This window comes from Acipenser ruthenus, chromosome 31 (assembly GCF_902713425.1).
Source record: "Acipenser ruthenus chromosome 31, fAciRut3.2 maternal haplotype, whole genome shotgun sequence".
NCBI classification, from domain to species: Eukaryota; Metazoa; Chordata; class Actinopteri; order Acipenseriformes; family Acipenseridae; genus Acipenser; species Acipenser ruthenus.
In genome coordinates this window covers 14,972,591-15,252,994 of record NC_081219.1, presented here as the reverse complement: position 1 = coordinate 15,252,994, position 280,404 = coordinate 14,972,591, and the positions used below count along the sequence as shown (strand labels likewise).

Genomic DNA, 280,404 nt, shown 5'->3' with positions numbered 1-280,404 from the left:
ACAACCCTGGATCACCTGTGCCTGGCCCCGACCCCCCCGGTGCTGTCGCTGTCCCACACTTTGCAGCACCCCTTACTCAGGGCCAGGTGTGCTTTTGGAGCTCTGGGGGGCTCCTTGTGGGGGGCTCCCGTGCCTCGGGGCTTTTTGGTTCGGTCCTGCAGTCCGGGAGCTCCTTCGTTGGGGGGGCGAGAGGGGGCTGCTGCTGCTGGCTGGCTCGCGCTGGAGAGTAGAGGCACCTGAAACGGATGAAGCAAATTGTTTATTTCAGTGATCTCAATGTACACTCTGGAGGAAGTCACATCTGCACCTCCGATCATTCAGTTCAGCTCTATTATTAACCCTTAACTACCAGGGGGGGTACCCACTTGGCGGTGTTCTCGTACTCGTCCCTGGCGGTCCTCTTGGTGACCGGCCGGCTCTCACAGCGCCCCTCGCTGGTGATGACACTGACGGTGCAGGTGTACTCGGTGTTGGCTGCCAGCCTGCGTGCGGTGTAGCTCCTCTCCGTGCCCAGGTACACCACTCTCCCGTTGATGCACAGCTCAAAGTTAAACAGCCGGCCCAGCGGCACCTCGGGGATATCCCAGCTCACGGAAATCTCGTGGCGCCCCAGGACGGTGACCGCCAGCTTGCTGGGCGCGTGGTCCCCTGGGTCTGCTGTCCTGACCTCGACCCGTGCCATGGCACCCCTCCCCGTGGACCCCAGGGCACACACCCCAAACTCGTACAGGGAGGAGGGGGAGAGTCCGCCCGCGATGCAGCTGAGCTCCGTGGTGGTGTCCAGTGGGGTCTCTCCCCTGAAGAGCTGGTAACCCTTCAGGGGACCCTGCGGATCGGCCGGGGGAGCCCAGCTCAGCTTCACCTGCGTCTGGGTGCAGCCAATCACACGCAGATCCTGAGGACTGCCGGGCAGAGATGCCTCCTTCTGCACAGCCCATCGGACGGCTTCACTGTAGGGGCTGGTGTCGCCCCCCAGCGTGGAGAGGCGGAGCCTGAAGAGGAACGCCTGACCAGGTGGGATCTCCGTCAGGGTGAAGCAAGACTGGAGCCCCGAGTACAACAGGCAGGATCCGTCGAAGAGACTGAAACACCAATGAAATGTGCAAATGCACTGGTATATTGTTAACTATGCAACTATGTAAATCCAACGAACAGCTGTTTAATTTGAGGGGGACAGAGTCAGAGATCTAGAGACAGTGATAATAAGATACTAATAAGATCATCATATCCGTGGTCCTGCCCGCTGTTCCGTTCCTCACCTGTAGGTGACCTCCAGGCCGCTCCCGGGGGTGCATGTCTCCCAGGAGACCAGGACAGAACCCGAATCCAGGCGCTCCGTCCGCGGGGGAAGGGGTTTGGGGAGGCGCTGCAGCTTGGTCAGAGTGAGGCTCACTTCCTCCAGCAGCTCCTTCCCTGCTGTCTTGGAGCACACCAGAGACTGGGAGGACAAACACAGCCAGCTATCGTTGTGTTTGTTTGTACAGAGACTGGGAGGACAAACACAGCCAGCTATCGTTGTGTTTGTTTGTACAGAGACTGGGAGGACAAACACAGCCAGCTATCGTTGTGTTTGTTTGTACAGAGACTGGGAGGACAAACACAGCCAGCTATCGTTGTGTTTGTTTGTACAGAGACTGGGAGGACAAACACAGCCAGCTATCGTTGTGTTTGTTTGTACCATACTTATCTTTACTATGCTCTGACCCGCGGAACACTGCACTACGTTATTTAAAGCAATGTGCGGACTTCAGGGCTCAGGATAGGGGAAGGCCCATGGAAAGGGAATGCTGTGTGAATGAATGATGAACTCTCACCTTTAAGAGCTCCTCTAGTTTCCTGTGCTCTCTCAGATTCAGGACTCCGCTGGGCTGGGAAGCCAGAACCTTCACTGTCCTGTGGGTGATGGGTGTGGGGAGGCACAGGGTAAGAGATGAAGCAGAACTTCAGACTTCTAGACAAAATGTTACACACCCCAGTACAAACAGCTTCATTAAACAGGAGTGAAGTCATTAAACAGGGTGAAGTCATTAAACAGGAGTGAAGTCATTAAACAGGAGTGAAGTCATTTCAAGAAGCAGACATGTAACAGCAGTAAGAGACTCTCATGTGCAGCGGCTGGACCGGTTTGATGTCATTCTCTCTAAAGCATTGCGTACATTGCAGCAAACCAGGCGCTGTCTTGGTCCTCCGCCTGCAGGAGGCGGTAGAGCGAGTTCAGCAGCTGGGGGAAGGCAGGGCTCTGCAGGACGTGGGCGTGGCCTTCCGCTTCCGTTGCCAGGCAACTCAGAGCGAAGCAGGCGTTCTTACTGCCTCCAGTGTCAGGCTGAGCCAGCATGGCTCCCAGAGAGACAACCTGAACGAAACAAAGCAAAAGGGTCGGCAGAGCGTTCCACTTTACAACCCCACGGGGGTAAGGGGGGTTTGACTCACCATGCCCGGGGCCTCTGCCATGCTGAGTATCCGCTGGAGCCCAGAGTCCGTGTCGCACAGCCGGCCCAGAGCGAAGGCAGCGTTCATCCCACACCCTGCAGCCCGGAGAGAGAGAGGAGAGAGGAGAGAGAGAGAGAGAGAGAGAGAGAGAGAGAGAGAGAGAGAGAGAGAGAGAGAGAGAGAGAGAGAGGGGGGGGTGAGACAGAGAGAGAGAGAGAGGGAGGGAGAGAGAGAGGATGTGAGACAGAGAGAGAGAGAATGAGAGAGAGAGAGAGAGGGTGTGACAGAGAGAGAGAGACGAGAGAGAGAATTATTTTACATTGCAATAATTCATGCAATAAACTACATTTGCATGAATTTGATATTTCCCTAAAATTCACTTCCACCAGCTGCTAGCTGTTTGAATGGGAGCCCTGGAAGAGCTGCCTCAGTGCGCCTCCTACCTGCCTCGTCCCCACTGAGCGAGCCGATGAGCTTGGAGATTATCCTGGAGGAGCTGGGGTGCTCCAGGAGCCTGCGGCACCCCGACTCGCACATCGAGAGGCGAGCCAGCACCAGGGCGGCGTTGCTGACCGTCCACTCGCTCCTCGCGTCCAGCAGGGCGGTCACGCTGTCTACCATCTCCACGAAGCCACGCTCCCCCAGGATCCACCGCCGCCCCTCGCTGCTCTCCGCCTGCAGGGGACAGGGCTGGAATTCATCCCAGAGCCACGCGCAACTCAATACAGCGTCAGAGTAACACTGCAGCATTGCAACCACTGCTGTGCCCTAACAGCAGACCCAGGGCTTCAGCCACTGCAATGACATCACAACTCAATGAGCAGGTCCTGAGTTTGATTACCAGGGTGCCGATGGTGCCAGCTGCGTTCATCACCGCCTCGGCATCGTCCCAGCTCAGCAGTGCGGTCAGCGTTCCCAGCAGGTCCCCGGCCCCTCCCAGTGACACCAGCTGCTGGGTCCCAGTCTCGCTCTCCGCAATGGAGCCCAGGATGTAGGCCACGTTGCTGCACAGCCTGCAAACCACAAACAAAGAAGGAATCGTTGAAGGAGGGGCTTTCATAACCCTCTCATCACTGCAAAGATTCCAGTGCGGTTCGTAGAATGCTGACCCCTGGAAGGTTCTGTGACTCAATGATGCTTCGTTGCTAAGTCAGTGAGTATAAAGAATAGGGGTTTGGAGGAGAACACAGAAGAAGCATAACCTGCAGCACAGAACAGAAGCACTTCAGGGCCAGCGTATTACAGGCTCGGTTTCTTCACTCAAGTCTAATATTTCAAGATCAAGTCCACTGTACTGCAGAATGCATATCGCCCTGGACCCCAGGCTGACTAAACTTGGGCTTGAATGCCTGCTGTACAGTGTCTGTCTAATTCTTCTTGATCCATGTGTTCCTATATATTAATGATATTCAGTAAAATGCGCTGGATGTGAATATTAAACATGGCATCTTGTTGAAGTGTCATGGGCTGCCTGCACGGTTTCAGGCTGGATCAGTTCCAGGTTTGTCTGTTTTGCTGTCAGGCAGGCGCTGGCCAGCTCATACTTATTGACTGTTCAAAGTTCAGCCGCAGGACCCTTGTTGCCACAGAAACCAGTAAACTACCCCCCTGGCCAGGCTCTGCTGAACTGCTTTCTGCTGCTGGTTTTGTTTGTCATGATAACTCAGTGGTTAGGCTGGGGAGGGGGAGGGGGTGACATGCAAGGGGCGAGGGAGGCTGGTGTATTTACTGTACTTGGAAATGTCCAGGTAATATCATTATTTTAATTTACACTCCAGCTACCTGAGCGTGTGGATATGAACTATCCGTGACCGAGCCTCCTGCACTGCACTGCACTGAGATTCTAACCCTAACCCTAACCCTAACCTGCACTGCACTGTCCAAGGAGCAGCACATTGAGATTCTAACCCTAACCCTAACCCTAACCCTAACCCTAACCCTAACCCTAACCCTAACCCTAACCTGCACTGCACTGTCCAAGAGCAGTACATTGAGATTCTAACCCTAACCCTAACCCTAACCCTAACCCTAACCCTAACCCTAACCCTAACCTGCACTGCACTGTCCAAGAGCAGTACATTGAGATTCTAACCCTAACCCTAACCCTAACCCTAACCCTAACCCTAACCCTAACCCTAACCTGCACTGCACTGTCCAAGGAGCAGTACATTGAGATTCTAACCCTAACCCTAACCCTAACCCTAACCCTAACCTGCACTGCACTGTCCAAGGAGCAGTACATTGAGATTCTAACCCTAACCCTAACCCTAACCCTAACCTGCACTGCACTGTCCAAGGAGCAGTACATTGAGATTCTAACCCTAACCCTAACCCTAACCTGCACTGCACTGTCCAAGGAGCAGTACATTGAGATTCTAACCCTAACCCTAACCTGCACTGCACTGTCCAAGGAGCAGTACATTGAGATTCTAACCCTAACCCTAACCCTAACCCTAACCCTAACCCTAACCCTAACCTGCACTGCACTGTCCAAGGAGCAGTACATTGAGATTCTAACCCTAACCCTAACCCTAACCCTAACCCTAACCCTAACCCTAACCCTAACCTGCACTGCACTGTCCAAGGAGCAGTACATTGAGATTCTAACCCTAACCCTAACACTGCACTGTCCAAGGAGCAGTACATTGAGATTCTAACCCTAACCCAGTGTAAGAAACTCCACAGCATGGAACCCGAACCCTAACACACCCTAACCCTAACCCACCCCAACCCTAACCCACCCCAACCCTAACCCACCCCAACCCTAACACACCCTAACCCTAACACACCCCAACCCTAACCTACCCTAACCCTAACACACCCTAACCCTAACCCACCCCAACCCTAACCCACCCCAACCCTAACACACCCTAACCCTAACCCACCCTAACCCTAACCCACCCCAACCCTAACCCACCCCAACCCTAACCCACCCCAACCCTAACACACCCCAACCCTAACCTACCCTAACCCTAACCTACCCTAACCCTAACCCACCCTAACCCTAACACACCCTAACCCTAACCCACCCCAACCCTAACCCACCCCAACCCTAACACACCCTAACCCTAACCCACCCCAACCCTAACCCACCCTAACCCTAACACACCCTAACCCTAACCCACCCCAACCCTAACCCACCCTAACCCTAACACACCCTAACCCTAACCCACCCTAACCCTAACACACGCTAACCCTAACCCACCCCAACCCTAACCTACCCTAACCCTAACACACCCTAACCCTAACCCACCCCAACCCTAACCCACCCCAACCCTAACCCAGTGTAAGAAACTCCACAGCTTGGAACCCGAACCCTAACCTACCCTAACCCTAACACACCCTAACCCTAACACACCCCAACCCTAACACACCCCAACCCTAACGCTAACACACCCTAACCTTAACCCTAACCCACCCTAACCCTAACCCACCCCAACCCTAACCCTGACCCACCCCAGCCCTAACGCTAACCCTAACACACCCTAACGCTAACCCTAACCCACCCTAACCCTAACCTAGTGTAAAAAACTCCACAGCTTGGAACCCGAACCCTAACCTACCCTAACCCTAACACACCCTAACCCTAACCCACCCCAACCCTAACGCTAACCCTAACACACCCTAACCCTAACCCACCCCAACCCTAACGCTAACCCTAACACACCCTAACCCTAACCCACCCCAACCCTAACGCTAACCCTAACACACCCTAACGCTAACCCTAACCCACCCTAACCCTAACGCTAACACACCCTAACCCTAACCCTAACCCACCCTAACCCTAACCCACCCCAACCCTAACCCTGACCCACCCCAGCCCTAACGCTAACCCTCCCCTCCTGGAGATTAAGCGCTCCTCCAATATTGACTGTGAAATCTAAACAGCTGCTTTCGTGAGAGGAGCTGGAGAGGAGAGACTAGGGAGCTGACAGCCGACAGCACCCCCTCCCCCATCACACACACACACAGAGCTGTGCATCTCAACGAGCTCTATCAAAGTGCACGACCCAGCCAGCTCACCGTGTTTCTGTGGACGTCAGTAAGCAGCACAGAGCCCGCATGTAGTCCTGGCTGCTGGGGTCTCGCAGCATACTTTCTATCAGTCCCTCCTTGTCCTGGTGCAGCTCCCACACCAGCGCCTCCACCACGCCCATAACCTGCCCGGGATCCTGGGAGAGGAGCCCCCTCAGCACGCCACACCACTCCAACACCATGACCGGCACCTCCGAATCACAGCGCGGCAGCAGGGGGAGAGAGCGCTCACATCGGTCAAGAGTGTTTAAGGTTCGATGTTTGCAGCGACTTTGATAAGTGGCATTGCATATGCAAACAAACACTGTCCAGACCAGCAGCAGGTTTTAGACAGCTCTCCTCGTCTTTACTGTAGCCCTTTTCCTGTAGCATCCACACACAGGATCGGCGAGGATAGTGGAGAAAATACCCTTTAGTGGAGGTGGCAGTAAACACGCGTATAGAGCGGTGCGTTTGTGTTTGTTTGTAGTCTTTGTTTTTTTGGCATGATTAAAAAGTCCTTACATGCAAAATACACACGCGTCTCCTCTGTCAGAGTTCAGGCAAATACATCAATAAAAAGCCAACGCGTGCAAACTTTTAAAATATGCGCTCAAAAAGAGCCGTCCTTTTTCTTCTTATATAAACTTTTAAAAGTACTGGAGAAAATAAAATCGAATTTCAGTGATCTGCACAAACAAATCGTCTTCCACAAATCTTTTTTTTTTTTTTTTTTTTTTTTTACAGCATATTGTGGGAGTTTCTTCGCTGTTTGCGAACTTGTTTTTCGAATTTATTCTCCTTCTTTTCGGACTGCATTGAAACAAAGCTGTTTGGAATGGTTACACGGTCCTGACAGCGCCTCCATATCGGTCCCGTGCGTCTCTCTGCCCGTTCCTGCTCACAGCGTCTCTCTATCTCAAGAGCTTTGTTTGGTTTTAATGCGTATTTCAAACGCGCTGACAGGTTTGTACTGAGCTGTTTGGTGCCGCTGCTAAATAACAGGAAGGAGGAGTTTGAATAAACTAGACAGCGCCGTTAGTTACTCCGTTTCTGTGTGCTCAGGGCAGGTAACACACACACACAGCTTCCATTATTTCAATAAATCAGGTACGAACGACACGATTGCATAATTCACCGTTTCCAAACGAATAACGACCGTTCTCTAATGCGACGGGCATGCGAGGCAGGTAAGCGGGGTTAGCTAGTCAAAACAGTAACAGTTCAGAGCCCCGTCAGCACAATATGTATTTGGTTTGTATTTAATGTATTGTAACATTCGTTTAATTAACCAGGGTTTTAAAAGCATGTTTTTAATCATTTTTTCTTAATGCCCATCCGAGGTCCGCTATTCACCGGCCCCACGCTCACAGTGTCATTAACCCTTTCATACATTAACTATGGAAAAATGGCTGTCGTTTTGGACACTTCATAAAACCAGTGCGAGGAAAGGCACTGCCCAGTAAAGAAAGCATTGCGCTCCCTGATGTGGAGGACGTGTGGGCTTCAAGTATGAGCAGAGCCAGCCACGGGCTCCCTCATTGAAACAGTCTGTCAAGCATGTGTCGAGGGAGATGCGAGCCTGTGTGAGCTCATACAAACTGGACTGTCATCAAGGCCCGCTGTCTCATCGGGAGTAGTCGATTCTGCGAAGGCTGGAAAGCCACCATCGAATTCAGGATGATGGGTTATTTCTTTTTAGACGTTAGTTCTCGATGACGCAGCGCCCTGCCGACACGTTTCCACGGAGATGCAACAGGAAAGGTCATTCATTCGTCCATCCCTCTGTCTGTTTTACTAATGTATTTCAATGAACAGCGCTGTGCGTTGTCTCGTTTCCAGTCCTAGCGCTTCTTGTTAAGAAGGATTCAGAGACCATTTGACTGGGAATAAATAAACGCCGCACGCACGCACTTGTAAATCAAAGGGGAAATGCATCAACGTGATTAATAAAAGCGCTGGGGAAAAACACCCCCCCCCCCCAAAAAAAAAAAACCGTGCCTGCACCATGGTTACGAAGTGAGAGAGAGAGACGCACAGAGACAGGAGCGCTTCAACACACCATGTGAACAAGCTGATTTCAACGCGCCCTTGCACAGCAGATAATACAGAGCTAATCGTTTATAATGTATGTGTTGTTGCTGCTGATGCATGGATCTATTTGGTATAATAACTGATACTGCACGCATTGCAATAACAACATCAGTGCCATGTTTACACGAGAGGCCAGAGAAGACCAGACAACGAACCGCAGAGACATTTCTGGAAACTACAACTCCCACAATGCTGTAAACAGACATCTCCTCTCCGTCACGTGATCGCCCCGCCTTTAACTCGAACAACAAACACGCCCCTCTTTGAATCTAACGAGAGAGAGAGAGTCCCACTTCGATCTGGGGCGTTCATTACAATCTACAGAAATGGAGTCTGGTGCTGGAGATGCCTGCACATCATTGTCCAGAAATGAAATCTACGGCATCGTCGTTAACAGCGTCGATCGAGACCAGTACCTGTGCTGTACAAGCGGCAGAGGAGGCGCGTTCAATGTATGGTGAGCCGGACAAGTAACCCTGAAGTAGAGCAGCCCGGGGTATCTTTAAATAAGACTGCATTCGTGAAACACGCCGTCACTGTAGGAGGGTGTGCACACACACGCTCAACGTGCGCTGCTGCTGCTCGTATTGTAACGGGTGCATATTTCCATTACACATCATAAGCAAGTTGTATTAATTGCTGTGAAAGTCTGTGTTTTGCAACTGCGTCTCGTAAAGCCATGCCATTGAAATGCGTAGATTGACACGGTGCTATTTTAATTTACACACGAATTGAACGAGTTTTCCCTCTGTTGTGGCTTTTTATTAATTCCGGCGTTAAAGGAGTCGAACCCACCCAGCTGAGGAGACGAGCGGTTTCTGTGTAACAAGAAGGGAAGCGTGGGGGCGGGTGTCTGCTCTTTGTAATTAAAGAGACCCGCGCCATCTCCTGGAGCGGAAGACCGCTGACTGTCGCCTCACACCTCCAACAGAAGCATTGAACATGAATGCAGCTGAAAAATAGACGAGACTCATTTCCACTGGAATTACGAGTAATTAACTTGCAAGCATCACAGACCACTTTACCTAAGAAGCGTTTTGAGCTGGTTTAATTTCCGAGTAGCTGCTGGGTCCGGGGTTTCGTTTCTCCCTCAAAGGGGTTTTAGTACCGTGCTGATCAGTGCTGCACTGAGACACTGAGCCAGCACGAAAGAGCCACTGTGTTTTCTCCTCTTCTCTCCAGCATTACAAACGCTTCAGACGTGTGGAGCACAGAGTTTACCAGCGAAAAGCTGTCTGAACATGTAAGTGCACTACACTGTTAATAATAATAATAATAATAATAATAATAAAAAACCGCTCACCGTTCATTAGTGACACCTAGTGGATTTCTTGAGCACTGCCAGTGCTTGAGTTTGCTTGCAGTGCTGTGACGTGTTAAACGATGTCCATTCAGCTCAATGCAGGCTGTTACAAACGTATTTCTGCTGTTAAGTTTTGAGGATGCCAATACAAAGCATGAAGAGCTGTGCAGCCTCTTGTCCCAGGTGAAGCTGTGTGCTTGTGCCTCTGTGCACAGGGAGTGGGGAGGACTAATGGCCAGGCCTGGGCTAGTGTTGGGAATCAGACTCCTGTTGCACAGCAGTGTCACCCATTCCAGGTTTTACTACGAGCCTGATTAGCCTCTGTGTATAAGTAACAAGCTCGGGTATGTCTTAGTAAACTCATCGCAAAACCAGGAATGGATCAAACTGCTATGCAGTGGGAGTGTCCTTTCCATCTCTGTGTTGTGTGTTTATTTCAGAGACGTCAGCATGGGGTCACCAGCACAGAGGAATACAAAACCAAACTCCGGTAAGGCAGAGCTGTGATTCAGCTTCGGATGGTCGTCTTGTTATTTTGTGCAGATTTATTTAATGAAATAATAATAATAATAATAATAATAATAATAATAATAAATAATAATAAAACCAAACATACATCTAAACTGAAATACAGAAGCACACCAGGTACAGTTTTGGGTAAAAGAATACATTTACTTAAATTCCACTCACCACTCCGGTTTTGAAATGATCCCCCTCTGTGCAGCAGATTCTGGACATCCCTCCTAGATTCTACAATTACAGTAGTTTGCCACCGCGTGGCACTGTGTGCTATGTCTCACGCTCTCTCTCCCCCTCCTTGCTCTGCATTTCTCTCTCTGCCCCTCTCAGGAAAGCCCTGCAGGGTGTGAGCGCCTCCCTGTTGGTGGAGGGCAGTATAGCCACACTGCGGCTGGGGAGGGATGACGACCCCAGAGGCCTGACCTTCCACCTCATAAAGCTGCCTGATGCCAAGGCGAGGCTGGAGCTCCAGGCGGTGCTGTTCGGGATGGCGGGCCGGGTCGGTGTGCTGGAGCAGCGCCTGGAGAGAGGTATACCTGAGCACCACAGCGCAATGCAATGCAATGCAGTTCAATACAGGACAGTGCAATCCCATACCCTGTATAACATAGCACAATACAATACAGGACAATAATACAGCATGTGTTTGTGATAGTGCTGATACAGCTAAGATATAAGAGGTATGGATTGGATATCAGTGACTGTTCTCCAATGCTCTATTGCACTGTATAGTCACTAGATCTTACCCCACCTCTAGAGGGAGCCGCCACCGCCAGCCCTGTGAAGAGCCAGCAGCGATCAACAGCAGCAGGTAAGAGTAGACTCTTTCTTCACATCCTGCGCTGTGGCGTGGTTTGCTGCGGTTTCCTTCCGTTAATCTCTTCATCGCTTTTCTCCTGATTCCCTCTCAGATTTTGAGCCCAGGATGCACGCGACCGGAGGAGGCAGGACATCCGCCGCAGTCAAGAAGCGGCTCCCAGGGGCCTCTCTCATTAACCCGGGGAGTAAAAGGTAACAGCTCCCAGGAGACTCCCTCTTTAACCCGGGGAGTAAAAGGGAACAGCTCCCAGGAGACTCTCTCATTAACCCGGGGAGTAAAAGGGAACAGCTCCCAGGGGCCTCTCTCATTAACCCGGGGAGTAAAAGGTAACGGCTCCCAGGGGCCTCTCTCATTAACCCGGGGAGTAAAAGGTAACAGCTCCCAGGAGACTCCCTCTTTAACCCGGGGAGTAAAAGGTAACAGCTCCCGGAGACTCCCTCTTTAACCCGGGGAGTAAAAGGGAACAGCTCCCAGGAGACTCCCTCTTTAACTCTCTCTCAAGCCTGGTTAGACCGGTTTAGCAGTTTCACATGAGAGACAGTGACTGCTCGTTATCACACTCAAGTCTATTAACTTTTTGCTGGGAGAAAGCGTGTCAAGGAGAAATATTGAATGTTGATTTGATTAATGCTTTATTGGTGATCAATCACCATTAAAATGGAACGTTGATATGTTTTTGGCATGAGTGTATGTTCAGAGGAAACCTTTTTTGACCTAGCTGAAAGTGAATTCAGTCGGGCCCTTTACTCTTGGGCTGCGGTGACATGCATAGACAGTGTGTGGTTTTTTTTTTATGAGCGTTTGGAATATCTCCAGAATAAACTGAGCGGCTTTGTGTTCGTTTCGTTTGTTTGTTTTGCAGAAAAGTGAAAGCGACTGGGGTTGCTTTTGAAGACAGTGAGGAGATGAAACAGTGAACCTGGAAAGCGCTCTGCAGCGTTCATCACGCTGCGGAGAACAGGTTCAGCACCCGACAGCAGAGAGTTCTCCTGCGCTTCACTGTGTGGAGCTGCTGTCTCTTGAAGTTTCATTCTGACGTCACTAAAGCCTTCCTTCGATCCGATGGAGTTCATGACTGCGTGATAGACATGCAGGACTCCTGCTTTGTAGGATAAAGATGAACTTGGATCGGAAGAACCATATCAATTACTTTTTATACAAATTTTAGCTTGTGCTTTTTAAACCCAATGGATTTTAAACCCGATTTCATTTTTTTTAAATAAATATTTTGTAATTCAATTGAATCTTCTCCTTGATAGAATAATACATTCTGTTAAAACCTTTGGTAGCCAATCACAAAGGGACTTATTGAGTCAAGCAGTTTAGTAATGTAGAATTAACTCTGTGCTTTATCACACCAGTAATAATAATAATAATAAAATACACAGAGGCAGAGTCTTAATACACATTTACATTTTACTACGTTCAAAATACTTAATTGCAATGCAATTACAAATGCAAAACTTCCTTTACATTAGACATAATGTAGGTAGAATAATATTACTATACATTAGTTAATGGTGCAATCTAAAGAATGATTAAATATGTTTTATTTTTAGAGAGTTCTGCAGTTCAAAAAACATATAAAAATGATATCTTGGATGCGACAGAATTCGGGTCATTCCCAGGGTATGCCTCCAGGGGTCACTGTATGCAGGTAGTTGTGAAGAGAGGATTGACTGAAATCTCTTGTATTTCTATGTAGGATTGAAGGTTGAATCCTCTTGCTTTGGCAAATAAATGTGAATGGAATTAGGTAACCATCTTAAAAGCGCTGCTTGAAGAAAATAAATAAATAATAATAATAAAAAAACATCCCACAGCTGTTCCTCTCCCTGTCGTCCACTGGGTGTCACCAGAACCACAGAACAGTATCTAAATTACCAGTCATCTGTTTAAATCTATATTTCAATACCGCTGTTCATTAAAATACAGCGGGGGAAATGTTAGTGATTTAATGGCGTGGTATTAAGATCATTCAAATGGAGTTCAGTTTCTGTGCAGATTTGACTGTGGTTAAAGATTTATGTTTAAACCACACCCCCCCTCCCCCCCATCCTGCTTCACTTTCTCAGGTACTGTGCCACGGAGTGATAGGCCAGCAGGATCTCCACGTCCGCGGGGCAGGTGTTGATGAATTCTTCCTGCGTGCTGGCGTTGTCAAGGTAACGCTTTAACCCGCTCAGCGATGGAGGGATTTCGAAGTCACGGTACTTCCGGCACACCACCTGATCAACCGAGAGAGAGCCTGCGTCAGTCAGATCACTATGAGAGAGCTGGTGGTGATGGTGTGATCTCAACTACTGCTCTCTGAGGACTGGGTCAAGAACATCACTAGGGGTGTGATGTTACTGTACACGTGCTGCTCCTGATGGGCTGCTTTGTGAGATGTGTAAATCGATGACATGATCATTTACTGAGAATTTATTAAAAGGGCATTCTTAAATGAGATGGGGGGGTAGCAGAAATGAGTTTCCCTGGCCTGTGTCTCTGTGCATGGGAAAGGCAGCTGGCCCTGGCACTGACCTTGACGATGTGCAGTTTGGGCAGAAGGTTGCAGTCGGCTAGTGTGAGCTTGTTTCCGTCCAGGTACCTCCTCTCGGACACGGTGATGTTGGGCTTCTGATCCAGCTCATGGGGCAGCGGGGAGCGCAGGTACCGGTCCAGCTTCATCAGGCTCTTCAGAAAGTTCCTCTCCAGCACTGCAAACACAGGACAGTCACACACAGCACAGTCCCATTGCACAGTACCACTGCTGCACACACAGACACACACCCACTCACCCAATGACCACAGTAAATATTTTATTTTTGACCATCACTTGGTACAGACCTTTGCCCTTTACTGCATAAAATCATCTGAACCCTAGGATCATTTTAGAGAACATGTAGGAGAAATGGTAACAATCTGTCTAGACTGTGATGCCCAATGCTCTCTGTGGCCCAGTGCTCTGTCTGTGTGGTGCTCAGTGCTCTGTCTGTGGTGCTCTGTGTGGTGCTCAGTGCTGTGTGGTGCTCAGTGCTGTGTGTGCTGCTCAGTGCTGTGTCTGTGGTGCTCAGTGCTGTGTGTGTGGTGCTCAGTGCTGTGTGTGTGTGGTGCTCAGTGCTGCGTGTGTGTGGTGCTCAGTGCTGTGTCTGTGGTGCTCAGTGCTGTGTGTGCTGCTCAGTGCTGTGTGTGTGCTGCTCAGTGCTGTGTGGTGCTCAGTGCTGTGTGTCTGTGGTGCTCAGTGCTGTGTGTCTGTGGTGCTCAGTGCTGTGTGTGCTGCTCAGTGCTGTGTCTGTGGTGCTCAGTGCTGTGTGTGTGGTGCTCAGTGCTGTGTGTCTGTGGTGGTGTTCAGTGCTGTGTGTCTGTGGTGCTCAGTGCTGTGTGTGGTGTTCAGTGCTGTGTGTGTGGTGCTCAGTGCTCTGTGTCTGTGGTGCTGCTCAGTGCTGTGTGTGGTGCTCAGTGCTGTGTGTGCTGCTCAGTGCTGTGTGTCTGTGGTGCTCAGTGCTGTGTGTCTGTGGTGCTCAGTGCTGTGTGTCTGTGGTGCTGCTCAGTGCTGTGTGTGGTGCTCAGTGCTGTGTGTCTGTGGTGCTCAGTGCTGTGTGTGTGTGTGGTGCTCAGTGCTGTGTGTCTGTGGTGCTCAGTGCTGTGTGTCTGGACTCACAGTCGTTCATGGAGGGGTTGGGGTTCTTCACGTAGGCAGAGAATCTGTGGAAGATGTCGTTGCCGGCTGTGTTGGACTCCTTGTAGCGGGTGCACATTTTTGGATACCTGAAATAAAAATAAAAATAAATATATGGGTACAATCTAATGAGAAAGCCGTGTACTGTATTAGTGTACTGTACTGTAGTATAGTGTATTGTATGTATGAGTGTATTGTATGTATGAGTGTATTGTATTATACTGTATTAGTGTATTGTATGTATTAGTGTATTGTATTATACTGTAGTATTGTGTATTGTATGTATGAGTGTATTGTTTTATACTGTATGAGTGTATTGTATTATAGTGTATTGTATGTATTTGTGGATTGTATTATACTGTATTAGTGTATTGTATGTATTAGTGTATTGTATTATACTATAGTATTGTGTATTGTATGTATGAGTGTATTATTATTATTTGTTTATTTAGCAGATGCCTTTATCCAAGGCGACTTACAGAGACTAGGGTGTGTGAACTACGCATCAGCTGCAGAGTCACTTACAATTACGTCTCATCCGAAAGACGGAGCACAAGGAGGTTAAGTGACTTGCTCAGGGTCACACAATGAGTCAGTGGCTGAGGTGGGATTTGAACCGGGAACCTCCTGGTAACAAGCCCTTTTCTTTAACCACTGGACCACACAGCCTCCTATGTATTGTATTATAGTGCATTGTATGTATTTGTGTATTGTATTATACTGTAGTATAGTATATTGTATGTATGAGTGTATTGTATGTATTAGTGTATTATATCAATGTGGCTGCTGTGTGTCTGGATTGAGAGGGGCAGAGACTCACTGTGGCGGTGCCAGTGAATCCTCCAGGAACTCCTCGATCTTGTTGGTGTCGGTCCGCACCTCCCCGTTGTACAGCAGGAAGGGGGGCTGCGAGCCGGGGGCCAGGTCCTTCAGCACCTCGGGGGCCCTGCGGACACGGGAACGGGGAGTCAGAGCGGGGCTCAGACACCACAACACCAGCCTGCAGCCTGGCACAGCCCCAGACAGCAACACAATGCAAGATCAGGGCTGTCAGCTCCACGTTCTGGTGTCTGTAAACACTCCACTATTTCTGTTATATAATCATGATAATAATACTAACATAACTGAGACAGGCCCGTCTGTATGTTCTGTTGGGTGTTAACGAGCACTTGGTTTGAAGCCTCCCAGCACAGTGACACTGGCCAGTGAAACAGCGCCTGTGTGTGCGTGTGTGTGGGTGCTGGACAGCTCTGTGCTCTGCGTGTGACAGGCAGTGCCTCACCTCTTCATGTCGACGGTGGTCAGGGTGAAGTTCGCTCCTTTCAGCCACAGGATCATGAAGAGCCGCTGGCAGAAGGGGCAGTTCCCGATGCTCTCCCCGTCGTCGCTGGCCTGCGCGGGAGGGAAGCAGGGAAAGAGAGAGCCGCCATCAGAAATATTTGTAACTTATTGGTGACCCTCTCTAAAGCCAGGCCGTCCCTGCTGTAATTTAATACACTTGGTTGCTGTATGCTAAACGAATCCCGTCCTGTAGTTTAAGGGTGGCGTTTTATAAGAAACCACAGCCTACACGACTATTTTCAATGTAAACCTCCTTTGTTTTTTAATGTTAAGTTGATAATTATGCCAGTGCAGTTTAACTGCTAACGCTCTAGTCAAATACTAGACGCTTACTGTATTGCCTTCATATAGCGGGTCGCCTTTGCAATCGCCTGATTGGTTCGTTAATCTTTCCTCTCATTGGCAGTTTAGTGCTTGTTCTGTCCAATTACAGCGTTCCAGTCATGATACTGTATTTGCATTCTGAGGTGATATTAGAGCGCTGTGCGGCGGAGAAGGCGGGGAAGTTCACGCGTCAGTGTTTGGTTCGTTGCTCTTTCTTCTCATTGGCAGTTTAGTGCTTGTTCTGTCCAATTACAGCGTTCCAGTCATGATACTGCATTTGCATTCCGAGTTTATATTAGGACGGTGTGCTGAGGAGAAAGCGGGAAAGTTCACGCGCCGGTATAGGGAGTGTTTCTTCAGGTGTTTCCCTCAGAGCGGGAAATCAGCGCTCGACCGGGGCAGGCAAGTTTGGACTCCGGGAGGGAAAGGTTAGCATAGTTATCGTCTACAAAGACAATTACCACAGCTTGTTTTAAATGTAATAGAAATAAGTACAGTTTAGCTTCGGTGTGGCGCGTGTAAACCAAGAGCCGAGACCTTCTTCCGAAGCCTGGACCTGAATTTACCGATCAGCGGCGCTCTGCTGCTCTCTGCTGCACACGGAGCTCAGGTACTAGTAAACATTTCTGAATGTGTGCTTTTCTGGATTATAACCGTTAGAGGAGCTCCTGTTTTTGCTCATGTACTGCTGAAGAGTTTCTAAGTACTGTAGATGTATTAGTAATTGTTGGGTTATAGCGTTTCTTATATATATATATATATATATATATATATGTGTGTGTGTTTTCTGTTAAGTGTTTGGTATGGTTTCATGTTTGCTGTGTCCGGTGACAGCGTTGCGGTTCTGATGCTGTTTTTGCATTGCGACGCTGTGTCGAGGGGAGGCGGGAAAGTTCACGCGTCAGTATAGCGAGCGCTGTGGTGCGGTTCTGTCACAGCGGGGTTTGGCATTACTCAGTAGTACTTCTGAATTATCCTGGGATATACTTTGTTACTAAACTCACAGAGCATGTGAGCGGAGCGGAGCGGGACCATTTTCCTAGGAGCGTGGCGTGGAGTGGAGTGGCGTGGCGTGGCGTGGCGTGGCGTGGCGTGGCGTGGAGTGGCGTGGCGTGGAGTGGAGCGTGAGCGTGAAGAGACTCTGGCACCGCTCCCGCGCCAAAAGCAAAGGAAAAATATTTGAGACTGCACGTATGAGAGTAGCTTTTGCGATGCTCCGACAAAATCATGCAATCTATGAAACCTCCCTGTATAATTAAAGTTAACAAAATAATCAGTAATATCCCATTTGCACAGGAAGAGTTTTATTACAACCGCGAAAGCCGTTGTGTGCTTGCATATGAACCATGTTAATTGCAAATTTCACAAAGCTTATATATGTGTGTGTGTGTGTGTGTATATATATATATATATATATATATATATATATATATATATATATATAATTTCACAAGGGGTCAGTGTATGTTAGGATCGCGGTTGTCTTGAGAGTGATCCCCTCGAGGTGCAGAAGATTCACTTTACCCAAAGCGGTTTCATCACTTCAGGTAAAAATGAGATTGAATTATTCTCCAGGGAAATAAATATAATAATAATAATAATAATAATAATAATAAACCTTTAAAAACCCTGTTATTGCTGTAGTAAATATTTTGCAACTTTTTTTCTAATTGTAAACATGTCAGTTATAGTTATCAAATGTATTTGACAGAAATTAATGTTTTAACAATCAGTTTTACTAAAAACATAACAGTACCCACCGGAACTGGATCCCTGCTATTTGTGTCTGGTTTGTCTGTACCCTCCCCCTCCCCAAAGTGCAGCAGCTCATCCAGGGAAACTTGGTTGAACGCTTGCCTGCTGGTATTTATCATTTTCTCTATTTCCTTTTTCTGTTATCTGTGTTTTCTTCAGTTTAATAAAATGTGTTTTTATGTTGGAGACAGCACTGTATTGTGATCTGAGCGGTGAGCCACACAAACTAGTCAATAAATGAATTTATTCAGTTGTTATTTTTTAAGGGTTTTCACTTCAGAACCCAGCTTTCCTAAACTTTGCTTCCTGCTGTCTGTGTTTTACGTCAAGAGAAACAAAATGAAGTGCAACCTCTGTTCAGGACCAAAGAACATTTCGAAGAGAGATAAAACTGTAACATTTTTAAACTACTTGGGCTACGTGCAGCTAAGATGTTTTTTTCTTTTGTAGTTCATAATGATTGTGCTTGTTTTTTTTTTCTTTTAGTATAAATTAATTTGCTCTTACTTGAATACAGAGTCTAGTGTGTAAAACAGAATGAAGTTTCTGCTCTTTGAATGCTGTCCGCCACTGTCTTTATTTTTTGCTGTGTCAATGACATGCAGTGTGTATGTGTGTGACTCGTAAGTAAAGGAATGTGGCAGCTCTGCATTTCTCTCCTGATTAACCCTTTGCCCTTTAAGAAACTCTGCCAACTAAAATATCCATCACACCCCCTTCAAAGGCTGCACACCAGTCAAGAAAGTATGCGGAGGATTTTTCCTGAGCATTTCCTGGTCGGATCAGCGAACCAGAACGAAGCATGGCTCTCCCTGCGTTCTGTACGAGGGAAGCAGAGCGATCTCCACTTCCTGTTTACAATTTTCAAGTGCCAAACAGCCAAGGAAAATAGAGAAATAAAATCATCATTTGAGGAAAATACTCGATAATTTACCTGCTCCTTTTCGCAACATAGACATTTCTTGCTAGTTTTGTGCTGTTACCTGTACAGCGGTTTCATTCCTCTCCGAAAATGTGCCTCACCCTTTGAACTTGCTTCAACACAAGTATCTAGTGTGCTCATTCACTAGTGTGCGTCTGATTAGCCTGTCAGCTGGACCTGGTGAGGTGATACAAGAAGACATCGAGTGGAGGACGCTTATCTGCTTCTCCACACAGTCTGTTTAGTGTAAGGCTACCTCTAGTCATGAATTGACAATGTAATCTCATCCAAATATTTGATGCTGTGCATGACTAACCTAATAGACAGCCAGGTAGGAGTACCAGCCCAAGTGTACACACTGTAACAGGTGAGCTGCCCTGCAGCCTCCCTTGCCAGAGGCACTACTTGTACTAACAAAAACACAACTCGCCAAGAACCAAACAGCCATCAGTCAATAAACACACGCTTTTCTGAATTGAAGAATGACGTTTTAAAGCAAGGTGGTGTGTGCTACTTAAAACCGTACTAGAGTAGATCAACATACAGCTTAAAACACAAGAGGCTGTAATACCCAGACATTCTGTACCAGACTGTGGAAACAGCACTAAAATCCCTTACAGTCCCAATATTACAAATACAAGCCTATTTTAAAACTATGTTTAAACTACATAAGTCACTGTTGGATTCATGGACGCTGGGTTTCAGATTTAATTTTCGAGAAGCTACATAAAAGACACAACAGCATCTACAACAGCTACAACCAAGAAGGATTTTACATTCAGCAGCCAGATGCCGCAGTAATTCTGTTTGGTAGCCAGTACTGGCACGTTTCCAAGCCGCGGCACAACGGTGTTGGCACTTTTGTCTTTATGCGTTGATTTTGCGTCGAGTGCTGGCATTTGTTTTTCCTAAAATCCATTTCAAGGAGGCCCTCATTCCCGTAGGCATGCAAGAAGGCACCAGAGCTGCTTACCTTGACAAACAGTTCAATTTTACTGGCTTCAGCCATCCTCGGCAGCAGCAGTGATTGTTCCCTCTGTGTTCAGTGTGTCCCACGGAGCAGTAGGTAGGTGCAGAGATCTTCAGCTTGTGTGGGAGGAATGGATTTGAACATGTTTAAAACCTGACTTGCCACCACACCCTCCCTGCCACATGACTGCATTCCAGTGGCACCCTACCGGCAGACCTGTCTAACCAGTCCCATGCACGCTCGGCTTTACTTTTCAGTTTATCTGCACTTGTCAGAAGAAGCATCTCTGGATTCCAGCAGCTTCCTGCAGTTTCGAGATCAGGTTGGTGTGGAGGATGATGAGCACGCTACTCAGATCCAGCCGAGGGGAATAAAGCTGTGTTTCCATTGTCACATGTGCTCCCTCAACCTGCTTTGAGAATGCCTGACTGTGGAAGAACAGTGTTAACGATGGGAATGATTTCTAATCAAAACGTGCCCCCAAGAAAATTGAGTTAATTAAATGTTGTATATTGTTGGCCCTTAAAATCGTTTTGCAAAACACTATGGGCTGCTCCAGTGCTCGGAGAAACACAGCAATTGTACGTATTAATAATGCCAGCATCTCTACAAGATTATGTAGTTTCCTGTTTATGCGGTTCAACAATGAAGGGTGTGGATGTGTTTCTCCTCAACCAAGAAACTGATGAGTGTTTGTTTTTAAAACCTTTTTCTCACGCTATTGAGCTACTCATTTTACAAAACTACTTATTATTCAGCAGATCTACAGTGCAAGAGAATAACCTGAGTTTATAAATCCACCCGTTCTACTGTAGGAGGAAACTTCCAGCAATAAGGGCTGTTGATGAAATCATTTGACAAGACGCCTGCTGAAGAACGGAGCACCCTGCTGATCAATACATCCTTTAGTGAGCGCTAACCAGCATCGCCTCTGGCATCTTGCTTAAGAGACAACCACCTGTTGAAGACAAACTTCACTGAAATTTGAAAATAGTTTGTGATGGGACGATTCTAAATCAGAGTTAGCAGGTTTTCGATTTAACTGCTTGGCACAAACACTGCTGCTTGGCTCCAATACCCCGACACATTGAACTTGTGCAGGCAGTTTAAGAAACTTCAAAAAGGACATCTCTCTCTCTTAATGAATGACTTTGCGTCTCCATAGACCATGCTGAGTGTCTGACTGGTGTTACGACGAGCAGCAACAGGTTTATATCGGGAGACCAAATTAGAAAAAGGGGGTGGAGTGTAGAGCTGAATCTTATCAGGGAGCTGGAGAGCCAACGCCTGGAATGAGCAATCCATTGACGGAGCACGCGTCTGTGACAGTGTCTTATAATGAAGGGTGGAAGCTGATATCATTGCTGAGCACAGTCAATTAGTTGGTTAGGAAGGTGGAGGTGAATCAGAGGCAGGGAGTGATGTCATCATAGAGTTGTCTTGGTGCTTGGTGCTCCACAAACAATACTGGTGGGTCTGCATGGAATCCTGGGTAATTTAATAATAATTGTTAAATAGGACCCACCCAGCTTCAGTAACTTTGTGCTCATTAAACCTGCTGCATTTCTGCGTGGACTTGCTTCTGCCTCAGACTACAGATTGTCCTTTCAGTATTTCAAACCTGTTAAAAAGCTTTCCAGCCAGAAAGATAATGCCACATCTTGTTTCGAACCACCTGCCCCTTCATGACCCCCCCTTCTGAGGCCTGATTGGTTTGACATCACCTTCCGGCCTGCAACAGATTATTTACATAAACAGAATCCCCAACAAATCAACTTCTTTATGAGGAAATAATAAAGAAATAAATAATTAAATAAATAAAATAAAAATAGGTTTGTGTCTGAAAAGTAAAAAAGAAGCAACAAGACACATTCTTAGTTTTGTTGTGTTATTTGAATGGGACTTAAAGAAGAAGTTAATATCCTTAAAACACGACCCCGTCTGGGTATTTGTATTGTCATGAGCAGAAACAATTCCAATTTACAGGAGGAGACAGGCCAGCAATCAACTGGGTGAGTGCTGGGGTTAAAATCTGAAGGGTTGACTGGTCCATTAATTAGCACAAGGAGGACAAAAGGTGAAAACCGAAAGGTCAGACGGGGGGCACGTGATAAAATCGGCTGCGGGATGGAACGTTACAACATTGACAACGGGTCGATCATTTACAACAAAATAGTTTTTACAAATTTATACATTTTACAATGAAAATAGAAATCCATTACTTGCAAAATAATGTTCTTTTTCTACTTCTGATTTTTATGTTTTCTTTCATAGATGTACATTTACAATAAGTTAAAAATGGAATAAGTACCATAGACATTCCAGACATGCTCCTTTTAACAGCCTCCCTCCTTTGGGTAGCCAGTAAATAGGAGCGGAGTGCAAGCCACGCATGGATAAAAACAGCACAGACACTGGTTATATTTACTAGAAAATAACTATTCAGGCTCAACAGCTTCATTATTAGACATAACGTTAGGGTTATATAAAAAAAACAAATATCTCCTCTATTATGTTATCTCGCTGTCTCAGCAAATTGGCAGTAAGTAAATACGTTGGGCACCATTCAGAATTGGAACATTCCCCATCAGAGTATAAACAGATCTGATCGTTCGATAGCCATCAGCACCAGTCACAAGCAACATTACTTCAGTTGAGATATTTCAGATTTTGTTTAAGCTCACATTTAGTTTCAGTTTTACTATTAAATGTGTTTCAGTTTCTATTTCAGCTTTAGTTTTAAAGATGATTTCTTACTCCTATTTCTTGCAAGCAGCTGAAAACACATTTGGATTATTTAAATGTTGGTTTTAAAGACCCCCTTTTTTGTTTCTTTTTCTGAATTCTGTTCCATTTGTTTCTCTTATCGTCAACGGAATCACTTATTCCCCGATTTTATTCGTTCCAGTCTCCGTTAACGAATAGAACTTGGGTTACAAGTTACATGCTCATGGCTGAGCAGAGTGACATGGTGTCTGCTAGTGATGGTATCCCAGCAACAGCACTGACGGACAATCACTGATCTTGAATGCAGCCCCATTCCCAGCAGGCAAAGCTAAAAGAAAACTAAACCTCAAAACGGCAGTCGGGTACAAAGGTGCGGCCTGTTAATCCCATTAAAAAAGGATTTACTTTGATCTCCGAACAAAGCCCAGAGAAAAACAAAAACGAACAGCGGGGCCACCTACATTTCACACCCAACGCAGGTTATTCTGTTGAAATGACTGTAAACTGTTAGAATTTCAGCACTGTACTGCACACCTCACAAATCACATCCTTGCCATTCCCAATAAAATGCACAGAACAAGAAAAACCCTCCCTCCGCGCCACAGTCAATCCAGGTTTCACGGCGAGCTGAAGAGACAAAATTACTCTCTAGAGGGAGAGGTACCGTGTTTCCACTTACAAAAAAAAAAAAAACATGGACCGGCTCAAACTGTTGAAAACTGGGAGTCATCTGTCCACCCTGATGAGGGTACAACCTGACTCACTCCAGTGGGAGCTGGCAAAAAGAAGATCCCAGCTATATAGTGACGGGTGCAACCTGATGACGATCCATACTGTTGTCATGTTCAACAGTAACATATTTTCATTACAAGGGGGTTATTATTATTATTATTATTATTATTATTATTATTATTATTATTATTATTATTTATTTTTTAGCAGACGCCCTTATCCAGGGCGACTTACAATTGTAAGCAAATACATTTCAAGTGTTACATTTCAAGGGTTTGGGGGAAGAAAAAAAGAACTGCACTCATATTTGACAGGTCTTTGAGGAATGGATTCCAGTTACACTGAAATGGAGACATAAGGATTTAGTCAGTTCAGTCTGCTCAATTAACTTGGATTAACTTATTTTTAACGGCCTCTGCAGCCTTCTCATTGAGAACATTTGGGGGAGTTGAAAGACTGGTGCTTAGTGCCTGGTGTTAATCCAGCCTGTAAATGATATAATGACAGGGTTGATTACCTCGCTAAGTTACAGCCTGCGCACACGGCTGTTAGGATATATAAAACTAAGCAAAACAACAGGTTCATTTGCAAGCTCGATTTTAGCTCAGGGAGGAAGAGAAGCATGGTTTTTAGGATTAATTCAACAGGAAACGGGAAAGACGGATATGAACTGGGCTTCTGCATTAAACCCGGAACGTGAAGACAACTGCATACAAAGGCAGGGCACGACACCACCACTGCACAGCTCCCAGACCCCAAACAAGACTGGATCAGCCCAGCAGACTGAGCTGAGCTGTAGAGAAAGGCGTATAGAGCACATATTTACAACACATTACTCCCTCTTCACTTAAGAAAATCAATCCACAGCAGCAGCAACAGGGATCTTTTTCCTTCAGCAACCGACAACAAATGAGTCTGAAATACAGGTCCTGCAGTAACAATGAAATGCGAACAAAAGAAACCCCAAACATTCACAGTCTAAAGCAGCATTCAAGTGGGTCATGTTGCTTGGTTCAGTTGAAGGGAGTGGTTTAAAAGAAAGTTTCAAATGTTTTTTTTTTTAAAAAAAAATGTTTTAAAAGACTTTAAAGTGCCAGCAGCTTCTCTAAATCCAGCACAACATCCTCCCTCTGGGACCAGCGAGCTGCAAGACTGTGTCCTCCTCTTTGTTTCATTCCAGAAGATGGCTATCCCGGTCCCTTATGTTGCTCTCAGCACAGAGTGTCCGTGTTGAATGACAGCTGAGCCTGAAAAGGAAGGACAGGATGAGAGGAATAGATAGAGAAAGCAGCAGTCGTCTCCTTCACCCTCCCTCCTGTTCCTCTGATAGGTTTCCTTTAGGTTATCTGGATTACAGTCTCTAATAAGTTTACTGCCTAATCAACCCAGCCCAAACTTAGACGGTCCTTTCTCTTACATTAGGTAATGGAGCTTAAAGACATAACCTCCCACAGCGGCAGGTAACAGCGGACACGAGTGGCACTGTTGAAGCAGTTTCAACAGGGGAAGCTTCTGTCCCTACATCTGACACCACCGTTTAGAAATGTAAACAGACGGGTCTCCATTCTCATGTTTGCTCCCCTCCCTCTGCCCCCTCGCTCACCCTCTCCTCCTCGAAGCTGATGAGCCCCTCATCGTCACTCTCCAGCTCCTCTGGCTCCGGCTCCACCACCAGTGCCCGCAGCTCTGTGTTGGTGGCTCGCGGTCGCAGCAGATTCAGGACTCGCTTCAGGGGAGACTGGCCGTTCCCTCCAAGGGGGGTGCTCTCCTGCTGCTCCAGGTTATCACTCTGCTTCTTTGCGAAGTTCACAAACACCTGCAGCAGAGGGGCAGCACGGAGTCAGATAGGGGATGCCATTATTAGAGTACACCGTGTGTGTGATTGTGTGCCAGCGAGTGCGTGATATTGCATCTGTATACGGCATAAGTGACTCACGTTGTCCAGGGTGGTCTGGCTCACAGAGTAATCCTCAATGCCCAGCACCTCCACCACCTGCTCCATCTTACTGAAGACCTGTGCCAGGGAGATGTGGTCGGACTTGAGCTGGTACTGCACCTTGGTGTGGTGGCGCTCCTGAGGGCAGAGGGGGAGAGCATAGGCAGTCACGGGTGCAGCTTCACCTTCTCAATATCATATTGTGTTCCATAATTCTCTTGCTGTTTCTGCTTTGATCATTATGTGTGCCATGCCAACTGACTACTCAAGCAAAAACAAAATGCATCTGAGAAGAGGTTGAATTTATTAAGTATCCGACACCTTTAACATCTTATCCTTGGCAACTACCACCCCATTGGTATTATTGTTATTATAATGAAGCTATCTGCACAGGACAGAAATATCAGCCCCAGCATCATGTTTTTAGGGATGTACGATGCTAGGGTTTCTCTCAATAGCGCGTCACTCTGGGAAAGGCCTACCTTGAGAATGGCCTCCGGGAAGTTCCTGTTGAAGAATCGCACCACCTCCTTGACGTTGAGGCTGGACTTGGTGCGCACCGTGATCATGTAGCCATCCCCAAACCTGCAGCGGGAGCACATGGAAAAGCGTTCGGATATGAAACAAACATGCCCCTCTCTTCCTATCAAAGGAGAAACTGATAACTGTACCCGTCTTTGGCGTAGCATTCCTGAGAGCTTCACAGCCCAGACACGGGACGGAGAGATTTGAAAATCACAGCACAGAACACACCTGCGGTAGTCTGTACCAGGTTGGGGCACGTCACTTCTTATGAACAGCTAAGGGCAAACACTGCTGTCAGCAGTTACTCAAAGACATGAAATACAGGAAGCAGAAACAGCTGCCTATTATACTGATCTACTAGAACATGTTGATTGTCCGTTCATTGCTTTTGATAAATATATAATTTATACACTGCAGAAGGCACTAGTCGAATCATTTGGTCTATTTGACTTTTGGTTTATTTTAATTTTACCTCTGCTGACTGAGTACTTTTGAAGTTACGGATGTTTACAAAAGAAGTACAGATGTATTTAACAATATATATGTCATTTCAAGAGATATCACTTTTGAGAAGAGTGACCTGACAGTTACCCTAACCCATTCATTCCATTAACAAAGGCATGCTACAGAAGAGACACTTCTGGACCACAAGGACAATTCATCCAATTCTAAGGCCCCCTTATTGTGGAATACAACAATGTGCATGACAAAGCACAGGCACGCATAGTCAATCCCATGGTAAAGCACGGCTAATGAATCATTATTGTATGGTCTAAACAAAGGAAGACTGAAATAATATTGTGTCCTTTTACCAAGAAGCAGGGATCATTTTAATATAAAAGGTAAAAGGTATACAGCTGTACCTGTTTTTCAGGTGCTGAATGCTTCCCAGGCATTTGAAGTGTCCGTTGACCATGATAGCCAGCCTGGTGCAGAGAGCCTCACACTCCTCCATGCTGCAGGGACAGAGGAAGCTGATTTTAATTCACTGCCAGTTTTTACCTTAAGATAACATCCTCAAAACCCTGCTGTAACCCCGCCCACCTGTGTGATGTCAGCACTACAGAGCGTCCCGTTTTGATGATGTCAAGGATCAGGTTCCACAGGAAGCGCCGGGCTTTGGGGTCCATGCCTGTGGTCGGTTCGTCCTGAAAAAATAACTTGATTTTAGGAATCTTCAATAGTGAACACATGGGGAAGTCTAGTAATGAGAGCTTACTTTAAAAGCTTTTTGCTTCAAGAGAAAAGATGATTTATGTTACAAACCATTTAAACACCTAAACAAAGAATCCTGTTATTAACCAGCCTTTTTTTTCTATATTCCCTACAATGACAAGCAACCCTTGTGCAGAACAATACATGCACAGAGATGCATTCCTTTCTCAATCTGGATCTGAACATTCCCAATCTCATTCCCAGCCTGAACCAGCTTTCTCATTCCCAGCTCCCGGGAGTCTCTTACCAGGTAGATGAGGGAGGGGTATCCGATGAGGGCGATGGCGGTCGACAGCTTCCTCTTGTTGCCCCCGCTGTACGTCCCGACCGGTTTGTCTGCGTACTTTGTCAGTTCTAGCTTGTCCAGAGCCCATTTCACCACCTGTAGAGAGGAGGAAGTGGAGGGGAGGGCAGGAGATGGCAGTTAGTACACAGCCCTTCACTTCCAATGAGCTCTGGGCTTGACTTTCAAAGACTCCCTGCAACACCTGATGGCTAAATAAGGGTTTTGTTAACAAGTCTCTGAACGCTTCTGAAAAGCCTCCTCACCCTCTCCTCATCCTTCCAGGGCACGCCGCGCAGACGGGTGTAGAGCTCGAGGTGCTCCCGGGCAGTCAGGTCCTCAAACAGGGCGTCGAACTGCGGGCAGTACCCCAGACTCTGCTGCACTTTCAACAAGTCGCGCAGGATACTGGGGGAAGAGAGAAAGAGAAGGGGAAAGTCAGTCAGGGAGACTTTGTTTTTTGGCAACAAATACATTGTATACAAGGTCGAGGGCCTGATTGATTATTTTAGTCTTGATTCATTTAACAAACTAATTCCAAAAAGTACAATAAAATGACATTAAAATAGAGATTTATCAAATATACATCAACACTGCAGTACTTGTGAGTATGTTGACTGCGATGTGGGCATGACATGTAAAAATTGCCCACAACACAACTTTGAGGACCACTGGCCTAGTCCGAATTTTTTCCCTCTGGATTCAATTCCATGGAGCACTCCCTCACCACCCTCACTCTGTAAATGCTGCCCCCCAGCATACCTCCTCCCACTGATGAAGGCTTCTCCCCCTGTGGTGCTCTCATCGCCGGTCAGCATCTTGAAGGTGGTGGTCTTGCCAGCCCCGTTGACCCCCAGCAGACCGAAGCACTCCCCTGGCCGCACCCCCACACACAGCCGGTCCACCGCCAGGATGCGCCCCATCTTCCGGGACTTGTATACCTGCGAGGACACAGAGAACAAGAAAAACTAACAACACAGCATAAAAACAGAAACCAAAAAAGCAGTAACAACTGAGAATGCAACGATAATGGCAGTGGATATATCTCTTGAGTTTAGTGCACACGTTGAAAGAGGAATGGTATTAGATGTGGCACCTTGGTGAGGTTCTCGATCTTCAGCATGTCGTTGTCAGCGTCGCCCCGCAGCACTCTCCGCCTCTCACACGCCACGTCCACGTCGTCATCATCGATCGGCTTACTAGACACCGGAAGCCGCCTGCAAGAGGGAGAGAGAGAACGGGGGGGGTCACAGGATAGCAGGAGAGGGAGAGAGAGCAGGTGGGGTCATATATATGCACACACACAGGGAGAAGAGTATGTAACTTAAAAATAATGTATTCTTCATATGTTGCAGGTAGTAGCTACTGCAGTACTGCAGGTCAGGTTAGGCTGAGAAAACAAAAACAGATTTACGCAGAGACAGCCATCTCTGTATATTGACTAATAGATAATGCCACGCGATGGTCTTGGCAGGTGGAAGGTGACGTACTGTGGCTTCCTCAGGAAGTTGTACTGGCACATGATGGTGATGAAGAATCCGACAAAGCCCTCGATCGTCATGGCGACCAGACCCCGCGTCACGATGTCCCACTCGAAGGGTGACTTCATCTTGTCAAACTGGCCTGTGGGAGAGGAGGGGTGGAACAATTACAGGAAAATAATCTGAAACACAACCATCATTTCAGTTGCTGTCCCTCATCTTCATGGCATGCCAGCTCATTGCTTCTTGTCCTGGGCTAATTGGAGGCGGGTACTGTATTGTAACTGAACCACAGTGAAGCCACAGTGGTCTTCCAGCAGCTTCTCTTTATCAAAGATGATGTGTCACTAAATGGTTTCCCCTGCTATACCTGTACAGCCAGAGCACGTTCACTTGCAGCAGTACCTCATTGATCTGTTAGGTGCAGACCACATGCATCAGCCCCGGACCAATGTACTACTCTGAATGAGGCAAGATACTGTAAGAAGATGCAATAAAGATCTCCCTAAAAGATACGGTACCTGTAATACCAAGTGAACACACGCAACTTCAAAACGCTCAATCAGAATTCGATGGTAAAACTGTAAAAAACCAAGCAGCTAAGTGAGTGAGATGCTTGTTAGCACGCACCGATCTTGGCGTAGTACTCGTTGATGTACTCGTTGTAAGCCATTTCCATCAGCCCGTGACCCAGGTTGTAGTTGGGGAAGATCAGGAAACACGACTTGAGATAGCTGTTCACTAGCTTCAGATCCTGCAGAGAGAGTGACAGGGAGAGAGACAGACAGATCAGCATTATTGCAGTACTCTTGGCATTTAGTCAGACAGGAAGACAGATGGACAACGACCTTGTCATGGTCGAAGAGCAACACGGAGATAGACAGATGGACAAATCGTTACCTTGTTGTGCTCAAACACACAGAGAGAGAGAGAGACAGCACTACCTTGTCGTGCTCGAAGAGCTGCAGCAGGAAGGTTGCGACGGTGGCGGTGATGCCGATGAAGAGGTTGATAACGATGAGGAAGACGTAGGCTGTGCTGGGCACCTCGAACCAGAACGAGGCGGGGTACATGATGGGCGTGATTGACCACCTGGGGGGGGGGGGGGGGGGGGGGTGCGTATACTGTTATGAGAAATCTACCCAATAAGGTTTTGAAACGCATTGCATAGTTTACTGGTCTGCAGTTTTGAGTGGGGTTCTCTTGTAGTTCTAGAGCACTCTGCAGTTTCGAGTTCTCTTTCATGCACTACAGCTGTACTCTTTGTTACAAACAGGACAGAGGAGCACCATGACAGCAGATGAGGTGTGAGCTAGACTGGCCCTGCACTCACCCGTAGAGCAGGAAGAGCGAGAGGACCGCTGGGAAGTTGGTGGGGGAAGTGTAGGCGGGCAGGTCGAACACAAAGAGGATCAGCACACAGCAGGTGGCTGGGACCAGGTAGTTCAGCTGGGAGAGCAGAGAAGAGAGTCAGCAGCACATTCACACACTGGGACAAGTTGGATCATAATGCTAATGCACACCGCATGTATAATTGTACCATGTTAAATGTGAAGTTTCTTTCTGGGCAAGGCAACTTCTCGAAACACTGTAGAGTTGACACAAACCGTCTACAAATTTTATACAATTTTTGACAAAAATAATGTCTACAAATTTTATACAATATAATAATATAACTGATTTATTCCTCTACTTTGTGCACACTCAATTATCAATTTCCTTTTTAAAGATTTGATTTAAAACTACAGTGGAAACGTTGTTAAGAGGAACGGGAGCAGTGTAGTAAATTCATACTGTTGGTGGACTGCTATCCTGCAGCTGAACTCCCATTCCACTACAGCTGATTCGTTCCAGGTTTTACAGTGAGCTCAGTCTGACACAACCATGACTCAATCCTCCTTAATGACACACCCTGTGCAGGTCTCAGGTGTGTCTGTAACACCCAGTGTATTTATTGGAATGCCTCCCCAGACGCAGGGTTTAGCGTGGCTGCGCTCACCATGTCCCACACGTAGTTGGCCAGCCAGTAGATGACGGGGTCACACCCGCTCACAAACTGCAGGTGCTTGGCTTTGGTGGACTTCTCTGCCACCAGGAAGACCACGAAGCTGGCCGGGACGAAGGACATGGCCACGATGATGAAGATAGCGATGACCACGTCTGTGCCCTGCAGCCTGGCCCACAAAAAAAAAAAAAAAAAACAGTTTATGTGACATGGCAAAGCACCACAGCGTCTGACTTGCAATCAGGTGGGCCATTATATTTCACTGCACCTTGTGTGAAGACAGCAGTGAGTTATTTTGAATTTTTGGGGCTTTTCTTAAAAGACTGAATTATAAGAGCACAACTTTGTGAACTGAAAACACAAAGGATGCCAGATGTGTGCGTATTCAGGAGCAGGAGACTTGAAGTCTTTTCCAATTCTTCAATAAAGACAGACATTCCAAACGTGTCGACTAGGAGTCTTGCAAAAGTCATTTTGTCATTGAATTATATTTCTAAATTAGACCCAAGATGAGGGCCTAGCAACGTTACTGATATCCTGGGCCCCCCCTCACACTGCCCAGCCGTGTCTGACAGGGTTCTTACAGGTAGTCGAGGGACAGGCTGGCGCTGGTCCGGTTCATCGGGTGGTTGGTCACGGTGATGCCTGCCGAAACAAAAACAAGGGGGTCAGTTTCATTAATATAGTGACTTGCGAGTAGAAGCATCACAAAGCTTCCGATTAGTTAATTTGTTTATTGAACACTTCTCAAATTGGGACGACCTCGTGAGAAGCAGCAGCATGTTATTTTTCATAAGGATCCCAGGAGACAGCAAGCACACCCACACAGGCCCTGCTGTTCGCATCAAGCATGTCAACAACGTGATCTTACAACACACTGCAAATGCGACCCCCCCTCCCTTCCCACCGAGAGACAGCCTACCACACCACACACACACACACACTTCCAATCTCATGGGGGAATGACGTAAAAACAATGAGAGAAACGCCAAGCAAACAACAAGCTAGCATCAGAGCTCCAGGGAGAACAATGTAAAGTTGTGGGGTTGTGAATCGACCACCTTGTGGTCTACTGTAGCATTTTAGGACAACCCATTCACAATGCCCATGAGGTTAGAGTTACCAAACCTGCTACACATGCTTTCTTGATTTCTTGAATGGAAGGCTCAGGGTTGAGCATTGTTAGCGCTGGGCTGTGGGCTTTAACCATTTAGTACTGGGCTGCGTGTTGAACAGGGTTACTGCTGGGCTCTGTGTTGAACAGGGTTACTGCTGGGCTCTGTGTTGAACAGGGTTACTGCTGGGCTCTGTGTTGAACAGGGTTACTGCCGGGCTCTGTGTTGAACAGGGCTACTGCTGGGCTCTGTGTTGAACAGGGCGAGTGTTGATTACCGTAGGCAGCCGGGTTCCCCTTGCTCTTGGGCAGGTTGGCTCGCAGGATGGCGTTGTTCAGAGCGTTCAGGTAGGTGGGCATGCTGTGATACCCTTTGTTGTTATAGAACACCTGAAACGAGAAGGCACAGTCATTCCCAGACAAACACACAAATACACACACTTCTCCATCTACAAGATGAGAGGCTGATGAGCTAATACATACACATTTTTATCATGCCACAGAGTAGACTACAATAGTATTTAAGGACAGTAACCCCCCCCCCCCCTTGATCTCTCTTTCACCTGCGCAGCTCTCCGGACTGCGATCTTCCGCACCATTGGAGTCTGGACCCCAAACGATGCTGGGATGGATTTCTGGATGTTGCCGAAGGTCAGTGCACCGTACCTGCCAAGTAAAAAAAAAAAAAACTTTCACTAACTTCTGTGCTAAAGTATGTGTTTTTATTTTTTATTTTTTTTAAATGGTAAAGAATGTTTTAACAGAACCGGCTTTGCATAAATTGACGCAGTCTAAATGTACAATAAGTGCCATTGAAAGGGAAGACAAATTGAAATGTGCTCTGTCACTAAAGGTGGTGTATTAAGTCACCTATGCAGGCGCAGACGGTCGGAGGTGTAGAGCAGGTACTCTGAGAAGTTGCGCCCCGCGATGTCCACCAGGATGTCCCCGGTCACCACCTTCATCTGGGGGGGGTGTCCCCCGACCCCGCTGGGGCAGGAGAAGCCAGTGCCCTGCATTGAGCAGGTGCATCGTACAGGCTCGTGGATAGTGTGGGGCAGGGGCGGGGTGGAGGTCACCGCTTCTGAAACAAAACCACAAATACACACAGCAGCTGCTTCAGAGCGTGCCTCAGCGTAACCACACACAGCACCTCACAACACTCAATTATAAAAATCTGCAGTAATACTGCAAGAACAAGTGTGCTATTGTAGGTGAAGACATATTACTTTATTTTAATGTGCAATTGTCCGGAGTGGTCCTGGGTTTTGTTGCTCAATACGTAGTTATCATTTGTCTTTAAATCTGCCTTTATTTGGCTTTTAAGCTTCTCTGGAAAATCCCAACGCAGATTGCTGAACAGTGAGGCTAAAAACTAAAGTCAAGCAAACAGATGTTTTGGCTAGTGCCTTAATCAGTACAACAGTTGGTAGTTACGGATGATTTATACAGACAGACAGGTGGAGAGACGGGGTGCGCTACCCTTGACTGTGGTGGGGGTGGTGGTGAGGTTCCATGCCCGCAGCCCCTCCTCGAAGCTGGACTCTGGGTATTCGGAGGGCGCAGGGGAGGGTGGAAGGGGGACGAAGTTGGACAGGGGCACGCCCTGGGTGAAGGAGTCCAGGCACATGGAGTCGAAGTACTGGGCTGCCAGCATCTTGGACTCGTTGGAGTTGAGGTTGAGGGTCTGTGCCAGCTGGTCCAGCGTGCTGTTGAAGGGGGTCTTGAGGACGCAGGTGCTTCCCACCCCCGAGGGCAGGCGCAGTGTGTTGGCAATCTGCTGGGGGCTGGCATCGTGGGAAAGCCTACTCCTGGAGAACAACGAAGAAGAATGAGAAACATGAAGGAGGAAAGTAAACTCACCCAGAACTATTAAAACAGTCAAACAAAACTTCATAAATTCAATGACAAACTTGGAAAAAAAAGCCTGTTTCTTTTGGTATTTACAAATAAAGGAAAATAAGCTTACAAATTAATTTAAGACACTTTACGCTACTTTCTTGGATCACTGAAAGGAAATAAATACTTCACCAGGTTTAACAGGGTAATGAAATGAGGAACTGCTTTAGGACCTTGATGGAGGTTTGATTGGAACAATGGAATGGAACTGCCCATATCATGCATTTCCTATGGAGCAGGCAATTTGGCTGCAATTTTTTATTGTTTAATTGAGGGCCATCCCTAGCCCTGTACATGCTAGGAGTTAATTACAAAATGCTGCCGGATGCATCAAGTATTTAAAAGATACCGAGATAACTGATCCAGTAGCCCTCTCACCTGTACTCGACACGGTCCTCATTGGCGTAGGGGATGAAGTTGCCTTTGGGCTGGGTGTAGTTGTGGTACTGTGAGGGAGACAGGATCAGAGGGGGCAGGTCACCTGGACAACAAGAGCAAAAACAGCAATCAAAATTCCACTCAAACATCTGCCACAGGATAAAACCGGAAAAACAGATTGATACTGTTTTTATGCTAACTGATATAAAAATTGCTAGCTTTCAAGACCTGAAAAGTCAGGAGCGAGAAATACCATGTTTTATTTTGAGGGGATTATAAGACGATAATGCAGCACTGATGAGTACACTGGTTTTGCAGTGTGAGGGGGACTGTCCTATCGCAGGTGCCTCTTACCTATCTCTGGCACGGAGAGCGCCACAGTCATGGCGACGCACACGAAAAAGGCCGGCAGCAGGATCTGGGAGAACAGTCCCTTGGTGTTGCGCTTGGCGCAGTGGAAGCGCTTGACGATGAGCCCGTGGAACTGACGCAGCTTCAACCAGGAACCCTCCAGCTTGAAACTGCCCTGGCCCTCCAGCACTGGCACCTCTGGGTCTGATTCGGGCTCCGCTAGAGGGGTGGACGAATGATTAGTCAAAACGAGTTAACTGTAATGAGACTAGAGAGACACCCAAGAGACTGGATCGCCAGCTCACCTCGCAAGCTGACGTTGTCTGGGTCATCGTTGGCGTCGAAGAGCGGACAGTAATCCCCGTAGAACTCGGAGTAGAGCCCGCCCTCATCCCCGCGCACAGACCCGGCTGAGGAGGAGACGGAGCGCAGCGAGCCCTGGGAGTGACTGAGCTGCGAACACTTCACCAGGTTACTGAGCTCCACCTCCGGCTTCTCAGCACCCTCCGCTGGCGGATCTGCACACTGCATGGCAGCTTTCCCTTCGCGAGGAGACTCCTTCAGGTCTGAGACACAGGGAGAGAGGGCAGGGCGTCAGGGAGGAGAAGAAACACCACACTGGGTATACCTTACATTGTGATACAATCAAAGCACAGTAGAGCATAAGCAAGCACTGTAAAGGTGGTAAAACTATGGGAAATGCATAGCATAACTATAGTGGAAAACATGGGTGGGGGTGGGGACTGCAAAATTGCTGTGTCCAGTTCCAGATCCATACATTGCAAGTGAACCCAACATTAAACCTTTGTATAAAACAAGGCAATGCTTTACGCTGTGTGTCTCCAACTACACTGTAATATCACAGTAATTACACATATGAACATTCTTGATTACAGTGTGAGAAATTTTCCCTCAGCTCTCTTCCCCTCCTCTCACCAGCGTCGCTGTTCTCCAGGGACTGGTCCTCCTCGGACACTTTGAGGAAGACCTCCTCCAGCGTGGTGTCCCTCAGCCCGAAGCTGGTGAGGGCCAGGCTGTTCAGGTTCTGCTCCAGGGCCTGGGGGAGGAGAACAGGACAACATCCGTCAGTATCTGACCCATGTTTTTTTTTTTACAAAGTCGGCCCGTTTGCACTCCAGAATGGTCATGCAGAGTCATGTAGCACATATCTGCACTATGGGAATGTTTTCTCTGGTGCATATCCTGTCACTTACCACAGCCCTTTATAACCTGCTGAAGTTGGACCACTAATGGGATTCAAATCGGATTCAATCTACTGCCTGTTCAAGGAATTGATTCACAAAGTGGATTACTTATCCTGCATGTAAATCACTTTGGAGCTAGAATTAGGATCTTCGAACCCCATTGAGATTGTCATGTAAACCCTTCACCTCTTTTTCAGGTTAAAAACTATCAAATTACAAAAGGACGGGCCTGTCTACATGTACATATAGTAACATGCCTCTATCCCTGCCTGTCTGTCTGTGAAGTGAGTTACCTGGAAAAGCCTCTCAAAGCAGCCCTTCTTGGCAGCCTCTGAGGGCAGCACGTAGGACAGCTCACTGTTGGAGTCGGAGACGAGCAGACATGAAGCCACGTACTTCTTAATGAACTGGGTGACCCGGACCTCCGAGCATGGGCTGAGAGAGGAGGAGGAAGAGGGAGGCTGGGTGCCGAGAGGCTGGCCTAGAGCTGCGCATAGAGAGTGGAGCGGGAGAGAGAATGATAAATCAACAGAGCGCTGAATCACAAGTCTTAATGAAACAGCACAGACGCAGGAGGATTTGCAAGGTGCGACTATTGCTTCTGTTTGGTTCGGGGCAGAAAACTACAAACCAAAGGGATGGAGGTTAAAAGGTTAAATGACACTTTTATTTGCATTAGTACTGCTGTGTGCCTTTTAGGAGCAGCGGGCTCTGCTTCACAGAAACCTCAATGCAACGCGATGATCCTTCATCAGCCCGCAGCTTAGAGAGTGACAATTCTGTTCTGCTGCTCCAGATCAGGAGCTCACAGCCTGTAGCAACCCAAGACCAAGGACACTTCCTGAAGAGCTACAGAGCACAGGCGCGAAAAACGCACTGCAGAGCCGCGGGAACGATGACAAGCATCCAGCTCTCAGCCCTGCTGTGAACAGACGAGATGCACAGTATCGAAACAGCATACTGCCAGACCGTACCCACCACTGCAGCATTCACATGGAATGAAACTGGCTTTCTCTACCATACTGAATGGTAGTGGAGTAGCTGATTCTCTAAAGCAGGGATCAATTGGCAATGGATTAAATATTATGCACTTAAAGTCGTATCCAACTGTAACAGCGACAGCAGGAGGGACTCTCTCTGTACGGACCTGCCCAAAGGAAAGGTGACTGGGAGGCTGACCTGGGTTGCTGGAGTCGCTCTGCTTCTTGACTACGGTCAGCTTGTAGCCGTCTCCGTAGGTGCTCTTGAGGAAGAGAGGGGAGCCGCAGCACTTGAGCTTCCCATGAGAGATGATGGCGATGCGGTCACCCAGCAAGTCCGCCTCATCCATGTGGTGAGTGGAGAGCAGGATGGTGCGCCCTGAGAGAGGGAGAGGGAGAAAGACAGAGAGGGGACAGGGAAAAAAAGAGATGAATTTCAAACCAGAACCAAAACCAAATTGTTCTGTATTATTTCAGATTTCTTCTCAAAGGCCCTGTATTTCAGTCTAAGGCGTTGCTTCCTCACCCATCCTGCTGGAGGCACGCACCCACCCTCTCTCATTATGTCCCCTGTCCTCTCTTTAATCCGCTCTTGCTGGGACACCCTCCCCTCTCTCACCCTCTCTCCCCTGTCCTCACCCTGCTTGTATTTGAGGATAAGGTCCCAGATAGCTCGCCGTGCGTAGGGGTCGACCCCGGCTGTGGGCTCATCCAGGATGACGGCGCGGGAGCCACCCACGAAGGCGATGGCCACAGAGAGCTTCCTCTTCATCCCCCCTGACAGCGTCTGCACCAGGGAGTGCCGCTTGTTAGAGAGTTCCAGGTCCTCAATCATCCTGCAGGGAAGAGAGAGGGAGCAACAGTGAGACCTGCAGACACGGCAGGACACAGAGCACAGAGCATGCACGCTGCAGCCTGCAATCCCTGGCACTCTGCTCTTAGACCAAGAGCAGTTTCACATAAGGGCTATAAAAACATCCCTGTAGTATGTGGTTTCAGAATGTGGCATCCCCTTTGAGCTAGAGGTCAGTATGCACCAAGGGTGAGTGTTGACTTGTAGAGATTTACATGAATACCCTTTATAGGCGTATTATTCACTGTAATTGGTTGCACAATGGGGACAGAGGCCAAAACATCTGTGAGAGCAACAACTTTAGAAGGATGAATGGAGCACTGTGAGAGGTGTGTACTTGTTCATTTCCTTGCGGATCTCCTCCTCCGCCATGCCCTTGAGCTGCGAGTAGAACCAGAGGTGTTCCTCCACGCTCAGCCTGTCAAAGAGCACATTGTGCTGTGGACACATGCCCAGGTTCTTGCGGATCTTGTCCATCTCCGTACGGATGTCGTGCCCGTAGATAGTGGCCGAGCCAGAAGTAGGGGGGAACAGTCCGGTCAGGATGGACCTGGAGCACCGAGAGACGAATCGTCAAATAAGAGAACGAGAAGGAAGGACAGAACCACAACTGAGACAACTGGGGACATTGAGGATGAGCAATAGAGGTAGAAATACATTTTTGCATACACATTATATATATATATATATATATATATATATATATATATATATATATATATATATATATATATATATATATATATTAGTTTTATAGTTATAGTGTAGGTTTACTTTTCTAAACTCCAGGAGGGGTCTGGCAGGCAGATCAACACAATAAACAAACAAAGTTGGGGCTAAAGTAAATAGTCCTGCCTTTAAAGGTTTCTTTTAGAACACATTTCTCTATTTGAAATGTAAGTTTGAACATTACAGGTCTATTACATGATCTATGGTCTATGTCCTCATCCGGTTTGTCTGCAAGGACTACAAACAACCCCCCGCCCCCCAGCGCACACACACACACACACACACAGCCCCAGGTACCCCTGCAGACAGACTCACATGGTGGTGGTCTTGCCCGCCCCGTTGTGACCCAGGAAGGACACCACCTGGTTCTCGTGCAGGTTCAGGCTCAGCTTGTTGAGCGCCAGCTTCTTGCCCATCTTGTACACTTTGGTCAGCTTGTCGATGCACACGACCAGGGGCAGGTGACTGGGTTCCTCCTCAACCCCTCGGGTCTCCTCTGCAGCAGAGAGACACAGAGTGAGGGCCGTCCCCAGCACAGCATTTCACTGATTGAACATCCATAAGGTTATTTATTTATATTATTACAGCCCGTGACATGCAATCATAAGATAACAATAAACCTTAGAGACGTTTTGACGGACAAGTCGTTATCAATGTCTTTGACAACAAAGGGATTGCTTTGTGTTTTCTTTGCCTTGTTATTTTACCATTTAAATACAAAAGTAGGTAAGGAGACCAAGCAACTGCAGAGGGAGGGAAAGGGAAAATTACCAGAGAAAACCAGTCAGGGGAACTTGACAATCCGGGTAAAAAAAAAGTGGGTGCAGAGGCAGGAGGGGAAACGTATGTCAATCAACACTAATATGTTAGTTATGTCATTGCTGTGGATGCTGTGATCACCTGTGCGCCGGTGCTCCATGGCACAGGCCTGGTCCTCCTCCATCACACTTAACCTAGTGCTACGAGACCATGGCCACACCCACTCCCAGGTCTCCACACGCCCGCTGCCCAACCAGTAGGACTTCTGCAGGGGGAAGTACCAGGGCCGTGGCAGGCCGTACATGCCTGCAGGAGGAGAGGGATACAGCTTTCAGTACACACAGCTGTGAGCGCAGACAGGCACTGACCGCAAAGAAAAACGATAAATAGAAAAAGTCAAGCAGACAAGTGTTCCCACTGTAACACTCATACGCCCTCACCCTCAGTGACCAACCTGAGTGCTATAGAAGAAGTATCACAAAAGAAACACATCTTTATCTTCATGCTCTGTTATGACCCTGCGTGACTGAGCGCTGACCCACCTGGGTGGACGGCCTCGATGTACCAGGTGAGCACTCCATACACAGTGGCGTCGATGATCAGCATCATCATGGACAGCAGCAGATTGAAGTCGTCACCCTCCACTGGAGACTGGTGGATGGTGTGCCACTGGATGCCAACCCCAGCCACCTCGTACAGTGCAAAGTACTTGGAGCCCAGGCCGAAGGCGGTCGTGGACATGAGGGACTGCAGAGAGGGAGGGGGAGAGGGTTAACAAGGCATCTGGGACTGCAGGAGGAAGAGGATAGAGGGAGTGGGTTAATGAGACACCGAGACTGCAGGACAGAGATGTGTGAGAATCACACCATGACCAAGATTGAAACGTCAACCTTGTACTGCATTTCTAGAAGGCGGTGAGACAGACAGACAGACAGAGACAGAGAGATGGACCGCTGCGTACCGCGATACACTTCTCGAAGGCGGTGATCTTGTCGTGGGCCACCTCCTCCCGGATCGCCACGTACATGTACGGCACGTAGCTCAGGAAGTAGATGATCCCGCCGCACGCAGACGCCAGCTTGGCCTTCGAGTAGAGAACAGAGACCAGGAAACTGTGCAGGGAGGGAGGGAGAAAATGAACAGAGAGGACCAATCAGTGGTTTGGGGGCTTGACAGTCTGATTTGCAGACTGCAATTCTATTGCTGTTGCTTGGTTCAGGATATACAACTGTATAAAAATAGTTGTTTGGAAGTCAAACAACAATTGATTTTAATCTATAATTTCAAGGATCTGTCACAGTGAGTTTACCTGATGTGTATTACAGATTCAGACTTCCTTCAACAGAATATATCCACAAAGAAAGGCAATATTACAGCCCGGTATCAGGACAGTCATGCAGAACTCGGATTTTACCAGAACATGATGGTTGCCACGGCGTAGATGCTGAGGAAGAGCCAGATGATGAAGGGGTCGCTGTGCATCAGCACCTTGCCGTATTTGAGGATGGCAGTGAGCGCGGTGACGGAGATGGAGAGCTGGACGAAGCCAGTGATGAACCAGGCCACCCAGTGCACAGCGTTGTTCAACCCCATCATCTTCATCACCTGCGGGAGTGAGAGGACACAGGCACGTCATGCAGCTGCAAAGAACACCACCCCGTGGGGGGGGGGGGGGGGAGGGTTGCTCAGAGCCAGTGCAATGAGAACTTCATCACTGGAGCCACTGCAAATAAAGGCTTCTAAATCAGCAGTTGTGTAAAAAAAAACACTATGGAAGTAACACAAATGGAAAAAGATTGAAGGTTTAATAGAAAAAAAAAACAGGAGGGGGTGGTGGTGAGAGAGCTGTGAGAGCCTGAGAGATTATTAAGATTCCAGACACACAAGGCTAACGAGCTGAGTGTTAATGATGGGCTGCGAATGATTCACTGCCGGTGTTATTGTTACCATTATTATTTCAAACTCAGACAATGTCCATGCCGGCTGAGGGCCCTCCGTCCCTAACGACTCTCCCCACATCAATCCAATTACCATTCAATATGCTTTTCTTTTCTTTCAATTTGATGCCCTGCTCGTCAGCTGCACAGACCAAGCTCAACTGACAGGCTGGTTTCGGGAATCATGCCCCCCAAGCTGACAGCAGGGGGTGCTGTTCAGTACCAAAAAGCAGGAGTGAGATTGTGGAATTCAGAGCTCATAAAAGACATACAGCAATGACTTCAAAGACTTTGAATGCATCATCTTTATGAAACTATACAAGAAACTTGACACAGAACAGGTGGGTGTTGTGTGTGTTACCCTTGGATTGCAACCCCTTTGTGATTAGTACAGTGTTACTGTGGCACACAGCAAACAGCTGTGCTACTGTCCACAAAATCAATAGTCTAAAAACCATTTACCCTCAGAGTTTCTATAAATGTGATTTTTCCACTGTAACTGTCAATATTTGTATACTACACTAACTATACTACACGGTATAGTTAGCGTAGTATATAGCATAGTATATAGATTCTAACACAAAAGACACTGACACATAAATGTACTATATTTCCTATGAATGAGTATTTAAAGTTATACTATATTATACTACGACTCTTCTTTTTCACTATACTTTTCATACTATTGAATGCTGTTCTCTGCTGTGCTATTCCATTCTTCCCCACATTCAGCTCTGACCTCTTTGAGGCGATGCTCCTTCTCAGCCACAATGTGCTGGATCATCATGGCCACGGAGTAGACCCAGGAGATCATCATGCACAGGGGCATCATGTGCTCGATCACAAAGAGGAAACTGCCAGGGAGAGAACGCAACACAACGGTTCATCACAGTGGCTCGTGAGCCAGACAAAAAAGGACTGAACGGTATCAGGCAGGCAGGGATGGGGGGGGCTCTTACTCATCTCGGGTGTAGCAAGGGTAGGGGAACATCTGCACGTAGTTCCCCGGCTCCACCACGTCATGTCCCACGAAGGTGTTGATGATAGCTCGCTCCATCATGTCTGCCGACAAAGACACAGGAGACAGCAGCTCACAAACCCACAATACCAACAACACAAGCATGTTATCAGGCAGCATGTTCAATGAGTAAGTAAACCCGACATCATCATGACATGCGGACAGTTTACAAGAGTCCACATGTAAACATCCTGGTGATGGAAAGCGGATCCCACACTATTTTCCAGCTTACCTGCAGTGATACTTTGCACATCATCTAGTTTCAATGCGTTTAATTAGTGTTCACATCCTTTTGGGACACGCTACTTAATCATATTTTAATGTGCAGAGACAGCAGACTGCACTGTACACTGATCTAATGAAAAAGGAAAGGCAAACTGCTCAGAGAGAGCGGAGACAGGAAGCGTCCGACCCCTACCTTGTATCCAGACGAAGCCGTACAGGAAGTAGAACCGTCCGCCTGTGTTGGGGCCCGGTCTCCAGTAGGCACGGCGGATCTCGTTGGTTTTCTCCGTGAAGCTTGAGTTCTGACGAATCTTGTACATGACGTGGGGAGGCAGGGAGCCGTCCGGATTAGTGTGGAAGATCACACCTGGGGTAGGAGGAAGGAATGACAAACTGACACTGTGTGGTGCATACAGACGTTATTGCCCACCGTGTATGGAGTATCGGTTGTCTACCTAATTAATTCTGTGGGAGCTGTTTATTATTGTAGATAATTTAGATTGCACAGTGAATGGTTTAAGGGCTAAAAGCTTCTGCCTGCAAGGATCTGCATAATTAGTATTTTAATTATTTGGATGTTATCGGAGATCCAAGTAAACCAAGGGCTTTTAAGATAATTTTGCATGAGCATGCACATGAACTTGCCTGCGTTAAGTGATTGTGATAAAACTGCAGAAGCAGAAACCTGTTCACTGATTGACCGCATCCTCTCCTCCCGAGCGGCATTGGAAAGGAGATCAATCTCCCTCCCTGTCTTTATCCTGCTTCATAAATAAACAAACTCTGACCCACAGAACATCTCAATGCAATAATGAAATCCTCCCGCCTACTCACTGGCAAAGACAGACACGTTGTCGTGGTAGGCCTGGTTCAGGGTGTAATTAACGATGCTGTCCTCATTGGGGAAGCCCTTGAAGACATCCACGCTCACCTGAGACACAGACAGAGACAGGATGAAGTTTACAGAGGCTTTGGTTTGTGTGTTTGAATGTCCAACTGTGTCCATCTCTCACCTTGGACATGAACTGGATCCAGCCGCAGGCCGCGTTGTCAATGGTGTCCAGCTGCTGCAGGAGGGTGCTGGAGTTGGGCATGGTGAAGTTGCTGTCAATCAGACTCCTGATGATGTCATTGTCCGAGGCATTCAGTAGCTCCGGGTGCTTGCGGAGGTCAGAGGTGAACTGGGGTGAAAATACAGCGAGAGCGGTTTTCAACTAAGGAGGTCTAACACCGGGTATTCATCTAAAAGGCATGTAGGGACACGATGAGGGGCTGTATCAGTGTAGAATACGGATAGTGGCTGACCATCTGAATTGAGAAGGAAATTAGCAGTCTGCGTCTTGGCTTACCATGCCCTTTCTTTTATGCTGTCACTGCTCTGCTGTAATACTTTCTCTGATATTATAGAACACAAAGGCTCCTATCCACTCCTGCACCCTCACTCTCAGGCTCTCTGCTCTTGCCTTTTCATCTCCGCTACAATATGCCTGCAATAGAATCTGCCCCACTCAAAGACACTCTCTGTTCTCTTAACACAAGGCTGCTGTTTGTCACAAAAGCTTCTCGGAGACTCTTCATTATAACACTCATGTCATTAGGAACCTTAAAAGCCTTAGTCTCCCGAGGATGAAGAGGGAAGAGGTGGGGGTCTAATGAGAAAACCGAGAATCACAATGACAGTGCGGCTGGATTCAAGTTCTGTAATTTTTTGGAACCTAGGAATAATCTGGCTAAGTTCTCTCTCTCCCTTCCACAATATGTTCCTGCAGCTCAAAATTGCTTTTACTGACATGAAATCAGGATAAAGGATCAATTACTCAATTACAAAAGAACCTTTAGAACACATCCTCTCCTCTGCTGCCGCTTCACACATCCTAGTCTTCCCATCCTTCACGTTCCACCCATTGGCCCCCTCCCGCTTTTTCCCCCACCTGTTGTAGCCACAGTATCCTGTTCTGCAGTTTCCTTTCCTCCAGGAACGTCCTGATCTCGGCCGAGATGTTGAGCCACACCCTGGCATAGTGAGTCACGTTGCCCACGAATGCAAATGTCTCGTTAGCCTGTGAAGGAACGAGAAGTGACAGTAAATCACAGATGAACAGCGGCTAATTCACCGAACTGGCTCCGTGACTATCAGGAATTCTGTTTGTAAGGTAGACCCACGGCGCGTCACAATTCAAGTTGTTTTTTTGACCACAGCGATATACCTTCTTTGCAGTTCCCTTCAACTGTGCTGACCAGGTTACCTCACTTTGAAACTATTTAATACAAGTTTTCTGTATATTTTGGCTTGGCTTTTTTGACATGACACCACACCCAACAGCTACTTCAATAAACTGCCCGCTTTGTTAAATTACATTTTTATGCAGAAGCAGAAGATCCCTCAGTCTAACCCAGCCCACACCCTTGTCTCCGGTCAATACTGCATGTGCTCAGTACTGCAGTCCAATCTCCCTGTCCTGGGACATCAGAGGGCTGATCTATCACTCTGATATGTTTAACGTACATCGACTACCTGCCAATACCTGCGCTGGCTGCCTGATGAATTCACACACAGCTCAATAACTAATTTAGCCACTGTGCACAAAAAGCTGTGCTGGGGGACGCAAGTACGCTTTGAAGAGGATGATCAATGGCTTTCAGACCTGAGAAGGCAACTGCATTAATTCCCAGTACTTTGTATCACCTGGATTAGTATGTGCCTTCATCTTTCTTTTCCCTGGCCAACCTTAAAATCATTAAATTGTGATTTTATTATTGTTGGGTAGAACATATAGTTGGCTTGTGACCCATTATCTTTTAGAACTAGAGTAGAGGTTGTTTCTCCTAATAAAGGAAGTCCGCTGTTATTGTTGTCCCTAATGAATAACATTTATCCTGCCCTGCAACAAAGGCGTTATAGAATAGTAGTTAGGTAGTTAAGGGGGGGGGGGGGGAACAGAAATCAGCAGTCCATTTAATCCTTGCAGCACACCACTTAAACAACTCTTTTGAAACAGATTTCCCTTGTTTGTAATGACTTTTTGACCTCAAAAGACAACACTGTTTCCGCTGCTCCCTAGTTTCAAAGGATAACATTATTATTATTATTATTATTATTATTATTATTATTATTATTATTATTACTACTATGAAGACTTGCCTTCTGGATGACCTTGTCAGCCTCGGAGCCCACCGGGGAGTACAGGATCTTTGGGTTGGTGGTCATGAGATGGACGAGGAGACCCAGGTTCCGCTGCTCCTTGCTGGTGAAGCCCAGAGAGCTCATGTTGCCCTGCTTGAGTGCTTCAGGTTCGATGATCCTGCACAGCGAGTACACGTTTCACATCATGCAGCGTCACACAACATACATTACACAACACACAGGAACACTGTCCCCCCGAACAAGTTGTGTTGAAATTGCACCTTCAAGTTGTACGGTATATATCCCAGTTTTAGGGATGTGAATGTATTTAAAAAGACTAAAAAGCACATATGAAACAGGAGTAATTACGCCATTTAAAAAATAAAAAAGAATGAACAAAGTCACACCTTATCATTACAGCACAGTGGACACACAACAGATGCATCTTCACAACCCCCACCTGTTGTTGCCACAGAGAATGGGCTGCAGGCCGGCCCACAGCTGAACGAAAGCTGAGAACTGGGAGGGGGGGGTTTCTTCTTCCTTGGCACTGCCTGGCCCCCCGTCGTTGTTGCCCCCCTCGCTCGAGTTGCTCCAGCCTGTCGTCGCGGTGACCGTGGTGTTGGCGCTCCAGGCTGTGGTGTTGGCAGGGGGCGGGGCTTGCTTGCCGGCACACGCCCCCTTGGGCAGCAGCTTGGCGAGAGCGGAGAGGACGTCCACATCACGCAGGATCCTCTCCACCTCTGACAGGTCCTGCAGCAGGGCCCCCAGGTGGCGCTGGACCGCTGTGCTGTTCACCTCCTGCAGCTTCAGCTGAAACAAACACACACAAACAGCGTTATATACATACTCGCTTCACATTCACAATTTTTATCTCTAGAGGTGTTATAATGTTCTACGGACACAGGGTGACATTTATACGCAAGATGGTGGATGACTGCTCACACGTGATTTATAATTCTCTATACAATCTGCAGAAGCTGTTTTCTAAATAGCTTCGGGGTAATTCCCAAGTAGGAAAAAAAAATCTATTAGAGGCAGTGCAGTGCTCCTGTCTTGTGAAGTGGGGATTCAACAGTCGCAGCTCATGTGAGCACAGAGACGCAGTGCTGCTTCTGCAGTATTCTGTTCTCCACGGCACCGCGTGGCCTCGTCCTAATGAAATCTCAGCACACTGCACTGCACCAGCACCAGCATGCTGTCCCAAAGCAAGGACAGGCAGGCCTGCCTAACCCACCCGCCCCTCAGCACACAAGCACTTCCACTGCTACAGAAAGCGAACAGAAGATTACCTACACAATCCCGAGAACATTTGTTTTAATGTTATTGTGCTGGTTTCCCAGACCCTGTTTATCTCAAGGTTAGTGCTAATCTAGGTTTGTGAAACAAGTGAATTATTGTTATTACTAGTACTGAGAGTATTAGAAGTGAAACACGGCCTGGCTGGCTGTCTGTTCAGACCTCACCAGGAAGCCTGAGCGAGCTCTGAGATGAGCCGAGGTGTTACACAGATCAGAGCTGTACAGTGTGGGTTTCCAGCTGCCCAGCGAGCCCACATTTAACATTTTACTATGCATTAATTACATCACTTCAGCCTGGCGGTTATGGATTAGGGAGTTACTATGGTGATCTGGTATTTAAAGCTGTGCAGTAGCGAGCTGTTCCTTACTGCCTGCTTCATCCAGTCTGCAGGGTGCTTATCCTGCTGAGGGAATAACGCACCGCTTCAGCAGCAGAACCATGGAGAATCATTCACAACGAGACAGAGACTGTAACCCTTTCACATCCAGACCAGTGAAACAAGCCACCCTGCCATCTCTCAACCCTCTGCTTTACTTTGGACAGCGAAGAGCCCTGCTGACTGTGCTGCAGAATCGATCTGCATTCCTCGCTTGTCCTTCCCTCTCCCCTAATTTTCACTTTCCCCAGCCCTGGCGCTTAGTTTATTAGCTTTTTGCCCACGAGGGCCAGTACAGATAGTGCTAGCACTTAAAAAAAAGAGAGCTCTAAACACCCCAATTCCTATGCTGTCCTCCCTCCCCAGTCCCCAGCCACGGAGTTAACCTGTGAGGCAGGCACCTTGCTGATGACTCTCTGAGTGTCGATCTGCTCTCTCAGCTCCCTGGCCAGCTCGGAAAACCTCTGCACCCGTGGCCCCGCCCCTCCACTGCAAACTGCGCTGCGATAGGCCTGGAGGCGTGCCTGTTGGCTCTCTGGGACCAGCAGGATTCGTCGCAGCTCGCTCTCCCCGCCCCCTCTTCCATCGTTGCCGCACGTCAGCAATTCCAGGACGCCAGCGGTCAGCAGGATGTTCTAAGAACACGAAAAAGGAAAAATTATGAGAATTCGACACTAATAAGAAGAATACATCTATTAATATTATTACTATAATACAGCGCAAGGCTGTGCAGAAACTCCTTTAATATGTTTTTAGTTATTAGGTAAATGGAATAAAAAGTTAATTACAAATCAAAGCATTCCCTGATTGGTACTCGGTTGTATAGGTAAGAGTAAGGAATGTTTTAATAGGTTTCATTGAGTTTTTGTGCAGCCCTGGTGTAGTAAATATCGGTGTGTGTTTGCAGTACTGCTGTCACCCAGGATTCTGAGGCAGGTTAAGAAATTCAGTTTGCTTTCAGTGCATTAGGAAAGCTGGCCGTGGTCCAGTGGCTCTCCACAGACTGCATCCTTACTAACTGCCTGCGTGTTCATGGAGTATTCAAAATGATTAGTTCTGTTAGAATTCTTGGAACTGCGACATCATTGTGGTGACTCCGCAATGCGTCTACAGGTGTAAAGCAGAAAGCAGCCATTTTGTCAGAGTGTTCACACACTTACTGATTCACAGCGAGTCTAGAACTCTTTCCTAGTGCAACACCACACAATGAATGATGTGCCCCTCACCTCCATCTCTTTCAAGCCCTGTGTATCGTAGCCTTGCCCGAACGCTGCAGCCCCTGACAGACCTAGAGCCTGGGTGAGGAGGCGAAGCAGAGCCTGCCTGTGAGCAATTTTCTCTGGGTCGCTCAGAGCCTTGTGGATCAGCCCCTCCTCCAGGTTCCTCCAGCCTCCAAGCAGGTGCTCCTGAAACGAGAACAGCACACCTTGAGAGGGCAGGGAAACAGCCAACACAGCCGTGAACTCATTCCTGCGAGCACAGAGCACCTTGAGAGGGCAGGAAAACAGCGAAGTGACAGCTGGAGAAAGAGAACCATCTTATACCAGAAGAGACAGAGGGGATGAAATTCAGATAAATACCTGGTTTTGCATACTAATGCTTTCTAGCGAGAAGCAGCTTGCAAGAATATCTAGAGTGTGAGCCCTTGAATTAAGTGTGTGACTTCAGGGGGCGTTTATTCCTCCTTTGGAATGACACTTTGCAGTAAATGGTGTTGTTATGAATTTCCCAGATGGGAGAGGACCTTTTGCTGCTTCATTAAAGCCCTGCCGTTTCCTGAATCTTGCCTGCCTCCCCCTGGCACTCCCTCCACAGCCAGGAGACTCACCTGGCGAGTCAAAGCAGAGCTTTGTGTTTTGTGGGGAGCGCTCAAGGTTAAGCAGCAGTGAAGGCACTGCTTGTTCTGCAATGAAGACCTGCTGAAAACAGCTATGAGAGGGAGACGGCCTTCTTCACAACACGCAAGAAAACTGACCGTACACTCCCAGCTTGTCTTTCTTTTTCTATTTTAACTATTGAAAAGTTGCGCGTGAGTGATTAATTAAATGATTGACCGACTGATTATTGGACTTCTCACCTCCAGCTGCAGCATCTTCTCTCCCGGTCCGTACCCTTCCCATGCCTCGCTGTCCAACACACTGTCCACACCACGTGAACTTGGGTACGAGCCGAAGAACAGACGATACACCTGGCAGGGGAAACAACACAGGTGCAAGTATGTTTAACCACAATACACAGACATGCACTTTCCAAGTTAATTCAGCGGCGGGAATGGAATCTGTTGGCAGTATTGAAATTCTCAGAGTCAGCTCCACAGTAGCAGCAGGGATTAGAGATGCCAGGCTGAGGCTCAGACTTAAGACATGCCCCTGTGCTTCTTAAATCTCCAAGATGGTTTCCAGCACAGCATGCAGAGACAGGCATCTTTAAAAACTTGCCAGCAAAAGCAAAGGTTTTAGGCTTCTTATCCCTTCATTTAGAAAGTGCTTAAACTCTGGTATGCTCTCTCTCTCTCAGTTGCACAATAATATTTGGCACTCAGGGCACATCTAATCTCTTGGAGAACTGAGACCCCGTCCCTGTCCTCTTCCCCACTCTCCTCTGGAGTAAACACTTTGAAATATTCATTTAGAGAAGAGCGCAGTGTTATTTTTAACTGCTGGAATCACTTCCTGCCTCTGCTGTTCTCCCCATACACTTCTTAACTGCAAAGTATTTTAATGGATGCAATTGAAAACATTATATTGTGATGTGCTGGCAGAAGTCGTTACCTCTTCTGATCTGGGCTCCCCAAGGATTAATCAGAATGAACAGAAGAACATAAGATTTCTGGTGTTAATAAATTCTGCTTTAACCCATGCGATTACAATCGTGAAGAGGCCTTTCCGTCCACCAGTGCTCGTCCGGTTCCTAGGAGCAGATTGCCAGGTTGGTGTGTGTCCTCATCAACAGCTTGGCTAGGAAACCCTTGGTAACCCATTCCATACCCTTACCATTCTCTGGTGTGAAGAAGTGTCTCCTACCCTCTGTCCTATGTATTTCCTTACTGTGTTTCCTCTGGCCCTGGTTTCTGTGCTGTGCTGGAGGTATTGGCTATAGGTTTAACTTGGTCAACTCCTTTGTAAGCGACTTACAGAGACTAGGGTGTGTGAACTATGCATCAGCTGTAGAGTCACTTACAACAACGTCTCACCCAAAAGACAGAGCACAAGGAGGTTAAGTGACTTGCTCAAGGTCACACAGTGAATGAGCCAGGATTTGAACCGTGGACCTCCTGGTTGCAAGCCATTTTTCTTTAACCTCTGGACCACACAGCCTCCTATGGTATACAGTGTTACCCCACCTCTTTGAGATCAACGCTGGAGGAGAGCAGGAGTGTGGCCGTGTCATTAGGGAGAGAGAGGTTCCGGGAGAGGAACTGCTGAAACCCATCCCGGTCCTTCAGAACCGAACCCAGAGTGAAGCCTGCTGAGAGAGAGAGAGGGGAGATGGAAGAAGATAGGAGTAAGGGGAGAATTACAAATACTGCCACAATTAATACACATTTTATGAATGTCAGTTTTACTTTTTTAATGGGTGCGAGATGATCCCTGGATTGTATTTCCTTAGGACTAACTTTGCATACTTTGAAATACTTAAAAAAAAAAAAAAAAAAAAAAAATTATTGAACGCAAACTGCGTCCATCTCACAGGCACTTTCCATCAGCTCGCAATTCCAGTTTTCAAGCATTAAGTGATGTACCGATCACCCCGCAGTTTTATTTCTTTATGTCCTCTAGGACCAAGACCAAGTTTGCTTTCTTGACAGTCCTGTGGTTGTATTCAAACCCGTCCCCAGAGAAGAAAGGACACCCAGGCCTCCATCCTGACCCCCCTCCACCCCCACCCTGCAGCCAAGGACACTCACTGCAACGATGAATCACAGAGACACTTGTGAGCCAAGCCTATCTGCGTTGCTAAAAATTGGGGAGGGGGCTTCAACAGGTTAATTGCAAAGTAAACTACACCTGACCCAACAAAACAAAGACCACAGTTAGAATATAGGGTCAGCTGCACACAGCTGCAATAAAAAATAAAAAACTTAGGCACCACTTAAGAACATAAGAAAAACGGACGGACAAGAGGAGGCCATTTGGCCCATCGATGCTCGTCTTGTTCAAAGTAGCCGATTGATCTCAAAACTTTGTCAGGTCTTAAAGGATCCCAATGACCCAGCATCGACAACTTGGATTTAAAAAGGACAACTTGATACAGCTAGCACCTTTTTTCAACGTGGCTCATTTTTGTACTTCTAGTGAAGTACAGTTGCCAGCTACCGAGACAAACATGAGAACCATACAGCATTCAAGAGCTGTGTAGTGTCGACTCGTCCGGGAATCAGAAATAAATGATGTTGCGAAGCGTGTGAAGTGAAACACTCAGCTTGTCAAGTATTCCTGACACAGGCAGCTCTCAGTCTCACACCACCATCCAGACGAGACAAGCAGCTCTAATATAGCATGAAGAAATCGGCACAACAACTTCAGAGACGGACCGAGCCACCAGCCTGGCTTCTCAGCTAGGGAATGAGGGCTACAAGAGCTGGCTAGCTGGCGCCAGTAGAGGAATAATAGCCAAACAACTCATAGAACAACTAAAAGAAACTTAGTTCAATAAAAAACGAAGGGAGGTGCATAAACCTGTATGGGCCAAGCTTTTTGACCCGTTGTCAGCAACAACAATAACACCTTCACGCACATGAATCCACCTTTTAACGGTTTTGTGTAGGTCCAAAAACATTTGGCAGCTTTATAATTGTTGTGTGTGTGTGTGTGTTTTAAAATCAGCAGTTGAAACTCTCAACACACCTGCACCTTTCAATATTTCTGCTGCGTTCACGATTCTCCCTCTCAGCCAGACCCTACAGAGGCACAGCTACTATAAGCCAAGAAAGCATTTGCTCAGGAGTCTGTTGTTAACTTTTCAATATTTGATCTCAGTGTTTTGTCTAAGTGTGGAAATCAATACAACAGAACTCAGCCTGTATTTTTTTTTTTTTTTTTAAGACAATCTGCGTCATGCCTCAGTGAATCTACTTTAATAACTTTAAAAGCAAAGGGTCTACTCCTTTAGCCCTTTAACTCTGGATGATTTATTGACCCGATCATTAGCATCACAGAAAAATTAAAACACTGCAAAGAGGTCGAACTAGAGCAGGAATCCCAGTTTGAAGGCAGTAGCATTACGATATGCAGCTGCATAGACACTAAAATAGATCCCTGTTCGCATTCCCTCTCTGTGTTGTGCAGTTTGCTAACTTTGCAGTTTCTAGCTCTGTCAAAGAAAGAATTGCAAACTACTCGGGTAGAGTTTGGAGATAACTGGAGTCAAAATGAATATCACTTAAAACCCTGACATCCAACTGCTTGGGGTTTTTTTGTGGTTGGGGAGAATGATCAAACTCAAAATTGCACAAAATTTTGGCAGGATTTTTCAACAGGAAAACTCTCTCAAAGGGGTTTCTTTATGAGCGAATCATGAAGCAACATGAGCAGCTACAGATACCAGATACCAGATACCAGAACTCGTATAATGAAGCCAAACAAATTGTTTCATCAGTTCAACAGTTCTGCTATTCAGAAAGTACAGATCTGTGATTCCAAAAGGTGCTCGTCATATAAATCAGGATATCAGATGAGGGCCAGCTGTTTCGGTTTCCGGGCCAGTCTGCCAAATCCGATTATATTATTATATTTGTCAGATTTATCAGAGCAGAATGACCGTGATGGCGGTGACAGGACAGGATATGATACAAAGAATTCCCGGGAGGAGCGCCAGAGCTAATGCGATGCTCCTTTTGGAATCCCCACCCTGCACACCACACGACCGTGCCTTGATGGTAGTCTTAACATCAACAGAAAGGCACAAAACATCTTGGCTCCTCTACCGAATATACAGCAAAAACAAGAACAGCTGCTTATGTAATAAATGGTGTCAAAGTGGCTCTCCAGGAAGCTGGGATACAATTAAGTATTACCTGCAGGAGTGTGCAGAGAGATGTCTCCAAGTACACTCGATGCATACTCTAGTTTGAGCTATTATAGGACAAGTGCCTCTTTCCTGGTTTGAAGGAGCTGGATTTACATTTTTTAAAAGTCAGTTAAGTGCAGCTCTGAGTCTGACCTCAACCAAATGAGTCCTTCAGCTTGGCGACAGACTGGTGACACTATGCTGTCAGTCGACTCTTTATGACGTTTGTTTATCTGAACTGTACTGAATCATCGCAGGAGAACAGGAATCCCAAGTGAATGGCAGTCCTATAATAATAATAATAATAACGATAATGATGCCATTACTAACTCAGGCTGTCTTACCATGGCTGTTGTTTAAGTGGTTCTCCAGGGAGCTGGGCTCAGTACTTAGACTCTCCAGGTGGTGGCGCAGTGATTCCAGCTCCTCCTCTAACCCGGGTCGGTCCGGGTCAAACAGGTTATTCTGCTCAACCACCTCGTTAATCCGATCCAACAGCTGTGTCACCCTGTACAGAGGCAGACAAGCAGAGACTCAAACACACTGAAATGGTATGAGGTATGTAATAGTATATAACATTCTTCTAACAAAAATTATTTCAAATGTGTATTGTCATTTCAGTGTTATTTCTAACCATAATCTACACAATTAACAACATGTTTATACATGGTATAAAATTACTTAGTACTGTGTCATTAAAATGGTTACTGTAGTCAACCGTTACCACTTGTTAATAAGCTTTGGAAACATGTTGAGATGTTTTATCAATGGATCCCTTAACTAAAGCATGAGTGGTGTGTTGGTCGTGTTTGTGAAGGTGTTTGAAGCTGCTCGCTCGTCACACAGACTCACGTGGAGTTACTGTACTGCAGGAAGCCAAACTCATCCCGCTGCCCATCAGGACACAGCGACTGCATGATGGGAATGATCCCCGCCGAGGTCAGAGGAGCAGCCGTGTAGAAGGCTGGACGGTGCGAGAGGGGGCACGGAGAGATAGAGAGAGATAGACAGAGGCAGGGACGAGAGGGAGAGACACAGGCAGACACAAAGATTAAAGAGAGGTTTTTCAAGAGAAGGTAAGCCCTCATTCAGAGGTGTGTGGGAGGGGAAGGAGGGTTGGCTTGGAGGTCAAAATGTTACAAGAAGGTTTTACAATTTAGTCAAAACTCTGTAGCCAAATGAATATACAATGCTTATATAGGATTTCCACTATTCCATGTACTACTTCATTAACCAGTTAATAAATTCATGGGATAATAAAACTATTTGAATTTAATTAAATGTTTTGTAAACTTTGACCACCGGTTCCTTCCCCTCTCAATGATCAGGTCAGAGCAGATGGGTTTGTGTGTTTCCAAAGAGTTGCTGAGAAGTTTGTTGGCAGTCCAGAATATTATCATTATTATTATTATTATTAGTACAATCAGGCGCTCCCCCGTGGTTGGTGAGAGAGAAAGGCTTTAGGATTGAGAACTGGAAGACTTAACAGAGATCGATTAGCAGTGAGCACTCCAACCCAGGACTGCTGCCAGAGTTCGGTCCTACGATCTTGAATCCAGGCCAGGCTTTTGAGATGTCTTTACTAGATACCCGGCTAATGAAGCCACAGTTTAGCAGTTAACCTGTCCACCATTTTCTTCATATGCTACCATGAGTGTACTCTATCTTTATCACTCCAGGATCTTATCTGTACTGTATCAGTGCAGAGCAAAGACACGCTGGCAAAATAGTAGTCATCTTGACTGTTGACTTGCTGACAGCTACTTGCTCACAGTGCATGAGATTGCACCATTCGCCATAATGTAGGCTGCGTTAGACTGAGCGTGATGTGCATTTAAACACTGAGCATTTTCTCCTGCTCCCTGTTCAATACAGACAGGACTGGGTCTCGCTGGCGGAAGAAAATCGAACTCTGCAAACAGTCCAAACATCCACACAGTCACACACAACTTCCACCCTCCATTAGTACAAACGCCAGCTCTTAATTGAGAGAGACAGAGAGAGCAAGGTTAGGCAAAATTGAATACCAGGAAGACAAAAGGAGAAATTGGGGAGGTAATCTTTGACAGAGTACCAACGCAAAAGAAGTTAGCGGTTTCTACTTTTCTACAGTGTTCAGACCTACCGCCTTCAACATTATCTTAAGTATCTGAGGTGCATTGAATCTGCTGTCTTAAGTCCAAGTTGAGATGATTGTAATGAATGTTGAGTCAAGTACTCCTGAATCAGGCTCGTCTGGAGCATTGACTTACACATGACATGAATCGAGCACCATGGGCCGCACTTGGATATGAGATACCAGTACATCTCTGTTTGTAAGGCAGGCATAAGGAGAGAGGGATTATGGATGGGGTCTTGTGCCATAGTGAACTAAAAATCATTGGACCCATTACAGCAGCAATTAGCACACTGTCCTGAAATCCAAGTTTTTGCAGTTAGTTCACTCAGGCACCATCCTCTCTCCCTTGTTTTCCTCCTCAACACCCCAATACTTCCAGGTAAGTCGAGCTAGGCTAGTTCAGACAGGACAGGAGGTTAACTATTCCAGACAGACAAAGCATCTGTGAAAACAGGGCTGGCCAGAGCACCCGCTTTCTACTCAGCAGTGCTTTGTGCCACAAGAAAAAAAGGAAATGAAGTCTTAGTAACGTAAAAGAAATAGAAAATAAAATAATGCCCCAGTAACTTACAGACTGGACAGCATGCAGGGCAGACAGGGTGGAAGAGAATGGAAACAACAGTGGGTCCAATTTTTTTTTAAAATTTAAAATTAAAGAAAAATACAAGAAAAAAACACACAGAAAACAAAAGATGACACACACACACACACAGGAGATAAAAAAATATAAAAAAACACCAGTTAATGAACACATTCTGCTGTACCTTCCAGCAACGTGTACTGTATTATTATTATTATTATTATTATTTATTTCTTAGCTGACGCCCTTATCCAGGGCGACTTACTGTTGTTACAAGATATCATGTTATTTTTACATACAATTACCCATTTATACAGTTGGGTTTTTACTGGAGCAATCTAGGTAAAGTACCTTGCTCAAGGGAACAGCAGCAGTGTCCCCACTGGGATTTGAACCCACGACCCTCCGGTCAAGAGTCCAGAGCCCTAACCACTACTCCACACTGCTGCCCCGTAGCATTACTGTAGCATCACTGCACATGTAAAGCCCTGGCACAAAGACTGAACTGACAGGCTAATAATAGATCACTCAGATAACAGATACTGTCACACACTGGTTTGCAGACTCCAGTTTCAGAGCAGTGTCTTTAAATATATCACTGGTTTTATTTACCCCTGTTCTCCTTGTTAAGCTCACAGCACAAATGAATGGGAAAACAATGAAAACAAACACTGTCAAGTGGTGGGAAAATCTGGGAGCTACAAAAGCATTCTCATTCTGCGCTCCTTCTTGCGGTCTCCCCTCTGTCTTGTACCTTCCATAACTGGAATGGACGGTATCTCTTGTGCCTAAACCCCTTTACCCCTTCTCTCAGTTAGTCTGACTGATCTCACCATCTCCTGCCCCCACAATCTCTTCTCCTCCCTGTCCCTCCTCTTCTTGACCTGGATGATCGCTCGCTATCCCTCTCTGTCTGTTTTTCCCCCTCCAGCTCTATCCCTCTTTCCCCCCCTTGCACTCCCTCCTCTCTTACCTTCCTTCACAGGGATGGAGGGTTTCTTCAGCCGCAGCCCGAGCAGGATGAAGAAGAGCACAAGAGGGATGAAAATCTCAAAGGCCAGGACCCACTGAGAGAGAAAAACACAAAGTAAACCAGCACTGTCACCGGCCGGTCCCAGAGACAGAGACACACAAACACTCACACAGAGGCAGCAGAAACGATAGCAACAGTACATTGTGGGGCCACTAGCAGCAACCGAAACCTGTAACTGCAGTAACACTGATCACTCAATAAGTCCATCATTGCTTCCAAGGTAGGTGTCCATTCACCAGAATTCAGTGCGGTTTGGGTGTCAGTGCACATGCATCACAGTGTATGAGCTTGTGTGGTGATGACGAGATGGTAACGAGAAAGTCTAGATCCCTTGAAAAATAGCAGAAGCCTATGCGCCAACTCTCCAGCCCAACCCCGACACAGAAGAAGAATGATCTAAAAGCCCTGAATATCAGAAGGGCCCAAAAAGAAAAGAGTAGGGGGAGAGAGACGGGCAGAGGAAATCCGATTGAATGAATGAAGGTGGAATTTCATAGATGGAACAGGAGACTGGTTATCTGTCTGACAGATAACCAATCTAAAATGATGAAAGTTGTTTCTGAGCTTCTACAGATGGGACTCTGCATTGCCCTCCCTTTTTACCTCAGGTTCGACCCTTCTCCAAAATAAACAGACACGAGCACAGACTGAGAAGCTTGAGGACAGTGCTAAGCGCACAGACCATTAGGGATGCACTTAATCTGCCCAACTCCCGGTATCCAGTTGGTGGAGCGGATTCTACATTAATACCCACATTTAATGCAGCCCCGGCTAATCCTAATGCAGGGGTACCGGGGAGACCAATGGACAACGGCAGCTAAATGATCTGCGATTCCACTTGCTGTGTTGTACATTCACGTCCTGCTACCAGCACAGGGGAGGCAGGATGCAGTACAGGTGAAACATACAACCACCCTCGGTTCATCTACAGAAGGTTTAAATGAGTGCATTTCACTTGACTGCATTTCTTTAAAAAAGTGACTTGTTTTACTACGGCTTTTACATCCTTCGGTAAAACAAACTGAGCGCTCCACCTGCTGTTTTCCCAACAGCCCAATTTCAGCTGTGTCTGAAGTCGTCCAATTTGCTCTTGCCTGGTATGGGGCGGACAGAAAACAGCAAGTGGAGCAGTCTGCTTCTAATAAGAACTCTGCACCTCTATCTCTCTCTCCATCTCTTCATCCTTCATTCTCTCTCTCTCTCCCCACCTCTCACCCTCTCCCCAGGGTTTCAAGCTTCATAAACCTGATTTATTTTGCATGCCTTGTTGCGTGTGCTGAAATAGTAGTCCTGTCCTGCTGATAAACTCCAGAGCTGATAGCGGCTGGCACGCGGAGAGGCAGCATGACAAGATACACACGACTCAATGAACTAACAGCTCCTCTACGCTCCCCCCCCCCCCACCCTCATCTGTTTATTAAAGTGAAATACCACCTGGCTCCTCTCCACGACGGAGCACCAGCCCTGAGACGTATCACCAGCCCTGCTGCCTGGAATCCATCCTGGCGCCAAGAGCTCTGTGTCACCCACACATTGGCACAAAGGAGCTAACCTTTCAGCTTATGTTAAATGGGTGCGACTGCCCTCTCGCTCACTCAACGACAACACGCACCGTGTGTGACACACATCTATGTACTGTACAATCATGCGCATACACACAATGAAACCATCGCTTATCATTTTAATGAGGTGCTCACACAAACAGCCACCACACACATGCACTGTATAGACTCAACACTTCAAATCACTGCAGTCTTAGCCGCCCATCGCGGCCCTACCCCCTGTTGACAGTGTTATGGTGGGTGTTCCCATCCCCTGACTTTCATCTGTAGCTCTACACCTGCTACTTCGGTCAGGGAGCAGATGGGGATGCTTTTATAGCAACAGCAATTAAACAAATGCTGGAAACTGACGTTGTCTTCCATTTGTTTACAGGTACTGAGTTTTCTTGTGCTGTCCTCAATGTGCTGACTGAGATCCCCAGTACAGCACTGAGTTCTGTATACTAGACTGTATTGAATTAGCAGGCTCTGAGATCCCCAGTACAGCACAGAGTTCTGTATACTAGACTGTATTGAATTAGCTGGCTCTGAGATCCCCAGTACAGCACTGAGTTCTCTATACTAGACTGTATTGAATTAGCTGGCTGTCAGATCCCCAGTACAGCACTGAGTTCTCTATACTAGACTGTATTGAATTAGCTGGCTGTCAGATCCCCAGTACAGCACTAAGTTCTCTATACTAGACTGTATTGAATTAGCTGGCTGTCAGATCCCCAGTACAGCACTGAGTTCTCTATACTAGACTGTATTGAATTAGCTGACTCTCCAATACACTGTACTGCGTTCTATATGGCACTCTTGGCACTCAACTCTGGTAGTACATGTACTCACTTTCATGGCCAGTATCCACAACAAATGTCTAGATGGCCTAAATTTAAACAATGCATGCGATTCAACCTTTACATTGGGGCCTGGTAAATACAAATATATATTGCCGTAGAAACAAAAATCAGCATATCTACGACAATAAAAAAAGGCTAAATATAAAATACGTCTAACTGCAAAAATCCTTTAATCTACAAATCACTCATGGTTGCATGAGGTTTGTGCAGCGGCAGTGCTGAACATCAAGGAACAGAGAGGGGATGGGGGGGGGGGTAGTGTAGCTTACAGCTAGTGCTTTTGGGGAGCAATCTCACAGAGATGATGAGACTGCAGCAGAAGCACAGCAGGAGAGGAAGAAATGTAGGTCAGTGCAGAGGCCACACAGCTGAGGCTTGCTTTGGGTACTGGGTTAGGGCACTGGTTCAATTATCTAAACCAGTGGGTCTCAAACTGGTCTGTTTTTGTTTGCCCAGGGCAAAACAGTACGTTTATTTATTGTACAGAAAGAAGTCTTTGACTGTTGTGGTGAGAGACAAGCCTTACGATCCTTGCAGACAATATCCATTAGTCATCTACTTTCACTGCAGCACAGTTTCCAATTCGGGGTCCTGTAAAATAGGTCTCAACCCCCACCCCCACCCCCCCCCCATCAATAACGTTTCTGAACCTATGAGCTAAACTGCGGCAGATGTTAACAATGGTTCCCTGAAGATCATAAAGCTGTTTGTGTTGGCTCAAACATGCTTTATAAAATGCTTAGATTTCCTTCCATAAACATGTTTCCAGTTATTAGATTCATTTTTATTCTGAGCGATTCTCTGGGCACCCTGTGCTGGGCTGAGCTGATTACCGGGCGCAGTATCTTTGGCATACTGTTAATAATGATGAGGATTGTGCTCTGCTGGCATAAACAATGCGTCTCTGAAAAGCTAACAGTTTACTAACAGTTATTGACCTTTCACTGCCTCAGGGGAAAAAAAAAAAATCCAAACATTTATCTGGAACATAAAGTAACGTTTCAAATGCCATTTGTGTGGTAGCTAATCGACTCACTTTGTAACTACAAGTGGACAGAAAACATTAGTTCATGCACACTGACTGGTAAAATCCCCCGTTCTGCAGTGAGTTTGTGTGCAACTGTTCAGCAACAATCACGGGAAAGCAGAAGGATCTCCAGTTCGAAGGCAGTAGCTGCACTGATCAACGTCAAGACAGTCTTCCTGGAACGGCAACCAGCACCGGTAAAAAAAAAACAAGAGGTCCACGATGGACTGAGCCCACAGAAGTCTGCAACTAACTGTGACAAGAAACAGACGAGCTACAGCGGCCCAAACCACAGAATCCTTCAACACTGGACAAGACAGTCCCGGTTTCCACTGGAGAAATGCGCTTCAAGCTATGCATTGCTGGTCACTTTAATTTACTGGACAGGAGGTGTAGTAAATGTTTAACAGCATTTCCTGGGTACATTCTTTTATAAAAAGTCAATATGTCGTTTTGTAGGGTGACACTTATTGTAAGAGACATGATTCTGCAGGTTGAGCAGCCAGCTGACATCCACTGTACAATAAACCTTCTAGTGCGAGAACAGACGTCACAGAAGCACACTGGCTTGCATCTATTTACCTAAAGTTGCAGAGCTACTTCCTTTATCATTTGTGGGAACCTGAAGCACCTTGTTAGAAGTTAGTTTAGCAATTGTTTCAGCTGGGTGTTATTAATGACATGGGCAGGAGATTGGGATGTAAGCTTGAAATAAAGAAAGAAAGAAACACTGTCACCAGGATCGCTAGGTAAAAGGTTACTCGGGACAAACCTGAAACTGATCTTGTAAAACCAACCAAACACAGAGAGAGAGAATCTTCTGTCTTATCCAGAGACGTTTTGTTAAACTACACAGCCTGAGCCCAGCATGTAATACACAAAGGGCTGTTTGACTGGAAAACAAAGACATAGCCATGAAGTAATTCTCTGGAGCTGTAAACACCACCAGGTTTATGGTAATGTTTTGTAACCAAATGAAAGGGATGTTTTAATCCTTCCTTTTTTCAGATTCATCCAACCAAGACCACAAGGAAAAAAAGAGAGAAGTTTAAAGCCAACGACAATACAAATATAAATGAAACGTGAACATTAAATATAAACCAACTGAAGACACACATATTTGCTGTGATCTTCTGAAAGGAACTCGGGTTGTATTTCATTTGTATATTTGCTTAGGCTGCGGCATCCTGAAAATGATCTGGGGCCGGAGGCTGAGACAACTGGTGTTGTAACCCTATGATTACCCAGTTTATTTGCACAGCATAATCAGTAGGATTGAAGCTGCCTGTTGGAAGAATTGATTCCCAAGCCCGATCTCTGTACCCTGCATGTAAACCAGTTAGGAACTGGAATCAGGTTAGGGTGTTCTGATAGAATTCAGAATCATCGATTCCTCCGAACCCCATTGGGATTGTCATGTAAACTCTGCACATTTCTTTTCGGATTGAAAACCATCAATTTACGAAAGGATGGATTCCTTGTGCTTGTAAACCTGCTAACAGACACAGAGGAGCATAGTGCAGCAGCACAGTACGACACCAGCACTGTGATGTCAGGGAGGTCTAAACCACAACTATAGCACTGACACGGAGAGAGAGGAGACGGCCTTGACACCTAAACACTATTAACTGGAGTGTAGGGCTTCCTCACATCTGTGCCCATCAATGTGCACAAACTTAACTTGACTCGATTTGCTGCGATAATGCGATCAGCTCCTGTTTGTTTTACTTTGACAGAGGGGCCCCTGTTGTGTTGGCAGCAGCAGGCAGTGACTCTGCGACATCTGATTTAGTTCAGTTAGTGGTTTGTGACCTGCGATCCCTTATAAAAGTTACAGTAGTGTAAGGCCTAATCTCATGGATTCAATTTGTTGGCCACTTATTCCAGTTCGTACAAGTTAAAACTATATGTATCTACCCCTGGGAGTTTGAGATATATTTCTGTATAGCTAAATCATGAATCTGTCGGTGGTCTTTGGTATTTATATCCTCCATAGCCTTTGACCAACAATTTGTAAAAAGATTAGGCTTGTTACTGCTACTATAACCAATTTTTTCTTATCGTATTACTTCTTCCAGACGATTCCACCAATCTGCAACAGAGGGAGGTTTGGATTCTTTCCAGTGACGCTGTACTCTGCAGTTTACCATGGTAATTTTGCAGTTTTCACCCATACTTTTCCCATGGTTATACTATGCATTTACCATAGTTTACCATATTTTTTTTGTTTGTTTTACCATACCTCTCTGGGTTTTACAATGCTCCCCTATGCTTTGCCATGCTGTCACTGTGCTGTATTACACTTTACTAGACTTTTACTGTGGGGAACTTGTAGAAGGGTAACCTCAATGAGAGAGCAGGGCAGGGGAGGAAAGTTATTCGGTCAGGCTCGCTTGGAAACAGCTCACCCAACATACTGAAAACCAGCAATCCCAACAGTGCCTGCAAGGACCTGCGTTCAGAATGTGTATATTTAAAACAGCTGTTCCTGCTTCACCTGCCCTTTCAGAAGTTCCTACTGCCAACTGCCATTTGAAACCCTCAAGATACTTTTGATATGTGTCCTTTTAGTTTGAATTAAAAATGCAAGTAATCTTGAATGAATGCATGCTTTTCAAAGCCAACTTGATCGGGTAATTAATTAAAAAAATAAATAATAATAATAATAATAATAATAATAATAATAATAATAATAATAATAATAGTATGAGGGCACTTCAGGACCTAGGCGTGATTAGGTTGGTAATGCACCCCAGAAAGATAAAATCGACAGCAGGAAAGGTATGCAATAATAATGTACTATGGGTTAGTGATTCTGAAATTGCAGTACCGGCAGACTGCCCCTCCTCCTCCTCTGTATGTAGGTAGATGAAGTGCTACTTAATCTTTTCTACAACAACAACAACAACAACAAAAATGAAGTACTTGCTGCCCACAGGCTCCACTTGTGGGGCTTGCTGTGCAGGCCCTGTTTCCATGGCAACAGCAGGCTCTGTGTCTGGATTTAACCAGAGAGCTGTGGTGGAAGTGAGTGACAGTCAGTGAGGAGATAATTAGGTTAAAACTCCCTGACTGGGGAAGGAGGGAGGGGGGTCATTTATTGCTGCATGTTTCAGGATAATAGATACCCCCCCCCCCCCGCCCCCCAATGATTCACATCACATTCAACAGATAAGCAGACTTCATCGTTTATGCTGTTTGTTTTCTATTAACATCCCATGCCACTCCTGGTTAACAGTGCTGTTTAAACAGATTTTTCCATTTCACACATCACCCTAAGTTGTCTGTCCAGTTGACTTTTTCAAACCACATTTTCAAATCACTTAACACTGCTGATCGATAGTATTGCATCATATTAACTCATTGTGTGTTATCCAAGAGTTTACCACAGTACATTTGCACGAGAATTTAGCAGCTTCTTCACTGCTTACCTGTGCTTTACCATGCTTCCACTTTGCTATGCTTTTACTAGGGGTAACTTTTACAAGAGATTAAACAAGATGAATCAATGCTTGGTACAGTAAAGGGTTAAACACCATGCTATAATGTTACATTATAATAATAAGAAGGTACTGCTGTCGTCAGCCACCCTCTGAATCCTTTGCTGCAGGAGAGCTCTGTAACTGCAGGGGCTGAACCATGACTCAGTCCATTGTTAGGCATGAGTTTTTTCTACCATGTCGACGTTACATTTTTGTAGCTCAGCGTGACGGGTCAACTTTTTTATTTTCTTCAGTTCTGGGAGAGTTGCTTTTATGAATTGATGCAAACAGTTCAAAAGTGAGGTCTTCAGTATCTTCCATGACAGCAGCTATTTTGACAGGTGTTTTCTTTGATTTTGCGTGACTCAGTGATTTGCCTTTGTTCCTAAGTAGTTCCTAATAGGAACATTGTACTGGATATTGTAACAGCTTGGAACACTTCTAACACTCCGTTTTATAAAGTATAAAAATGTCTTTATTTTTATATAGCGCCTTTCATTGTGGACCTCCATCACAAAGCGCTTTACAGAGGTAGGCTGTGAACTGTGCATTATATGCAGAGTCACTTACAATAGGACACTGATTTAACATCTCATCCGCAGGATGGAGCGCAATGAGGTTAAGTGACTAAGCAAACTGATGAGCAATGCCACTCGCAGGGCTCTGGTTTGGGAGGATCACTGAAATTAACAGGTAGGGGCCAGCGAATAGTGCTGGGGTTAACATGGGGTTTTTATGCCTGAACATTAAAATATTTATTTTTATTTTGAACAAATTGAACATATTCCAGTCGAGTAAAATAAACCTTGTGCCCCATGAAAATAACGTAATAAGAGAAACACATCCCATTCTGTACAGCAGAACGTGGGTTATTTATTCCAGACGTCATTTATGCATTGGTTTCCTTTGAATGATATCTCTTTCATAAATAAATATATTTGTATTAACAGATACAAATATGCTCGTTTTTGCAAACAAATACAATTCAAGCAGTGTTTGTCTGAATAGTCAAATACAGCTGCAAAGGAGGCAGTGAGGTGGAGAAGGAGGAAGAAGATCCAAACACTGGAAAAGGTAAGCGCTGAATTAAAAAAAGTTGTCTGGCAAATAATGATAGGGAGGCGCTGCAGCCTCGCCCCTAGAATCACTGCAAGCCTCCCAATGTCTTCATTTATGGTGCGGTAACTTTATTGGGTTTTCAGAATGTAGCCCTTTGTCCTTGGTTGGTAGAGTTCCCCCTTTCTCTTATACTATAAGACTATCTGACCCTCTCCGATTCTCAGATACATAAAGGCATATAGATTACCTCAGATGACAGGGTGTGACAGATACAGATATATCCAGAATGATTACCCATTATATTTTCTGCTGTATAGTACTGTATATACAGTGCCATGGGCATAAAAAGACTTTTGAATGGTCCTTGGCTGGTAGAAATGAGTCAAGATGCTCAGCTAAAATAAAAAAAAAGAAAGATGCAGGTCTGCTCGTGACCTCTTTAGTGTTTATTATTGATGGGATTAGGTGCAGTAACTCATCTAAATGCTAATTCTCTGCGCTGCGCAGGAAACACCACACAGCGATCGACACGCAATGTTCTGAGCTGTAAATTTAAAAGGTGTGGATTTAAAAATGTGGTGGATGCAAAGCCTGGGAAACTGATGACACTGCTGGCAGAGGAGACATGCTTAAAAAACGTAATACATACATTTTGATCTAGTCTTATATTTTGGTAGAGACAGACAAAAATTGTATCAAACCTGATGTTTTATGGCACCCTGCCAGCATCCGCCTCAATCGCACAAACGGCCACAAAAAAAAACAATGTATAATATTGAGGTTTCAGAATAGTGCGACTCATTGCGACTGTAATACAGTGGGAAGAGCTTCTAGTTAGAGCAGGTTTGCAAGTCCAAGAGCTTCTAGTTAGAGCATTGCTAGCAAGAGAAAGCAATAAAGAGACGGTTAATAAACGCATGTGCTGCATGCCGGTGCAACAGTACTGGCACAGGCTAGGGTACGGGATACCCAAAGTTGTGCATATGGCAAAGTGAAATAACCAGTTCATTATTCATTTTGCAGAACAGCGGGATATTAAGAACATGTTTTATTAAAAATCATTGACACAAATTGGGTGTGGTACAAAGGGGCTTGAGAAATAAGACTTCCGTAGCTGCATAACTGGGATGACAGTTTGATCCAGGTTCGACTGTGAGTCTAATTAGACACACCAGCTGAGCGGAATTAGGAAACCAAGCATGCCTGTTCTATTGAGCTTTCACGCTGCTACATCTCAAACTGCTCTGCAACAGGAGACTTTTTCTCTCCCAACCTTGTGAATTTGTGGAGCTTTTGTCTTGCAATTCCTGAGAGATGAACTTGCCTAGTTTCTTTTACCTGGGGTTTTTGTAATTGAGATCTGTTGTCTTGTCATTGCTGTAGCACTTGCAAGATGATTTTTTTAAGGATTTCAGCAGCATCAGTCTTTGTTGTTTATTAAAGCAATACATATTTCATTAAATGGGTTATAAGGCTAGAATTTAGGAATCAATTTAGGCCAGCCAGACCTTTTCAAAAGAGCCCAGATGCTAAACAGAAAACCAGCAGCAGTAACAGCAGCTTTGCTGACAGCCATGGTGAGAAATTAGTTTATCTGAAATCACTGGAATACATTGCATTATCCTGGAGGACACTAGACTTTGATAAACTGAAATCAATGAAAATTACAATTCTTTGGTTTTACTCTGTAGAGCAATACAAGCCATGACGATCCACGTACAAGATGTACAACTCAAAATTATGACCCGACAGCTGGGTCACTTTGACATGCTGGTTTCCAACTAAAGGTATCTATTTTTTCCCTCTCCTCTCACTCTCCCTTTCACAGAGGCAGCTCTGCTCAAAATTGACTGCTTCTCTGCACACGAGCCTCCCTGTCTCTCTCTCCCGCTCATGTATATTTCATCCTGCCTTCCTGCAGCGCTTTTGTTTCCTCGAGTCGTAGGCTCTGAATTATTTACCAGTCTGCCTTGGCCACAATTGCAGCTGCAGGAGTCAAACTGAATTACTCAAGTTTTAGAACGAACCCGAAGGAAGCAGCGAGACCTGGTCCCAGATTAGCCAGTGCAGCCCCCTCTGAGGGACTGGAGCAGGGGAGGCAACTCCCAATAGCACCTGCGACAAACACACACGCACACACGCTTTCATTCTGCGATTGATCACAGAAACTCGTGATTGTGTATAATTGTATGCTGCATTCACTTTCACTGGGAATTCAAATCCTGTTACCCTGCAATAAAAGCACACAGTACAGTCTGGATAAACAAACTGCTACAGCCCAGCCAAATCACTGGCTTCCCTTCGAACTCGGAGCTGAACAGGAAACAGAATTTTGTATTTATTTTTTTAAATAAAAGCTACAACCTTTAAAGCAAGGAAAGGCCAAAGCACTTTTCATAGAATAGCTTTAACCAGGGGAGGCATCAAGTGTACTCAGGAGGCAGGAGTCTCTCCCTCGACTCCACCTGTCACCCCCTTTGTATCAACTTCAAACTTACCGATGAATTCCAATAGACAAGTTCAATATGAATCTCTGGCCATATTTAAGAAAGAAAAAAAATTCTGCATAACTGGAAAATTCAATAGAAAAGAACTACAACGCATGATGTGTTCAGATGCCACTCCCATGGTAATGCTCCATAACTCCATGTAATCTCTGCACTGCTCCACTGCTGTTTTTTATGAGAATAAAAAAAATGCAATAAAGTTAATGAAAATTACACGTGAGTTACTGGGGAATCTCAGGGGGGCTCTTGTGTTGAACAGTGATCAAGCGGAGGCAGATCAAAGTGGTGCAATATAGATTGAACTCAATGCCATCATCATGCTGTCCTGAACGTAATTAAACCACCCATCTTTCAGCTTGGATTCATTGCAGAAGCAAATCTTTATAGTTGAGACTAGGAGAAAGGTCAAGTCCCAGAAGGATGTATTTTCTGACTAGTGCACTGATCCTAAAGGGCTGGGCATGGCTTTTCAGCAGCCTCTAAAAGACCTGTAGCTACCATATCTTTTTATCTTAAAATTGGATGCAAATTCTAGCACATTCCCTCATTTTGTTTCTCGATGAAGCATGTGAATTTAAAAGATGCTGCGTCTCGGATTATAGTAGGGTTTGGTTTTTATTAGCAGGATTTTTATCTACAGGTAACAGCATATATATATATATATATATATATATATATATATATATATATATATATATATATATATATACTGGATATGGACATTTATACATACCCACACAGAAATGTTAATGCAGTTCTAGAGCTACCCAGCATTGTGTTAGCTGATACAGTACGTGCATAACCAGACATAATGTAGCTCTACAGTGCTTAACAAGTAGCCCATTACAATGAATACGATATTGAGCATTTGTTTACAAAACTAAACCTATTACACTTCCAGTAGACTACATTGTACAGCACATGAATGATTATCTGGAAAGCTGCGTATTAATTAATTTTACAGCGTTGAACTGTAGCTTTTAATACATTAGTACAGCACATTGCATTGTTATGAATATAAACAACACATACTGTAGAATATTCAACCGGGAAACTACAGCAGACTGGGTCAATAATAAACACTGGAACTGCTGAAGAACATTATAAAAAGCATGCCGCTTAACCCCGTACAGTGTCACAATGGTAACACTGTATTGCCAAGCTGAAATAGATAGGCTATACCTCGTCGGAGGCAGCGTGGGTATGCTGGAATCTGAAAAATGTGCACATTCTGCTTAACATTGAAACATCTTAAATGTGTTGCAAACATCAGCTCGTACCGCAGCGCCGCACAGGCTTCACCGGCATCGGTCTGCCCGACTCGGAAGCACCGTAGCCCGGCCACTCTCTTTCAAACACAGCCTCCTAGTTCAGACAGGGCGTACTCGATCAAGGCCCACAGCAGAACTGGGTTTTTAAAAAAACAAAATCGGTCATTCTTTAAAAAATAAAAATGACTCACCGGACCCCTTCGCTTCAACGACACATTCTTCCACAGTAGGATGTGCAGCTGGTGAAGAAACCCCATGTTTGATCTTTATTAATATTTGAAATACAAAATAAGCGTGTCTTCAATTATATTCATAAGCATCAATAATACATATAATTACATAACGCGTATAATTATGTGTTCCTATCCCCCTAGTACTAGAGTCTTTAATAACCTACGATAGCACTGTGATATTTACATAAATTAAATGCGTTGAAAGATTTCAAAACCACCAGGAGACTTAAGCCGCAGGCAGCCAAATAACTGGGCGGTGGGAGGCAGCCGCATATTCCGTTATATTGTTATTATTACACATTAACGGCACGTTGCACTAGTATTAGCGAGGAACAAGGTGCACCGACCACCCAATGCTTAGAATCATCAACAAATACCGCTCAGCGCCGATTGCAGACCGGATTCTGCTGTGTTTATGTTGTACGGCGCCGCTGACTGGTCGTTCACTTCAGATTTCTTTTCTCCTGGGCCTGTTATAGACAAATAAAAACGAATGCAAGCAAGCCCGTCTACGCTTGCCCAGGCTTCCTTTCTGCAAGCTAGATAGCTAGCTAACCCCCCTTCGTTGCCGTCGTCGTTGTTTTAAACCTGAACTCGTTAAAGTGTATTTGTGTTGTGTTTTGGAATGTCCCTCAGTTTTTCTCTATCTCGCCCCCCCCGGTTGGTCTCCCTCCTCACTCGTTCAGCTGTGCAAACCAAACTCCACCTCCGGTTTATTTATTTATTTATTTATTTTGTGTGTGTGTGTGTTTTTCTCTCTCTCTCTCTCTCTCTCTCTCTCTCTCTCTCTCTCTCTCTCTCTCTCTGTGTATATATATATATATGAAAGATTCGTATGTGGTTTAAAGGAACAGTGCGGCTTTATTGGCACTGTAAGTGCAGTGCAGTGTTGTATCGACAATAGACACACGCTGCGCTGTCATTTCCTTCTATAAAACGAGGAAGTGTGAGTCATGACGATGTATGTAATTGCGGAGGATGTATGTAATTGCGGAGGATGAGGAAAGCGGGTGGATTTAGCAAGCTCCGGTAGAGGATCAGACACGTCAGTCAGGGTGCTAGATTGTGTTCCAGAGTAATTCTACTCAGACAGGGTCTGTTTGTTTTACAGTATTTGTAAGTGAATTGCATTGCAATTGCCATTAAACAGCACTCCTCGCTCACACTGTATAAACCACCTAAACCCTTCGTATATGATCAGATATCCTTGAATAAATCGTTTTGTTTGCATCAATTATTCCCCCACTTAAATTAAGTGTAACTAGGGTAGGCGTTTGTAAGATTACCCGCAGGACATGATAATATCCGCGCATCTATTCATTTTATGGAGGAGTTTTCAATACAAGGTGTCCCATAATAATAACAGTACATTTACTGGTTTGCCATGTTTTTTTCATATGCTTTCTCATGACTCTCTTTACAGTGCCACGCTTTCGCTGTGCTTCCTTTACCATGGGACACTTTTATAAGGGGTGTACATATCATAAACATGGACTCCCATTTCCTTATTGCTATCTCAATCGTTGTGCAAACACACCTGCAAGTCTGTTTTTTTTATTGCATCCCAATTTACAGTAAATTATATAGTTAAAAATATGCAGTAGATTTCTAAATGTTCCCATCCAAGGTGTTGTGAAATGCACGCTTTGAGCAATGACGTTTCAGTAATGACGTGCAGACCTCTATATAACATTCTTTTGATTACCTCATTTATTACATTCATTCCATATTTAAAAGGGAATCAGCGACGATTAATACAAGATGAAACAACTACAAAAAAAAACATTACAAGCAGCTACATTCATGAAAACAATCTTTATCAACAGTGCATCAGAGTTATTAAAGCTGAGGGACTGGGATGCAGTGTGGCCGAGAGGTGAAAGCTCAGGGACTGGGAAGGAGGCAGTTTGATCCAATCTTCACCAAGCTCCTACACTCCAAGCCGTAGATAGATGTTTCGGGTGGCTTTTTAGAAAAGACAAAGTTGCCACCTAGTGGTGAAACATTTAATTTCAGCATTTACCAAATGGGAGGGGGGGGAGGGGGAGGGGGTCATTAAATTGCATTTTTTTTTTAAATCTCTATGAATTTGTTCTGTTCCTGTTTCTGAAAACTAGAGAGACTTTGGGTGCCAGATTACACTTAATATGTTGCACTTCTACTTTTAAATCATATTAAGATACACACGGGAGAGCTTATGTATCAAAAAACACATGCTTTATACAAGTATTGCACAAAGTCTGGCTTGTTCTGCACGCCATGGAGAACACAGAAATACAATCCCAGTATGTAATGTATAAATGCAGGGATCGCATTTATACATTTATACATGCACAGCAGTCTGATCCATCCTCTGGCTTTACTGCAAGTTTAATAAGACACACCTGAGCTTGTTACCTGTGCACACTGGCTCCACAGTTTAAAATGTGGAACGGGGGACACTGCTATGCAATAGGAGTCTCATCTCCTTCCCTGTTGATGCAAATCCAGCACATGTGTTCCACAGTGCTGATGCTGGGAGGGTGCTTTTGTTTGTGGTCAGGTTTGCAGCCTCTGAAGTTTCTGTCTCACTGGCTCGCGTGCCACACCCGCCGTGTGGTGTGGATGTCTTCACACATTCAGTGTGGGTTGCAGAGTTTACTAAGAAGTGGAGACAGCTCTGAGTCAGGAACACTGAGCTCAACAAGCTTGTAAAATCAATCCGTACCGGTAATATGTACAGTCACAGATACTAAGTCAGCTCTGAATTCTGAGCATTTTATTTTTCTGAATTTCTTATTTAGGTGGAAAGTACCATTGTTACTTTGGTGAAGTACAAACCCTAGTTTTGTCAACAAGAAACAACGTCCGCTCCTCCATTTGAGCATCCCGTGTTCTCCCTGCAGTCACGGCAATGGAAACAGACCTGTGTCGATGCACAGAGTGAGTGAGTAGAGTACTGGTACTCTTTCCGCAGTTCCACAGTGCCACCTAATGTGGGAAATGTACTATGCTGCTGTAGGGCAATATTGACAATGCAACACTGAGTAAGTGTAGAACTTAGCCTTGACCTTTCTCTCAACTGCAGAGCCTGCTCTTCAGTTGAATGGTAAGACGTTCGTTTTTGAACTGTGAGGTATGAGGTTCACGTCCAGCCCTTGCCTTTCCATCAGGACTTAACCATTCCCCTGCACAAACCTGGCCTTACTCATCAGTAAAATAAATACAATCCATTGTCTTTATGTTTGACAATACCGCTGCCCGACACTGGGTGGCAGCACATGCATACAGCTGACTAAAAGTGAGTAGAAAAGCCTCACAGCCCACCTGTTGAAAGGAACTTGAATGAAGTGCCTTGCACAGATGCAGGGTTCGCATGCTTGTGTCTCTGTAAAGTTCTTCTGTAAGTCATATCTGAATGAATGGATTGCGAACTGCACCTGCTGTCCTCTGGTATTCAAAAACAGATTGGAAGAGAAAGCTCAGGGACACTGTATTGAAATAGACGGGCTGTGAAGAGCAGCCTGGATCATCTGTAAAGACTGCTGACCTCTCCTGTCAAGCACAGGGTTAGTGAACAATAGTTAACTATTGGTTTTCCCCAGCTACAAAAATAGTTTGTAGATGGGGAAAGTGAAATAAGGAAGAAGCAAAACTTTCTTAACCACAGATGGATTTGATCCAAGCTAGCAGCCCAGTAAAGACACGCAAGCCATGGGATCACTGAGTAGCGGCTTCAAATCCCCATCACTGCCTCTTTACTGGGTGACCACACACAGGCGCTGGACTGGCCTTTGCGCTCCTGCGGGGCGAGCTTCAGTAACCCCTGCTGGTCAGCAGTAGCAGCAGGAGTATTTAATTGACTACTGTTGCACAGTTGAATTGAATAGCTGAGGTGTATCAGATTACACTATTGAGCTCCACAACATTAAATCAAGGCATTGTCAGGGTATCAATATTGCAATGTGTGTTTGTTTGTTTTTTTTCTTTTCCCCATCCACTGTAGTTATAAAATGAAATAAATAACTCAAGACAAATACATGGAGAGACACCAGAAGGCCAGCTCAGGATCAGTGCAGCGCTATTATGAAGCTGACAGCGGAACCTGTCTTTGCTAGAAACGTGATGCGATTGCACAGTGGGCCCTCATATATTTATACTTTGTGTATCTTTACAATATTAAAACAACAACAAAGTGCTGGCAGTGTTTTGCAGAGTCAGCACTGCCGTCCCGTTTGTCCAGGGAATTGGTGCTGGTGTAACGGGCAGTGTTGTGCGATGCTCTGCCGTTACGGATTCGGTTCCTTGTCGGTGAGATGAGGTGAGGTTAAAAGCTCTGAAACCACGATTGCAGAAGAGCTCATCTCTTTTGAATTGTGGTTGAGACGCTCGCTTGTGGAAACGTGGGGTCGCCGGTTCGTGCGCAGCCTCTGCCCTGTTACACTGGCTGGCTGTTCAGGTTATTTTTACATCCAGCTGATGGTTTGTACATAGTAAACAGCGGGCCATCAGCAGACCAGACTGCGTCATCTTCTTGTGCCCGGCAGCGAGCTGGGACGGAAACATCAAGGACACTCAGATAAGGCTGAAGTTTAAATGCCACTGCACACAGAGAAATTGCCATTTCACACATCGTGGTTTAGCTTCTGCAGGGGAGGTCACTGTTGGAAGATACAAGGCTTATCATCTCGCACAGTTTCCACATGTCAAGAAAGTTCTTTGCTCAAGTAAACAAACATTTTGATAAGTGAAAGATCCACTTCCTGGAAGGGGTGGTCTGGGGTTAGACTGAGACGTCTCTAGTTTTACTCTGATTGTACGATTGCTGAGCTACTGACACCACGGCTGTACTCGGTTACTCTTTCTACCTGCCATTGTGAAAACACGGCTGCTCATCTGAAGATGCTGGAGAAAAAGGGCAGATCCACTGAGATAGAGCAGGGAGGGCCTGGCCTGGCTCATCTTCAAAAGATGGAGACTTAATCTGTTTTTATATAGCCTCAACCGCTGTGTGTGTGTGTGCATGCGTGCATGCATGCGTCCGTGCATGCGTGTGTGCATGCGTGCGTGCATGCGTGCGAGTGTGTGCGTGTGTCAGCGTGTGTGTGTGTGTCTGTGTGTGTGTGCGTGCGTGCGTGCGTGTCTCTGTGTGTGTATCTCTGTGTGTGCGTGCGTGCGTGTGTGTGTGCATGCGTGCGTGTCTCTGTGTGTGTGTATCTCTGTGTGCGTGTGTGCGTGTGTGTGTGTGTGCGTGCATGCGTGTGTGTGTGTGTGGTGTGCGTGCGTGCGTGTCTGTGTGTGTGTATCTCTGTGTGTGCGTGTGTGTGGTGTGTGTGTGTGTGTGTGTGTGTGTGCGTGCGTGTGTCTGTGCGTGTCTGTGCGTGCGTGTGTTTGTGTGTGTGTGTGTGTGTGTGTCTGTTTGTGTGTGTGTGTGTGTGTGTTGGGGGGGCGGGTGTTACTTTAACCTTTTTCACTTCCTTCTGCTTTTGCTTTCTCAGATCATTATCGGAGATACCATCCTGTCTCATGCCATCACCTTAACCAGGGGAGGAGCAGGTGGTTTAAAAACCTCTGCCTTCAGCGAGGGCTCCTTTCCTGTCAACAATGTAGGAGGGCAGTGGCCGGGGTCACGGTTAGGGTCACGCACGGGCTTTCCCACGCAACTGCACCGCGATCCTGTCTCTGTGGACCGCTGTCTGTCTGAACCCTTTTTGTTTTTACCTTACAGTTGAGATGGGCTGGTTTTGCAGGAAGGATTAATGTAGAAAAATGGATCCCAGGTCGCCCCCTTATTCTTCCTCTGCCTCTGAAAACCCTCACATGCACCCAATTCCTTTTTTTTCATGACACAATTTGGCTTGAGTGGTATCGCTGATGGAACTAGCAATGAAAATATGAGGAAGTGGTCAGATCCTTTCCAGGCCTTCCCACCAACCGCCACCTGCTTGGCACCAGGAATAAATCTGGTTAAAATGCAAACTATACTATCATCTGCACAGCTGGAAGAGTTGATTTTATATATAATATATTGCTATTGCAAAGGATGTGGTTGGAAGGTTACTTCAGAAATGATAAGTCACAACAGGGTGGTACTGAACGACACATATTAAAATGTGAAGGACAGGGTTTTTCAATGTAAAAGCTGCCCACATTAAAACAAGCAATGTGTAATAAAGTATAGTCAAAGCATATTTAGGTGAGCATTGTAAAGCCCAGAGAGGTATGGTAAAGCATATTCAAAAAAAAAACATGGCAAACCATGGTACCGACAGCCAATGGGCAAACTGCTCAATTTAATACTGTAAAGTGTTACAATTCTGTTTCTGTACGCTCACAGGAAACAGAGCAGAGTTTGCAGGGCATAAAATGATGAGTCAGTTTGGTGTCTTATTTTTATTTGTGAGTAGATTCACTGTGAGCGCAGGTTACTAGAGTGTACTCAAGTAAATGTTCTGCTGTTGAGGAGCTGAAATGCAGTCACCCTGACAATCCCTGCACTGGACTCAGTGCGTGGTCAGCACTCCTGCTCCTTCGCTGGGTGACCAGACGCCCCTGGGGTCACAGCTCAGGCTTTTATAATACAAGGACTGCACTCTGCTACTGTGTAAAGAAAAGAGACCTCAAATTACTGGGATGGGACTTGAAGGTTAAAGCTGCTGGGCTAAAGCATAGCTTAAATATGTTGTTCATAAACCCTGCTTAGAAATACTCAAATAAAATACAATTCCACTAGAAAGAAACTCAAATTAAACCTCGAGTTTGGACTAGTAGAATTTTTCAATTCTGGAATGGTTTGAGATTCACTATATATATATATATATATATATATATATATATATATATATATATATATATATATATCCTGCTGCTGCAGATGGCTGTTTCATGGCCTGAAAGCTACAGGGAGGGAGGAAACTCATTGCTTGTGAGACGCTGTGAACTCAGAGCCATGGATTGCATGAATTGAATGGGGTTGTGGGGTCTCAAATACTCACAGTGTAGTTTATAAATTAACTGCTGGTTTCACAGACCCTGGTTAGCACTAATCTTGGACTGCTTTACATCATGTAACATCATGTTACCCTAAAGGAGTGGTAAGAGGTTGGTTGGTTGAAGAATCTGCAGTTAGAAGTACAATCGGTAATTAGTGTTTTATTAATAAAAAGGAAACAGCTGTTTTGAGGTGTGCGTGGGCGCGTGGGTGTGTGGGTGGGCGTGTGTTGTTGTGTAGCTGACAAAGCAGGTGACAAAGCAGGTGTGCCAGTTTATTTTTGTGATTTATACAGCTAAAAAAAAAAAAAAAAAAAAGCAGTGGCATCTGTGGTTTAAAAAAAGAAACGCCAGCAAAATAAAACCTACTACAGCAGGAATATAAAAAAAGACCACAAGATTTCAGCAAGATTGCATTAGTAGCAGCGCTGTCACAACGCGATGAAGAAATTTCCTCTTGTTGGCACATATCTGTGAGTGCGAGCGAGCCTCCCAGCTCTGCACATTCAGCTCCTGCGGGTGATTCAAGCTGCACAGGAAGGTAAGAGACCTCGCTACTGTAGTGATCGATCTACACCAGCTCTGCACAAAAGAGACTGGGAGAAATGCTGCACTTGTATCAGATTGAGAGGAACTGTGAGTGGCAGCTTCCAGGGACCCCCATTCAAAGCACATCTCGGTGGCTTCTCTCAAATGAACTTCATTAGTGTGGAGTAGTGGTTAGGGCACTGGACTCTTGACCGGAGGGTTGTGGGTTCAATCCCTAGTGGAGGACACTGCTGTTTTACCCTTGAGCAAGGTACTTTACCTAGATTGCTCCAGTAAAAACCTAACTGTATAAATGGGCAATTGTATGTAAAAATAATGTGATAACTGTATAATGTGAAATAATGTATAATGTGATATCTTGTAACAATTGTAAGTCGCCCTGGATAAGGGCGTCTGCTAAGAAATGAATAATAATAATTATATTTCAGCTATGGGGCACATTTTCAAAGCAAAGTGTATATTACACCATTCTTCAAAAAAAGAGAAAGATAAGAATTATTTCTAGGTTTTTGTTTTGTGACTTTACAAGGTGTTTTTTTCTTTTTTAAAGGACTAATTTACTTATAGGAGTAAAAGGCTTTTTTTTAACCTGTTTTGCTATATGTGGAATATTATATATATATATATATATATATATATATATATATATATATATATATATATATATATATAAACAGCTGAAGAAGAGCTTTTGCCCGAAATGTCCTGAAAATTAAATATTTTTTTTTAATTTTTTGTGTACGTTTTTTAAAAACCTTTTCTTTCATATGCCTTCAATTTTGTACACTGTAGTTATATATGTTTATCTGTATCTATATCTATCTATATATATATATATATATATATATATTTCAAATATTATTTTTTAAAAATGACCAGTATATTTAGATCACAACATAGATTTCAGATATTATTTTAAGCAGCAAAGTTAAATATTACATATTTTTTAATCTTTTAAACTTTGTGTACATTTTTAAAAACCTTTTCTTTCATATGCCTTCAATTTTGTACACTGTAGTTTATATATATATATATATATATATATATATATATATATATATATATATATATATGGGCAGCTGGCTCTTTGAGCTAAAATATATATATATATATATATATATATATATATATATATATATATATATATATATATATATATATATATATATCAAATATTATTTTTTTTAAATGACCAGTATATTTAGATCACAACATAGATTTCAGATATTATTTTAAGCAGCAAAGTTAAATATTACATATTTTTTAATCTTTTAAACTTTGTGTACATTTTTAAAAACCTTTTCTTTCATATGCCTTCAATTTTGTACACTGTAGTTATATATCTATATCTGTATCTATATCTATATCTATATATAATTTCAAATATTATTTTTTAAAAATGACCAGTATATTTAGATCACAACATAGATTTCAGATATTATTTTAAGTGGTAAAGTTATGATTGATAATTACATATACACACATTTTCACACGGTTTGTCACAAGCTGGGACTTGCTGTATTGTCTGGTTCGTGTTGAACTGGGACATGCTCATTTTGGAAGTTTGTACTGGAGGAACAATTGAAACTCCGTGATGGATAACAGTCCAAGCACACCAGTCACGTGACACTGACTCATTGACGCCACCTGCTGGTTAGCTGTGGGTGCATCACCTGCCAAGGGGACAAGCCTTCATGTTTAGGTCTGTGGATGAACCATGTGGGTGCAGTCAGTGCATGACTACTCAAACTACGGGCTGCATTCCCAAAAATCACTGCTACAAAATAACACCCACGCAAAAAAACAAAGCCAGAAATAAACAGCTCCGATATTTCACTTAGAGGGCGATTTCTTTTTTTATTATTATTTTTTTCTTTTTCGTTTTGTGTGTTTTCATTTCGAAAAGTAAATAACATGTGCTCCCTCTGAGGGTGTGCTGCCTTGCGTGACTCACATTCCCTCTGAACTGTAGTAGGTCAGCCCTGAGTTCTGTAGCATTTCATTAGAACCGGAACACCTTGCATGTGTCACACAGACCCCCTGTTCTGAACACCCACTACTGGAGCCAAATGCACCAGGAACATCAAGGCTTCGTGAAGCACCGACACAGAAACCCAATCCTAAAACCACCAACCCTTAACTTAATCCTAACAACTATCACACTGCAAAATGGCTATTGAGCCCCCAGCCCTTAATAGAAAGTTTCCCATAGTAAAAGCACAGCAAAGTGTGATAAGCCCATGAACGCTTGTTAAAGCATGGTGCAATGAATTGGCATCTCAGCCCTTTCAATTGAATGGTGAGGCGAGGGCTGGACGTGAACCGTACGGTTCACACGAGAGAGACATGCCATTCAACTAAAGAGCAAGCTGTGTAGTCTAGAGTACAGCAAGTACGGGTCTCCTGCTGAGCAGCCACGAAGAGGAGACTCGTTACAGTAAGTAAACGTAAACCCTGAGCGGTATGGTGAAGCATATTAAAAAACAAAACCTTGTAAACACTGAGCAGCACTACCATGTTAAACATGTGTGCATTAAACGTTTTCTCTTAAAAATTAGACCCCCCACCCCCAAATACTGCAGCAATACCCTGAATTGCACAACTATAACCACAAATTCATTGTGGTCTCTGACTACAACAATACCCTTTCCTCCTCAAGTAATGTTCTCTTTTTAAGCTTCACTAGTCCTACACCCCAGATCAGAATTCCCATTGCAGATGGCGCAGAGAGTGTTATCTTGTAAGTATTGAAGATAGCTTTCAACACCAAGGGGATGCTGCAGTTTCAATCTGTGTTGGAGTCTGGCTCAATCCGGGTGAAAACCCACATCCTGAGGTGGGTCGCTGGGACCTGGGTATACCCTGGTACGTGGTTTCACACTCCGCGGGACTCTACCCTGGGTAGAAGTGCCAGTATGAAAGGGGTTTAGGTTGGGCTCTTAGCTGGCTCTCAGTTAGGCACTTTGCGCACTCAGAAAGATCAACACTGCTGATTTGCATTCGTTTGATAAAGATCTGTCATTGTGAAAAAACCTAGCGCCGGTTCCTTTTCCTTCCTTTTTCTTTCTTAAATAACACTTTCACAGGCTGGTGCTCTTGCATATCAGTAACAGCATTAAAAATGAGTTGTTTTTTTTTTTGTCTTTCTCCTGCCCACATTTTCCCAGACAGAACGTCCTGACTGTTCCAGTGGAGCTCACCAGCCTGTCTCTTCGGTGTCGCTTGCTGTGGTCCAGTTATATCTCTCAGGACCTATGCTCGCCACTTTATTGACTATTTCCAACTCCAACCTGCACAAGCTGTTGTTTGCAGTCATAAAACTAGTGCTGGTTTTCCTGGTCATCTGGCTGGCAGCTTTCAGCATGGACACCACCAAGCGGCCCCACAGAGCCACGCACACGCTGAGGGTCCTGCTGTGGCACTGGCCCTTCGGGAAAAGCTCCAACCTGAGCGGGGACGTCTGCTTGGACCTCTACAACATCCGACACTGCACTCTGACCGACGACCGCTCCCTCTTCAACCAGTCCCATGTGGTTGTATTCCACCACCGGGAGATCCAGAGGAAGGTCTCAGTCCTGCCCACCTGGGAGCGTAGACCCTCGGGGCAGATGTGGGTCTGGATGTCCCTGGAGTCCCCGAGTGGCAACAAAAACGTGAAGGAGCTCAACGGCCTATTCAACTGGACCCTGAGCTACAGGAGGGATGCGGACATCTCCGTGCCATATGGGGAGCTGGTCTCCGGCCGCTGGGCTCACCACCCCAGACCCAAGACCGGACTAGCCACCTGGGTGGTCAGCAACAAGAAGAGGACGCAGCTGAGGAGCCTGGTGTACGCCAGCCTGCGCAACCACCTGAGAGTGGACGTCTTCGGGAAATCCAACCACCGGCCGCTGTGCCCGGACTGCCTCCTACCCACCATCTCCAACTACAGCTTCTACCTGGCCTTTGAGAACTCGGTGTACCAGGACTACATCACAGAGAAGCTCTGGAGGAACGCCTTCATGGCCGGGGCAGTGCCAGTGGTGCTCGGCCCTCCCAGGTCTAACTACGAGGAGTTCCTGCCCCCGGATTCGTTCATCCACGTGGATGACTTCCACTCCACCAAAGAGCTGGCTGGTTACCTCAAGGAGGTGGCGGGCAACGAGAGTCGATATCAACGCTATTTCGAGTGGAGGAAGACGGCCACCGTGAAGCTGTACACAGACTGGAGGGAGCGGCTTTGTACCATCTGCACCAAGTATGACTGGCTCCCCAAAACTAAAGCTTATCACGATCTGGAGGCTTGGCTTCACAGGTAATTGACAGCAGGGATGTTAGGCAAATACTGAACTGTGTGGTGCTAATTTACTGCAGGGCCAAAGGAAGGTTAAATGATAACATTTCAATGATAATGAGAAATCTAAGAAAAGCCCAATATATGCATCGTGCTTTTAACTACAGAATGCCATCAGTTGATTCTTAGGAAACCAACATTGTTTTAAAAGCATTGAAAAGAGCCCCAGTAAGATTGTATTGCAGGCAATGTAAAGACACGGTTGGGTGTTTTATTACACTTGATTTAAACACGCCGGTTTGTTGTTGTGAAGTTTTTGTAATAAAGTCTTCCGGGTCATTCCATATGATTGCACTGCACAGGTCTGTTTTAGTAACAGTTTAATGCGCTTGATTCATAAGCACTGTCTTGGTCATGCATTTCAAGAGTATTTCATTCATTCAAAATGTGACCCAACATGGTGGTAAAATGCCTCTTCCGCTTGTTTCAACTGTGTTTCCAGCAGCGCTGGTGCAGAAGAACACTGTTTACTTAGCAGTGGTTTTGGTCTGGAAGCGTGGCATCGACAGCTAGCACGGAAAAAAAGCAAACTTGCTCAACCGTCTTTTTTGGTCAATAACATTAAAAACGATGTTTTGTCCCCGGGACTTGACCGGATTATCAGAAGCGGGTGCTGTTAAGTTTCGGTTTTGAAATGGCTAAAAATGTTGCCTTGGACACACCCCATCTTCACCAGGCTTCAAAGGAAACCCTTTATTGTGGTCTGCACCTCTTGTCTGGTGTTTAAAGCTGATCAGACTTTTAGTCAGCAGTGGTTTATGAATCTGCAATCATTAGCATCCAACCACTGCTCCCAAATGTTTCAGAAGATGTTTAAAAATACCCAACCATGAACGGTGTAGTCATGCTTCTTAAATTAAAATGCGCAGCATGCACAGCGAAATCTTAATCTAAGATATCTTGATTTATATATATAAAAAAAAAATGCCAAAGCACTTCGTGGAACTGAACAGACGGTAAAGAAACTTGAACACACAGTACTGCATAGGCAGGCATCGCCATTGTACCAGCGGGCGAACGCCATCTTATGTCTCAAGTACCATAGCGATTGTGAATATATAAATACTACATGCGTCATGCTGAAACATTCCAGGGTACAGTACGGCATGTGAAAATCACAGTGCAAAAACTCCAGGTAGCAATTAGAATGCAGAGTTCTTTAAAAGAGGAAAAACAAGCCTTTGATTCTGAATAAAACAAGCTTACACTAAAAGTTCTGCTATCAAATAAGATGAATAAAGTGTTCTTTAAAAAAAGAGAGAAATTGTAATGGCAGCCGATCAGTCCGTTCTCAGGATGTGTTTTGTATTCAGGGCAGTCTTACTGTGCAGTGCAATGGTGTTTATCTCTGGTTTCTAAATTTGAAACAACTGCGCAATTGTTAATTGAAAGTTTAAAATGAACTATAAGGTTGTGTGTAACCTACAGCTTTCAAGGTGCAACCAGTAAACCAGTGTGAAGCTTTGGTTCAGTATCTTCTCGGTTGAAAAAAAAAAAATGAGCAAAACATTACAAAAAAAAAATCTTTGACAATCAAATCGTTTTTAATACAAATTATTAATCATTTAGAATAATTAAATAAGAATTATGTAACATTTTCAATGAGGTCAAAATGTATAGATTTTTCAATTTGAATTCCCAAGACTTTTTTTTTCAGCTGCCTTCATGTGGAATTGCAAAGGACAAATACAATCAAACGATGTTTTAACAGAAGGTGCAGAGCTCAGTTATACACAAGGCAATTTAGCAGACTTTGAAAAGTTAAATCCTGTAGAAACTCCCGGTGAGTCATTTGAAATGGATACAATACAAACCAATACAGGTGCAGGTATAGTGCAGGCCACCTAAAGAGAGTCTTACCTAAATATCACACTATTATTACTATTATTACTATTATTATTATTAGTAGTAGTAGTAAGACGTTTCCTGATGTGTTCATGTGTTAGTGGTAATACCAGCACTTATTTAGATATTATAAGAAGGAAGCAAATTAATCACGCTGGAGCTTTTCAGTCTATGGTGGTGTAGCCACAGGCCACGGCAACCACGTGGATCCACCTTCCTATATATGTGTTGCTGCTGTTGGGATATTTTTTAATGTACAGTATTTATTTATTCACGTATTAATATATTTAAGTGTTTGTTTATTTGTGCCAGAAATACAACAAAGAAAATATGTATGTTGCCATGTAGTGTAGATAGGGGCAGAAACTATTTCTGAAAGTTTAAAATAACCAAACCAAACGAAGATGGAAGCTTGTTATTCCTAATTACCTTGCCCATAGCAGAAATGAGTTTCAGCTTCCTAAAATAACAGTGTTTAATTTAAGAGTTATTTATTTATTTATTTTGCAGTGCAAGCGCAGAATGATATCAATTCAAATGAAGCGTCTGTTCCACTAGCTCTCTCTGAAGCTGCTGCTCCGAGCACAGTAATAGTCGATGCCAGCGTCGTAACCAGACCTGCCATTCTGCCGCGGTTTCAAACTCCAGCTGCCAGTATTAATATGACTGCTTGGTATTTAATATTCAACCTCCAGATTTCTGTTACACGGCAAACCAACACAGAAAATGAACGAGTCTTTTGTAGTTTACCAGAACATTTACACGAGCCTCAGCATTGATGATGCAAAAAATGGACCTCATGGCTCGTGACGGCCTTGTTTCTGGGTTTAAAACACACCCCATTAAAGGTTATATTCAGGTAGCAAGCAGCGAATGATTTTAAAAATACCGTCACTTAACACAGCTTTATTTATTGTTCTATATATATATATATATATATATATATATATATATATATATATATATATATATATAACAGCAACAGAATTACCTTCCAGTCTTTATTGTCCGTTGAAAACTGCACCACACCCTGGGGTTTTCAATACCACTGAAATACATTGTGACTGCTTACAATTGCGACCAGAAAGTTTCCAAAGTGCACGAGATATAGTCTACTGCACGCCTTGCCTGCAAGACATATACACAGCAACTTAAACACATCGCACTTAAAAAAAAGACACACACAGCAACTTAAACACATCGCACTTTTAAAAAGACACACACAGCAACTTAAACACATCGCACTTTTAAAAAGACACACACAGCAACTTAAACACATCGCACTTTTAAAAAGACGCACACAGCAACTTAAACACATCGCACTTTTAAAAAGACGCACACAGCAACTTAAACACATCGCACTTTTAAAAAGACGCACACAGCAACTTAAACACATCGCACTTTTAAAAAGACGCACACAGCAACTTAAACACATCGCACTTTTAAAAAGACGCACACACACACACATCGCACGCCAGCTCCTTCAAGCTGGGGTTTGGTTTGATGCCCCTCGTTTTAAATGTAGGTGAAGCGCGCCGTTGACTAAGAAGACCATTGAAAGCTGCTGGCCCGCACAGGGTTTAGTTGGTGGTTTCTGCAGTTTAAAACGTATTTCTTTTGCAATGACAACCGTGCTCTGTGATTTATCTGAAAGAATGCAATGATTAAAAAATAAATCAACCAGAAAGAAGCGGTGCGTGCATTGACTCAGAATGCAACCGTGTCGGCGGCCGCTGTCTGCTCTCGGTTCAATCTGCCCGGCCAGAGACACGTCATAAAAACTCGAGGATTACAATTCTACTGACACCAATCAAACCAGATTCACATTGCAACCAGTGCAACTTTTTTTTTTTTTTTTTATGATAGAAACAAGAGGATTTTACGCCTCGGGGAATACCATTGGTTGCAGACGCATGTCTGTGCTTTTATAATGACTTTGTGAAATTTAACTTTAAGAGAGTAAAGCCATTTGAGAGACAGAATTATTCTGTAGGCCTACCAGTCAAATTAAAAACTCAGCGTTCAGTATGTCTTTCTGAAAACATCGGAACATAATTAAAGGGACACTATTATTATTATTATTATTATTATTATTATTATTATTATTATTATTAACATTAGAACAATATTCTTCTCATTAATAATAGTATTATTCATCATGTTATTATTATTTGTATTTATTAGAAATGATTTCTTTTGGATTAGTCCACTGATGTTCAAGCCTAGACAACACTTTTAGGATGCTGTTCAAACACGTGGTAAGACCGGGTCTCTGCACTGACTGATACACGAAGCAGCTTGAAACCCGTGTTTATGTCCACAGTATGCACTTTTGCTGTCGTCTTCGTCAGCATTTTTACAAACAAAAATAAATAAACAAACAAAAAAAAACCTTGTCAGCCTTCTTACAGTAGTAATAGGTGTTCCTAATGGTCTCTTCATTGCATCAGGACTGAATCAGACAGATGTGTGGACTCTCTGCAAACACTTCAAATATGCGGAGAGAGGAGGCCGATTCAGGTTTAGTTTATTACTGGTTCAATGGCTTTAGCCCTCTTAGAAAACATGCAGATGACACAGGAAGTGTGGGTGTCACAGACTACCTGAAAATAAGGCAGACTAACTGAGTTTTCTTGAATCGAGTATGGTACCAGATACCAAAATGCATTTTCGTTATGCGCTTCTTTCAAAACTGCACATATCAGACCTACTCAGCAGACGGAAGTACACTTGCTAGTGCAGTGGAAATCAGGAATGAAACATCAGTCAATGCACCTCCCAGGCTGGAAGCGTGATTTGGGCAACACGTGCGTTTTTGCTCCTCTAAAGTCAAGTCTAAACAATGAAAATAAATACTAAAAAAGTGTTTATGTGCTCCGTAAGATGTATGCTGAGCATCTGGCTTTACAGCGTATCCATGGAGCGCTTTCTAGTTTGTTTTTGTTCGAATGTACGTTAGATTCTCACGTTTGCGGCTTTGTGTTTATAATAATAATAATAATAATAATAATAATAACAATAACACAAAATGCAGAATCATAAGAAAGCCTTTCTAAAGAAGTAAGTTTTAAAACTTGATTTAAAAACACTCAAAGTAGCAGAGCCTGTAATCTCTATAGGAAGGGAGTTCCACAATGTGGGGCACAGCAACTAAATGCCCCGTCGCCCACAGTGCGTAGGCAAGCGCGAAGGACAGCAATCTAAGATCATGCGAGCGGAGGTTGCGGGTAGGAGTATACACAGATAAAAGATCAGTTAAATAAAGTGGGGCCAGCCCATGAAGAGCCTTATAGGTAAGCAGTAGAATTTTAAAATCGACTCGGAACCTAACAGGCAGCCAATGCAAGGCCTCTAAACCAGGAGTAATATGATCTCTGCTGGAAGACCTGGACAGAATTCTGGCTGCAGAGTTCTGGACATACTGAAGTCTGGCAAGGATGCAATTTGAGACACCAGCAAACAGGGCATTACAGTAGTCAATCCTGGAAAACACAAACGCATGGACTAGTTTTTCAGCCGCAGATTGCGAAAGCATAGGTCGCAGTCTAGCTATGTTTCTGAGGTGGAAAAAAGAAATCTTGACAGTGTTTAACACATGCGGTTCAAAGGTTAACCCTGGATCAAACATCACACCCAGATTTTTCAATTTAGAAGTAAACTCAAGCAAGGTGCCATTGACAGACAGATTTAAGGCATTAGTTTTACCTAACTGACAAGAAGTGCCAAGCAGCATTACCTTGTTAACAAGTGGCTAGGACCTTTTAACAAACGTATACCCGTTTCAGCACTACGCTTTTGAGGGAGGAATTGGGGCACGGTTACCACCAGAGCTGGTGCAGGCTTGTTTCTGTGGTTGGGGTGGTGTGCAAATATCTGTCACAATGTGACTGGACCTGCCAGGAGAGATTGAGTGGAAATGAATCACTCGTCTTAAAGCCCCCTCTCCCCCTTTGCTTCCTTTCTGAAACCCTCAGAGCTGCTCGACGCTGCTGTGGAAGAATAAGTCAGAATTCAAGAGTGAAACCGACCTACTATTGCAGGCACGCATCCCTCATATGAATCGAGCAGCCCCATTATTTTACCTTTCTGTCCTGTTGTGATTTCTTTCAAACACATTCTTTCAACAGAGGTGTTGCGTCCCACTGGAATGCCAGCGTTCCACAGTTCAGTTTTACTCTGAAACACCCACACTAGTCCATGAGACTAATCCAGGCACACTCCTGCAAACACAGGTTAAAAATGCCATGCTTTCACAGTGCTGTTTTGGTCTGTATTTGGAGCTTGGTCCCTGTAAGGTAACCTTCTTGAGTATCTGATCAAACAGCTTGCATGCACTTCAGAGAGTGCGGCCTGACTCATTATTCTTGGAAGGGTTCTTGTGCTCGGCTGGCCTTTTTTTTTTTTTTTTTGCACAACATCAATTTCAGGAAAGACCAGATAAGAAACACCAGCTTCTTTGAAAAACCCTCACAACAGCTCAGCTTTCACACTTGTATTCTGAAACCACTCTCTGAAAGCAGACAGTTGTGCTTTAGAAGCCACCACACAGAGCAGAGACGCTTCTTGGAGCAATGTTTGTATTCTGAGATTAACTGCAATTCAGTTAATGCACTGTTGTTTATATGCATGGGGGTTGAAAACCTGTCACCTTAACACACCCACACCCACACCCACACCCACACCAACGCGCTCTCCCATCAGGGCTGTTTGTTGTTGGCGGCATATTTGGTTTCTGTACCTTGTCAACTGCGTGTGGCCCCGGCTTTAGATCTGAGCCTGTTTATCCCTTACATATATACAAACCCAAGCTTTACTGCTTTTGTTTTTTTTAAAACATGCGTTTCTACATATTAGATGTGGAAAATGATTTTAAAAACAGGATGACAAAATGACTGAGAAAGGAAGTCAGGCACATAGAAAAAAGCTGTTTTTATATTCTGCTTCTGCTGATTGAAGTGCACAGGGGCGCGAGGCACACCCCTGAAGAACCTGGAAAAAATGACTTTAAACTTCTACCTTATCTTATCTCGCTTCTGATGGTGCAAGAGATTGTGCTGGAGTAATCACATGACAACACAATCTCTCCCCAGAGCACAGGCTGCAATTCCTTCTGTTATAAATAAAATAGCAGGGAGCAGGAGAAGGGAGAAGTGAAAACACAACAGCGATACCGAGCGGTGGTTTCCAGGAACGCGATGGTTAACAAGAACAGGTGTACAGGAACGTCCCCACATGACCATTAACACAGCACAATATTTGAATAGCAATTGGCTTTTTTTCTGGCATTAAATATTCCTTGCAGAGGCGTGCAACTTCTGAGATTTGCAGCTTTGTACTGGGATTGCTTAGGAGAGAAAAATATATATATTAAAAATAAATAAATAACCCAACCGCCAAAAGCATAATGAATGACAAAACCAAAAGACAGTAGTATAAAAAAAAAAGTAGCAGCAATGATTTAATTAATTACACATCAAAAAAAAAAGATATTCAGTTGATCAAATATACAGACTTTGGCTAAATAATAAATTAGCGAATAGGCAGAGGTACAGGATTAGCAATAACTGGAACGTTTAACCTTATCTGAGAATAAACCACACCAAACAAGAGACTACAACAATTGCATCGTACTTTGCTTGCGTTTTAAAAAGCAGTTTTGGGCACCTTTACCCTCCCCCGGCCGTTCAACCCAAGTTTGAAATGCATCTGTTATTTGACGATTCAGTAGTTGAGGCTGTGGTTGGAACAAGGTGCTGGATTGGAATAACCTGATCAAGGCACAAATGAGTAATAGTGGTTTAGATCACTTCTATAGAAAAATAAAGAAAACGGTGGCCTTTGAGTGGCAAGGCTCTGTAAAGCAGTGCAAGGAGAGCTTTCCTGCATGACTCAAGTGTGACTAGACTTTGCATATTTCATTGTGCTTCACAGATCTCCCCACTGCCACCCCTCCAGACTGGGAGATCAATGAGATTAGAAAAAGAGAATGGGTCTGGGTGGGCCATGAAATATTTCAATTGATCCAGAACCCCAGGATGCATGGTCAGTTACAGGTCTGCAATCACCCCCCACAGCAGTGAGCAAACAGAGGGAGGGGGCCAGACAGCACAGCCCCTTTGATACAGGCAGTTTCAGCATGCCTGTTCTCTGTCCTTAGCACGAAGTCACTGGAGGAGAAGCTCAGACAACGACAGAGACGCTGCAGTGAAACGTTCCTGCAGAACCTCCGGTCTCCTGTATCACGAGGGGACTCGAATACACACGAGGGACACCCGGACCAGAGCGATCAGCAAGCAAAGGAGTTAAGAAAAGTCTCTGCAGCTTGGAAAAACTGTGAGCAAAAAATATATATAACAGAAAAGGATTAACACTTTTAAAAAGACAGCCCTCTTAAAAATCAAAGCTAGCTGGCTGCTGTCAGTCCTTCCTCTGCAAGCGTCCAGTCTAGCTGGTTCTCAGTCCTTTCGTTCACATCGACTGGCCGGGGAGGGGCTGGGGTTCTAGCTGGTCAGGTGTCCCAGCCCCACAGGGAATCCCTGGGGCAGGGTCTGCTTGAAGACCTCTGGCTTGTGGAAGGCGGGTAGGTAGAGGTGTGGGGGTGCAGTGCCAGGGTACCCCTGAGTTTGGAGATGCCCGTTGCACAGGGGCATTTGTGGGCTGGGATCGAAATACTGCCCCTCTGCACCCTCCTCTTCAAAGGGCAGGGCCAGACGCTTCCCCTTCTGACGTCGATTACAGAACCACACCCGCACCACCTGAGAGGAGAGGAGAGGGGAGAGGTCAGGGGGAGCAGAGCGACACACACCACTCTACAAATACAACTTGTACAGTCCAAACAAACATTGCTGGACGAGCAGAATTTATAAATGACTGCATCTAACACAGCATGCAAGTAAACCAGTGCATAGATGAACTGCACACATTTAATGCAATGTGGTATTAATTATATTTTTGTCTGAGCTCAATGAAAAGGAATATTTGTTTACATTTTGAAAATATTAACCAGCACCTGTTCATTGTCATTACTTTAGTACAACAGCTGCAAACAAGGACAATGGTTTGACACACTGTAATCTTTAAAATCATTTTGATAATGCAACTACAGTATCCGAACACCAGAAGTCACTACACACCAAGTAAAGGCTATACAATGGCATTCTTGCAAGGTGTAGTATTTCTCCCAGTGAAGGTATTAAAAGGAAAGCAGCATACATCTTTCTCCAGGCGGAGGTCCTCTGCGATCTGCGTGATGTCCTGGGTGTTGGGCTTCGGGCACTTGATGAAGTAGGACTCGAGAGCGCCGCGCACGGTCACCTCCAGGCTGGTCCTGCGCTTCCTCTTCCGGGCGTCAGCAAACACACGCTCAATCTTATACATCTGAGAGAGAGAGCGAGAGAGAGAGAGCATCTCATTACAGCATTCTCAGGACACACACCAGCCAGGACGGCGTGTTTGGAGCGCTCGTACGCTGCACAGGACGGCGCCGTGTTTGGAGCGCCCGTACGCTGCATAGGACGGCGCAGTGTTTGGAGCTGTACTCACATCCTGCGGGTTGTCTGTGTTCTCAGCCTCGTTCAGCCAGCGTTGCAGCAGTGGCTTCAGCTTGCACATGTTCTTGAAGCTCAGCTGCAGAGCTTCGAACCGGCAGATCGTGGTCTGACTGAACATCTTCCCTGCAAGGAGAAGCAGAAGAGACACTCATTGGCACACACAGAAGAAATAACCAATACTCCAAAAACACAGGGTCCAGCCTCTTCAACCTGCACTCGCTTACAAATTCCAATGACAAACATTTTAACGCGAGGTCTGTCAACATCTTCCATTTCTAGTCGAAACAGGGGTCAGACATTGAGCAAGACTTCCAGTCGAAATGGATTGCCATTGAATTGAAAGTTCCTTTGTAGCATTTCTAAATGCAGCACTGTTAGGCGTTGAACAGCTTTGGAGGAGTGTGCTCATAGACTGGAAGAGGGCAGTGCCTGGACTCACCGTAGAGGTTGCCCAGCGCCAGCCCCACGTCAGCCTGCGTGAATCCCAGGGTGATCCGCTTGTGTTTCAGCTCCTTGGCAAACTGCTCCAGCTCCTCCGTGGACAAATTCTCCTGAGAACAGACAAGCGAGGCACTGACAAGCAGGGACTTGAGAGCAGGGCTGTGCTGTACCACTCCAGGGCTAACAGGCAAAATGACCGACCACTTCAGGGTTTGGACTGAGGGTTAAATGGTTATATTAAAACCATTTTAGAACAGAGCTGGGACAAAAAGACCAGGAGTGACAATTTCATCACAGAAAACACCCTGAACTAACACTGCAAGACAAAATGAAGTGACTGACCACAAGAAATAACTAAATCTTACAGCATCACCCATGGACTTCCTGCACGTTCACCCTGCAATAGCAAGTCACCAATACCTAATGCTTGCTTACATAACAGTGCATTATGAAGCCAAACATGCATTAGAACTACTGGTTACAGAGAGAGAGCGAGAGAGCGAGCGAGAGAGAGCGAGAGAGAGAGAGACCAGCACAGTGACTGAAATCTAGCGGCGCCTTAGAAGACACACCTCAAAAAAGGATTGGGGACATTTTTAATTTCTCCGCTTGTGTACTCACAGGCAGCGCGGCTAAAACCTGAACAACTTGATAAACTGTGTGTTTTATTTTACACACACTCCAATCAATATATGTAAATGTTCTCTTCAGTTTTTTAAAAGGTCACCCAACTACAAAAAAAAAAAAATACAAATTGTTTCACAAATTTAAAATATGTGAAAATTATTACCTCTTCTTCCGAGTCGCTAGACTGCCCCACTTCACTGCCCGCGCCACTGGAGGAGCCGCTGCTCCCGGGGTTCGAGGTCTGTTGCACTGGGACCAGTAGCGTTTGGGGCGCTGCCGTCGTGAAGACACCAGCCGTCGGGTAACTGTGGCTACTGGGCGAAGAGGAGACCGGAGTGGCGGCGGGGGCTGGGGCGTGGGTCAAGCCGGGCCAGAACGAAGGGTTCCAGTGGTTTGAGTGATAAACCCCGGGGGCCATGGTAGCGGGCGGCGGTGGCAGCGCTGATTTTCTTTCAGGCGAGAATTCGTCCAGTTTTTCGGTTTTAATGTCGCTTTTGATCTGATCCCGGGTTTCTGCGATGCGTGGGCTCAGATTCGCCGGTTGGTGGGCTGTGGTCAGTCCCGCTACTTGGCCCGTGAGCTCCGGGGTAGAGAAGGGGTACCAGTGTCTAGCTTGGCTCAGGTCCGCTACCTGAATATCGGGATGTCGATAGTCACCGCCGACTGCAGAAAACGGGAAGAAATGTTGGGCGGCGATACCGTTGTAGCAGGCGGGTTTATTGAACACGGAGTTCGGGTCTTGTAGCATCCCGTTGGCGAACTGAAGAGAAGCGGCTAGGCTCTCCTGCGTGTACATCGTCCGGTGGAGCTCGTGTGCCCGACTGGAAGCCTCCGAACCCGGGGTGACAGACCGATCAGACATGCTTAGCTTCGGAGATTAATGAATTAGTCAAACGGGTTTGGTATCTCCGGGTTAAAGGCAGCGCAACGTCCAGATGTTAACTTGAATGCGAAGCGGTCCTGGATCGCCAATTCCCGTCACCGAGCTTTCCAAATGTGTTGTTTGTTTGGTGTTTTTTTTAATTATTATTATTGTTGTTGTTTAATTCATGGTCCTTGCTGTGTCACTCTTTCCTGCTCGTGTTTTTTAACAAATTAAAAAGTCTCGACATGATTGATCACATAAAGCTGAATTAAAACGCTATATCCATGACGCCTGTGTGTGTTCCAACAACCAGCTCCGATACGTTTGAACTAAATCAAACGTGCGCTAAGTCCGAGCCTTCATTAATTAGCCTTGCAGCTAATGGTACTTGACTCCGTGCTCTCATTGGTCAACACAAAACCATTGTCCCCAGCTGATTGTAAATGAACTTGATCGTTTTCAGGGAGGGGGTCGTCTAAGTAAACTTTTCAAACTCTTTACAGGCCGCTTTACTGCATGCTTACTCTCGACACCCCGTAGCAGCATGTGCGGGGCAATAGGCATCCTTTACTGGCGTCGCTTTCGAGTGGGGTCGGAGTAGAGATCCGATTGATTCATTCAGGGGGTTGTCTGCTCCCGCACGGCAAATTACAAATGCAAAATAACTCTTCTGTAGGATTGATACCCAGATGTGACATTAGGCACATTCTAAAACGTTATTATAATTTAATAGCTCATTAACGGCTTTATCGGTACACTTTTGACTTCGCCAGTGAGCTTTTACGCACGCGTCACATTCTATTTATGCCTTAATGCAAACACAGCGTGTCGTCAAATCACCGTCTATGTGTTTCTTATTTAATAAAACGAGTTGTTACAAATGAATTGGAATAGGAAAACATCAACAGATACGTGTGCTTGTTTGAACCAATGCATGCTTTTCCAGGCTCCCGGTGTAATTAGACTCTAGCGAAACTTTACCACACATTTCACATTGTTAAAATGAGTAGATTCACTTTTCTTCAGTAGGGCCTATACATTTTGTCAGCGACCGTCATTCAGCTTTGAAGCCCAGGAAAGTAAAACTGTTTGATTTCACAAAAGCAGCTGAGAAATGAACCACGCGGTGGTTGTTTACGCGCATGTGTCCGCACGCCACACGCGCAAACCTCCCAAACAAACGGGTGTAGTACCGGTACGCCGTTCTTCATATCTCGAGTGTGATTCATTGTAAAGACAGCTTGAACTGTTCGCCTCCAAGCCCGGGACCCCTCGTTAATAACACAGTATAAGGCACGTGAAACTGTGTCAAAAGCGATTTGCATTGAAACAGCTTTATTGCGGGGCGAGTTAGTGCTGTAATTGCAAAAATAATGGGTGTAATTTAAAATGAACGTGTAAAGCAAACCTGTAGCTGTTATCCATGGAGAGCCGGCAGGATATCTGCATGTCTAGCCGCGCTATTATTCGTGTCTGTCGAACAATACAAAGCCCAGGTTGTGCAATCAATGCTATAGCAATAACTAGAGCTGCAGGAGAGATGAAGTTTGACAAGTTAGTTATACGTGTAGGGACATAACTCAGCTGGCTCAAGTGTGAGATAGGCTCTAACTGGTGTACTGAGTCAATCCCATACAGGGACTCCTTCCTGGTTTCATTGCACTACTGGTGTGGGGTTTTCATTCAAAGATTATGCAAATTGCACCTTGTGTGGAAACAGCTTCAATCAATGTCTGGCATTGCTAACTGCACATTTCATGTTTGTTTTAGAGTTAATAAAACATTGTGCTACATTTTCATGCAATAAGGTATTTCCTACTGTGCAAAAATGTGTTTCTAGTGGAAGATTAGCATGTGTTTGCCTGATCCTAATCAAATACTACTACTACTACTACTACTACTACTACTACTACTAATAATAATAATACTGATAATAATAATAATAATAATAATAATAATAATAATAATAATAATAATAGTAATAGTAATAATGATGATGATGATGATGTCCTCTGCAGCTCTCCAGATGCAGCCTCCCCCTCTCCTCCTCCAGGTAGTGATGGGGTGCAGATTGTTCCAGGAAGTAAAGCTGCAGGGTGCTCATTGTCTCAGGATCTGCAGTGCTCACACAGCTCTCCTGCTGCAGAGAGGCTCTTTAGCAGTCTTTCAGCTCCCACAATGACCCGTCTCTTTGATTCATTGTTCATTCAAACGCCTTCCACAGCTTGTGTGTGTGTGTGTGTGTATATAATTGTGTATGAGTTTGAGTGTGTGTGTGTGTGTATAATTGTGTATGAGTTTGAGTGTGTGTGTGTAAGTGTGTGTGTAATTGTGTGTGAGTTTGAGTGTGTGTGTGTGTAATTGTGTATGAGTTTGAGTGTGTGAGTGTGTGTGTAAGTGTGTGTGTGTGGTGCACAAGCTCATTTATTTAATGTAACTCTTTCAGCACTAAGACATATAGAGACTAGCCTGGGGTAAGTCATTGAATTGATTTGACTGGGTCTATTTTAATGGCAGGTTGTAATATCCACCACCCTGCTATACTTTATCATGCTTTCATTATACTCTGCTTAATCCAGGGAACTTTTATAAGGGCAGTGAGAGGGTCCAGTCCCCCTGCCTGCCAGAGGGTCCAGTCCCCCTGCCTGCGAGAGGGTCCAGTCCCCCTGCCTGCGAGAGGGTCCAGTCTCCCTGCCTGCGAGAGGGTCCAGTCCCCCTGCCTGCGAGAGGGTCCTGTCCTCAGGCTTCTGTTGATGTTAGAAGATTCCGTCACTCCTAATCCCACTCTGGATAACAATATCCTTGCTGTCTGCTCCCTTTGGGAATCAACCAGCTTCAAGCAGATAAGCAGAGGTGGCCTTCCCTCCCCAATTAAAAGGGACCAGGGACACAAGTGGGGGGGGGGGGGTGCTGACAAAGACATCAAACTAGACCTACCAGGGCTTGGAGCTTGGAGCTGAAGCCCCCCAGGCTCAATTCTCATGCAAAGCCAGGTCCTTGGGAAGGGATGAATGGGAGTTCAGTGGAGGACATGCAGATTGTCCAGGGCTAATTGGAAAAGCAGCCAGAAGTCTTTGACCGTGTTCCCCCTCTCAGTGTAGCTCTTTCACAGTGAAAAGGGACGAGGTCAGTGTGACGGCTAAACAAGCCCCTATCTGCACATTTCAGACTGAAGTGTAAAATACAACAAAGACGACGCATGGCAGCAGGGTTAATGTGACTGGTGCTAACACATGCTCATTTTAAAACCATGCCTAACACTCCTCTAGTTTCCCAGTCAGTTGCAGCGTTTCCAACGTTGTGTTTCTCATCTCAATCGAGGCTCCGAACACCAGCGCACTTTACAGCAGTAACGCTACTTGTGTTGAGGTCTCTGTGATTCATAGGGGTCTCTGCAGAGAAAGGGGGAGAGGAGGGATCTTTACTGACTGGACCATCATCACTGCCATTCACAAACAGGAAGGCCAGTCAGACACCAATAACTCTCTGGTGCTCCAGCAATGACTGCCTGGGTCATAAACTGCCCTGGGGAGCTCCTTTAGAGTGGGGGGATAAGGCATGGTCCTGGTGCTGCACCTACAGATGGGCCTCAAATATCCAGGCATTCTGCCACTGTGTCTCCATTCCGGTTGCACATGTGTGGAAGACTTTATAGATTCATGTACCCAACCCCCCCCCCCCCCCTCCGACAAACATACAAACAAGCCAACAAACCAACACAGCTGATCTGCAGTGTAATACAAATATTTAATAATCATGTCTACATGCAGGCAGTCCCAGCTGAAAATGATTTGTACATCTCCAAACAGGCGTGCCGCTTCAGAGGAAAGTTTAAAGCATCACTGGGTTACACTGAGCCCGGGCTGCCTGCTCCCCCCCACGGACTCAGCCCTGAGCCTCCCCCTCCCTCACTCCAGAACCGGGGGGCAGGGCTCCATGCAGCAGCAGCAATGGGCGGGCCAGCCTCTCTGTATAATATAAGACACACCCAGGACCAGCACTCTTCCAGGGGCGTTGCCTGTGGTTCTGCTGGGAAACTGTAACCCTGGCGCTGTGTCAAACTGAGACTCGGCTCAATAGAGAGACGGTGGAGGGGTTAGGTATTGATCACTGGCAGCGTTTTTTTTTTTTTTTGATTATTATTAAAAAGAGTATTGGTAGATATCCCATTCATTTGTATGCTGCAGGTTTTTACCAGTATGCAGCTCCCAGGAACACAGCCCCTGTGTGTGGGGCTCGGTTCTCAGTGGAGATGTAAAGACAGGTAGGCTGTGGTACCCGTGCTTGATGCTCCTCAATACTGCAGCCTTCAGATAAACACACAACGCCAGGAGTGTGCTTAAGAGTAGTTAAAAAGAAGGACAAAGAAATCCTTTGCGCTTCATTTAAAATACAAGACTCCCCTCCCCTCCCTTGTGTGAGGGTGCTGAACCTCTTCAAGACAGAGACTACTGTTAGCAAACAAAAGTATGAAACCCACTTCTGCAAAGGGTTTGTTTTTCTACTGATCCCTGCGTGTCGGAGGCGTCTCTGACCCGCTTGAGACTTCGGATACTCTGCCAGTGGTTAATACAAGCCCTCCCCCTGCCATGCAGTTTTCAGCAAATGCTTCGCTGATGCTTGGCTACTGAAATACGAATTGGGCAAGCACAGTGGCCCAGTCTGCTTTTGCATAAATCATGAAGTGTCTCGCAGACGTGGGGAAAAACAAACAGAGACAGAGAAAGAGTGAGAGCTTACAAACAGAATTAAATATAACACGTATAATTGCAAAACATTTGACATAGTGTTCAAACACCGTATCTAATGCAGCTCTTAAAGTTTCACGTCAGCCACGCGGCTACCTGATGCCTCGGCCGTGCTACCCACTGGCCAGTCTGCCCCCTCCTGCCGCACGCTTTCACATTCAGTGGACGCCTGGTAACTGCTGAGCACACGAGATGCTATTCCTGCCAATGCTACGCAATTGCAAGGGGTATCAATTATCAGAAAGTAATCTACAGTTTTTATAAAAATCCCAGTTTGCAGAAACAGTATGTGCCACTATCCAATCAAGATGTGTGATTAAATGACTCGGTCTAGATAAACATTGTGCCTATACATATAAATATATGTTCCTATATAAATCTAATCTCCTCGTGCCTCTGTCTGTATACATACATTTATATATGTATTTACATTAAATACATTTGTTTGAATATGCAATATGTTTTTTTATGTCATGTAGATGGTTGGATATGAAAATCAAAGTGTTTGTGGAGTGAAGCTCATGTTTGTACTGCAATGCGATTGCAGTGAGTGTGAGTGTGTGAGTGTGAGAGAGTAAGCATGTTGCTGAGTGAGTAATGATATGCATCGCTATGCATGTGTGTCGCTCAGCAGAAATATTCAGAAGGATTAATTGTGCACTAAAGCAAACACGGATTCAAATCACAAGAACAAAACCCCATCCCCCGTCCCATCAGCAAGCAGGAGGTATTCAGCCAATGGCAAAAGAAGGCAGACTGTTTGTTTAGAGGAAGAGGGTGTCAGATTGCCCACAGGAGAACCTCTTATTCTCTGATATTGGGATATAGAAATAGATTTATTACAATGACGTGATGGCGATGCTGGGGCCCTCGAACCTGCACTTTATTTAAAGCTTGCTGTTTTTATTCATTCTTTCAAGCTTAAGCGATACTTGCTAAGTGTCTCTCTAGCAATGTCTCGCAGAGGCTTGGGTGTTCTCTTGTGTTTCCATACAGTCCCTGTCCTGAGAGAACGCACACACACACGCACACACAAATCCATCTTTAAATAAAGCACACGTTTTTCAAACCCCAGCCAGTAAGTAATTGCACCAGCTGCAATAAACAAATCTGATTTCAAATGCAATATTGTGCCCACCAGCACGACTGATAAAACCTTAAAAAAGACACCTAAAAAAGGCAAAGGATTCTGGCCATAATCCCACACGTTTCCTCGAGGTCCGTCTGCCACCCTCAACCCTTTTGCTACCCAGTAAAAGTCCGACAACACCAGTTGTCTGCCCATTGCTCCCACTGGTTCCAGTTTAGTGTGTGTGTGTGCGTGCGTGCGTGTGTGTGGGGAGGGGGGTTGATTCCCAGCAGTGTCAAAGCACAATCCATAGGGGGCGCTATGGGGGTCCCCGTCCTGCCAATTTCAAATCCTTTTGCTTTCTTCCCCTCCTCGGACTCCAGTCTCAGTAGAGAAGCCTGTTCATCTCTTAAATCCTGCCTCTGTTTGTGCAGTCCAAAGCGAGGGGGTTTCAGGGGGTGGTTTTGGAAAGAGGGGCAGGTTTCGGGGTTACTGGTGGTTCTTTTGGGGGCGGAGAGAGGAATCGTCAAATAAGGGGTTCTTCACTTCCATTTCTCCTGTCTGAAAGAGAGACACAAACACAAGCGCCGGTTCATTCAAGAACGCACTGAACACGGTTCCAACACAGCAAATACGTGCCTGGAGAATGAACATGAACGGGACGCGACAATGTGTTTCTAACCCCCCCTTCCAGACACCTGCTCTGAGGAGGACCTGCCCCATTACCTCCTGCCTGTGTCACAGAGCTGTGGAGAGGCGTGGTGCAGTGTGAACGGGTCAGCAGAGGCTCCAGGGCAGGGGAAATAATCCAAACTTTCAATTCAAATCCATTGTCTTACCTCTCACTAGCATAACACTTTTCTTACAAGTCCAATCTCCTCCTTCCATAGTTTTGTTTTTAATCACATCTTTCCTGTACGTCCCTTTGGTAAGTTTCACTCTGACTCAGGGAGGGGGGGGGCCCATATCCGGCCACCACCACACTGTAGATTCACTTCCTGTGCAGCAGGTATTAGGACACCACCTGAAACATGAAACTCCCTTTTGCTGCATTTTAAAGATCCCGATACCAGGAAGTGAATCTACAGTGTGGTGGTGGCCAGATATGGGGCTCCTCCCTCCCTCCCTCTCCCCCCAAAGGGACGTACAGGAAAGATGTGATGCTGATGAGGGGAAGACAGTGCTGTTTCTGCGACGCCTGGGCTCTGCTCCCTGTAATGAAGCACACCTCTGAGTGCTGTTCTGTGAGCTGCATGTATTGTGCCATGCCACTCACCGGGGCCAGTCCAGGACACTCGTACACAGTGAAGTCTCCGTCTTCATTCTCCTCGTCTGATGTGGCACCGGAGCCTGGCTCTTTGGGCTCTTCTTTGTGTCTGAAAACACAGAGAGAACATCGAGAGACGTTTAGCCTGGGAGTCAGGGTCTCCGAGAATCCCTGCTGATCACGTTTAAAACTGAAACAAAAACAGCTGTTTAAATTCCTCCCATCGTCAAATACCAAACGCACGGCGCGTCAGTAAACCAAGACGCACTGGGACAGCCTTAATCGCAATCCCACAAACGCCAGGCAGCTTTCATGCAACCCGTTTTCATCAGCTAGGATCAAGCTTGTTTTGATGTGGAACTATTCACAAGGTGACAGACAAAAAAATGCTTTAAAAGGCTTTAAAAACGTCGCCCCTCCACCAAGCTGCTTCATGAATTGCTGAAAAGGTTGCTCGGAAGTGTCCTGGTTTCAAACGCTTGAGACTCTTTTCTGACGTCTGTCTACTCACTTCTCCATGGACAGCATCTGTTGTTTCTGATGCTGGTAATGGTACATCTGAGCGCTTTGTGCCAGCTTCTTATCACCGGGCTGAGACGAAAAAAAACCAAAAAACACCTTGCATAAAAAAATACTGCAAACCAGGAAACTTAACAGTGCAGATTGTGTTTTTTAAAAAGCCGATCTTGGTGAAAACGTCTCACTTACCGACGTGCCTTCGAATGTGGTGGGGCCCATCACTCTGAACGCAGGATAGTCCACCTTCTGCGCTAAACGCATATCCTTCTGTAACCTGTAGGGGGAGCAGGAGAGCACACGTCATTAACACCCAATAGAGAAACAGAGCTGTAAGGATATTGACTGCTGCGTTACATCTTTATTCTAAAGGGCTTTCTATCCCAGCGTTTAATATCCAGCTACTTGTTTCTTTATTCTGTATTAGGAATAAAAAAAGAGACCTGTCCTATGCATGTAAAACCTTAAAAAAGAAGTCAACTAAATAAATAACAAATAAAGCCAGAATTGGACGGTGCATGTTGTTATTAATATTCTCACTCTTCTTTTGATTGAAAGCTGCATCCTCACATGCATGCAAACACTCATTATAGGGTTGTGCTATTGAAGACTGCTGTAAGCATGCATGCCAGTACGACAGGACTAGAAGAGTCTGCTCACTTTAGAACCAGTGGAGTTCTTTAAAAGAGTCTTACCTGACCCAGCACACGCCAGCTACTATCAGAGCTGCTGTTCCAACCACAGTGCACACGACTATCATGGCTAGAGAGAGAGGGAGGGAGAGGGAGAGGGAGAGGGATGAGAAGACCAGTCAGGCACAACCCAGACGGAGGCAGAGGTTTAGCGAGCGTCTGATATGACAGAACGGTCCGTCTCCCTTCGTACTGTAGTGATATATAAACCCAGTGTTCACAACACCGCTCCCGGCTCTCCTGAGAGTCTGCCTACGTCAAAGCACAGCACTGGCCATTTCGAACAAGAGCAGGACTGGCCGTTTCGAATGCTGCCGAGTACAGAAAGGAGTTATGACGAAGGAAAACTAATCATAACACACAACGCGAGGGAGGGAGAGGCCGTCCAGACAACAAGGCACTCTGAGTGCGAATGATTCAGTCGAGGCCCACGAAGCTGTGCAAGACGTCACGCAGAACGAACCTTCTAAATTTGCACCTTTTCAGCCAGTTGTGAAACAGTAGATTTATTTTATTTTTTTAAGTATTGCTCTACAGCTCAGTCTTGGTTCACTAGTCTTGGTACATACTGAGCAGCAGCGCATCGTTGCCAGGGTAGGGTGATGTCACAGGCCCGTGCCGCACGGTCGGTTTGGTGGGGGGGTTTGCCGTTGTGGTGGGGCTTTGGCTGGCCTTGGCCTCCCCAGTGGCAGACTGGACATCTGCGTTCATTTGGACTGGGATCTCCTCCTTCCTGCTGGTTTCCAGCGTATTCCCAATCACAGTAGACGGGTTGTCTGTGAGGAGAGACAAACAGAGATCCATTACCTGGAGAGCTTTCTAATATACAACAAGCACAACAGGACCCTGAAGGGATTACAGGCACACGCGCCCCTTTGAATCGGTGACTCATTGATAATGTTATGGCAGGTGCTCCTTATTTGTTGGCCAGCTTACCTTCTTGTTTGAGTTCTACCTGCTGGTGTCTCTGTTTGGCAATGATGGAGGCCAGGTAGTCGATCTCCTCATCCACACTGGGAACAGTCGACATCTTTCCTAAGAGAAGGCGAGAGAGAGAGAGAGAGGGTGAGAGGGAGAGAGACACCCATACTATAATTAACAAAACAGCAGAAGTGAATTCCTGTTTCATCTTTCTAATTGTTGTCTAATTGCGCCATGATGTGGTCTCCTCCTGGATGCTGCCAGAGATTATGGAGGATATTCAGCCACCCGGAGTCATTACAATAGCATCTTTGTATTTTATTTTTTTTTAAAAGGGAGACAAACACACTGAAGTCAACAATCGAGAAATGGAATCCAAAAGGCTCTTAAGGGTTCTTAAAGGTTTGGGAGTCCACAATTGCCAGGACTATAAAAACTATTAACGAGAAAGTGATTCTACAGCAAAACCCCTAAAGATTTTGAGCAGCACTGAAATCGGTCACCTTCAAAGCGAAGAAAGGAAAAAGCAGACGGCGAAGACTGGGAAGGGGGTTACAGGAAGGGGTCATAAAGCAATATACAGTACCAGGGGGAGGTGTAGAGCCAGGAAGAGCAACGGGACAAAATGAAAAGCAAAGAAAGCCAGGATGAATGACAAGGCTGGGCCCGGCCGCTCCACGAGTGCATGCGAGGCAAAGAGCCCCGAAACAAAAGAAGCCACCATATAAAGTCTCGTCGTCAACAACAAACCTGCATTCCACAGGCATGGGGCCTGGCGCTCCCCTAGCAACCAGGGGCTCACAGTCTGTGTGTGGCAGAGGAACAGAGCACTGCAGGAGGGCTGGATCAATGACAGCTCCCCCCCCACCCCCCGTCCTGCCCTCCCTCTCAGACACAGATGTAAACAAGGCCTCAAACCGCATCAGAGCGGACAGCAGGTCCTGTACTGCCCTCATGCTAATGGGCGGCGGGGGAAGGCCTTGTGTGTGAGCATGGTGGCCAGGCCAGGGGGAGGCTAGAAGGGAAGATGGATTTCCCATCACCAAAGCAGCAGATTCAGAGAACACTACTGAGGGGAGCTGCAGGGGGCAGGGTCCAGTCACCTGTTCAGAGATCAGCCCAATATTCAGCCTGCTCGAGGGGGGAGCGAGGGGAGAGGGTAAGCTAACGCAATTCAATTGCAATTAGACACCTCGGGGAGGAAGTCTTGCAATATTTATATTAATGAGAGCCTGTCACGGAAATATACATGCAATACTACTCCTGTAAACTCCCTGTAAACCCCATGAGCAAACCGAAAAGCAGACCAGGGTACGTTCCATTGATTCGGTGCTGTCTTGCACCGACAAATCTGTTTTATAATGTCAGGAACTGGGTTTCCTAGTTTCAACCCCCGATGTGGTCCGACTAAAAATATCACTTAGGGAAGTTTTACTTTAGGTCGCTTTAGTATAAAATATTCAATACGTCTGTTGTTTGTAGAACACTGGCTTAATTGCTATAGTTTCTCAGATGGAAAGGGGACTGTGAGAGCTTTTTTCTTTTTTTTTTTTTTTTTTTTTAAATCAGAATTTGGAAAAAGGACATTCGTTTTTTTTTGCTCCCTGGTCTTGGAATAAACTTCAGGAAGAACTCAAACTCTGTGTTTGTATTTCTGAAAGCTTCCAGACAACAGAAACCCAAGATCCTATCAGCCCATTTGTGAGATGAGCTCAGGTCCAGGGAGCTCTCCAGACGTATATCACAGCCTGCATTCAGACAACAAACCTCTAAAAGGATTAAAACTCACTTCAAAAGAGCAGGAGTCAGATCTCTGTTTACCCCCCACCCCCAACTCCCCTATCATCTAATCCAGCCAAGTGCCCCACAGCAGGGAACCACTTGGGGGCGGGCCGAACCATCTGCATGTTTAGGGGTGTGGAATACATGTAAGAGCGTGTGCCTGTGTGGATGGCTGAACCATCTGGATAATTCTAGGTTTTGGTGCCCCCTCCCCCCCATTCCCAAAATGTTTGCAAAACAAACAGAAGCTGTTAATTTGTGAACTGAAACGAGAGCTGCGATATTAATGATTTATTCATTCAACTAGAAGGTGCTGCTGTGGGGAGCTGGCTGTGTCCTGGAAACCCCCTCACAGGGGTCTGCCTGCTCGCTCTTTATCATTCTTTCCAGCTAATGAGAGACGATATGGAGCTGAATAAAGAGAGACGCGGTCAATGTGAAATTAACAAGCTGCTGGGCAGTGAAAACAAACCACCCCAGTGCATCTGACAGGGAGAACGCTTCAAAGATTGAAAACGCCTGATCGCTTGATACTGAAGCCAGTGCATTCACCATCGTTTACCATGCTTTTCCAGACCTTTCTGCGCTTTGCAATGCTCATCTAAGCTTTACCATGCTGTCGCTATTCTTTATTACAAATGGCTATGCTTTTACTGTGGGACAATTTTAGAGATTTTCCTACATCCATTAAGGGTTCAAAACCTACATTAGAAATAACTCTGTTCTAATGCTTAAACTAACAGGTGCTTTAATCTCACTGGAGCAGATGAGGGACTCTGTTGTGAGCGAGCTGTGCTGCCCTCTGGTGGTCAGTGCTTCTAAATACGGCAGGAAATCAACACTGTGATTGAGTTGGGAGTTTAACACACATAACATTACATTTCAATAGTAATCTCATCGACTTCCTGCAACGGCTGGCACTCGAACTGGGCAGCTCCTTACTGCTGCAGACTGAAAACAGGATAGGAGTCAAGGGAAGGAACGCTGAGCTTTAACAGGAGCTGCGGGGACAGACAGTCCACTGATCCATCCTGAATTCTGCATGGGGGCTGTACTGTACGGTATGGCACTGTGTGTGTGTGTGTGTGTGAGAGGGTGAGCGTGCGTGCGTGGAGGACTTCAATGGCTCTTTTGTGGAGAACAGATCTTAGATCTTAGGTGATAGCATCTGCTATTAAAATATTCAGTCACTCGGTCGGCAAAACAAAGGCAGGAATGAAAACCTCGTCAGTGCCCTGAAGATGAACAAAGAACCAAACCACACCGTGCCAGAAGAACAAACGCAGCCACACATACGGATGACAGGAGTATACATGAGCACACACATGTGAATGTACTCAGACAAGCAGAGAAAAGTATCATTGGGCTGAACATAATAAAAGCCTTAAAAATCAGACCCCAACCCCAGTCCATGCTTGCCTGACCTCCCCTGCAGCGACACCCAATCAACAGCTGCACAGGTTACCAGGTAACAGACAGCAACCCCTTGGCAACAGGTTCCATCAGTCAGATCTGCACCCTTTGGCGCCCCCTGGTGCCTGCAGATATTCCTACAGTAAAATCATCAACAAAAGCTTCCACTCAAAGGGAAAGTCGCTTTTGAGTGTCCTGCACTCCCCCAGCGAGGGAGACTCACATTACAGAATTTAAAACGCATTAGAAACCTCAGGTCAAGGTGAAGCAGAGAAACAATACAGAGGAGCGGTTCAAACTGGACGCGGGGCTTTTGGAAATATCAGTTAAGGGCTGTCTCCTCCAGGAGACAGAAAGGAGCACCCGTCCTTTTGATTAGTCTGTGATCAGTGGGTTCAGCGCTACCCCTTTACAAGGCATCCCTTTACGCCACGAAATCAGCTGTAAGGCGACGTTGTCCTATTGTACCAATAAGATACTAACATGAAGCAAACTAATAAAATTACTGAATGAATGAATTGATTAATAAAAGATACAGAACAACGGATTCATGGGAATTGCACAAGCGAACATTAAACAACACCATTAGAGTACCAGTTTATACAAGCAGCTTCACAGCTGCAGGGAACGCGATCAACGGAAGCAGGTGCTACAGGAGTATATGCAGCCCCTGATACTGCAATCAAACTGCAGAATCAGCTTCATCACTGAACTGCACGAGCCCACCAAGCCTGTTCAAAACCACACAAACCAGCACACGCAGCTCAAGTGACATGTGGAACGGGGATGAGCAGAGCCAAGCCCCCCAGCTCCTGCACTGCCGCAGTGTGCTCCGATCGTAACGCCCGCTCTTACCTGTCCTGTACTGGAAGAGGCGCTCGCGGTGATGCACCGGCGAGCTGGCACACACCATCACCAGGGCACACAGGCACTCCGGAAACAGAACCCGCCACAAGTTCATATTGTGCAAACAAATCAATTTGAAGAAGAATCAAAAAGGCTTAAAAAAAAAATATATATATATTTTTGTATTACTCTTCGCAGTGTAAAAGCTGGATTTCTTTATATGTAAAACAACGAGCCACAAAAACACACTGTCGATTCAAACTGTTGAAAAGGCACAGGGATGAGGAGCGATAGCCAGTCTCACCTCTCTCTCTCACTCTGTCAGTCTATTGTATAGGACTGAGGGAACACCAGCATCTTACACCCACACACAAGCACAGACTGAGAGAGAGAGAGACAGCCAATCACAGGCCAGCAGGGAGAGGGGGGGGGGGGTGACATCACAAGAATCAGGGAACTGCTCGTGGTGGGAATCGCTGGTGCAAAGCAGAGAGCGTGGGTGCATCAGGGTCTAAGCGCGGGCTTCCAGATTTTAGCTGCATCAATCCCCTAAAAGCCATTACAGCAAAAAACGTTTTCGATTCAGAGCCAAGGCACCGTAACAGCACATCGTCCATCTGAAAAGCTTGTGTGTGTAATGGATCAGGGGTGTTCTGATCTGCTGCAGTGGGCAGGAGGTGATGTCAGACCTCCCTTTGAAGCCCCCTATGCAGCAGGCAGACTCTAATGGAGCTCAGCCCCTCAGCACAGAGCAGGCTGGGTGTGTGTGTGTGTGTGTGTGTGGAGGACAGCAAGGGCTGGGCTGGGAGCTGCTGCTCTGAAGCACTCAAGCAGCTGGCTCGTCACGCACCTCTTGGGTCGATGTGGGAAGATGACCAGCCAGGTATTTAACTATGACGGGCAATCTTCAAAAGCACTTCTGTCCTCATTAAAATAGCCACCCCCGCGAGCAATTAAAAAACTTCTGAGTATGAGAACACAGGGGATGGAAATCAAAGAGTCCGAACCTCCTCATCTCTCCAGTCTCATTAACCCTTGCAAAATGATTTGCAGAGCTTTTGAAATAGAAAGTGGACAGTTTTACACAGAATTCTAAATTGCTAACCCTGACAAAAATATGCAAAACTGAGATTAGAAATACATCCAAATGAAATAAAAATACATCAAATCAAATAAGTAACCCTCCAAGTACGTAGGTTTTTTTTTTTTTTTCTGTGACCCTGCAGTCTCAGCAGTGCTCATGTGAAGCTGTAACCTTCGTCACTTCCCTGCTCAAACACTCTACAGTAAATGAGAGGACCGAACCTGCAAACCCTCCCACTGGAATAGAACAAGGACAGGCTCTATACCATGCCCTCGTGATTGTGTGTGTGTGCGAGCATGCATGTGTGTGTGCGTGCATGTGGAGCAGTCAGTTCTTAATGTTTCTTCAGGTTCTCATGTTTCTCTGTGATCTCAGTGTCTGGAACAGTAATTACGGTGGTGCTCTGCATGTCAATGTGCTATTATGTAAAGTTCAGTCTCATTTTATTTAGTTTGTTTATATATATATATATATATTTTCAGTTGTCATTCCTAGGCTTGCAGCTTCGCAGCTGGTGCTACTGAATCCTTAACCCTGGGCAGTTCACACTCCGCAGCATCAATATTTCATAGAACAGCATGGCAGTAATTCTCAGCCATTAAACATTGATGGATCTGGCATTAAAGTCCTGTGTGTGTACAAGTGTACAGCATGTGCTGGGTGCAGCTCGGAGGCACGGGCACACACACATGCTGACACGTGCACACACACACACACACACACACACACACACACACGCAGGCAGAGAACAGGCCCTGGAGCTCGGAACGGGGGAGACAGATGGTGGACGGCAGATCCGCTCCTCTGTCAATATCTCACAGCATTCATTAATATGAATAAAGCACAAGGGTGTTTGTGTAGCACGGCTAATGCAAGGATGAATGTTTCATCAGCCAGCAGGTGGGTGTGCACGCCGTACCTGGGGATCACTTGCTATTAATAATTGTTTTGTGTGTTTTTGGCAAATCAACCCGACTCTCACAAGCCTGTAATAGCATGTCCACTCCAAGCTGGCACACGCAATTCTCAAACTTAATGAAACGAAACTCTGCTGCAGTGGGGCACAGCGGGTTAGGACTCCAGCCTTTCACCTGGGCTCCAATCCACTTCCAATTTCAACACCTTGGCAGATTTATAAATAATTAGCTGCACATCGAGTCTGAACTGCCCCCCAGTCCTCCGAGTGCATCTGTATACAGAGTCTACAGGGCCCGCTCCTCTGAGTGCATCTGTATACAGAGTCTACAGGGCCCGCTCCTCTGAGTGCATCTGTATACAGAGTCTACAGGGCCCGCTCCTCTGAGTGCATCTGTACACAGAGTCTACAGGGCCCGCTCCTCTGAGTGCATCTGTACACAGAGTCTACAGGGTGGATGGAAGTGTCAATGATCTAATTAACACCGTCTCCCGTGGCTCTCTGCTGCAGGGGAAACCCTGAACCGCAGGCAGACAGGTGTGTGCTATACATGGCAGGTGTTTTCCGAATTATGTCCAACTCTGCACCCTTTCACCTGTCCTGACAGCTTCCTGCTCTCCTTCCCTGCTGCTGTGAGATCAATACTAACCGCACTGGATGTTGAAGCACATTGCAGCACCTCATCAGCTGCTGTAGCAGGTCTTGGACTGTGAGCTGCACTGATATCGGGTATCACACAGGAGGGCATGCAGGAGAGTGGAGACCCCCAGCCTGAGACACAGTGTTAGGTCACTCTCCCTCTCCTCTGAACCACCCCGTTGAACCCTTAAGCCCACGATTGATTTTTTTTCAGCAGCAGCAAGACTTGCCTAAACTTGATTCTTTTTTTTTTTTTTTTGGTCTGATTAGTTTTTCTTTTGCTCGAGTTTCTAAACTGATTTACGAGCCCTGAGCCCCCGGTGAGTCACACAGATCTATAATAGCCCAGTCATGTTTGCTTCTGCAGAGCCGGTAGGATTTGCTGGTAATGAGCCTGACATTCTGAAGAGCTCTAAAAGGGTACTGATTACAGGTCAGCCTGCAGGAACGGCTGGCTTATTTCCATCCCCGCCACACACACACACACACACACACACACACACACACACACACACACACACACACAGGCTCCACACAAGAACTCCACACACACACGCACACACAGCTCCACACACAGACTCCACACACACACACACACACAGACTCCACACACACACAGGCTCCACACACACACAGACATCCCCGGCCCACATAGCCGTGTCTCCGAGTCTGTACACTGCACTAATCTCCCAGTCTGCAGCCCTGTCGCTATCCCAGCTCCCTGCCAGGGTCGTTAGGAGTCTCGCTCGTTAATTAGGTGTCGGGCTGTGTGAGTGACGTCAGTGCGGAGCTGAAGAGACTGGAGGTCAGGCAGGGGTTAATGCAGGGGCACGCATGCTGATTCCTCCAGCTCTACAAACCTCCCGGAGTGTGAAGGCAGTCACTGAGGGGCAGTCTCTCCATTAGGGGTTGCCTGGGGGGATCCTGGCTGTGGCCGTGGTGGTTCGGGTTGAGTCAAGCTAGCGATCAAGCTAAGGACCGAGTCTCCAAACGCTTATGCCATCAGCAGCATTAAAACCACGTCACCGGTGAAGGCAAAACCAAAGTTTTATTGCTTTATTGAAATCATGGAGGGGGTCATAACCCACATTGTAAATTCCAGACACAGGCATGCAGGCACCCATTATAACACACATGCACTCACCAGCATGCAGGCTGCGCGTCATCACCACGCAGTTCTTGTGTTCATCCTCAACCAGCGGGGAGATGCAGGGGCCGCACTCCCTCGAGCCAGGCTGGCAGAACTGCCGGCGCTGCATGGTGCAGTCCAGACTGCGGGGACAGCTGTCCACTAGGAGACAAGAGAGACACAGCACATGAACCCCTTACAGCACACAAGCAATCGAGCGCTGCTTCTTGAAATACATTTGAGAACATTGTTGTTGATGACACATCTCATTGTTCGATCAGCAGAGCTCATTTATCACAATGAACGCCAGTCATTCCTGACACGTGGACTGGTGCTGTCTGAGTCAAAACATTGAATTAGATCATAGGAATATACAACATAGAGACCACTAGACCTCACCCCCGCACAGCACTGACTGAAGATACTGCAGTGAGAAAAAACAAGGTGAAAAAAGAGGCCCCCATTATCTCGAAGCAGAGGCTTCAGTGTGACATACAGCCTAGCTCGTAGCTGCAGAAAAACAATCAGAAATGTGACATCGTTCTCTGAAGCCAATCAGAAAATGCCTGAAGCTACCGGCACTATAAATCAAGGAATTGTTTAAAGAGCCAAATATAAAAATGATCAAACGTTGCCTCCAGTCGAAACTGTGCTAGCGCTGCACCCGAGCTCTCAAAGCAACTCACAGTCACAGCTACAGCGAGCAGTGCACACATCTGTGTTTGTTTTATATTGTTAGATTGACTTTTTAATTACACCTAAAATTCAAATAACAAAACAGTGAAAGGATGGGGCAGAGAGCTGGAGAGATAGAGAGAGAGAGAGAGAGGGAGGGATAGAGTGAGAGAGGGAGAGAGAGAGCTGGAGAGGGATAGTGATAGAGAGAGAGAGAACGAGAGGGAGAATGTCCCAGGTTAAAGTCGTGCTTGTAAAACACTGCGTTAATCCAGCCTTCCCAACGCGAGGGGGGGAGGGGGGGGGGGGGGGGGTTGTACTGTCGAGGGCTCTCTGATTGAGTGAGGAAGCTCAACGGCTCTGTCAAGCATCTTCAGTGTAATCCTGGGATTGGGGGTGGGAGGTATAAAGCACACAGAGCTCACATAATCCCACTGCATGTCACCTGTCATGCACCCACCGTCACATGAAAAGACAAGCTCATTGCCGTAAAGGTGTATTCCATTATTTTAAATGGTATTTGTTTTTAATTCTATTTACCCAGCACTCTTTCCAGATCAATTATAAAGGAACACAGAGACACTGAAGAGCCACTGGAAAGCAGTGACTGGTTACTGCCTAGCAGAGCCGTTTTCATAAGCCAGAGTGCGTGTAATGCAGAGCCACGGGGGGGGGGGGCGTACAAGCTCACTAAACCGAGCCCTGTCACGTGGTGCCATTGGCATGAAAGCACGTCAAGAAATATAAACTAGGACAGAGCAGGATTTGAAAGCAGGTGAGGCTCCCTTCACAGAGTAGGAAGGGTATTGGAAGGGCACCCTGCTCCCGTGGGTTATCTTCACTTGATTTAAATAAATAATCAGTGCCTCTGGTGCCTCTGCCTGCCTGCACCAGCAAGATAAGGAACCATCTGTTGCCATAACGACTGTCAGAGCCTGGGCCGGTGACGTCATCAGATTTGCAGCATGCTCTCGAAAACAAGGGGCGTCTGGGATGGTTCAGCTCGTGACGTGTGGACAGGGAGAGGGGGGTCCATCCTCAGAACCCCAACAATACAGCCTTGTGTTTTAATAGCCTGGAGCAAGCAACGTCAACACACAGTTCAAAGAAAAGCCTGTCGGTCCACTGCTTTGAGACCCTCGTTACTACCCTGTTCTACAGAGCGGTCCAATCAAATCCAGCTCTTGGGAGCACATGACCTGGAACACGCCACTGCGTAAACAAACACACCAAGAAAGCTCCTGCTTCACAAAGCCTGGATTGAAAGAGGCCACACAACGAGAAAGAACGCGGGCGCTGCATTCTGTGATAGAAAGCGGATTGCGTCAGACATCTGATAGCTGGCACTGGGGTTATTTAACAACACTTGAAAACATCTTGAAAACTACAGCGGTGCGGAAAGCATGCCGGTCCCTCGGAGCTGAGCTGATCTGTTGGGTGAACCTTAGTGATGCTGGCAGATGTGACGCAGCTATCTTAGATTTTTCTGTCTGAAACGTTTGCCTCAGACGGCTGGTCTCAGACAGTTTGCCTCAGCTGGAAATTATGTCAGTTGAAGATTAGCTCCTCTGTTTACTCAGTGACCTCACCCATGGGCAGTGTCTCTGACCTCTGGGTATCACCTTGTATTTTACCACACCCTTCGATACACAGCACAATGCAGAAGGGCCAGTGGTCACCTCTTTCACAACAGCGATTCGGTTGGGAGTTTTCACTTTATCCTCAATCAATGCATTATACAACTACAAAACAAGCTTGTCCACCCCACTTGAGTGGCCCAAAAGCCCACTCCTGGCGCTGCAGCATCTTGTGCAGCACACGGACCTATATTCTGGGTTTGCTGTATCAGGAGTCATTGAACACAGGACCAAGAACAAACAATACAGTGTGAACAACACGCTGCACACTCTCACTCCCGGGTGTGTCAGACACAGCCAGGCACTGCAAGCAACCCTGTTACAGATTCCTACGTTACAATTCCACTCAAGCATCGTATGCAATCCCACAGCATGTCCTGTCGTTTGTCCCATGCACAATGAAGCACGTCTTTATGGGGCTGACTGATGAAGCGTCTTTTTGATAAACCAATTAGACAAGCCGGTCTATATTTTAACAAGCGCGTCCAGCTGAACTCAAAGCGTGTTATTCTTTGACTTGCATCGTTCAGCTCACCACCTAACTGAGATTCAGTTCAAGCAAAATAATCACATTTCATGCTTTTGTAAGAGTGTCAATGAGCTCTTTATTTGTACAGTTACTGGCACACGGTCTTGTATTGTGTTTTCATGCCTCAGGTAAGTAATGGTCCCTCTGATCTTATTTACATAGATTGCACACAATCGCATTTCAAACGCACATTCAAATGGGAGGATTTTGCATCTGGGAGTTTCACTCATTTTGTTCCTTCAGTCTCTCCTAATTCATTCTTCATTGCTTTACAGCCAAGACTTTCTGGGCGATCTTGTTTCATTTGGCTTGCTTTGCATGTCTTAGATATTTTGTTACATCATTTCACATGTTAAAAAAAAAAAGAATAATACTATGTGTTAAGATCGCCCAGAAACCAAGAGAAACTCGGGTTTAAACGTGAGCCGATTGCCTTCCTGTCAGATGCAGATGCAGAGTGGTTACAGATTGACCGATAGCCTCGAGAATCGTCTTGTATTGATCCCTCGCATTTATAAGCATGACGGATGTAGATACTGAAAGGTCCAGTTAGGGTGCGTCCGTCTGTCAAGCACAGCTCCCTGCTCAGGGCGGGTACTCTCTCGTTCTCAGAGAACAATGCGCCCCATTAAACACAACCTCACACAAACGAAACAAGAGCAGCATTCCTGGAGGTGCGGTCAGACCTGCTCCACTAAACACTCTCCTGTTCCTTCAGGGGACTGCCTTTCTTGTTTCGGCTTGTGTTAACTCAATATAAAACGAGTAAAATTTCATAAGGTTAAAGCCCCCCACCCCCACTCTAACTCCCCACTCCCCACTCCCCACTCCCCCCCGGTGCTGTTCTGAAATGGACTCCCCAAGCGTGGGTCAATTTCTGTTGAACATCCTGTATCCACAGCGACAGAGTCTCAATTAAGTCTCAAAACTGGCAGTCAATGGCAGAAACGATTCATGTCAGTTCCCATGGAAATGGTAACCAAGCAAGACCTAGCAACGGTGGGGATTTGTGCACTTCCTGTTTAGGTACAGACAGGAAAGCGAGACAATGGGGCTTCGTCCGCTGCTTGAAATATGAACCAGGGGGGAGATCACAACAAAGCAAACTGGGCCTGCTGGCATCAGTATCAGTATCTACATGCTACAGGTCCTTAAACATGGAAACGCTTTCGTTTAACGGAGGGAGATGGACTCTCATTCGCTGTTCCTTTATGATTCTGACACAGTCACAAGACTGTTATTATGCAGTGCAGAAGAGCTGATGACCTCTCTCACTAATTACCAGAGAGCTCTCACAGTGTCGCACGAATCAAAGCACATCGCTACACGGAAACAGTACACTTCACAAACGAAAGCAGACTAAACCAAAAGCTGCTGCTGCACATTAACACACACTGTTGTGGTCATTGAGCTGCAAACGATGCAAGAGCTCTTCATTGGACAGCCCTATAGTTCACAGCAGGCAGTGTTTGCTTTGCCTCTGCATGTAAAGGGCAGCAGGTGCTCCTGCTCTCACCCCACACAGTGACTTCAATCTCTGCCAGCGTGGCTCTGCACAGCACACCTCAGTGCTGGATCAGAGGAAGGGGAGAGGGTCAGGTTTCACAAACATGAGAGCCGGGAAAGTGAAAGACCAGGGAATCAATAATTCAGAGTGTATGGAACTCTGCCCATTGACTGGGGGGCAAGGAGGGAGCAATGCATTAGATGGAGAGAGAGACAGAGAGAGAGAGAGAGAGAGAGAGAGAGAGAGAGAGGAGGGAGCAATGCATTAAACAGAGAGATGGAGAGAGAGGAGGGAGTGAGATGGAGAGAGAGAGAGATGCATTAAACAAAGAGATGGAGAGGGAGGAGGGAGTGAAAGCGCGAGAGAGAGGAGGGAGCAATGCATTAAACAGAGAGATGGAGAGAGGAGGAGGAGGAGCGCACGACAGGGGGGTGAATAGAGAGGTGGGAGAGCCATCAATCCAATCCTTCTCCACAGCACAGCAGTCTCTGCCCTTTCTTTAATGTTCAAATCAAATTCTCCTGCAGCCCGGGTGCTCCACAACGGGCTCTAAATCACACGTTCACTCGAGTCCTGATCTATAACACCGCGAGCAGCGTGATAAATCAGCACAGTGCTGTGCTACTGCGGCCACAAACAGGAATTATTACAGAGCGCCTCGCTCATAAAACCCATACGGATTTCATGCATCCCGCGCATTCTGGGCTCATGGCTCTGTGAAGAGCACCACCAGATAGCTCTTGTTGAGACCCCCTCACCCCCTCACGCCCCGATGCCAGGTTTGCGATGCCTCCGTGGCACAGGGTTTAGGGCTGAATAGGTACTCTACTGTTTTATTGTAATTGTTCAGTTGTATACATTCCAATAATAAAAAAAAATATCTTGTTCATAATAGATCACATTAACAGTTTTTGAATTTTAGGAAGATATTTAAGCCAATTCTATACAGCATGCAGCACAGAAAACTCAGTGCTGTGGATCTGAGAGCCAGCTAATTCAATACAGTCTAGTGTAGAGAACTCAGTGCTGTACTGGGGATCTGAGAGCCAGCTAATTCAATACAGTCTAGTGTAGAGAACTCAGTGCTGTACTGGGGATCTGACAGCCAGCTAATTCAATACAGTCTAGTGTAGAGAACTCAGTGCTGTACTGGAGATCTGAGAGCCAGCTAATTCAATACAGTCTAGTGTAGAGAACTCAGTGCTGTACTGTGGATCTGAGAGCCAGCTAATTCAATACAGTCTAGTATAGAGAACTCAGTGCTGTACTGGGGATCTGAGAGCCAGCTAATTCAATACAGTCTAGTATAGAGAACTCAGTGCTGTACTGTGGATCTGAGAGCCAGCTAATTCAATGTGAACTTAAATAGTCACACATGATATTAATGCAGCAGCTATAAATATAATTGCCTTGGATTAACATGAAAACACAATGTAGTAACTGATGTAACCAGAGGGAAGCTGCACAGTGCTTTTCAAAGCAGTAATACTGTAGGTCCTGCCCTGTTAGTGATTCAGGAAAAAGTACTAATTCTTAACAGAACCACTGGGAGTTTCCATTCCCTGTGGTTATCATGCTTAACTCTCAAATATTTGAGCAGTCCCTTCCCTGCAACTCTATTTACTCAGCAATGTTCTTGATAAAACTCCCCTGAAGCCAGAACAACGCCACAGTCTCTGCTGCGTCACGGTTTCTCTTGGCAGTGAGGGAAGGAGAGCTGAACTGGGTGCTGGAGGAAAGCGATCTTTTCAAAAGCTGCTGCTGCTGCATGGCTGTGTCTCCGTGAGGAATCAATCCTGATGAGACCCAGGACACCAGAAGACCACGTCATCACCTTGACTGCTGCTCTTGGTTTTCGTGGGTTATTTTGGAAATGGCTGTCCCTGCAGTGTTACTGTAGTCAAAACCACGACCTTACCATTCCTCTCCTGCTCTCCTCTCCTCAACAGCTCGGACAAAACAAAAAAAACAGAGGCCTGAAGTTAGTTTGTACGGCAGCGCTGGTGGCAGTGGTGGTGGGGCGGGGTCTGTTATATTGGACGAGAGGAAGGAATTCATCTTGTTCAGAAACTGATTTGCATTTAGCCCAGTGTTGTCATTGGAAATGAACAGAAAACCCAGACATAAGTGAAAGCTGGCTTTCTTTAGCTGCTGTTTATTCTTCAATCCCATGTGACTGCAGCTTCACAGCGGAGAGATTGTGAGACGTGGCAGTGCTGTCTGCAGGGAGGGAGGGAGGGAGGGATACAGTGCCATGTTTCAGTGCAGCCTCGTGTTTACAGAGTAATTGGATAAAGAGAGACATGAAAGAAGCCTTGGCCAGTGCATTAAAATTAGATTTGTTTTTGTGAGAAAAAGACGGATCCCAACATTAGTGCCGCCGTGACCTGTTGCATCACAGTGAATTCTCATCAGCGGAGAGACGGGGGATGGGGGAGGGGGGGGGGGGGGCAGAGAAAAGTACACGGAACGTCAGAAATGTTTGTTTTAATGTTTCAGAGCTCCACTGCTGCTTTGGAACCATTAGTAGTCATGGCAATCAAGCTTTCTTTCTTTTACAGGTTTCTGAAAGGTGGCAGCTTGAGAGAAAGGCATGACATGTCAAGGGATAGGAAGCCAGAGATGAGAGGAAGAGATGAGAAAAAGGAGGGAGGGAGAGAGAGAGAGAGCAAGACCCTGGATCTTTGCACCTGACTGGATTCAAGGATGCTCTGCTCTGTCCTTGCTTGGTTTTGGATGATGTCGGTTGCCATACCTCTCGGAATGCTGTTTTGTTGTAGGCTGGTTTCAGGTTACCCCCCCTCACCTAACACACACTCACCACACCATAACCCAAACTCAGCCAGTCAGCTACCCTCACCACAGCAAAGCAGGGCTGTCAAACCAGCACAGGAACTCTCCTGAATCCAGTTCCAACCCCATCACGTTGCTTTAACACGTATTTACTCAACCATTTCAGAGTAAGGTCTGTGATATTCTCAATCACCGTTGACTGAATAATATAGACAGACCCATTGTAAACGTGTGACCGTTCAGGACTTGTGAAAACCGCTACAAAATAACAAAACATTCGCTATTCCGACATTACGCCAATGCAGGCACAGGCTGTCTTATTTCTGCAGCGTTATTATAAAGCTGTGGGCAGGAATAAGATCATCCAACACAACACAGTGTCAGCGGCTCTGAAATCCTGCTGTTGAAGGCTGACAGGTTTTATTGTAGCTTTAGAATTGTGCTGTACGTTCTTGACATCAGTGCCCAGGATAAGATGGACTGGCATTCTGACGGCGACCCGCTGGCTTCTCATACCTGGTTTACTTTGTGCCTGCCGCTCACCAGCACTGACTTTCCGTACACAAGATTACCTGCGGATGACCTTCATGTAATCGCTTGTGGCATTTCACCAGGTGTGTTGAGTGGAAAGTTATCTCGGCTCCATTCCTGATGTTTATTCACAATCACTCAAACAGGCAGCACCTTCTGAAAACCCCCTGGTTACGTCTCCTCACAGTGAGTAAACCCCCTGGTCACGTCTCTCCACAGTGAGTAAACCCCCTGGTCACGTCTCTCCACAGTGAGTAAACCCCCTGGTCACGTCTCCTCACAGTGAGTAAACCCCCTGGTCACGTCTCCTCACAGTGAGTAAACCCCCTGGTCACGTCTCTCCACAGTGAGTAAACCCCCTGGTCACGTCTCCTCACAGTGAGTAAACCCCCTGGCCACGTCTCCTCACAGTGAGTAAACCCCCTGGTCACGTCTCTCCACAGTGAGTAAACCCCCTGGTCACGTCTCCTCACAGTGAGTAAACCCCCTGGTCACGTCTCCTCACAGTGAACAAACCCCCTGGTCACGTCTCTCCACAGTGAGTAAACCCCCTGGTCACGTCTCTCCACAGTGAGTAAACCCCCTGGTCACATCTCTCCACAGTGAGTAAACCCCCTGGTCACGTCTCTCCACAGTGAGTAAACCCCCTGGTCACATCTCCTCACAGTGAGTAAACCCCCTGGTCACATCTCCTCACAGTGAGTAAACCCCCTGGTCACGTCTCCTCACAGTGAGTAAACCCCCTGGTCACGTCTCTCCACAGTGAGTAAACCCCCTGGTCACGTCTCCTCACAGTGAGTAAACCCCCTGGTCACATCTCCTCACAGTGAGTAAACCCCCTGGTCACGTCTCTCCACAGTGAGTAAACCCCCTGGTCACGTCTCTCCACAGTGAGTAAACCCCCTGGTCACGTCTCTCCACAGTGAGTAAACCCCCTGGTCACATCTCTCCACAGTGAGTAAACCCCCTGGTCACGTCTCTCCACAGTGAGTAAACCCCCTGGTCACGTCTCCTCACAGTGAGTAAACCCCCTAGTCACGTCTCCTCACAGTGAGTAAACCCCCTGGTCACGTCTATTCACAGTGAGTAAACCCCCTGGTCACGTCTCCTCACAGTGAGTAAACCCCCTGGTCACGTTCCTCACAGTGAGTAAACCCCCTGGTCACGTCTCTCCACAGTGAGTAAACCCCCTGGTCACGTCTCTCCACAGTGAGTAAACCCCCTGGTCACGTCTCTCCACAGTGAGTAAACCCCCTGGTCACATCTCTCCACAGTGAGTAAACCCCCTGGTCACGTCTCTCCACAGTGAGTAAACCCCCTGGTCACGTCTCCTCACAGTGAGTAAACCCCCTGGCCACGTCTCTCCACAGTGAGTAAACCCCCTGGTCACGTCTCCTCACAGTGAGTAAACCCCCTGGTCACGTCTCCTCACAGTGAGTAAACCCCCTGGTCACGTCTCCTCACAGTGAGTAAACCCCCTGGTCACGTCTCTCCACAGTGAGTAAACCCCCTGGTCACGTCTCCTCACAGTGAGTAAACCCCCTGGTCACGTCTCCTCACAGTGAGTAAACCCCCTGGTCACGTTCCTCACAGTGAGTAAACCCCCTGGTCACGTCTCTCCACAGTGAGTAAACCCCCTGGTCACGTCTCCTCACAGTGAGTAAACCCCCTGGTCACGTTCCTCACAGTGAGTAAACCCCCTGGTCACGTCTCCTCACAGTGAGTAAACCCCCTGGTCACGTCTCCTCACAGTGAGTAAACCCCCCGGTCACGTCTCCTCACAGTGAGTAAACCCCCCGGTCACGTCTCCTCACAGTGAGTAAACCCCCTGGTCACGTCTCTCCACAGTGAGTAAACCCCCTGGTCACGTCTCCTCACAGTGAGTAAACCCCCTGGTCACGTCTCCTCACAGTGAGTAAACCCCCTGGTCACGTCTCTCCACAGTGAGTAAACCCCCTGGTCACGTCTCTCCACAGTGAGTAAACCCCCTGGTCACGTCTCCTCACAGTGAGTAAACCCCCTGGTCACGTCTCTCCACAGTGAGTAAACCCCCTGGTCACGTCTCTTCACAGTGAGTAAACCCCCTGGTCACGTCTCCTCACAGTGAGTAAACCCCCTGGTCACGTCTCCTCACAGTGAGTAAACCCCCTGGTCACGTTTCCTCACAGTGAGTAAACCCCCTGGCCACGTCTCCTCACAGTGAGTAAACCCCCTGGTCACGTCTCCTCACAGTGAGTAAACCCCCTGGCCACGTCTCCTCACAGTGAGTAAACCCCCTGGTCACGTCTCCTCACAGTGAGTAAACCCCCTGGTCACGTCTCTCCACAGTGAGTAAACCCCCTGGTCACGTCTCCTCACAGTGAGTAAACCCCCTGGTCACGTCTCTCCACAGTGAGTAAACCCCCTGGCCACGTCTCCTCACAGTGAGTAAACCCCCTGGTCACGTCTCTCCACAGTGAGTAAACCCCCTGGTCACGTCTCCTCACAGTGAGTAAACCCCCTGGTCACGTCTCCTCACAGTGAGTAAACCCCCTGGTCACGTCTCTCCACAGTGAGTAAACCCCCTGGTCACGTCTCCTCGCAGTGAGTAAACCCCCTGGTCACGTTCCTCACAGTGAGTAAACCCCCTGGCCACGTCTCCTCACAGTGAGTAAACCCCCTGGTCACGTCTCCTCACAGTGAGTAAACCCCCTGGTCACGTCTCCTCACAGTGAGTAAACCCCCTGGTCACGTCTCCTCGCAGTGAGTAAACCCCCTGGTCACGTCTCCTCACAGTGAGTAAACCCCCTGGTCACGTCTCCTCACAGTGAGTAAACCCCCTGGTCACGTCTCCTCACAGTGAGTAAACCCCCTGGTCACGTCTCCTCACAGTGAGTAAACCCCCTGTTCCTTGAGAGGGAAATAAGACTCCCATTGCATAGCAGTTTGACCCATGCCTGGTTTTACAGAATGTGTGTATTTCACATACTAAAAAGTATACTTGAATTTTGTGCTAGAGTCTGACTATTTTGCCCATGCATCATTTTGAACTCTGTTTCTAATGTGTGCAAGGCTGGTGACTCTGTGCGGCCTGTGTGTTTTCAACAAACCACAGGATTTACACAGTCACTTGAAAAACAGCCACAGCAGTAAACATAACAGTCCGATTGAATTTCACCTGCATTAATAACCAAAGCCACGTCCATCATTTCACTGAGCACCACAGGTCCTGAAGAAAACCACTTCAAATGGCATTCTAATCCACTTCCATCTTCACTGGCCTTTCCAGTCTACAGCTAAACTGAATTAGCATGGATTATAAATCTGTCACAAACACACTTTGTGGTTTTCAAATGGAAATGATAAATGGGGGCGCTCCTAAATAGCAAACACGCCATGAATATTGTTTTCATTAACGTACCCCAGCTCTGTATTGCAGGCTTTCGTTTTAAAATTACATTTTCTGTACCGCTGGCCTTCCCCATTTGCACATGTATTTATTATTTTTGTGTTCATCGAATTCAAAACGTTCCTGGAGGGAAACGTGTAGCAAGATCCCTGACTGTCACGGATGATCCTTTTAGAGCCAGTGATAGATTTGTACTTTTGAATGACTATCTTTCATATCACCCTGCGCACAGACTGGTCCTCTCTAATCCCCGAGCGGCCAGATCCCATCCCTGTGCCCTCACCTCCACGCTCTCTCTCTCTCTCATTAAAACTGTACACATTACACAGACCTCCATGCAGATATACTGCTCCTGTGATCTTCAGGCAGCTTCATATTTGAACAAACACTGCTTCAAATGTATCCAGAGGCAAACAAAATGACGAGTGAAATCTCTTGTGCTGTTCGGAAGAGTGTTTGTCTCAATGTTGCCTTGTGATTTGGTGGGGTACTGCATGGGGCACAAGCTACACAGTTTAATTGCACTTTTGTGTTATTACCGTATAGCATTTTCAACCGTGAACTGCTAGTACCGCAATACATCAGCCAGAGCAAAGCAACCCGACGCAGATAACGATGTGCTTCTATTGTGAGTTTAATAGAGCGCACAGTGTATTATCATCGTGTCGCTCCATGCTATCCGCAGAGACTCGCACATTCACTGCGCAAACATGCAGATCAAGTCAAGTCATTACCGATGCATTGTTTACTAAACGCATTTGTTTGCCCGGCCTCGGCGTAATCGTGTAAATAAAGCACAGACAAGCGCTCTTATCTCACGATGGATGATGATATACAACACGCCTGCCCGCATTACACAGATTCCACTCGCGTTTCTTTCTGTCTTTCCTGTAATTAAACCTTCCCGGATTTAAAAATGCATCCGAAGATTGTTATCGTAAAGAACACGGATTCAAGAAGAGGCCTTCCCTGTGCTATTGCAGTACACCTGCACGCTGTAAATATATACTGTATATATGCCGCCCATCTACATACATACTAACTGAATCAGTACATGTTACTTAAATGTGTATGTATCCATGCTCCCAATACAATACGCAGTCTCTATTTCAATCTAGTTCAGTAGGCTAAACAACACTGGATTAAAGAAAAATATTAATTGTGTGATGTTTTCATAACATATGTTTGTTTAAACGCACTGAACTGAATAGGCGTTAACTATAATAATAACTATAATAATAACAACAACAATAACAACACCGATAATAATACTAATACTAATAATAATAATAATAATAATAATAATAATAATAATAATAATAATAATAATAACACTGTCATTGTTTTTTTTTTTTTTTAAGAGCACTGCTGTAAACAAAGAGCTATACTATTGAACCCATTTAAATAACTAAAACAATAATATTCACGTTATATATCGGTACAGAAGCAGTTTCATCGCAATTGTCTTTTTGCAGAACGCGGTGACGTCAATACTGCACTTACCAGGTAAACTGCCGTGGACTGTCATTAGGAAAGCGCACAGCACGGCTCCGGGCAACACCGCGGCGCTCAGCCGGCGCAACACACCTCTCCTCCGGTCTGTCATCCTCGGAACGGGGTCCTTACCACTGGAGAAGGGGGCTGGGGGAGTAGGGGCTTGTCATCTCCCCACAAACACAGAATTTAAACACTCGCCCGACAAACAGAGAAGCAAGAAGAAGATCTATTTTTAGCCAAGCAAGCCGCGCAGGTCTGCCTCGTACGCCCCGTGTCAGAGATGCGCTGAGGAGATCAGCAGACACAATCCAGAGAGCCAGAGAGCGAGCGAGCTGTCACACTGGCGTGTGGGGTGGGGCCGCACGCTAAGAGGTGTCGTCATGACGTCGGTTAAACTGGTTTGGTAATAGAACGCGGCAGGTGCGTGCTTACCTGAACTGCTGCATGCCTGCTGCTGCTGCTGCCTGCCAACTGAACATGCAAGCCGCTGCCAGCCACGCATCTCTGTTCCCCTAATTTGGAAAAGGCAAGGCTCGGAATGTAGGGTTAACTATTAATTTACTGCACTAAAGCACATATACAGTACACACACACACACTATGGTAAACGCATGGTGTATAGATAGATAGATAGATAGATAGATAGATAGATAGATAGATAGATAGATAGATAGATAGATAGATAGATTTTTATTTTTATTTTAATTTGTAGTCATAAATAGTGAAGCAAGTGATCATCCGAAGGAGGAAACAGGTGTAATAAATACAGCAGGTGAGGGAAAGTGTGCCGAGTCCACAATGAGATTGCACTGTGAATCACTCAGCTGGAACTATGCCTGCTTCTGAGGAATTTGAACTGCTCTCCTTACAAACAGGGCGGAGTTTCATTCCAAGCACTGATTGTCTGCCCAGATATTTAAACACTCTTTCTTCAAAGCCTCCCTCTCTCTCTAGCTCCTGCTCCTAAAACAATAAGGAACCAGTGTTTTAGAGCGGTCACTTTTGAAGTGGATTATTAGTTTGTTTTCTCTCTTTCTCTGCTTCCTTGTCACCCCCTCTCTCCTCTGTGTGTGCGTGCGTGTGTGTGTGTGTGTCTCGGAGATACACTTCCTGATATTTGGAGGTGTAACCCGCATTAGCCTATAAACAGGTGCATCCAGACTGTCTGAGAACCCTTCTTCCTTCAGCCTCTGTATCATTCACAGAGCTCTGAACCTGCTTCTTCAGCCTCTGTATCTTCACATTCACAGAGCTCTCAATCTGCTTCTTCAGCCTCTGTATCTTCACATTCACAGAGCTCTGAACCTGCTTCTTCAGCCTCTGTATCTTCACATTCACAGAACTCTGAACCTGCTTCTTCAGCCTCTGTATCTTCACATTCACAAGGCTCTGGATTTTTGCTGAGGACTTTCTGCTCACATTTGAAGTAAGTGAATTAAGTATCAAATTCTTCTCTTATAAAAGTTTCCTGCTGTGTGTTTGCAGTTTCACCATCCATTTCACATACTTCTACCACGTACTTACCATAGTTTACAGTGGTTTGCCTGTTTGTTTTTTAACGTGCTTTACCATACCTTGCTGGTCTTTGCAATGCTTGCCTGTGCTTTGCCATGCTTTCACTGTGCTTTATTACACTTTGCTGTAGTTTTACTACATAAGCAATGTGGTTGCTGTAATCAGAGTGCAGAGTGCTGTGTAACTCGGGGTGCTTATTGTTTCCAGCCCGGGGTGACTCCTCCTTGGATAATCGCGTCTGGAGCGATGCTGTACACTGATCTGATCCGAGAGTGGCACGCAGCCGTGCAGGCGGTGGATGAGAAGGACTGGGTCTCGGCGCTGGGGCTGCTGGAGAACATCTCAGAGCCCACCTCCAAGATCTTCTTCACTGCCGCCTCCGTGCACCTCGTCCTGGGGCAGCTGGAGCAAGCCATCAAGGTAGAGCTTCATTAACATGTTATCTCATCCTAATTAGTGTGCTGCGGGTCGTCATCCCCGCCTAAACTGTGTAGTGCGAGAGTCGCCTATTCCCTTAAACACTCAGCACTGATCACATCCGATGAACTGACTGAAGGGAGAGACAAAGCGATTACTACGAGATTCTTAAAGCTGTTTACAAATTTCAACTATGAACTAAATATATAGATCTTTTCATTTTATTTTTCATTTTATTTTTTGATTGGTTGATTCTAAAAAAAAAAATGCGCGAAAGATGATTTGGAAAGAAAAGCTTTGAGAATCTCACCCTTCGTTTCTTATAGTTTAATCTTACAGCAGAGGTACTCCATAGAAATGGCATTATTACACTGTTCCCAGTCCAGCAGTGTGTCAGCAGGCTTGTTTCTAACTGGATCCTCTTGTGTTTGGCTCAGGCGCTGGACAGGACGATCGCGAAGGACGAGCGCCTGGCTGTGGGCTTCTTTCAGAGGGGTGCGGTCCACATGCTAGCGGGACGGTAAGGAGAAGGAGGGCTTCCTATCAGCAATAGGGGTGTGACGATGCCCCGATCTCACGACATGGAGGGCGCGATACGAAATGCATCACGATACATGTGAAGGTCCTGATGGGCTACTTGCATGCCACATGATAAGATCACAAAGTCATTTAATGATGGACCATCTTACCTGTCCAACACCTGTCTCCCATTTTCAAGGGCTTGCCCTTCCCAGCCCTGGGTTAGCTCTGTCCAGGAGATGGATGGTGTAGGTGTGGGCAGCAGAGACTGGGATGGCGCACAGCAGTGTAAATGCAGCGTTGGGCTTGCCTGTACAGGTAATCAGGACAGGTGGCTCTGCTCTCTGCTCTTCATTCAGGTTGGAGGAGGCTCTCTCTGACTGCAGCCTGGCTCTGAAGCACTTCCGAGGGAACTCTGTGATTGACTACAGGCAGCTTGGACTGCACTACAAACTGCACAGCTGGCAGGTAACCCTGTACACACTCCTAACACACTGGGCTAGCAATGCAGCGGCCAGCAGGGGCGCTACAGTGGTAAAGGCACGGCTCATTTATAGACATATTTAAATACCTTCAATAAAGCTACTCTCCAAGTGCCTGAACCGGTTGGGTTGGTCTGTGGGCAGTGTGAGCAAACAGCAGGCAGCTGGAGCAGACTTTCACAGAGCCCAGGATCACAATGAGAGGAATTCCTGGAAGATGGGATTTACCATGCTTCTCTGGGCTTTATGATGCGTACCTACAATGTAATTATGCTTTCACTATGATTTACACCCCTTATAAGGGCTCTGAATGAACCCCTCTCCACGTGACAAAGAAATGTAAGTGTGATGCTGCCGACACACGCTTGAAAGTGCAGATTCTAATCCCTGTACAGAAGGGTTTCAGCAGTAAAATGAAGATTATCACTGAGATGCTGTCTGGGTATCTAATCAATGTCTCTGTTGTGTCTGTCTGCTCTCCTGCCCCCCCTTGTGTCCAGGTGCTGTATAACGCGGCGGCCGTGCACACGCGACTCGGCCAATGGGACAAGTCTATGGACTTTCTGGAGAAGGCGGCAGGGCTGACTGGGGAGGGTCGGGGCGTCAGTGTGGAGCAGGCTGTGGTCCAGGTCAAGGTGAGAGGGGCTGGAGAGTGGAAAGAGACACATATTGAAAAATATACCTGAACAAGCGTCAGGATGAAATGTATTCAACGTTTCTTTAAAATACATTCTGGAAAAGGAAACATAAGAATTTATACTGCAGTGCGCTGTCATGCACCCCTCCACTGTGACACAGAAACAGCTTGCACCACAGTTCATGAAGCTGCAGGTGTGTTTTAAAAGGGTTTAGTGTTTACAGGTGTGTTTCAATAGTGTCATTATAAACATTAATTCTGTTGCCTCCCCCCTCCCTCCCCAGAGTCGCATGTTGCTGGAGCCCCTGATGGTTCCGAAGGGGGAGGTCTTCCGCCCCCGCAAACAGGACGTGGAGCAGCTCATCCAGAGGGACTTCCTGGGGAAACCCAAGGTAGGAAGGTTTTATTTCATTCCATTGATTTCTAACATAGCGTGCAGTGCTACTTGCTGTCTGAGTTCACAGGTATTTTTATAGGATTGCATGTCAGTGCTACAGTGTAAACACGCCTGTGTGTGCGCGTGCGTGTGTGTGTGTGTGCGCGTGTGTGTGTATTGTGTGTGTGTGCTCGTCTCTTAACCTCAATCCGTCGTTTTCCAGGTCATTTCCTCGATAATCCCAGATGATGACTTTGCTGGGTTTGAACCTCTCAGACCGCAGGTACAGCCCTTTTTTTCATGCCTGATTTGCTCTGAAAGAATATTTCATGAGCATGACATCCTTACATCAGGACCCCATGGAAAACACGATGTGACAGTGCAGGGTGAAATTTATCAATCAGTAATGTGCTGTCTGTCCACCCTGAGGAGAGTTCCCATGGACACATGCAAGTGTGAGTCAGGGAGGATCTCCACTGAGCTGTGCCTCTCCTTGTCTGTTACAGAGACCAGGATTCTACGAACCCAAGGTCGACGGACTCGAGTAAGTAGAACATTGTTTGGTTAAAAAAAATACAAGCAGCTTTGACAGCTAAAGCCCACGCTGTTGCAGGAGTGAGCCCAGCATGGAGCAGTGTCCCAATCTCTCTCTCTCTCTCTCTCTCTCTCTCTCTCTCTCTCTCAGGGCCTCGCGGTACTGTCGGGTCTGCTCCAGTCTCACCCCCCAGGATTCCAGCGAGCTGGAGGTGCAGGAGGGGGAGGTGGTCTTCGTGCTGGACAGCGGGAAGGATGGCTGGGCAGTGGTCATCCACGATGGAAAGGTAGGGGTCATCCGAGAGAGCATATATATATATATATATATATATATATATATATATATATATATATATATATATATATATATATATATATATATATATACACACTGTATCTCTCTCCCAGGCAGAATAACTTCTCCTTCCTACAGCGCAGGTTCAAATCTGTGTTCCATGGTTTGCACAGCAGTGTTTCATGCGTTTTCTTTAGAAGAGTTTCCCATAGACAAATCATAGCAAAGTGTAATAGAGCACAGTGAAAGCAAGGTTAAACTTAGGCAAACACTGTAAATGCCAGATCTAATAAAGCATATTAAAATGGGGTTAGCAAAGGTTCCCATGGTGTTTACAATGGATTGCCACACCTCTCTGTTCTGCACCATGACTGCCTGTGTGCTTTACTGCAATTCATCCATCCGTCTGTCTATTGCTACCAATTCATAAGAGCAGAATGACATGAACGCCCCCTCTCTCTCTCTCTCTCTCTCTCTCTCTCTCTCTCTCTCTCTCTCTCTCTCTCTCTCTCTCTCTCTCTCTCTCTCTCTCTCTCTGTTTGAACAGAAATGCCTGTTTCCCACCTCCAGACTGGAGCCTGTTGACGTCAACAAGACCAAGAAAGAGGTATTCATTCCTTCCTTCCTTCCGTTATATTCAAACAGCTTATCATTGTACATAACCAAATAACTCTGCAGTGTGTCTGACTGCAGTGTGTCTGACTGCAGTGTGTCTGATTGCAGTGTCTCTGATTTGTGTCTTTGTGCTGCTCTCTTCCAGAAGGCGAGTTCCTTCCCAAACGGGATCCCTCTGCCCCCAGACCTCAAGCCCCCAACCCGCCCACAGTCCCGAGTCAACCTGGAGCTGCCCAAACTGGGTACGTAGCAGAGAGTCCCGGGGCCCCCTTGTAAAAAAATAGCAAAGTGTAACAAAGCACAGTGAAAGCATGGTTAAGCGCTTGCAAGCATTATAAAACCTAGAGAAAGCATGCTTCAAAACACGGCACACCATGGTAAACTAAGATTAATATTCTCTACCCTACATCAGGGAAAGAAAAACTGGAATGCTGCAGTTGTGTAGTTTGAACACCAGGTGGCACAGTTTGCATGTGTCTGTATTAGTGCTGCGAGGTGGAAGGCAGTGTACAGTCCTACAGTGTATTGCATTGATAGGATGTGTGTTCTCATCTATTCTGTGTCACTGCAGTTACAATGCAATCACAGTAGATTAGCAGTTTGAATTGAGTACCGCCCCCCCCCTCGGTTATACTATGCATATAGACCATGCTTTACCATACTTTTACTATGATATGAGCTGAACCCTGACAGGGTAGTTACACTGTCTGTCTCTCTTGTGTGACAGGGAGCCGTAGATCCTCCCTGGCTGACTCCAGTGTCCAGACCCCCCTCTCCAGTGAGCGCAGACCCTCACTGCCCGGCACCACTCACCAGTCTCACCCGGTGAGCCCTTTCAAGGTAAGGAGCAATGTTCTCGATGGCCAGCAGGGTGTGCCAGAGTATTGTTAATAAGAGATTGCAATGCTGTGCAAGGCCACACGCGAAACAGACAATGCAACTTATAACAAGCAGCTAGACCTTTAGACTGAAATGAACCGAAAGCCTTTAAAACCTTTCTTCTCACTCCTTTTTAAACTGCAGTCAGACTACAAGATGCAATTTCAATCTAACACGTCCTATCTGTTATTAGAGTGAGCTCCCAGCAGGGGGCGGTGCTGCAGAGGACAGCGCCCAGGACTCGGTGATAGTGAAGGTCCATTACACCTACACCGTGGCTATGAGAGTCAGCCCGGAGATCTCCTACTGCCAGCTGCAGGCTCGGATCAGAGAGAAGCTGCAGCAGCAGCAGGCCCCTGGACACCTGCAGCTCAGGTACGGAGCAGGGAGTCTTCTCTCACCTGGGAACCAGCCCTGCGCCAGCCTCCCCTCTCACCTCCACTCCCAGCCCTTAGACACAAGGACAGCTCCCTGCTCCCTATGAGGAGTGCAGGAGCTACATGTCTGCTGGGTTTCATTCTCCAGCGGACAGACTTCACTGGCTGCTCAGTCCGCCATGCTTGTATGCATCTGATTAGATATTGTATTACTTGTATTGTAACGCTTGAAATGTTTTTGCTTACGATTGTAAGTCGCCCTGGATAAGGGCGTCTGCTAAGAAATAAATAATAATAATAATAATACAGTGCCTGTTTTGAGGAACACATTCCCAAATCCTCTATATATATATCCTGCATGCAAAACAGTTTGGCTGTTTTTAATGGGACTGAAGCGCACAAAGGCTCCTGCGTTTTCAGATCCAAAAGAATCAATTGCAAACGTATCATTCCAGTTGTGTCTGTAAGCATTCTAAATGATTGAGCTGTACAATTCATGCTGGTCTGCAAGACTAAGTGTTTAGGCTGAGGATGATGTGTCTGCAGTGAGGTCCTGCGCAGGTGAAAGGCGCTATATTCCTCCGTCTCTCTCTCTCTCTCTCTGCAGGTGCCGGGACAGTGGGAGTCAGGCGCTGAAGCCGATCACGGGCGACACTGAGCTCAGGGCACTGTGGGAGAGGGCAGAGGGGGGCAGGACCACCGTGTGGTGCCAGGTAACCAATGCAATCCCACATGCTTCCTGAATAGGTGTTTCGAAGTGATTTCAATATCTGTCTCCGATATGATTTCCACTGTCTCTAATCCTCTCTCCCTCCGTGCTCAGTATGAGGACCCCTTGGCCGGCAGACCCATTCTGTACCAGGTGGTGGCGCTGTATGACTATGAATCCCAGGGGCCAGAGGACCTGGAGTTCAGTAAAGGCGACACCATTGACATCCTGTCTGAAGGTAAAGAGAGACAGGCAGTGTTGCAATCCTAACCGATCACAAACATATTCTTAGTAAGTTATATTATAATAAAAAGGATGATGCAGAGCTACAAGTGAACCCTATATTCAAATATTTTTCCTTGTCTCTGTCTTCCTCCTCTCCTCTTCTTTCCTTTCCTCTCTTCTCCTCTCCTCTCTTCTCCGCTCCTCTCCTCTCCTCTCCCAGTGAACGACGAGTGGCTTGAAGGTCACACAGCTGGAAACATCGGCATCTTCCCCAGATGTTTCATCTACCAGGATACAGATGTGCCCAGCAGCATCCCAAAAAGCATGCCCACCTGACTGATCACTCACACACTCCCCGCTAAATCCTGCACTACAGAACCCGGGGAATGACAAGCAAACAGGGGGCTAGAGCAAGTTTGACTTCCTTCCAATACATTCGGTATGATTCCAGTGATGCTTGTCTGAGAGTTCGGGTTTGTGCACACCACGCTCCCCCATATACTCGAAAGCTAAAACTTCCATTTGTCACTGACAATGAAATGCACTGCCATATATATCTGAGCATCATCTATTAACTATTAATCGAGAGCTAGGATACACTAACCATCAATGCTTTACACAGTGTTATATGATTTTAACCTGCAGAACTAAATGCTGCTTTTTTCGTTTCCTGAACTGATTAGAATGTTATTGCATACAAACTTGTTTGTTAATTTGCTTTTCAAAGTCTGTTTTGATTAAATAAATGAATCCATTCTGAATACATGACAGAGTCCAGTGCAGTTAGCTCCCGGGTTTGTGAACAGCGCCTTCCTCTCTCTCTCCTCTCCTCTAAACGATGGGCCGCGTTCATTTCCTTTCCGATAAACCGTGTGCGGACTCCCCGGTGACACGCACCATGTATTAACTGGTGAAATGTTTCAGCAGCACTGTAGTGACTGATGAGCAAGCTAATTGGTACACTGGGAATAGCCAGTGCAGTATCGTGCCAGCAGAAAATAAGCAGAAAAATGAAACTCTGCAAGACGTGCTGAGAAATAAACGACTATGCTATAAATAGGATGTGTGTTTGTCCTCCTTCTAGAGAAGGGATAATTAAAAATAGATCAACGCTAATTCAAGGCTAAAGGCTTAGACAGAGAGCGCGTGATTCAAGCAAAAACAATGACATCATTCCACACAAGAGAGAAACTCATTTCTATTTGTAGAAATGAGTTTAAAAACAGAATGAAACCTGTCTTGAGAGAGTGTTCGCCAGGTAACTGAGGAGTACAAGAGTCCTTTCATTTTGGATGTTAGGAACAGGAGAATTCTCACCCCGTCAGGAAGATTCTCACCCCGTCAGCAGAATTCTCACCCAGTCAGCAGAATTCTCACCTTGTCAGGAGAATTTGCACCCAGTATTCTGTTCTGAGGGGGTTATCCTGTAACACCTGAATACATTGGAATGAGATATTCATGAAACTCCACTGGACTGGTAGAGAATGCAGAGGAGTCTCGGACAGTTTCATCAATGACACGCTGTATCAATGTTACTTCTCATAACAGAGGTAACATAGATTCATAAAACCGCGTTAGAGCACAACAGTGACCCAGAAAAGGCTTTTAAAAGCGGATTTACTTTGATAGACTCGCCATAGGGGTTATATGGTATAAAGAGAGTGGTGAAGAGCGATAGACGCCTCATCTTCTCACAGTCACGGTCCTCTGCTAACTGCTACGTGACTTCATTTTAAAGAAAAAAAAATGACTGCTTAGCAGCGCCCAGGGTGCTGCCCAGGGTGCTGATTTCTGTGTCTAATGCCCCACGCTCCACGCACTAATGACCCGCAGGTGTCTCAACAAGGGATGTTGCGTAAGTGATAATCCTTCAAGAATCTCCGGATATGACATCATTCTGTTGTACAGCACTGCGTTAGTCATCAGCATCACAGGAGAGTGGTGCTTGGTCTTGGAGGGTGAAGTGTGACGTCAGCGTTGTGGCCCTGCCGTGTTCAAGAACCATTTCAGCGTGTCGGCACTTCATAGTATCTCCCCGTCTCCAGGCAACCCGATCACGCTGCTGCGGCTGCGTCATTTCCCGTGGAGTTGTGGACAGGAGCCCAAATTGACAGAGAGAGAGAGAGAGAGAGAGAGAGAGAGAGAGAGAGAGAGAGAGAGAGAGAGAGAGAGAGAGAGAGAGAGAGAGAGAGAGAGAGAGAGAGAGAGAGAGAGAGAGAGAGAGAGAGAGAGAGAGAGAGAGAGAGAGAAGCGAAATCTACAGCTGATACACTAACAAACTCTGGAAATACGCGCTGACTGCCGAGGAGAGAGGACCAATGCAGCGATGCCCGGCGTCCCTTCTCTTGCATTGCAGCTATCTGACAGGCAGCAGGATGTTTTGAGGGGTCAGTGAACACGGCGTGTCAGAGCACGCACTGTGTCTGTGAAGTGCCATGGAACCCGGTCCCTTTCGATTGCATCTGCATTGTAATTAGCTACTATTCCGTCTGATCCTGAGGAAAAAGTTTCATTTGAACTGTCCTGAGGAAGGATGATAAAATCAGCACGCGAGTGGTAATAACGCGATGGAGAGCGACACGGCGTGCAGCTGTCGATGCGTTGTCTGTGTACGCACAGTCGGATTGACAGCTTTGCAGGACTGAGTCACAGCACACAGGTAGGAGGCAAGGTGCCACAACCTTTCCTGTCGGGGTTCTGCTGTTATGAAACGCTCTTCGTGGCTCGCGAGTGCTTTAGGAGCTAAAACTGTCTTTTAATTCGCTATCTCTGTATACTATGCAAACTGTCGGCTCGATTCGCCGATCCTAGACGGGAACGATGTGTCTGGCGTGTGATTAGTTCGGTGTGGTCTAGGGATTCGTGTGCCTGTACAAACATGGATAACGCCAGCGCCAGCCACGACTTCAGATGCGATCGCCGGGTCTGAAAGTAACGGGGAACTTTACAAAACACGTGTTATTCTGTTCATCTGCGCACGATACAGTTCTAGGATGAGCACGGATCTGGAACGCATGTCTCTGAATTCATCCTCGGCCAACTCCGTGGGCTCCGGTGGGCGAACGCTTTCAGCCAACGTGAGGAAGCTGCACAATGCCCTCAACCTGTTACTGAACGACTTGGAGCGGGAGCAGTTCATCCACTGCCTGAACGTCTACCACTCCAAAAGAAACGTGTTCGACCTGGTCCAAACTCTGAAAGTCATACTCAGCACGCCGAGCAAGCGGCAGCTCCTTCCCATGCTGCGGCTGGTTATCCCCAGGTCGGATCAGCTCCTGTTTGATCAGTACACCTCGGAAGGCCTCTACCTGAAATCCGATCTTCTAGCTAGTAACGGGAACCCCGTGGCTGCAGATAGCCCAGGGAAAGCGATGCCTTTGCCCGGCAATGCTAACGCGCTGCCCGGTCATTTCCAGCCTCCCCCTCTACAGCACCGTCCGTCCTCGGACAGTTTCAGCACCACCAGCGAGGGGACAGTTCAGCCGACTCCTTTTCCAGGGCGAGCGGCGTTTCAAGAGACCCCCAGCGATATCAGACAGGTGTCGCTCAAACGAAGTAAGAACAAAGAAGGACTCGGGTTCAGCATCCGCGGCGGTTCGGAGCACGGAGTGGGCATTTATGTGTCGCTGGTGGAGCCGGGATCGCTGGCCGAGAAAGAGGGTCTCAGGGTCGGCGATCAGATCCTGAGAGTGAACGACAAAGTGTTTGATCGAGTCACACACGCAGAGGCGGTGAAGGTAAGTGCCTGTCTAATCTTGTTATTTACACACGCAGTACAGCTAGACCCAGTTATAGATTTGGAACAAGACACCAATTCAACTAATATTAGGGTAACCTATTCGGTTGGGAGCATCTAATGTAACGCGTCCCAGTTATCAGCGCGGGTTTGAGTCTTACAAACACAGATACATTGGAAAGAGGCTCACTGTTTTATTAGACACACATTGTATTCGGAAGCCAGGGCGGTGCGGATGTAACTTGTCCTCGGGTCCTGATGAAGCTGGGTTATTTCGGTTATTTGAGTTATTTCGGTAATTTTGGTTATCTATCGTGCAGTGACCTTTAATGACTCGTGACGTTCATTCAGTGTCTTTCCTTCATCATCGACATGCCTTGAAACGTACTGCACACATATACACGCACTGCACCGTGCGCTAGAATGGCAAAAGAACGTTCCTCCGCGTTCTGTAAGAACCAGATGGCTCATTATCACCGCGAGCAACACGCCTCGAAAGCAGCTTGATTTCTTTAGTTACATATTTGCACACTGAAAGCCCTCTTCAGTGCACATGACCTTTGGCTAAGTTTAATTTTTTTTTTAATGAAAATTATCTAGAATTTTTTTTTATATAATGCACATATGAAGACTAATGATTAAAATGAATTTCCCTAAAGTTAATTACTATGCATATTATAGATAGATAATACCACATTTGTTTTAATACACATACACAGCTCTACAGTATAGAGATTCACACAAAAGTATTTTATATAGATACACCTCCCCGTCTCTCCTCAGCAGTGCATGCTTTAGAACTTCTTAATTGCACAACATAACCCCAGTGAACCTCTTTAACAGGGCTCTGAATTAGCCTGCAGCGTCTCTGAGGAGTCTAGGCAGGGCAATCAGAATATTTCACAAAGCAGCTGACAGAAGCAGGCACAGTGGTAACAGGGTCCTCCTGGTTTCCATGTGAAGCGCCCTTCAATCTCCCAGCCGTGCTCAGAAGAGCTCGCTGCACCGCTTCAAGTGTTTGACCAAACCTGTGAGCCCCTGAATTCTGTCTCGGTGGAAATCGCTTTTAAATATTCCTTTCTATGTACTTCCCACTGCAGCAACAGCAACATCAATACATGCACCTGCTGGCGGTCGTGGCCATATGAAAAGCAGTTTGCCACCGTAGTCATTGCACAGTACGACCATTTCAAAGCACAGCAGAACAACATGCATGTGGTTTTGTTTTTTAAAACAGATGCTTTTCTGGTACAGGCAAATCTGCTGAATGTTTTGTCTTTTTGATCAGGTTCGGCATTACGAGCCCTGGAATTGAAAGAGATATTGAGAATGGGTCCTGATGGGGCAGCCCCATCCACCCCCCCCCCTCCCTCCCTCCCTCCCTCCCTCCCAACCTCCACCTTACCAGACCAATGTGAACGACTGGATATGAGCACAGGAAGCTGGAGCTTTAGGGCTAAATGCACACGTGTGACATAATGATAGAGTGAAATCATATACTTTCCAAGCCTATTAAAAATCATTTCAAGATCATTAAACATCATAAACGGAAACTAATTACCGGAAAGAAGTTCTGTGCAAAAAAGTCGCATAGGCAGAAAACTATTAGGAGTGATTCTGAACTTGTTTAGCGAGTCATGATAAAAGTGCAAGATTCATACTATACCCTCAGCCCCTCCCTTTCCCCCACACTGTATTCACACTGTATTCACACTGTATTCACACTGTATTCACACCCTATTCACACTGTATTCACACCCTAGTCACACTCTATTACTCATCTGAGGTCAATAGCACTTGATCCTTTTTCCAGGTAATTTGTCTCTCTGATCTCTCCTGTGTGGCTCCATCTCACGCTGCACATCTCAAGTGTATGAATCTGGACCTGCTGAAGGTGTTGGGCAGCGTGCTTATGAGTGGAAACGAGGGATGAGAGATGTGGGGTGTGCTAGCAGCAGCGTGGATAGCAAACTCCACTGGCATATTTCAAGAAACTGCCACCTCCCAGGCCATTCAAATTACACAACTGTAGACAGATTGCTGATTCAGCCAGCCTGGTTAAAATATTCCTCTTTTCCCCGCTGGGCTTTGGATGCTAATCTCAGACCGGCAGTGCAGCCTAAAGGCCTACAGCACAAAGTCTGGCGTTTTCCATCGGAATGGATTAGGAGTTTAATCAAACAGAGTGAAAAGTCAAGCAGGGCTTGGGTTTGATTAACTTTTTAAAACATTTAGAGACATTAATGTCTCTAAATGTCTCATTAATGACGGTAATGGACTCGGCAAAGTCACTCCTGGCTGTCAAGGAGGAAGAAGGGAAGCAAATGAGCTGGGCTGCTTCTGGGACCGAGAACCGCCTGCCGTTCTGTCCCCTGGGGAGGCTTTACACCCAAGAGCAGTGAAGCAAGGGAAATAGGATTGAAGGGTTGGAATATCATGAATGTGAGGAGGAGAAGAAGGAGGGTGGAGGAGGAGAGGAAGGGGGAGAGAGAGACAGGAGACGGCAGAAAGAGAAAGAGCGATCCCTTCTGATGGAGATCATGCCCTATCATTTGAGCTCCCTGCCGCGCGGGATACAGGCTGTATATTTTAAAGAGAACCTGGCACTGGCAGGTTATAAAATCGGAGTGTTTTATGGAGCAGTAATATCATCAATCACCATTCGCATCCACAGAACTCCACACTGTTCAGTGCATTTCATCTGAATTCACAGATTGGGCATTAAGGGGTCCCATTGACCCTTGCTGTAACGGCACCTACTATACCCTGTCACTCTGCACCCGCTATGACAGTCTGGTGCAGGGTTCCAGACACACCCTCCTGTCTACCCTCCATTGCTCAGTGGAGACAGCTTGGAGCTGAACCTCAAAATAAACATGTAGCTGGTGCTGCCGGCCCCTCCCGCTGCCATTAAATCGAAATCAGCCTGGAAGCTGTGCTCTCTCTCTCGACCTGGCAGCAGCCTGATAAACTGAGCTGAGTGGAGCAGAAAAAAAACAATTCTCTTTGAGAGTCAGTGAGAGAGAGAGAGAGAGAGAGAGAGAGAGAGAGAGAGAGAGAGAGAGAGAGAGAGAGAGAGCGTCCAGCTCCACAGAGACTTCGAGAATCCAAAATGTGCAAAGGGGGACTTCTAGTCGAAACGTTTAGAATTCATGAAGGTTTTTTTTAAACCAACAAACACAAAACGTAAACTACGTGCATAGTGCTTTACCCTGTGGAGGTTCCAGTATAAGCTACCACGCCAGTCCCAGTGTGCACTCCAATCCAACACTACTGTGCAACCCCTCTTCCAAATCCATTGTGCTTGCCATTGCTGGCAGTGCTGTGCTTTATTCAGGATCTCATCACAGACACTCTCACTGGAATCACATTTTCCCCGAGCGCAGTCAATCTGAACACCCCCGCAGCCTCTAATGAGCACCAAAGAAACAGGACTTCAGAGACCAGGTAGAATAGATCAGACTGACGCATTCAAATTCACTCAAGTGCCTGTGCAGCTAAGGGACTGCCCACAGCGATCGCGTCCCAACGTGCCAGACTCTGTCACATGGTTTCAGATCTCCTCCGCTATCCCTGCGCTGGGCTCTGACGCCAGGCCTTGCTCATTGGGGTAGAGTGGTGCCATGCGTGTGCAGCATCGTTCAGGCTGGTAATTACATTAAAGCTGTTTTTGTAAGCTGGAGGGAGGTGGTGATTGCACGATTGGAGGATGATTAGCCAGCTTCAGACTGCGTATCTACTGTTCTCATAGTTTCGTTGTGCATCGGTGGATTGCTGGAAGCGGGCAGGGGGAGCTAGGAGGAGAGAGAGAAGAGGAGGAAGGGGTAGAACAGGGGAGAGGTGGAGAGAGAGGGAGGAGGGAGACAGCAGAGGGAATGGGGAGTAAGAGCAATCCCTTCTCAGTTAGTTATGGAGATGTCATTCCCTGTCCTTTGAGCTCCCTGATTCTCGCGATACACTCGATGTATTTTTATATAGCAGGTTAGAAAGTCACAGTATTTTATGGAGCAGAAAGAACAGCTTCCGTTTTTATCGTCATCCATCACATCCCGGTGGTCTTGAAAACCCGTGTATTTATGTTATTCAACTGCTGATGGATTTAAAGGTCAGTTAACCTCCTGATGTGCTGGAATAGCCGGAGGTAACCTCGACTTTATCATCTGCAATATCCACTGCATAAATCCTGTGCAACAATGTATATTAATTAATTTGAGTGATTTATAAGCTAATAGGTTGTGTGAAGGGGATGCCCAGCCCCTTCTCCAGGTCACTGTCCCTTATAAAAAAAATCTTGATTTTTGTTAATGGTGTCCGTATGTTATGGTTGAAAATCAGTGAAATAACTTTTCACTTTTTTTTTTTAACGAATTCCATTTTTGTATAGCGCACAGCGCCACTCAGAGGCAGAATGCTGTAACAGTAGTTTCAACTCACAATGTTGTGGGTGTTCTTTATGAAGTACCGGCTCCTTTATTTTCCAGTTGTTTTCATTCTTGTTGTTAGCTAGGTTCTGTACGTGATGACAGATGATGAAGAGGGATAGAGCGACATTGTAAACCCAGTACTTTTTCATCCCCAGTGCCCTGCTCAATGTGAAGTACAGACTTTAAAATGAAATATCCGAAGCTACAGTTTCACAGGACTGGAGTAAAACACAGACATACTAACTGCCCTCCAAGGCAAAGCACAACACCCAGAGTGGAAACTATTGGCCCCTCAAAGCCAGGGCCAGTAGCGAAACACTGACAGTAAGTCAGAAAGCTAACCTGCAGTAGCAAAGCAGCTGCAGCCAGCATATTAACATCCTCTATCAAACTGTGGGTTTGTTCTCCAAACGAGAGGGCTCCAGCCTTGCAGTGTGAGGCAGGCTGCGAGACTCCCTGTCTGTCGCGGGTGATTTGTAGAGCCGCCAGTACAAGGAGAGTGAATAGGTGTTGACGTCCCTCATAATGAGTGCTGTGCATGTAGAGTATCACAATGACACAATGATAGGCTTCCCCAGGACCCTGTGCGCACAGAGACAGCCGCTAATAATGGAGCTTGGGTAAAGTGCGCTCTCGTTAGACGATAATTCACCAGGAAACGACGGGAGCAGCCTCTGGAGCTCTGATAGCAGGGGGATCCACACTGCCTCTCTGCCGGGGTCTGTCTGTATGACGTGGGCAGCAGGGGGGGACTAGGGGTGAAATCTGTTTTTCTCCACTCCACGTAACAAACGCCACGCCGCAGTTCAGCAAAATTGCCATTTCGCAGAGAGCTTTAATTCAATTGATCTCAACAGCGTGGGGTGAGATTTCTTATACACATGTAGGACAGGCTTGTTCAAGTTTTCATCTTAGTTTGATGAAACAGTGAAGCATGTTTCATTCACGCCCAGTGCTAAGCGACTGAGGAGAACAGATGTTTCTTGCACACTCTGCAATGTGATATACTGTATTTGCTCTATGATCCCCACTGTCCCAGGATTATTTTCCAAGCTCCGTCGTGTCTGTGTGTGTGTGTTTGTCAGAGCAGGGAAAGGACTAGCCAGCTGAGTGCAGCTGCATCCCCTTTCATCTCTTAATGCTCCATCTGCCATCTCTACAGCAGCACAGCCACAGCCACACCATGGCTTGACAGAGCCTCGCAACTCCCTTTCCTGGCTAGCAAACATGGTCTCCGTTTCAAGACAAATAGTGATCAATTTCATTTGGTAGACAGGCCATTTATCAGAGGAGTGCCTGTGCCCTGTACGATACAAATCAGTGACGAGATGCTGCACATATTGGAGGGGGATGACAAATGAGACGTCGCTTCCAGGAAGCGAGCACTGATTAGATGGATGGAGGTTTAATTTGTATACAGGACCGTCTGTTCCACGCCCAGTTGAGTTCAGCCAAGAGAAAGTCGATTCAAATTAGCTTTTCCTATTGTTTTTACTGTTACTTGCCTTTTTCTGAGTGGATATTATTGCAATCCAATAACTCAAATAGGTGTATGTTTTTTTTTTTTTGTGTTTAAGCTTGACTTCACAAGCTGCCCTTTAGTCCCAGTTGGTTGCTATGGTAACGTGAAACACAGACAGCCACAGTGTCTTTATAAGAGCCAGCGTCCTCTAGTGATCAAGTATTTTTGATGCAGTCTCCTTTGGCATTGCTGGCAGTACACATCTGTGCACTAGATGGCGCTGCTGCTTGGCTGATCCAGCCTATGTCTACGGCAGACAAACTGAACTGAAGAGCAGCTGCCAAACTTGGGTGAATTCACCTCGACACAGACTAGGTAAAAAAAAAAAAAAAGTAGAGCAGAATATTTATTAGTAGTAATTGCAATAGAAACCACTCTGACTGATTAGGAAGGGGGGCAGTGAAATTTGAATGTGCTTACCCCTAAAGATGTTTGTACAGGGAGCTCATTTGTAATCGGGTTGTGATGCTGTTAGTCAGCACAGGGAGCATCAATCAGGATCGTTGAACAACGAGGGAGCCTCAGCCCTGTGAATGAAATGCATTTGAAAGCTCGGAGTAAGCAATAGACGGTCATCATGCTGCTCAAGCAGATACCAGGGTTCTGACCCTTTCCACTGACGGATTTAAAAGAACTGCTGACAACCGGCGTGCGTTATTGTGCAAAGAAAACTCACTTTGCACTGGAACCAAAGCTGCACAGATAGTTCTTGTTCCTTACAGTAATAGATGCTGATATTGTTTGGGTGTTTGTACATTACAGGGTGCGGCTTGCTGCCTTTCCAAGCTGCTGTTATGAATCAGATGCTGCATCTTAATCAACTGTGTCCTGCTCAATAGATGACAAAACCAAAACACCAGAGGCTTGATAATATGTCAGTTCTACCAATCAGAGCAAACGGTCTCCCTGTCTCTGTGGTGGGGGGGGTGGCTGGGACACCTCATCAACGCCCTTTACAATGCACTGAAACCGTGACCCATTTCCCTCTGATTAAAATGCACGAGTCTTATCAAGTGAGAACAAAACAGTCTTTAATTTCCACCTTCATCCTGATTAGCAGTTAGCAGTGCCGAGCCCTCAAGGAAATGCCAGTCTAAACACTTGACTGGCGAATTGCAGATTGAAATAAACAAACAGAGATTGGAATCAAATGGTTTGGAAATAATCATTTTGATTTAAAAAGAAACCCTCCCCTTGATAATGGTCTAATTATATATATTTATTGATGCAATTATCGCCAACGTGGAGTGACAGCATTGTGTGGGCGCCTGTATGAAAAGGTGCACTGCATCTCTGTAGCAATCAGTAGAATGCTGATTGCAGTGTAAATGCACAGGGACTGTCGTTTAGAGCAGGGGGAGCCACGGGATGGGTTCTGGGGGGCCGCAGCACATATAGGCATTTCCTCTACCCAATTACCCCGACACCTGACACAGCAATGCTCCCCAGGCTTGAGGATCAATGATTGCGAAAGGAACTGCTTTAAGTCAGCTCTGTCTCATGTTTACAAACTGAATTCCTCATGTACTGTATGCTCCATTTTACAACAAAAGGGTGAATTGTCAAGAGAATTCATTTTCACGTTCCTGTGGGTTCATGGGGTGTGGGTCTCCAATCAGGATGTCTGTTGCCGTTGGGGAGGGGGCCCTGAGAGTTAGGGGACCCCTGCTTCACCCCCACTGCACTTGAGCTCAGAAACCTCTGTGAAGCACCAGGGAGAGAGTTCTATTTGAATGATTGAAAGTTTCCGATGGTTAAAATGTGGAATTGTAGTGGCTTTTAACCGAGCTGTCATTCCAGAACTATCAGTCTTTGTCATGCTGCAGTATACTCTAAGACTTCAATCTGCTTTCCACACGACCTCCAGGAGCCAGGCCTGGGCAGATTAATGATGCTGTGCAGACCTGGCACAGCGTGCCACTCTTCATTTAGGAGAGAGCTGATTACTGTAGGCATGATTTCTGTTGCTGGCTCGCTGCAGGCAGGGGACATGCTGAATAACAAAGGCATTACAAATGCAATGAGCTTCCTCTGGTGTTGCTGATAAGGGGTGAAGTAATAGAAGAAGTGTGGAAAGATGAAAGCACTGCTCAGATTGGATCAGCATGCCCCGCTGGCCTCTGGGACCCTGCTCACTCTGCCCTCAAACACGCACACACTCTTATTTCACAGACGGGTGGAGCTAGAGCGTGCTGAGAGACTCTCTGTCTGTCGTAGTGATAGAGGCCAGGATCAAAAGGCAGAATATTAAATCTGATATCATCACACCACGCTAGGAGACAGCAGCAGGGAATATTGGTTTTCTGTTTGTGTGTGTGTGTGAGTGTGTGTGTGTGTGTGTGAGTGTGAGTGTGAGTGTGAGTGTGAGAGAGAGTGTGTGTGTGAGTGTGAGTGTGTGTGTGAGTGTGAGAGAGAGAGAGTGTGTGTGTGTGTGTGTGTGTGTGTATCAGTGTGTGTGACGCTCCTCTCATTGTGCCCTACAGGTTCTCAAGGGCTCTAAGAAGCTGTCTCTGTCAGTGAGCTCCGCGGGGCGGATCCCTGGCGGCTACGTGACCAATCACGTGTACACATGGGTGGACCCCCAGGGCCGCAGCGTGTCCCCGCCCCCTGACCTGACCGAGCACAGCAGCGCCACCTTGAGGCGGAAAGACGGCGAGCGGCGGAGCAACCTGCAGCTACTTCAGGAGGGGGACGAGAAGAAGGTAACTGAGAGGGACCCTAACCCTAACCCTAACCCTAACCCCAACCCCAACCCTAAACCCAACCCTAACCTTAACCCCAACCCTAAACCTAACCCTAACCCCAGCTCTAACCCAACCTCGAGTCAGCGCTCTTATCAGCCAATGCAATCGCCAGCGCTGCTTGTGTGGAGAAAGCCATGCTGTAAGAAAATTAAATGCTCCGTTCCCTAATGCAGTATTCATGAGAGCTCTTACTGCTGTGTGCCACTCCGGACTCGACAGAACTCAATACACTGGCAATCAGAGGCATGCTCTGGCACTCAGCTCATTCAAAACTGGCAGGATCCGCCCCCCCACCCCCCCACCCCCCGCACCCCCCCACCCCCGGGGGATGAAAATGAAAAACCGTGAAGTGTTCCATACAATCACAACAAAGCTTCAGAATGTAATAGGGTTAGTAGTGTTGCAGGGTCAGTGTCTGCCTGGCTGCCTCTCTGTCTGGGAGTGCACCTCTACGACTGCTCCCTTAAAATAAGCTCCAAATTGCAATGAGCATCTTTAAAAGCTGCTGTGGGAATAGCGGTGCCATTATGAAGTAATATAGCAATTACATTTCTGCCTTCTGAAAAGCTGTGAAGGGTATCCTCGGTTTATAACAAGCCAAGGCAGCTATCTGCAGAGCATCTGCATGACAGCAAATCCATTCCACAAAACAAACTGCACCCCAGGGCAGAACAAGGAAAAAAAAAAAACCTCTCTGGAATAATGGAAAAGCACAGGCAGGTAATTTAAAACATGGAAATAAGGACGCCCAAGGAAAGAAGATAGGGATGAGCTAATACACCTTGACTGTCTCGTTGGAGAATCAGCTGCAGCTGGCCTGATTAATACCTGCAGCGAACACATTCGAGGCTGACAAGCTGCAGCCCCTACATACCTGGACTGTGATCCCTTCAGAGAAGCAGAGCAGAACTCCCTCTGCCTTCTCTGTGAAGCGATACCCGGGGGGGGGGGGGGGGGGGTTAATAAAGCCAAGGCATCCAGATTGATTAATGACAGGTAGTGTCACAGGTCCCCCGAGCAGACCATGTTCGAGTGCAGCCCGGCTGTAAAGCAATGACTTAGACCCGCCCCCCCTCCAGCCCAGTGGAGACCCTATAGGTCACCCTGACATTTGAGAAATGTTACAAGGTTGTGGCTGAGCCTGGGCAATGCATCATTCCTGACAGGGTAACTGCAGGTGGCAGGGCTGCGTTTCACTCCAGCGCCCTCGAAAAAAGGAACTCAGAGCAGCTCCCCACTCTATTAAACAACACATTGTTCCAAACTCCTGTCTCTTTATCAATAGCGCAACAATAATCCAGCCAGTTGTTGCTATGCTCTGGGCAGCGGGACACTGCCGCGACACTGTGAGGTTCTGTGTCTGGGACAGATTTGATTCAGTTCTGTATGGACGTTGATCACAAGATGTTATTGAATATGCTGTGAGTGTTGGTCACTGTGTTCTCCTGTCCGCACTGTACAGTACTGCTGTGCATGCTACGTTATCAGTCCACAGCTTTGTTCTGTACACGTTAACATCAGAGAATCCTCTTTAAAATGTCAGGTCTCGTTGTCAAGACGACTGCAACCTGAGACTTGACCATGCTTCAGTAAAGGCACATCCTGCCTTCATTTTTCTTCGATCCTGACATTGCCACATTCACGAGGGAGATAGATCTCGGAGTATATTGAGCCTGAGCTCAGTACTGGTTTGGTGACTGGCTGAACCTCGTCTCCCAGCCCTCCTTGCTGACTGCCTCGGACTGACCATGTTTTACTCTGGGATTAGCGGGGCTAAAAATAGCTGAGTTAGTCATGTGCCCTCATTGCTTTGGAGTGATTCACACCACAGATCTTCTCAACCCTCCAGTCCGTGATTCCTTGTTGCTTTTTTATGATGTGTCTGCTTCTATTAATTAGCGTTGGTTGGCATTCGCTAATGGCTCCCCTGCTGTTGTTACTGATGCATTAATTGCCAGAGCAACACATTTATTATGCATCGTAAAAACAAAATGTTTTATCCTGTAACCACTAAAGTCACCTCAATAAAATGTTTAAAAACATGTCTGGTAAAGACCCTGGGGAGCTGCCAACACCCAGAGTCAGCCATGTTAATAGGAATATTTGCATTGCAGACAAGCAGCGCATTTCAAATAATAGAAATGATCATAATTCAAAGAGATGGTGCATGTTTAATTGTATGGATCCGTGCAATTAACAGAACAGATTAGGTGCAGCATTATTTGGAATTACATTGATAATTGAAGCTATTGTAATCAAACCCCTGGTAAAAAAGTGAATTAAACTGAAGTGCTTCAGATCAGAATTGACAGTAATCCTTCTCCTGAATGTAACCCCGGTGCTGCATGCATGCCACACCTGCAGTGTTTTCCACAATGATACTGTGTGTTAAGAAACCTGGAATATAGACTGCAGCAGGTACGGTATTGTAGAGCTGTGATCACGACTGCCAGCAATGGGATTTAATGCTGTTTTGTAGAACGCTACAGCAGGGTTGGAGTGATTCTCCATTCATGTGATGTCATCAATGTATTATTGGTAGATTTATGTTTTGATATGCATGCTGCACTGCAAACTCATTTCTGTGTTTTACTCGATGAGTTGAAGAATCGAGCATTCTCTCCGATACACACTGAGTACTAGTCCTGATGATCAAGGTGTTTCCCTGCCCATTCTTTGCACTGGGGTTGTTATTTGAAGAACGCTGTGCCGCACTGTATGCCGTGCTGTGGGTGCCCAGCATGATCTCTGTGCTGATGCCTGTGTGTTTGTGTGTCCGCAGGTGAACGTGGTGCTGGATGATGGCCGCTCGCTGGGGTTGATGATTCGGGGCGGGGCTGAGTACGCTCTGGGGATCTACATCACCGGAGTGGACCGGGGCTCTGCGTCCGAGAGTGGGGGGCTCAAGGTACTGAACTGAGGGGCTGAGCTGGAGCTGCTGTGAGCACACAGTGCAGGGATTGATTACAGCAAGCTGAGAGGCTGCATTGTACCTTTTAAACATGGCTCTTCATGCATTGTCTTGCGTATAAATACTGAAAAAACAATATCTATATAAAACAAAAAAATGAACATTGAATTGTGCAAGTCCTTTGCAGAACATAGATTTGTCCTCTTTGCAGATTTGAAGACGTTTTGCAGCAGATTTCTGTGGGGACTATGTAGTGTTGCAGGTCTCCTGAGTCACTAGGGCCCAAACACTCCTCCAGCAGGACCACAGTGTAACAGCCAGAGTGCCTCAGTTCAATCTGTTGACGGGACCAGTGCTAAGCCGTGGGATTCCCTGTATAATATTCACACTTCAGTCTCAGTTTGATTCATTGGGAGCCCAGTGCAATGCCACGGAGAGTGTCGTTCATCACTGTTTTCCACCGGGCTGTGCTTGGGTTTGCTGATGTCCATTTCTGAGTAAACCTCTCCATCCTTTCAGGCAGGGTTGGGATCCTTGAATCAAGGCTGGGAGGCTGATCTTCTCAGAGTGTCCCGTTATGGGATTTCCATCTTCCAGGGCCAGGGCAAAGGTCGTTCACTTAGGGACTCATGTTGCGGCACAAAGCTGTCCGAGCAATGACACCTGTGCGGATCTTCTTGGAAGAACACTTTGACACCTGTGCAGATCTTCTTGGAAGAACACTTTGACACCTGTGCGGATCTTCTTGGAAGAACACTTTGACACCTGTGCAGATCTTCTTGGAAGAACACTTTGACACCTGTGCGGATCTTCTTGGAAGAACACTTTGACACCTGTGCGGATCTTTGTGCAAGCAAGCAGCTCAATTCTGCTGCACTGACACACCTTTGTATTGATCCCTTGAGGGGGTGTTAAGTGAGTGACTGACAGGCAAGGGGACAGTGATACCCTGCCCTCCTGACAAGGCTTGGAGAGATTCCAGCTGGGCTGTGCCAAGACTGCTGTGCAGTTTCAGGGCCAGTGCTGTCTGGCTGTCTTCCCTTGTTGGTGAAGCGGAGGAGGGTAATAGGATCAGTGACGCAGCGAGACTCCCAGAGGCTCTCTTCACTTTTCATTAGCTCATGAAGAGTGTAATATTGGGCCATCGATGTGCCCCCGGACTGCCTGACTGTGTGCATTTATAGATACAAGATGTGACGTACTTTCACTTCAATCGCTCTGTTAAAGTGCTGCATAAGAGGAACGGACAATTCTCTGACGGTGATAAACAGCATAAATTAATCTAACAGCTATCGTCATGTCGTTAGTTTCAACTGCTATCTATCTATCTATCTATCTATCTATCTATCTATCTATCTATCTATCTATCTATCTATCTAGCTATGTTTGTTGTACAGAAAGCTTGGGGTTGGCTGGCGCAGGCCCTGGTTGTGCTAATAATCCTCTCTTGTAGTATTTTGTTTGTAGGGAATAACAGCGGGCTGCTGGCTGATTGCAGAGGAATACTGATTCTGCTCTGGCTAGTGTTCAGTTATCTGTGGGAGGCTCTTACTCATCTTAATTACTCTCTGAGCGCTCCACATTACCAAGCCATTTCCCTCCCTTTAAGCCCCTTCCTGTATTAATAACCACATTGCAGAGCTGCCTTGTTTCAAGGTAAAAAACAGAATTTGAATTTCTGTATTTATATTTTTTCTCGTGGATATCTGCCTTAGCCTCTGACAAGTCTCTGGGCAATTGGAATTCTTCCGAAAGTTTGCACGTGGTGTCCACAGCACAAAGCAGTCCAATTAATATCCACTTCGCTCACTGCATGCATAGTTGAACCATGTTAAGCTCCCCAGCTATGCTTTCAAAGAGGAGTAGTTGTAGGATTTCTGATAGCTGCTCATCTCAGTGACAGTAAAGTCTCCAGGCAGCCGCCAGCCTATAATGATTCAGCAACACGGTGCTGCCTCAGTCCTCATTTGATATACATGCCGGGCTCACAGCAGCGCATGTGTCAAACCCCAAGAAGACATGCACAGTCTGCCTGGAGTGCACAGCCTCAGCCATGCTTTGAACCACTGCTCAAAGCAGCTGTCTGCCACAGTTCTCATTGTGCAGCACTGCTTCTAGGTAATGCATGGATAGTAGAGGACAGCGACCCTCCGAGAGAAAGGATACAGAGTTCGAATGACAAACGCTTTCATAAATAATATAGACCTGCGGTACTTTCCAGTGGCTGTTTCAATCCATCCCAGTCCAGGACCTTGCCCCAACCATGTCCTTAATGAATGAATTGAGAAGCACAGTGCCCTTTTACAATGTAACTGAACCACTGTAGTCACGCAGTCACTTTTCTGCGGTGCTCTCTTCTGTACTGCAACGCCACGCAGACACTAAAATCTGGACATCAAAAACAACTTGTGAACAGCTTGTAAACTTCTTCCTGAAAATGAGCTCTGTAGGCAAACCCAGTATTTCAGCTTGATTTATAAGGAAGCAGGATTCATCACACAGATTTATAACTGTCAGCGGTGGGAGCTATGAGCCTGCACTTCAATCATGCAGAGAAGCACAGGGAGAAACTGCACAGATTGATACCCGAGAGAGCAGAGAGACACTGCCTCCTCTTCTTGTGGTTCATTTCTGAGGCATGGAACAGTTGAAAAGGGGGTAATAATAACTAAGTACAGTCATTTTCTAAATTAAAACTTCATTTTGAGGCAGGAATGTATTGACTGAATAGATCTATCCAGGAAACCAAACAGAAAAGTCTTCTCAGATTGAGAGGAAGTGAGGCTGGGAAGCATATCAGTGTTGCACAATGCTTCACCTAGGGGTTGCGCAACCCCAATGTGCTTCCCCATCTCACCTCCCCACAATCATCCCTGAGGGTTTTTTTTAGTTGGTAAGCATGAAAAGTAATGATCTAAGAATGACAGAAGAAGATATTAATGCCTGTGTGTCTGTGTGCAGGTGGGAGATCAGATCCTAGAGGTGAACGGGTACAGTTTCCTCAGCGTGCCTCATGATGAGGCAGTGAGGATCCTCAAGTCCTCTCGGCACCTCATGATGACCATCAAGGACGTGGGCCGCCTGCCGCACGCCAGGACAGTGGTGGACGAGACCAAGTGGATCACCGGCTCTCAGATCGCAGAGAGCGCCACCACGGGCAGCATCGCTGGGTAAGAGAACCTCGAAACCAGGGGGGTGGATGGAGGGAGGAACAGCCAAGGAACAAAGGCTGAAGTGGCAGGTCTGGAGGGACCAGCGATACATTATTAATGAGCAAAGGAGTGAAGAGGTGGAGCTAGACGGACCTAGCGATACATTATTAATGAGCAAAGGGGTGAAGGGGCAGGGTTAGAGGGACCTAGCGATACATTATTAATGAGCAAAGGAGTGAAGGGGCAGAGCTAGAGGGACCTAGCGATACATTATTAATGAGCAAAGGGGTGAAGGGGCGGGACTGGTTCTATTCAATTCTATCATCAACCTTTCAAACAGGATCCAGAACCACCAGGTCACTGTGTGGAGGGTGCCTGTCTTGTGCCCATGCCAGCCCCCCTCAGTCCTGCCCCCAGGCTCCACACCATTCCCCTTAATGGAGCTCTGTGATTGAGAAGCCTCCACTGAGATATAAATCTGCAGGCCTGCAAACCACAAAACATGCAAGATAGCTTTTCAGAGGCCAAGTGGTAATAACTTACTCGAGATGCATTTCAGCTTAGAGGTTTTAAGTGGAGGTTGGAGATTCTACATCTACAGGGTTGATGAAGAAAAAGAGTTTGGGTCTAGATGGCAAAGATGTGACATATTGTTTTATTTATTTCAATTTTAACTGCCTCTAGTACGGTCAGAAATCGGAATTCATGACAGAGCAAAAGAAACTGAATGCCCTCCACTTTCCTCAGGTTGCAATGTGAATCTCTGTGTCTGTGTGTGTGGGATTGATGAGAGTCAGTGAGGTGCTCTGACTCTCTGAGAGGGGGGCAGTGCTGCTGTGGGTTAGGGTTAGTGTTGCAATGTGAATCTGTGTGTGTGTGTGTGTGTGGGATTGATGAGAGTCAGTGAGGTGCTCTGACTCTCTGAGAGGGGGGCAGTGCTGCTGTGGGTTAGGGTTAGTGTTGCAATGTGAATCTGTGTGTGTGTGTGTGTGTGGGATTGATGAGAGTCAGTGAGGTGCTCTGACTCTCTGAGAGGGGGGCAGTGCTGCTGTGGGTTAGGGTTAGTGTTGCAATGTGAATCTGTGTGTGTGTGTGGGATTGATGAGAGTCAGTGAGGTGCTCTGACTCTCTGAGAGGGGGGCAGTGCTGCTGTGGGTTAGGGTTAGTGTTGCAGTGTGAATCTCTGTGTGTGTGTGTGTGGGATTGATGAGAGTCAGTGAGGTGCTCTGACTCTCTGAGAGGGGGGCAGTGCTGCTGTGCCAGGCTGCCTGTGCTGCATACTGACCAGATTGTGCTTTTTCTTGCAGGTTGTCTGATCAGGCTGCTCCCGCTGCTGGGAAGGTAAGTCTGAATATTGAGACTGGAGTCACAGCGTTCTCCTGATTCGGTTTATACCTTTCTGTACTTAACAGTCAGTCACGATGTACGGCTTCCAGCACACAGGAATAAAAAACAAAAGCAAACAAGGGGTTTTGACAGGAAGTCTTAATCGATTGAACGCAGCGGTTTAGCATCCCGTCTACTTCATTAAAGCAACTCTGTGAAACTTGTAGCCCACTGCCGCAGGGGAGAGCTTGATACAGAGAGAGCGAGAGAGGCAGACTGACAGCAACACTTGTCAGAAGCAGTCAGAAAGCATTTCTGTTTCAGTGTACAGAGCTACAGTAAACATGACAGGTGGGGATTGCTTTGTTAAAGAGCTGTCTGTGCGTCTGTCTCCGGGGCTCTGCTCCGGCTCACCTTTGCAGCAGAGAGGAATCAATAAGCGCGCTGGCTGAGCAGAGGGGGCTGCGTGTGTCTCTGGAAAGGGCTCCGGATGCTGCCTCCAGTCGTCGTGGCTTCAACGGTATTACTGGCCACACTTTTGTGATTGTGGTTGTTGTTGCTTTTGTTAATTTACAACAGGCAGGTGTTTAAAGCACTACAAGCTGGCGCCCGTACTCAAGCACAGCAATAGAAGAAGCCCACGCCTGTCAAACCCCTAAGATCAATAGGAGAAAGGATTTCTGTTTCTCGCGGTGGGAATCAGTCTGAGCACTTCGAATGAGAAGGCACAGGGAGGCACAGCAGGCAGCACTAACGAGGAGGGCTGATCCGAGCTGCGAGTCCCAGGGTCACCTTGAGAGCTGTCACCTGCGTGCTGCTCATCAGAGAAGGTGGCTTTCTGACAGTGGTAGAGCACGCCAGGTGCCTTCAATCAGTCTTTTACAATGAACAGATCTTTGTTCATTTCAATCATGCCAGCTGAAGCCCTCTGTTTGCGTGCTGTAGATGTTGGCGTAAACAGGATGTTTAGGTTTTTTTGTTCTTTGAAAAATAGAGCGATTCCATTAACCTCGATCACCTTGTTGTCGATGCAAATGATGCAGCTGCACGTCCCTGTAATAAAGCAAGGCAAAGCATAGGCAAGCATGGCTACATCAGGGGTGTCCAATCACAGCCCTGGAGGGCCATTCCACTCTAACAGGTACAATGAGATAATCAACTACTTCAAGGACTGAACTGAGGTTTCATTTGCTCGATTAAGCGATTTAGAACACTAGTTCCCGACCCACCGTAGACACCAGCAAACCAGCGCTTGGAATTTCCCTCCGGCTTGCAGCGGCACTGAAGGGGTTAACCACGAAAGGAGCACAGAGCACTGCAGCTGCACCCGTCTCCTAGCATCTCTCCCGGCTCTAAGTGGATCTGGCAGACAAGGGAAAAAGCAATTCCGAGCCACCTCTTGAGGGTAACCTTGAGAAAGTTTGCGACACACTTCACAGCAACTCAGTGACGGCTCTGGTCTTTTATTACACAGAGATCTGATGAATCCAATTCCTCACTGAAGCAGTAAAGTGCCAGTCATTGTATTCAGGCCGTGACAGAGTTGGAAAACAGTTTAAGAGAGGAGGAAACTGGAATGGGTAGAGCAGGAGAGAGAGAGAGAGAGAGAGAGAGAGAGAGAGAGAGAGAGAGAGAGAGAGAGGATAATCAGGAAACCCTGTGATAGTAACGAGAGGATGCAGTCACCCCCTCTAAACCAGTTGACTTCCTCAGAGTATTGTCCCTGACAAGGTATATTATAGATAGATGTGTAGAATCAGCCCACAAGGGTGAATCATTCCTGCAGTGTAAATCCGTCTGAACATTCACTCTTTGAATAGCACCTGGCGTACAGAGAATTATATTTCAGTGGACCCAGGAACATTATTTATATAAAGTGATTAACACAGGCATACACAGACATGCTTAGTGCCATGCGGTTTCATTTAGTTTATATTAAATTATCCTACAATCCTGGCAGGATTTAGTTAAGACAGTAAAGACAGTAGCAATACGTAATAGTGAAACTTAGCCACAGAGATACCGGGGAGTGTGCTGACATTGTGTGGTGTTAGAAAGCTGTTAAAAATAAATACAATAAAAATAATACATCATTAAAACGAGGATGGCTATTTAAATAACTATTTAAAAAAACCTAGATATAAATGATATAACTAGTCTCGTCAATGATTTAACAGTGTTGAAAATGCGGTCACCCTACTTTAGGGTTGCTATTGAGTTAAAAGCTTGGGGTGGAGTTGTGGTTTAAGGTGAGGATTAGGCTCATGTGTAGAGGGTCCTGGTTTTTGGAGCATTTCGCTCCGGATGGATCAGCAGTGTGCTGATAAGGCCTCAGTATGTTGACATGAAGGCAAGCCTGCAGGAGGAATCACACATCACAGAACTGTGAGGCGCAGCGTTCATCCCCCGACTTCAAACAGAACCGCGCGGGGCTTAAACTTGCAATTACCAAAGCTGTCATTGTTGAAAATATGAAATCACAGCCTCAACCGGCTCACGAGACGTTAAATCATAGCAGCGGAATGAAAGAGGAGAAATCAATAAACTGCGAGTTTACATGATGAATAATAACGGATAGCTGGACAAACAAAAGGCTGTGACTCCCCCGGGGGGCTCGAGCGACGCCCACAAACCATTCATCCTCCTCCAGCCTCACAGTCACGGACACTCCCCAAGGCTCTCTGGAGTTCAGCTTTCTCAATAGAGGATATAGAGGGGCCGGGAGCATGCATGTATTTTATTATTACATGGATGTTATTTGCTTTTATTTGTGAAATCGATTGAGTCAAGATTTGGTTTACAGCCCAGTAATTACAATGTGTTTTATCTGAGTTAAGCAACTGAACGGTTCAGAGACTACTGGAGCCCTCTCTCTCTCTCTCTCTCTCTCTCTCTCTCTCTCTCTCTCTCTCTCTCTCTCTCTCTCTCCTCTCTCTTTCCATCTCTCTCTATCTTTCGCTTTCTCCCTCTCTCTCTCTCTCCCTCCCTCTCTCTCCATCTCTCTCTTCCCCTCTCTCTCCATCTCTCTCTATCTTTCGCTTTCTCCCTCTCTCTCTCCCTCTCTCTCTCTTTCTCTCTCCATCTCTCTCTATCTTTCGCTTTCTCCCTCTCTCTCTCTCTCCCTCCCTCTCTCTCCATCTCTCTCTATCTTTTGCTTTCTCCCTCTATCTCCCTCTATCTCCCTCTCAATCTCTCTCTCTCTCTCCCTCTCTCTCTCTCTCTCTGTCTCTCTCTCTCTCTCTCTCTCTCTCAATTCAATTCAATTCAATGGTGCTTTATTGGCATGACTTACAATAGCAGGTGTTGCCAAAGCAATTATACAATACAGACATGTATATATACCATGCATCATGAATACATATATATAAACAAACTGATTTATAAAGTACAGTAAAAAAAAAAAAAAAAAAAAAACAAAAAACAACATATCACTACTAACAATAAACATGTATCAGGACAATAAGCATTTACATAATACATACATGCCTACATACACAACAACATACATACTGTATATACATAAGTGTGTGTGTGTCTCTGTGCAGAGCTCTCATTGTGTGTCCCTCAGTCTGTGACACGCAGACACATACTGGGCTGCTAGTTGGGCTGTGCTTCTCTCCTCTCCCAGGAGGATTGAGACTTTTTCAGGGTTGGACATGTTTGGGAAGTTTGGGAGGGAATTTGCAAATTTTTTAAAATAAATTTGTCTATTTTCTGAGTATTTTTTACATTGAAGAAGGAAGTGCATCTCTGTCTCGACCTCTCCTGTCTCACAGTGACCACAGAGCCTTTCTTCTTTAGGAAGCCAGGTCTGCCGGTGACGGCCTTTCTCAATGGCCAGGCTGTGGTCACTGAGCCTGTACTTGGTCAGGATCTGCCTCTGCTTTGTATCTCTGACAGTAGAGAGATACTCTGCCAGAGTGTAATCTCTTTTTAGGGCCCGATAACAATCCAGTTTATTTTGAGATTTTGTTTCTGTGTCCCAATGTTTCAGATAGCAGTTTTTGGTTAGTTTTATAATTTGGTTGACTCTGATTGGGGGCTGGTAAGCAGTGCTGCCCTGAAGCTGGTTTGTTTTAGTATTATTAGTTGGGTTCAGTGCAGTGAGCTTCAGGGCCAGCTGGCTTAGAGGACTCTTTTCAGGGCTGAGCTCTTGGGTTTGCATGGCCTCATACTGGAGGGAGTCTGATTCACTTTTCTTTAGGTGCATCCAAAATTTTAGTGCTCTTTTCTTTATATTTATGAGTGTCGGGTAACGGCCTAATTCAGCCCTGCATGCATGATTTGGTGTTTTTCTCTGCACCTGTAGGATGTTTTTGTAGAGTTCAGCATGCAGGGTTTCGATTGGGTGTTTGTCCCATTTAGTGTAGTCCTGTTGACTGAGTGGACCCCATATCTCACTACCATACAGCGCAATGGGCTGGATGACACTGTCAATTAATTTTAGCCATATTTTGATAGGAATATTTATTTTATAGAATCTTCTTTTGATGGCATAGAAAGCTCTTCTGGCTTTTTCCTTTAGTGCATTCACTGCTAGGTTAAAGCTCCCTGACGCACTGATAGTCAGGCCCAGGTACGTGTAGTCTGAGGTGTGTTCTAGTGTAGTGTTGTTTAGGGTGAAGTGGTATCTGTTTCCCTGAGTTCTGGCCTTTTTTTGAAAAATCATTATTTTGGTCTTTTTAAAGTTTACTGCCAGGGCCCAGGTCTGACAGTACTGCTCCAGCAGTGCCAGGCTCCGCTGCAGCCCCTGCTCTGTGGGCGACAGCAGGACCAGGTCATCTGCATAGAGCAGGAACTTGATTTCGGTGTTGTGTAGAGTAAGGCCGGGGTCTGCAGACTGCTCCAACATCGTAGCCAACTCGTTAATATAAATATTGAACAGTGTTGGACTCAGACTGCAGCCCTGCCTCACCCCCCGCCCCTGAGTGAAGAAATCAGTTCTTTTGTTGCCAATTTTGACTGCACATTTGTTTTCTGTGTACATTGATTTTATTATATCATAGATTTTACCCCCTACACCACTTTGAAGAATTCTGTAATATAAACCTTCATGCCAAATAGAATCAAATGCTTTTTTAAAGTCAATGAAGCAGGCGAAAATTTTGCCTTTACTTTTTTGGTGTACGTGTTTGTTTATTAGGGTGTGTAGGGTGTAAATATGATCTGTTGTGCGATGATTTGGTAGGAATCCAATTTGACTCTTACTCAGGACATTGTGTTCGGTAAGGAAGGCCAGTATCCGGGCGTTAATGATACTGCAGAATACCTTCCCCAGGTTACTGCTCACACAGATGCCCCGGTAGTTGTTGGGGTCGAATTTGTCTCCACTCTTGTGAATTGGGGATATAAGCCCTTGGTTCCAGATGTCAGGGAAGTAACCAGTACTTAGTACCATGTTGAACAATTTAAGCATTGCCTCCTGTAATTTAGGGCTGCTGTGTTTGAGCATCTCAGTGCAGATGCTGTCAGGGCCGCAGGCTTTTCTGGTTTTCAGTGCCTGCAGCTTCATAGTTAATTCTTGTAGGGTGATTGGAACATCAATTGTGTTTTGGTTATCTTTAATTGATTGTTCAAGTAATTTCAGTTTTTCTCTAGTTTCATTTTGTTTATCTGTTAGATCTTTTTGTTGAATATCTTTATAAAGGTTTTCAAAATAATTTTTCCAAACTGTTCCATTTTGTATCGTCAATTCTTGTTGTTTTGTTGGGTTTAAATTGTTCCACATTTCCCAGAACTGATTTTGGTCAACAGATTTTTCAATGTCTGTGAGGGTTTTGTTTGTGTGTTTTTGTTTTTTCTGTTTGAGGGTGTGTTTGTAGTGTTTTAGAGTCTCACAGTACCTCAGACGTAAGTCTGTGTCTTGTGGTTGATGGTGTTTTTGATTAGATAATTTTCTTAGATTTGTTCGTATTGATTTACATTCATCATCAAACCATGGCTGTGTGTGTTTTTGTTTCCGATTGATCTTCTTTTTGGTCTTTTTAATATTTGCCATTATGGCTGCTTTTTCAAATATCTGATTAATGTCATTAACAGACAGATTTAGTCCTGTCATATTAGGTTGGTACAGAGTGTTGAGGAAAGTGTTAATGGTGTTAGTTATTTCAGTGGAACTGATTGCTTTGATATATTCCTCAGTGCTGTTTGGAGCCCATCTGTATGTTTGATTCAGATTGTACAGCTTACTGGGCTGTGTTTGTGTGTTGCTTGCCTGACTTCCTCTTTTCAGGAACACAGTGATTTGATTGTGGTCCGACAGGGGAGTTTGTTGCCTGACAGTGAATGCACTTAGAAAGGAGGGGTCCATGTCAGTGATGACATAGTCGACTACACTAGTCCCAAGAGCTGAGCAATACGTGAACCTCCCTAAAGAGTCCCCTCTGATCCTGCCATTAACGATGTACAGACCTAGGGCTTGACAGAGATGCACTAATTCTCTCCCATTTTTGTTCACGGCACGGTCAGGGTTGTTTCTCTGGATTGTGGTGGGTGTGAGGTACAGAGGGGTCTGTCCAAATACATGGCTGTTTCCCTGGGTGTTAATACAGTCAGGCTCTGAGCCTGTCCTGGCGTTGAAATCCCCACAGAGCAGCACATTCCCCTGGGCCTGGAAATGGCCGATCTCTGTGTGGAGGGTGTTAAAATACTCTTCGTTGTAATAGGGGGATTCAGAAGGGGGGGTGTATGCTGCACACAGGTATATGTCATTTTGACATTGGGCTATTCCCTTGTTAATTTTGAGCCATGTGTGTGTTTGGCCCTGTTTGACTGGGCTGATGTAGCTGGCCAGCTCCTCTCTGTACCACACTATAATCCCCCCCGAGTCCCTGCCACGCCGGACTGTGCTCAGTTTAATAGAGGGCACTATCGCCTCCCTGTAGCCTGAGGGGCAGTGTGTGAGCGCGTCTGCACGGCACCATGTCTCCAACAGAACTATCACATCTACATCTTTTGTATTTTTAATAAATTCAGGGTCTGTGCTCTTCAGCCCAAAAGCAGAGGAATACAGGCCCTGAATGTTCCAACAGCTAACAGTAAATGAACTCATGTAATCCAACCAATATTATTCTTAATGAAATAAAATGTCTAACAATAACACAACCTTTTATCATTTTAAGTTCCCTTTAAACAGTAAAGTACAAATATAGTAATTATTTTAGTAGTACTAATAATTATTTATTTATTTATACTTTATTTATTTATTTGTAGTTATTTACATGTAGATTTTTTTTTTTTTTTTTTTTTTTTTTTCCCTACCCAAGTGTTGCAGGTCTCAGTTCAGCAGCCTGGAGCAGAGGATGCTGAGGAGCTGTTTGATCTCTCCCAGTTCGGTGGGGGCTGGGGGGGTGGGCTGGGACAGAGTTGCAGCATAGCTGAGTTGCTGCTGGTGGTCGCTGAGCCTGGCGGTCGTGGGACGAGTGGGGGGCCGGATGGCGGGCGGCTGTATGGTGCTGCGGGGGCGGGATGTGTGCGCTGCAGTGTGGGGGGGCTGCATGCTACGCTGGCCTCTGCTGGCACTGCTGCGAGGGGGGCTGGCTGGGCTACGGCCCATGGCTGCATCCTTCAGGGTCTTGGCAAAGACTTTGACCCCCTCCTGGTTTAGGTGCACCTTGTCGTAGAGGTGCCAGGGGCCCACTGTGGGGTGGTGTGCCAGGTGCACGTTAGGCAGCGCAGCGCAGCCTCTGGTGATCTCTGCGTTCACAGCGTTGATGGTGTGTGGGTGGGTGTCTGCTCGGGGCAGCAGCGTGGAGATGACCACTCTGGAGTCGGGGAACTCCTGCGTGGCTCTCTCAGCCACCCTCCTCACGGCCTTGGCGGTGTCGTGGCGCAGGGAGCCCAGGTCGTTGGTGCCGGTGTGGATAACGATGCAGCTTGGGCTCCCCAGTGTGTCCCGGTTCAGCAGCTGCAGGGCTCGCTCCGTGTTTGTGCAGCGGATGTTGTTGACACGCCGGCTGGGAAACAGTCTCCTCATGTCCAGGTATTTCCCGTTGCTGTCAATGAGGAGGGCCACTTCTGCGTTTGTCTTCTTTTTGGCCAGCATGCTGTGGGTGTGGGTGGGGATGGGGGTGGGAGCGGGGTGGGGGGGGGAACGGGGTGGGAGGGGGAGCGGGGGGGAAGCGGGGGTGGGGGTGGGGGTGGGAGCGGGGTGGGGGATGGGAGCGGGGTGGGAGGGGGACCGGGGGGGGGAGCGGGGGTGGGGATGGGACCGGTGTGGGAGTGCGGGGGGCAGCGGGGGTGGGAATAGGGGGGGAGCGGGGGGGGAGCGGGGGTGGGAGTGTAGCGGGGGTGGTAGCACGGGGAGCAGGGGTGGGGGGGGCTGTGTATCTGTGGAGCTGCTCCCTCAATCCCTGCAGCTCCTTGTTGGTGGTTTTCTCTCTGCGCTGCATCTCCTCCTTGACGCTGGTCAGCTGGGTCCTTAGGTTCGCGTTCTCCTGCTGCAGGTCCTTCATCTCGCTGGTCAGCTCGGTGATGGCCACCCTGTTCTCTCTCTTGAGCTGGCTCACCTCATCTCTGAGCTGCTGGGTGATGCTGGTTTCCGTGAGCCTGGCCAGTGTAAGCTCTCTGAACTCCACAAACTCCAGCTCCAGCAGGGCCAGGCACTCCCGCATGTGCTGGGTGTCGCTGGGGGTCGTGGGGGTGGGCAGGTTGGTGTCGGGTGTTGTGCTGTCTGAGGTAGGATCTTCAGGGTCTTCAGGGTCGGTGTTCTCGGGGTCGTTGGCTGTAGTGTTTGTTTTTTCAATCTCTGCTGCCTCTTTTAGTTGTTTATATTTTTTTTCAAAAGAGGTCAGGCTGGCCTCACTGCCCTGGATCAACACAGTTCCGCTGTGGTAGACATTAATACTCAGGACTGTGCTGTCCGGGTCAGAGTCTTCTCTTAAGAGGATCTGTCTACCTTGGCAGATCCCTCTTTTTGTGACGTTGCTGTACGTCTTACACACAGCAGTGTGCCAGGCATTGAGGTGCTGAGTGTAGAAGATGAGGTTGCTTCTCATCTTCTTGTCTCCTGTCCCAGAGTAGTCTGTGTACAGACACTCCGGGTTCTCTCTCAGCACGCTCAGTTTATGATGCTTCCTGGCCTGTGCGCTGCGCAGTTCAGCCGGGTACTGGAACTCCCTGCTCTCTGCACTCTGACTCGTCTCCATGGCAACCGGGAGAATCTCCTACACTTTGTTGCAATTTTCAACTGTCACTGCCAACGGCTGCTTTTTTGAAAGTAAACTGAACTTTTTTTTTTTTTTAAAAGCAAACTACTGCTGAACTTTTAATTTTTGTAGTATTTGTTTGTATTTATTACTATAAAATTATAAAATAAAATGATGGTAGTGTAAAACGCTTACCTCTACCTCTGTAATTTTCTTCCTTTATTTTCCTCTTTTATTTACTTCTATCTTTTCTTTCTCTTTCTTTATCCTTTTCTTTCCTTTTCTCTTTCTTAAATATTTCTTAAATATTTTTCTTCTCTTCCTTTAATTCTCTCTTCTTTCCTTCCTTCCCTTTGCTCTGTGATTTTCTTCCTTTCTTTATTTTCCTCTTATTTCCTTCCTTTCTTTACTTTCTTTTCTTTCTCTTTCTTTTTTCCCTTTCTTTCCTTTTCTTTTAATTTATCTTCTCTTCCTTTAATTCTCTCTTCTTTCCTTCCTTCCCTTTCCTCTGTGTTCTTTTTTCTTTTGGTCTTGGGATCTTCTTTTGGTGTTTTTATAATATTTTATCAAATGTTTTCTCTTATTTTTTCATATTACGTTAAATACTACTTTAAGTACTACTTTACATATGTTTATGTTATTAAATTGGCATTTTATTTCACTAAGAAACATATAAATTTTTAAATTTTCAGGAGCTCATATTTTCTGTGACTCTCTCTCTCTCTCTCTCTCTCTCTCTCTCTCTCTCTCTCTCTCTGCTTATATTATTACTATGCTGTATGTTTGCTATCCCCCCAAACAATATTTTTAAAGGTCTTATTTCAATACTTTCACTTAATATTCACCTGAAATATTACTTAATATATTAATATAATACTTTTAACTGAAGACTCGCATAGAGGAATACTAACATCCTGTCACTAATGTTAGATACAGCCGACAGCTTTTCCCATTTAAACGGAAACACGGCTGTCGTGCTCTAATGCAAAGTGCATTTCTATCAAGGGCATGTATATAAAGTAATCTCGCTTTGACTCTTCTTCATTCGACTGGATTAATAAGCAGTTTAAACACTCAAAGAGCAGGGCACACTGAAACAGGGCTTCTCACAGTCGTGTAAGAATCGCACAGAACCTGGCAGCTGCGTTTATTCCTGTGTAAAAGGCGATTCCAGATTGATTCTTACAGAGGTGTCGGTTTGCCACTCTCTGTTTCAATGTAACTTTCACTGGCTCAAGGTCGGACAAGATCTCAGCACTGCTGTGAAGTATTGCCTTTCCAATCTGTCGCAAACGCCTCGCTTGTTACTGTAAATCCCTCCCAGGCTATTTGTGCAAACCTCTTTTCCTTTCCCGGGAGACAACGGAGGTGATTAATGTGAGAAGTTTACACAGGGCAGTGCGGTGCCAGTCACCAGCCCTGCGCCTTTCCTGGAGTCAGGGTACTGAGAACAGCACGTCACCACTGCGGGGAGGCATGCTTTATTCTCACACGCATGCTGCAGACTGCATTGCAACTGCACTGCCACTCTGTCACCAAGCACTATGTGTTATGCAGTTCTATCTGTCGAGGATGCAAAACAGGAGGAAATATAAACTGAATCACTTTGGCTTTGCAGTGCTTGAGAATAAAAATAATAAAACACTAAATCAAGATTGACAGAACCCAGTGGAACAATATACAAAGAGTGAAGGCTTGTCAGATGATGCTACCATCAAAACAAACGCAGACCAAGTAAATCTTCTCTCACATTCAGCACTCTCTCCTTCTCCAGCATGCCTGCCTTTCTGGTTCTTCCCAGCCTGTTCGCAACACGCGACTCAGTCCGCTGTGATTTTGTATTTCCAGTATGAATCCCCTTGATATTCTGATTAAATGAAGGGCAGTTGTTTCCAGTGGCAGCCGTTCCCAGGCTTGGTTTCAGAATTGATAAAACCGCAAGGTTCCTAATAAACGATGAGTGTGCTGGTTATACTGGCAGCCGCGCCTCTGTAGATGCGCTTGGTATTACTGCAGCCAAACTACAGCCCTAAAAGACCAAACCAGCCAAATGCATTGAACTGTATGAAGAACAATGTGAAATAAAGTCAGATGAATTAGGACTTTCCAGAAAGCGGATCTGACTCATCAGAAATTTGCATTCTGGACCACACAATGAAATGCAACTTAAAACACATTAAAAAAACAAAATAAAACAAATGATGAAGATAAAAAGAGAAAAGAAAGGAAGGAGAGATCGGAGCCCTGGTTCAGCTCAGCAACCAAGCGAGGCACAGGCTGAGAGGCTTTGATTAAAAAGATCATTAAAAGTGTCTAACTGTAAGTTATTAGGATTTCATTTTTCTGGCTGAGGGGAGCCGCTCTGCAGGATGCCAGTAGACTCATCAGAAGGCAGCGTTTTGTACTTTAATTAGCTGGAGGAAGAGAACAGAAAGCCAATGAGCCGGGCTAGGCAATAGTAAGGGTGCAGACACTGTGTACACGTGGAGAAAGGAACGGCAATGCTTCACAAAGATCTCAACATGATAGGGATCGCAATCTGTAGAGGCGTGTGCTGGAGCCACAGGCAGCAGGAACGAGTTAAGATTCGTCCCGTTATTTGCATGCTGATTTTGCAGCAATGCTTTTCCCGTGGTTATACTGATGCACTCCCTGATTACAGTTTGAATATGCTCTGTCATGCCTCTGTGGGCTATGCTTTACCATGCCTTCACTATGCTTTATTACACTTTTCTCTGCTTGGCTCCTCCCCCCCCAGCCGGTGTTCTATAAGGGCGTGGCCGGCTCCCAGGTGATGCTGTCCAGTCTGATCAGCCAATCACGCGCCATGCTGGAGGAGCAGGCGCGGCACCTGCTGAACGAGCAGGAGAGGCAGACCATGGTGTACTACCTGGACGAGTACAAGGAGGGACACATCGGCATCCAGGCCCTCGTCATGGCCCTGTTAGAGCTGCTCAACACACACGCCAAGGTGAGCGAGCAGGGCTCACAATGAGCATCCATCCCGGGTTATATGACAGTACAGTGAGAGCCCTCGTTATTTCACTATCTTACTTACTGTTTGTTCCAGTTCTGTTCTTGCAGTTCCGTTTGTTCCAGTTCTGTTCTTGCAGTTCCGTTTGTTCCAGTTCTGTTCTTGCAGTTCCGTTTGTTCCAGTTCTGTTCTTGATGTTCTGTTTGCTCCAGTTCTCTCTGCTGTCGGAGGTGCGGGGGCTGATCACTCCCCAGGATCTGGAGCGCTTTGACAGCCTGGTTCTGAAGAGGGAGATCGAGTCCATGAAGGCGCGGCAGAACTCGGGCACGGTGCTGGGCACAGACTCCTACTCCATGGTGTCATACGCTGACACACTCACATCCACTGGGAGCTACTTCACCTCCACCACACTCAGCTCTGCGCGGGTACGAGAACACACTGTCTGTCCCTCTGTCTGTGTGTCTCTCTGTCTGTCTGTCTGTGTGTTTGTCTTTGTGTGTCTCTACATGAATACTCCCCAGCCTGTCTCTACAAGTCTATACTCTCCGGTATCTCAATGTGTCTGTCTGTCTGTGTGTGTGTGTGTATCTGTCTGTCTGTCTGTCTGTCTGTCTGCCTGCCTGCCTGTCTGAAAACGGAATTGCATTTCACCTGCAAGTAAACTTCACTGAACAAACCTTTTTTAGAATTGATACACTAGCTAGAGAGCAGCTGCATGGGCTTTCTTTATCAGTGCTCAGCCTGGGGCAGGGAACATTCCCATAGCTGAAGCTGCTTCAGGCTGAATTGAATCTGTGCAGTAGCAGGGCTGGCTGAAGCTGCTTCAAGCTGAATTGAATCTGTGCAGTAGCAGGGCTGGCTGAAGCTGCTTCAAGCTGAATTGAATCTGTGCAGTAGCAGGGCTGGCTGAAGCTGCTTCAAGCTGAATTGAATCCGTGCAGTAGCAGGGCTGGCTGAAGCTGCTTCAAGCTGAATTGAATCCGTGCAGTAGCAGGGCTGGCTGAAGCTGCTTCAAGCTGAATTGAATCCATGCAGTAGCAGGGCTGGCTGAAGCTGCTTCAAGCTGAATTGAATCCATGCAGTAGCAGGGCTGGCTGAAGCTGCTTCCAGCTGAATTGAATCCATGCAGTAGCAGGGCTGTGGTTAGTTCCAGTTTGCAGCTGGTTTTCACACCATGAGTATTTGTACCACTAAACCATTGCCCCTGATTGCAGTTAATATAAGCAGTCACCTCATATGAGCAGCGTATACTCTGTGCGTCCTGGTTTCTTTACTGTTGTTATTTTAATGTATCACATAAGAACGCCAGCTTGCACCAAACAGCCTTCATTCCCTTCCCTTTCTCTGCTGCTCTGTGCCTCCCCTGTGCAAACTCCACCACAACAGGAACGCTTGCTGTGGCTCATAGACTTGATGGAGGTAGGACCCGTTTGCAGTGTGCGCACTTGAGTGCTGTGTTTCCATGGCTACGGTGTGGGTTTTGTTTCCCGAGCGTCTGGTTTGCTTGAGAGAGAGATTTCTTTCTAATTGAAGTGTCCCCTGCCTGTCCCTCTGGAGTGTGCTGCGTGTGAACTGCGTGCGTGCTGCTGCTGCTGCCTGCGTTTTACTGGTCTGTCCTCATGATTTTAATTACATCATAATCAAGTATATACATAATAACAGTCATCATGATGTACGGGGGACGGACCCAGCTGGTTTCGGTTTGTGTTTAAATAACTGGACGCTTTCCTGTTCCAGTTCTCAATTTTCTGCAAGGCCCATCAATGGCACCATCTACAGCACAGCGGTACTCGCTTCCTGAGCAAACGATGTGACCAAGCTACTGGACCCTAGTGGCAAGAGGCAGGGTCTTCTAAATGTCCAGCCTGTACGCTGCCTGACCAGCGGTGGCTGCAGGAGCGCGACGAGGTGAACCAGCCCTGTCAGATTATCCTTCCACACCTCCGCGGGAGTGCCAGTGTCAGAGCTGTGCACCCGCTGTGGGAGCTCAGCCAACATCAGCTACCCGTGTCTTAAGTTTTCAAAGTGTGGCATTGACAGCCGCCCTCCCTGCTGGTTCACTCAGCCTCTTATCTGGTCTGCTCACTGTGGATCTCCTTTGTTCCTCTCTTATCAGTGACTGACAGGGAGATCATGCCGACAGCGCCGTGATGCAAACCCTTTGGCCGTAGCTGTACAGTCCATCGCTTCAAATACTCTTGAAGCCAGTCTGAGGGGTGTCCTGGGAAAATGTGATAACACACAATATGAATTTCTTTAGATCACCTAGCCTGGCCTCCTAATAAAAAACAAAGACTTTCTGAAAGTGCAGTGTTTTTGCAGGACTCCCCTTGCATCACATGTTCCTAATACATCAGGGGAAAGGGAGACTTACATTTCAGGGAGGGAGGGTGCGCAGGGCTAGCTCTCCTGGAAAAACCTTTTATCTTTTTTTTATTATTAATGGACTGAAAATCATGAATGCATCTTGAATCCTATCTGGCTAATTGAACTCCACAATCTGAGAGGCAAAGGTTCCCATCAAAGGCTGTTAATGGATTCTGAAAAGACTGCAAGGAGAAAATGGCTGTCTGTACATAATACATGAATACTGATCAGCGTCTGAAATGTAATCCGGAATAGAATATTTTTTTATAAACTACTTTTCAATTTAACCCTAACCTTAACCCCAACCCCCAACTCCAACCCCAACCCCCAACCCCAACCCCCAACCCCAACCCCAACACTAACCCTCAACCCCAACCCCCAACCCCCAACCCCCAACCCCAACCCCAACCCCCAACACCCAACCCCAACCCCAACCCCAACCCCCAACCCCCAACCCCAACCCCAACCCCAACCCCCAACCCCAACCCCAACCCCCAACCCCAACCCCCAACCCCAAGCCCAACCCCAACCCCCAACCCTTAACTAAGCTTATAAATGTTCCAAAGTGCAGTATTGTTTTTTGTCCTCGTTGTCAGTGACCCTGTTTCTGCCTCTCTTCCCAGAATGAGAGCACGCTCGATGGGTCCAGCGAATGCCTGCAGGAGAATGCCGACAGTCTGCCTGACATCTCTCTGGTGAGCAGCACTTCATATGTAATGTGTGTATATATGAGAGTCAAGCTCAGGGAGCACAAAGACACTTTTTCAGGACCAGTGGCTTGAAACCTGGTTCCAGGAGTCCGGGAGATGTATGGTGAAGCCTATTAAAAAAACATGACAGACCATGGGAAGCAATGTGAATGCACAGTGTAACCATGTGTTAAATGCTTATAAGGGATATTCCATATATTTCTCAGGATGAAGTCCAGTCTCTGGCGGGCCACCCTCCTCCCTTCAAGCCTCCGCCTCCCCCAGTGGTCAGTTCAGGGGGTCTGCAGCGGCGTCCGAGCCGGAGAGAGCAGCCCAAGCGGTCATCGTCCGAGTTCTCCCAGTCAGGCCTCTTCTTCACCGCTCCCCACACCGCCACAGCGGACAGCGAGGCAGCGTCCAGCGAGGCAGCGTCCAGCGAGGCAGTGTCCAGCGAGCAAACCTCCCTCTCCACCTCCCCAGCCCCAGCCGTCAGCAAAGCAGAGGTGACCGCCCACCTCTCGTTGGTCAACCACCACCCCATCGGCCCCTTCCCCCGAGTCAAGTCCCCGACCCGAGCTAAATCCCCTGAGCCCTCCTTCTCTCCCAGCCCCCCTCCTCCCCCTTCTCACCCTGCCCCAGCCCCACCCAGTCCGGACAAGCCCCTCCCCCAGCCCTCCCCCTCCTCCTCGGCCTCCAATCAGCACTTTGTCATGGTGGAGGTGCACCGCCCCAACAGCGAGCCCGACGTCAATGAAGTGAAGCCGCTGCCCCAAGCCAGAGGTACGTACTGCGCGGGATGGGGAGCAGAGAATACACTGTTGCGGTTCTGTGATCGCTTTATTAATATAGTGTTACTGATGAGAGGTTTGACTTTCCTTCCGAGATCCTTTAACAATTACAGTCGCTGTGCACTATACAAAAGTCCCATTTAAACTGGCCCAATTTCAAAACTCTATGCCTGTCAAGTAACCGGTGGAGAAAAGCACAGCCTTGGTGAGGCAATTTAAAGTGAAAAGTGGGATGCAGTAACCCTAGTGAAGATTGTGTTTGTGTTATTAACAGCGGCTCTCTCGCTCCTCCCCCCAGCCTCCACTCTGTGCCAGCTCTCAGACAGTGGACAGACGCTGAGCGAGGACAGCGGGGTGGACATTGCGGACACAGGGGGCAACAGCAAGGACAGCAGCCCCCTCCCAGCCAAGAGCTGGGGCAGCAAGGACAGCGCAGGGGGCGAGGGCAGGACAGAGTCAGCTCCTAAACCGGTGAGTGAGGCTCTCCTCCGCGGCTTCCATGAAAAATGAGTCGCTGCCCATTTCAACAGGAGCCCCTGCACACAGCACTCCTGTCAGATATGTGTTTCATTAGCCTCAGTGGAATCTTCACTCCCCTTATAATCACTGGGTGTCGCTCTTGGGGTCCTCTTTCTGTGGCCCCTGGCTGCAGGAAGCGTGCAGCTGTGCTGTTGGAGCTGAACGAGCCTCAAGCAATCTGCCCTGGGCTCTCACCACATGTAGCAGATGTGTGGTTATTATAATTGAGCCGGTTAAAAACAGCCGCTGCACATGCTGAGACGTTTCCTGAGTTTCAAGATTTGTAATCAAGCGACAATCCCGACACAGAGGGAGGGACCCGGAACCAGCCTGAGTGTGTTCATGTTCTGTGGTAACCCTGGAAGCAGCTGAAGTCTCCACTGTGTGGTGGTGCTCCAGGTATTACTGCACTTCCCCCCCATGCTGCTTTGTGTTTCAGCCCGGTCTCTTGGAGCCCACTTCCTCACTGGTGAGGGTGATGAAGAGCGCCACCACGCTGGGCATCGCCATCGAGGGAGGGGCCAACACACGCCAGCCCCTGCCCCGCATCGTCACCATACAGGTGGGTGGGAGAGGGCGTGTTTCTGTGCAGATTCAATCTTCAGGAGCAGTTAAACACTCAACAGGGCTCAATTTAAAAATACTCAAGTACTAAAAGAAACGGGTCTCAACTAGAAGTCTGGATGAAGCCTTATTAAGTATTTCTCAATGCAAATGCAATCTGACACGTACAGCCATCCTAATTCTCCCGGTTTCTCTGATGGTTTTGTCCTGCTGTAGTATTACAGTACCACACTCCAGTAGCTATGGTAGAACCCGGATCACTGCACTAGACACGGATCTAGCTATCTTTGAAGCTACAAGAGAGTCTATACACAAGACACGGTCAGTACTGAGTAGAGAGAGTCTATACACAAGACACGGTCAGTACTGAGTAGAGAGAGTCTATATACAAGACACGGTCAGTACTGAGTAGAGAGAGTCTATACACAAGACACGGTCAGTACTGAGTAGAGAGAGTCTATACACAAGACACGGTCAGTACTGAGTAGAGAGAGTCTATACACAAGACACGGTCAGTACTGAGTAGAGAGAGTCTATACACAAGACACGGTCAGTACTGAGTAGAGAGAGTCTATACACAAGACACGGTCAGTACCGAGTAGAGAGAGTCTATACACAAGACACGGTCAGTACTGAGTAGAGAGAGTCTATACACAAGACACGGTCAGTACTGAGTAGAGAGAGTCTATACACAAGACACGGTCAGTACTGAGTAGAGAGAGTCTATACACAAGACACGGTCAGTACTGAGTAGAGAGAGTCTATACACAAGACACGGTCAGTACTGAGTAGAGAGAGTCTATACACAAGACACGGTCAGTACCGAGTAGAGAGAGTCTATACACAAGACACGGTCAGTACTGAGTAGAGAGAGTCTATACACAAGACACGGTCAGTACTGAGTAGAGAGAGTCTATACACAAGACACGGTCAGTACTGAGTAGAGAGAGTCTATACACAAGACACGGTCAGTACTGAGTAGAGAGAGTCTATACACAAGACACGGTCAGTACTGAGTAGAGAGAGTCTATACACAAGACACGGTCAGTACCGAGTAGAGAGAGTCTATACACAAGACACGGTCAGTACTGAGTAGAGAGAGTCTATACACAAGACACGGTCAGTACTGAGTAGAGAGAGTCTATACACAAGACACGGTCAGTACCGAGTAGAGAGAGTCTATACACAAGACACGGTCAGTACTGAGTAGAGAGAGTCTATATACAAGACACGGTCAGTACTGAGTAGAGAGAGTCTATACACAAGACACGGTCAGTACTGAGTAGAGAGAGTCTATACACAAGACACGGTCAGTACTGAGTGGAGAGAGTCTATACACAAGACACGGTCAGTACTGAGTAGAGAGAGTCTATACACAAGACACGGTCAGTACTGAGTAGAGAGAGTCTATACACAAGACACGGTCAGTACTGAGTAGAGAGAGTCTATACACAAGACACGGTCAGTACTGAGTAGAGATCAGGTTGTTTAGCCAGCAGAGTGGACTTCATGTTGAGTCTAGTTCATTTCCCACACTCAAATATTGACAGAAAGCAGGAGTCTAATTGCCGTTATTCCAGCGACCCTGTATTTACCTTTTGAAGTGAAGTAGTGAAGCAGTGAAGCAGGAATCGCACCAGATAAGCGCAGTATAGCAAGTGCTTCATCATAACAAAGAACAACATATTGATCTCCGAGCTGACAAGCGAGTGAGCGCCGCAGCCCATGGGTTTATAACATTTTTTACATTTTCTTCATCTTCTGCAGCAAATGTTTTTAATTAAACGAAAGGAGGGGGGTGGAAGCAATGCTTTGCCATCATTTTAAATGCCTGGGCTCTTCCTCACAGAGCTGGGTCAGCACTGGCCTGTGCTTGCAATAAACGCAGCTGCACACTTCAGCACACGGCTGCCTCTCAAGCCATTAGCATCCAAGAGCCTGGCAATCGATGAGAAACGCGTGTGTTCTGTTGGGAATTAAACAGGATTGATTCGGGAACAGGGTTGCTCTTTATTTAGGCAGGGGGTCGTGGGTTAGGGTGATCGCTCCTCTTCATTTAGAACGTGCTGCAGGCAGGGTCGTAAATCACAGGCTGTGTAAACCTGTTACTGCAGGAAGCATCCCTGTGCAGGCCTGGTGCATTGACAGGGGATCCAGGGAAGCATGGTGTTCCAGAATCTTCAGGACTGGAATCAGGGGACAACCATGGCTGTCATTACTTCAAGCTTCCCTGCCGGCATTTCTTACGTGGAATTCACACTGAAAGTAATCTGCAATGCAGGCATTAGCACATCAGTGTGGGATCGTAGGAACATCGTAGGTCCGAGGCAGCTACACTGCAGTGAATTGACATAGGCTTTATTACACACTCTTCCATAGTACTGATCACAATAAGAAAGACATGCATTTCAGAGAAATGTTCATGGTCTGGGGTGTTTCTAATGTCATCTAATGCAATTGGAGGGAGGTAAATGCTGTGCCTCCAAAAAACACGTCTGAAGTTTGATATTTAATAAAAGTTTGGTATTTAATCAAAGGTTTTGTTTCATATCGTATCCTAAAAAGTCTCATTATCGCACACTGACGGCTTTGACTCTCGTTTCTGTCTCTTTCCACAGAGGGGCGGGTCGGCGCACAACTGCGGCAAGCTGAAAGTGGGTCACGTGATCCTGGAGGTGAACGGCGCCACGCTCCGAGGGAAGGAGCACAAGGACGCGGCGCGGATGATCGCCGAAGCGTTCAAAACCAAAGAGAAAGACTATATCGATTTCCTGGTGACCGAGTTCAACGTGTTGCTTTAGCAGACAGAGAGGTGAACTTGAACCAAGAACTGCCGTGCGCATTGACATGCGCATCCTCATCCAGAATACACGACTATAACACAGGGTGTACAGAACCGGCTTATATAAAGACAGCGAATTCAGGGTTCATGCACACATACAATTATTATAGATACAGGAAGCATGCTGCTCTCTGAGAGACAGGCTGTCGCTATCTATATAAAACTGTATATAAAAGTGAAATGCCATTGAATTGCCTTGTGTCATCAGTGAGCTGCTATCATCACCGCTGTCAGCTTTATTACTGAAGGTCCTCTTTTGAGTTTGGCACTGACGTCTCATTACAGGAAGTACGCATTTTAAATAGATCCCCGTCACGAGAGAGTGAGTACTGACCGCTAATTGAGAAGTATTATGAATTGGAAAATTCGAACCCTAGTCTGTAGACTCTTCAAAGCCTTCTCTGACACAGCTTCAGAAGCACACTGGTCTGGTTTGGTGTGCCTGAGGGAGGGAGGGAGGCTGTCTGGAGCACAGGGAGGCTGTTAAGCTCACATGCTGCAGCTGCTGCACATTTCCTCAAGCCAGGATGAAAAGTAAATCGGAATCTGACACTGCAATTAAACAGTAACCAGACGTTGTAAGCCACTACTCAGTATGCCACTGAGAGTACACATCTTCTGGAAAAAAGAGAAACACAATTCAAAATAGAAAATGCATACATCTGATTACAATAAATAAATAAATACATGATGAAATGGAGCTAAAGCTGTCTGAAAGGAGAGCACTGCTTTGAAATCCTTGTTAGTTTGTGTTGTGAATGCTCTGTTCAGCCTCTATACCTCCCAGTAGATGGTACACTCTGCCTGGCCTCGAGCTGTCCGTTTCTTGAGCTCTTATTTTCTTAGTTATTGCCCTGCCTCTCTCTCGTCACGGTTTGTCTTGATGTCACATGTACAGTTTAATAAGACACTTTGTAAACTGCAGCGTCCGTCATTGTGTTTATACAGAACTAGTGTGTTTAATTTTCCAATAAAGATACTATACCACAGATCATGCCGGTGTTGTGTTGTAATCTGGGCCTCACACAGAAATACCCGTTTGCATGGCTGGAGGAATTGGAGGGTGCTGATACACCCCGTTGACAGTGTTTTGGCAGGTATTGTGTTTTGAACAACCCCTGGTTTTGTAACATTAACAGCTTGCGTGGCAGTCTTTTCATCAGGGGCTTAACCTGCATAATTAAAGCCAGCCGAGGGTGCTGAGGACAGCGACACTGGGCCCGTGTCTCAGCCAGGCTGTGTGTCCTCTCATGAAAAAGCAGGGTGCTGTAAACACCAGCCTCATCTGCAGCAGTAACACAGAGAAGGCAGCCGGTCCACTGCAGGGGTACTAGACAGAAGTGATGAGGATCACAGGCGTTTGAAATTCAGTGTACACGAAAACCATTTATTAAAAGAATCTAAGCGCTCACAACAAGTCTGTCATGAAAGGAACACGTGGATTTCAATGGAACTCGGTCTCAGACTATATATATAGTCACGTATTTAAATGTCAGTCTGTACAGCGGTACTCTAACGAACTGGCATCTCAGCCTATTGAAACCGAATGAAGAAGCAAGGGCTGGGCGTGAAACACAGACCATACGGCTCAAAGACGAACGTCTTACCAATTACAGTAAGTACGGGTCTTATGCAAATACAGTAAGTACGGGTCTTATGCAGATACATTACGTACGGGTCTTACGCTGCTGTCAGTGTTAATAACTCATCAGCCGCTAGGAGGAGCTCCAGTTCCACACACACATACATACACGTATCTTAATGTCCTGTATCGGTGGTACTTTTATGCTCTTCAAGTCCACTCCAGACCAGGATCTTATTCCAGCCAGATCCTTGATTACTTGATTGAATATCTTGGTTCCATTAAAAAAGTTAAAACCCAGTTTAGAGCAAGGCTCTGCGAAGCTCAATTCAATAATAAGACCTGGGGTGTGCGTGTGTGTGGAAAACAGTTTAGAACTTGATATCTGATTTTAAAAGTGGTGTAATACTGCTGTTGGTAGTACAACCGCGGTGTGCATCGCGTTCTTCTTGAAAGCGTGTTAAATTGCATGTGTCTGGAATGAAATTGAAGGAGCTGACCAAACATTTCTGATTCAAGGCTTTTAAAAAAAAAACTCACGTAGCTGGACTGGCTTTTGAAATGCAATGCATCTGTTTATTTAAGTTATTTAGGGTTCAAATACAATATTTACAATTTCCGAAAGGTAAATGGAATAATGTTTCCGTATTCTTGTTTAAAACCAATTTAATTAATAAGGGGACGGATTTCAAGCGCAACTTTGCCAGTGGGCTGCTGACCTTGGAACAACAGCGCCCTCCAGCGGGTTTATCAATTCAGAACTCGGAAAGTCATTCAGAGCGTTACTCCTCCCATTTCCCCGCGGAGAGGACCAATCACAGCGCTCTGAAAGGCGTCACTCTGGAGCTGTTTCGGACAGCGATGCCCCGCCCCGAATCAGCGCCACGCTTTCAACTTGGAAACTGTTGTTTGTAACCTATCACCAGGAAGTCGTCTTAAAGGGGACCAAACCTGCACCCGTGCACCGAAGCATACATCTTCAACCTCTGTACAGCACGAAGCGGTTTGTAAGTATTTTTGAAACTGTAATGACTAATATTTAATAATGCTCAATCGTGGTGCAAAATAGATGCCGTCTGGAAGACCTGCACAGGATGTGATGAAAAAGAACGACGTTCACTTTAAAATAGAAAATACACAAAGTTTCATTTTCAATTAATTAAAAAGAAAAACGTTGCAGCTAAACTGCAGACTGCAGTGCGTTTTCTGACGCGCCAGTGTCTTAGCACGCGAGGAAGCGAGCCAGTGTTTTTAACTGTGTGATTCTTTTTTATTTTAGTTTTATTTTAGTTTTTAGTTTTGCATCGAGCTGCTTGTAGGATCTCTTCTCGTCGCCTAGTACCCGAGTAAGTTTAGTTTACGCGTTTCTCTGGGCAACCCGCGCTGGGACTCTTCTTACCTTCAGGGTAATAGAAATGGGGGCAGCGTGCTCACAACCTGTTGATGTTATGTACTGTAGAACTGTGCTTTGATTTGAGATTTTAACTTGCCGGCTATCTGAACTGGAAGTTGAATTTTCAAGGTAAGATAAAGTGTGTATTTATTTATGTATTTATTTTGTCATTTGCATTGCTTGGTTTAAACTCGGTTCTCAGAAAGTAGAATCAACAGTGTGATGTGTGAAATGTTATTCAGTATTGTTTGAATGGGTGTGTGTGTGTGTTTCTGAGCTGTGTAAGGTAAACCCGGTATGGTAAATAATTAATTAATACAAGCCCACTCTGCGCTGTAATTTAAAAGGGTGAAAGCGTGATAAAACAGTACTATAAAGCTGCATTGAAATACACTGGAGCTGTAGGTCAGGACAGAACCACGCTTCAGCAACCCAAGTGTGAACAAACAGCCGTGGCTCTGAGGTTAACAAAGGAGCTACACGGTTTTATTCTGAAAGAGCAGTCCGGATTTGTGTATTGGATAGATACACTGAGATGTGTTTTTCAGGGAGGCCCTGGTCCTGTATGTGAAAGAGTTAGGCATGCATTGTGTTCGCACAGCCCCACAGTATCCCTGGTTACAGCAGCTCTGTTTGGATCAAGCCCAGAGGGGGGACCCTAGATCAAAGTTAGAATACAGGACAGACGAGCTACAGACCTGCCCCTCTTTGCTGTGAGTGATACCAGCTGTGTGAGGGGCCTTGTTCTACAGACTCATCTCTAGGGCTCGTCTCTGCTGTAATGCCTATACACACTGCATCCCTCTTCAGAAGTGTCTTCTGAGGAAAGTTCCCTGCACTTGGAATTCTCAGATCAGGACCAGCACGCATTGTTTCACATTGAGAGGCTTATCCTACTTGGACTTGGGCCAGGAAGGAGACGAGAGAGAGGGAGGGAGAGATCGGAACTGAAAAACAACAAGAAGCCTCTGTGTGAACAGAAGTCTTAGAACCGCTAAACTACAACCATACAGCGCAAAGCTGCCACAAAGAAAGCAACGAAAGGGATTTCAAAACAGATCTTTTTAGCGGGTAAGAAGTGACCTTATTGAATGGTGTGGGTTCTAGTTTAGTTTCTGATTGGAAGTAAGAGCTTCGTTATTCGTTTCTGAAGCAGGATTTAAGCTGGGGTGGGGGGTTGCCTCAGAAAAAGCACCTGGCATTGAGTCTGTGTGTGTGTGTGTGTGAGAGAGACTGTGAGAGTGAGTGAGTGAGTGTGTGTCAGAGAGTGTCTGTGTCAGAGTGTGTTTGCATACAGCATGTTTCTAGCCTTGTTTTTATTCAGACAGAGTGAAAGGAAACGCAGTAAGAGGAAGCTGGCTGCGCGGCGATGCTGTAGATTTTTGCCTGCAGTAGTTGTTTGTGTCTTGTGTAATCCTCGGCTCAGCAGTGTTGAGAGGATGAGGGGCAGACGATCCTGACAGTACTGCTCGGGGCTGCAGTCAGTGGTGGGGATGTGAAGCAGTTTGGGGTGCGTTGTGGTCCCTGCTCGCTCTCCACCTGCAGTGGAGTTCATTTCTGTTTTCCTGCCTGTTGCGTCTCCATGCATTGCTCTGGCTGACAGCTTCATGTGGTTGCTAGGCTGCAATCCTCTTAGGGCAAGCTGACAGCTTCCTGGTGCTTAACCCTTTGAGTGCCTAATGCTTAGGGGTTTCATTGACTCGGGGGTAGAATGAGATGACTAGTGAATAAATGAGCTGTGCTGTTTCATTATTCGTATTTCTATAGATATAATACAGGGCGCTGTGTAAGATACAAGCTGATCTGCAGCCAGTAAGCCTGCTCCATGTGATTTGAGATGATATGTATTCTGATATGTCACGATGCGATGTGCGTCACACATCGAGGGAGCCTGTATGCAAATAGACCACATTTATTCAATCCCTAAAGAACTGTGGAGCTCTGTGTAGGGCCTGTGCTGATGAAGCACGAAACACGTCCTGGTTCCTCGTCCAGTGAAAGGGAGGATCGGGGTTCAGTCGAAGGGTAACTCTTTTCAGATTCGTTTCGGAATGAACAGCAGGGATCTTCAGCTGACCCTCGTCGCAAACCAGCTCTCTTGAAGCCTTGCCTTTGAAATGTGTGCAGTGCCTGGGCTTTGAAATCCTGTTTTCTTTTTTTCTAAATGCTCACGACCCAGGGGTGCTGGCAGTGTTGATAACTGGAGCCGGGAGAGCCTCTAATCTCAAAGATATTTACTGTGATGGAAAGACCTCAATGCTATTTCAATATCACACAGCCAGCACTGTGAACGTTTTGCCTGATCTGCAAAGTGACAGTGTGACTGGATTTCATAGCAGTTTGATCCGTTCCAGTTCTTCCTACAAGCTTTGTTAGGCATGCTTGTGTCGTCCAATTATAGAAGCATCTGGAACGGCTCAAACTTCCTGTTCCGTTTGCTGTCAGTCTTTGTGCTTCCGGTGGAAACGTTGTAAATCTCTCCACTGTAAGAACGGCTCAAGTGTACTCTGAACCACAGGTACAGTAAAATATACAGAATGCAAGTCAATGCCCTTAGAAGCTGATGATACAGCAGCTGAGATCTTTCCCAGACAGGTCGCTCTCCAGTCTAAGGGTCGAAACGTTGGCAAAGAAGACTTCCAAAGCTTGGATTAGCGTCAGGAAAAGGCCTGTAATTCCAGTGGTATGAATGGAAGGATGCACGCTGTTCAAGTGACCCCAGTGCCTCCTCGTTCTTCTCTGCCCAGGTTTATTCATGGTCTTCAGTGACCCGTTTCCTCTTGTCCAAGTCATAAGATGAAAACCCAGGGAAATGACTACATGTTCTCAGAAATAATAATATCCAGAACTCCAGCAGTCAGACAAGCAGCTCAGACTATTTGATTGTCATCTGGAGCGCTATCCGTACTAGTTTTAGAGGTCTCTTTAGAAAAAATGTTTGACTTGTTTCGTTCACTGTATTTTTACTGAATAGTATAATAACACTGTTTATTTTAATTCTCTCTCTCTCTCCTTATTCAGGCCACTGCTGAAAAAAACTCCCTCTTTTTTCACTAATAATACAAAAAAAATGAAATAAAGACAAGCTGAAAGCTCAACCCACATCCACTTGTCCCACAGCCCGGAGCGATCTCCATCAGCTGCCCAATGAAGCGACACAAGAAGCAGTGACCGTGCACAAGCCCTCCATCCATCCATCCATCCAGCCACCCAGCCTGCCTGCGAGGCTTTCTGATCCGAAGCCAGTGCCTCCCTCATCCCGCCGCCTGCTGGACGAGACACGAGGGAGGAGGAGGAGGGGGGCAGACAGAGAGGGGGTCCCATGGCAGGCAGTCAGACAGTCCCAGCGTCCGGCCGCTCCTCCTGGCCTGGTTCTGCTGGTACTCAGTGGGATCCCGGTGAAGCCGTGGAGGGGGATGAGGAGTTCCTGAGCCTGATGGATGAGAATGGGATCATCGGGCTGGAGGACATGACTGAGGGCTACCTGCAGGAGCTGGAAGGGGCGGAGGAGCTCTCAGAAGCGGGGACCCCTGACCCAGAGGAGGGTGCCCCCAAAGTGTTCCCCGGCTCTGGGTTCGAGCAGCAGCAGGATTCCTTGGAGGACCTGAGCTGTGATATCAATGAGCTGCTGGACTCAGAGCCACTCCAGCTCTCCAGCTCTCCGGAGGACGGGGCCAGCTTGGGACACTGCGACTGTGAGTACCACTGCCTTGCTTTAAAACACAAATACAGTGAGTTCAAGGCAGAGCAAGGAAACAAGCAAGATCAAGGGCCATGGGCTTGAGTGGTGAGCACATGGAAGGGGGTACCTAGCCACATTACTCGTGCTGAATCTTGCTTTTAACCCAGATTTTACAATGGTTTTACTGGCCTCGTATTGTTGATGAATTTGCTTCTGTTATGTGCTAAACCTGATGCTGCCATCTAGAGAGCCCAGGGGCAGTAATTCTAACGTACACAGCCGTGTGCAGCGGTCCTCGAGTGATTTACGTTATTGGCTGTTCCTCTAAGGGACTTGCCTGCCCCTGTACCCTGCTGACTCGTGCATTAGACTGATCTGTCGCTGCTGCTGAAACGCTTAGCCTCTCTCTTTAAAAATGCTTTAATAAATAAATCCTAACCAGGAAAGTGCGCTGCGGTTTTCCTTAAGGATCCTTCACACGAAATACAAGCCATGCTTCAACAAACCGGCAACTCGCTGATCTCACGAGCAGGAGACATGAGACTGGAAATACCTGTCTGAGAGTCTCTGTAGGACGTGTGAGAGGGACGGGGGGGGGACGGGGGGGGGGTACCACTCAGACAACCGCAGGAAAAGTAAATCAAAACTCTGCTAATGGGGAAGTGAAGGACTGCACTGGGACAGACTGAAGTCCAGTCAAAGCTGCCTGACCTGCAGTTTGAGAGAAGTGACTTCTCTTTGCCGGAGCAGATTCAGCAACATGCGAAAAATAAAAAAAATAAAAAAAACAGGAACTGTGAAATATTTATAGCGATGTATTTTTCAGAAGTGAAAGCTCTGTCAGGATGATTTTCTGTCACTTGCAGCTGGGAATGGAATTCTCTTGCAGTGGAGACTATTGTCCCTCGCTCCTGTAGTGTTCTACACACGAGGTGTGTGTGTGTGCGTGTCTGTGTGTGTGTGCGTGTCTGTGTGTGTGTGTGTGTGTGTGTGTGTGCGGGGACTGTCCGGGGACTGATGATTCATGAACAAGACATAACTGGGTCAAGCAAGACACTTCTGCCCTTCGGCAAGACACAGTGAGAGAGAGGGGGAGGGCACAGAGCAGTGAGAGAGAGAAGGGGAGGGCACAGAGCAGAGAGCAGTGAGAGAGGGGGGGCGGGAGACTGCATTTTCCAGTGCTTGTAAACAAGGTTTTGGCATTTTATTAGGAAGGAGGCTACACAGTACTTGGTCCTTTCTGCTTCACTCAAGCAGCCCTACTGAACCTGAGCTGATCCGTCCTGTTGCTGTGTGTTTCCCTCTAGATGAGCTGCATGGGGAGACACAAGATGACTTGCATGTTGAGGATGAGGATGACTTGGATGAAGATCTCTCCGTTAGTCAGAGAGATCCCCGGCAGCTCCAGCACTGGCGTCCAGAGAGGGACAGACAGCTGGACATGACTGAGGACGAGCACGAGGCAGTCGTCTCGGAGGGACAGAGCGAAGGGGACAGGGACACCGAGAGTGAAAGGGAGGAATACCCGGACCTGCCTTACGACGGCCGTCTGGACCTCACTGCGGCCAGACAGGAGACAAGTCCGGAAGACTTCCAGGACTACGGCGAGGCAGCAAACGACTCCACAGGATTTGACGAGGACTTCCTTCTCAGCGAGGTCGAAGGGAACAGCCCTGCCCTCTTGCAGGACGAGCCGGAGAATAGCCGCCCGGGAGAGGGATCCTACAGCCGGTTCGGAGAGACTTTCTCCGGAGCCCAGGAAGACATGCCGTCCGTCCTCAGGATACAGAGACAGGAGACGCAGGCCATGCCTCCCAAGATGGGCTTGAGCCAGACCCTTCTGAGCCGCATCTCCACGGAGGACCTGGTGAACGGCCCCGATATTGAGGCTGAGACCATCCCGGAGACCTCGTTCACCGATAGCGCGGAGGATTCACGGGGTGATGGAGGCAGGACAGGGTCACCCAGAGGGAGTCGGGAATCGGGGTCAGAGAGCGAGAGGCCGAGGGAGAACCCGCTGTTCCGGGAGGAATTACCAGCAGATGGAGAATGGGAAGCTAACATCCAGGAGTCTCAGCCTGCCCTGTCGTCTTCTTCCACCCCTCGTACGCAGAGGAAAGCTCATTCCCCGCCTGCCAAACCATCCGCGGTCTCCCGGCAACCCCGTTCTGTGAGCCCGATGAGAGCCTGGAGACCCCAGAGGGACGGCTCACCCAAACCCCCGACCGGCCGGTCTGGCGGAGCAGCGGAAACCCTCAGGTCTGTGTCTGTCTTCATGACCTTACTTAGTATCGCTCACGTAATCACTCATTGCAACTGGCACTGAAGCTCTCTTAGAAATACCAATGCGTGCTATATTTGGCTCACCAGAAAAGGGAATCTGTTGGGTTAAAACCTTCAAAGGGGTGACTGATTCTAGCTCTATTTGTATAAACAATGCCTTCCCTAAGTAATAGCGTGTCCCGCTAAATACAGTTCTGCGAGGGCTAAAACATTTGTTTTGAATATGTATGTTCTGTTGGAGGGGTTGATATTCTGTACATAAGGCAGGTAATGCTGCTGTGAAAATGTCTGTGTCAAAGTGTCCTGTCCTGCAGTGCACTGATCCCGCGCTGTGTTGCAGGTACGGCCGAGGCCAGCTCAATTTCCCGCTGCCTGACTTCTCGAAAGTAGAGCCGAGGGTGCGCTTCCCCAAAGCTGAGGAGAGCGGCTACAAGCCCCCCAAGGGCCGCGTGGCCCCACGGAAGAGCTTTGCAGCGGGCGAAGCCCCCCTGGTGTTCAAATCCCCAGCGGAGATAGTGAGGGAGGTGTTACTGAGCAGCACCGAGGGCCCAGCGCCCCCTCGCCCCAACGCCAAGGTTCCCGAAGAGTTCAAGAGCCCGCAGCAAGCCACCGAGCTGGTGCACCAGCTGCAGGTAAGCGAGAGCAATCTGCATGTTCACACAGCGCTGTGCTTTACTGTCAGTACACAAGTGGGAGGGTCACCAGGGACCCAGAAATGAAGCAGTCTGGTTAATTAGGCTCACAGTTAAACCCGGGATAGATCAAACTGATGTGCAGTTGGGAGTCTTAGTCCTGACCTGCGCATCTCCTAACCTCTTCCTCGGCTGTTCTGTTCACAGGAGGACTACAACAAACTGCTGACCAAATACGCAGAGGCCGAGAACACCATCGACCGCATGAGACTCGGGGCGAAGGTAGGGAGGGCGGGGCGAGGCGAGGCGGGGCGGGGTGGAGTGGGGGCGTTCTCGTTCTGTGTTCATCTTATTGAATCACAAAGCATCCCTTCTGCTTCGGCTACAGCTGGACCTGGGGAGGGGTGTGTGTGTGTGCGTGCGTACTGTTGCTCCAGCGTGTCTCTGAGTGTGTCACTGGAAAGAGCCCCCGATGCAGAACACTTTAATTAGCGCGTTTGCATTTGCACCAGTGCCTTTCCCTGTAATCTGTGCAGCCCTGTCTTCCAAACACGAAAACATTAATCTGCTTACACTAAGCAGCTCCCCGCAGTAAAACACTCGGAGCTTCTGCCAAACAAACAAACCTCTGAGGGCTCACAGGATGCAGAGCGCCAGCTGTATTGTCAGGTCGTGAATATTTGTGTTTACATTCATTATGTAACCAGGAGGAACCCTTTGAGATACAAGGCTCTTTACCATGGGAGCAAGACAGAAACACAAAGCAGCCACAAGCTCACTCATAACCCTAACCCTGCCCCTAACTGTTAACATGCCTTATCTAAATGAGACAGCATTAGAAATCCCTGCTGTAACAAAGCATCTCTCTGCCTCTGAGCGCACGCACTCAGAAATGTGGCTGTCGCAGGCTGCAGTGAAATGGTTTTATGTGTGCGGACACTGATCCGACGTGAAGATAGAGGATGACCATGAGCGTTGAACGCAGAGGGACTGAGGGCTGGACTCACAGCAGCTCAAAGCACCACAGACAAAAGGAAGACAATCCTGGTGTCTTTATAGGCATTGTGTAGCATGGAGCCAAGGGTGGCCTTTTTACTGCAGTCACAAATATGATCCGAATATTTTAGAAAGCCAGGCTGGGTAATGATTAACCCGGTGACTGGCAGTGTGTTTGCTAAACCACTGTGTCAGGCGTGCAGTGACCTGCCTGTACTGTGCACAGCCACCACACCCACAGCAACCATGCCATTCCCAACCCCTGGGGCTGGGCCGAGTCACAGAACTGAGCAGCCAACCCCTTCCCATGCTGCAGTTACCAGCCTGCTGCTGCCTCCAGCACAAGCTTGCAAGGGGATGTACCTCCACATTCCTGCATTGCTGTTTCTAAGTGCTCAACTATGCATCTGTTAGTACAGGGAGGGAAATAAGACTCGCATTGCACAGCAGTTTGATCCATTCCCAGGTTTAGTATGAGTTTAGAATTACATACACTGTGGCTATTCGAGTTCGGAGTAAACCCTAGAATGGGTGAAACTGCTGTGCGTTAGGAGTCTTATTTCCATCGCTGGTTAGTACATGTAGCTTGTTGAGGGGATGTAAAGAGGAGATCTTGTGTCGAGGGTTTTAGGGTTTGGAAATCTCTTTCTCTGATGTTTTTGTTTTTGTCTCGCTCTCTGTCTCCAGGTGAGCCTGTACTCTGACCCCCCGAAGCCCAGTCACAGTGTCCACATGGGGGCGCTGCACCAGGGTTCGAAGGTCCTGACCCTGACCATCCCGCAGCTGCAGAAGGCTCAGCTGAGCCAGTCCCCCGATCCGGCCCTGCAGGTGCTGCTGAACTCGGGTACGAGTCAGAAACAAGAGGGACTTAATAAATCACAGTGTGGCAGCCCAGGGGACTTTGTGTAAAGGATGTGTTTTCTGTTTGTGTCTCCAGCATCTTCTGTTCAGTCAGGCTGTGTTCCTGAGGCCTGCACGCCGACACGGAGCCTGGAGCCTGGAGTGGGACAGCGGCTGACTGAGGCTCTGGCCAAGCAGGCTGGGAAGTTTGGTCTGCAGGTCAGTGTCCTGGAAGTTAACTAATTACTGACCTTAGTTAACTAATTTAGGACCTGGTTTAAAAAAAAAAAAAAAAAAAAATCACTACTGCAATGCATCTTGAGGGCTAAGCTGGGAACCGCTATCCCAGACGCTTTTTATATATTGTTTCTCTATCAGGTGGATTCTTTTGAAGATCTCATTCGAGCTGGAAATCTAAACCCCTATGAGCAGCTAAAGGTAAGAGGATTGATGCAGCCGAGTTTACAGCACAGACAGAACCACGGGAGCGAATATAAGGCATAGGGCAGCAGTGTGGAGTAGTGGTTAGGGCTCTGGACTCTTGACCGGAGGGTTGTGGGTTCAATCCCCAGTGGGGGACACTGCTGTTGTACCCTTGAGCAAGGTACTTTACCTAGATTGCTCCAGTAAAAACCCAACTGTATAAATGGGTAATTGTATGTAAAAATAATGTGATATCTGTATAATGTGAAATAATGTATAATGTGATATGTTGTAACAATTGTAAGTCGCCCTGGATAAGGGCGTCTGCTAAGAAATAAATAATAATAATAATAATAATAAGGCAGGGAAACCAGCTGCATCTTTTGATCACAATTGACCGCTGCCCCCCACCTTCCCCTATCCCCTCACCCCAGGGTTTCGGCAGCCTGCGACAGGCACAGGAGGCTCTGGAGAGGGGGTACCTGCAGGCCAGAGAGGAGCACCGGAGACTGCAGCAGCAAGGGGCCGAGCCGGGAGACTTCGACCCAAACAGGTCAGCCTTCGGGGTCTTCTCAGTGGCCTGGGATGACAAGACTGCCCGGAGCTCAAAGGGCTTTGCTCAGCGCTGCACTAGATTTGCTGTCTTGTGTTTCCTCTTGCCGTGCTGTGGTGTTGTCTGGCTAGTGGGCATGTACAATGTGTCTGTACAGTGTGGAACACAGAAGGCAATGCTGGAGCGCCCTCTGCTGCTCGCTTGTGTATCGCAAGCACCTGCAGGGAAATACTGTGTTGCTGCAGTGCAACATTTTTTAGTGTTTACGCAACAGCTCCCTAATAAAAATCGCTGTGGCTTGTGAGCACTGTGGCTGGTTTTAATTGTGAAGACAGCAGTAGCCACCTCCCTGTCCTCTCACTGTAGTTAACCCTGTCTGTCTGTCTGTGTGTGTGTGTGTGTGTGTGTGTGTGTGTGTCTCAGAGAGGTGGAAGGGGAGATCTTCCGTCTAGGAATGCGACTGGAGGACTTGAAGGACCGGATTGACCAGACCATGCAAAGCCAGCCATCACCCGCCTCGCTGCCCCCTGAACCCCTTCAAATGGACCTGTCCACCGCCTCGGACCCCCAGACCCGGCTCCACACCCCCGCCGCACGCACGCGGCGCCCCGAGGTACAGAACCACTCTCCACTCTGCTCAGCACTCTGGGTGCAGTTCACGATCGGAACACCAGGTGCTGCTAGAGCGCTGCTCGTCTCGGGGGACTCACTGGTGCTACGGAGAGAAGAAGGGCTGTTCATGAAAGCAAGTGAAAGACCATGCATGTGGGAGGCAGTGCATTAAAACAGGCCACGTGATGGGCCAGCCCAATATATAACTAAGCGCATGTCCGCTCTGCTTTTCAGTGCGTGCTTTTAACTTTACGAAAAGTATTAACAGCTTCAGGGGGTCAGAAGATTTGAGTCGGCTTTTACTAGGGACTGATTCTCAAAAGCCTATTGCTTAAGAGTAAAGTTGCCTTTTTTTTCTAAGTAGGGATACACACTTGATGAAAATTAAACAGTATTTATTTAAGGAGTGAGCTAGGTTGCTGCTTCTCATTTTGAAACTTGAAAGGATGTTTTTTTTAGTTTTCCTTTTGAAAAACAAGCGGAGTGTAATCACGTACGTTTTGCTTCCACGGCAGTCGTCCACAGTAGACTTGCTGTACTGTGTTGTAATGGGGCTCCTCTCTGTCTCTGTGTCTAGAGCGCGCTGGTGAAAGCTTCTCATGATGCAGTGTGTGTGGAGGTGAGCTCAGTGAGTGGAGACAGTGCAGGGGAGGGGGAAGAGGAAGGGGAGGCGCTGCCCCACGCCCTCCCTGAGCCACTGAGACACAAACACTGTGAGGTCGAGGGGGAGTTCAGCAACCTGCTACACCGGTGAGTCCCGACCCCACCACGCCTGTCTCCCATAGAGCTGTGTGTCACTGACACGGCATTGAGAAACCCTGTGTCCCTCCCACTCCCTTCCCAGTACTCAGAGGATCGTTTGCATTGCATGCTGCGTTACATGTTTAAGAAACTGAACGTCGATTAAGATGTTCTGCCCGATGGCTGTCAGCGCTCATCACTTGTCGGTGTTTGTTTGTCGACACTGGCTGTGAATTTATCAGCCTTGCACTGTCTGAGGCAGCGTGCGGCACTTCCACACTGCAGAGTATTTCTGGAAAGGCTCATCAGCGCCTGCAAGCCTCTGTGAAGTCAGCAGCACAAGAGCTGAAAATAGGATGGAAGTGTGATTGAACTAGTCTTTGAAATACAGCATCTACTGTAATAAACTTCGGAAGTGTGCGAAAAACTCTGCGTTTTCTTGTGAGCACAGTTACAGCCCTCTGTTGTTGGTGCCCAGTCCTCTAAGAGCTGTTGTTGTCTCCCTGTCTCTCTCTCCCGCTCTCTCTCTCTGCTCCTCCAGCTATCACAACTTCAGGGGACTGTCAGAGCTGATGGAGCCAGGCCTGGGCTCCGAGCCCACTGCCTCTCCGCAGGAACGATCCCCCTCCCAGGGGGCTGAAGGGACTGAGCCAGCAGGGAGGTCTCCTAAAGAGGACGAGAGCAGGACTGCGCCACTGCCGTGAGTGTAGGCACTGTGAGGGAGTGTTTGCAGCGTGAGTAGTCTTTGTAGCCTGTTTCAGAACCTGTACTACTACTTATAATTATTATTATTATTATTATTATTATTATTATTAGTCAACCAATGGAATCCAAAGCAGACCTGCTGGGTCCACCCCAGGACGGCTCAATGGACCAATCAGAGTCCCCACAGGAGGAGTCCCTCCTCCAGGCGTCTTCGTTGCCAGGGAGACGGGCGATGAGCTCCAGGGGCGGTGTTTCGAAGGGGGGCAGGGACAGCTCTCGGCGCAGCAGTGTGACCAGCGTGGGAGAGAGTGGCGCTACAGAGTACAGGCCCCGGAAAGTGCTGCGCCACAACAAGACAGCGCCCCCACAGGTGAGAGCAGGAAACTACTGTATTTATCACCTCTGAGAGATTAAAGCATTGTGTCTGTTCTGCATTCAAATACTAATTAAAATACCAAGAGGTTAAAATAGAGCCTGATAATTAAGACCCCAGCTGTTTATGTACCGGCTCACTGATCGTTGGTTATGTAAAATAAACTCAAGTGTTTTTATTGCGTTTTCCCTTAACTTTTAGTCATCTGCTTTTCCTCTTTGGGGTTCAAACACCTTGTCTAAATCAGAGAAGGAAACCCATGGGGAATTTAAGAGTCCCTATATTTCCTGAATGTGTTGTCTTCATGGTTACACACAGAGCTAACCATAACGATATACACCAGCACCACCTGCTGGGCTCTTTATGCATAACAATCGATTTAAAATACATGCAGAATACTGCGATTCAGTGGTATGCAATCCAAGTCCGCTCCGTCTGGTATGGGGCTCAGAGCTCACAAACACATGCTCTATTAATCATCATTATCAAGCAGTGTGCAAGCTGTCTTTTCCTTCCTTCTTGTATTCCCTGTATGCCCAGCACTTCAGCCTGTCTTTGTTTAGCAGGAGCGCATCGTTTCCCCGGAGACAGACAGCGGGTTTGTGGGCTCGGAGAGCAGCCGCTTCACTCCTGCAGTGCACAGCCCTGAACACCAGAGGGCGAGGTAGGAGCGCTCACTGAATCCAGAGCTCAGGATACAAGTGGAATGCGAGCCCACAGGTCATAAACCAGACGCAGTTTGCAACGCCCTGCTTGGGGAATGGGCTCAGTGTTTACTAGCAGGATTATGCGAGGGAATTGGAGCTGCTTTGTGGGGAAACTGACTTCAAAAGAAGGGCTTACAGGAACAGTGAGTTGTCTTGAGAATGTGCACAGGAACTAGTGAATTGTGCTGCACAATGCTCCATATGCTACACATACTGTCTAAAGCATTGCCTGTAAACTGAGTTGGTAGCCTTCGTAACAATGTTAACCCGATTTTGGCTCGTTGTGGGTGTTTTAAATCTCGTCTCTCGTTCTCAGACGGCCCTTCACGGGAGGGGACGGAGTGTTGAGGACACCCCCCCGTCCCGTCCAGCGGCCCCCCCTCTCTGCACCACGCCGCCGCACTGACACGGCTGGGGGGTCTGGATCAGCCCCCAAAACGGACCCCCTATCTCGAGCACGGAGGCACAGCCTGAGCCAGCCTGGGCGGTCCCAGAGCAGCTCCCCACAGCACTGGAGCGAGAGCGTGAGCAGCGAGTTCGAACCTGACGCCTACGCCAGTGAGTACCAAGATAGAGTGCAGCTGAAATCCCATTCAGAATGGAATCAGAAGGGTGGCTGGGGAGGGCATGCCTCTCCTTCACTGTCTGATTGTGTGATCTGTGTGCGTGCAGCTCACAGCGAGTCCGAGGGAGGTGGTCAGAGTGTGGTGAGGACGTACCTGAGGCCGGCCAACAAACTGCAGTACGAGCAGCTGCCCTCCCCCTCCTCCACGCCCTCTCCCCTGAGGATCCGCACGCAACGAGGACCCCAGACTGCACACGCGCTGCCCGCGCGACAGTGAGTACCACCACCACCTGTCTGTGTGCCTCGCTCAGTACTGAGACTCGGAAGTGTTGGAGAGCTAGTTGTGTTGGTGATTCAGTTGTGGGTCAATGCCTCTCGCTCATGTTCAGAATTCAGTGCATCTGTAACTTGTGTATATTATTGCAGAAGGTTCAGGGGTGTCAACCCTAATGTGAAGGGTCTATGCAATCGACTCTGTCCTACCACGTGATCTGTGAAACTTTGACTTCAGTCTCCCAAACAAGTCTGATAGGTCGTTCAAAACCAAGGAGTAGAGAGGGCTTGAGATGGCGTGGTTGTGATTAAACTGCATTCCAACAAGGCTGGCTGAATTCCCACTGCCCTGTCTGGCTAATTCAATCTCTCCTGATGCTTGACTGTCACAGGAAAGAGAAACCGTACCCAGTGCTGTCATGATAGGGGGCGCCAGGGCTGTGGGTGTCACACTGATAAAGTGTTATCAAGCCAGTAAATGTGTGTGACCCAGTGCGTTTACACACACACACACACACACACACACACACACACACAGTAAACTTGCATGAATAGGTCCCCTGTGTCTCCAAACGTATACACTGGTGCAGCATGAAACTACAATAGCAGTGCTGACTGACTGAGCTCCCTGTGTAAACAGTGCCACAGGTCTCAACATAAACCACGCTGCGCTTCAGTCAACAGCACTGAAGGTCGGACCTGTCCCATCTTGTCCCAGCATACCACTCCCCCAAGGTCTCCACAACAAACTGTGCTTGGATACAGGCAGGGAGGTACGGCAGGGGACTGCTATGGCAAAGAACCAGGGAGCCACTCAGGAAAGAATAAGCAGGGGGTGTGTCCTGAGGCACAGTGCATTCCTGCAATAACCCTGCCTGGCCTCTTCATCACTCGCTCACACAGCGGAGAGCTGGCAGTCTGAGAGTCGGGGTTTGGGGTTAGGCTCATCACTCGCTCACACAGCGGAGAGCTGGCAGTCTGAGAGTCAGGGGGTCTTGGGTTAGGCTCATCACTCACTCACACAGCGGAGAGCTGGCAGTCTGAGAGTCGGGGTTTGGGGTTAGGCTCATCACTCGCTCACACAGCGGAGAGCTGGCAGTCTGAGAGTCAGGGGGTCTTGGGTTAGGCTCATCACTCGCTCACACAGCGGAGAGCTGGCAGTCTGAGAGTCAGGGGGTCTTGGGGTTAGGCTCATCACTCGCTCACACAGCGGAGAGCTGGCAGTCTGAGAGTCAGGGGGTCTTGGGTTAGGCTCATGGCTGTGATTGAGACTAGAGGATGTAGTTTTATGGGTTCAGAGAGAAATGCTTCATCTTACCCCGACCACGTTGAGAAGGTCAAGTAAGTGCAGTTCCAATTTCTTTAGAATGGTGACTTCTCAGCATTCTGCTTTCTGCAATGAGAGCTGCATTATGCATCTATGTATGTATGTATGTATGTATGCATGCACTGTATATATATATTATATTGCATGGATGGATGCACAACGTCCCAGAAAATAGAACTGTTAAGACCGTCTATCAAAGCTGGCAGAGATTCAGAGTATCTAGTTTGTGGAGAGCACTTCGCTTGCCTGCTGTACACGCTGCTGGGATACCCACCCCTTGCTGTGGAGGAGATTTTGTAAAGCTCTTTCTAACTGTTCACTGCTGCTGTTCCCTGCGGCAGCGAGGCGATCCAGGCCCTGCAGGGCGAGGTGTCCCGCCTCCGACACCGGCTGGAGGAGAGCCTGCACCGGCTCCACACGCCCCCCATCAGCACAGCACCCCCTGCAAGCGGGAGGCTGCCAGTGCAGGACGAGGAGGAGGAGGAGGAGGAGCCCAGGCACAGATCAACACCCCTGAGGTGAGTGTGGGGAAGGAGCAGGGTCACCCAAATATGAGGAAGTCACAGAGACAGCACACTGACGAAGGCAGTAGCAGAAACATTTCACTACTTGTTGGATCGGTCACTAATGTATGAGCCTCTTCTGTTACATATATACATATATTAGTTATTGATTGTAAAGGGTCATAACAACTAATATAAAGGTCTCAACAGATTGGTAATTGTCAGTCCCCTGGCAGTTTGAACAGATTTTCTTTCTTTCTTTCGTTCTCCCCGGCGGACCCTGCAGATCCTCGCAGGGTCGTCAGGATGAGTTTGGGGAGCCGAAGAGTCCAGCGCAGCGGGAGAGATCCACGTCAATCCCTCGACTCAGACCGGAGCTGCAGATCAGTGAGTCACCAGCCAGGCAACGCCTTCAACACACCAGACCCAGGAAACACTGGCGAGGACAGCAGCATGCTTACACTGCATAAACAAAAACACAGCGCAGTAAATAAGCAACCGGATAGGCAGAACTCTCATCGCTTGGTCCAGGAGTTGCTGCTTTGAGGATTATCCCAGTGCTAGCCCTGGCCTGGCTTGTTCTAAAGCTCTCGCTGCTCTCAGTTCCCGCACCCTGCCTGTGTTGATTCAGATGGTTTTTAATCCAGTCTGTGTTTTTTCCTCCAGGCAGCGATTCCGATAACTCTCAGTGTGCCCCCCGACCCCAGTCCTCGAGGCCTGTCCCAGGGTTCTCTGCTTCGAATGACGACAGGAAGCACCCCAGGACTCGAACACAGGAAGCTGTGACATTCAGGGGGCCCTACACAGGTAGGACTATGATCCTGTACACGTACACGCCCTCACGCACACTCCCCCACACGCACTCATTCAGGGGGCCCTACTCAGGCAGGATGGAGAGTGATGACAGAAGCCCCGTCTCTGCACATTGCATCCTAACTGATTGAAGCAGACTGCGCTCTGAGTTGTTTGGACTTGCTGTAGTCGGGTGTGAATCCGGTGTTCTTGTGAATGAATAGTGAACGCGGCTCTGTGATTCTCTTTCCCAGGGCAGCAGTACAGTGTGCTCTACCCTGGCAGCTCTGATCATGACTCGCTGGGGAATCTGACTGCACCCTGCCCCGCCTGCAGTGGGACCGGCGCGCCCAGCCAGGGTGAGTCTGCTCACTGCGCTGGATTGTTCACGAGAGCTGGGATTTGAACAGTAACATTATATTTAATATCAGGGCAGGGATATAGTGGAGGTCACACTTCAGAGTGATATCAGGTGACGCGTTTGTCCGATTGTCATTAAACTTGGTTAGGACATTCTTCAGCACGCGTTCCTGAGGATCTGAATGTGGTGATGTAACCACGCCCTGGTGTTGAGTAGTTTGCAGTGAAAGTTGAGTTTTTGACCTCGTTCCTCAGGCAACAGCAGTGTGAGAGCTCCCAGCGCCCATCCCAAACACAGCCGCCCCCATCGGTGCCCACTATGCGGGGGGTCCGGGGTCCACAGCCCCCAGGGGAACACGTACCAGCGCCCACCAGGTCTGTGCTGTTTCCACGGGGCAGTTTAACTCTTAATTGGTCTTGAGGGCCAAGTCATTGTTCTGACTTTTTATTCTGTTTCAGACAAAAGAGAGTCTGGCTCCTCCCCCCGAGAAGGTCAGCGAATGGAATCGCCCCGCAAGGAGCGAGGGGGCGTGTACCTGCCGTTCCCTGCCCCCCCTGTCTTCAGCTACATGCCTCCAGTTCACTACGTGCCTTACTCCCCCTCCCACCTGTAAGTACCTCCCTGCGTCGGTCTGTATGCTACAGAAAGACCCAACACATCATCCATACCGCTCAATCAGAAGGGAAAAATATAAGGAGGTATAGATAGTAAACTGAACTTAGTGTCTTCTAGTTATTAAAATTCATGCAAATATCTTCATGAAATTGACTATACACTTCTGCTATATTAAATCCCATGTCCCACCTCTCCCCACACAGGTATTTCTCCACCCCTGCTTCAAAGACCCCGCCCCCTTCCCCAGAGTCCCGCCTCTACTGGTCAACGGGCCTGCTTGAGCTGCAGCCCGAGCCAGGGGTCAAGGGTCAGCGACGGCGTCGGCGGTCACTCACGCTGGACAGCACAGAGGTGGACACTCTCAGCCGCTCCCTGAGCCGAGCCGTGGAGGCGGCGCAAAGCATGAGGCTGACCACCGGCCGCATGGCTCGCTCGCTGACCACTGAGCTGAGCCGGAGCTCCCCGCTGCGCCAGTCCTTCCTGTACTGAGGAGGGGGCGAGAGGGGGGGCGTTGGAACGCAGCTGGATTTCCAGGTCGGCTCGTGAACGAAGCCACAGCAAAATTACCTCAGGTACTAATTCTTCAGATGAGGTGCTCCCAGTCAGGTGAGGATCGTTGGTGTCGATCGGGCTGGTTTTACAATTCAGAGTGAAACAAGTGAAGAAACGCTGTGATGATTTCCTGCTTTTCTTTGACTCTGCGAAGAACAGCGATCCACGCAAACCCAAGCAGCTGTGTCTGTGTTTCACTCTGAATGCTGAATTAGCCCAGTGAACACCAAGCACCCTGACCTATGGAGAGCTGGATCTGAATAATCGAGTGACCGATTCATGCAGCTCTCTCAGGTACTCAGGAATGGATCAGGCTGTGTCCATGAAGCACTGCTGTTGTCTTGTGAATGCAGCCTGATCATCTTTACTTAGCGTAATAAGCACTGCACTGAACGTCTGTATGCAGTATGTGTGCAGACTCAATCTAGAGAGGAAGCGAATGGACAGCCCCTCGTGGGTATGGAGAGGTATGAGATCACTTGGGGTGGCATTCAGTGGTACGAGGGGTACTTTAAGAAATCTTTTTCGATTTCTGTCTTTAGTTTCGGGCCCGTGACTCTGCACTGTGGCGAGTCTGATTAAGCTCTGCTGGAGTTGCAAATCAAACTGGGTGTTGAATCAGGAATCGCTCACAGGGCTGTGCAGTGGGATTCTTAATGCTTCCCCTGCGCTCACAGAGGCTAGGCTAGTGTCTATGAGGCACAAGGCAATAAGTAACCCACAGGTCCGCACTGTGAAAGCGCTACAGCCATCAAAACTGCGACGTACTGGGGGTGGATGAAGGGCTGTCAGGGTCATCCATGGCTGCTCTGTGAACCCTTAGGACTGCCAGCATATTAACACTTCATTTTTACACAGCACTAAATGCACGCGGTGACGGCAAAAAATAAACATTTCAGAGTTTCATTGTTGAGCATAAACTCTGTACGAAGAGCGTGTGCTCCTCAGAATTGATCAGTTTTCGAATGAAGAAGCTCGTGTAATGATATCGCAGAGCCTGTGTAGACTGTAAGGTAATGGCAGGGGAGCAGAACGCCGGCTCGGCTTGACGTTAATAAGATCTGGCAGGGCTGGTACTTGCAGTTCCAGGGTTCAGACCAAATCATTTCAACAGGACCAAATAGGACTTCATTAATCGGACCAATAAGAAAAAACTGATCGCCTGTCATAGTTAATCTCAAGAGGCCTGTGGGGCGTTTTTATCAGGAATGCTGGACTGGTCAAACACTTCTGAAGAGCGCTCAGATTTTCATGTTTTTAATTGTTTTTATTTTACTATTTTTTGCACTGTGTTTAATTGTAATTAGTAAGTTATTTCGGGCAAGTGTGTGTGTGGGGGAGTTTTGTGTGCAAGTCAGTATTTTATGTATGTAAATGTAGACATTCCATATTTGAATGACTTTCATATCATAGCAGTAGCATATCCACCCCACCTGCAGGGTGCAGCTGCTGCAGCAATGTGAACGCATTATTAGAGAGAGTATTTTTGCTAATTTTACAAATTGTTAACGAGATATTTTTCTACTGAATGGAAGCAATAAGTATTACCTGATTTCGTTTTTTGTATCAATGCAGGGCCCACTGGCCCCCTTTTTACCTTTGTAAGAATGTAAAAAACAAAAGCATAAAATCTAAATTCTGAATTCATATTTTGTACGGCATACATTTGTGTACAGTTGCATCAGATTGTTGTCATTACTGGGGACGTGGGTGGACCGCATTCTGAAAGGGAATTGCATTTTGGTTTAGTGAACCCATTTAATCTGAATGCATTTATTAGCATCTTCAGCAGCGCAGTTACAGTATAGTAACACACCATGTTAGGGTGTTGGCAAGACTCCTACTGGGAAACCAACAGCACTGCATCAACATCCCAGTGTGCTTTGCAGGTCTCCCATCCAAGTCCTAACCGTGCAAACCTTTGCTTAGCTTCAGTCAGCTGGTTTGGGTCTCCGACATCACATTACAGGTAATAACTTCTACAGTGCTCCCTCGTTATTTCACAATCCCATAATGCATTCAGGGTGAGTACATCCTTTCAGTAAACTGTACTGCGCTGCTCTAGAATGGCCCGTCAGTGACTCACTATTTTCAATGCTTCCCTCCTTTTCATGTGCAAGACAAACAGTGAGGCAGCACTGTACCTGAACCCTAAAAAAACAAGAATGAATTCATTATGAATCATCTAATCAATCAATTGATGGCATAAAAAAGTATTGATGAGCTTTTCAGTCCACTTTGTATGGAAGTGAATTTATTAGACAGCTTTAGTACATCGGTACATGTGTAGTACAGGTGTTTGTGCTTCACCACTTTGTAGACATATAATCCCAACATGATAAACGGGATCAAGACAGACTAACTTTAATTTTTTTTTTCTTCTGATAAATAACTTTTTGATATAAATCAGTCGTTTGACACGGTGATTCTATACAACAGCAAAAAAAAAAAATGGAAAAAAACAAAACAAACATTTATAAGCATCGCATGACAAAAAAACAACACTCCGTGCGTTTACAGCCTTTGTCTTTTTCCCTGGGGAAAATAAAAACAGATTAAAGAAAGCAGGAATTTCCAAAGCCTCTAGCCAATGGAAGATGTTTCGGTGCACAGACAAACAAAAAGACCGGATTTTCATGAAACCACGACAGCTTACTTAAACACATCACTGACACAGCGGGGAGGAACATACAGGTACTAGCAAAAGGAAAGGTACACTACTTCACAGTCAAGTTATCACTAGGGAGACTATTAACATCAGCGAAGAGCAGACACACGACACAATTCAGTGCATGAACGATAAACCTCAACACTAACCAATAATAACAGGACTTCATTTTACTAAATACAATACTGAAAGACGATCGGCCCTTTTTATTTTAAAAGTTTGCAAGCAATCAACTCTTTGACACTACACGTTTAATATATGGACTTCGTGGTTTGTTTTTTTTTCATATATATACACGAGAAGTTCTTCTGTTTGTTAATCGATGGAGGAATCCGGCGCACAGCCGAGCGCGTGTAAGTTTTTTCAGCGGAAGTTCTTTAGCGAAGCCCAGCCTACACCAGGATCCGTCTCCAGAAACATGCTTCCAGACAAAGTGTTTCCTCGTGTCTGCTGGATGTTTCTGTGTTTCCAGAAACAAGGAAACATGTTTACTGGAGCACACCTGGGTTGTGCTTTGAGAAACATTTTACCTTTGGCCAATCAGGACAGACTATGAGTCATCGATCATGTGACTATGCGAAGTTTCCCGATTTTGAAGTTTCCTGACATTTTTTGAAGCAGGATGTTTCCTTGTGGAAGCTGGGCTTTACACTTCCTTCTCTGGAAACCCTGGATACAGAAGCATGATCTGCAGACCTTGGTTTCCTTCGCTACTGAAAATAAAACTGGACTGACAAACGGTCAACTACCGTAGCAACATATCCATCACACAGAGACTGGCCGCCAGAGCCCGTCTCTCACCGTTTCCGCTAACAAAAACCTAAAATAAATATAAAACGGTCTGGGTTTAGAACTTGAATTCCAAAAATAAATAAATACATAAATAAATAATGTTAAATTAACGACATTGTCTCAGTTTTGAAAGAGTTTGTGGTCTGCTGAGAGCTACACCACTTTGCGTAACAGTTGGTCGCGAACGATATTTTTTTGTAGGTCATGAATCTCCAGTTTGGTTCAGGACTAACCGAAGTCTAACTCGTTGTATTCTGTGTTCTGGGCTGCCATTAGCATCGCAGTGTTCTGGCTGGCTCCGGTCAGAACTCATTCCTCCACTGATCATCAGAAACAACAAACCAAACAATAGAAAGTGTACACTACCGAGCAAAACAAAGAAACAAGTCAGATCTCTTGCAGTTTCTAGCAGGTCTCGTAGAGCATACAATGTTACATTTGCAGTTCAAAGTGGCCGTAAAATATTTGATTTCTTAAACTCAATTGCATCCATCAACAAAGAAGAAAACAAAGCAGGAACCCAGCAGGTTTCGAGCAACATTATTTTTCTTGGTTTTTGTTTCAACATTTTACACCTTTTTGTTACAGTTTTAAATGCTGTGTCATGCTGTTTCAGCACAATGCATACACGATATTTACTGAGATCATGATGTCAGCAGACAGCAGGTCTTCTGATTGGTTGATGTTGGAGGGTTCTAGAACGGGTGGGAAGGAGGATGGGAGAGGGAGAGGGAGAGGGAGAGGGAGGATAGGGGAGTTATCTGCAGGAACAAAGGGGAATGGCAGGGAGCAGAAGAGAAGAACGTCTCGGTGGTTGTTTTTAGCTGGCCGGCTGCTCCTCGTCTGGCTTATTCATTCGCTTTAGAGCTTCCAGTAACTTCGTGGGAGTGAAGACGTGGGTGGAGCCTGCAGAGGACGGGACCAATCAGGAGAGAGTGACCAGCGTTAGAGACTTCCAGAGAAGGAAGGCAGCGGAAATGCATTTCCAGCTTTCAAAGAAACTCAAATAAAAAGCAAAATGAAACATGAAAAGAACTTAACAAGGCGCTGACGCCCTACAAATCTGCCGTCTGGTTGTGTAGATTTTCTTGCCATTGTTTTTACGTGGCCAGGTTCCGCCTAACTTGGCAGTAGCTAACAAGGTTCAGGACAAGCAGTAAAACTGGAACCATTTTGATTCCTGCAGAGAGACTCCACTGATGGGCTGGACTGCAGCCTAGGCTCTAGCCTCATCTTCACTTCACTGCCAGCATATAGTTAGACTCTGAGCCACAGAACTGCTGTTCTGTTTTCAGTCTGCGCTACACCACACTGTAAAAGCATCACAGACACAGTCACAGGTTTGTTGTAAACAGCCTGAATTAGATCCTGTTTACTTCTATCCCGGGACCAGATAAGTGTTTCATTAACACATTAAAAAAATATATACAACAGCGAGCTTCCAGTGAATTAATACATAGGTTGTTCGGGGGGGGGGAACAAATCTGTAAAACAACTAACACAAAGAGTCCTTTAAATTAAACAAGAAGGTGGCTATTTGAATAGAGAGTAACACAGCTCAGGGCAGAGCTGAAAACTATTCATATTGCTAAATATCTTTTACAGGGCGAATAACTCTCAGCAAAAAAAAAAAAAAAAACACGATCAATAAGGAACCTAGTATTTGTAAAAAAAAAATAAAAAAACATTATATATATATATGTAAGCTGAAAACACATTTCCAAAACAATATTATTCTTTGATTTTTGATTTTCTCTATTTAAAAGATGCTCTTTCTTGTGAGATATCATTCCAGTCACGAAGCTGCAGGTTTCTCTGCGTTGCTCTTATAACCCTTCAGCGTGCGAATAGTCCGCGCCCCTTCACTACCCTACCACATGACAGTGCTGGGATCGCCTGAACCAGTACGTTTCACAAGAATCGCTGCCTCGCCCCTTTCCCATTCTTCATCCCAGTGTGCTATCACAACCAGCCCCGTTCTGTGCGAATTGCATTTATCAACAAACAAACAAAATGCGACCTTTATAACAACAACCTGTTTTTGAAACGTCTGTGTCATTCTAATATGGATAAACGAGGGGATTTTGTCTGCTTGTCTGCCTGTTATACAGAAGGATACACAAGACAGCTGATGCACTATCCTTGCACTATTGCACTGCCGTCATGTCATCGTAGGTACAACTTGTCTTCATCCTACATTGCTGTCTTATATTACTGTGGTAAACTACACTGTAACCTTGTATTGCCCTGTAACACCTGTAAGTCGCCTTGGATAAAGGCTTCTGTCAAATAAACTAATAAGATTAAAAAGGGTTTGCAGGACTCCGTCCACCACCAGGCTATTCTGCATGCGTGCAGGTCACTGTCTTCCTGGGACAGCAGAAGTGGGGCTCGCGGTCTTCAAATCTCTATTGAAATGTGACCTGGTTCACTATTCTTATTACAACCATGTGATGTGCTATTATGCTGCAGTAAAGCCTCTCGGACCACAGCGTTGTGCAAGGCGCTATATAACTCGGCAGTACTGTCTGCCTGGGTATATGGAGAACATGTAGGCTATTGAAGACAGACCACAGTATGGAAAGGGTTATTTTTAGACACACAACATTGAAAGAATAGAAGAAAAGTGACTGAAACAGATAAATCCACGATACATTGGTGCCTCTTACGTGTGTGTGTGTGTATGCATGCACTATATATATATATATATACATACATATATATATAACGAAGACATCGTGGAGTTTACATGCTGTACAGTCACTTTTCTTATAGAAACAGTGCTTTAAAAGCAGGAGAAATCTGCAGCTTTACCCCCCGTGAGCGGAAATGCTAGACAGGAACACTAGATTCCCAGTAAGTGCTTAACGAAGCGTAACCATGGCTGCCTGAACGCACTGTTCAGTGTGGCAGTATGAGCGACAGACTCCATACTGAACATGGGAACAGGGCCACTGGAAAACACAAAGAGAAGGATACTGCTTTAGCAGAGCCGCTGCGCACACCTGCCATACTCTAGGAAGAGAGGAGCCCTGAAGGATAATGGGAGCGGGCGTCGCCCACAGTGTACAAAATGCAGGGGGAGGGGGGGTGGTCTCAGGGGGTGTGGCCTCAAGGGGGTGTGATCTCAAGGGGGTGCGATCTCAAGGGGTGTGGTCTCATGGGGTGTGGTCTCAAGGGGTGTGGTCTCAAGGGGTGTGGTCTCATGTGGTGTGTGGTCTCGGGTGTGTGGTCTCAAGGGGTGTGGTCTCATGGGGTGTGGTCTCATGGGGTGTGGTCTCACAGGGTGTGGTCTCAGGGGGGTGTGGTCTCAAGGGGGTGTGGTCTCAAGGGGGTGTGGTCTCACGGGGTGTGTGGTTTTAAGCCTGTTATCCTTTTGTTGTATTCCAACAGTATTTCAGATGAACAAGCCAGGGGTTGTCTTTTGCTAAAGCATATCAAGAGAACATCTGAACATTCTCAACCTTCAGACTGCAGAGAATTCCTAAAGAAAAGGGGGTTTGTTTCGATTCAAACGTTTTGTTTGTGGATAAAAACTGAAGGCATGTCCGCAGAGACGCTAGCCTTCCATCACAACAGGTATAAACACAGCTCTGCTTGCTAAAACCTGAGCTGATATACAGTACAGTACTAAAGAATAAACTTTAGCTAATTTCAACGAGATGTCAATGTCAAAAAATCCTTTGAAACCTTTTTTTTTTTTAAATCGCTACTACTGAACAGTTTTGATCCACCATGAAAACGTTTTAATAATAATTAAAAAATGAGATCGATTCTAAATCCTTAGCAGCCTAAAGATCAGAAAGATGCAAGAAAATGAGGCGGTGATGGAAGTGACAGTGGAGAGACAGTGCTAAATAAACAAAGACAATCACAAAACAACAACACAACGAATACTACTACTAATAAATACAATGATAAAAATGAATCTCCGAATAGAGAGAATCACAGGAGAGTAGTGCATTGTTATAATATGATAAAGAAAGCCCTTCTCGAATTGATGCAGAAGAGTTTCTTTGTGAAGCTGCTTTTACTTTTTCATTGTGCCCCTCACTCCTCTTTGGGAGCTTGATCCTCAAATGAGACCTTTGAGGACTCTCTGAAGTCCGGGTGCTGCAGGTCCATTAGAAATTTGGTGGGAGTGAGCATGTGGGTAGAACCTGCAGAGGAACAGAGGCCGACTGACGTTTATTTTATCCGCATGCCAAATTTACTGCATTGCGCCCAGGGCTTGCCAAACCAGGCACCAGAGCACCATTCCAGCAGCCTATCACTCAATCTGTACCAACCTGCCCCTCAATAAGATACAGCACAGTATAACGGACACCTTGCTCAGGAGAATACAATAGCGTGTATCCAGCTGGGGCTGCACTATTTTAGTTTATTGTATCTAACAAGGCATTCATTAAATAAATATACATTTGATTGACTAATATTGGCTCCCTTTTTAAAAAATGTAAAAATAAATGACATAAACCTGGATTTTTTAAAACAAATCTTGTTGTGCCTCCTCAATTTGACTAGTCATTACTTATTTTACCTGGCAAACAAACAAACAAACAGATGTCACATTTATACAGTTATGCCTTATTTAGGACCAGATTGCAACGGAACCATGTACTGGAATTCGGCCATTGGTTTCAGATTTGGTCAGCCTTGATGCCCACACTGTTATTATTCATATAATCCTACTTCATAGAAGGAAAATCAACTTCAATAAAATTGAAATATGAATATATACGGGTATTAACTGGCATGCGATAGATAAAAGAGGAAAAGAAAAGATGTATTGAGACTTTCTGTCCTCGCTGGACCTCCCTATTACCCACCCACCTCCCTGCCTACATTACCGGGCAGAGCTTTCAACTCTATCCTGAGGCTTTAAGGGCTGACAGAAGGCCTCAGGCCCACTGGTGTCAAAGGGAACGCAGTTGGTCCAGAGAAGTAAACAGCATGTTGATTTTCACCATGTCCAAGAACTGTTTACTTTTAGAGGGCAGAACTCTACTCCCAGGCTTCGAGACCTAGACGGTATGCTTCATGACTAGACTAAGATTCAGACTTAAACTCAGATTAGAAACCAGTAAACAACCTTCGTTGGAGGTTTCCACGGAAGTTCACTTATTTTCCGGAAAGCCGTGATGTAATACTCTGGGGATGCTAAGCACACAAACTCAAACCGTTAGGCTGACAGTGACGACAGGCCGGCTGCAGCCTGCAGGCTCAAGTACAGCAAGGCCTGTAAACAGATGAGGACCCAGCAGACAGGGAAAGGGCTCAACAGACACACCAACACACTTACGAGGAGACGTTTGGGGCTGTAATTCAAGAACAGCAGTTTAAACAGACAACAAGCAAACACAAACACTGAAAAGAAATGATCTACATACATTTATACTCTATAGACATGACTCACACATCGATGTATATTATACATTTTTACATAAAACATGCGATTTATCAGGCGTTTATAGGTGCTACTTTAATAACTTCATGCTTTCTGGAACAGGCGATAGCTACAATTTAAAAATAAATAAAATAACGCATTACATATTTTGCTACAAATGTTATGATGCAGATTCAGAAAGCAGGCACAGTAAAGAGTCAGAGAGAGCAAGCACACACTGGTCAGCTGGTCAGCAGCACAAAGGGGTCAAGTGCCCCGTTACCAAACAAGTGTTAACGTTAACCACGGTATATTTTGATAGCATGTCCATACAGCCTCCATGCATTTTACCGTTTGATTCCCTGTCCCGTTCCACCCCCCCACCCCAAACATCAATTAATAAAAGTCAGATTAAAAACCGGGAGGCAGCTGAACGGATCTGATTGTTATGAGAATTGGCAAGCTGCTGATATTGAAAGTAAACACCTCTACTGCTGCTGGCTGGCATCCTAGTAACAGGTTTGACGATGGAGATGCTGATCAAGACACTGAGATGTAGTGCACCTTTGTGCTGGGCTTTAGTTGTTTTTTTGTGTGGCGGTACTTGGGATCCTGTACTAAACAAGTACAGGGAAATCATCTGTACGCCCCCGTCATCCGAGTAGGAGTGCATTAGATTATGGTGCTGCAGTTAAGCAGTGTTACTGTATAGAGACGTGGACACGCACGGCTGCGAAGAGCTGCTGTTTCTCAATCAATCTCTGCTTCATGCATCTAATTTAAACATCCACTAGCTCTGATGCTCTGATAGGCTTCTGTGCATTACAAGCTGCTGTTCAAATCTAAATAGCGCATCATTGTTTGCATGACTGAGTACGTCCGAGTATTGGTTTACATTAAAAAAAAACCACTTGTGACACTTTGCTCTGTTATCCAACCATTTGAAGAAATCCCCCCACAGTTTCCTAAAAAGCACAGCAGCTAAACCCTGTGCACAGGCGGGCTGGAGGAAGCCGTGTTGATTTTCCCGCTGTGACCAGCTGACAGGTCAGTCGCAGACCCTGCTAGTTCTGATGCCCCTCCCCCTCGCAGGTCACTCACCAATGACGGCCTCCCACTTCCCGTTGGCCTGCGTGACCTCGTAGGCGCAGCGCATCTCGCTGAAGGACACGCCCCCGATGATGAAGACGATGACACGCGGCCCGGTCCGGTACTCCCCGGGGGTCTTGTTCTTGTGCCAGTGTCCGTAGCGAGCACTGCGGGGCAGCACAGCACAGCACAGCACAGTCACTCACTCGTTCCAAGAACATGCACTACACAATGGCACCCACTCCAGGGTTTCACAACATCCCTGTTTTAGGGATGATTATTGAACAGAAAGATACAGTGTCGAGTCTCTTGGAAAAGAGACTGTAATCTCAATGGGACTGCCCTGGTCAATTAAAGGTTACATTAAGCCCCTGGTGATGGGTTCTATTGCATTTCATTTTAAAAATCATTACAGACGATTTGATCTGGTCTAAAATCAATGATCCAGTCAGAACACAGGCCCAGCCCTCTGTCCCTGTCCCGAGCTGTGTGACTGGGTGGAAGCCTCCCTCCCCAATCCTAAAGCCAAGACGTGCTCCCACAGGGCGCGACTTCCCAAACAGGATTAACCAGGCCTTGGGTTTCTCTGGGACTTTATTCCAAGCACGTTAAGCAGTTAAGTTGCCGGTTCACCATCGGGGCTGAGTGGAGTGCAGTCTGACTGCCTGCAGCTCCCCCTCTCCTCAGACAGCATTGATCACAGTCAGATGGATACTAATGATTATTGATCCCCTCCCACATCCACTCACTCTCATCCACTGCTGCAGCGGCCGATGGAATGACTTTGCACCGCAGTCATAAATCAACACACACACACACACACTGCTGCACTGCCTAAGAGAATGGGTTTACACTGCAGTCAATAACAAAACACACACACACACGTACTGACTGGTGCACTGACTCGCACATCTGTGAACACATACTCTCAACAGTGTGATAGGGTCCAGATCAGCGTGCGTGCGTGCGTGCGTGTGGTCCACGCTACAGGCCCGGACGGCACAAGTCTCCTGCAGGTCTAGCAGCCCCTCTTACCTGACAGCGGTGGTGCTGAAGGAGGCAGAGGAGCGGGTGGAGATGTAAGGGTAGTGCTTCGTGTCCAGCTTGTCCTCAATGGCATCCTGTGGAGCAGCAGAGACACAGCGATCAATAGCAATGAGCACGCTGACCGTGTCACTGAGCTCAGAGACGTACTGCTGCCTGCCAGCCTGCCTGGGAATCAATAGCACCCCCCTCTCACTCCCTTCTCACCCCTCACCCTCTGCGGGTAGCAGGTTTGCTCATTCCCCAGTTTAGCACCCAGAGCCGTCATCGTTTAAAAAACGAGCACCTCCATTAAACATCTTTTAGTTTTGTAACGAGTAATGCGTTTCTGACATGTTTTTCTTCGGTCCTGATATATCGCAGGGCTGGATTTCCAATGTACAGTACTAGGTTTTGCAGTGTTTGGCAGGCTGTTGCTACAGTTTCCTGTAAGGTGGGATTCTAGTGTTGTGTGATTGACTGCTTGGTTGATTCGCTGATGCGTGGTTTCCTTGCTGTGATTAACAGATCAATGTGATGAAACCTGAAGCGCAGTCCTGCTCACCTCCATGATGTCCTTGACCACCGGTGTCCAGCGGGAGAGCTGGTAGGTCTGCTCGCTGATGCGCTCCTTGCGGTCAGGTTTGTTCCGGCGACGCAGGGTCGACTGCGGGGGTCAAACACACGACAGCACGTCACTCACTCCGGCTGTTACTGTGTTTTTGTTAAAACCAGAACACGGTGTATTCAGCAGAGGTTACGGGTAGTTTTTTTTGCTATGCTAGTTTTTTTTTTTTTTTATCTCCTTTCTGGTAACAAGAGCTCAGGCTAGCTACTGAGTGAGTCTCTTCCCTCTAATTATTCAGTGTTGTGTTCTAATTCATACTGTTGTATATCTAAAGCTGTTGAAGGGCCAGGTGTGTTGATGGGTTAAGAGTGCCTCAACTAAACCTGGAGCAGCGTTGCTGTAATGTGTTACTGGAGTGTGCAGGTGCCAGCAATCAGGCCGCTGCTGAATGTACACTGATAAAGCACGACTCCTGTCTCAGGTGAGATTCTCAGGTGAGATTCTCAGGTGAGTTTCTCAGGTGAGATTCTCAGGTGAGTTTCTCGGGTGAGTTTCTCAGGTGAGATTCTCAGGTGAGTTTCTCAGGTGAGTTTCTCATCGTGAGAGTCTCAGTTGAGATTTTCAGGTGAGTTTCTCAGGTGAGATTCTCGGGTGAGTTTCTCAGGTGAGATTCTCAGGTGAGTTTCTCAGGTGAGTTTCTCAGGTGAGATTCTCGGGTGAGTTTCTCAGGTGAGATTCTCAGGTGAGTTTCTCAGTTGAGATTCTCAGGTGAGTTTCTCAGGTGAGATTCTCAGGTGAGTTTCTCATCGTGAGATTCTCAGGTGAGTTTCTCATCGTGAGATTCTCAGTTGAGATTTTCAGGTGAGTTTCTCAGGTGAGATTCTCAGGTGAGTTTCTCATCGTGAGATTCTCAGGTGAGTTTCTCATCGTGAGATTCTCAGTTGAGATTTTCAGGTGAGTTTCTCAGGTGTGCCACTCACGTCGGTGACGATGGGCATCCCAAGGTGTGCCATGTTGGTGATAATCTCACTATCCTCCGGGGGGATCTGCGCGTGCTGGATCAGCTTGTTCAAATTCTCCTCCGTGATTCCTAAAAAACACAGACACAGAGGCACGGACACAAGGACAAAGAGGCACACACATACACAGAGGCACAGACACACAGACACAGACCCAGAGGCGCAGACACACATAGACACACAGGGGAAAAGTTAGTATTAAATAAGAAAAACAACTTAAAATTCTAATCCCAAATCCAAAGTAAAATCTAGAAGACATAAACTTCCCTTGATGAAGGCATGTTTGCCCTTTGTCTTGACTAAAGGGGTTATTTGATGGACCTGTACCCCGCTGGCTTTGATGATCCTATTGAAATGTGTGTGTTTGGATGATCCTGCATGAATTCCTATTGCAATGTGTGTGTTTGGATGATCCTGCATGAATTCCTATTGCAATGTGTGTGTTTGGATGATCCTGCATGAATTCCTATTGAAATGTGTGTGTTTGGATGATCCTGCATGAATTCCTATTGCAATGTGTGTGTTTGGATGATCCTGCATGAATTCCTATTGCAATGTGTGTGTTTGGATGATCCTGCATGAATTCCTATTGAAATGTGTGTGTTTGGATGATCCTGCATGAATTCCTATTGCAATGTGTGTGTTTGGATGATCCTGCATGAATTCCTATTGAAATGTGTGTGTTTGGATGATCCTGCATGAATTCCTATTGCAATGTGTGTGTTTGGATGATCCTGCATGAATTCCTATTGCAATGTGTGTGTTTGGATGATCCTGCATGAATTCCTATTGCAATGTGTGTGTTTGGATGATCCTGCATGAATTCCTATTGCAATGTGTGTGTTTGGATGATCCTGCATGAATTTCTATTGCAATGTGTGTGTTTGACGCTCCTGGATCGCAGGTGTACCGTTCTTGAGGAAGATGTAGAGCAGGATGATGCGGATCTTGTCGTAAGTGGAGACGTTGGCGTCCAGGAGGATGGGCACGATGGCCCTCATGGGGTCCTTGATCTTCTCTCCCTCTGCATCCGTGCCCATCGCCAGGTCCTGCCAGACAGAGAGGCAGCTGTTACACTGCATTCACACCAGGGAGCGGAAGAGCCACGGCTTTATACAACAGCAACGCGTTAGGTGAGGAACCCTTACCTGTTCCACGCGGCACAGCTTGTCCACAGTCCCTTGGTAGTGCTTCATGCAGTCCTCAGCCAGGTGCAGGTGAGTAGAGTACTGAAGAGAAGTGCACGCCGGTTACAAACATCTCACACCCAACAGCAATCCTGGGTTTTGAGTTTCTTTTTATTGCTGGATTGATTTAAGAATCCAAATGGATTCTTTTGCAAGAAGCATTCAATTAGCAAAATAAAAAAAAGCATTCTTTTGAAGTAAACCAGTGTGGATGAATCGTTTTGTATTATAAATGCATTCGATAAAAAACATTTATTCAAGTTCCAAATGCTGTGTGGGATACAGTCTTGACCAAATCCTCAGCTTCCTGTTTTTTCATTATATCCCTCGAACTTGATCGACTTTGTCAGTCCTTTCCGTAAGCCTTTGTAACACAGCCTAGCAGTGCTGTGTCAATTCATAACCTGATTCAATCCACAAATAAAAACGTGTGTTAAAATCTAGAAAGGGGAAGGGACGGGGCTGCAGTGCAAGAGAGAAGGACGTTTTGTTTAAAACGAGAAACGGGGCAGTTCAAATCAGGTTAAGACTCATTGAAGGTTTACATAAAGGCTAGAACCAACATGAAAAGTACATCTGTAGCAGAGGAAGGCTGCTAGCAATGGCCTTTCCATTCGAAAACTAAGATCCTGATCCAGCCCCAGACAAACGTCCTTGATCTTTACCAGCGCGGCTTACCTTACTGAGCTCCTTCTGATACTGCGGCATCTTCTTCAGCATCTGAGACAGGTCCCTCATGGTGGTCTGTGGAGTACAAGACCAGTGCATCGTGCTGCGTAACAGTGCTTGACAATCTGCAATCAGTACTGAACCTGGTCTGGTCCCAATGAGCTAATACACTTTTAGTTACGCTGCACCTGGGATTAGCAGTGATTACTAACGGTAGTCCAAGCAAGTGGGTCAAACTCATTTAATCCCTCTGTTGGGCGCATCAAGTGGACTAGATCAGGCACGCTGCAACTGAACCCAGCGGTTTACACAGATGGCAACATTTACTATATAACCATAAAGTAACTCTCTACCTTTTCGCCAGCAGTGTTCATCCTCTTACTGGCTGAGAAATCTTTCAGCGAGCGGGTCACTTCCCTGAGAGAAAAACAGAATTAAGAACCGTCTCGCTTTCTAACAACAAAAAGCCCCCCCTGAAGCAGGCAGTGCTCACAGGGACATCTCAGGAGTGTGTGTGTGTGTGTGTGTGTTTCTGCAGGCGTTTAGTACCTGGTAGCAAATGCCTGTGCAGACAACAGTGTCTGTGGGTGTCTGTGATAATGCGTCTGGTCAGTCCTTGCATGGATGCTGCACGCTCACTGGAATCACAGCAATGTGTCAGCCTGGCTGTGCGTGTGCTTGTGTAGTTCTGACCCCCCCACCTCCTCCGTGGTGTCGGCTCTGGTACTCACTGGGAGACCTCAGCAATGTGTTTGTGTCGTAGTGTCATCCACAGGTCATCGTCCTCGTCCAGCAGGACCTCCTTCTCCCGCGAGTCCCCCATGCCGCTCGTCTCGTACCTGGAAGGGAGGGAGGGAGGGGGGTTCAGGGTGGTACCCGGTACAGAGGATCATCCTCGCATGGTGATAGATAAGGGGTCACGTTTGAGATAGCCACACCAAGTGAAGCAATCTCACAAACACAGCAATTTTTTCCAGTTCCTTAATAAAACCACATTTAAATCCACATTTACTCCCAGAATTCTGTAACCCGGCTGCACCCAAGGCTATTCTGTCACCCTGCACCCCGCGGCAGGGGTCTCCTTACTTGTAGACGTCGTTCTCGATGGGCAGTAGGTCGTAACTCATGGCCTGGAAGGTGAGCTCGTGCAGCACCGGGGAGGCCGGGTCGAAGGCTCGGTCCAGGATCACGAGCTGGGAGCGAGCCTTGTCTGGACCCTGAACAACGAGAGACACAAACCGCCTTCAGGTTCCGCTCGCACGTTTCCCTTGTTAAAGCCTCTCTTCAGAGCTGTCGGCGATGCACGAGGCAGCAAGGGAATGCACTCACTCACCTCCCCCATGGTTGGGTCGTCAGCCTTGTACGCATCCAGCTTATCCTGGACCAGCTGAGCCAGGGTGGCATTGTCTTTGTAATCCCTGTGGACAGACAGACGCACAGAGCCGCATATTAATCCAGGATCTCTGAGCACTCAACACCACCACAGGGCTCCCTGCGATAAACTTGAAACGCCTGTCTCTTGCAGTATTCTTTATTCATTATAATGCATTATAAATACTGCAGTTTTGCTCTTGAAGTGTGGTATAAACATGTACGTTCGGGCCATGCATTACACAGTACTTCAAGTGTCATTTTGGTTCTAGAAATACATTTTAACATAGCAGTGCATTATTAATCTGTTAGGGAGGGCGGGTGTCTGTGGCTGCCTCACCCCCGGTACCGCACGGCCGGGTACTCCTTCAGTGTGGCGCAGAGGGTGGCGATCTGCTCAGCGAGTCGCTCCATCAACGGGTTCCTCAGCTGGGTCTTGTGGGGGCTGTAGAAGTCCTGGAACGCGTCCGGGTTGTCCAGAGAGTACACCTGCAGAGACACACACGCACACGCACACACACACACACAGACACGCAGGCTTCAAAATCAAACTCCGGCATTGCAATCATTCAGTAAGAAAGCTGTCTGTCTTTTAATATGCGTTGTGATTTCTCAAGGAGCTCTGAATGATTTCTGAATGATACTCACTGATTATATTTCTCAATACCCCCCCGCCCCCCATCCCCGCAGGCTGCTTGTCTGGATCTCCTGTTGTTTTTTCTCTCGGATGGAATGCAATCAGGACAGCCAACATAATCCTCTTTCACGGACTTAACCCCTCGGCTGCCAGAGACAACAGTACAGTCCAGTGTGAAGGCAGCGAGGACTGGACTCCACAGCAGCTCTGTCCCCTCTGAGGAGAGCAGCACAAACAAACTCCTTTCCCTGGCTTTGAGTCAGGCTGCATGTTAAAATCAATGCAAGAAGAGGCCGTCTTGTGGCTAATTCTGGCATCAGTGTTTTTAACAGTTTTAACACAGAACGTATTCCTGCAGAAGACTATGTCATTGTATCAATGAGATAGTCACCACTCGCACTCTCAACCCAGGTCCGACTGCCTTCTGCTGGACAGATGGGTCTCTGATTCCCAAACCAGCTCCTCCTCCACTCCGACTGGAGCAGATTGGAAGGCAGGTGAAGCAGAAGCGGAAGACCCTGGGTGTTAATTTCAGAAGAAGCAGTCCGTGCCGGAGCTGAAGGGACTCCTCACTAACTACAGCCCTGCCAGAACCTTAGTGACTCAGTGTCCTGCAAGGCTCTAGCCACAGCACTCAGTGCTTCTTGTAACCTAAGCATTTCGTGTGGCGTAGTTCAAACTCTCCTACAGAAAAGCAACGGAATGGACGAGACACCCAGGACCCACCTGTGACTCGTACGGAAGGAAGGCTATATTGATCTCAGTGAGGGTCTTGATGGTCTTGGAAGCGCGAGACTTCACCAGCTCGTTGAACAGGGGGTCCGGGCAGGCTGGAGGGGGAGGAAGCACAAGAGTTTCCTGCATTTCACTGAGCTGCTGCTGTAAACAATGCACACCCGCCTGTGAAAGACACTGTGGCACTACTAGTATACTACAGTACTGCCATCACATCACACTATCTGTACTGTGCCATTTATAGGATTTTTTTTCCATGTGGGCAATTTGCTAGCTTATGAAGACCCGCTACACTGCCATATGAAACTGTTAGAACAAACTGTAATCACTTTCACCAGTAATGTTTCATAATGCTGATGCCTCTGTCCTTTAGCTTTGAGAAGCGGGTGTAACTGAGTGCAGTGCCCCTCCCATCCTCCGGAGAGCAGCAGACAGCAGTTAGCAATCAGAACACAGCCCTTCACGATCTGCTTCCAGCATTGTCTGAGTGCTTGCTCTTTAATAGCTCGTTATAGAACCTGCGTCCCTTGATACTCACAGTCAGTGAAGAACACGTGGGCCCCTTTGTACTTCGTAGAGGGCGGGTCCTTGAAGTCTGCAATCAGCATGTGTACAGACTGCAGGGAGGGAGAGAGACAGAGAGGGAGAGAGACAGAGAGCAGTGTGAGTAGAGCGCAGCCCTCTCGCAGCAGCAAAGGCGCTGATCAGATGATTCTGTGCAGCTTACAGGATTGGGAAGATGTCCTGGCACACCTCCTATAGTCCAGGTTTTTGTTTCAGCCGACATTCGTAGATGATTGATGTCTGTCATTTCTTAAGGGAATCCCAGAGACTCATACAGCAACAACATGGCCTCTGGCCCTGATGCCTGTGCTGCGCTTGACTGCAGCGCACTTTTTAAAACCAGCATATGGACTGTACATGGGGAGTGGAGTCCAATTCTCATTGAGAAATCCAGTCACCCAGTCACTGCCATTTTAGCTCCATTCTCTCCACAGGTTATTACACAATGCTGACTCTACTGTGGAGCCGGAATGGAGTCGGTTTCACAATAGGGCTGTAGACTAAAAATACATAAACAGCTGCCAACTGCAAACATGTACTGTATACTACAGCACGTAACATAAGGGAGGCACCAAAGAGATTGCGGGAAACTGAGGCCGTACTCTACATATCAAGGGGTTTACAGCCCTGATATGTATTCAGTCCCCAGGATGCTTGGCTGTCCAAAAGTCTCCTAATCCATGCTTATCGGACGATCACTGCAGCTTAGGGGGCAGCTCCCAATGCAGTAGCCTGTAGTCTACCAGGCGCAGGGATGAAGCTGTCCAAGGGTTTACAGCAGATCCACTGAGCTGCCATAGCACCGTCTATCCTAACAGTTTGTTCCAGGAGTCCCTACTGTGTTTATTCCTTAGGGAGTGTGGGCGATACTAAATATTTTAAAATCCCCCCTCAGACTGGAACAAAATACCTCTACAGCTCAGATCCACGGCATCACTTTATCATTTTGAGAGATTGACACTTGATTGTTTGAACCAGCCTTGCGATACAGTAAATACCTGGACTGTGAAATCGTGCGCTTGCCTTATGCTTGGATGCAACGAGGCATTTGCAGCTCATAAAGAAAGCAGTAGGGTCTGTACGGAGGACTGATCCTGGGGTCCGGGAGGGCAGTGCTTCAACGTGCTCTTGTTGATGTGTGCATGGCGTGGGGGGAGAGGTGGAGGGAGCGGATCTGCAGTTTTCATGCTTCATAAAGACTAATCAATAAGGAACAGCTTGCACTGACTAGCTGCACAACTGCAGGGGGAGGGTGGTGGGGGGTTGAATAATTGATGTCCTGAGGTTGCTGAGTGCGCTGAAGCTACCTTTTCAGAGGGGGTGATGAGATACACGGCTTCCAGACTCGGCAGCGGCTCCCTTCGTTTATTGATGTCTTCGACGACTGAGCAGGGAAGACAGACACCAGTATTATTATTTTACACAACTTCTTTATCTGTCTTATTGTCATTCAGCACAACAGGGTGCTCCATCAATCAGGCATCTGTAGATCTATCTATCTATCTATATATATATAGATGGAATGGTTTTGCTCTGTCATGACATGTACTCACTGGTTATCCCTTCTGTCATGATGTCCGTCATCTTGCAGCAGGACGACAGCATCCTCATACTGAGCTGGTCCACCACCAGAACCTGCCAACAGAACCATGTCAAAAAGAGAAACATTCCCACAGAGACACACGGGCAGCGGACCTGCTGCATTAGAATACCCTCTTGAAACCCCAGGGGTCTATGCCATGCATTCTGTATGGGAACCAGGTAACGCTAGCATGCATCAGGGATTAGCCCTGAGCTGGAACCAGTTTTATTATCATGGTGCACCCATACCACCCACTTAAGAAAGTCAAGGCGACAAACATTTCAGCCCGCGCACAGATTTGAAGGCGGTTGTCCGCCTGGCGCAGTTTCACCCCAGTTGTAAGTTTGCATCTCAGTGAAGTTGAGAGGGACACAAAGGCAGGTCAGCGGAAGGACCTCCTCCTCACCTTCCATTCTCCCTTCTTCTTGACCTTCTTGATGACATCGTTCATGATCTCTGAAAAAGAAAACGAGCCGCGTAAGGACCGGGCAGGGCACCTGGTTTCAGGGACTCGGGTTCAACACCCCGGCTCTGTTCTAATGGTCTAATGTAACAGTCAAGCAGTGACTCATTCCAGACTCTAGCTTGTGAACTTTTTAATTTTATTAATCCAAAGTCATCAATCAGCTCACCTCGGTACGATTCAAAAGAGCAACGCGCTTCTGAACAATTCCAGGGATTTCTAAAAGACCTTCCAGCTCCCCATAGACAGAGAAATACTGCCTCACGTTCCCATAGGCACTGCACCAAACACTTCACATCGCACTGCTCTGATAAGAAAGCAGGGGGTCTATTTTTGGTTTGTTAAACTGCATGCACACTTCTGTTTTCTGGTGCACCGTATTTGTTTCAGCCAGTTCCAGTTTTTTGTAGAACTTGCTGTATTTCCGTGGCGGGTCAGTCAGTTCCACTACAAGGTTATATTAAGGACTCTCTGAACACCGGGCAGTGTGGAAACACTGACACCTCATTGGTGTGCAGACTAGGGACAAGCAGCAAACCAGTGCAATTGAAGATGTGACTTCACTGCACTGTGACTGCAGGTAAAAAAACAATTGAAATTGAACTGAACACACAAAACCTTACACCTAAAGTGACTCTGCTTTCCTCCGGGCAGACTGCATTTTAACGTTCACTTCAAGGTTGTGTCCGTCCGTCTGTCTGCCCGTCACCGGCTCTGCCAGTCTGTCTGCAGGGTTATCAATCACTGCCAAGCGAGCCACGGCACAAATGAAACAGAAAATGCAAAAGGGATTACGTCTATTTTTACAAAGCATCTTCCGATTGGTCAGCGCCGGAGCAATTTGGTTCTAATCCCAACAAATCCTCTTACGGGCTCATCTGGGAGATTTGTGCGTCCCACACAGGAAGGGATGGTATTGACACGTCACCGCGCTCTGTTATTTCAATTGGGACGAAAGAAAACGAAACCCCTCCATAGCAGCGTGAGTGCCTTCAGCAGGCCAGGGTTCCACTGTTTTAAGATATGCACTGCTTTCATGCACACATAGAGGTAAAGCATGTGTGATGCAGAGCGGATATATATATGTTATATATATTTGTACCTGCAAGTCTGAATCGCAGCTGTAAAACATCATTCTAACCGTGATTCCTGTACGGTGAAGTTAAAATACCATCTTCACAAAGAATACTGCAGCTGTTGTTTATCCTCTGGGTCTGGTCTGAATAGCAAGCAGATTGCCTACAGAAAGGCCTGCTTTAAATGACAATGAGAACAATGCTACAGCTGCAACATTGTCTGTAGAGTCTATGGCACCACTGTGTTACAGTGTAGGGTTTTTAATTTGGGTATTATTTCATTCAGTCTGCAAAGTGAATGAGATCCCGATGAGCCCTGGAACCTGCCCTCCCATCTCTCTGTTTCTGGGATTTCAGCTCCTCTTCTCTGGGTGTAAGCATCCCCTAACGAGAGCGAGCTCCAGGGGCGTGTTTACTGACAAGACGCAGATAGACATCCGTTTGATTAAGGATTCATTTGTCACAGCATTCAGTGACTCTCGCTCTGAAATCTGCAGCCCTGGCAACCCTGACTGGGCCTTTTACAAATGCTAGCTTTTTATCTTGCCTAAGAGAAAGGGCGCTCCCTCTGTGAATAAATAGAGAACACCATTTCCTTGTCACCAGCGTAGCCAAACCAATTTTACTCCAATGATTTTTTTTTTTTTTTAAATGGAAGTATAAAGTTGTGTTCTATTACTCAAACGAAAGTTGTGAAGGTGGGTAAGGCTGTACAGAATGTCCTGGCAGTGCTGAGGCTGCGTTTGTCTGCCCCTGTCCTCTCCGCGTAGGCTGGCTCTGCAGCGGCTCTCCGATTTCGAGATGCGTCACTTTCAGCCGCTGCGCCAAGGTTACTGTGAATCCAGGTTTCACATCCCCTTTGATTGCAGAGCCAGCGACAAACAGAGAGCCGGCCCAGAATCAAGCGATAACTAAAAACGGGGATTCAACAGCCAAGCTGCCAAAGGGACTCTCCGTGTCTGGTAATGTGGCAAGATCTATCTCCAGAGATTGCAGTGTGAAACAAATGCACATGCTAAAGGAATATAACCCAGCCCACTCTATATAGCATGCATCTCTCAAAATGCAGATGAATTTCACAACAGCACGAACTGTACTGATAGCTCTTCTGTTCTGATTCAGTCTATTATCTAGAAACGATTAGTGCATTGGCAGCCACATCTCACAAAAATAACAACAGCTGAATACAATATTGCACAATGCACTGCTGGCAAGAGCAAATTCTCAATGAAAGCCAAATGATGGTACTGAAGCCCCACTGAAATGAAGTGCTCTCCTTGTAATTCAATCCAACAAATCAAACACGGAGTAAAAGCTATCGCACAGGTGTTCTGTAAAAAGATATGTGTTCACCTCGGTCTGGTATTTGGCAATTTTAGATTAGAATGACGCCCTACCGCACACAGTGGGTAAAGAGTTAATTTAGTCCCATTCAAGCACTACTCAAAAAACATATCCAGTTACTCAACAGGATCATTACCATCGTTTACACACACTGTCAGTCAACACAGAACAGCAGTCTTTATAAAACACACACAGATGAGCACACACACACGCACACACACACACAGACGAGCACACACACACGCACGCACACACACGCACACACACACACATGTTTGTTTATAGTGTTTATGAGGACTTCTCATTGACTCTCACTATAATTTTATTTACTATTTCTAACTCCAGTCAAACAAAACTCCACACAGGGTGAAAGTCGACAACAAACAAAATATTTGGGCACTTTTGGTTTGTTTGAAAAAACAATAATGACTAGTTGTGTGTTGTTTGTAATCATTATGAGTGGTTCTAGTTGTGTGTTGTTTGTAATCATTATGAGTGGTTCTAGTTGTGTGTTGTTTGTAATCATTATGAGTGGTTCTAGTTGTGTGTTGTTTGTAATCATTATGAGTGGTTCTAGTTGTGTGTTGTTTGTAATCATTATGAGTGGTTCTAGTTGTGTGTTGTTTGTAATCATTATGAGTGGTTCTAGTTGTGTGTTGTTTGTAATCATTATGAGTGGTTCTAGTTGTGTGTTGTTTGTAATCATTATGAGTGGTTCTAGTTGTGTGTTGTTTGTAATCATTATGAGTGGTTCTAGTTGTGTGTTGTTTGTAATCATTATGAGTGGTTCTAGTTGTGTGTTGTTTGTAATCATTATGAGTGGTTCTAGTTGTGTGCTGTTTGTAATCATTATGAGTGGTTCTAGTTGTGTGTTGTTTGTAATCATTATGAGTGGTTCTAGTTGTGTGTTGTTTGTAATCATTATGAGTGGTTCTAGTTGTGTGTTGTTTGTAATCATTATGAGTGGTTCTAGTTGTGTGTTGTTTGTAATCATTATGAGTGGTTCTAGAGCGGCGTCTGGACTCATAGTTGAAACATGTCAATACAGACAACATTCAAAATGCAACATCTTGAGTCATTTCAGTAAGGATTATTAAGAACGACGAGGATAAGGAGCCAGTAAGAAAATGTAATTAAAGCCTACATACTCTCGAAAATGCCAGTGAATGTGTATATTTGAGTAAGGAATAGTTTGCAGGGTATAGTTAAGGCTGTCTCTTACAGCACTGTACACACTGAACAGACAGCCTGCTTGCTTTTCATTCTGATCAGTTTCCAAGTACCGATGTTTCTTGAGGAACAGATACTCCTCTAACGCAGGGAAAGTGAAAGCCAAACTTTTTTTCCCAGCAACTTTTTATCTTAAGCAGCTCCGACAGCTACTCGACCCTCAGGTCTGAGCCAACAAAGTTTGTGAAGACATGAAGGCTTGATGATGGGTGAACAGGAAGAAATAAAGAAGGTGCTGTGTGCCTCGGGGGATCAATCTGACAGCAGAGCTGCAAACGGAGAGGGGGAGACTTCACCTCTTACAGAGCAACAGCCATCCCAGAAAAAAAGAACAATGGATTGCCAATAGAATTCTATATCTCTGCCATGATTCACTTTCTTTAGGATTCCACATCCTTAAATCATGTTTCTTACTGCTTACAGGGACGTCACAGAGGGTCCCATTGACAGCACGGCAGCCTGGCGATTTGAAGTCAAGACTCTTGAGTGGAAGCAGAACAAACCTACAGGTTTGTATTGAAATCCAGGACCTCTGAAATGGAGAGATCGTAGCACTTGGCGTACGGCTAGAACTAGGCTCCAGGACACAACACTCTGTTTCGTGCATGCAGTGCACCCTGTAGTGAAGTATCTTGTGATAGTGTTCATTACAGTTACAGTCACTTCTGTGCAGTTAACCCCTGAATATCTGGAAAGCCCCAGGCTGCCACTGATATGTACTGACCTAGTTTTCCTCGCCTTGCACAGCAATCCACTAGGATTCGGCTCATTTGATCTTACAGGTGCAGCGCACCCCTTCTCGTGAATGGTGAGGCACTGCTGGCATTGGCTACACTGAGTGGATGCAATGCCATCCTGTCCCACAAAGATCTGCAATGATCCTGACCTGAAAGGAACTTGGGAGTTTATTAGCTTCAGCGATAGCAGTGTTAAACATTTATGATGCTGTTTCTAGTGTTGTAAACACATGCTGTGCACAGATGACGTTGTCGTGATACATAAGAAACGCTGGAGAGCTTCAGTATTGACAGTGGTTGATCCTACAGTTTAAACATCGCATGATGTACCTCTGACAAGCCTGCTGTCAATCGCTGACCCAGGGAGCACATCAGGGCTGGGGGTCAGGATGACTGGAGCAGAGCAGAGCTCAGTGGAGACTGTGACAGAGCAGAGCAGAGCTCAGTGGAGACTGTGACAGAGCAGAGCAGCGCTCAGTGGATACTGTGACAGAGCATAGTCCCCTGGCTGGATAGAAGCTCCGTCAACAGGAAGACTGCGTCCCACACCACATCCTTCCTCCGGCACTGGCACAAAGAGCAGGGGCGAAGGTCGCAGAGGAATCAGCGGCTGCAGGTCCAGTCTGCCAGCACAGCGACAGCAGCCACTTTAACTGGCCTCCAGATCTCAATTCATGTAAAACGGTCCGTCTCCCTGTGTGTACATTATGATGCATGCCTGGCCCATTTGCTGTTACAGAGCACAATTCCAAGAAGTGTCCCATCGAGAAAGCTAAACACCGCAGATTCATATGCACGGCAAAGGATTTTAATGTCATCTGAATTAGAGCTTAATTTCCCACGGTTTTGTGGAGGTACAATATTTTAATCAAGGGCCAGCTAAAAAGGACTGATGTCCACAGCCATGCACAGCTCTCAGGAGTGTAAGCAAGGAACACAACTGACAGCATGTGCCTGCGCCCAGACAGGGGAGGACAGTCAGGTGCTTTTCAGCCCTAACTTGGCCAGTACAGTATGTTCTATTTGTTTTCATTAAAGGGACTCAATTGTTAAGCCCCACTCTGCAGTCTCTCCAATCTAATTTCACTCAGTCCCTGTTTTAAGGTCTTAGGTTTCCGGTCGACGGTAGACAAATCCCAGATCTAGATGAGAAGGCAGGTAGGCAGAGAGGCTGGGACTCACTACTGCACCCCGCTACATATACATGAACTTGAATAGAAAGGCACGTGCTGCAGAGAGGATGACAGCGCGGAGCACCTCACCATGCCCACACGCTAACACAGCAAACACAGCACTGAACAAACACACGATATTAACCCCATCGTGACGTGCAGAACACACCCCGCGGTCGCTACCTTCTGCTGTTTATTTAGAAACCAATAGGATGCAGTGTCTCGATTAGAATGGCAGTATTGTACACACATATGTATTGTACAGAACTGTACTGGGTACTCAGCTCCGCACGCTGTTGGATTAGCGCAATGCCATCGCTGGTGTTGCTGATTCCCGGTGGGTGTGTGTGGGGAGTACAGTTTGAAGTACTGTGGGCTCAATCTGCTCAACATTACCAGTCAGGGGGTTCTGATACTGTGTCCAGAGCGAAGTGCAAAGGGTTTGAATAACAGAATTGCTATTTATCAATCAAAACAACACATGCGATAATAATAATAATAATAATAATAATAATAATAATAATAATAATAATAATAATAATAATAATGTGCATCTGTCTTGTCTGATTATCAGATAGACACATTTGTGTTTTGTTAGTATAGTGCAATACAACTGGAAAATACTACAGATTCAAATGTAGGAAAAACAGTTGATAGATAAATAGATAGATAGATAGATAGATAGATAGATAGATAGATAGATAGATAGATAGATAGATAGATAGATAGATAGATAGATAGATATAATGCAATGAGCGAAAGCGACGCTTGAAACGACAGCACAAGACACAGCACGCGTGCGTTATACAATAGGATTGAGCCATCGCAGCGCTGGGTAAAGTGGTTCAACCCGAGGAGCTGTCAGCGAGGGGGAGGGGGTTCGGTCAGTGATTTAGGACTGGAGCAAGGCTGTGAATTACCGGAGCTCAACCCACAGGAGCAGTCACACCACCCGCGACCGACCGATCAGCTGCTCCATAGCAATGGCAAAATACACATCACCCCCCTCCTCCTGCAAGCCTGTAGCGCAAAGAGCGGGTTGAGAATAACGTGCATTATACACGGCCTGTGCTGTAATAAAACCCCATCGTATTGCTTTATTAGCAGGTCGCTTCAGTGCGGCAGTCTATTTGCACCCCCCCCCCCCCCCCCCCCCTCTATAGTGTGTGCATCTCTCCAGACAGGTCTCGTTTTCTCGTTTTTGTAAATCTATATTAAATTGAGAACATTAAAACGCGCCGTTTCCGTCACGATCGGTGCGGTTTTTTAAATGAAAAATATCCACATTTGATTCATACAATTTTTTTTTAAAACACGTTCTTTAACATCGAAAATATATAAATATATTAGTCATGCCAAATAAATGAATAAACAGCTTCACGCCTACAGCCCCAGTATGTGTAATAAAACGGCTTAAGAAATAGTCGCGTCTATGGGGACATCTGATCATGCCCGTTTGTACCCCGTACAGAAATGCACTGAATCTGCTAAACTGTGCCTCATATACAATAGTATATTAAAGAACAGTAAATATAGGGCATTGCTGACCCCCTACCCCTCTCACAAATGAATACCACCAATGTGATTGCAAAACACGCGCACCTACATCACCTTATTCGCATATGAAAGCGAAGAGGAAAAAACAGAGACAGAACACGCCCCATTTTCTGTTCCCTCTGCATTCGGGTATTTGCGCACAGCTGGCGTGAACGGGCATCGCCTTGAAACTCATTTTATTTCGCCGCTTCATAATTTCAAATACACGCATTTATCCGCCTTAACCTCATCAACAAAAACAGACCCCCCTCTGCCTTTAAACCTGTGAGATTATCGGTGACGTCTGGCCTTTTTCACAAACTGAACCCAGCGGGGGAGGTAGCCTGCTGTCGTGTTCTTCATAACGCGTTTTAAAATCTCTGGGGGATAAAGGGCAGGCAGACAGCCGACGCGGTGGCACTAAAGCAGACAAACACCATTTATACATGGATTAAAAAATATCTTTTTTTTGTACATTTTCCAGATTATTCTATTTCCAAAAAAAAAAAAAAAAAATGGGCGTTTTTCTTCTTCTTCATCGCTCCGTTATATATCTCCATCATAACCCTCTGATTCCTGTGACATGATGTTTGATGCGCATCCGCACTGGACGATCCCAAGCGAGAGATGCAGTATTCTACACCCCCATCTTACTGTCTTTACTGGATTTATGACACCCTGCTACAGCCAGCACACGACAGACGCACCATCGAGCACTGCACAAAACCCACAGCATGCGTGCAGCCAACGCAGCACTGATAATAACCGCAACCGCTGCTATTGCAAAACGACAATCCCGAGGATAACACTAAGAGCAGCAGAAATAACACTAATATGATATGCTTACTCTCGCCGACCACAGCCTTCAGTCCGATGGGTGCCATGATGCCTCTCGATTATTCGCCTATAGGTTTTCTTCTCTCTCTCTCTCTCTCTCTTTCTGTCTCAAATGCTGTTTCCAAAGGATGTGCGCTCCGAGTCTCTCTCAGCTGACTGCGGGAATCGGACTGGAGCTCGACGTCACTGCGCCGCAGACCAATAGCCTCTCTGGCTCCAGCTCTCTTCCCCGCATCATCCCTGTGTGCTCGTGGGTACACGCAGCCCCTGTCGGATAGACTGCGTACAGAGAGAGGGGAGGGGTGCGGAGCAGCAGACTCACACACAGCGCCGGTATTATGCACTACTGTGTAACTGCTAATGCACGTTTTCTACTCATTGGGTACTTGTGTCCTGAATTTAAGAAGCAGGTAGAGTGTTACCTTTAGTGTGGTAACGCTGCTGTGCACTGCACAAGGAGCGTGAACCCGACCTTTTGTATTGATTCCTGAGCCTGCTCCACTCTGGAGACAGTCATAGAAGAGTACTGCATGCAGAACCCTCATCAATACGAGTACAGTGCCATGACAGCCCAGGACGTCCATTAGTCTCATTGGTTGGTTTAAACCCGTCGGCTGTGCTCTTGCGCTCCATGTTGTGACGTTGAGGTTTTCAGTACTTCAGCGCCCTCTTGTGGCGTGAAGCGATACTGCTGAAGAATGCAGTCGTGATGTATCGAAAGTTTACAGTATTAGGAACGTGAAAAACAAGTCAAACACCCCCCCCCCCCCCCCCCCCCCCCCCCCCCAAATTCATGTGTGCGGTATCCCCATTAATGTGGTATCGGTTACGTATTAGTCGTTTTAATTGATTTTTTTTTTTTTTGCATAATTATACACAAAGATCTGTACACTCGATGCTGACAAAAAAATGATCAAAACTAAACTAAACGATTTAAAGATAATCTACATTTATTCAGTTTGGGTGTCCTAAAGAAATCAACAAATCAATCAATCAAACCACAACGGTTCATTATAATAAATTGCAATACAGCAATGCACACGTTTGATGTAATGACAGCATTCGCCACATGGGGGCAGTGTTGCCCCTTTTCTCCGTTCTAGCTCCTCACACTAACCTGATAAGCAGAACCACTGGCGTGAGCAAAGCCAGCATGGCAATCTGTGAGCAGCGCTGTTTCTGGTGACTGTGGTCTGTGTCGGTCGTGTTTACAGCAAACACCTGGGACAGAAACAGGCTCGAGCCCTCATTCTCTTACCAGAGTCCTTATTGTGGCATCAGACCCATAAACACATTGGCCAGTATATATAACCCAAGAGTCGCACTCCAGAATGCTGATTGCTCAACATTGATTAAATAGAGTCCAGTGTTTATTACCGCACAGTACGGGACACAGCTTCTAAATGCAAGCCATCATTATACCTAATGAAAAGCATACACACATATCATTACCGTCCTTCTAATTACACAGCAATACAATAATCATACGGATTTTAGAATTAGTAGTGAATATTGTGTTGCTCTGTGTTGTTTTTTTCTGTGGCGGGTATGTATATTTTATTCATATTATAAGGATAGGGATATTGGGGGTCCTAGAAACACTGTATAATCAATCAAACACAGGCTGTTTCTCAATATAACCACACAGGGCTGTTAAACAATGTGGAATGCTTCTCAGTAAGAAAAACACACACACACATTTTTTGTCTTTAGTCGGGAAATTACTCAGCACGTTCTCTTGTGTTAGTTAAATCTTACGCTTAATTGTACTTTATTTTTTTTAAAAAAACAAAAAATTATTACAACTTAAAAATAAAAATAAATAAATAAATAATTCTGGCGCAGAGACGAACACGAAAAACCAGTCATGACTCAAATTGAGGGTGTGTCTTCAGCGGCTGCCGGAGATCTGGGCGCATAGCTGCAGACCGCAGTCGAGTAATCCACAGCAAAAAAAGTGACAGGCTTAGGTCGACCTCCCTTCGCTTGGGAAAATAACGCGCTGGTCTGTGAGACTCGGCAGAACAGAACTTTACTGACTTCGCATTTGAACTGCGCTGTTCTGCGGGTCTGGTTTCGGCTCCGGCGAGGGGGCGAGGAATTGAGTGGTTGGTTTGATTGAACTGCTGTTGGTCACCATGGGGGATGTTGTGTCAGCTCACCTGGACGAAAGTAAAAGGCAGTACATATCAGGTAAGCGGAGACTGAGTGCTACAGGAGTTACACAAGAAAAAGAACCGACGCTGATCCACTAACAGACACTAATCTCCAATAACATGTGTTGTGGAGCGTACGAGGGATCCAGCGTTAGTTTAGAGAGACCGTAAGTAAAGGCTTGGGCATTTTCATAAGTCCTTCAACAGACTCTACCCACGCCCTGTCTAATAAATAAACGGAGTTTTGTTGTGCTGGCTCGGTGTTTTATTAGTTACAGTAACCATGTCGTTGCCAGTTCTGTTTAGTTTACTAGATTACTCCAAGAACAAAGGCTGTTTTGACAGGCCGTCAGAAAGGCTGCTTACATGAAAGTGGATAATTGGGTGGTGCTTTTTGATATTGCTTGAGGTATACTTCAAAGAAACCCAGAGCCAATAATACACCACCTAAGTTTTGCACGATACTTTTAATAATGTTTATGTTAATAACGATTTGAGTACAGTAGTACACCGCGTGCTTTGTCTGGTTTTGTTCACCCAGCAGGATCATGTTATTATACTGTGCTGTAATCAAGTCCACCCAACAGGCTTCATCAAAACCGTATTAGGTCATTCGTTCGCTTTTGGAAAGGAACTGAAATGTGTGCTGTGTGTTGCATGTGAACCATTACATGGGCTGGGATGGGAGGAGTGGATTCAGTGAGCTTCTGCACCAGAACACAGTGGTGGACTTTGTTTATTTCCCAGCGTGTGTTGTAAACTTGTCTTCGAGGCAGCCAGCACGACGTGGAATGAGGGTGCGGTCCCGTTCTCACTGTCAGTAAGAAGCGGTTAAGTGGTTTCACAGTGTTTTAAAAAGAGGGCGGGGCCGGGCGCGGAGGGGGGGGGCCGGGCGCGGAGGGGCGGGGCCGGGGTTCCAAAGTACAATGTGCGCGCTGGTTTTCTGAAATGAGAAAGACAAATTCATGGTAATGTCACACAACATTTTTTTTTTTTTTTACAAGAAATGATTTAAAGACTATAGAACATGAAGTGAATTGAGAAAGATTGCTTTGTGAGCCACTGGTCTCTTCAGAGCGCTGCCGTGTGTGTGGAGGTGACTGGGTGGTGGAGTTTGGCACTGGCTCTGGTATGAAAATAGCTTTTCCCGGACTTGTAAGTTACAAAATGTGAAATGTATTAATGTTGAACTGGGGGCGGGATGCTGTGTGTGAAGGGATGGGGGTCTGGCTCCTTCCTGAGGACTAGCACTACGACCCCTCCTGTGGAAACTCTGGCCAACCCCCTGGTTAAATACCTCTGGTAATAGGGCAGCGTGCATGAGCAATGCACACCCCTCTCTCCCTCTCAGTTCATTAAATTTGAACATTGAACAAGAGCTGTCAAAGCTTGTTCTCTCTCTCTCTCTCTCTCTCTCTCTCTCCTCTCTCTCTCTCTCTCTCTCTCTCTCTCTCTCTCTCTCTCTCTCTCTCTCTCTCTCTCTCCAGTATCCCATGAAACTGACTCAGTGTAAGTACGTGCCACATTGCCCCCTAATTCTCTCATCTTTTTGCTACAGTGGGTTATTTACAGAATCCCCCGTCATCCAGACCCCAGTGGTTACACTCCATTAGTGCCGAGACAGGGAGGCGAGGGGTCTGCCAGATTGCACTTAATTATGGTGGGGTGGGAAACTTTTTTTTAGTTTTTAAAGTAAGAGATGGAATAGGAAGATTAACTTGCACAATAGCAATCTAAACCCTGGTGGCTGCTTTTGTTTTTCCTTCACCGATTCAATTTCCATTGCCTCGTAACGAACAGGCTTCCCAGGGGGCTGGTCTAAATAACTGCAGCTCTTGGCTGCTGACTAAGCAAAGGAATCTTCCATCACCCCTAGCAAGCAACCAAAGCAATCGCTGTGTCTCCTAATGATATAATGCAGTGATGGCAAGACTCTTGTGATTCCAGCAGCCAGGAATGGGAGCTGTAAGCTCATGTGTATGCTTGTTTTTCTTATGCCGTTAGTAGCTTTGATTTAATCAGGGCTCTTCATCAGTCTGTTTCTGTTACTGTGACGGTCTGGCCTCCCCTGTCCTGGATTCCTCCCAGTCCACTGGTGGTCATGCATGCTGCTTCTTTAAGCAAAGACAGATGGATGCCGTGTAATGTGCCGCCATAGGAATGCATGGAATGTATGAACAAACCCCAGCGTTTGTGCTCTAAACCAGGAGAGCCCCTGTTTCACAAGCCCCTGTTTCACAAGCTTCTTCCAAGAAGCCCCTGTTCTGAATGGAAGCAGGTAGAAGGTGCAGCTGCTCCCCCTGCACTCTGAGGAGGGTCCACTCTGATAGACCGGCTCTGTTCAGGCGGGCTGGGGCATGTGGAGTCTGAGCGCACTGCAGTTCCAGGGCTGAACACGGGCACTCTGTTACAGGGCAGGTCCCCACATGCCTCTGGGGAATGGGAGCTCAGCACCATCAAGGCAATAACTGCTAGCTGTGTCTCAAATGGATTAAAAAGAACAGCCCATGAATGAGGGGCTTTGAAGCTGGAGGCAGGGTAATAGTTTAGTGAGCATGCTTTTATATTCAATTTTATTTGATTGAATTTTGTGCATAGTGGCGTTTGATGAATGAATGTGGTTTTCGCTCGGCATGCAGCGCCACCCGGTGGTCAAATGTTGTAGTTGTACATTTTTTTGTTTTTACTTTGAGTAATCTCCTTGCTTTGTAATATTTCAGTGTTTTTTGGTGTGATATCACTGACATCCTCTGGAGATTAGACATGAAGAAAGGTCCAATTAGCCAGCAGTTGGCAGTTGTTGTGTGTGTGTGTGGATCATCCCAGCCTTGTAAAGCTGTCAGCCCTGAGAGATACGACAGGAACCAGGAGGTCAGGCTGTTCTCGGAGCAGATTCCTGACAGAGCTCTGGGGTGGATGAGCCATCGCAGGCAAGTCTAATCCCTGAGCCAAGAGGAGGAGGAAGAAATCTGCAGGGCAAATCCATTGATGAAACAAAACTAAAACAAACTATAAAAACCGCATTCTTCTCAACTGATTGTCGAACGGAGATAAAGCAAGTGCTGTCAAGTACTTTAATTAAAGGAGACTCACTGCTGGCTTGTTTGCGATGGCTGTGTCAGTTCTGTGAAGCAAGTGCAAAAGGAAAAGCAGGAGGTTTTTTGGAAGCTCCTGGTGGGTTATATTTCGCAATCTCTTTGCAATAAGCACCCGAGGTATTTCAAGTAAGCTCTTCCACAATGAGGTGAATTTGCCACTCCTGCAATGGCAAGGCAGGAGTACCTGCGGGGTCTTTCTAAAAACAAAGGCGTAGTGTGCGTTTGAAAAGCCAGTTCGGTTGAATAGCATGTTTGTGCCCAGGGAACCTGACCCCCCCCCCTCCTCCCCTTTCCCTCTCTTTCTCTGTACAAACCAGTTGATCAGTGTGCTGTTTTTCTCTTCATGCTGCACTGGTTTAGGCTTTCACTGGCTTTTCACTTGGGTGGCACAGTTCCAGCTTCCCCTGAGTTTGCGTACAGAGTAACTGCCTTGCACCATCTTTATCCTGGTGCGATGCCATTGGGCTGCCGGTTAGAGCTAAGGACTCGGAGCCACTGGCAGTCCTGGGTTCAAATCCCAGTTCATCCAGTTACTCACAGATCGGATCTTTATTCTCTACAAGCCTAGGGAAGCTTAAAGGTGAATTCCCTGCATGTCAGAAATCAGTGTCTAGGCTTTCAGTTTGTTTAGCACGTTTAGAAATTCTATGCTGGTTGTTGTTCTTTGTTCTTCGTTTTTGGGGGTGTTCGACGCTGGTGTAAAAGCCTCCCCTCGGTTCACCTGCACACACCTCTTTGCTTGATTCTAATAATTTTAAAGGAGTTTTGAAAGATTGAACTCCACTAAAGCTAATGATAGCATGTACTCTGCAACTTTTAAACTGATGCTGTGGGAAACGTTGGCTGATTGCGACCCTAGAAACTTCCCCCAGGACTCCCAGTTAATAACACAGTGTTGCTCTATCAAGCAAAACAATTACTCAGGAAAAAACAAACACAAAACAGCCCGATGGGAATCCAAAACGAGGTGGTGGATCTGTCAGCACAGGGTTTAGACGGAGGATTTGCTTAGAGTGATCTAGAATGGAAAACACCCATTTCACATCCTCCTCCCTCTAAACAGGGCTGTGTGTGTGTGTGTGGACTTGTGCGTGCGTGAGTGTGTGTCTGTGTGTTTCTGTTTTGTATCGTTCATACACCTCAGTGTCAGTGATTAGACGGGGTTTGAAGTTCTCCTAATCTGCAGTGTAACAGCAGTGAAGCGAGGAGTGGGAGGGGAGTACATGCCCTGGAGTGGGCTGGGAGTTGAGGGGGGGGGGGGGGGGTGGGCGAACTATCTGCTCCAGACTGCACAGCACTTCCCTTCTGCAGCCGTTAACCCATTTAGGACTGAACCGTTATCCCGCTGCGGAGTGAGACGTTACCTGTCCAGACACAGCCCGGATATGAAATGGAAAAACAAAACTGGGGCTACAGATCTAATAAAAGCAGGAATAACGATGTTGAACAAAAGGATCTCTAAAAACAACAGGCTGAATTATTTATGTGAAGCTTTACAATGTCAGCAGTTTGTTTTTCCATGTAGAAAATAAATCTGCATTTGGCCCAATGTGCCCCTTTTCAAAGAACTTCAGAAACGAAAGGTTTTAAACACGAGGAGGAAAGGCAAACTGAGAGTGAGGGCAAGAGGCTGGTGTTACAGAAGAGTCTGCAACAGTGGAAGCACAGCAAGGATAGTAAAGCATAAAGTGCGTGCAGCCAAGGATATCCAGGCATGGTACCAAACAGAGGTGGTACAGTGTGGTTTAAAAGCGCTGGTAAACGATGGTAACTGCACAGCCAATGCATTTATAAGCCTGGGAAAACTGCAAAGCTACTGTGTGAATTCACCTTTGTCAGTGAGTCTGTCAAAGCTGTGTGACAGCATTGCCAGTGTAAGCTTTGCATCTCTGACCCTGCGTATAAACTTCTCGCTGTTTCGTTTTTAAAGTGGCCTTTGTTGTAGCCTCCCTACTGTAAGATGTCAGTGACTGGGATCACTTCTCTCGCTGGCTGAGAGTGCTGACGGAGATGCTGGCAGTGCAGAGAGACGTGCAGACGTTGTATAATCTGGTCCCCCGGGGGTTGGAGAGTGATTGGGGGTCTGGGAGGCACACTCTGGAGCACAAGCGCAGTTTTGTAGCTCTTTGAAGACGCAGGTGCAGATGTCTATCTTTTCATGATTGTTTAGGGGCTGTGAAGGCAGACAGGACAGGACAGCACACCTCAGGGCACAAGTGTGCCACATTGAGACCCACCTTGAGATCACCTGGACACACTACAGTACTCGTATTTATCTTGCTCTTAATTGTATTAATACTTGTATTGTGATTCTTGAAATGTATTTTTGTTTATGACTGAAAGTCGCCCTGGATAAGGGCGTCTGCTAAGAAATTAATAATAATTGTAATACAGTGTCTACCATCTACTAGCAGTGCTGGGTGGAGAGGAGGCAGCTGACAGCAAACCATGCCAAACTGTATCTCCAGGCTGATTTGCATTTAGTGCATCGTTAAAAACAAGGTTTGCATCCATTTTAAAGATGGCGAAGAATCATTTGAACATTTGAGCGAAATTGCCCAGAAGCAATCAACAGCCATTACATGTTTAGAAAACTTAGTGGTGGGGATAAAAAAATATATACATTTAAATGAAATACATTAAAAAGGGCTGGGGTAAAATGATTTGGGTTCAGATCCAAAGGGACTGGAAGGGAGCTGGAGGAGCGAAGGGGTGAAGGATGCAACTTACAAGGGTATAAAAATGCCCATTCCTGGACACGGTCAATGCAGAGCTGGGGTTTTGCAGATGGAAGTGAGCGAGACCCAGCTTGCAGTCAGATCGCTGGCACACACACACACACAGGCTTTGTTATTCCGGAGTGCTACCTTCACAGGGATTCAAAACCTCGAACGAGAAAGATGAACCTCTCCCGCAGCCCGATTGGAGATTTCCAGAGCATTGGAATACAGAAAACAAGTCGTTTCCAAGGGAAGTAGGGCTGCTGTGGTTTGATCGTATTCCAACTTGCAAAGTGAAGCAGTTAGTCACTCGAAATCTGAATCACACACATTATTTCACATTTTCAACCCCCCCTCCCCCATCAAAGGGAGGGGGTGTTTAGGGGAAGTTCATAACCACTCCCTAAAACACCTGAGTCTAACTTATTAAAACAAGAGAGTGCAATGCCATTACTGGACCTTCTGCGTATTCGTGGAGTTCGGTGTGTCTGTTACAAAGTTGCTATAGACTCCTCCTCTCAGTCAGCTGCCAGTGTTTTAAACGCTGTCTGTCATTACAGCATGTTTCATGCAACGCCCTCATTAACTACTCCAAATGATTAGTCATGACCGTTCACTCGAATCCCGATGGCAAAACCCGACATTGGGAAGGTAAAAACGCTGGCGTTGTGCATGTAGAAAAAATAAATCATTTAGCTGCCTGTTCAAACTGTTTATTACCTGGTTCTGGTCCATGGCTGCAGCCCATCTCATTACAAATATCACAATAGATCTTATTAACTAATTACCAATCCTAAGCCATTCATACAAAATACATCCCTTTAATTCAACACAGACAGACAGGCACTTATTGTAAAGTGTGACCAAATATTCCAAGTGGCGGCTTCACCTCTAGCAATGGGTGAAGGTATTAGATTGTATTAAGATGTAAAATCGGTACTTCATCAGCGTACTATATATAGGTGTTTGTATAGCAAGCACAACAGTATTATTATATATACCAAGTGTTTAAAATTTGTGTCTGTTTTTTTTAAAAAACATTTTAGTGATTCTCTGCTTGGGTAGTCAGAGACACAGCAGACACACCCAGCAAAGCCAGGTGAGGAGAGACGGAGGGAGGGAGAGACGGACGGACGGAGGGAGGGAGAGACGGAGGGAGGGAGGGAGGTGTTTGCTTAAAGGCTGTGTTTTGTTGGCCCCCATTTAGAGTGAGATGTTGCTTGTCGAGAATACTGTAATTTTCAAGCTCAGCGAGTCAATTTAATAAGCCAGACTAAAGGAGCACCTCCATAAACCATCATTTCCCCACTGCTCCCATATTAAGAGATTTAGATGCCCACGCTAGGACTTCACAATGAGAGGGAGAACCGCCCTCCTTTGTTCAAGCCCTGTAATCCAGCTGAACAGCATGTAAGGGAAACATCAGGGTGTGAAGTAAAAGGAAATTGTTCTGTAGAATGGTACAGCGTTGTGATTTAATTCTTAGGACGATACTTCAGGACACTGTGTAACTGTGCTGCGTACTTGAACAAAAACACTTAAGGCCTAATTAATGGCTGGTGAGTGCAGTTAAAGAGAGCTGAGCAAGGTTTTTAAATCTGCCCCCAACCCCTCCTGTTTTAAAGATATTTAGCTGCTTTGTTGTTTTTTTTACTCATTTATTTCAGGATTCTTCAGGTGATTGGTCGGGTGCATGATTGCAGCTTGACCATTTAGAGCCAGTCTGAGCTGCAGCACAGGAAGCCTCATTGAAGCAGCTGCATGTTTTGAGTGGGACTTGGTGCTCCAGCCTTGTGGTTCCCAGCTGCAGTGCTTAGGTTTCCTTTACTGGGCGTGAACGATTCACCATGCTCTTACTTTTATGACAGTGTGTGAGTTTTAATAATCACCCCGTGTGAGTTTTAAACAGAGGGCCATGTCTTCAAAGTGTTTCCTCCGGTCTGCAGTGCACGTTTTGAAGTAGCAGTTGCATGCCTGTTTGGTTGAGTTTCCAGGGGGTGAGGGAACTGACCTTGTAGCTGAAGGAATGTAAATAAAACACCTGCTTCCTGATAAATCTAAAGGGCATGTAATACAACGCTGTTGAAAAATGAGCTAACAAGGATCTCCATTTTACTGTAAAACTGTTACTGCCAAACATTGGAGAACTAACAGGGAAACAGTGCAGAAGCCTCATGAATGTTCAGGGCCAGTTTGAAAGTGAAGCCTCAGGCTGTCTATCGGGCACCTCGGAGACCAGCTTTGTACCTGTGCCAGGCTGAAGCCAGTCAGTCACTCTGAAAACTGACTGCATTTGCATTGTTCCTCACAATAAAACTAAACCACAGTGGTTTCCTTACAGGGTAAAAGGCAGAACAGCATTGGCTTTTTGTATCCCATCTCCAGCGGGATTGCACAGCGAAGAGTGTGATTCTGCAGACACAGACACACAGACACACACACACACACAGACACGGTCATGATCTCTCTTTCTTTCTCTGTTTCACAACCTTCTGCCTCTCTCGTTCTCTGTTCCCCCCCTCCACTCTCCTCTCCACACAGCCCTGGTTTGCTGGCCCGTAGCTGCCCTGCAGTGTTGCTCTCAGAGTGTGATTGATGGTGGCTGCTGGAGTCAGCCTCCTGCATTCCTCCCCTGGCTGGGACAGGAACCCTGCGCTCTGTTTGCAATCAGCACACAGGAACGTCTGTGACGGCTTGGAGCTGCTCACCTCTGAGCATGACCCAGTCCAGGGGAGCTTGCCCCAGCTCTCCCACAGGAACAAACAAGACACAGTGGAGTGTCATCGGGGTGCAGTTTAGCAGCAATACTGCTAGGGATGTGCAAAAAAAAAACAACCGACAAATAAAACAAAGCTTTTATTTCCTGGCCAATGTATGTGGTCCTGCTAGCAACATTTGATGCACATTCAATTCCAAATCCGTTTTTTTATTTCTGATCTCTTTGTAATCGTCACAAAGGAGTGTCCACTGAGTCGCATCAGAATGCGTTTTCCTTTAATATCGGTGATGAGGAACAATGTGACAGAAGAGTTCTGTCCAGGCACATCTGACCAGGTTGCTTTATAGTACGGGATTGCCAGCGTTCCGTCCTGCTGGTTCCGTTATCAGGCTTGCCAGGAAGCAGCTTGTCGACAGGCACCTTGACATCTGGTCTGAAACATGTGGAGTTGTAAAGGGTCCGGATGTTCGCAATGTGTTTTATGGCAGCAATGGTTTTGTGTATGCATCTTTTGTTTTATTATATTGCTAGTTTTTTTTACATATACAATTGCAGTGAGTTCAGCGATCATGAAAAGTTGTTCATTCGGCTGCTTTCTCTGTCTAGTTTGAATTAGCTGTGCATCTACACGTTGGACACGGCGCAGGCAGGCACAGCTGGACTGTGTCTGCTTTTCCTAACTTGTTATTTCGTGTGCATTGCACACAGTTGCGCACAGTAGCCAGATACTAAAATGATGGAGTTTAGCATTGTACGCTGTGCCGCTGGGTGGCTGAAGCATTTGAATTGAATGTTTTGTGTGTTGGATTTATGACGAACGTATTCAAAATGAATGGGTGTCGTTCCTGTGAGAACGCCGGACGCTCTGTAATAAGACTATGATTGAAACAGGCTGTAATTCTAGCACAGCTGTAATGATTATGATCATGGGCATTCTCACTAGGCAGGTGTCCTCACCACTGTGTACCATCCAGTTCTGTAAAAATAGTAACTCTTCAATTTGAAATACAGACCCAGTGAGAGGAAGAAACACTTTTCACACCGATGTCTCCTTCCACGTACCTTGTAAACAATGTTGTGCTGCTTGAATTTCATTTATTTTACATGACCCAAGTTACCAGCCTTGCTTACAGTAGTACACGGTGGCTCTAGGTGTTTGGCTTGTTTTCACTATAAGAAAACTCAAGTCAAGTAGACAATTGTTTCGGCCGGTACACTAACTAGACAAAACGTCTGTATGACTTCCAGTGTAAATGACCCGCAGTCTATTACTGTAAGCAAGGCTGAAATTCTGGGTGGTTTACGAATGCGTGTTCCTGCTATAACCCAGGATGATGCCTGATGCCAAGTTTCAAAATATATATTTTTTTAGATGAAGAAATGTAAATAATATAATGGATTTGTGGAGTTTGCGTGTTTTGTTTTTAATTATAAAAACATCTCCATATGTTTTTGGTTTAAGTCTGATGTACACTATTGCTATTGGAATAATTATCTCTTGCTCAACACAGGGGGGTGGGGGGGGGGGGGGGGGGTTAAATCTGATGTGGTTTAAACTGAAACCTCCTTATCTGATCTGGGCAGGGAGAACTGGTAACATACCTTCCTACCACGAGACTTCACTTCCTGCATTCCAACGAGGCAGCTCCTCAAAGACCAGGTCCGGCTTTCTTAAAAAATTTACTAGGTGGTAGTAGAAGCGGTCCTCCCTGCACAGCCAAGCGAGGACTTTCAGTTTGGCACTGTCCCGGGCTCAAAGGACAGCAGCTTGAGCTGAAGCAGTTAGTAGGAGCTGACCTCCGCGGATAGGAGCTGACCTCCGCGGATAGGAGCTGACACCCCCCCACCATCCCCAGTACTGGTGTTTTGAAACAAGGCCCTCAAGAAATGTCTTTTATCATTGTACTCTTCAAAGGAAGAGCCCTGTAATCATGGGGTCCTTGCTCATTAGATAGACAGTGCTGGTTTGGCGTGCCTGTATCTAATCTTGATCTAAAAAGACTGTGTTTTTACTGCCTGTTCCACCTGCTGTTTATCTGGGATCTGATTCCTGTACTAGTTCATAAGATACTGCCTGTCTCTGAATCTCCGCCCCACACACACACCTCTCTCATCTCCTTGTTCTCCCTGCATGCAAAGAGCCTGTCTCTGTGTGAGATAATGATAGAGATGTAGTCATCATAAACCTTCAGGTTATTCATGACCCTCAATGACTTAATTAGCCTCTAATTCTCAGCTTGTTCTTGAAATGACGTAACTGGATCATGAGCTCATTCTCTCATTTCATGCTATATCCGCTGGATCTTGGGGATGGAGTTTGATCATTGTGTGACACTTGGCTTATTGTCTTCTATTCTTCTATTAATTTGGTTTTGTGGGGAAGTTTCTGATCATTTGCTACTTAGACGTGACACGTCTCTTCCCTTTTACCATTCAAACCAGTGCTTGAAATGGTAACCAGTGTTCTTCACTGCACACATTGGGGTGCTGCCCAGTTCCATGCATCTGGGATTAGCGACCGCTCTACTCATTTTCAGTGCATGTTGTTGTTGTTTTTTTTTCATGTGGGTGTTGTTGAGAGTATTCCAGCCTGCATTTCCTCACCACCACCACTGTCAGCTTGGGGTCTTGTGGTGTGGACATGGTTTCGCTGTAGGCTTGGGGTCATGTGGTGTGGAGATGGTTTCACTGTAGGCTTGGGGTCATGTGCTGTGGAGATGGTTTCACTGTAGGCTTGGGGTCATGTGCTGTGGAGATGGTTTCACTGTAGGCTTGGGGTCATGTGCTGTGGAGATGGTTTCACTGTAGGCTTGGGGTCATGTGCTGTGGAGATGGTTTCACTGTAGGCTTGGGGTCTTGTGGTGTGGAGATGGTTTCACTGTAGGCTTGGGGTCATGTGCTGTGGAGATGGTTTCACTGTAAGCTTGGGACCATGTGCTGTGGAGATGGTTTCACTGTAAGCTTGGGACCTTGTGCTGTGGAGATGGATTCACTGTAGGCTTGGGGTCATGTGGTGTGGAGATGGTTTCACTGTAAGCTTGGGGTCATGTGGTGTGGAGATGGTTTCACTGTAGGCTTGGGGTCATGTGCTGTGGAGATGGTTTCACTGTAGGCTTGGGGTCATGTGCTGTGGAGATGGTTTCACTGTAGGCTTGGGGTCATGTGCTGTGGAGATGGTTTCACTGTAGGCTTGGGGTCATGTGCTGTGGAGATGGTTTCACTGTAGGCTTGGGGTCATGTGCTGTGGAGATGGTTTCACTGTAAGCTTGGGGTCATGTGGTGTGGAGATGGTTTCACTGTAGGCTTGGGGTCATGTGCTGTGGAGATGGTTTCACTGTAGGCTTGGGACCATGTGGTGTGGTTGGGTTTACTGTAGGCTCAGGGTCATGTGCTGTGGAGATGGTGACTCTCTTTCTGGAATGTATTTTATTGCCTTGTGATGAAAAGCGAATAGCAACTTCCGCTGCAATAACAAGCATTCAGTCCGCGGCCAATTAAACTGGGAAGCGGAATATGGCAGCCAGGCAGAGAGAGGTTGGGGGGGGGGGGGGGGGGAGGGGGCTGCAGTTCAGCCCAGCCGACAGAATCCTGGAACTGATCCAACATCAACTGAGACAAAGAGAACAGTCACCAGCATGGCCAGGGCGAGAGGCTAGTCTGGTTCACTAAGTTTAAACATCCTTTACATAATAATAATAATAATAATATTTGTTTATTTAGCAGACGTCTTTATCCAAGGCGACTTACAGAGACTAGGGTGTGTGAACTATGCATCAACTGCAGAGTCACTTACAACAACGTCTCACCCGAAAGACGGAGCACAAGGAGGTTAAGTGACTTGCTCAGGGTCACACAATGAGCTGGGATTTGAACCGGGGACCTCCTGGTTACAAGCCCTTTTCTTTAACCACCGGACCACACAACCTTCTTTTATAGAATACAGAATCTGCTTCTATTTTCAAGATATTTATGTTAATTCAGCATTTCTTTTGATTCTTACTGAAGTTACCCAACCAGTTGTATCCAGAAAGGCATCGACAGCATGGCTAGGTAACCCATTCCATCCCCTCCCCACTCTCTGTGTGAAGAAGAGTCTCCTTCAACAACATGACTAGGTAACCAATTCCATCCCCTCCCCACTCTCTGTGTGAAGAAGAGTCTCCTTCAACAACATGACTAGGTAACCCATTCCATCCCCTCCCCACTCTCTGTGTGAAGAAGAGTCTCCTTCAACAACATGACTAGGTAACCCATTCCATCCCCTCCCCACTCTCTGTGTGAAGAAGAGTCTCCTTCAACAACATGACTAGGTAACCCATTCCATCCCCTCCCCACTCTCTGTGTGAAGAAGAGTCTCCTTCAACAACATGACTAGGTAACCCATTCCATCCCCTCCCCACTCTCTGTGTGACGAAGAGTCTCCTTCAACAACATGACTAGGTAACCCATTCCATCCCCTCCCCACTCTCTGTGTGAAGAAGAGTCTCCTTCAACAACATGACTAGGTAACCCATTCCATCCCCTCCCCACTCTCTGTGTGAAGAAGAGTCTCCTTCAACAACATGACTAGGTAACCCATTCCATCCCCTCCCGACTCTCTGTGTGAAGAAGAGTCTCCTTCTGTTCTGCGTTTTGAAGTATCGGTCAGCTCCTGGAAAGGTTTTGAAGACGGAGATTCCTGCGCTGGCTGAAACACTAGCTGGTCTCTGAGACGGGGCTCCCTTCAGAACAGCTGTCTTGAGAGTGGATAAGAATGATGAAAGGCTCCGAGTCACTGTGCAAACAGTGATGGTCACCATGGCGATTAGCAGGTCTTTCCTGCCTGTGCGGTGCTTTTTTCCTCGAGGGCTGCGTTTCTGTTCATTAGTATTCTGCTCACACCTTTCAGGGAAACCCTCCTTTCATTGATAATTCCAGTGTGTGGAAACGCTGGGGAGCGAGCGGGTGTTCTCATGACCCTGCTGCTGCTGCTGCTGCTGCATCGCGGTGGAAAAGTCAAAGTTACATTTTTGTGATTTTCTTTTTTTTTTTCATCAACAAAATAAGTGGTTTTCAGGTTTGACAACTAACCACAACAACAGGAAGCGAGCCATTGGGCTACAATCTCAGAGCTGTGCACTCCAAATCGTCACTAGCGCACGTTATTTCCTGAAAGGAATAAAAATAAAGAAAAACGACTCCAGACTTCTTCCAGTGAAAGTTGTTGGTTTAATATGGAGTTGTTTATTTATGATGAACTTGATTGGTTGTGCTTTTCCCTTTTCTGAAAGTCCGCATTGACATCATTCTCTCAAAACTGTTTTAGTATTGGAGCTCATTTCTGTTGTCTTCCGCATGCAGCAGTATGTAAATAGTCAATACAAGTGCTACAAGCACTTTAGATTACAGAGCGTACATCGCTGTGTAATAGCATGGTAATAACTGGGTAATGAGCAATCGCTCATTCTCTTACATGGTGGCTTCAGCACTGGTGCAGTGAGTGTAATTACATGGAAACACTCTGCACTATATTACTATGTTGTTTCAGTCACTGACACAGTAAACACTGGATATTATTCATTACAAACGAAGGTCAAGCAGTAGTTGAACGGATGTTGATACTGAATATAACAGATGCACAGACCGCTCTGCTTGTGTCTTGGGAGTCTGTCCAGCTCCCTACAACTTTAATGCTGCGGTTCGGTAATATGCAGTATATGTTGTTTTTCTTTTCCAAAATGATTTTTCCAGTATCCTCAGTGCAGAATGTGGGCCAGATCGACCCAGGCTTTTTTGTTGCAGTTCAGTGATTACACCAGTTCCAATGCCTGCATTCACAGGTAACACACAGACACAGAGCACTGTTTACTGTACGAGATCCAACCTTGATTGAATGTTACAGCTAATAATTCTAATGAAAAGGCTGCTTTCTGAAAAGTAAAGCGTGGCTGTTTTCGGGCTTGACCAGCTCTTGCTGAATAGCAAACCCTCACTTCAGTCTTAATTAAATACTTCATACTTGATGCCTGTCACCCTAGCTACAGCGATGCTGAACTACATATTACAAATGGGCTTGAAAATATGCTTGAAAATGCACTGCAGAGTGCACTGGAAAGCACTGCAGACTGGGAATTCTTATTTTACCAGTTGGCATCAATACCTGGCCTGAAATGACCCTGGAGTAACCCAGCTTCAGAAGCGAATGCTGTGCTCCTGTCTGCATGCTGCCTGGGAGAGAATTCCTTTTGGAATCCCAGACAGTTTCCTGTAGGAAAACACAGCTGCTTTGTATTAAAAGCACAGGCAGCGATTTGACAGCGGCCGGTTGGGTAATTATTCTCAGAATACCTTCTTACAGAGCCGCCACGATGGCTATAAATAACAGGGCTGGCAGTCCCAGCCTGCTCTCTCAGCTGTGTTTATGAAATGGGAAGGTGGGAAGTGGAGTTACAGAGATGCTGTGTGTGCGCGTGCGTGCTTATGTGTGTGCGAGTCAGAACTGACAATTGAAAACTCCACTGTTAATTTCATTCACATGTGGTATCATAAGTCAGCAGTGACTCATTGAATCAATCAAATTCTGTTCCACTCCCCAGTTTAACAGGTATAATTAAGGGATTAAGTGCTTTTAGGACCGGGTGAAATGGTTCAGTCAGGTCAATATAATAAGGAATGCTGGTACAAAGACCTGGCCTGGAGGAGCCTGGGTTGCCAGCTCTTGCAGTAGATGTTGTAGGGCAGTGAGATCTTTCCCCTCTGAAGCCTCTCGTTTTTGTTTCCTCCACAGAGAAGACGGGGAAGGTGGCGGGCGAGTTCTGCAGGTACTATGAGCAGCAGTTCGGTGTGGCGCTCTTCAACAGCGTGCGCTACGAGATCGAGGGCAACGGCGGACCGCAGACACAGCTCCTTCACCGCAAGGCAAGGACTCCTCCACTCCTCCCCCAGCTAGCGCAGCGACTGTGTGAGGGAGACGCGCCGAAGGAATCCGGAGAGATTATAGCAGCAAGTGTGGCATAGGATAAGAGGGGCTGGTCGTGTATTACAAATAAATTCATACAAAACTGAAAAACCCTCTGCGCAAGCTAATGTAATTCCCAAAAAACCTGCACAGGACATCCCTTGAAAGCAGATGTGGATCAATCCTGTATCGGTCTATTCAGTTCTTGGTGAAGGGTTGGTTTTGCAGTTGTTCCCAACACAATTTGGGAGAGTAAGGGTGTGGTTTGCTTCAGAGAGAGTAAGGTGGTGTGCTGTTTAGCTCCCATGATACCGTGCTGTTGAGGTCCCATCATACCGTGCTGTTGAGGTCCCATCATACCGTGCTGTTGAGGTCCCATCATACCGTGCTGTTGAGGTCCCATCATACCGTGCTGTTGAGGTCCCATCATACCGTGCTGTTGAGGTCCCATCATACCGTGCTGTTGAGGTCACCAGCAGCAGCTCATGCCCTGCTGTTTGTTCAGACAGCAGCTAGGGGATCTGGTAACACAGCGAGCACAGTCTTGTCCACCCAGGGGCCTCTGCTGACGTGCTGTAAAGCACAGTACAAGCCACGACTACTGTTAAAGCAAGTCAGTCATGCTGGCTCTTGTCTATCAGAGGAACAGAGCATCGCTCCAGCACTGCAGGACCAGCTCCTTGTAGTTTTAATCCCAGAATGTGTGGCTGAGTGTTTTAATATTACGAATAACCTTCTTGTCTCGCACTGACCTGTCACACTGCTGACCCTGGTTGGGATTTGATCGGCAGGTGTTTGTGTCCACAGCACGGAGCGCTCACTCTAACATGTGTGACTGATGCTGCTCAGCCGTGCAGGTCATTCCAGGGTTTACTGTGAGCATCACACCTGAGATTAATTAAGCATAGCGCGAGTACAGCCTGAAATGGCTCCCACTGATCTGCACTTTATTATCGGCGACACTCAGGGTAATCTTGTAGATGAACTCCTTTTTATTTTTGCAAGATCAGGAGCCTGTTGTTTCTGTTTACCGCTTGCGTGTCTCCTGTGATTAAGAAATCAACAGAACAGCTGGAATAACATTAGGGAGCCGTTTCATTAACACAGAACCGTCGGAGTGAACCAAGCGCTTTAGTTTTCCGCTAAAGGGCTTTTATTTATGCAACCCCCCCTGACTACAGTATAATGCTCCCCTTCCAATCGCTGTGTCTCCTGTGCATAGTGATCCTGCAACGATTTCAAAGAATCAAGAAGTCTCAACTTTCTCGTTTCAATAATGCATCCCGTTTTATTTTCTTTCTGTGTAAACCAGTCTGCCTCTGCCTTTTAAAATAAATAAATAAAAAAATAAAATAAAAAAAAAACATTTTGAGAAATAATGAATATATTGCACTTGGTTATCAGACATTCCATTTTATAACTCTCTGATGATTCACTCACATCCTGAGCTCTATTGAGCAATAGTGTCGTGCCAGCTTGCCAGTACATCCTGCTACTAGAGTTTCACGTTCAGGGCTTTGGGTCTGCTGCTCAGTATTATGCATGTCTCTGGATCACACACACACATGCCGGGTTTGGTTGTGTGTTACTGTTTCACGCTGCAGTGGCTCTCCACTCTTCACAATGAGTGGAAGTGCTTTCCAGCAGAGATAGTGAGGGTCTATTGTTGAAGTGCCGGTCTCTTTTCACTCTGGCACTAGGACTGGGGTGTGGGGGTGTTTGTTTGTTCAATATGAGTAAAGGTTAGGCCCTTTGTGTTTTTTTATTCAGAAGGATTTTCCTGTGCAATGCAGTGACAGACAACATGCAGTAATGTCTTGCAGGCAGCGACCCACTTGTCTGGGGTGGGCCTGTGTCTCTGTGATCGACACTGCTGGCAAATGTCCTGAGATATTAATGCATTGAACAAGGTCACTAATCTATTGCACAGGACAGTAAAGGCAGGAGAATGTAAAGGCAGAAAACCAGGATCGCCTGTCTCCCAGTCTTCAAGCTGTTTGTTTTTGTTCAGGTTGAAGATGGCAGATTTGGTCTGGTTTTAATTCAAGATGTTTTTGTGCCCCCCGCCTCTCTCTCTCTGCTCTCTCTCTCCTCTCTCTCTCTCTCTCTCTCTGTTTTTTGTTTGTGTTCGCTCAGATCTGCTGCGCAGTGACTAAGAGTCAGCACAAAATTCCAGTCACTGAACTGTAAAACTGAAAAAACAAACTGATCAAATAAACCACAAGCTCAGCTCAGATTCCCTGGGAGCAAACTCCCAGCTGTCTTTTATTCTTCCTGTTAAACGCTTTGCAGTAGATATTGGCAGTGCAATAAACTTAGAAACTGGACAAAGCGAATAACATCAGCTTCCGAGAGCCTCGTGGCCATATTCAGGAAGCACACTTAACTGTTAGTGCTCACTCCAGTGAGCCGTCTCAAGATGAACAATCATTAACTTGCCATTCTTGGAGAGTTGAGGAACACCCTGCAGTGTTCTCAAGAAAATATATTCCCCGTGTGACTTGTACGAACAATTAAAGCAATACGTTTTCTCCAAATAACCCGCAGGCTTTATTTGAGTAGGGCAGTTTCTTCTAGTTTAACCTCATGATTCAGTGCTTGAAGTTGCTGTGTGAATCCGATCAGTGTTTCAGTAAGACTGGCCCTGGTTTGTTTCGCTGGGGCGGGGTGATCTCACGCTGTCTGTTTCCTGCTCACAGGCGCCCCTGGAGGACAAGTCGATATTCTCCGGGAACCTGTTCCAGTACCTGGAGGAAAACAAGAAGTGGAGGAACCGGTTCTTCTTCATCCCGGATTGCTACGAGGTGCTGTTCTACGAGACCCGGCTGGTGAGTCCAGGGAGGAGTGAAGTTTCGGTGCCATAGCTGGCCAAACCTTTTGCCTGTTTTAGATTTCACCCAAAAATGGTGTTGGAAAATGCTGTTAACCTGACTTCCTGTCTGACCACACGAGCGAGAGAGCGAGCGAGGGGGCGAGCAGCGGGGGGTGTATATACTGGCATGACAAAGAGCTCAGTCCAGCTCCTGCTCATCAGCAGAGCCTCCTGTCATAGCAGCTGTGGACAGAATCTCCCATTCCTGCACAGACTCGTACTCACACACTCACACAGCTGCTGCATGGAGACCTGGAAATCTGCTTCTGAAGTGCTGGAGAACATCGAGCTACATGTGGAGAAAAGGCTGAAGGAATGTGCATCTGGTTCTGCTTTAAAACTGTCAACTCAAGGGCTCCGATGTGCACAAACAGTACTGTTCCAAAACTAATAACAGCATTAACAGTACTGTTTACAAGTGTCTGTGCTTGGTAGAGCTCATGTTATAGACGCCTGCAGACCTTTTTTTTATTTTAAAAGGAAACTGCAGTGATTTAAAAATGTAGTGCATGAGGAGATCCCCCCCCCCTCTTGAACCTCTGTGCCCCCAGCAGGATCATGCATCAACACTGGTAAAGCACAGAGGTTATGGAGGTACTGTAGTGTTTGCGACACAGCGAGATAGTCTTGTCTGAACTTGCTGTGCTGAAGAGTACAGAATGTTTTCCTTTTCCCAGAGTTATTTTCAGCCGCAAAACAACCACCAAATTGTGTGTGTGTGTGTGTGTGTGTGTGTGTGTGTGTGCTGGGGATGTGGGTGTGTTCCTCAGCCTGCTATTGGAGTCAGGACATTCTTTATATATATAGTGTACACCCACTTGATTTGAGAGACAAATTGCAGGCACAGAAATGGTAGCCCTCATAAAGACTGATTTTTTGCTCTTTCCTAAAAATCTGTTTTGGTAAAGGAAAAACTGTCACTATGTCTATCTGGAGTTTCTTTGGGTTGGAGTTAAGAAGTGTAAGTTCTAATGTAACGGGAGTCAAGGCAATGCCCTCAATAACGCATCGCAGGGAACGTGGGCACTTTGGTGTTTGTGTGTTTATCCAAAGAGCTTGCTGATGTTCAATGTGCTCATGCAGCCCTCTTTGTTTAATTGGGTGCACTGAGATGACAGCTAGGTTTCTTTGTGTGTTTGTTTGTTTGCTTGTTTGTTTGGGGTGCTCCGGCTGTTCTGATTTTGATGCTCCTCACCCTCCTCTCTGCTTGTTCCAGGCCTACGACAGAGGGCTGCACCCCAAGGGAGCTATCAACTGCGCTGGGTACAAAGTGCTGACATCACTGGAGCAGTACCAAGAACTGATCAACAGCAGCCTGCCCAGTGAGTGAAAAAGAGAGCGAACGAAACGGGGAAAACATCAGTTACAATTACAGACTGTCCTGCTCCCTGGCTGAAGCAAAGATGTTTATACTAAAGATTCCAGCTGCTATTAAAGTTAGCACACCCTGCACGAAAGCACTGTAGTGATACAGTTGTTCAGTTCACACACTCGCTGGTATTTGCTCCAGTGCAGTTCATCTACGAGTGTGTTGCAGTGACAAGACTACAGTACATTCTAATCCTGCAGTTCAGCTGCAGCTGCAATGTGCCCTTGTGTATCACATTCCATTAGAATCGATTAGATTCCGACCGGGGGCTGAAGATTCCAGTGGATTGTGCCAAGAGGGGAATAGCTTGCTAGGGTAAGGGTGGAGCAGGCTGTTCTCATTGCCTGGGTGTCTGATGTCCTCGTGTGTTTTCCAGACCTCAAGGTGAAGCCTGGCTCCCAGTACCTGAGGTGTGCCACTCAGTACCCCATCATCCTGTGGCACCCGTACAGCCGGCACTTGTACTTCTGCGTCCTGACAGAGAAGGAGCAGCAGAAATGGCACGCCGTGTTCCAGGACTGCGTGCGGCACGCCAGCAACGGTGAGGAACAACCCTGTGTGTCTGTCTGTCTAGCTAATCGCTTGAATAAAGAAGCTAAATAACTGTCCCGCATTACTGAGATCCTGAAGTCAAAGATGGATAGCATGGTTTGCAATCGGCCTGCTATTACACACAGTCGCACATGCTCACACTTCCTCTTCATCCAGCCCCATCGTAATCCTGTTTTACGCTTTCAAAGAATGCACTGCAGGTTCATTCTAAGTAACTTGTGTTGAGGGTGAGATTCTTTCAGCGGGAGGGCCAGCTGTTTCCATGGAGACAGTGAGATCAAACAGCCTGGGGATGTTGATGCCCTTGCAGTGCTCATTAGATCACGTTTTCAACTCCCTCCCCTCATTCTCTCAGAGTCTGGGTAATGTTTCAGTGCTGTGCTCTTAACTTACTGGTTTTAGGATGGATGTGTCAAGGTGTAGGACGCCCCCCCCCCCCCCCCCCCCAATAGCACCCACTCGGAGCACAGACCAGTCCTGCCCTGTACAGTTGAATAACATGGAACCCCTATATTGTTATATTCACCCTCAAGCAAAGTCATGCAACTAGAAGATTACATCACAGTACTCTCCCTAATCTGAACTGTTCTATATCATAATGAAAAGGCGGCTGATGGCAGCTAATGAAGCGAGACGTAATAGAGCCAATAGCTCTACTAAACGATCAATCTCATACAGCACATGACCCTCGACTTCACAGTGCAGATGAGTTTACTGGAACTCTCTGTAGTATATTCGGGATCTGGATCTTTGCCACTGTATCGGGTATCGTGTCTTTCTTGGGCAGCTGCGTAGCTGTTATCACAAGCTCCTTGCTTTTAGAGGGCCGTGCAGGAGTGTGCATTTCAATCAAGTCAGGAATGTGGCTGTAATTCATTTCCTTGGATCGGCTCAGCGCGTGACGGAGAACGTGAAGGGTAAATAAACAGGGAACATGTTTCCCTGGATAACAAGCACTCTGTGCACCTCCGCTGTTGGTTGGACAGTATGAAGGTGCTCAAAATAGGCTCTGAGAGTAGGTCTGGTTTATTTTCAAAGGGATTCTGCACAGTAATTGTACTGCAGTTTAATAGTATTTCTATTTCTCTATCTGTACCGGAGCAGGACCAAGAGAGTCAATGCCTGGTATCTGTTATTTTATTCCGACCCAGAGCAAATAACTCAAAGGCTAGTAGAACATTGTATCAGACTGCTGTAAATATTCTAATCTCTGAGATTACAAAGACGCAGAGTATGTGAGAGCTGTGTGCGTGCAGGCAGTGTGACAGCGCTCTCCTCTCTTCACTGCTGTGTTTGAGCCCCCGACTCTGAATCCACAGCCCCCCCCCCGGCCCCCCTCCCCCCAGGAGGACCCTGGAGGTTAGAACAATACCCCGCCAGAAAAAGAAAAAATGTAAAAAAAATTTAAAAAATCCTGCTCACAGAGGAAGAAAAGCAAGATGTGTTTTTCTTTTACACAAAGGTCATTCTCCGACTGTTTTTCTTTTACACAAGGGGTCGTTCTCCGCCTACTTTTTTTTTCCAGCTGACACAAGCTGCAAATATTTTCTCATTAAAGAGGGCCAAGATAAACGATTGCTTAAATGCGTCACTGAGTGTGTCTCTTTGTATGTGTGTGTGTTCCTGTGTGTCCCTGTCTGTATCTGTGTGTTTCTGTCGCTTTGTGTTCCTACCTGTCTGTCAGAGTCTGTGTGTGTTTCTGTCTCTGTGTGTGTTTCTGTCTCTGTGTGTGTGTGTGTGTGTCTCTTTGTGAGTCTCTGTCTCCTGTCTCTGTGTCTCTGTGTGTGTGTGTGTCCTGCAGCACAGTGGCTCGGAGCTCACAATTCTTGCTTCCTGTCGTTACTCTAATTCAGTCTCTGCTTTAGCCAGGGGCCAGACATTCCCAGCTGCTTCTCTGGAATTGCTGGGGCTTTACTAGTCATCACACAAGCTGGCGTTTTCTTTGTATTGGTCATTCGTTCAGTAATTAGCAGCAGTGTGATGTGAGTGTGTGTGTGTGTGTGTGTGTGTGTGTGTGTGTGTGTGATACAGTGTTTCAATATTTCAGTGTAGCCCAGCACAGTGCAGGGGCTGGGAGGGAGGCAGAGTGGCCTAGCTGTTTGTGCTGAGGGACTGGGAGGGATTATGTTTTATAAAAAAACGAAACATTAAATATGATAACAGCCTCCAAAGACAGCAAATACTCCTCCACTGCAAAAAGAAGAACACCACTTCCCTGAAATCTGTACTGTATGTATGTAGGCAGTCAGTCACTCACTTAAGTTTCCCAAAAACACTTCCTAATTTTAGGTCTGCTTTGTTTTTGAGCAGTGTGATTACCATGCCAACCAGGGTGTTCCGACCAAACACTTCCTGTTTGACGATTTGGTATTTGTGAAACTAGCAAGCACTTCATATCTGTCCTTAGTCCTCTCTAGCCCACCGTGGCTGAACAGTGGGCTTTGAAACCCTGTGGTGTCTTTTTCTTGCATGGCTCCATAGCCAGTCTTTGTTCACAATGGGTGGTGATGATCGTCATAAGCAAATAATTGCTGCCATGTGAAATCATGCCAACAAACAGAGAGATAGACAGCAGAGTACCCTGACAGTGAATTGGCTGCTGTTGCAAAACGATGAAGAGATGTTTACATACTGCACAGCACTTGAAAAGATTACCTCGGGACTTATGCAAATTACCCCTTTGAACAAATGTTATGGCTTGATCATGCTGTAAAAAAACAAAAGGAAGTTTGTGACAAAATAATCCGGTTGATTTTTTAGAAGAGTTTCAAATGAATTTGATAAGTGTTTTCTTGTATACATTGGGTAAGCGTGCTCTTACACACTCCTGACTCAGGGAGAGAGGGTAGGTACTTGTCTGTACGCAGGCCTCCTCCAGGCTGCTTGAGCTGTTCGAGTTCTCTGTCTCTCGCAGGGTTACCGGAGGACTCCAGAGTGGAGACACCGGCCTTCACCGATGCCATCCGGATGTACCGGCAAGCCAAGGAGCAGTATGGCACCTGGGACATGATGTGTGGCAGCCCCGTGCAGGTGAGACGCTGTACATGCATGGCCAGCCTCGCAGGCTAGTTTGTTTATATTCTCCAGCGGCAGTTCCCTGCAAACTGCTTGCCTCCTCGTCACTCTGTAGGCTGGCGAATGCTGCTGCTGCTACATGCAGCTGTAGGAGGTTATAAAGTGACGTATGCAAGCTGTGGTCCAGCTAAGGAAAACCAGCAAAGCAAACAAATAAATAACAGTGCCCTCTTTTGCGTTCTTTTATATATGTTTAAAAGCGGACGGGGGCAACTTACAGAAGGTTGTAAAGCTATCCGGTCTGAATGTAGATTGCCCCCTGGGATGCCACATGGTGAGAGAACCAAATTCAGTAGGAATCCGAGCCATGAAATGTAATAGAAGGGCTGTTGTGGACAGTGTGTTCCAGGGCAGGGCGTTGGGTGTGGCCGGGCTGTTTGCATGAGGTGCCGGCAGGTTATTCCAGGTGAAAAAGGGACGCAAGGAGAAATGGTGTTTGCTCTTGCAAGCTGCTGTCCGGGAAGGGAGACCGCATGCAGGGACCTTCGAGCGCAGGATTAATCCCATGATAATAAGTGTAAGGAACCAGGCAAGCCAGCTCATAATTGACACCCAGTGTGGCTCTCCTATGAGGTCTCTGCAGCACAAGGCTCAGCGTTGGACGCCGCTCAGCATGGTCTTATTATCTTTCTGTATAGTTACTTAGTGTTGAGAAGGTTAAAGTACAATGGTTTTCACAATGCTTTACCATACGTCTATTCATAACACGCTCACATAAGGGCCTGACTCTGCTTTGCAGCGGCTGGTGCTAGGTGACGTTATCAGCAGTGTGATTTAAAGCTTCTGCCATCCTAAGAAAAGAAAACCCTCTCAGACTATGGACTGACGATCAGGGCAGGGCAAGGCACCCACCTGCCAGTTTGCGTGGATGCCAGTGTGATGCCAACAGCACAGCTCCATGTGGAGCAGGGAGAGGGGGTGTTGCACCAGAGCTTGTGTGGTTTTATTGTATCATTATAAGTGACATTAACTGAGCTGCAGGTATTATAAAAATACATTCCATACAGCAAACACAACAGCTTTGTTTCGAAGCGTGAGCAACAATTATGAGCTTAAATGAAAACTTTAAAAAGGTGTGGTGTGTGTGTGTGTGTTTTTTTCTATGCAGTTAAAAAGAGGTTGTGTGTTTTATTCATGTTTCCTTAAAGCTGCTCCATCTGTGCTTTCTGACACATTCACTCAAAGTAACGTTACTCAGAGTCCACAGGAAAATGGCACTTTATTGAGTCCTTGCAAGCCTTCAACAAAGTCATTCTCGCTGACGAGCTTCGTGTTTGTGTGATCCTGGAACGTAATATCAGGAGACGGGCACTAAGTGACTAATTCACTCGAGGCAAACTGAACAGATAACCCATGCTATTCATTTTTTCAACATTAGTCATCTCTTCTATTTTTGAGAGGGGCATGGGGAGGGGGGTGTTGTGGCTTTTGAAAGCTGTGCAGTCATCGGTCAGGTCAGCCACTGATGAGCTCATCTGGAGAGAGTGAGCTGGCAGGACCGGATCTGAGCAGCCAGAGCAGTGACTGGGTCTCTGAGGTCAGAGGCTGGACTAGTTTAGTGCCGGCTGACCACTCTTAAAGGGACAGTACTCTCTTTGCTTAACCCCTCCAGCCGCTATATAAGCTGAAAGGTAGGGAGATGCTACAGTAGCAAGCTTGAAGTGGAAGTGTGGGGCTGCCCTTTTAAGACAGCTGCCTCCCAGTCTGGAGCAGTTTGGAGGCTGTGGTTCATCAGCTGTCCTTGGATGTGTCATGTGAAGTGCTGTTTGTGCCCAGGGTGGTGTTCCCAAAATCCAACAAGCCAGGAGAGAAGAAAGAGCCTTTTACAAGGGGACACAGGCTGCTCCCAGTGCAGCGGCCTCCCCTCTGAACTGGAACAATCAAAGCCCTGTTGGAGCTGAGCGCAGGGCAGTGTTCACAGCGACTAGTCTGCACTCGGCAGTGTTGCTTTTTCACATAATTAACAGGATACGTGGACCACAGACTGTTTGCTGCTGGTGTAGTTGGGTTTTTTCCAGTAAAATGTTAAACCCCACGGTACATTCAGTCAATTACATATATTTTGATATTTTTTAAAATGTATTTTATTATTATTTTTTTTTTAACCTGTTTTCCTACCCAATTTGAAATGCCCAATTCGATTCCCGTTGCCTCACCGCAGTAACTTACCGGTTAGGAGGACAGAAGAGCCGTGTGATCTACACTCCCGCTGTCGAGCCAATCCCCTCTCTGCACCCACAAAACCAAGACGAGGGCCCTGCCAGTGAAGCCTAGAGCAGCAGGGGTCCCTGAAGCATGGTGTGGTGAATTAACTCCAGCCCACTTTCCTCCATGTTCCACTGGAGCCAAGTCCAGTGTAATGCAGAGATCAGCAACTCTGTGCAACCGGGCTTCGAACCACCAAGCTCCTAATTGCATAACTTTTTTATATGAGTCACTCGTCATCGCGTAGATTTCTATCTGAGGTCAAAATCTCAAGCCACTGGAGAACACCACAACTGTTAGACCTGTGATCAGAAAGCATGTGTGTGTGTGTGCGTGCGTGTGTGCGTGCGTGCGTGCGTGTGTGTTATACAGCAGCGCTGACCCATTGTATCTGTTTCTCTGTGGCTGCAGATTCTGTCGAACCTGGTGATGGAGGAGCTGCACCCTGAGCTGAGGAATATGATCAGCCCCAGACTGAAGGGCAAAGTTCAGGAGAGACAGAGGCACTGGATATTGGTGAGTCGAAACCAAAACCTCTTCCCTACCTTCTCAATTTTCCATTCTCTCTCTCTCTCCATTCCGCCATCCTTCTGCTGCACGATGGGTACTGTGCCTGTCTGTCTGTCTGTCTGTCTGTCCGCCCCTGGGATAGGAGTGCTGCTTGGTCCCCGTGCTGTGCAGTAACAGCGCCCCCTGTTGTTTCAGATCTCAGATGCCGTGTACCGGATAGTGCAGACGCAGTGCCAGGCTCAGTATGAGGCTGTAGTGCAGCGCTGTGAAGCAGGGCGCCCCCCGCTGGAGAGTTCAATACGCACAGACATGGACCAGATCATCACCTCCAAGGAGCACATCGCAAACAAGATCAGAGGTGGGGACTGGACCAGCCATGAGCCAGAGAGTTTGTCCGTTTGAATTGTCTGTTTGTTAAAGCTGTTCCTTCATAGGGCATCCTTAAAAACGTCACATTGATTTATTTAACCAGGATAGAAATAACATTATTAAAGTAAATAGCCAAAAAAAGCATTCGAAACCAAACAAACGATCATAAAAACAGAAAAATAAAGTAAACCTGGAAAAGCAAACAATAGTCTTTATTTACAGGATCCTGGTCGGATTTCAAATAAACATTTGCGAGCGTTTTTTTTTTTTTTTAAAGGTATTGTGAAGAGACTGCTTAAATTTCTTGTCGGCAATGAGTTCCAATGAACATGAAGAATGTGGTCAACTGACCCGCGCACCTGTCAGTGAACCCCAGCAGAACTGGAATGGCGCACTGAGCTGCATGTTACAAAACCCTTCATGTGCTTACTCTGGAACAATACAATATTTTCATGACCTGGAACAAATGCAGGAGAACTGCATTCCAGACATTCTGGTAATAGTGCTTCTGGAATGCGATGTCCCCGCTCCCCAAGGTCAGAGCTCACACTCCCTGGTCAGGTCAAGGGTTGTGTTTCCAGAGACAGAACCTAAAAGCATGTTTTTTTTTTTTCCTGTTTCTGAAGACATTCCTGATCTACTCTAGTCAACATTCCTGATCTACTCTGTTTGTGAAATAACATGAGTCGATATAGGTGGTTGAGAGAATGAGGAAGGAACACTAGAAACCATTCCAAAGCAATCTGCAGTAACATACCTCCCGATTCCTTTGAAAGAATGACCCCAGTTCGAGTGAATTCTTTAGAAAAATACCTTTTAGAAAAAAAAAACACACATAAGGGACTCGTTTTTCACGGCTTTTTTACTCCCAAAGTGTCAAGGTAATTAAAAAAGAAAAACGCAACTTTTCAAAGTTACAAAATGAAAAAAAAAACTTGAACTAAGCTGCCTTAAATTAATGTGTTTAGTTCTAGTTTTGTGAGTGAACAGGTATTTTCTACCTTTTTGAGGGAGTGAAAGCCTCCAGGTATATTGTATTGGAGTCTTGATTCCTCTGAACGCCCTGCCTCGCTCTCTTGTTCCCTTGCAGCCTTTGTGATGCCCAAGGCAGAGAAGTGTGTGAAGAGCCACGTCCAGCCCTACATCTCCTCCATCCTGGACGCTCTGATGAGCCCCACCAGCAGGGGCTTCTCCGAGGTGCGCGAGGTCTTCTTCCGCGAGATCGTGGAGATGAACAAGAACGCCATCAACGAGGGGGGCCAGGAGAAGCTGGGCGAGGTGAGAGACTCGCATCCCAGTCCCATTCCAGCTCCCTTCCACCCTTCTCTTGCACGTCTGCCCCACTTTATACGCATTCTAATCGGATTGAAGCTGCCTGTCGGGATCGATTCCAGATATGCTGGATGCAACCACACTGGGATGGGTTGCTATTGGTTTCAAGTGCATAGGTTCTGAAGCACTGAATCCTCCGAACCCAGCTGAGTTCTGACCCACATTTTCGGGTTTGACACAATGAACCACACGGTGATGGTGCGGGTGACGTGCAGATATGCGACGAGGAGCGTGCTTGTGTGTCTGACGCCTCTCTCTCTCTCTCTCTCTCTCAGCACATGGAGAAGATCTCGATGCTGGCCTTCCACCCTGTGAAGATGCAGAGCTGCTATGAGAAGATGGAGGAGCTGCAGCTGGAGGGTCTGCAGCAGAGGTTCGACGTGTCCAGCCCTGCCGTGTTCGTGCAGCGTGCACAGATCCTCATGAGAGAGGTGGGAACGCTGCCATTCAAACCAACCCCTTTATACCACTCGGGGGGCAGGGGACTGCATGCTCCGTTAGAGAGGGCTGCTTCTGTAGGCAAACTGGCCCTGGCTTCTGGAAGTGGGGTCCCCCGCCGTTTACTGAGGCTGATCAGAGTCTGTCCTTAAATGTTTAACAGTAGAAGTAGATTTGCAGAATCAGAAGTTCCTTTTACCGTGTCAAGGATCTATTTGAGGTTTGAAACGTAGTTTCTTGAAGTTCTGTCAAGTGTGTATAATAAACGAGCTAACTTGCCCCCAGGTTGGATGTGTAGCTTAAAGCAGTCTTGTTTTCATAAACATCTGTAACCTCTGCTGGGAACGCTGCAAAGTGACAGTTTCTTCCAGTGCTGTTGAATTTAGAACCTTTTTCTCTCTGCTCGGATTCCGGAAGAGGCACCAGCGCACTCTAGTGGTTGGCACTGGAGGTAGCAGTAAAATGTTCTGTATCCTCACACAGAGTTGTTTGATTTTCCAGCAAATGGACAATGCGGTTTACACGTTCGAGCAGCTGCTGCACCAGAGTCTGGAGAATTCGGCGGACAAGGAGGATCTGTGCAAGGCCAGCCAGCGCATCCAGGACAGAGTGATCAAGGTGAGGGGGGGGGGGGGGGGGCGAGGGGTACAAAGAGGTACAGAGGGGGCAAGACCATCCAATGCACTCAGAACAGGGCAGCCGAGGTGAGGGGGAGAGGGGGTACAGGGGGATGGGGGGTAGAGATCAGTGCCACCCAGCACATGTCTTCTCTCACCACTGGGAAAGATGCATTGAAATGAAGTGTGTTTTAAATGATTAACAGTGTGCCACCAGGGGTAGAGCAGCTGCAGAAATGTTCTCGACGCACCGAGCCCTCACCCTTCTAGGGAATCCCCTCTCGGAGTCTGGTGGGATCTACACTCCAGGCACTTGAGTCTGTGCACACTGTGGTGTTTGTTCAGCTTGTGGAAACGCTTCTTCGCTCTCCCTTCAGAAATACGACTACGACAGCAGCACGGTGAGGAAGAAGTTCTTCAGAGAGGCTCTCCTGCAGATCATTATCCCCTACATGCTCAAGAAGCTGGAGCCGTCCTGCAAAGCCGTAAGAACTCTTCTTCTGACTCCAACAGACGTGCCTTTCACGAGGGCGTTGTGTGTGCCATGTGCCGACTACACCACAGTGCACGATCGTACACGCGTGTGTGTGTTGTGCAAGGCTATGACGGCCCGTTTTGCTTTACAGTGTTGACACAGTATTGATCTAATGATCCTTTCTTGTCAGGAGCTGCCCAAGTTCCAGGAGTTGATTTTCGAGGATTTCTCCAAGTTCATTCTGGTGGAGAACATCTTCGAGGAGGTGGTCCTCCAGTCCGTCATGAAGGACATCATGCTGGGTGAGTGCATTCCTTCAATCCAAACCACCGCTCTCCACCCTTCCATCTCATCATATCTAGGCACATAAGGAGGGTTCAGGACACGGACATGTTCTGTTAAAAGGTCCGTGCTTGCTGGTCTCAGAGAGGTTTACTGTACACCATCGCCACCTGTTGGACAGTTAACACAGCACCCTGAAATGAATAGGAAACACCTATAAAATGCCCAGCTGGTATCTGATCATTCTTTCGTGTCTCTCTCTCTCTTCTGCAGCGGTGAAGGAGGCGGCGGTCCAGAGGAGGCACAACCTGTTCCGGGACAGCATGGTCCTGACCAACAGTGACCCCAACCTGCACCTGCTGGGAGACGGGCCCTCCATCGACTGGGAGAGCCAGTACGGCGGGGGTCTGGAGGAGCCTGACTCCGCAGACCTGCCGATCACTGAGAAGAGGCGGCGCATGAAGCAGGTGGTGTCCATGATCCAACTGGAGGGGATGCCACCGCTGCCCCACGAGTCCTGCCTGGAGGTGCCGACGGAGAAGGGTATCCCCGAGGAACAGGAGCCAGAGGTGGGGAGCGAGCCGGAGGTGCCCACCTCCCCGGATAGCATCCACCAGATCAGAGACTTGATAAACCCAGTGGTCACGCTAGAAACCAGCGTCCCTGCAGCGGACAGCCCCCCGCTCACTAACGGAACTGTGCCCCAGCCTGGGCAAAAAGCCGAAAGTAAAGAGGAGCAGAAAGCGGACCCTTCCCCTGCCTGTTTGGAACAGCCCTCTTCAGTCACCTCCCACGACGACAGCGGCTTCCAGTCCCCAGCCAGGGAGGAGGCGGAGGATGAGCAAGCTCAGCCAATCACAAAAGACCCAGCCCCAGTGGGAGAAACCACTGACGTGCTGGCCGAGGGGGAAGTGACTTTGGATGCCAAGGTGGATCCCTCGAGTGACAGGGAGACTAGAGAGGAGGTGTCTGGGAAAACGAGCCCGGAAGATTCTGTCTGTTAAGCACATTTAATATAAAAAAAAATACATGGAAATAAAAAAGAAATGGGAGGAAATGCATTCTTTAAAAAAAAAAGGAAGAGAGGTAGACAGGCTTTATTTTATTGTTGTGTTTTTGTTTTGATTTTTTCAAGAATGGCGCAGCATTTAGGAGGGTGAATTACAGGGATTTTAAATGGTGTGATTTTTTTTTTTCATTATTTGATAAATCAGTGCTTTAGTGAAGATTAGCTATGCTCAGCACGAAGCTGAGTGTTAGGGCTGATTCGCTGTGAACAGGGCTGCTCTGGTGATCTGCTGGGGAGCTGGAGATCAGGTTTGCTGTTCTGATTTTCTCATTCATACATGTGCGTTAGTACCTGTTGGAGTTTTGCCACCGCCTTTAATACATAGAGAACCCCACATGCACACTAAGCCTGCTAGGTTAGTTGCCTTTAATACATAGAGAACCCCCACATGCACACTAAGCCTGCTCGGTTAGTTGCCTTTAATACACAGAGAACCCCCACATGCACACTAAGCCTGCTCGGTTAGTTGCCTTTAATACATAGAGAACCCCCACATGCACACTAAGCCTGCTCGGTTAGTTGCTTGCAGTAATTCTATAATAAATCTAAATAACGCCAATAAGGAGATTATTTGTATTATTATTATTATTATTATTATTATTATTATTATTATTATTATTATTGACTGCACTCAAGCTGCTGCAAGGAGTGCAGAGGGGCACGGAGATATTAAGGGTTAATGTGCAGGTTGAGTTCACCTGATGAGGGTAAAGACCTCCTCAGTGATTTGAAAGGAGATCTGACCAGCTGGTTGCATATTCTGCTACATGACGTAGCAGCTCAGTGTTGAAACGTGTCACAAGAGTCCTGGTTTGCAGAGACAGTGCAGCACATAGGAAACTCAATTGCAAACCCTGTGGATGTGGAATGCATCCACAGCGAGTGGTAGATTTACTGTGGCATCGTCTCGCAGTACTAACGTGGCTCACCACCGCTTGATCCGCTAGAAACAGGCTTGCTAGATTGATTCTCTTTGCTGATCAGGGCAGTTTTGCTGTTTTACCTTGAGAGATGCCTGGTTTGAAGAGCACCTTTGACAGGTGAGGTCCTGCTGAATCAGGCCAGCTGCGCGTGAATCATTTGGATTTGCTGATCAGCCCTGCTTGAAGAAAGTCGAACGATCGCCAAAACATTCAAATAACAACAATCACATTCTTTTACATGCTTGAAGTAAAAATAGTAAGTCTTTTATAGTTTGTTTTTTGGTTTTGTTTATATATATATATATTTATGTATATTATTTAATTCTCTTGAAAGTGTTTTAACGTTGGACCAGTTGTTTCAGAATCGTTCCACTGAATTTGACCACGGGTCCGGGTGTAATCCTCTGCTTGCGGTGTGCGTCAGATTTGTGCGAGTGTCCTGTACAGCTCAGACCGCTGCAGCTGTCGTGGTCTGACTGCAGTTTGTCACGGAGCACTCCACACAAAAATAAATAAATAAATAAATAAATAAATAAATAAATAAATGAAGGCCTTGATCACCCAGTAGAAACACATGAAAAACAGCTGAGGCAAGAGGGACCACTTAAAATGTAACACACACATTCCTGTCCCGCAAAGAGAAAGTGGACACCGGAAGATTCGGACGGGCTGTCGAATCTGTTCGAGAGAAGCGTTAAGAGTTGGGAATGTTAAGTTAAGTGCAGGTAGAAGTACTACATTACCTTTGTTTAAGTCCTTGACTAATTGAAATAGTTTCAGTGTCTCCAATGGAGAGAAGTGATGCAAACATGATTCAGGGGCAGACAGAAGACTCTGTTGAGCGCGGTCGTTCTTTCTGCAGCGCTGAAGAAGTTAACGAAGGAAGTAAAAGGTGGGAGAACGACACGTAGGAGTGCGTTTAGTGGCATCCTGGGTTGTAGTCCTGAGGTGAGGTGGGGGGTGTCATTTAGAAGGAGAGTCACATAGAAAGGCTACAGACTTCATCTAGACGAGTGACAATCTCGCAGCCGTACTGGGATGTTTGCCTGCGGTGTAAACTGTAGCTCTGAGGCGTAGCTTTACATTTTGGGGAGTGAAAGTATAAAAACAGTCTATGTAATATTAAACAAATAATAAGCGGCTTTGTTTGTAGTAAACTGGGACAATACTGCGTGCACTTGTATGAAGATTGTTTGCCAGTTTTGCAATATAACGGTTAGCGACCTCTGTTGACTCTAATGCAAAACCTTTCACCTAATAAATCAAAGCTGGTGGTATAATTGTGGGGCACCGTTTACTTGTTATATAACACGTGTTTATTTATGTGTTTAAAGCACTAAAGTCCCAGGGTCGAATAGCGTGGAACGGTTCTTTATAATGGACAAGAAGCTGGATGGGACCTCATTCCTCGGGTTGGATAATGCAGCGCTTGCTTGATCGCAATATCGAGTTCACGTTAGCGATAATGTCGCCTTTCTTATTTGTGTTTGTTCTGTATTACACACCATGCATTTTTTTCTATTTTTTTTTTTTTTAAAACGATCCAAGCTATTCATCTGTTTTATAATATCTGTTAACCTCTTATTTGTGAATGCCCACGTGCCCTTTAAAAAATATTGTATTAAACATGTCATACAAATATACCTATAATAAACTGCTCCCCCTTGTACTGCGTGTGTCTGTCTGCCGTGACTCCACAGTCTGTATTTGCTGGTGATGCAGCTACTGTACAACGCACTCCAGATCAATACTACAGGTGTGCAAGCTCAGGTAACAACAGATCTGTTATACTGCGGTGTCATTGAAATGCATTGCTTTATTATACAAGGTAAACGTGAGCAGTGGGGTCAGTGCACATTCTATACAGAAAGATACCCTGCAAGAGCCCTCCGGAACTATTAAAACACGGGCAACAGGAAAATAAGCTTGGACATTCCACGACAAACTCTGCACGCTGGTAAAGACATCTCGTCTTGGAGCTGAGCCCAACTCTTAAGGAACTCAGCATTGTGGCTTAATTCTCCTTTCCTTTTAAAACCTTCTACTTTCATCTTTATGCGTCATGCAGTGCACACACGCCACCTTGTGGATACATTTTATACTTTTTTCTTTTTAGTTTGTAGTTGCAAACTTGTATGAAAATCCAAATTTTGCTAATAACCAGATTTTATTGCATCATTTTATAGTTTTTTTTTTTTTTTTTTGGATAATTAAATATATACACACACACACACACACACACACACCCACAATACAGGTTTTCCATCAGTTGTAGCTGCTGTAGAAGCCCCCCCAATCGTGCACACACAGCTCACAGCTACAGCCATCTGGTATAGCAAGGCAGTTTATTAAAAACCATTAAAAACACAGCCATTTTAAATAAGCTGTACATTTTCTTATCATAGGCAACATTTCTTATAAACATGATTTTATTTGATCATTATTCTAAATTCCATACATATTTCAATTTAAACATACATTTACACACAATGCAAGATCTTAATGAAACATGGGACAGGCAGCTGTATTCTGTTCAGCCCTTCAGGGAAACACACAGCAGAAGCACACAGGTGAGACTTTCACCCACTCAGGACCAGCGTTCCACTCACAGGACAGGTTCACATCACCACTTTCTTTCAATCGTAGTGGAAGTCATTATCACATTAAAAAAACACAGCAAGAGCGTCTTCGCTTTTGTGCTGCAGCTGAAAATGCAATCTACAGGTCTACCTTACCTCATTCTAAATGTAGAAAACGGTATTTGGAAATGGGACAAGTGATTATAAAGCACAGATACTGTGGGTTAAAAATAAGTAGTACCAGAATTAGATTAAAAAAAAAAAAAAGAATTAGGTAATACTAAAATGATCAAAGGTAGCACTGACTTCAATCTGAGGACTGGGCTGGCTCTGTAAAGTTCAGGCAGATTGCACTGCAGTGGACAGAAGGAGGCGGAGCTAACAAACTTGAAAGGTTACAGTTTTGTTTGTTTTTTTTCCAGGAAGTACAAACAAACAGTCAAACAGAGAGTTCTCCAAGCGAGCACGCAGCCATGTTTGGACCGCTGCGTTAATATTCATTAAAAAAAAGATAAAATCCACGTTTTAAAGTAAACACACTGCTCTATAACCTGAACAGCTAACAGATTAAAAAACACCCACAAAGTTAAGGCATCACGGAACTGGCCCAACAGCGAGACACATGGGCAGAGACCTCCCTTCTCCAGAACACCTTGCGCTGGCACAGCGATGCATGCAAACGCTCTCAGAGAAACCGCTGGACTAGTGTGTGTCTCTTTGAATAGCACAGCCAGCAGCTGAACCCCCTCAGAGCCGGATGAGCAGGGGGTACGCCACGAAGTAGCCGATTGCAGAGCCCAGCACCACGCCCAGGAAAATCCACACGCTGTAGGACATGATGCAGAGCATCAGCATGTAGCTGAGCACCACCTGGACCACGTGGATCGCAGTCTGCAAGACGTGGAACAGGAACCACCTGCAAGGAGGAGGAGAAGAACACCACAGCGTTACTCCAGGAGGGAGCTCTGCAATGCCTGATCTCACAGTGCTGCAAACAAGCATGAAGCGAATGACTTCACCTCTGTGCTACTGCGATGGGCAGCTAACCTGCTATCCCAGTACCTTGACACGGTAGCTGCTAGCATGCAACCAAGCAACACAGATATACAGCAATATCCAAGGGAGCAGAGGTGAGGAAGCCTTTGCTCAACTCAGTAAACCTGTCGATGCATGAAAAGCAAACACACTAATCTTCCGGATTTGTTTACTGGGTGTAAAATCTGCACAGGAGCAAAAACCAAGACTCTCATGTGACAGAGTAGCTGTGTGCACAGGGCGGTGCGGCAGTCAACGTTTTATTTGTTTTCAGATGGAAAAGCGACGGCCGATTTATTCCCAGTTGCAGGGCGTGCACTTGTGGTCTGCAGGCATGCTGGGCTGAGGGAAGGATCACATGGAGGTGTGGAAGTGTGTGGAGCATCCAGACCAAAGCCAAGCCATTTTAGAACTACTCTTCAACCACTGGAGTGAGCGGACCAGTGTCTGCCGATAACAGCACTGTGTAACACCACGATGAGATAAAGAATACGGCGTCTCTTACACTCCTTAAGGAGGTTCTACAGGCGCTGGCTAGATTAGAACACCCCCCCCCCCCAGGTACCTCTTGTTGCTGGAGCTGTGTTGTGGAGGAGCGGGGGGCACAGAGCTCTCCGAGACGGTTTCCACCAGCGTCGTGCGGCTGCTGGAGTCCAGGAGTGAGGGAGGCTTGGATCTGGAGTCCAGGGAAACCTTCCAGATCTTCAGGAGCTCATAAAACACCGTCATGAGCAGGACCACCAGCACAGACACCACCATCCCTGAACACACAGAACACCAAGGCGCAGCGTTCACAGCTCCAGCAGGTATTCACCTGTATAGACAGTGTGGCCCTGGCTTGCTGTGATTCCTGTGTCTAACAGTACGGTAACCTGGTTTCTGGTTTTGGATAGTTGTGAGGAGCGTGTACAGATTTGAAATTGGGTTCCCCCCCGGTATACAGGGTTTTGAAATGACTGTTTCATAACTTCAGTAACACCATCATAATATGGTGAAAACAGAACTATTTACATCATGGCAATATTATCAAAAACACACACTCCCAATGTACCTTATGTTTAGAAAATACAAGCTTAGCAGAAAGGGCTGCAGGCCAACACAGACGATGTGACGTCAACTACTGTCAGTCTAATTACACACAGCACTGCAATTAAACTAACCTCATGCTTTTAAAATACGTCCACAACACCCGAGGCATACCTTTCCTTTCTTCAGGGTAAGCACGTAGGCTTATTAAACATGAAGGCTGCAAACACACAAACACGAAATGCAGACTTCACAAGCTTACAGTTACTATTAATACATTGCTGGGTTGAAATTGAGATACAGGACTGGGTTATCACGGATCAATTGAATAACCCTACACACTGTCTGTTAGGCGCCTGTGTAGTAACAGCGTGCTTTGTAAAGCAAGCCTGTGTTCTGCCTTACTCGTGGTTTACTGCACAGTGTGACAGCGTTACTAATAGAATACACGGAGGCACTGATTATTTCATTAGCTGGCAGTTCTAGAACTTAAAGCCTGGTCTAGACAGAGATGCATTTAGGCAAAGACTAGAACAGGAAGCCTGGTGCTTGCATTCACCTGCAGGTCCGTTCACGTCCCAGAACTCAAAGAGTAACGTGACTCTGCTGGAGACCGTGAAGTGCATCTGAAAGAGAAGGGAAGTTAGGGACCTAACGAACCAGATCGATTAATAAAGAGAACAGGGAGGCTTGAGACACTCATTGGTGTTACACTGCAGTGGGTATTGCATGCGAGTTTGTTATTACAATCCACCCTGCAAGTCACCACTAGTGAGTGAGGAGATTATTAAGCTGTCTGATTCTCAAACTTCTCCGTACAGTATTCAGATAGACCCATCACATCGATCTGGGGGTTCTCTTAACATACAGGCTGAGGTTGCAATTGTCCGCCTCTCTCCACACAGCCGCTGTGCTGTCCTTTATGTTAATTAGAATCACAAGATCCCATCATATTGAAACTAGGGCGTACTGACTTGTGACTGTCACAGCTGTCTAAAACAAAACAGGTTAGTGAACGCACAAAGTAAGAATATTGTCTTCAGACAACCGGAGGGGGGGTACTTTTATACCAGCTTTTATGGTATGACGTACACGTCCCACAAACTTGACTGTATCAAAATTTGCACTTTCTGTTGACTGTAGATTAGATTAGAACGAATCTATTTGTTCACATCACGAAATTTCCGTCCTGGCACTGCACATGATAATGTCAAGGCCTGTGCGATGTTAAACCAGGACACTTCGCACGCATTTCAAATAACAAGCTCTTGATTTGAAACTAAATTAAAAGGTGAACTAAGGAAGCTGATTTCGTCGCTGCACACAACTTGTTTTCAATAAACTCAAGGCCAATCGCATATAATTATTCCTCTTTTTTCAGCAGTCTTTGGGGTTTCTTCCGCAATAAGGGCTGTCTCCAGTCTCTCCAGTCATTACATTTTCGGCAGTACTAGTCTAGCCCGAGTACAATACACGTTGAATACGACACAGCGCGTCTTGAAATTTGAAAGTGTTTGTTGGGTTCGCTTGCTGGAGCATGTCGGTGTATTTAGCTTCTAGCTTGAGTTTTTTTTTTTTTTTTTTTTTTTTTTTTTTTAAAGACTTCAAATGTCACTTCTATTTAAAGTTAAAGCGCAATATAATTAAAGTTAATGCACTTTTTTTTTTTTTTTTGGTCACTAAAATAAACTTCTTTAATTTGTGCTATTGTAACATTCCGCTATATCAATATAGTACAAGCTGGGTAAAAATGATGTTCACCTAACGCTGGGTGACACCGACGCTAGTAAAGTAATCAAGTCAATTGCAATAATAACATAGGGTAACTAACTTCTGTACTCACAGGCATCATCATGTTAGCAACACAACGCAGTAAAAAAACGCGAAGGATCCTGTCTTCAGTTCAAACGACAAGCAATGTTTTAACGTTCCTATGCAATCCAGCGCTGCACATCACAATGCAGTCGCTGCTGATCCCGATATTGACATGCAGAGAGAGAGAGAGAGAGAGAGAGAGTCACATGCGAGATTTCCAAACTGGTTGTCATATGACACTCATGTGGATTTGCTTTGCAATCTGGGAACTGTAGTTTTAAACGTCGGCAGGGGTCGTGGTGGATGAACTGTATTATCGAGAATACGACAGGACAGTTAAATACAACAACATATATATGACACTAAAAACTTAAAAAAATCTATAATCAATATGCAAACGCGCTCCTGTGAACAAACAAACGCGCCTAAGAGTATGCGCATGTGTTGTGTCTGAATATGATTTATGACGTTTTATAAGAGTTATGACGTATACTGTGTGTTGTTTCTTATACCTGTGACGTTTTCATTTCTTTTCAGGAACTGCTCTGTCGTTAAATGTAAAGAAACTACACTACCCAGAATGCCCAGTTCCCTCGGCGAGTCGGCGTAATCCAGGAACTGGCAAGCCCAGGGTGGCCCTTTAATGTATCCGGGGATGAGTGCGGTACAGTCATTTCTGGGAGGACGAGGGGAGGTATGGCTGCTGTTAGCAGTTTAGCAATAGCTGAAGCGTGAGAGAGCGAAAGAAGGAACAGCGTACGGGGAGGGAGACGAGAAATATCATACGCGGTATAATGAGGCAAGGGAACATAGAAACGAGTCGGTCAGCGGCGCGTTCGTGCTGGATATTTACACAAAACAAAGTTGAGAGTGCAGGTCCCGTGGAGTTTCAGTCTGCGATCCAACAGCAGACCTGCTCATCACAATACACATATTAATAATAACAGCAGGGAAGGCTTCGGGGCGCCGGAAAAGTCGTGGGCTTAAAGGGACTGTGCTTGTGATCCGACCAGCTCTTGCGTCACATTCCGACATACACTAATTTAACACTTTTTAATTCTCTATTAGCACTAATGTTGTTTGTTACTTAGGTCGATTTTAAAGACCAAAATACTGACTGACAAGGAAACACTAATCGGCACAATATGGGTTTATACCTTTGAGCTCCAACCTTATGCATTGATAACACTGTGAGTTAGCACGATTTTCTGCGTGCTTGGTTGTATTGTAAAATTAATGTTTACATCCGCACTGAACTGTCTATAGAAGCGGGCGATTTATTTTCTGATTTTTTTTTATATATATAGATACACAAACACCTAAAAAATAAAAATACAAAGTCTTGGTGCCGGATCGCTAGACCTCGTTTGGAGAGCAGTGCAGAATACAGATCAGCTTGAACCGTACAAACTGGATTTAGTTACCGGGGGCAGGAGAGGTAGTGAGGATTGGTGTTGATATAGACAGGATGGGTCCTAGCTTCCACGCGTTCCTGCTGTACTTAGCAGCCCTTAGCTGGGTACGTCACCACCTAGTCCTGGCGATGACCACGGAAGAGAAGGCAAAAACCAGGTAAGACGACTGTTTTCTTTTGAACGACCTGTTAGGGCTTCTGGAATAAAGTGACTCAACTCGACAGCGCCTTGTTTACAATTTTCTGTGTCTCTGTTTTCAGGGACCAGATATTGGAGATGTTTGACCATGCATACGGCAGCTATATGGTAGGTTTAACTGCACTGCGTTACACCACACGGCTACGGGAACTGCTTTTCATTAAAGTGTTAATTACATCCCCTTCTCCATTATCTACTGTCACTACGTGTCAAGTTCAGGTTCAGAAACTCCACTCATCACAGCATGAATAAGACACGCCCTGCAGCTACAGGGGAGGGACTGTTTGTTTAAAAAGGGGGGCTGATTGCTCAAACTCCTGTTGCTCTTGTAAATACTGTACACAAGCGAGAGTGTAGCTGTGAAACGTCTTGTCCGGGTGCAGGACTAATGTGAGTTCCTAACGCTGCGCGTGTCATCGCTCTCGCTGCTATGCATGCATGGCTGTAACCCCCCCGAGTCTCTGAAGCTCTCTGCGAGTCCTCCGCTGGTTTCTCTTTCAGAAATACGCCTACCCTGCTGATGAGCTGATGCCTCTGAGCTGCAGAGGGAGGGTCCGGGGCTTGGAGCCGAACCGCGGGGATATAGACGACGTTCTGGGGACGTAAGTGTGGATAACAGTCCTCAAGAGAATGACAAGCTGGTGGATAAATTGGGAGCTTGTATCGCGGTGTTGGTTTTTTGCCGTGTAATCGTTTGATTATGCATGACATGCACCTGTTGTAGATGTTCTCCTGTTTTAAATATCTCTTTCTCTGTCGACCAGGTTTTCGCTCACCCTCATCGACTCCATGGACACCTTGGTGGTAAGCAGCTCAACTCAACCCTGGGGTTCTGTAGGAGACCTCTTGTTTATCGCGTGTTTCAGAGACTAGGGCGCAGGAAAGCTGAACTCGTGGCTTGCTGGTTTCACCCTCAGCTCCTGAACAGGCTGGATGAGTTTGAGGAGGCGGTGAAGAAAGTCATCGTGGACGTGCGGCTCGACCACGACGTGGTGGTGTCGGTCTTCGAGACCAACATCCGAGTGCTGGGGTGAGTAACGCACCCACGGGCGCCTCGCGTTGAGTAATGTGCTGCAGGGACACTGCAAGACCATGAAACACCTGTGTTACCTTGGCAGTATCAGTATCAGACTGCTTCCTGCCAAGCCCAAGACAGAGATCACGGTCTCGCATTACTCTCATATCTGACTTCTCAATGCAACAAGCGTACCGTTCTCGGGGAATGGCAATGTAAAACAAATCTGCTTAGTCGAAAAAAAAAAAAAAGGGATTGATCAGGCGCCGTTAATCTGAATATTTCATTTTGCATCTTGCTTTTGTATTATTTATTTATTTATTTATTTATTTATTTATTTATTTCCAATGCATGGATTATTACCAGGCTGAAATTCAATTCAGAGGACTAATGCTGCTTGCACCTCTGATATTTATAGAGGGTCTAGAATCTGGAATCCAATACCTTTTAGGAAAAGTCCACATGAAACGGGTAGCCCACTGAACCACTGTAACGCTCCAACACTGTGACGATTCCCCTGCTGTTCCCACAGCGGCCTGTTGGGGGCGCACGTGATGGCCACCATGCTGCAGCAGAGGCAGGAGCGCATGCAGTGGTACAAGAATGAGCTGCTCGCCATGGCGACGGACCTTGGGCACCGACTCCTGCCAGCCTTCAACACCACCAGCGGACTGCCTTACCCCCGGGTACGCCTCCCCCTTAGCTCTGCAGGGCTTCAGAACCCAGCGGTTACACAGCAGCGCTGTGCAAACAAAGACGAGACTGCACCTGCATGACGCAAGTGAATTATTTTGGTTCGTTTTTTGGCTCCCAGGTGAACCTGCGCTACGGGGTCCTGAACCCACTCTCCCGAACTGGCACCGAGTCGAACACCTGCACGGCCTGCGCTGGCACCATGATCCTGGAGTTTGCGGCGCTGAGCCGCCTGTCCGGGGAGCCCGTCTTCGAGGTAACAAACTGGAAACCAGTACAAACAGCGTCTGTCATGTTATACCAGCGGGAGCTAAGATTGAGTAAAGCAAGGTTTTAAATCAAGCGAAGGCGAGAATAACTCTTTGTAGCGCTATATGAGTTAATGCAATGCTCCTTGTGTGACAGGGGCATGCGCGGAGAGCCCTGGACGTGCTGTGGGAGAAGAGACAGCGAGGCAGCGACCTGGTGGGGACCGTCATCAACATCCACAACGGGGACTGGGTGCGCAGGGGTGAGCGATGCTTCATTTAGATTGGTGTCCTGTCATTTCTCGACCGAAAGACATTGTGAGCCACTGCAAAAAGGTCTACTCCAGGGGTGACCAAAGTTGGTCTGTTCTGAGTTGAACCAATGAAATCTCCATCCAGACCCAGAAGTAGTTCATGATCCCATTACTTTCTCCCAATTTAGAATAGCCAATTATTTTTAGGCCCAGCTCACCGCTACCCCCCGAGATGCACTAAAAAACTGCTCTTGTCTCTCAGACAGTGGGGTGGGGGCTGGGATCGACTCGTACTACGAGTACCTGATGAAGGCTTACATCCTCCTGGGAGACAGCGTGTACCTGGAGAGATTCAACACGGTGAGTCTGACCTGCACCGATGCCTTTCCAGGCTCTGCTAAAGCTAATGAAGCCAGGGGCTGATTCACATCATTAACTGAACCAATCAGCTGTGACCTGTGTGCTCCCTCTTGCTCCCCCCCAGCACTACACAGCGATCATGAAGTACATCAGCCAGCCCCCCCTGCTGCTGAGCGTTCACATGCACAACCCCACCGTCAGTGTGCGCGGCTGGATGGACTCGCTGCTCGCGTTCTTCCCTGGGCTGCAGGTAATCAATGAGCCAGTCCTCTAGCTCCGAGCTGTGTCTCTCTCAAAGCGTTCACTATACATTCGTTTTTTCTGGGTTTGAATAAACTGAAGGGTAACCTGTAATCTGAGGTAGAATCAAGCACAGTTGATGTTTTGATGGGTTTTTGTTTTTCTGTGGCTGTGTAAGGACTTCCTGGTAATCAGTATGGCTCTTTTATCCAAGAAGTGCCGGGCAGCTCTGCTGTAGTTACCAGCAAATGTAATGTGTTCCATGCAAACTCTATGCAGACTCTTTGCAAACTCTATGCAAACTCTATGCAAACTCTATGCAAACTGAAAATGCACTGAAGCTTCATATGGAGGCTGTGCAAAGTGTCCCTGCCGAGATGTGGAATGCACTTGCCGCAGCTGGGACACTGACATTGAAGTTGATGTGCAAGCTGCAGAAGGAAATCTGCATTTTATATATATGTGTGTGTTATTTCTTATATTTTTAGGTTTTGAGAGGGGATTTAAAACCAGCAATCGAAACTCACGAAATGTTATACCAGGTCACCAAGCAGCACAAGTTTCTACCCGAGGTAAGAGTTTGAACCACAAGCACTGGCAGATTGCACAGTCCTTAACACTCATCCCAACCCCAACTCGAACCCTATCACCACAGGCGACCCTAACCCTAACCCTGCTCAATCAAACCTAACCTGCCACTGCCTCACACATAATTCCTATTCATTCAGCCCTAACCTTAACCCTGCTCAATCAAACCTAACCTGCCACTGCCTCGCACATAATTCCTATTCATTCAGCCCTAACCCTAACTCCTGGCTACGGGTGCTGATATCTGTCCTTTTTTCCCAAGGCATTCACAACGGAGTTCAGAGTGCACTGGGGCCAGCATCCCCTGCGGCCTGAGTTTGCAGAGAGCACCTACTTTCTTTACAAGGTCAGTCTGCCCCCTGTCCCGTTCCATCAAACAAGATCCGTACTCTAGAACTCCATCTCTGATGCTTTGTTCTACAGGAGATCCGTACTCTAGAACTCAATCTGTGATGCTTTGTTCCAGGCTACAGGAGACCCGTACTACCTGCAGGTGGGCAGGTCCATCGTGGACAGTCTGAACCAGCACGCCCGGGTCCCCTGTGGCTTTGCAGCCGTGCAGGACGTGAGGACAGGCAGACACGAGGACAGGTACAGAGCACTCCCCAAGGGATTCCAGCTAATGAGCCCGTCCACGTACCTGCCCTGCGGGGGAACTATTTAAACAAAGCTGTGTTCGAGCAAATGTACCAATAAAAACACATGATGTGGTTCAAACAGAAGAGTCTGCAGCATGAAGAAGTAGTAAACATTATAAAATAATATTAATAATGATGTCAATAAAAAAAAAATACAATGTAAGAAAACAGGAAATGGATAAGAATGATTGATGGAACACAGAATTACAAAAAATAAGCCAAATACAATCGATGAAAACAATGCTATTTGTAAATCAGGTTAAAAGTGCTAACCTATTAAGTCTTGAGTCTTGTGGTGGAGGACTGGTTTGTCAGTGGTTCCCAGTGTCTCGTTTGCTCCGTGTTTGTTTTCAGGATGGACTCGTTCTTCCTGGCGGAGATGTTTAAGTATCTGTACCTGCTGTTCTCGGAGAAGGAGCAGCTTCTCTTCGATATCGACGACTACATCTTCTCTACAGAGGCCCACCTGCTGCCCGTCACCCTGTCCACCATGCATCCGGCCTGCCAGGGCAACGCCAGCGTGAGTCCCAGGAAAAGAGAAGCATGACCCTCCCTTTCATCAAGCTTTGCATTCATCTTTCGTTCGTTCTCACTCTGCTCAAGCTGGCCTCAAATCTGGCGGCTGGTTTACAGCGTCATTCCTTCATTTCAGGCTGTTCACCCGACCGCTGAAGAGGACCTCTTCACTCACTCCTGTCCCAGCACTCAGACCCTGTTTCCCAACAACCCCGCCTTCGCAAAAACCATCCGGGACCGCTACAAATACCTGCTGGGGGCCGGGGGGGTGTACCACACCACACCAGTCAGGTAGGAGCTCTGCTGGGCTGGAGCTGGAACATACACGGGGAGTTTGAAACCAGGGTCCCGGATGGAAAACCTTGATTTCAGGGTCTGAAGCATTCCAGTTGCAGAAGCCTTTCGAGCTGAACTGCGCATGAATTTGCACGCTGTGTGACGTGTAAACGTGGTAGTGAGGCTGATGCACAAATAATAGCAATAACTTGTGCATGCTTTTTTTCTGCATCACTGAATAGGGCGGTGTTGTGGGAAGGTAATAAAAGCTGTTGCAGAGGTTTTAATATCCGCTGGGTCCTAGCAGTGCACGCTTATAGATTTTGGTTTGTGTTTCTGCGCAGGGAGTTTGAGCTGCCGCTGCACGACACTGGCATGGAGCCCGTGGAGTTCCTGAAGAGCATGGGCATCTCTCTGAGTTCTGGGGGGGCTCTCTCCGGGGGGCAGCCGGTGAGTTACAGACCCCCCAGGTAAGGGAATACCAGGTCCAGCCCGGCTAAGAGCTGGTGGACCCTGGGGGAATCCGTTGTGAGCTTGCGTTAAAAAACATTGTGTGACCCTGACTCACTCTCTCTCTCTGCATTAGGACTCCCCCTCTCAGAAGGGGGTGTACAGACTCAAGCTGATCGCTGAGCTCACCCACACTCCTGAAGAAGAGGTGATTGAACCACTGGCTGTGCAGATCATCTCGCCCCCCTTCCTGGGGAGAGTGGTACTGACTGCTGGGCCCGCCAAGTTTGGAATGGACCTCACCAAGAACGAGCATGGGGTGAGTTCTGAAGAGCAGTGATCTAAAGCACTGTCGTGGCAGCTACACTACCTTTTAGTATGCTGTTAGTTTGGGTTAGGTTTCCTTTTTCAAGTAACTGATGTTAGGTCTTTCTATCGTTTCCTACTCTCTCTGTATATTATCAGTGCTTGAGGCGAACATGAATTTAGGGAGAACACTTCAGTTGCATGGTTCACAAGTTGCATCAATTACAGTATTTGCATGCATTTGTATATTGTGGAAAGAGTTTGTGGAAAGGGCTATGATGATGATGATACTATGCTCCAAAAATAATAGCAAAACCTGTAAAGAACCCCATTAATGCTGTGTCTGTTTTTGTGTGTGTCTCTCTGTGTGTGTGTGTGTGTCTCTGTGCGTGCGTGTCCTCTGTGTTTGTGTGTGTGCGTGCGTGTCCTCTGTCGCTCCGCAGGTGAAAGGCAGCGTGGTGAAGAGCGCCCCCTACACAGCGTGCAGTGCCATCACTAACGCGGAGGAGCTGCGGGGGAGGATTGCGCTGGCGGTGCGCGGGGAGTGCATGTTCGCAAGCAAGGCGCGCAGGCTGCAGGAGGCGGGGGTGGCGGGGGTCATCTTCATCGGTAGGGAGCTGCTGCGCCCCGCGCTGTCAGACTGGGAAGCTCTCGTGTCGCCGCATTCCAAGCAGTGCTGTTCAGTTTTACACGTGCTTACAGTCTCAAGAGCTTTCTAAAAGCCTTAGCACAAAAAGGAAATGACTAAACTGTGACTCAGTGATAACGATTTCAGTTGTTAATTGCGTGTGGTACACACACAGAAACCACACTGTGGTTATTCATGGGTATAATCGGAATCAGTGAGTGAATATAGACAGATCGGGACTATCTTCACTCGTTTTGACTTGCCATTGTGCATCTTCTCTGCCCTCTCCGGTACATGACTCCCCCCTCTCTCCCTCAGATCAGGGCACAGACAGCAGCAGCGAGGGGACCCCTCTGTTTCAGATGGTGGGGGACGGGGGCAGCACCTCAGAGATCAGCGTACCGCTGGTGTTCCTCTTCAGTAAAGAGGGGCAGGTCCTGCTGGACGCGCTGGAGGAGCACAGCAGCGTGGAAGTGCTGCTCCTGCCCAGGAACAAGCAGCTCGGACAAGGTAGCCGCCTGCAGGAGTCCGTGCAGCCTGCGCATGGTCAACTCCATGAGTGTCTTAACTGACTGGAGCGTTCTTTTGATATATATAGATAGAGTGGAGTTAGGACAAAGGGTAGGAGACTCTTCTTTAGATAGCAGTGAGGGAATGGAATGGGTTTACTAGCCATGTTGCTGAATCATTGGGATCTTTTAAGACCCAACTTGACAAATGTTTTGAGATCAACCAAGCTATACGAAGCGAACGAGCACTGATGGGCTGAATGACCTCCTCCTCATTATGTTTATATATATATATAATACACAGAAATATGGTTATATTAAATGTTTGCTGCTTAATAAACACGAACATGCACATACTAACTAAAAACTGTATTTAAATGGAAACGTCTGTTTCTTTGAGCAGACATCAAGAAGAAAGACAGACCGCTGGTGATGAACGTCAATGTCCGCCTGGCTGATGAGTGGGATCTACAGGCTGGCTCGAGCGGGCAGCTAGGGGAAGGGATTGCCACGGTGGAGCTGATCCTGGAGCCAGAGGAGCAGCGAGAGGAGAGCCAAGGACTCGGCTCCTCTTCAACTGCGTCTGATCCCAGTACAGGAGCCCAGGCAGAGCCCAGTGACTCACAGCAGCCCTGCGCACAGCCAGCGCCTTGAAGAGTCCTCCTCCTCGCCTGCACCATAGCGGAGACGCAGAGTCCAGGACTGCACAATATAGACCCTCACAGGGAAACGGTTTATAGGGTCTGTACAGAGTGGGGGTGAGGGGGTGGGGGGGATGCTAATGGACATTAAAGGTTCACCTGCTTTCGCATATATATTAAAGTTTTATGTCTTAATAAAGAAATGAAAAGAAAGGAGACGTGCACAGTTCTCCCCGCTGTTGCACCAGTATGCAGCAGTGCGTTGTGCCCTGCTACTCTGCAGCTTGGTGTGTTTGCAAGCCAGTCACTCAGAAGCCTGCAGCTGGTACGTACTGCACTTCAGGGAAGCCCAATCCTGGAGAGCTATTCTACTCCAGGTTTTACAGATATAAGAAGTGGTTGGTTTGAATAAATCATTCAGACCTGGTTTGGAAGGGTCAGAATTGCCCATCTCCAAGGTATTTTCTACCTTTTATGTTGATGGCCCACTCTGGTCTCTTGCTGAAAAAGTGGAACTGGGCACAACCGGGTTCCTGTGAGTATTCATGAAACGTTTGTGGTGCTGAATCAGGGACAGGGGGTTGGTCCCCGGATTTCATGACACAGATGCTCAGAAGTTACAGATCTGCTGGTCTCTGCGTTTCTGGATCTCTGAAGCACGGCCAGGCTTCCGTAGTGACGGTGCCTCCTGGGTTGAGCTGCTAGGAGCCACAGTGTTTGGTTTTACTAGATGTGGTGCGTGGTCATTAAGGAGCTGTTTTCCAGCGTTTTCGAAGGGTTGCTGGTACCCAAATAACGAGTGTGATTCTCTCCGGGTCAGCAGCGCAGTGAGTTTTAGGAGTCGTTTAGCATCTTTTAACAGATACCTGCCAAAAAAAAAGTGCGTTTTTAAACACCTTGATTTACTCATGGGGTATAACGTGCCCAGGCTGAGCTCCGTTCTATATGGAATTCAATGTGGTGCCCAGATCACCTTTTCAGAGGGGCTACTTTCCTGTAACAAAATGTCTTCAAATAAATTAAGTCTCTCTCTCTCTCTCTCTCTCTCTCTCTCTCTCTCTCTCTCTCTCTATTCTGTGTATTTGAATAGCAAGGCATTGAGATTAAGAAGAAATCTATAATTTTCCTGAGCCAACCCAGAAATGCAGTCTCTGGACCGGATTGCACAGACTGTTCTTGTGAACGGGGTTGTATGCTGTATGTGGCACATACCCTGTCTGTCCTTTAACTTTGACTTGCTTCAGGGCTTCAGCGTCTTGGGCATCACTAGGTTTGACATGTTTACAAATCACAGCTTACAAAAGCGTTGAATCCGTGAGCAGACATGTTTCTGGAGAGGAGGGGCGGGGGAAGCAAATCTTTGTAAAAGTGCCAAAGTGTTCCGTTTCTTCTCCTTCATCAGTACTGCTGTGACAGTAGCGCATTGAAATACTGTACTGTGATGGTGTTGAGAAGTGTTCTTAAAGCCATTTTAATAAAACGGAGAATGACTTGAGTTTACTGGAACCCTGATTCTATCACATTGCTCCCAAATCTATTCAAATGCATGATAAGAGGCCTCATAAGAGGATGCAGCTTATCCCCCATATAAAGCAATGGAAAAAAATGTCATTAAAAAATATAAAAATATATAAAAATATATATTTCATGCATGAAAGGGTTAAGTGGCGTGTCCTTTTATTTTTAAAATTTTAATAATATACCGATAAGGATATATTACTAAATCTACAACGTAGTGACCTTTTTTATGATCAAAACATGATTTACAATCAGTTAATATGTACAATTGACCCTGCCTCAACCGTACATAATAACTTAGAAAATAACACGGGTTATTATAACCCACTAGCTCTAAGGTTTATTTACACGCAGTTTATGGCACGCCAGAATCACTGTATGTAAAACAAATGTAATTCAAATACGAAAACAACACACACACACACCGCTCAGCGGAACCAAAGGTCCAGGTGTTCATGGGGCGGGGGGCTGTTTATCCGGATGCACACACAGGAAATGATGACTACAGTTTGAATGGAGTTTCCGGAGTTTGCAGAAAATAAACGGGGAATTTAATTTCGCTTTTTCTTTATATTTGCAACTTAAAGACAAAATAAAGAGCGAAAATGTTCTCCGGGTTGCCCGAATTGGGGATCTCGAACGGGGAAGATCTAAAGGAAACGCTTACGAATTGTACGGAACCCCTGAAAGCCATCGACCAGTTTCAGGTACAAAAAATGATTTGTGTACATTTAATTAACCAGGAGACGTACCCATTGAGACCGATATCTCACTTACAAGGCGGTCCTGGAAAACGCTTACAAAGAAAGACAATTGCAACGTAAAAACATAAACACCGCAGACAGACGAACCTGGTAATAAATATAAAGATTAATACTAAAAACACTTGTCGTATTTTAAAGCCATCGATGCAAGGGAAAGTGAACTCACGGCTTGCAAATGATGTTCAAACGAAAGTGTGAGATGACCGGTGCTTGTCGTGTGAAGTTAGTAAAACTAAATTCAGCACTCGCAGCAAAACAAGACCGCACTCGTAAGTTTTATCATGGGAAGAATTGGCCGTAGCCGTTGTTACCAGTGCAGGCATTGTAACGCATAGAGGAAGTCCTGAAAATACTGGTGTCAGTAGATTTTCTACTGGTTTTAATCACTCTGTTGTGAATAAGGTGATGTGTCCTGTCCCGGTCAACAGACTCACCATATCAAAAGCAGAGTAACTTACTAAAACACTGAGGTATGCTTTTGTGAGCATACCTGGCGGGCTCGTTTGAACTGGCTGCCTCGTTTCTTGCAGTCAGAGAATGGAATCCTGCTGCCCTCGCTCCGGTCCGCCCTCCCGTTCCTGGATCTGCACGGCACGCCTCGGCTGGAATTTCACCAGTCCGTGTTCGACGAGCTGCGGGAGAAGCTGCTGGAGAGAGTCGCCGTTATCGCGGAGGGAAAAGAGGACGACCGGTAATACAGTGCATCACACGATACACCCCATGCACCGATGATAATCACAAGCATACGCTTTTTCAAATGTAATAAGGCAGATGTTGCTACCAGTAGGGCTTTTACTGGCACTAGAAGGGTTCTGCTGCTGCTAGTAGCTGCACAAAACAGATAAAATAACCACCTGTTTCACTTTCTCTAAACTGAAAGTCGTCATTTTAAACCAGTGTCCTGGTAAAGAGGGACGTATTAAGGTCCTTACCCCCCACTTCAGCAGTTTACACTTCACAGCGCTTGTGGTTTTGCTTTCCAGATATAATAAACTAGAAGAGCTGTTGGAGAAAAGCTTCCCGCTGGTGAAAATGCCGTCTATCCAGCCGGTGGTGATGCGTGTTATGAAGCACCTACCCAAGGTAACTGTGCCATGAAAATATTCCAGTAAGAAGCATGTTGAATAGACTGTTTCACACTTTCACTCAAATTATCAGCAACAAAGTCTTGCTCCCAAATATGTTCTTAAATATTTAACATTGTGAAGTCATGAATGAGCTAATCAATTTAAAAACCTACAATATCATTTCACAGTATTTTCTATCTATTATTAATGTTAATAAGAGGGTCTGTAAATGGGGGGCGGGGGCGGGGGTGGTGCTGCTGGATTACTACAGAGTTAGAGAGGTTGTCTTTACAGGGATGGAAATAAGACTCCCTATTGCACTGCAGTTTCACCCATTCCAGGTTTTATTACAAGCTTGATTAGCCACAGTGTATAGGCAGCACGCTCAGGTGAGGGGTGTCTCATTAGATTCACAGTAAAACCAGGAAAGGATCAAACTGCTATGCAATGGGAGTCTCATTCCCACCCCAGTATTTGGAGCTGTAAAATAGCCCCCGTGTGTGTGTGTGTGTGGCCCACCCCCCAGGTCCCAGAGAAGAAGCTGAAGCTGGTGATGGCGGATAAGGACCTGTACAAGGTGTGTGCCGTGGAGGTGAAGCGGCAGATCTGGCAGGATAACCAGGCCCTGTTCGGGGACGAGGTCTCGCCCCTGCTCAAGCAGTACATCGTGGAGAAGGAGAACGCGCTTTTCAGCACCGACCTGTCAGTGCTGCACAACTTCTTCAGCCCCTCGCCCAAGACACGCCGCCAGGGAGAGGCAAGCCACGCGCAGCGCCAGGGGTTATTCATGCGGGACATACACAAGCTTGGGTTATGGCAGTCAGGATGCTTCTGTTAAAAAATAAATAAAGAGCTCTCTCTTAAACACTCTTCCATACCTGTGCTGTTCTAGGCACACATTTCCAGATGGAGGCTATAATGATGTTATTTTTGATTAGTAAATAGGGGGGGGTACAGTTTTTTAGCAAGGAAGAGCTTCATTGGCGTGTTTCTGTAGTTAGTGTAGATGTTTGCATATATTTATATCAGCTTGGAAGCCCTAGGTCATAAAGAATAATACTTTAATTTTATTGGGACATTGTGTGTTCTCTGTTTTATTCAAGTATTCAGATATGATTTTAAGTCAAACCTCAAAACACTGAGTAGGGTGCCCTGGTATAAGCTGCATGGCTTGGGTAGTGGCTGTGTGAATATGACCAGGTTGATTTCTCTGCTCCAGGTGGTTCTGAAGCTGACACAGATGATCGGGAGGAGCGTGAAGCTGTACGACATGGTGCTGCAGTTCCTGAGGACGCTGTTCCTGCGCACGAGGAACGTGCACTACTGCACCCTGCGGGCAGAGCTGCTCATGTCCCTGCACGACCTGGACGTCAGTGAGATCTGCTCCGTCGACCCCTGCCACAAGGTGAACCAAGAGGAAAACAACCAACCAGGGGGCAGCGGGAATGGAAAGAATATTTTGCCCTTTTAAAGCAATTTCCAGTGAGGAATAAAGTCATTTAAAAGGTTAAAAAAACAAACTAGAAAGGAGCTACTCAGAACAATGATGCATCTGCCCCGTCCTGCAGTTGCGTTTTGTTTTATAAGCAGGTACTGTTTTATGCCTTTTTTGCCGTTCTGCTTCAAAATAGTTTAAATGAGTGAATGAATAAATCAATGCCAGGTTTCGCTGTCCTTGAAAAACACGTTGAAGTCTCCCCGGTCTCTGCTTCTGTTGTAGTTCACCTGGTGCCTGGATGCGTGCATCAGAGAGAAGTTTGTGGACGCCAAGCGAGCGAGGGAACTCCAGGGCTTCCTGGATGGAGTGAAGAAGGGGCAAGAGCAAGTGCTGGGGTAAGAGTGGGAGAGGGGCAGTTAATGGCGATGACGTCCCGAATGAAAGACCTTCTTCCATCACAGTTTTTTAAGCAGTCAGATTCCTCCCAGAGCCCTGATTTGTGAATCTGCTCTCCTTGCATTGAGCCAGAATAGAGCTGGGGCTGACTATCTGTGTTTCTCCCGTATCTCCCTTTCGCAGGGACCTGTCGATGATCCTCTGCGACCCGTTTGCCACCAACACCCTGGTTCTGAGTACCGTGAGGAACCTGCAGGAGCTGGTCAGCCAGGACGCCCTGCCCAGGGTGAGTCTGCTAAACCCAGTTATTTTCTATAGAGGAAAACATGAACCTTACAGTGATTTAGACAGCATGAGCTTAATTATTATAATTTTTTTTTGGCAAATATTTGTATATTGTTTTGTGAAACAGGTAGAAAGAGGCAAGCTAGAGGAAAGCTTTACCACCAGCTTGATCAGCCACAGTGTGTATAGGCAACAAAGCTCATAGTAAAACCAGGGGCGGATCAAACTGCTCTGAAATGGGAGTCTTCTTTCCATCCCTGCAAGATGAATCATTGCACCCCTGCTTTTAACAGCGGTGCCTCGTTGCAGGGCCTCTCTGGAAGGCTGTCCTGCGCACTCAGCTGATGATGATGATGATGATGATGACGATGGTGATGCTGTGTGTTCCTTCCACAGGACAGTCCGGACCTGCTGCTGCAGCTGAGGATGCTGTCTCTGGGACAGGGGGCCTGGGACATGATCGACAGCCAGGTGTTCAAGGAGCCACGCCTGGTAGGAGCATCTCCAGCTTTCTTTCTTGTTAATTGGCTCGGGCAGCCCCGTGTAAAATCCTCACACCGTGCTGGGAATTAGTTTCAGTGGGCTGAGTTGAGGTCAAGGATGAGACCTTGAGACTGTTCGTTGTGAAATTCCATCACCCTCATGTCTTCAGATAGCCCTGAGACCTGTAGACTTGGAGTCTAAATAATTGAATTGAATACAATCTGCACCCGATATTGTTCTGACTCTGAGGAGAGGCTGCAGAGAAGTCGGTTCCAGGATGCTTGAGGATTGCGTGAAGTCGGGATATTATTAAAGCTGTTAAACACGGTTCTAAAGCCTCAATTGATGCCCTGTCCCCAGGAGCTGGACCTGGTCACCAAGTTCCTGCCGTCCGTGCTGGCCCTCGTTGTGGACGACTACACCTTCAACGTGGACCAGAAGCTGCCACCGATGGAGGACAAGGTTCCTGTCGCCTACCCCAGCTCCCTGCCGGAGTCCTTCACCAAGTGAGTCTGAGAGAGCATGGCTTTCCTCCGCAGCTGTGCTGCTGGACTACAGCGGCCCCTCTGTTCTAGTTCTCCCTGTCATGTCTTGGCTCTTGGTGTTTTGAGTTTCTGCATTGTTCAGCGAGGTATCCACTAGACTGGATCGCCAAGCTCGGTTATTGTTTTTTTACATGCAAGTGTGGGTTTAGTGCTCTGTGCGGTGAAGTGTTGCAACATGCCAGTATTTAAAAATGCCAATAGAATTATAGGTAGATGAATGCATTAACCCTTTACTGCCCAGAGTGTGTTCTCATACCTATTTTAATGCCTATTTTCTCAATGTCAGATATATTGGACACCGGGCAGCTAAGGGCTAATGTTAGCAGGGGAATAGTTGACTCACAGTATTCTGAGTTGCGATGCTATGTGCAGTGCATGTATGTGTAGACTATAGATCTTTAGAGCTGAGATGTGACAGACCTGGTTTGCTACAGCCTTGCTGAGCTTGCTTCTCGTTTTCCCTTGCAGGGCTCTCCAGGAGAACCGTGTTGCCTGCGAGTTGGGTCTCTACTACATTCTGCACATCACCAAGCAAAGAAACAAGAACGCCCTCCAGAGACTGCTGCCTGCGCTGGGTAAGAGCAGCTCCGGATTCTGGGGTTAAAAATAGCTGGTCCTCAGGAGGAAGTCCTTTTATTTTAGGGTGATCGTTGACTCATTTTAGTTATTGATTACACCGAGTAGCTTTGCCTGTGTCGCAATGAACTTGGATAAACTTTGCATTCATTTCCTGCCAGCTGACTGATCGAACATTGTGTCCTTAAAACTATTGCTTTGTCTGGTTAATTTTATATATATATATAAAAAAAGTACAGTCCAGCTGTAGCCTAATAAGGCTGTCATTTTATCTCGGGTTCGCTCTTGTGGTTTACAGTGTCATCAAAGCCCCTTGATAAAGTGACAGCCTTTTGATGTGCAGTTGGGTGGACATTGTGATAATGGTGATTGCTGTTGCTGCAGTGGAGACGTACAATGACATGGCGTTCAGCGATGTCTTCCTGCACCTCTTCACCGGCAGCTTCACCCTGCTGTCTGACGAGTTCGGAGCAGAGGAGTTCTGCAATGCTGTCTTCGATGGCTTTTTCCTGACGTCATTTTCAAGGTACTGTGCTGTTTTGATTCTGCAGCAGGGTCGTCTTGGTACAAGATTAACCCAGTTTTCCGTTATGTTTGCAATGAAAAGACAATCAAAAGCTGAATAGGTTTCATAAAGTTATTTTTTGTTTTGTTTTTTCGTGATGATCTGTTTCAGCAAGGAAAACGTACACAGGCACATTCTGAGACTGATCTTGCACCTTCATCACAAGATACTGCCTTCCAGACTGGAGTCCTTAATAAAGACCTTGGAGCCTTCCAAGCAGGTAAGCTCAGTGCAGGAACAGTGTCCAAAGGGTCTCCCCTTGACCCTATGTCTGATTACCTCATTAGCTACACCTGGTATGGGACTACTCAAACTGGAGCCCTCTGCTTACCTTTCCTGGTAGCTCACGGAGAAATTCTGTCAAAACGTTGATTCCCCTAAAAAGTGTTACAGTGCTCCCCTTTTATAACCCTAGAGTCGGAAGCCGTAGTTGCAAGATTGTGCTGTTTGCGTTCAGCCTTATAGAATGAAAGTGCTGGTGGAATGGGCAAACAGGAGCCAATACAATACCATACCATCACATAGCTGGTTCTCTGATATAAAGGGCAGCCATACAAAGGGGGAGCACTGTACTAAACAAAAGGGCTGCAATCGTCACCCCACTCCGCGATCCTGACCCTACTTGTTTCTCTCGGCTCTCCAGCAGACCAGCGAGGCAGTGAAAGAGCTGTACACCCAGCTGATGGAGAAGCTCGACTCTCAGAAGAAGAGTCCAGCCCAGCCTGCGGAGCCCCCTTCCCTGGATCTGCCTCTGCACACCGTGGCCGTCCCAGCGGCTGTGCCCCCCGCTGCCCTGACACCCACCCACACCCCCACCACCCTGACACCCACACCAACACCTGCCCACACACCCTCGCCCACGCCCATGTGAGAGTGAAGGGTTTAGAATTCTACCCCATTCTTCAACATCGACCAGGAATGTATGCAGGCAAACGACAGAGTCTTTCCACTGCAGATCATGGGACCTCTAAAACAGGCTGATCATTCAGCAGCCCTTCCTTCTCCTGCACTAGAAACAGCAGGAATGGAACCACCTCCTCCTCCCCAGATATAACACGCACTTAACTTTTGTATAACAGCAAGTAACAGTTTTTCACGTTCAGCACAGTAATCATTTTTCTCAGCTCTAGCTGGTCTCGTTGCCGGACTGTGTTCAGGTGGTCTCCACTCTGAAGTGTGAACCAGCCATTCCTGCGAGGGGCAGGGTTTGGGGGGGTGAGTTGGGTGCTCAGAATTGTTTTCTAGATTAAGCCCAATCTTTTATACATATATTGTTAATTACATCGAAATGGGTTAGTTGGTGTGGCTTGTAGTTCTTGTACATTTTGTAGCTATCAGATCACTCTCTTTTTATTTAAAATATATTTTCATATCTCTTAGATGAACTTCTCCATTTGCGTGAAGTTTTTTTTTTTTTTCTTCAAGGTATGAGAAGGTGTATTGAACTGTAAATAAAGACACACTTGAGAATACTAAGTGGGTGAATCTTTTACCTAATTTCTAGGAAAGATAAAAGCTTCCTGGCATACGGTAAGACTTTAGTACAAAATGTATTGCCATGTGTGGGTGTTTTCTAGTCTTACTGGAACTGGATCTCCGGATGCGTCTCCTCTCTCGTGTTTCACCGAACCTCCTTGATGCCTCGCTCTCGTGCATTTGTAGGGCTTCCTTCTCATGACTTCCTGCCCTTCCTCAGAGTTCGGTTTCCGTGCCCCTCTTCCTTGCCATGCTGCTGTGGGCCTCTTCATGCTAGCGCTGATGCTGCTGACCCATCTTTGGAAGTCTTCATAGTCATCCATGGCGGCTGGCGTCCTCCGTAGTGCGTTGATTTCCTGCCGAGGCCACTTGTGTGCGTACAAGGATCTGTACGCCCAGAGACATGTGGTCGTTTCTGGTTGCGGGTGTGAGCTCCTTGTTTGGTGTTTGTCCTGTTTCTGCGGTTCCTTGACCAGCACTGGGTTCCTGAGCTGTGGAGGTGGGTCTGTTTCCAATGTCTGCTGGACTGTACCACAGTCTGCGATCAGGACCTCTCTGGTTTTTGGGCTTGAAGCAGGATCTCTGTTTGGGGAGGGGGTGGGGAAATAAACAAAAACAACTTATTTTAATGTAAGTACAGCAAATCATTAAGCTCACTGTTTCAGGTCCCTGCTGTTTTTCTTTACCCAAAGTGTGCATGCACTTGGGAGTGACTGGTGTGAGGTGCCTCTCCAGTTTGCCGTAGAGATGCCGTTCTGATCTTCTGGCAGTCTCATTCAGCCAATGAATAAAGCTGTATCTGCATTGAGGGTGCAGTGCTACAGTGCACATATACATACACGAGCGGTATGCAAAAGGCAGTTCCCTTTAGAAACCCAGCCTGACTGGTTTATACTGTACCTCCTAATACAGTTCTGTTGCTCCATGGAGGATTGGCAGTTTCGATAAGCAGGATGCTGACGCTTTGACCCTGGGCAGGGGTTGGAGTCCGTAGCTCTTTTTGTCCTGGTTTGGAACGGTCTCTCCAGCCTTAACGTAGTGCCTAGCAAAAAAATGAATAAATAGAAAGACGGTGGATTGTAGTCTTCAGAAAGAAACTGCACATGTTACAGTGCGCTCTGAGAACCCCTGGCGAAGGTGATGAAACATTTGTTTACCTGCCACTTGTGATGCTACTAAAACAAAACCCATTCACAAGGTTTAGGCAAGCGTTTCAAGGAATTGCATCTTTTTTTACCAATGCATATAAAATACAGAGTATTGCTAAAATGAACTTCTGTGAAAAGGGAAATTCCTTAGCAAACATTTCATCCAGAAGCCTTTCGCCTGTTCTAGTAATGCTACATGCATATTCTGACGTTTTGAGGGTTTTAAAGTTATGGACGATGTAATAGTTAAGTTATTTCCTTTCTGGTACCACTGTACATCTTCCAAACAAACGTTTTAAAGCTACAGATCACAAACTTAATTTATTTATATATATATATATATATATATATATATATATATGTATGTATGTATGTATATACAGTGCCTTGCGAAAGTATTCGGCCCCCTTGAACTTTGCGACCTTTTGCCACATTTCAGGCTTCAAACATAAAGATATGAAACTGTAATTTTTTGTGAAGAATCAACAACAAGTGGGACACAATCATGAAGTGGAACGAAATTTATTGGATATTTCAAACTTTTTTAACAAATAAAAAACTGAAAAATTGGGCGTGCAAAATTATTCAGCCCCTTTACTTTCAGTGCAGCAAACTCTCTCCAGAAGTTCAGTGAGGATCTCTGAATGATCCAATGTTGACCTAAATGACTAATGATGATAAATAGAATCCACCTGTGTGTAATCAAATCTCCGTATAAATGCACCTGCACTGTGATAGTCTCAGAGGTCCGTTTAAAGCGCAGAGAGCATCATGAAGAACAAGGAACACACCAGGCAGGTCCGAGATACTGTTGTGGAGAAGTTTAAAGCCGGATTTGGATACAAAAAGATTTCCCAAGCTTTAAACATCCCAAGGAGCACTGTGCAAGCGATAATATTGAAATGGAAGGAGTATCAGACCACTGCAAATCTACCAAGACCTGGCCGTCCCTCTAAACTTTCAGCTCATACAAGGAGAAGACTGATCAGAGATGCAGCCAAGAGGCCCATGATCACTCTGGATGAACTGCAGAGATCTACAGCTGAGGTGGGAGACTCTGTCCATAGGACAACAATCAGTCGTATACTGCACAAATCTGGCCTTTATGGAAGAGTGGCAAGAAGAAAGCCATTTCTTAAAGATATCCATAAAAAGTGTCGTTTACAGTTTGCCACAAGCCACCTGGGAGACACACCAAACATGTGGAAGAAGGTGCTCTGGTCAGATGAAACCAAAATCGAACTTTTTGGCAACAATGCAAAACGTTATGTTTGGCGTAAAAGCAACACAGCTCATCACCCTGAACACACCATCCCCACTGTCAAACATGGTGGTGGCAGCATCATGGTTTGGGCCTGCTTTTCTTCAGCAGGGACAGGGAAGATGGTTAAAATTGATGGGAAGATGGATGGAGCCAAATACAGGACCATTCTAGAAGAAAACCTGATGGAGTCTGCAAAAGACCTGAGACTGGGACGGAGATTTGTCTTCCAACAAGACAATGATCCAAAACATAAAGCAAAATCTACAATGGAATGGTTCACAAATAAACATATCCAGGTGTTAGAATGGCCAAGTCAAAGTCCAGACCTGAATCCAATCGAGAATCTGTGGAAAGAACTGAAAACTGCTGTTCACAAATGCTCTCCATCCAACCTCACTGAGCTCGAGCTGTTTTGCAAGGAGGAATGGGCAAAAATTTCAGTCTCTCGATGTGCAAAACTGATAGAGACATACCCCAAGCGACTTACAGCTGTAATCGCAGCAAAAGGTGGCGCTACAAAGTATTAACTTAAGGGGGCTGAATAATTTTGCACGCCCAATTTTTCAGTTTTTTATTTGTTAAAAAAGTTTGAAATATCCAATAAATTTCGTTCCACTTCATGATTGTGTCCCACTTGTTGTTGATTCTTCACAAAAAATTACAGTTTCATATCTTTATGTTTGAAGCCTGAAATGTGGCAAAAGGTCGCAAAGTTCAAGGGGGCCGAATACTTTCGCAAGGCACTGTATATGTATGTATGTATGTGTGTGTGTAGTACATAAAGTACAGTACTACAATAAAGAAAAGCAGAAGGAAGTGGTATGGGGGAGGGTTAAAAACAGACTTGCCTTACCGGAACACTGTAAAACTCTTGGGCTGGTTATAATTACAAGATTCAAGGGCTTCCAACTGAAAAACACACAGAAAGGGGGAGATAGGAGGGTTTTAGTTGTGATGGATTGTGGTGACACACAGTGGCAATGTGAGCTGCCAGTGTTATTATATAGAAACTGGTACTATAAAAAATGCCCTGGCAATTTGCCTGCAGCAGCAGCTCACCAAAGAAATGCTCAAAATAGAGACGGATTTACGAGTCTGTGCTGGACACGAAATGCATTGAATTGAATTGAAGCTCTTTTACAAGCTAAGATCCGGTAGAGAAGAAGAGATTCTGTGGAAGAGGTGGAGAGGGCAATGGAGAGATGAAGCAGACTCTTTGAGAAGAGGCTAAGCAGTGCACCCTCGGAACCCTACTCCGGGTCCTGTGTGTGAAGCTTGCCCTACCTCATTCTCTCTCTGCCCTTCTTCAGAGCTGCTCTGTGTCTCTTGATCCGCTGTCTCCACTCGCACAGCTCTGTAATGACCTCTCCTGCTTGGACACAACTGTCCCTGGAGCTTGAAGGAGCTGGCTTTGCATTACCCTCCACCTGCAAAAATCACATTGGACCAGGGAAATGTTGATACTGAGCATGTGCCATTGTATCCCCCACTCCCCCCGGAATCCCTGTTGCAGAGGACAGGAAGCGATTTGAAATGTGTGCTGCCATGATCCGTTGGTTTCACCTGAATGTTTTTGAAAGCCTCTTTGTTTTTTTTCCTTGTAGCGCAGGTGTTCCGATTCCAGTCTTCCGGCACTAGTTCCCTGGTCAGCTCTGGGATGGTCGGCGATGGTTTAGGCTTCAGTACTATGCAGGAAGTGGCAGGTGGGACACTGGCACCCTTCTCTTTCACAGATGCCCATCGCTGGGTGGCATTCTGGAGTGCAGTCCTGCAAGGGCAACACACACAGGAGCGGGTAGAAATGATTCATATTGTGGCTGTTGGTGCATTATAAAAGTTGTGTTCAGTAACCCTACCATGGCCGAGAAGCCTTTCCATTGAAATATTGGTGCAGGATGCCAAAAGTAATGGCTGTCCCATAAGACAGGTGTCATAGACATTAATTAGTAATGTTGATTGTGTCTCTTTCTTTCAGGAGTGAAATGTCTTTAACGAAGGGGTGGTGTGGTGCAGATAGTCAATAGGGACCGTGCCATCATATGTGATGCTGCCTGTGATGCCAGACTCAAGGGACAGCCTCTATTAAATTGGCTTGCTTTTTACCTTGGGTTCAGGTCCTCTTCACCAGAATCCACTGTGTTTGAGTCACTTTTAGACACTTCAGAAAGGAGCAGTCGTCTTCTATGGAATAATTGCTGCGATTTAAAACAAATCAATAATTGTGCTTATTTTCATTGTAATTTTATTTAGAGTATATTTAATCTTAATGTCAAGTAATTTCCATCTAATGCAAAGACATGTCAGCTGGCTGTATCGCATCGATATCAGGGTCTACTACCTGTATATATTATAAAGACATGTCAGCTGGCTGTATCGCATCGATATCAGGGTCTACTACCTGTATATATTATAAAGACATTTCAGCTGGCTGTATCGCATCGATATCAGGGTCTACTACCTG

At 46.6% G+C, this 280,404-nt stretch overlaps 15 protein-coding genes and 1 long non-coding RNA gene across 32 annotated transcripts in view; 8 read left to right on the top strand and 8 right to left on the bottom strand.

The window, feature by feature from the left end:
- Window positions 1-8,439, bottom strand: part of LOC131702908 (usherin-like) — an 8,903-nt gene extending 464 nt beyond the window's left edge. For 2 of the 3 annotated variants that reach the window (XR_009309596.1, XR_009309597.1), the window contains exons 1-9: window positions 6,454-8,439; window positions 3,272-3,443; window positions 2,874-3,105; window positions 2,431-2,525; window positions 2,157-2,353; window positions 1,815-1,893; window positions 1,260-1,438; window positions 366-1,082; window positions 16-236 (exon numbers count right to left, since the gene is read on the bottom strand). Coding sequence is in view for 1 of the 3 variants with exons in the window: in XM_059005450.1 (XP_058861433.1) it covers window positions 77-236; window positions 366-1,082; window positions 1,260-1,438; window positions 1,815-1,893; window positions 2,157-2,353; window positions 2,431-2,525; window positions 2,874-3,105; window positions 3,272-3,443; window positions 6,454-6,647 (2,025 nt within the window). In the remaining 2 variants the exon portion in view is untranslated. The remainder of the gene's footprint in view (window positions 1-15; window positions 237-365; window positions 1,083-1,259; window positions 1,439-1,814; window positions 1,894-2,156; window positions 2,354-2,430; window positions 2,526-2,873; window positions 3,106-3,271; window positions 3,444-6,453) is intronic. The other variant, XM_059005450.1, reaches the window with a different exon arrangement.
- A 302-nt stretch (window positions 8,440-8,741) lies between these two features.
- Window positions 8,742-12,152, top strand: LOC117962596 (protein PAXX-like). 3 transcript variants are annotated; one of them, XR_009309598.1, is made up of 7 exons: window positions 8,742-8,995; window positions 9,721-9,781; window positions 10,282-10,331; window positions 10,691-10,890; window positions 11,093-11,171; window positions 11,272-11,371; window positions 12,043-12,152. XR_009309598.1 is itself a non-coding variant. In XM_059005451.1 (7 exons), the coding sequence occupies exons 1-7, from the start codon at window positions 8,865-8,867 to the stop codon at window positions 12,095-12,097; spliced, it is 651 nt and encodes a 216-aa protein (XP_058861434.1). In that variant the 5' UTR covers window positions 8,742-8,864; the 3' UTR covers window positions 12,098-12,152. The 3 variants fall into 3 exon arrangements, 2 of the variants coding, with proteins under 2 accessions (XP_058861434.1, XP_058861435.1); XM_059005451.1 differs by having other exon boundaries at window positions 11,118-11,171; XM_059005452.1 differs by lacking the exons at window positions 9,721-9,781; window positions 10,282-10,331 and having other exon boundaries at window positions 11,118-11,171.
- Window positions 12,153-12,576: 424 nt separating this feature from the next.
- Window positions 12,577-20,638, bottom strand: LOC117396669 (chloride intracellular channel protein 4). The gene is made up of 6 exons (XM_033994791.3): window positions 20,160-20,638; window positions 16,127-16,236; window positions 15,665-15,790; window positions 14,827-14,933; window positions 13,707-13,882; window positions 12,577-13,408 (listed from the first exon to the last, which is right to left on the bottom strand). The coding sequence occupies exons 1-6, from the start codon at window positions 20,193-20,195 to the stop codon at window positions 13,244-13,246; spliced, it is 720 nt and encodes a 239-aa protein (XP_033850682.2). The 5' UTR covers window positions 20,196-20,638; the 3' UTR covers window positions 12,577-13,243.
- A 1,389-nt stretch (window positions 20,639-22,027) lies between these two features.
- LOC117396916 (ATP-binding cassette sub-family A member 2) lies at window positions 22,028-69,724 on the bottom strand. The gene is made up of 49 exons (XM_059005453.1): window positions 68,993-69,724; window positions 56,992-57,085; window positions 54,172-54,283; window positions 53,664-53,827; window positions 50,654-50,778; window positions 49,388-49,498; window positions 48,537-48,716; window positions 47,712-47,945; window positions 46,093-46,445; window positions 45,651-45,810; window positions 44,440-44,568; window positions 43,522-43,689; window positions 43,343-43,439; window positions 42,702-42,875; window positions 42,225-42,327; window positions 42,005-42,119; window positions 40,743-40,933; window positions 40,290-40,440; window positions 39,871-40,075; window positions 39,470-39,634; window positions 38,885-39,065; window positions 38,178-38,390; window positions 37,627-37,823; window positions 37,187-37,366; window positions 36,301-36,494; window positions 35,739-35,859; window positions 35,108-35,368; window positions 34,806-35,021; window positions 34,452-34,554; window positions 33,657-33,985; window positions 33,045-33,258; window positions 32,738-32,840; window positions 32,453-32,564; window positions 31,645-31,705; window positions 31,055-31,229; window positions 30,389-30,504; window positions 30,000-30,147; window positions 29,686-29,809; window positions 29,065-29,197; window positions 28,671-28,791; window positions 28,337-28,515; window positions 27,841-27,982; window positions 27,539-27,673; window positions 27,121-27,224; window positions 26,940-27,032; window positions 26,034-26,136; window positions 25,552-25,689; window positions 25,219-25,431; window positions 22,028-24,862 (listed from the first exon to the last, which is right to left on the bottom strand). The coding sequence occupies exons 1-49, from the start codon at window positions 69,056-69,058 to the stop codon at window positions 24,827-24,829; spliced, it is 7,542 nt and encodes a 2,513-aa protein (XP_058861436.1). The 5' UTR covers window positions 69,059-69,724; the 3' UTR covers window positions 22,028-24,826.
- Window positions 69,725-76,402: 6,678 nt separating this feature from the next.
- LOC117973861 (alpha-(1,3)-fucosyltransferase 7-like) lies at window positions 76,403-95,619 on the top strand. Of its 3 annotated transcripts, none has more exons than XM_059005729.1 (3): window positions 76,403-76,544; window positions 79,724-80,846; window positions 94,793-95,619. In XM_059005729.1, exons 2-3 carry the CDS (start codon window positions 79,807-79,809, stop codon window positions 94,803-94,805), a joined length of 1,053 nt encoding a protein of 350 aa, XP_058861712.1. In that variant the 5' UTR covers window positions 76,403-76,544; window positions 79,724-79,806; the 3' UTR covers window positions 94,806-95,619. The 3 variants fall into 3 exon arrangements, with proteins under 3 accessions (XP_058861712.1, XP_058861709.1, XP_058861711.1); XM_059005726.1 differs by having other exon boundaries at window positions 79,720-80,846; XM_059005728.1 differs by lacking the exon at window positions 76,403-76,544 and having other exon boundaries at window positions 77,919-80,846.
- LOC117973862 (POU domain, class 5, transcription factor 1-like) lies at window positions 88,168-93,468 on the bottom strand. The gene is made up of 5 exons (XM_059005725.1): window positions 91,512-93,468; window positions 90,720-90,831; window positions 90,273-90,403; window positions 89,943-90,107; window positions 88,168-89,485 (listed from the first exon to the last, which is right to left on the bottom strand). The coding sequence occupies exons 1-5, from the start codon at window positions 92,208-92,210 to the stop codon at window positions 89,231-89,233; spliced, it is 1,362 nt and encodes a 453-aa protein (XP_058861708.1). The 5' UTR covers window positions 92,211-93,468; the 3' UTR covers window positions 88,168-89,230.
- A 322-nt stretch (window positions 95,620-95,941) lies between the features above and the next one.
- Window positions 95,942-122,104, bottom strand: LOC117396676 (neural proliferation differentiation and control protein 1). 2 transcript variants are annotated; one of them, XM_059005730.1, is made up of 9 exons: window positions 121,799-122,104; window positions 109,251-109,397; window positions 101,442-101,540; window positions 101,075-101,281; window positions 100,509-100,575; window positions 100,006-100,090; window positions 99,809-99,888; window positions 99,307-99,406; window positions 95,942-98,591 (listed from the first exon to the last, which is right to left on the bottom strand). In XM_059005730.1, the coding sequence occupies exons 1-9, from the start codon at window positions 121,899-121,901 to the stop codon at window positions 98,520-98,522; spliced, it is 960 nt and encodes a 319-aa protein (XP_058861713.1). In that variant the 5' UTR covers window positions 121,902-122,104; the 3' UTR covers window positions 95,942-98,519. The 2 variants fall into 2 exon arrangements, with proteins under 2 accessions (XP_058861713.1, XP_058861714.1); XM_059005731.1 differs by lacking the exons at window positions 109,251-109,397; window positions 121,799-122,104 and adding an exon at window positions 105,477-105,765.
- Window positions 122,105-122,201: 97 nt separating this feature from the next.
- Window positions 122,202-130,136, top strand: LOC117396678 (neutrophil cytosol factor 2-like). Its single transcript, XM_059005724.1, has 17 exons — window positions 122,202-122,332; window positions 122,997-123,217; window positions 123,514-123,726; window positions 124,161-124,243; window positions 124,602-124,710; window positions 125,225-125,359; window positions 125,646-125,753; window positions 125,961-126,020; window positions 126,244-126,281; window positions 126,423-126,558; window positions 127,114-127,173; window positions 127,327-127,423; window positions 127,909-128,021; window positions 128,254-128,435; window positions 129,045-129,150; window positions 129,261-129,384; window positions 129,592-130,136. Exons 3-17 carry the CDS (start codon window positions 123,553-123,555, stop codon window positions 129,705-129,707), a joined length of 1,641 nt encoding a protein of 546 aa, XP_058861707.1. The 5' UTR covers window positions 122,202-122,332; window positions 122,997-123,217; window positions 123,514-123,552; the 3' UTR covers window positions 129,708-130,136.
- A 1,161-nt stretch (window positions 130,137-131,297) lies between these two features.
- LOC117397016 (whirlin) lies at window positions 131,298-170,060 on the top strand. 4 transcript variants are annotated; one of them, XM_059005494.1, is made up of 13 exons: window positions 131,298-133,108; window positions 141,537-141,755; window positions 144,580-144,705; window positions 147,670-147,878; window positions 149,168-149,201; window positions 161,091-161,303; window positions 161,519-161,731; window positions 162,693-162,725; window positions 164,297-164,368; window positions 164,590-165,142; window positions 165,425-165,621; window positions 166,109-166,231; window positions 168,852-170,060. In XM_059005494.1, exons 1-13 carry the CDS (start codon window positions 132,365-132,367, stop codon window positions 169,032-169,034), a joined length of 2,919 nt encoding a protein of 972 aa, XP_058861477.1. In that variant the 5' UTR covers window positions 131,298-132,364; the 3' UTR covers window positions 169,035-170,060. The 4 variants fall into 4 exon arrangements, with proteins under 4 accessions (XP_058861477.1, XP_058861479.1, XP_058861478.1 ...); XM_059005495.1 differs by having other exon boundaries at window positions 131,300-133,108; window positions 165,449-165,621; XM_059005496.1 differs by lacking the exon at window positions 162,693-162,725 and having other exon boundaries at window positions 131,299-133,108.
- A 1,434-nt stretch (window positions 170,061-171,494) lies between these two features.
- LOC117396871 (microtubule organization protein AKNA) lies at window positions 171,495-192,059 on the top strand. Of its 3 annotated transcripts, none has more exons than XM_059005707.1 (23): window positions 171,495-171,664; window positions 175,072-175,745; window positions 177,040-177,991; window positions 178,356-178,647; window positions 178,855-178,929; window positions 180,331-180,487; window positions 180,581-180,702; window positions 180,862-180,921; window positions 181,341-181,459; window positions 181,883-182,072; window positions 182,649-182,821; window positions 183,354-183,512; window positions 183,629-183,887; window positions 184,457-184,554; window positions 184,914-185,155; window positions 185,270-185,435; window positions 187,104-187,280; window positions 187,552-187,652; window positions 187,932-188,072; window positions 188,312-188,416; window positions 188,673-188,792; window positions 188,877-189,027; window positions 189,237-192,059. In XM_059005707.1, the coding sequence occupies exons 2-23, from the start codon at window positions 175,373-175,375 to the stop codon at window positions 189,520-189,522; spliced, it is 4,518 nt and encodes a 1,505-aa protein (XP_058861690.1). In that variant the 5' UTR covers window positions 171,495-171,664; window positions 175,072-175,372; the 3' UTR covers window positions 189,523-192,059. The 3 variants fall into 3 exon arrangements, with proteins under 3 accessions (XP_058861690.1, XP_058861691.1, XP_058861692.1); XM_059005708.1 differs by lacking the exon at window positions 171,495-171,664 and adding an exon at window positions 171,745-172,179; XM_059005709.1 differs by lacking the exon at window positions 171,495-171,664 and adding an exon at window positions 172,731-173,121.
- Window positions 191,822-217,444, bottom strand: LOC117396870 (syntaxin-binding protein 1). Of its 4 annotated transcripts, none has more exons than XR_009309612.1 (20): window positions 217,281-217,442; window positions 209,282-209,331; window positions 208,847-208,928; window positions 208,601-208,677; window positions 207,268-207,346; window positions 206,721-206,824; window positions 205,698-205,846; window positions 205,320-205,404; window positions 205,073-205,203; window positions 204,718-204,825; window positions 204,340-204,403; window positions 203,996-204,061; window positions 203,279-203,359; window positions 203,041-203,179; window positions 202,092-202,201; window positions 201,109-201,210; window positions 200,556-200,641; window positions 199,533-199,687; window positions 193,813-193,951; window positions 191,822-193,780 (listed from the first exon to the last, which is right to left on the bottom strand). XR_009309612.1 is itself a non-coding variant. In XM_059005710.1 (20 exons), exons 1-19 carry the CDS (start codon window positions 217,315-217,317, stop codon window positions 197,096-197,098), a joined length of 1,815 nt encoding a protein of 604 aa, XP_058861693.1. In that variant the 5' UTR covers window positions 217,318-217,444; the 3' UTR covers window positions 191,822-193,951; window positions 197,080-197,095. The 4 variants fall into 4 exon arrangements, 2 of the variants coding, with proteins under 2 accessions (XP_058861693.1, XP_058861694.1); XR_009309613.1 differs by having other exon boundaries at window positions 191,822-193,774; XM_059005710.1 differs by adding an exon at window positions 197,080-197,205 and having other exon boundaries at window positions 191,822-193,951; window positions 217,281-217,444.
- A 1,663-nt stretch (window positions 217,445-219,107) lies between these two features.
- LOC131702877 (protein Niban 2-like) lies at window positions 219,108-252,657 on the top strand. Its single transcript, XM_059005181.1, has 14 exons — window positions 219,108-219,463; window positions 234,730-234,860; window positions 237,600-237,728; window positions 238,989-239,094; window positions 239,518-239,682; window positions 242,608-242,723; window positions 245,385-245,489; window positions 245,679-245,841; window positions 246,943-247,130; window positions 247,460-247,615; window positions 248,124-248,240; window positions 248,617-248,724; window positions 248,905-249,016; window positions 249,270-252,657. The coding sequence occupies exons 1-14, from the start codon at window positions 219,409-219,411 to the stop codon at window positions 249,998-250,000; spliced, it is 2,382 nt and encodes a 793-aa protein (XP_058861164.1). The 5' UTR covers window positions 219,108-219,408; the 3' UTR covers window positions 250,001-252,657.
- A 659-nt stretch (window positions 252,658-253,316) lies between these two features.
- On the bottom strand, window positions 253,317-257,661 carry LOC117396876 (protein SLC31A2). Of its 2 annotated transcripts, XM_059005183.1 has the most exons (4): window positions 257,472-257,660; window positions 256,188-256,254; window positions 255,168-255,363; window positions 253,317-254,483 (listed from the first exon to the last, which is right to left on the bottom strand). In XM_059005183.1, exons 1-4 carry the CDS (start codon window positions 257,481-257,483, stop codon window positions 254,315-254,317), a joined length of 444 nt encoding a protein of 147 aa, XP_058861166.1. In that variant the 5' UTR covers window positions 257,484-257,660; the 3' UTR covers window positions 253,317-254,314. The 2 variants fall into 2 exon arrangements, with proteins under 2 accessions (XP_058861166.1, XP_058861167.1); XM_059005184.1 differs by lacking the exon at window positions 256,188-256,254 and having other exon boundaries at window positions 257,472-257,661.
- Window positions 257,662-258,026: 365 nt separating this feature from the next.
- Window positions 258,027-267,913, top strand: LOC117973943 (ER degradation-enhancing alpha-mannosidase-like protein 3). Its single transcript, XM_059005277.1, has 20 exons — window positions 258,027-259,015; window positions 259,119-259,164; window positions 259,558-259,658; window positions 259,821-259,860; window positions 259,974-260,086; window positions 260,604-260,757; window positions 260,886-261,020; window positions 261,170-261,275; window positions 261,529-261,626; window positions 261,751-261,876; window positions 262,355-262,438; window positions 262,717-262,800; window positions 262,921-263,045; window positions 263,447-263,612; window positions 263,745-263,899; window positions 264,229-264,334; window positions 264,471-264,653; window positions 265,084-265,249; window positions 265,587-265,778; window positions 266,181-267,913. The coding sequence occupies exons 1-20, from the start codon at window positions 258,912-258,914 to the stop codon at window positions 266,429-266,431; spliced, it is 2,535 nt and encodes an 844-aa protein (XP_058861260.1). The 5' UTR covers window positions 258,027-258,911; the 3' UTR covers window positions 266,432-267,913.
- A 437-nt stretch (window positions 267,914-268,350) lies between these two features.
- LOC117964699 (negative elongation factor B-like) lies at window positions 268,351-275,531 on the top strand. Its single transcript, XM_034909071.2, has 13 exons — window positions 268,351-268,643; window positions 269,231-269,391; window positions 269,684-269,783; window positions 270,294-270,524; window positions 270,987-271,172; window positions 271,488-271,600; window positions 271,785-271,887; window positions 272,283-272,378; window positions 272,730-272,875; window positions 273,383-273,489; window positions 273,875-274,016; window positions 274,167-274,275; window positions 274,699-275,531. The coding sequence occupies exons 1-13, from the start codon at window positions 268,542-268,544 to the stop codon at window positions 274,924-274,926; spliced, it is 1,824 nt and encodes a 607-aa protein (XP_034764962.2). The 5' UTR covers window positions 268,351-268,541; the 3' UTR covers window positions 274,927-275,531.
- A 3,286-nt stretch (window positions 275,532-278,817) lies between these two features.
- On the bottom strand, window positions 278,818-280,052 carry LOC131702947 (uncharacterized). The gene is made up of 3 exons (XR_009309618.1): window positions 279,507-280,052; window positions 279,228-279,370; window positions 278,818-278,852 (listed from the first exon to the last, which is right to left on the bottom strand). It is a non-coding gene; the product is annotated as an uncharacterized LOC131702947 (long non-coding RNA).
- Between the last annotated feature and the right edge of the window lie 352 nt (window positions 280,053-280,404).

What these genes read in the sequence shown, in the direction of transcription:
- LOC117962596 (XM_059005451.1), top strand. Translation starts at nt 8,865, where the DNA reads ATGGAGTCTGGTGCTGGAGATGCCTGCACATCATTGTCCAGAAATGAA. An exon ending in GAATACAAAACCAAACTCCG is followed by an intron (nt 10,332 to 10,690) that starts GTAAGGCAGAGC and finishes TGCCCCTCTCAG; the next exon opens with GAAAGCCCTGCAGGGTGTGA. An exon ending in ATTAACCCGGGGAGTAAAAG is followed by an intron (nt 11,372 to 12,042) that starts GTAACAGCTCCC and finishes TTTGTTTTGCAG; the next exon opens with AAAAGTGAAAGCGACTGGGG.
- LOC117396669 (XM_033994791.3), bottom strand. Translation starts at nt 20,195, where the DNA reads ATGGCTGAAGCCAGTAAAATTGAACTGTTTGTCAAG. An exon ending in CAACCCCTCCATGAACGACT is followed by an intron (nt 13,883 to 14,826) that starts GTGAGTCCAGAC and finishes CTGTGTTTGCAG; the next exon opens with TGCTGGAGAGGAACTTTCTG. An exon ending in CCAAACTGCACATCGTCAAG is followed by an intron (nt 13,409 to 13,706) that starts GTCAGTGCCAGG and finishes TCGGTTGATCAG; the next exon opens with GTGGTGTGCCGGAAGTACCG.
- LOC117396916 (XM_059005453.1), bottom strand. Translation starts at nt 69,058, where the DNA reads ATGGGGTTTCTTCACCAGCTGCACATCCTACTGTGGAAGAATGTGTCG. An exon ending in AGAAGATGCTGCAGCTGGAG is followed by an intron (nt 48,717 to 49,387) that starts GTGAGAAGTCCA and finishes TTCTCGTTTCAG; the next exon opens with GAGCACCTGCTTGGAGGCTG. An exon ending in GCCAGACCACCCTGGACAAC is followed by an intron (nt 25,432 to 25,551) that starts GTGAGTCACTTA and finishes CCTCTGCTGCAG; the next exon opens with GTGTTTGTGAACTTCGCAAA.
- LOC117973861 (XM_059005729.1), top strand. Translation starts at nt 79,807, where the DNA reads ATGCTCGCCACTTTATTGACTATTTCCAACTCCAACCTGCACAAGCTG.
- LOC117973862 (XM_059005725.1), bottom strand. Translation starts at nt 92,210, where the DNA reads ATGTCTGATCGGTCTGTCACCCCGGGTTCGGAGGCTTCCAGTCGGGCA. An exon ending in CTAGCGACTCGGAAGAAGAG is followed by an intron (nt 90,832 to 91,511) that starts GTAATAATTTTC and finishes GTCTGTTCTCAG; the next exon opens with GAGAATTTGTCCACGGAGGA. An exon ending in GGCGCTGGGCAACCTCTACG is followed by an intron (nt 90,404 to 90,719) that starts GTGAGTCCAGGC and finishes TTCTCCTTGCAG; the next exon opens with GGAAGATGTTCAGTCAGACC.
- LOC117396676 (XM_059005730.1), bottom strand. Translation starts at nt 121,901, where the DNA reads ATGACAGACCGGAGGAGAGGTGTGTTGCGCCGGCTGAGCGCCGCGGTG. An exon ending in CAACGATGCGCTGCTGCTCA is followed by an intron (nt 100,576 to 101,074) that starts GTATGTACCAAG and finishes CTCTCTCTCTAG; the next exon opens with CCATGATAGTCGTGTGCACT. An exon ending in AGTGTCCTGGACTGGCCCCG is followed by an intron (nt 98,592 to 99,306) that starts GTGAGTGGCATG and finishes TCTCTCTTTCAG; the next exon opens with ACAGGAGAAATGGAAGTGAA.
- LOC117396678 (XM_059005724.1), top strand. Translation starts at nt 123,553, where the DNA reads ATGCTGTACACTGATCTGATCCGAGAGTGGCACGCAGCCGTGCAGGCG. An exon ending in AGCTGGAGCAAGCCATCAAG is followed by an intron (nt 123,727 to 124,160) that starts GTAGAGCTTCAT and finishes TGTTTGGCTCAG; the next exon opens with GCGCTGGACAGGACGATCGC. An exon ending in ACCCGGTGAGCCCTTTCAAG is followed by an intron (nt 128,022 to 128,253) that starts GTAAGGAGCAAT and finishes ATCTGTTATTAG; the next exon opens with AGTGAGCTCCCAGCAGGGGG.
- LOC117397016 (XM_059005494.1), top strand. Translation starts at nt 132,365, where the DNA reads ATGAGCACGGATCTGGAACGCATGTCTCTGAATTCATCCTCGGCCAAC. An exon ending in CACACGCAGAGGCGGTGAAG is followed by an intron (nt 133,109 to 141,536) that starts GTAAGTGCCTGT and finishes TGTGCCCTACAG; the next exon opens with GTTCTCAAGGGCTCTAAGAA. An exon ending in GCCGCTGCCCCAAGCCAGAG is followed by an intron (nt 165,143 to 165,424) that starts GTACGTACTGCG and finishes TGTTATTAACAG; the next exon opens with CGGCTCTCTCGCTCCTCCCC.
- LOC117396871 (XM_059005707.1), top strand. Translation starts at nt 175,373, where the DNA reads ATGGCAGGCAGTCAGACAGTCCCAGCGTCCGGCCGCTCCTCCTGGCCT. An exon ending in ACCCCTATGAGCAGCTAAAG is followed by an intron (nt 180,922 to 181,340) that starts GTAAGAGGATTG and finishes CCCTCACCCCAG; the next exon opens with GGTTTCGGCAGCCTGCGACA. An exon ending in CCTGAACACCAGAGGGCGAG is followed by an intron (nt 184,555 to 184,913) that starts GTAGGAGCGCTC and finishes TCTCGTTCTCAG; the next exon opens with ACGGCCCTTCACGGGAGGGG.
- LOC117396870 (XM_059005710.1), bottom strand. Translation starts at nt 217,317, where the DNA reads ATGGCACCCATCGGACTGAAGGCTGTGGTCGGCGAGA. An exon ending in CTACATCTTCCTCAAGAACG is followed by an intron (nt 202,202 to 203,040) that starts GTACACCTGCGA and finishes TGTGTTTTTTAG; the next exon opens with GAATCACGGAGGAGAATTTG. An exon ending in GGATGCCCATCGTCACCGAC is followed by an intron (nt 201,211 to 202,091) that starts GTGAGTGGCACA and finishes TGACCCCCGCAG; the next exon opens with TCGACCCTGCGTCGCCGGAA.
- LOC131702877 (XM_059005181.1), top strand. Translation starts at nt 219,409, where the DNA reads ATGGGGGATGTTGTGTCAGCTCACCTGGACGAAAGTAAAAGGCAGTAC. An exon ending in CGTGCGGCACGCCAGCAACG is followed by an intron (nt 239,683 to 242,607) that starts GTGAGGAACAAC and finishes TGTCTCTCGCAG; the next exon opens with GGTTACCGGAGGACTCCAGA. An exon ending in CATCGCAAACAAGATCAGAG is followed by an intron (nt 245,842 to 246,942) that starts GTGGGGACTGGA and finishes GTTCCCTTGCAG; the next exon opens with CCTTTGTGATGCCCAAGGCA.
- LOC117396876 (XM_059005183.1), bottom strand. An exon ending in GGACGTGAACGGACCTGCAG is followed by an intron (nt 255,364 to 256,187) that starts GTGAATGCAAGC and finishes CTGTGTGTTCAG; the next exon opens with GGATGGTGGTGTCTGTGCTG. An exon ending in CACAGCTCCAGCAACAAGAG is followed by an intron (nt 254,484 to 255,167) that starts GTACCTGGGGGG and finishes TCCTCCTTGCAG; the next exon opens with GTGGTTCCTGTTCCACGTCT.
- LOC117973943 (XM_059005277.1), top strand. Translation starts at nt 258,912, where the DNA reads ATGGGTCCTAGCTTCCACGCGTTCCTGCTGTACTTAGCAGCCCTTAGC. An exon ending in GAAGAGAAGGCAAAAACCAG is followed by an intron (nt 259,016 to 259,118) that starts GTAAGACGACTG and finishes CTCTGTTTTCAG; the next exon opens with GGACCAGATATTGGAGATGT. An exon ending in ATGCATACGGCAGCTATATG is followed by an intron (nt 259,165 to 259,557) that starts GTAGGTTTAACT and finishes TTTCTCTTTCAG; the next exon opens with AAATACGCCTACCCTGCTGA.
- LOC117964699 (XM_034909071.2), top strand. Translation starts at nt 268,542, where the DNA reads ATGTTCTCCGGGTTGCCCGAATTGGGGATCTCGAACGGGGAAGATCTA. An exon ending in GAGACTGCTGCCTGCGCTGG is followed by an intron (nt 273,490 to 273,874) that starts GTAAGAGCAGCT and finishes CTGTTGCTGCAG; the next exon opens with TGGAGACGTACAATGACATG. An exon ending in TTCCTGACGTCATTTTCAAG is followed by an intron (nt 274,017 to 274,166) that starts GTACTGTGCTGT and finishes GATCTGTTTCAG; the next exon opens with CAAGGAAAACGTACACAGGC.